The following is a 218,230-nucleotide window of genomic DNA, read 5'->3' on the forward strand; positions in this document are numbered from 1 at the left end:
GAAAAGCCCCTGGAAATGGCCTGGATGAGCTGCAGGTGGGGAGGGGCGGGGCCTCCGGGAATCACGGGGCGGGGCCAAAGGTGAGTCAGGTGCTGGCGATTCAAATACGGCGCCTGCCTGCCGGCTGTGTGCGGGGAGGACTCGCCAAAGGAGCCATGGCCTCCGCCAGCCCTTCTGCCTGGGAGGAAGCCGCCCCCTCCAGCTCTTTCCCGGATCTCAGGCAGGTTAGTTCCTCCCGAGTGTCCCAGGTCCTTTCCGGCTGCTGCCCGGCGCTGGGCTCAGAGGGAGCGCGTCCGAGTGAGTCCGCGCCGGGCCCTTTAGAGGAGCTGCTGGGGCTCCCGCAGCCTCCGAGACCCTCAGGGACAGTCCCCGCTGGTTTCACAGCCCGGAGTTGTGGGGACGTCTCTTCCCGGCCCTGGAGCCCTGGGCTGGGGGCCTGGTGTGGGTCTGGGTCCCCTCACTCCTCAGGGAAACCTCTGCCGCCGAGATTCCCTCTGGGGTTTAACCTGCGGCACCGGGTGTGGGCCCGCGGCCGCGTCTCCAGGATTCAGCCCCGACCCGACCTCATCTCCGCCTCTCCTACCTCTCGATGCTCCTTCAGCTCCCTGGTTGTGGGGCTTCTGTTCAGCGGGATCTCAGGACGCTCTGAGTGATGGTGGTTCTGTGTTTTAGTTGTAATTTTGATGTGGTTGCGGGAGGCGACGGGTGCAGCTGTTCCCTACGCTGCCATCTTGTTTCTCCTTTACTTCTGTTTCTTTTTAAAAGTCCTTTATATAATGACAAATAGTGAAGAAGGAAGAAAGAATATGAGTGACATAATTCAATACATTTGGAAACAGAAAGTGAAGTCATAGTCATTTCATTTCAAAAATAGCATGTGCCTGTCTCTAAGCATTTGAGGGCGCCCTCAACCGCGTGGAAAGGCCTGGCTCGCCATAATTTTCCGCCTTAAATAGAGGCTCAGACAGGAAACCAATGAGTAGTCTTGAACTTTGTGCATTTGGGAGAAAAGGTGTACTTAGTTGTTTGTTTCTACTCCCCCCACCAATCCAGTTCTTAAAACATGTTACCCCTTGAGGAAATTTTGTTGTTATTTTAGAAAAATATTCAACTGCAGTTTTTGAAGATTTGTAACTGTCAGGGTTCATGTCAACAAAATAGCCGAGAATGCTTTGGAGCTGAGCTATAAGCCTGTGAAGGTCATGCTTGGAAAACAGGTTTAGATAAAAAAACCATAAAACTTCTGATCAAATTCTGATCAAAATGCCTATGAAATAAGTGTTAGTTTGCTAATAACATTCTTCCTAGTTTAAAATTAATAAACTATAGCTTTCAGAAACTCACCTCAATCTTAGAATAGATGGAACCGAATGAATCTCTAAGAATGGAAAAAATCCCTTCCCAGTAATTCAACTTTGAGAGGGATGACGGGGGAATAATCCCTGGGTTCCAGTTTTATGGTCAGACCTGAGGCAGAAATAACTATGACAACCCTTACAACTCCCAGCCAGAAGCAGATGCTCCCAGTGCCATCTGTTCTTTCCATATTGTCCTTGGCTGCCTGGAAATGGCACTTTTTAGAGGGGCTTAGTGGTAACTAATCATGCTCCAGTTTTAGCAACAGCAGTTGACCTTTGTTCAGAAAGATAATTTTTTCTCTTAGGAAAGAATACTTACCCAATGGGGCTATTCTGGGATGTACCACAAGGGAGAATTCCTTTCATTATTTCTCCTCATTCTAGGGCAGACTCAACTTGAAGAACACATGTTCTCATCTGAGGCTCTCCTGTCATGGATTTGGGGAAATATGCTGAATTATTTCAGTAGAAATCCAAGTGAAAGGAGTGACAGAGGCGTGGTGGAGCAGAGAGAGACAGGCAGTTCCATGGGAGCCTGGTCCTCCCACTTTCCCATTGTGTGATCCCAGAAAAGTCTCATCTCCAGGTCTGTTTCTGTCATCTGTTAGGAATGATAACACCTTTAACAAACCTGCTCCATAGAGTCTTTTATGGGTCAAGTGAGACAAAGAATTTGAAACACCTTTGAAAACCACAGGGCCTATGTAAGCACTGTCATTAGTTTATTCAAGAGGAATTTGGATCCCCTGATATGTGTGCGTCAATAAAGTTACAAAAGAAAATAAGGGTTCACTTCCAGCCACGTAGCTGATGAAACTGGTGCAGGCATTCCTTCCTATTCTCAACACATGAGACACTGAATAAAATATGCTATCACTGTTCCTATTTCTCACTGTACCCCAAGGTCTGGGCAGTACAATAAAAGCAAGGAAATTAAGTAAAAAATTTAATGATTAGAAAGGAAGAAATAAAATTTCATATGCTATGATTTTCTATATGGAATATTCAATACATTCTATAAACAAACTGTTAGAACTAACAGAATAGTTCAGGTTTGTACAAGATCATGTATAAAACAACATTGTTATCCAGTAACAACAAATATTCATAGGGGGAAATTTAAAAAATATGCCATTGCAATATAACAAAAATTATAAGGTATCAAGGAATAAATCCATTGAAAGTTGATGTGAGAAATTGTCTTTCTCAAGATTTTTCTCTCTGGTTGGTAGAGGGACAGCTCATAATAAATATTCCCATTACGGGGGGACAGAGGTAACATGAGCTATCATAACACACTTCATTATGACATTTGCCAATCATGACACCTTTCTTTCTATGGTTGTGCGACTAGATCTTAGGAAAGAAAACTCAGAGGGCGTGGAAATGGACCCATGCTTTCCCTAAAATAGTGAAAGCTGACAACCTCTGGAATTCAAATGGATATTTGCCACTATTAATCTCTTAGATTCCAAGTGCTACTGTCAACTATCATGGGAAATTTGGTCAAAGAAGAAAGAAATAAAGATGTGTGTGCGCGCACGTGTGTGTGTGCACTAAGAGGCTAGCAATGCTACCTGGGACGTGTACAGCTGTTTTTCAGTATTCAAAACCCCTTAATAAACATTATCTCATTTGATGCTCATAGCAACTTTGTGGGATCTGCAGAAAAGGTATCAGTACCGGAGAAAAAAATAGGAAGAAACTTTCAATTAGTTATTTCTTCGACGGCAGCAGGATGCTCAGGGGACAGCAGCCTTTATCAGAGAGAAGATGAAAATAATGAGCTAAATGAAAACAAACTTCACCTGTGAATAAATAATTGATAAGCTGGACTTCATTAAGATTACAAACATCTGCTCTGTGAAAGACATATACGTCAAGAGGATAAGATAGGTCACAGGTTGGAAGAAAATATTTGTAGAAGACATCTGATAAAGGGCTCACTCACAATATATAAAGGCTCTTAAAACTCAATAATAACGAGCAACCCAATTGAAAAGTGGGCCAGAGATCTTAACAGACACCTCACTAAAGAAGCTATATAGGTGACAAATCATCATATAAAAAGATGCTTCACATCTCATGCCGTCACGAAAATGCTAATTAGAACAATGTGACATCACCACACACCCCTTAGAACGGCCAGTGCTGGTGAGGATGTGAATGAACTCTCATTCATTGCTGGTGGGAATGCAAAATGTACAGCCACTTCGGAAGACAGTTGGCAATTTCTTACAAAACTAAATATACTCTTACCACATGATCCAGCAATCAGGCTCCTTGGTCTTTACCCAAAGCAGTTGAAAATGTGCATCCACACAAAAACCTGCACACGGATTTTTTAGCAGCTTTATTCATAAACTCATAATTGCCAAAACTTGGAAGCAACCAAGACGTGCTTCCGTGGGTGAATGAATAAACTGAGATATATCCAGACACTGGAATATCATTCAGCACTAAAAGAAATGTACTATCAATCAAGCCATGAAAAGACATGGAGGAACCTTAAATGCATATTCCTAAGTGAAAAAAGTCAATCTGAAAAGGCTACACGCTATAGGTTTCCAAATGTACAACATTCTGGAAAAAGCCAAACTATGGAGACAGTAAAAAGATCAGTGGCTGCCAGGGGTTAGAGGGGAGGGAGGGGGGAGGAGATGGAGAACAGGGCATTTTTAGGGGAGTGAAACTACCCTTTGTGACACTATAATGACGGAACCTGCCATTATACATTTGTCACAGCCCACAGGGTGTGCACCAAGAATGAGCCTTGGTGGGAACCACGGACTTGGGTGATCGTGACGTGTCAGTGCGGGTTCATCGATGGTGGGGGATTCTGACGTGGAGGAGGCTGTGCATCTGAGAGACACGGGGCACACGGGAACTCTCTGTACTTGCCGTTCAATTTTGCCACGCACCTAAAACTCCTTTAAAAATAAAATTATTCAATAAAAGTAAACGACAACAAAAATCCCCAAGATTTAACATTTTAGTTAAGAGAGTTTAATTGCAAGAACTAAGGTGGTTCCGTTCCAGTTTTCTGAGGAGGAAAAAATATATAACAAGTGGATTGTTTACCAATCTCTTCTCACAATGTTAATAGAAAACTGAGTGGAAGTCAGAACGCCGGTGTGCTGTGTGTGCAAGGCGCAGCCCTGGGTGGCGGGAGGGCTCAAGGGCTTTACCCGTGTGTCAAAGGTCAGCTGCTTTAGTTACAGCCTTGGTTCTCTGCCCAGCGCAGCAATAAGGATGGCATTTTCAGTGGCACTGATATGGGATCATCTTTTCGTTCCAGACACATGAATCACTCTAGGTATTGGAATAACAGCACAGTGACTTTTCCCCAAGGAAAGCATTGCAGCACGTCTCAACACGAAGACAATGAGATTGAAAATACTCAATTATACACGCGTGGCAGACGGCGATCTTCTCGTACAGTATCTCCTCAAGAAGCCCAGGAGACGCAGGGCGCAAGGAGCAAGTGTCACACTGCTTTCACTTAGATAAATATGAGAAAGTGAACATTTCAGGAGACATAATCTGTGTCCCCAGTCCCAGAGCGCGTTGATTCTAGTCTGAAATGCATGCTGTTATCCCAACCATTTTAAACCTCCTCTCTTCTCCTCTTTTCTCTCCTCCCTTCTCCCTCTTCCCTTCTCTCCCCAACCCCCTCTCTAGCTCTCCTTGCAAAATGAGAACTGTGGAATTATGGGTCATTTATAAATGCTTTAACTCCATCAAATTTACTAATCATTTCACATTTAGATTATAGCTCCTTTTTTTTTTTTTTTTTTAAATGCCTTTATTGATCTCAGAGAGATGAAGGGAGAGAGAGAAACATCAGTGATGAGAGAGTCATTGATCGGCTGCCTCCTGCGTGTCCCCTACTGGGGATCGAGCCCGCAACCCGCATGTGCCCTGACTGGGAATCGAACCGAGATCTCCTGGGTCCTAGGTCGACGCTCAACCGCTGAGCCACGCCCAGCCAGGTGGGAGCAACTTTCTTATTCAACGGAATTCAGACCATGACAGTTTAAAAGGTTGGTGTAGATCAGTTTCTTTAGACGTGGAGAGCTTGAACTACCAGCTCAAGTTTTCTCAGGCTTATGTAATATGTCAATCACTTTTTCTCACCAAAATTTTTTCTTTGCAATTTAAAAATATATAGAAAGTTATAAAACTAATATAATAAACATCCAAAGTCCCACCACTTAGAAATTAACTTAACCTTCCATGATATTCTCGTTAAGATATAGATACAAGTAAAGGCCCATTTCATCAGATATGGTGTGCCAAGCATGGGCTTCCTGCCTCTCAGCTCCAGTCACCCTTTTCCCCCTGCTCCGTGAAAATGGATGCATGGGTCCTTTAAACATTTTCCCCGTGCCAGCTGGAACAACACTAACCTTTGTCAGGAGAGGGTGGGGGAGGACAGGGTTTTGCCTTCTAGCTCAGTGTGCTCCCGCAGCCCAGTGGGCTTCCCCAGGGCCCCGCGCCCACAGCGCTTGCAGCTTCTCCGGAGCTCTGCTCCTAGAGCAGGGGCCAGCAGCAGCCAGTGGCAGCAGCTTGCCCCCTACCCCGGAACTCTCGGGTAGTTTTGTAGCTCAGTCCTTCCCAACAAACAGCTGGCACCCTCTAGGGCAGATTTCCAACGAATGTGACCAGCGCAAGGCCACATCAACCGCCCTCCCATCCAGCAGGTCACAGCCCTGCCCTGGGAGCAAGATCAGGAGCTCAGAGTGAAGATCAGGACCTGTTGCGGGGTGCGGGGCTGGGAGGGAGCTCAATCTCAGCCGAGTGTAGCGGCTGCTTCCTCTATTTGCTTTTTCAGCATTCTTCAGCATTGGCTTCTAAACAGCCAACGCCTCATTATTTCAATCTCACGTTACAGTTATTAATTCTTTACACTTAACTTTCCCTGTGCACTTACTAAGTGGTTTCTTTCTCCTGATTGGACCCAAGCAGCGATAGAGACCAAGACATCATGATGCGTTAGGTGCCTGTACTTCTGTAAGTGCCAGAGGGCCTGCAGAGAAGTGCTGTGTCCTTGGGGACCCACTTTTCCAGCTATAATTCGCTGTGACTAATGATTTGCCAACTGGAATTTCTGGCAAACAGAGGCAGCCTTCACTCAGATGCACCCCTGGAGGTTTTGGATTTGTGGCTTCCCTGGTGGACCCGAGTCACACCCCTTTGGAAAAGCAGCTGCTGGCTTGCTCTCGGGCTCTGGCTGAAACTGCATACCTGGCTCCTGGAGGCCCTGTACTCCAGCCTGACGCTCCCACGGGGGTGGGTGAACTCGGACCTAACAAGGTAGGAAGGGCCCAATGAGCTGCACTTGAAAACTGGAATTCAGCCAGCTTGGCCCCAGTAGCATCTCAGGGGTCCGAGAAAAAGAGGCCTCTAGATCTCAGAGAGAAATTTTAGCCCACACTTCACCACTGAAGCAAAGCTGCTGGCTCTGTGGGGGCCTCGATTCCCAAAGAGGGACAGTTGGGGTATTAATAAAAAAATATTTATTCCATTAATTTAATCAATTGAATATGAGAGAGAGAGGGAGAGAGAGACCCGGCTCATTGGACATTATTGGAAATACCAGCGCCCCATTTTCTGACTCTGAAACTGGCAATTAAAAGACAAGAATTAAGCCCTTATCTTGTCTTCAGGATAATCAAACAGCCCTAATTGAAGAGAGAAATGTCTTAGTTACAGAGGCATTCCAGCGGATAAATGTGTAAGGAATGACAGGATCAAAAAATTATCACTTCGCCACCTGTAATAAAGTAATTGAGTCAAGCAACAGTCATCAAAGGATATCGCCCGACAATGGTGAGCAGGGATCAGGCTGACACCACCCAGACCCTTTGATCCATCTTCGCACCACTAAAAATAGAAGCCAGACACCAGGTGCCCCTGAGGTAATGCAGTGTGAAAAACAGCACCAACTGGGACATACTCTTGCCAAAAGAAAAAAAAAAGAGTTAAGCCTGAATCTAATCAAGTTTCTACCTGATCAAGTCTCCATGGCTAACTAGAGGAAAAGAAGGGATTAAAGAAGGTTAAATAGAACCGCAATGAAACAAAGAAATCAGAACCGGGGACCTTCCGTGGGACAGCTGGGCTCTGGTTCATGGAACCAGCCGGTGGCAGAGGAAAGGGGGGAGAGGGAAGACACCGTTTGATTAAAAGAGACTTAAAAAGCGCAACCACCGAATGTAATGAGTGGATCTTGATTTAATCTTAATTTCAATAAACAATCTGTACAAATATTGTTGAGACAATCAGGAGAATTTGATTATGGTCTGATTATAAAATGGTTCTGAAAAACTGCTGTCAATTTTATTAGGTATGATGTGATAATAACATTGTGGTTAAGGGAGATAATGTGTTTTTTATTTTAGGGGCTAAAATATGCTGGGGTAAAATGACATGTTGTCTAGGATTTTCTTGAAAATACTTTAATAAAGAAAAATAAGACAAATGGATGAAACAAACATGGAAAATCTTCATAACTGTTGAATCTGGGAGCTTGATATGTAGGAATTCATTGTACTATTCCCTGCAATTTTGTGCATGTTTTGTAACAAAATAATTCAAAGCCTTTTAGACAATAGATTAAATAATATAAAATAAAAACTGAAACCGCTAAAATGAGCAACAAAGGAACTAAATATTGAAAAGGTTTGGGATATGGAAAAATAGTCACAGGAAAACTTACAGCCTTGAATGTATTAATTATAAAAAATAAGCATTTAACTTTAAAACTTAAGAAAAGGTACACTTTTGCATCTGACCAAGATGGAGTGGATTTACCGTCTTGCCTGAAACAATAAAAAAATAGACAGCATGTAAGAAACAGTGGTTCCCAATATACTAAATATCAGGCAATAAAAAAATGTGATCCCAGAGACATCGGAAACAAAAGAGGTGAGCCCCATGGTTAACTCAGCTTACTCCCTGCATCCAGTTTCCAGGCCATATTGAAGGGAGTGGGAACCCAGGAGGAGCCCAGCAAGCTCCTTGTGTTGGAGAGATGGAGCTCCCAGGAGCAGCAGAGCCGCTAGAGTTTGAAGGACAGAGTGACAGAGAGAGAGCTGCAGACAGAGACCTCTGGGGATCCATCTATAATGGGTCTTCCTTGAGTGTTTAGCTGACTGGTGACCAACACATTCATGTGAGGAAACTACCCAAGGTCAGGAAAAGAACACCCAAGAGAATTAAAACAATCTCCTAGTGCCCACACAGAGCTGGGAATAGTGCTTATTCCCACCAGCTAGAGTGAAAAACTTAATTCACTGGTCATTGGCAACAGTTCGAAAGAGCCTCCACTCAGTAGTGGGGCAGAATCAGTACTGGAGTAATTGTTGCTTTGCTCTTGCCTAACAAAGATTAAAACTAAGACCTAGAAAGATTAAGTTGTTTTCAAGTAATTAAATGTGTCTCAGAACAAAGCTTAGAAATACAAGGTGCCCCCCAAAATGTATACACACTTTGAATAATTATAAAGGCAGTGTTTAATAAAATACATTTTATTTTCAAAATATAATAGAAATCAGTTATAAAAATGTGTATAATTTTGGGGGAGAACATCCTGTATACATACAATACAAAAATATCTAGCCCTCACCAGGGTAAAATCCACAATGCCTAGCAATCCAACAAATAAGTAGAAATTGAAATTTTAAAAAAATATTTTTTATTATAGAATAAAAAATATGAAATAATTAGGGAAAGATCTGAAAGAAGATGTGAAAGTCCTGTTATATGAAAACTATAAAACATTGCTAAGAGAAATTAAAACCTAAATAAATGATGAGACATACAGTAAGTCCTCACTTGACATCATTGATAGGTATAAGGAAACCAATTTTACCATAGGCTAATTGATAAAAAGAAGAGTTACGTTCCTTAGGCATCTCATCAGTGTTATAACAAATATACATTGAATAAAAGGATATTATATGAGGACCTGCTGTAACATGTTTATTAATGAAAAACAATATTATTAAGATGTCACTTCTCATCTAATCTATTGTTCAATGCAGTCTCAATCAAATTCCCAGTGGGCCTCTTCGTAGAACTTGATAAGCTTATTCTAAATTTCATACTGAAATGCAAAAGCCCTAGAATAGTCAAAATAACTTTGTAAACAAATGAGGGCTTATACTACCTGATTCAAGACTTCTTATAAACTACAGTAATATAGACAGTGTAGTGTTGGTTGACATTAAGATAGACAAACATATCAATGGAATAAAACAGAGAGGCCAGAAACAGGTCCACAGATATACGGCCCATTAAGTTTTGATACATGTATAAAGAAATTCAGAGGAGACAGTAGTCTTTTCAACAAATGGTGCTGGAACAATTGTTTATCTATATGTAAAACAATAAAATTGATCCATATACAAAAGTAAAGTAAAAATGTATCATAGACTTAACTGTAAAACATAAGAAATTTTAGGAGAAAATATAAGAGGCCCTGGCTGAGTAGCTCAGTTGGTTAGAGCGTCATCCTGATGCACCAAGGCTGCAGGTTCAATTCCAGTCAGGGCACATACAAGAAGCAACCAGTGAATGCATAAATGGGTGGAACAAATTGATGCTTCTCTCTCTCTGTCCCTTCCTATCGCTCTAAAACACAATAAATAAAAATTTTAAAAATATATGAGAAGATATTTTTCTTGTATATAGCACCAAAAACATGATAGATTAAAAAAGAATATTGATCCATTAGATTTTATTGAAATGAAAATTTTCTGTTCTTTGTAAGGTATAAATACCACCCATTGAATGACAGAACATATTTGCAAAGCAAATAGCTGATAAAGGATTTATATCCAGTTCTACAAAATGCAACTCTTAAAGTTCAATAAGAAAATAACCAAATAAAAAACGCACAAAAGGCCTGACTGGTGTTGCTCAGTGGTTGCACGTCGACCCATGAACCAGGTGGTCACGGTTCAATTCCCGGTCAGAGCACATGCCTGGGTTTCGGGCTGGGTCCCAGTAGGGGGTGAGGAAGCAACCGATGAATGACTGTCTCTCATCATTGATGTTCCTTTCTCTCTATCCCTCTCCTTCCCTCTTTCTAAAATCAATAAACACATATATATTTTTAAAAAATGCACAAGAGATTTGAACACAGGTTACCAAAGAAAATATACTGATAGCAAATAAGCACATGAAAATATGCAGTTCATAAAAACCCTTTTTCTGGACTCAGGATGGCTAGGGTTTGTTCAGCTTTACAAAATTTGAAACGTATATTGATTTCTTTTCTTACTCTAAATAGGCCCTTTCATATCTAATTTTGTATTCAAAATTTTGTAATATTTTTCTGTCATCAGATAGACATTTGATATCTCAGTGCTAGTTCTTCGCAATACAAGAACTAGTCACTCAGTCCCTTTCTATCATTTATGGTAAGACATTTCACTTTTTCATTTCTTGAGGAGTTAAAGTGTTATTGTTACAGTGGTTATGTAAAAAACTTTCACTATTTCTATTACTAAAATTAAAGGTGTGTAAATTGTTTAATTCAAAATGGGAATGTTTTATAATTTTTGTATTGATCTTAGAGGAAGGTGGGAGAGACAGAAAGAGGAGAGAGGGAAACATTGATGTGAGATTGAAACCAACTGAGCCACACCTGCCAGGGCTATAATTTATTTTATTAAGCATGTCCAAATAGTCCAAGCACAGTAAATACATATTTTAAAAAGATCAAATAGCATTTAGAATAGAGGAAGAATTGTTATCCCTAGCATGAATGCAAGGTGGTATGAAAACTATCATTTGTCTTGGCATTGCCTTAACAAGACATTATAGAATTTTTACGAGCCAAAAGATTTTTTTCAAATGAGGCCAATACTTTATTAACATACTAGGAATAAGCCAGTATAAAATACATTTTTAAAAAATTCACTAGGTGCTAAAAAACCCTCTGCCCGCACCCCCATCCCCATCCCCAATCCCACTCTTTTGTGAGGGCAGCAGAGGGTCATCAGCCTTGAGGGCGAAGGTGAGGGTGCACTGCCTGTAGGGCTCCAGGTCACACTCCAGGTTCACAGTCACCTCTGCCATCAGGTGAGCCAGCTCCACCCTGAGCCTGGAAGCCCAGCGCAGTGAAGAAGGCGTGCAAGGGGTAATAGGGCAGGTAGCACAGGAACACTAGGAGGTGGTCCCTCGGCAGCCCTGCAGGGTGGCTTCCTGCCCCTCCTGGAGGATGTGCTCAGCAGTGACGGATGCTCTGGAGCGAGGTCCGGAGGCCATCTGGTATCCTGGCGATGGCAGGTGGCAATCCAGTACAGGTCATCGAGCTGCTGTGGGTTCCAATTCGGGTCAGGTATGGGGATAAAGCCATCAGAGGGATCTCGGTTCTCACAACCAGTACTTACCCCTGCATTGTGTGACATTTGACACTGTTGAACTCTCACCGCGATTTGAAACTCTCCCTTCAATCTCTATGCTCTCCTAACGTTCTGGTCATTCTCTCTCAATCTCATTTCTAGGCTACATTTCCTCCAGTTCACCCTTCAGTCATTGGTGTGTGGTGGGGAGAGGGCTTCCGTGTCTGTGGTCCTCTCCTCTTGGGATGATGAGGAGGCAGGGAAAACTAAGGGGAGATCTCATGCATGGTAGGACCAATCCCAAAGTCACCTGCTTTCCCATCCCAGGACAGCTGTGCAAATCTACTGCAGAAATAAAATAGGTCAGTTTAGATAATACTTCATGAAGAAACCATTTGACTTTATATGATTTTATTTTTCACAGAATAGCACAATCACATCCAGCTTTGTACTTCAGGTGAATCTAGATATGGTCATATCAATTCAAACGGGGTTGAAGGATGCTAAGAGTGACCCCCCAACTTTTTGGGCAAACTCCACATATGGAAAGAACTTGAAATCTTTGCCACTAGGGGAGCTCTAAAGTTTCTCTTCCTTAAAGTTTTTTTGGGGATTGTCCAGCGAATGGTTTGGGGTATAATCTCCAGTGAGTCTGCTGGTACACAGGCATAAAAAAATGGCTGGTTTTGTTTTCTTTCATAATGGAAGCTGATATTCTCTTGATGAAGTTTTGATGCTGACTTATGTTTGCTTGGAAAATAATCTCTTTCTGACTCATAATCATGCACTTTCTTCTCTCTTGTGCGTTTCGCTTTACTCTGTGTATAACTGTGATAGCAGTCCAAATGAACATTGTTTCTAAATAAATCAGAGTCTGCCTTATTTCTTTCTGGATGCCTGTGAGGTTTGTCTTGGCTTTTTGCAAGATGCAGTTTAATATTTGATTCTGTTAAGGGAGCTAAAGAGTATCTTCTGTTTCTTGTAATCCATGAAAGCTTCTCTTCACTGAATTTAAATGGAACCTCCACAGTACTTAGTGAACTGTGACACAACCAGTCAGGAGACTGCACTTTGGGGGATGACCTATATTTTCCGCTGCTGTGGGATTCATAGGAAGGCAGTGTTACAACTGAGGAAGGATTTCTACAGTCTCTAACATGATGAGAACCTGAATTATCACTGTAAAATTGTTTCGAATCAGTTTTGATTTGTTTCATCTTGTAAAGATTTTCCAAAGGAATGCCTTTCCGTAATTCAAATAGAATGTTTCCTGATTCCTGATTTAAATAAGGGTTGGCTTCTAAAAACATACTTTCTCTACTCTCACGTACTTCAATAGCTGAGCATCTCTCCAAGTCAGCTGAATTCTCAATATCTATAGGACTACCAGTAAAATCTTGAGAAATCTGAATTGAATGGTAATCAGCTAAGCTAGCAGCATTTTCCTGAGTCTTTAAATCAAAAGATTCATATGCATCCGTTTCTCGAAACCATACGTGATGTTTATCTTTTTCTGGAGTTTCATGAGGTTCTAACACTGAAAGAACCCTAGTGTCTTTCTGTGCTGTTCCATGTTGAGAGTCAACAGCACACATATGGGTGGGCTCCAGGAATCTCCTGATCAACGATGAGTTTTCATGGGGACTTTGCTTTTTGAAAGAGATATGTTGCTCTAACAGCTCTGTATCAATTGAAAGATTACTACTTTCTCCACAATTATCTACTTTTTTACACACTGAAACTGTCTTTAACTTAAGAATATGTTTGGGAAGTGTATTTGGCTTAGGGATCATACTTTTGACCGGAAGCCCCAGGAGAAAACCAAGGTATTTGCTTTGTAAATCTAGTTCTATTTGATGAAGACATTTTTCCTCAAAACCTAACGAAATTATTTTGTTTTGTTTTGGTACTTTGACACCAGAATGAATACATTTAGCTAAAGGTTTCTTTCTCTCTTGAGTATTGGCCATTGAGTAAGATTCTCTGACAATTCTGGGAAAGGCTTTCATTTGGGTCTCCAGCGTTTTCATAGAAAAGTGTATGAGGAGTTTGTCTTTTTGTTCCACTGAGTAGTTTTGGACAATTTGAGACAGGGGCCTTTTATTAGCAGAAGTCACTGAAGATGCTCCACTTTCTAGCTTTCTAATACTCTTCAACTCTGTAATGATCTCCTTGCTGCCACTTGAAACATTGACAGTCAGTGTCTTCATACAGCTGATATGAGGTGAATCTTTTTGGTGTTTGTGTTTTAAATTAAGTTTGATAGTATCAATCCCTTCTAGAGATAAAAAGCTCATTTTTTTATGTCTTGGATAGAGCCTCTGACTGTTATCTTCTGAAATAGTCTGTTTTGAATACAAGTCTAACTTTTGGGAGGATTGTTTTGTTGTCTTGGGTATCAGATTAAGTTTTATCTCGAGTGCTTTTGATTCTAAAATGGGTTTTGGCTGAAATTTAGGATGTATTGTTGTGGGTGTTATATCTGGACTCCCTGCAAAAGGTGGTGGCTTCCAATCATCAGGATGAGTTTTTTCTCCTAGTTTATCAGCACAAACTTTGTCTTGGATCATAGTTTTTATCTGGGATTCGAGGACATTTTTAATTGCATCATAAAGAGGAAGTAAACTTTCTTCACTTGTCCTATTGGCCACTATTTCTATTTCATTACTTTGAACTTGGGGTAGTATGGGTACAGTTCCTGAAAAAGTGTTTTGTTGAGGGACCTCCTGTGTGGCTGTGTCCTGTATGGGCTCACTCTGGCCCCTAGGCTCAGGCGGTGAGGTACCCTCCCTCGTATCGATCGGCTGAGTCTCCTGTTGTGATTCTCCTGCTCCTGGGTGGGAAATAGTCGTACTTAGCGTGCTTTTCATTTGGGTTTCCACATTTTCCTTTGGATCTTCACACATGTATGGACACTCTGTGGGTGTCAGAACGGGTTCTGGTGCCTTTTCTTCTTGCTCGATTATAAGCAAGTCAGGTTCTTTTACCATCCTTGAGATATCATGCCCTGGAACAACCCTTTCTTCTGTTTGTGGAGTTAGATTTATTTTATTTACTTCACTGCTGAGGTTTTCTTCTGATCTGACACTAGGAAGTTTTTGCATTTGTTGTTGGTCCACCACGAGGGGCTGGGAGTCTTCTGGAACTACATTTGTAACATTCTGGCCTTCTCTTTGTACAACGCTTGACTTGTCCTTCTTAAGAATTTCACTAGCATTTGGTGATTTCTCCTGGAATTTACAAAGACAGATTCTCTTTTTTCTTTCTAGGTTTGTCTCAGATTCTACCGTTTCTTCAGCCTGAGATGGATTCATCACAGAACTAGAGAGACTCCTGATAACTACTCCTGAGGCATCCTCATTCTGCAAGGCTATTTTCTTTGGTTTGTTAAAGTCACCCTCTTTACTTTCCTGCATTTTTACTTCCCTTTTATCTTTACTTCCTTGCATCTTCTTTTCTTGATGTTTGGGGGACGTGAGATTTTTCGTCTTCACTGCAACCCCTTGCTTGTCCTGTGGCATTCGTCGCCTTCCTTCTTGTGAAGTGATTAAAATATCAGGAATAATTGGCTGTACATATACGACTTGCTGAGAATCTGATGATTCCTGAAAGTTTACTGTGGAAACAAAGGGTCTTGCTAATGCTGGCATGCTCCTTTCCATGATTCTGATATTCATGTTAAGCTGTAGTGGGGGTGAGCTAGAAGTACAAGTCTTAGTCAGCATTACACCAGCTGGCTCACAGGTAACTTTCTGAACCTTTCCCTCTTGCTCTTTAGATTTCCTCTGAAGGTCACTTAGATTATATATTAGCAAAATAGGTGATTTCTTTGTATTCAAATACATATCATTGGGATCCACTATACTACTATTCATATCCATGTTTCTCTCTCCATTCTTTTCTTCTTCCTGAAGCGTGTGTTCTTTCAATTCTTTTACATCAGTGGAAAGTTCTCCATCAGTTGTTTCTGCATGTACTATTTTCCCTGCATCTGATGATTCTTTGGACTGTAGTTGTGGAAGAGGCTCCTTTGCAATTGTTATCATGTACCCCTCTCCTTCTGCTGTGTCAAAGTTAAGATAGGGTAGAGTAACCAAAGAAGCACAAATGTTTTTGATATTCATAACTAGTTTATTGCTATCTTCCTGTAACTTCCTCTTTTGCTCTTTAATTTTACACTGCAGTTCTTTGGTATTGAGTATATGTGGAACTGGTAATTCCTTTACTTTCAGATCCGTGGACCTTGGGTGTGTTTTGTCTTCAATATCTATTTTAGGTCTATCCTTTTTGTTTAACATATACCCTTCAAATGACTTAGTATTTGTTTTCTTGCTTGAATTTGATGAATCCTGAATCTTTAATGGTGGAAAATGGGGTTGTGTTGTTCGTGGGGTGTCTTTCTTTTCATTCATTCTAGTGTCCCGTTTCAGGTGAGATGGAGAAGGGAAGGAAGCACAGGCTTTCCTCAGAACCATTCCTAGCTGGCCTTTGTTTTTCTGCACATCTTTCACTTGCTCTTTAATATTCAAAGGTAGTCTCTTCCTACTAAGTGGATGGGTAAGTGGGAATGTTTCTAATCTGAAAGTCATTATTTTGGAGTGTATTCCAGCTTTTCCATCTTCTGTTTTTACTCTGTCCTTTGTGTCTGTGTATGACATATGTTGGTTAGTTTTTATTATTGTATTACATGAGCTAATACCTTCCCTGAAATCTGCATATTTGATGTTCCCTGCACCTGAGGACTCAGGGAGCTGTAATTGTGAAGTAGAGAATCCTGTAATTTCAAGCCAGTCTTTGTAAATCTTGATTCTGTTTTGGTCTCTGCCCTTTTCTTTCTGTGACAGGTGTCGTTTTCTTTTTCTTACATCACCACCGATTGTCTCTGTATCTTCTATTTTCTCTGCATCCGATAATGCTGAGACAGTTCGTGAAAATAGAAGTGGTCTTTCAATTCCAAGCTCTTCTTCATCTACTTGTGTATCTTTATCCAGCTTAAGGTTGGTTGGAGGTTTGGAAACATGAACGTTTCTTAGCACTGAACCAGGTGGTGTACCTTGGCCTTCACGTATCTTCTGCCCTTGACCCCCAATATTCACATGCAATTCTGTTCTATGGAGTGTACAGGGAGGAGGTGACTTCTTTGACTTCACACTTACATCTGCAGTATGTGTCATATCTCTCACAGCTACTGTCTTTCCCCTGTTCCTCTCTTCTTTCTGGGGCATATGTAGTTTGTTTTGAACATTTTTCACAGTATCACCACTAATTGGCTCCGTATGTACTATCTCCCCTGCAGTTAATGTTGTCTGCGTTTGTTTGTCCAGTCTGAGGACAGGGAGAGATGGTAATGAAGTAGAAGATGGGGTCAGAGGCACACCTGGTCCATCCTTCCTTCCCTGAGTCGTTTGTTCCTGATGTTTGGGGAGCATGGGACTTATTGTGTCCACTTCAACCTCTTCCTTGTTCTGCTGCATATTCATTTTCGTTGTGTAGCTTGATCTGTTTTGTGTATCAGTGGAATTGGCCTTCTCTGCTCCCCAGTGACATGGTGATTTCTCTAGATTTAGAGAGACAGAGTTCTGTGATTTTACTCTGTGTTGATCTGTCTCTGCTTTGAGTGTTCTACACATTTCAACATCTATTTCGTGACCAGTTGACAAAGGAGTGGGAGATGAACACGCGTTAGCTAGACTTTGATGTTGTTGCTTGTCTTTTATTGAGTCACATCCCTGTTCCTTTCTATAGTGTAGGTTACCATACTCAATGAGAGTGAAGGTCTGTGAACAAAGAGGCTTCTTTGCCCTCATGGTTACACTTATGGGACCTGTAACATTTTTTCTTTCTGTAGATTTGAATACCTCTTTCTGCCTTTTAGAATCAGATAAAACAGATGTTGTGGACCTTGGTAGTAAGTCTCTTTGCAGTTCTTCACATTTCTTGGCCATACGACCACCTGCTTTCCTTCTAGAGCTTTCATCACATGCAACTCCAAGCACTGAGTTCCCTGACCTGGTAGGTGGGATCTTTTGATCAACTCTGTATTTTATTACTTGTTGAGCTTCTGAGCATTCCTTTTCTTTTTTATCCTGCAGGGCAACTGCACTGTGAACATCCAGCTTCCTTGGAGGGTTCCCATCAGATAACATACTATACTCTCTTTCATCAATTAAAAGATAATCGAACATCGATTTCCCTGAGTTTGGACATAAAATCTTTTCACCTATCCTATGTAGTATGTATTTTTGTGGTGGGAGATTCTTCCATAGCTTTTCAGTTCGAAATGGAATCATCAGTGGAGAACAAACTGATTCTGATATGTTTTCTGAGACCAGTGCTTGTCGCTGTGCTTCTTGCTGTGCAATAAGCATATGTGGAAAATTTCCACATCCCATACTATTCAGCAATAGTGGACTGGCTCTGGATATCATCTCATTGTCCTCGTTATCCTTTCTATTCTGCCATCTTGATTCTAATGTGTTTTTGGAGGTTCTCCATTTATTATAGGAATATGTACATGGTGGTAATTTCTTTGCCTTCAGATCCATGTGTATTGAGCACATTTTGTCTTCACTATCTGTTTTGAATCTAACCTTTTCCTTCAACATATAACCTTTAAGTGACTTAATACCTCCTTTTCTGCCCCAATTGGATAAATGCTGCATCTTTAATGGCAGAAAATGGGGTTGTGTTGTTCGTGGGGTGTCTTTCTTTTCATTCATTCTAGTGTCCCGTTTCAGGTGGGATGGAGAAGGGAAGGAAGCACAGGCTTTCCCCAGAACCATTCCTGGCTGACGTTTGTGTTTCTGCACATCTTTCACTTGCTCTTTAATATTCAAAAGTAGTCTCTTCCTGCTGAGTAGATTTGTAAGTGGGCATGTCTGTATTCGCAAAGTTAAAATCTGGGGGAGTATTCTACCTTTCCCTTCAATTTTTACTCGGTCCACTGCATCTTTATATGGTATATGTTGATTAGCATTTCTTATTGTATTACATGAGTTAATACCTTCCCTGAAATCTGCATATTTGATGTTCCCTGCACCTGAGGACTCAGGGAGCTGTAATTGTGAAGTAGAGAATCCTGTAATTTCAAGCCAGTCTTTGTAAATCTTGGTTCTGTTTTGTTCTCTGCCCTTTTCTTTCTGTGACAGGTGTTGTTTTCTTTTTCTTACATCACCACCGATTGTCTCTGTATCTTCTATTTTCTCTGCATCCGATAATGCTGAGACAGTTCGTGAAAATAGAAGTGGTCTTTCAATTCCAAGCTCTTCTTCATCTACTTGTGTATCTTTATCCAGCTTAAGGTTGGTTGGAGGTTTGGAAACATGAACGTTTCTTAGCACTGAACCAGGTGGTGTACCTTGGCCTTCACGTATCTTCTGTCCTTGACCCCCAATGTTTACATGCAATTCTGTTCTATGGAGTGTACAGGGAGGAGGTGACTTCTTTGACTTCACACTTACATCTGCAGTATGTGTCATACCTCTCACAGCTACTGTCTTTCCCCTGTTCCTCTCTTCTTTCTGGGGCATATGTCGTTTGGTGTTTTGAGCACTTTTCAAGATATCACCACTAACTGGCTCCCTATATACTATCTCCCCTGCAGCTGATGTTGTCTGCATTTTTTCGTCTAGTCTGAGGACAGGGAGAGATGGTAATGAAGTAGAAGATGGGGTCAGAGGCACACCTGATCCATCCTTCCTTCCCTGAGTCTTTTGTTCCTGATGTTTGGGGAGCATGGGACTTATTGTGTCCACTCCAACCTCTTCCTTGTTCTGCCACATGTTCATTTTCGTTGTGTAGCTTGATCTGTTTTGTGTATCAGTGGAATTGGCCTTCTCTGCTCCCCGGTAACATGGTGATTTCTCTAGCTTTAGGGAGATAGAGTTCTTTAATTTTACTCTGTGTTGATCTGTCTCTGCTTTGAGTGTTCTACACATTTCAACATCTATTTCGTGACCAGTTGACAAAGGAGTGGGAGATGAACACGCGTTAGCTAGACTTTGATGTTGTTGCTTGTCTTTTATTGAGTCACATCCCTGTTCCTTTCTATAGTGTAGGTTACCATACTCAATGAGAGTGAAGGTCTGTGAACAAAGAGGCTTCTTTGCCCTCATGGTTACATTTATGGGACCTGTAACATTTTTTCTTTCTGTAGATTTGAATACCTCTTTCTGCCTTTTAGAATCAGATAAAACAGATGTTGTGGACCTTGGTAGTAAGTCTCTTTGCAGTTCTTCACATTTCTTGGCCATACGACCACCTGCTTTCCTTCTAGAGCTTTCATCACATGCAACTCCAAGCACTGAGTTCCCTGACCTGGTAGGTGGGATCTTTTGATCAACTCTGTATTTTATTACTTGTTGAGCTTCTGAGCATTCCTTTTCTTTTTTATCCTGCAGGGCAACTGCACTGTGAACATCCAGCTTCCTTGGAGGGTTCCCATCAGATAACATACTATACTCTTTTTCATCAATTAAAAGATAATCGAACATTGATTTCCCTGATTTTGGACATGAAATCTTTTCACCTGTTCTATGTAGTATGTCCTTTTGGGGTGGGAGATTCTTCCGTAGCTTTTCAGTTTGAAATGGAATCATCAGTGGAGAACAAACTGACTCTGATATGTTTTCTGAGACCAGTGCTTGTCGCTGTGCTTCTTGCTGTGCAATAAGCATATTCTGATCTTGTCTAGGTCCCATACTATTCAGAAATGGTGGACCTGCTCTGGATAACATCTCATTGTCCTCTTTATGCTTTGCATTCTGCCATCTTGATTCTAATGTGGTTGGGGAGGAACCCCACTTATTACAGGAATATGTACATAGTCTTTTCCCTTCATTGTGCTCCTCTTCACCTCGTTCCGAACACCTTTTAATGCTACTCTTTTTCCTTAATGGGCCTTTCTTTGACTTTACACTCTTATGCCCTTTGATGGCAGGTGAGACAAGTGTGGATGAATGAAAGGTGTTTATAAACATATTTGACCTACCTATAGATATGTCATTGGCCATGTTTTCCAAGATGTGATCCTGTTGCTCTCCATGGCTAAGGTCACCAGACCTGGTCATATTGATTGTCTTTAAAACCATCTGTGCTTCCCCAGTTCTAGACTTAGAGATTTGTGCTGTATTTCTCTGCCCTGTAAAATCATATGAAGCTGGCATGGAGAAATAAGAAAACTCTTGGGTTCTTGCTGGTAAATCCTTTCGTAACCTTCTGTCTTTCTCTGGACTAGAATTAGCAAGTTCCTTCCTAGGGCTTTTTTCAAATGGGATGCCACTCTGTGCTGTATCAATTAAAGATTCACCAATTGATTTCCCTGGCATTGGAGATAAAATCTTTGGACTCCTTATATCCTTTAATCCTGGTTGTGTTTTTGTTCTTTTTGGTTGTTTCTCAAATGGAAGTAAACTCAAAATAGAGTGAAAAATATAGCGTAATACATATTGTCTGAAAAGTGTTTGTTGCTGCAGCTCCTGATTGGTGGTAAGTGATTCTGGGATTTTTTTCCTTGATGAGTTCATCAGTTCTAGACCTGAGTGTATAAAGTGAGGCTCCTTCATTTTATAAGCATTAAAACTGAAGGGCTGAGCATTCCAAAGCACTGCTTCTCCACCTTGGACTTGGACTTTCTTCATGCTTTCTGAGGCACTGCCCATCTTATCACTGGAATTGGCACACCAGCCTCTCTCTCCACCTGGGGATTGCTCTTGCTGTTGTAGTTCATGACTGAATTTCATTTTCCATGGCTCATCTGTCTCTACTTTTATTTCATTCTTCACATTCATGTCAAGTGAAATAAGCATGGCAGAGGAAATAGCATTTAGGATTATATCTGCCACAGGTATATTTTTTTGCATCATGACTTTGAAATTGCATTTGAATTGCCTTCTATTTCTTGGAGTACCATGTTTTGTGATACTAAATGTCTTGGAAATCGGTGCATTCTTTGCCTTCAAAGTTACACATTTGGAACTCATTTTACTTCCCTTGCCTGTACATTTTAAGTACTTACTCTTTGATGTAGGTAAAGCAAGTGTGGATAAATCCAAAGACTCCAGCGTCTTTGCTGGTAATTCTTGTGCTAATCTTTCCTTTCTCTCTGCAGTAAGATCTTCCAGCTCCTCAGAGTACTTTATATAAACTAAAAAGTCAATAATCCTTGATTTCAGTGTCTTCAAAGGTAAATTTCTTAGACAACCATTCCCTGGGATATTAAATATCAGTGAAATTGGTGTCTTTCTCGCCTTCATAATTACACACTTGGAACTCATTTTACTTTTTAAAGCTGTACATGTAAATGCCTTTCTCTGCATTTTAGATTCAGGAGGATCAGGTGTGGAGACATCCAGTGACTCCAGGACAGTTGTTTGTTGATTTTTATTAAACACTGGCTTCTCCTCTTTACCATGACTATACAGTTCCCCTGTATGGCTCCTAGTACTTGGGATACCACATTTCATTGTATCACTTAAAATTTGACTTCTTAGTGATTCCTTTGACTTTACAAGAGGAAGCTTTGAATTTGCTGTACGTATTGTGCTATTTTGTGTCTGGTGGTTTTTCTTTGGCTCCTCTACCTGTATTGCATCTGTAGGCTGCATTTGTTGTGGGACGTCTTGTTCCGTAACAAACAGAATTTTCCCACTTCCTTCATTTTCTGATTTGTGAAGGTCAAGTTCCTCCCTCTGGCCTGAACAGGATATGAAACAGTTTCTGTGTTGTAGAACTACTTTTAATAATGTCCCCTGTTCACTCCCTTCTTCCTCTTTACCTTGAAGATTGGTTTCTTTGGTGTCATCTGAAGTAACGTTTCCTTCATGTAGTGATATCGCCTGCCCTACTTGCTTAGAATTGAGTCTTTTTTCTCCTAACATTGCTTTTTCTCTTTCTATCTTCCTATGCATGTCAGCGTCAGGAGTAACAGTCATGAAGGAATACATTTTATCTGCCATTTTTTCACCTTGATCCATTGTCAAGTTACATCCCAATTGTTTTCTATGGTTTGGGCTAGCACCACCCTTAATACTGAGTATGTATGAAATTGATGGTTTCTTTGCTTTTAAAATTCCACACTTGGGTTTCACTAAAGTTTTCATGTCTGAATATTGTTTGAAGTTTCTCTTCCTTTTGGATGTAGAAAAAGCAGACATGCAGCAACCCAAAGTCTCTGTCTCTTTCTTTTCAATACTGCCAGTCTGTTCCCTTTGATGGTTTGCATTAGATGGGACAACACATTCCCTTGCAGAAAATATTTCATCAGTCTTTGCTTCCCCTGTCTTTGGAAAGGAAAACCTAGCATAGCACTCTGGCTTTCCAAATTGAAATTGCTCAAATATGGGGCATGAAGCAGAATCTGAAACAGCTTGTGAAAAATGTATTTGTAGTTTTACCTGAATTTTTATACTTCCTGGCTGTTTCAGTTCCTCATCTGTTTTAACAAGCTCATGATTCTCCTTCTGATATTTATTGAATATGAAGCTTTGGCTATTCTTTGAAGCTGGTAGAGATTCGCATTCCCCTTCCCCCTCTTCCCCATCTTTCACACTGCTAGATAAACTATACATATTGATAGAATCTGGGCAACATACTTTTTGTTCATTTGGCAACTTCTCTTGCATTAGCTGTGGATGACCAAGTCTTGTTTTCCTTTGCATATCTGTCTCCACATTTAATATACTACTCATTTTGCTGTTGGGCAAAATAGGCATTTTGGAGTGAATGACATCCCCAAATGCATCTGTTGCAGTTTTCTTTTGCTGTGGAGTTTTCATCTTTGTTTTCAAATTGCATCGCAGTTTCTTGCTCCGCCTGCCATGAAGCAGATGTGAAACTGATGGCTTTTTTCCCCTCATAGTTCTATATCTGCAACTCACTGTTATTTGCTTACTTGCTATTTTTGATGTGTTTTTCGTTCTTTTAGATTTAGAAACAAAGCTTGACAGAGTCAGAAGACTTCAGGGATGTCACTAGCAAATCTTGTAACTGAGCTTTTTCCCATAAAATAATAATCTAGTTGCTTTTTAGAGAGAAAGAGAGAGAGAGAGATTATATTTAGAGAGTATATAGAGAGTATACATATAGAGGGAGAATACACACACATACACACACTATATTGGTTCTGTTTCTCTGGAGCACCCAGATTAATGCACCTACCCATTACCTTTAGTATCATGTTTCCTTTGGTTACAAGGTCTGTCCTTACTACTAAAGCAAAATTTTGGGTTAGAGTAATGATCATGAATGTGGACTCTTCAACATCCATTCTACTTCAAATGATTAGGATAAATCTAACACAGTAATATAATTTCCAGTTTATCAGTTTAGGAATGGGCATGAACTAATCCTAGCATACAACACAGATTTTTAAGGACTTCTGGAGAAAGTTGCCTTAGTTTCTAAGAAAGACACAGAAAGAAATGGCCTCTTACTTCCTCTGGACATTGATGCTCTGATTTTGGAACTCTTGTGGACATCTTTCTATCCACCTCAAGATAAAACCAATACCAAGAAAGGCAGATAGAGAGATATGGGACCTTAATGAAGTTGTTGAGCCACTGTATCAATGAATTCTGTAGTCTATTCTACCTCAGGATTTCCTATTATATAATATCATAAATTCTCTTCTTAGTGTGCCAGTTTGAATCATGGTTTTGTTGCTGGAGAATGAAAATATCCTAACTGATACAGGTAGGATAGGTAAGGATTCTGGGGAATCAAGTGACCCCAGCAAGTTATAGCAGTGTCCAGACATAATTAGGATAGAATTTCATCAGGACAAGAATGACTGTTCACTTAGGAAAGTGGAACAAATAGCAAAAAGATATGACAAAAAATATTTAATATTTGCACATTTCAGGAAAAAAAGAAAAGCTGAAATGCAAGACAGATATTTCAACGATGTGATATTGTGATTTTTAGACATAATAAAACAATGCTAGATAATTTTATGTTGAGCCAACCTTGCATTCCTAGGAAAAAAATCCCAGCTGCTGGATTTGGTTTGCTGGTATTTTATAGAGTGTTTTACATCTATATTCATAGGGGGTATTGGTCCGACCCTATCTTGTACTCTTTGTATACCCCATTAGTCTTTCCTTCTCTCCATGTGGTGAGCTTCCTGCCGTCACATTCTCCTGGTTTTCCTCCTAGCTCACTGGTTTTCCTCAGTTGCCTTTGATGATTCCTCCTCTTCTTCCTGACCTCTTTGAAATGCCCCCTTTTCTCTTCTTACAGTTGCTTTGTAATCTCATCCTCTTTTGTGGCTTTTAATGCCGTATATGCCCCCAATTCTCCAAACTTATTATCTCTACTAGACACCTTTCCCAAACTATTTACTCGCATCTCTATTGCATGTGTAATCAACATCTCAAATTCAACAAATGCAAAACAGAATTCCTGATCTCCCCATGACAACCTGCTCCACCCACAGTTCTCTTCATCTTGGTTAATGACAACTGCATCTTTCTACTTGCTCAGGCCAAAAATATTGATGCATCTTTGCCTCCTCACTCTCACATCCACACCCTGTTGGCTCTACATTTCTAAGTATTTCCTGAACCAACCACTTCTCACTACCTCCACTGCTACTACCCTGGTTTAAGTCACCTTTCTCTCATTTGGATCACTGGCAATAGTTAGTCTACCATCTGCTTAGACCCTTGACTGAATACGGCCTCTTCTCAACACATAAGCAGAACAATCCTTTGAAAATATAAGACTGAACACCCCATTCTCCTCGACAAAACTTGCAATGATTCCCCATTGCTACTCAGAGTGAAAGCCACTGTCTTTGACATGGCCTATAAAGCCCAATCATGATCTCCCCATTTCTTCCTGTGGCTTCTTCTCTTGCCTATTGATCTTCTGGTTTTTAATTACAAACAGTCACTGACTTATTAGAGTTCGACTTATGATTTTTTTAACTTTACAATGGTGTGAAAGTGATAAACATAACTACATGAGATAGTCAACACTTTATTATAAAATAGGCTTTGTGTTAGAAGATTTTGCCCAGCTTACAGGCTAATGTAAGTGTTCTTAGTACATTTAAGGCAGGCTAGGCTAAGCTATGATGTTTGATGTTCAGTAGGTGTGTTAAATGCATTTTTAGCATAACGATATTTCAACTTAAAATGGATTGACCGTAATGTAATCCTGTCATGAGTTGAGGAGCACCTATATATGTGAACCATCAATACAGTGCACACCTATCCCTTGTATCTCTCAAACACTGACTCTTGGTCTGTCCGATTGACTTCTGGACAATCACTTATTCTGATTGCACTACTGAAGTGCTCTAGTTTTCGCTGGCATTCCTGTTCCCTACTAGCCCTGCCCAGGATTCTACCTACCCATACTTCCAGATATTGTTACTGCTTCCCAGGACATGCACCTTACAACTAGAGTTGCTAGTACCCAATATGAAAATAGAGCAACTACATTAAATGAATAAAGCCCCTTCATACATGACAAATGAAAGAAATTAGACTACAGTCAAGTAATTGTCAGATTTGTTTTCTACACAGCTAATAGTGATCTAGCTGAAATCCAAAACTTTGTCACTCCTACACTTAACTACCTTTGGTGGTTACAAATGATCTGCAGAATAAAATCCAGGCTTCTTAACATGGTATAGGAAGTCCCCCCGATCTGGCTCCTGCCTACCTCTTCACATTCATCTCCGACTGCTCCCTGCGACTCAATCTCAGCATTCCAGCCACTCTGAAACAATCATAATTTATTTCCCATACCCTGCTGTTTCTTATTTCCTTGCCTCTGCTCACATCCTGAAATGCCTTTTTTATCTTCCTAACATGCTATCTTTTTTTCTAGCCAATTTTCACCTGTCCTTTCAAATTCACCTCCAGCATAACCTTCCTCATGAAGCCATTTTCAACACCCCTATGCTGGCTTAGTTATTTTCTAAATGTTCTCATCATATTTCTATCACTGTGTTACATACTGCAGGGCAATCACCCTTCATGTACATGTCTCCTCCGTAGGAATGAAGTTCTTTGAGAACAGAGACTATCTTATTGTTGGTATCCCAGCACGAAACACAATGTCCATTGTATATCTAATGATTGTTGGATGGATTTGGGTGAAAACTATTAAATTACTGATAGTGGCCAGAGCAGTGGTCAGAATTTAATCCCTAGCACTGACATATCTAGAAGATGCTGATGAATTCTGATTGTACAAACTCCTTTCATGTCACTCCTGCAGCACCTAGTTCAGGGTTTGCCTGGTTCATAGCAACGCTAAGTGAATATTTTCTCAACTGAATTATCAAAACTGGTTATTTCTACTACTTTGTGTGTATCAGAGAGAGAGGCTGGGTAGAGAAGTCACTTAACCTCTCTAAGCGTTATTTTTCCTCATTTATAAAAACAGTAATAATACTATCTATCTGGAAGGATAATTTCAATAATATATGAAAAGCCACTAACACAGCTTGGAACTGAGCAACCTTTTAAAATCACTATTAGGGTCCGGCCGGGCGTGGCTCAGCAGTTGAGCATCGACCTAGGATCCAGGAGATCAGGGTTCGATTCCCGGTCAGGGCACATGCCCGGGTTGCGGGCTCGATCCCCAATCGGGGGCATGCAGGAGGCAGCCGATCAATGACTCTCTCATCACTGATGTTTCTCTCTCTCTCTCCCTCTCCCTTCCTCTCTCTGAAATCAATAAAGACTTTTAAAAAATTAAAAATAAATAAAAACTAAAATAAAATCACTATTAGAGTGAATGATGATGATCAGATGTGGTCCTCTATACCTATGAATAAACCCTTTTCTGGAATTCAGATGTAAATTCAATTTTGAATAGAACAAAACCAACCTGTTTTATTTAATTTCAAAATATAACACCTTTCTACTGAAGATGAATGAATTGACCCATAATCTGGAGATAAATGGAAATTTTAAAAAGTCAGAGCACCAATGAGAGAAGCTTGCTGAACAAGCTTTATATATATTAAAATTAGAAATTGTATAATGTTTACCAAATTTCTGCTTCTCAGGCAACTGTCTTCATTCTATTTCAAGGGAGACAATAAAATGTCAAAATTCCACAGTTTTATGTTATTCTTATGTGTGATTTTGAAAAATAGGAGAGAAGAAAATGAACCATTTTTTCTTACCTTCTGGGCATCTGAACTATCCTTTTCTGGAAGCGCGAGCTTTTTCTGAAACCATGTACAAACCTTTATACGCACGATCTCGAAAATAACTCCTGGAAAAATTAAAATAAAAAAGGTTGGTATTCAAGCATTCTGAGATGTCCAGGACTCTAGAAGGTCCCATAAGTATTATCTTCTAAAACATATTATCTTCTAATCCACTCGTCACAGCTCTTTTTAAATAAATAAAATAGCTTTGACATTGTTATATGTGAAATAGATTAACGTCTCACTCTGAAGTCTTCCTCATCTCATAACCACATGCAACACTGTCAGAAAAAAAAAAATTCCCAATGCTGTCAGTGTCTTAGCAAGGGCATCAGTGACTAAATAAAGTGAGGTACATGTCATAATGGGTATTTAGCTGTGCTCATAGCAACTCATGTTAGCAATAATGAAAGTTCATTTGTGAGACGTGTGGTGTTGTACATAGTTTTTTTTTACTTAAGAATCTTAAACAATCCTCTTTCATTTCACACAAAAAACACACACAATTCTGCTGCTGCTGCTGCTACTAATAATAGTAATATTGGTAACTTACACGAAGCTGCCTATTCTGTACATTTTTAGTTTCTCAGTGAATTGTAGACTGTAGATGTGTTTTTTGGAGGTGGGTAGCATGACTTCTTGAATGTGTTCTTCATACAGATATTTAGGCATATGTGTGTTTTAGGGTACCTGCAGTAAACCGGCGACCTTTCCTGAAAACTTTAAAAAAATTTTGGATAGAATTATATTTCACTTTCTTTTTTAATATTCCTAAAACTTGAAATCAAGCATAGTTTTGGAGCTTGAGTCCCTGTTCATAGGCAGAGAATAATTTCCCAAGACACAGAAGAAGATATGGTGACTTGATTACTTTTTTCAGATTGTTTCCATTACAACGTACCCTTCTTAAAGGGGGGCCTCCCTCCCACCGAGGTGGGCGCTAACTCATCTCTGACAATGGGTATACATTTTTAATTAAATGAGAAATTTTTAATTGAATGAGAAATCCCTGCTCCCTTTGGGACTGAAAGTGTTAATGGAACATTTCCATTTTTCAATCAGATGATATTAAATATTAATGCAGTTTTTGAATGTGTTCAGGCATGTTGTTTGGGTGTGTGTACATGTAAGTGTGCACATGTTTGTGAACAATTTTTTCCTAAAAGCTATGCAGAAAGTTTTGATCACAGTGTTTGTAATATAAAAAGTGTTGAAACATATGGTTTAGCAAATTTTGGTACATCCACCACGTGGTGGATGGAACATGATGAAGTCATTCCCAGTGATAAGGCTTAGGTGAGCTTTAGTGTGGGAGATGAGGCAAGATTAAATGTGAGGAGAATACTGGATACAAAACTGAGTATATGTGGGGAAAATGTACTACAAAAGGTCTTAAAGAAATGCTATAATATCAGCAAGGATTGGGTAGTGGGGCAATCAGTGGTTTCGACTATAGTGTTTTCCACACATGACTGAGAACTGTAGGCTACTTTGCGCTGAGGAAAAGGAATTTAGGATCATGATGTCCCAGGTACCAGCGTATGCTTCCAAGAGGTTTACTTGGTCATTAAGGCAGTTGACAAAGTAAGGGATACACTGTAAGTTTTTCAACAGTATTCTAAGACACTTTTAGAATTTTTCTGTTGGAAACAAAATTTAATCAAACATTAAATGAAATATAATCTGAAATCAGTAATGTTTTTAGAAAACGTTATAATGAGTGAAAAGTGCAGTAGAATTATGCTTCAGGTGCTACTAGAAATAACATTTTTGAATCATACATACCATGTCAGGCTTTAATTTCCCCACCTTATCTCAGAGTGAGACCCAGAATTTTTTTTAGGAGAATCCTAAGGACTCCACATCACCTAAGGCGAATCTAGGCACTGTCACTTCAGAAATGCCAACCATTTCTGAGAGAGAGCAAAGTGACCTTAAGTATCATGTGTTTCTTTTGTTTTTGTTTCACAAAGAATGTCAAATCTGCCCTCCCCCTACCACATTTCCAGGTATTGTTAAATCTGCATCTCTGCACTTAGTAGGTAACCTAAAATAAGTATACTCTTTAAGTATTCGCCAGGATGCATAGTGTCAAACTCACTATCACTCCTTGTGGAGCAAAAACTGCCTGAGAGGAACAGTATGTACTTACAGAGGATTACATAAAGGAAAGACCATTAATTGGTTTCTTTTCATTGGTTTTTGATCTTGCTGTTTGTTTTTTGTTTTTGAGATTTGATGAAAGTTGTGAATTTTTTCCCATAGAAAATTGGACAAAGAAATGTATTTAAAATGTTAAGGAATTTATAACCCCAAAATGCCTCTTCCTCCTTGGTTGTAGTTCCATGTTTTTCATTACTTTGAATATTTCTTGCTACTCCCTTCTGGCCTGCAATGCTTCTGTTGAGAAATCAGCTGACAGCCTTATGGGAGCTCCTTGTAGGTAACTAACTGCTTTTCTCTTGCTGCTTTGTTGTTGTTGTTAACCCTCACCCGAGGACATTTTTTCTATTGATTTTTTAAGAGAGAGTGAAAGGGAGGGAGGGAGATAGAGAAACATCAATGTGACAGAGACACATCGATTGGTTACCTCCCACACCAGCTCTGAACAGGGCTGGGGACTGAACCTGCAACCCAGGTATGTGCCCTTGACTGGAAATCAAACCTGTGACCTGTCGGTGCAAGGGCTGATGCTGTAACGACTGAGCCACACTGGCCAAGGCTCTTGCTGCTTTTAAGATTCTCTCTTTGTCTTTAAGCTTTTGAATGTTATTATGATGTGTCTTGTTGTGGGTCTCTTTGGGTTCATCCTGTTTAGGGCTCTCTGTGCTTCCTGGATTTATGTGTCCTTTCCCTTCATTAGATTAGAGAAGTTTTCTGTCATTTACTTTTTCAAATAGGTTTTTAATTTCTTGCTCTCTCTCTTTTCCTTCCAGCACCCCCATGATGCATATGTTGATATGCTTGAAGTGGTCCCAGAGGCTCCTTACATTGACCTCATTTTTTGGATTTTTCTCCTTTTGCTGTTCTGATTGGGTGTTTTTTGCTTCCTCATATTCCAAATTGCTGATTTGATTCTTGGCTTCATCTACTCTGCTGGTTGATTCCCTGTAAATTATTTTTCATTTCAGTTAGTGTCACCTTCATTTCTGACTGGTTCTTTTATATGGTTTCCATGTCCTTTTTTATGCTGTTGAAGTTCTCACTAACCACTACTCTTCCTTTAAGTTCATTGAGCATCATTATAACTCAATTTTGAACTCTGCCTCTAATAGATTGCATGTCTCCGTTTTGTTTAGTTCTTTTACTGGAGTTTGTTCTGTTCTTTCATCTGGGACATGTTTCTTTGTCTCTTCATTTTAGCAGCCTCCTTGTGTTTGTTTCTATGTATTAGGAAGAGCTGCTGTGTCTCCTGGGCTTGGTAGAGTGGCCTAATGTAGTAGGTGTTTGCAGGGTCCAGTGGCACAGCCTCCCCATTCACCTGAGCTGGGCACTCCAGGAGTGCCCCTCCCCACCACCCTGTGTGGGCTGTGTACACCCTCCCATCACAGTTGAGCCTTGATTTAGATTGGCACATCAATGGGAAGGACTTGCCTCCAGGCTGATTGGCTGCAAGGACTGGCTGCTATTAGCATGGTGGGTCAGCTGTGCAGGTGCTCAACCCAAGGAGCAGGACTTACTTTAGCAAGACTTACCTCAGCAGAGCTCTGGTGCCCACTGAGTCTACCTCTTGAGTATGTTGCTTGTGGAGGTGGTTGGGTGGTGCTTCGATGTGGTCTGAAGTTATCTACCAGGTGCACTGGCTCTGGGGCCTCCTGGGAAGTTCAGGCCAAGGTCTACTGCTAGGGGTCACCTGGCATGAGCTGCAAACCAATCTGTAGATGGCTGCTACTTGTGCTGGGCTTAGAGGTATCCAGGAGAGGCCAAGTTGAGAGTGAAGGCTGGCTGCCACTAGTGCTAGGCCTGGAACCACTTAGTGAGTGGTATGGGTTAGGGAGAGGCTAGATGCTGCTTATTTGTGAGATTTTAGGAAAGTCTAAAGCATAAGCTAAGTTAGACCATTCTTATGAAAAAGCTCCTGGAAACAGCTTGGGTGGTCCTGAAAGTTGGGTGGGGGGGTCTCAGGGAATCACTAGGGTGGAGTTAATGGTGTTGGCCAGGTTGATGAAAACTCAGGTATGGTACCCACCCGCCTGCTCTGTGGGCGGAGTGTTCAGAAAAGGAACAGCGGCCTCTGCTAGCACTTTAGTTTGGGAGAAAGCTACCCCTCCAGATCTTGCCTTGATGCCAGACAATTCAGTTCATCCCCATATGTCCTTGGTGCCTTTTGAGTTGCTGCCCCAGTGCTGAAGCTCAGAGGGAGTGAGTCCGAGTAAGTCTATGTAGGGGCCCTTTAAAGGAACACTTGGGGCTCCAGCCACCTTCCGTCTTACTCAGTCACAATCCCTGCTGGTTTTTACAGCCAGAAGTTATGGCAGCTTTTCTCCCTGACACTGGAACCCTGGGCTGGGAGGCCTGGTGTGGGGCTGGGACCCCTTGCTCCTCAGGCGGGACCTCCAAAGCTGAGATAGCCCTCCCAATTTTTATCTATCACATGTGGGTGAGGGACCAGCTCATTCTGTGTCTCCGCCCCTCCTACTAGTCTCCATGTGGCTTCTTTATATGCCTTAGTTGTAGGACTTGTGTTCAGCTAGATTTCAGGTGGCTCTAAATGACGGTTGTTCTGTGGTTTAATTGTAATTTTGACATGGTTGTGGGACGATGCCGTTACCACATTTACCTACTCTACTATGTTGACTGCCCTTGCTGTGAGAATGTTGCTAAAAATGTGGATTCAGCCGTTCTTTCATCATTTGGAAAACATTTGAGTAGCTTCTTTGTACCACATAGACTCTTTAGAAGCTACTCCTTGGACTCTAGGACCTGTGGAAGCAAGTATTGGGGACATCTGAACCCATCTAGGAAGCATCAAGAAAGGTTTCATTGAAGGATCAGCAAAAGTTAGCTAAGAAAGAGGTTAGGAAAAAGGGGAGTTGAAGGTCAGAGGACAACAGAGAACCAGAAGTTTTGGAACCAAAGTGCTATTCTGTCTTACAAATACAGAGGATTTGATGGCATACATTTTACCTTTTAACCTCAGTCCTACCTTTGAGAGGTGTTCAGTCTTCTATATCTTGCTATATTGTATGTCTTTTTTGTGAAATGTTGTAAATTCTTTTAGCTACACATCGATTGAGGTGTATACATAAAAACAAACTGACAATTTTAGAGATGCTTCTTTCCAAATTGTTGTAGTTTGTTCATGAAATATATGCCTTAGTATCTATAATAAGTGCCTTCTATACAAATAGAAAGCTAAGATGGGGAAAGAGCAGACAGAGGACTGCCATAAAACTCTGTAGAAAATGCTTTTTGTAAAAAAACAAATGTTTGCTTAAGGCTGTTATAACTATGGGATGGAGCCTCGATAATAGATCTTGCTTCAAGGAGCCTGCAAACACTGTTGGATTCAAAAAGCCAGTTCTAGAAGCAGCAGGAAGTAAGGACTAGGCTATGTGTCAAAATCATTCTAAACTATTCTAAAGCTCTAGGCTAAGCTTGGGTCTAATTTCTTAAGTGGCTGCAAGGCTTTCTGCCTGGAGTTTTGTAAAGCTATCTTACCTAATCTCTGCTGATGACTATGAAATGGAAATCTAAACCCAGCTGTTACTGTACTTGCTGTGTTAGAAATAGATACAGTAGTAAGAAGGTACCTGAGAAACAATATTATGTGGTTTTTAGGAAGGTAAGAATATAGATTTCATTACCTATTTTATATTCTGAATTTACAGAGCCTGAATTGATTCAAATGAAGACGGAGACTTGATTATATCTACTGTACTGAGAAACTACAAAGAAGCCCAAGAATATGGCTCTTTTGGCACAGCTGAGATGTTGAATTACTCTGATAATGGAAACCTGCTCTCTATTGTGACCAGTGGAGGCATTCTGTTTCAGATTTGCTAATTAGAGTTAAATTTACAAAGTGCAAGATAAATTCCTGTAGCCAAAAGCAGCCTCATAGAGAGTTTAATCTAGAGATTCCAACTGAAGACTCTCTAGGTCTAGAATAATAAATGAGATTTGATTCCCTGGCCACAGGTTGTTTCGGAAAGTCATAGTCATGTAGGATCCATTCCAGGGTACAAGCATGATTTGACCACACAAAAAAATCCATCAGCATAATTCAGCTAGTGAACAGTAATTTCACTTCCACATATTAACCCTTGAGAAATTCCAACTTTTCTGAAATGACACAGAATGCTATAGTGAAGACCTTTTTACGGGACTCTTTGTACTCTTGGGTAAAACAATCTAAATACCCATCAACAAAAGAATAGGTTTTTAAAAAAAATGTGTTATTTATCTTGTGGAATATTATACAGCAATCAAAACAAGTAAAGTTACATATGCCTATATTTATAAATCTCAAATACATGAATTATAATTAAAAATATATTATTGATAAAACATTGTGTAAAATTGTAAAACATGCCAGTTAATCCTATACAATGTTTATGGATATGTGTGTCTATGTGGTAACAATATAAGTGGGAAGAGTATACACAGCAGCTTCTGGGTCGTGGTTACTCCTGGTGAGGGAGTACAGAGAATGAAGTAGGAAAGCTTTACCTCTTTATCACCCCTCCTCCAACTTTATTAAGACATAGCTGAAGTACAATAATGTATACTCTATGTGTGCGTGTATATATATATATATATATGCAATTTGATAAGTTTTGATAGATGTGTACTCCCAGGAAACCATCACCAGAGTCAAGATAATGAACATTTCCACCACCTCCGCAAGTTTGCGTGTTTTCCTTTGTAATCCAGCCATCTCCACCCACATCCCCGGCTAGCCACAGAACTGCCGTCACTCTAGATTAGTTTGAATTTTCTAGTGGAATAAAAAATATGTTTTTTGCCTGGCTTATTTCAGAGTAACGGTTTGAAATTCGTTTATATTATGACTATTTATAATCATATTGATGAGTAGTATTCCATGGCATTTATCCATCCACCTGCTGATGGACACTTTGATTGCTCCTACACTTGTGTACAAGTCTCCGTAAGGAAATACGTTTGTTTAATTTGGAATGCTATTTGGGAGAACTGGATCTTTGCAGTAGGTACATATTTCACTTGTTAAGAGGCTCCCTGGCTGTTTCCCCAGTGGCTGCACCCTCCACATTCCACCAGTGTGAGTGCTCCAGAGGCTCCACATTCGTGTCCACACACAGAGCGGTCTGCTTAATTTTAGCTGCTCTAACTGGTAGGTGGTGGTGGCAACATTTTTTTTGGAAGGGGTGGGGGGAGAATTACATTAAAATCCAGCTTTCCTATTTTACTGGAAAAAAATAAGACGAACTGGTAACATTGGGTCCATATTCTTATGTGATAACAGTGTCTGGAGCGGAGGAGTCTCAGCATCGCTGCAGGCCCAGCTGAAGAGTCAGGTGCTCTCATTTCTCCTGCAGCCCCAACTACTCCAGTGTCACCCAAGCATTAAGACCCAATGCCATTTGTCATTACATTTGTGTTATTGTTTACCTGAGAGTAGTGGGATATTTCTCTCACACTGAATTATCGAAAAGTGGCTATTTCTATGTCTTCTAAGAAGCCAGAGCAATTCTGAGGAAAGTTAAGTGTGTCGAAAATGACTTTCAGCATGTTTTAAAATCTGCCTCGAGTGCCTGCCTGTTAATGACCACAGTGTTCCTCAGCTGGGGTGCCAACAACTGAGACGTGATGCCCTTGTGGCAGCATTAATCATCCAGTCGTCCACCGTAAGGCTGCATCTCTATGATCTGGGGATGAGGGATGGTGGGGCAGGAGGAAGAGGGTGACAGGGAGAGGTAAGGGGGAGAGGAACGTCTAAAAAATGTTGCTGCTTAAAAGGCACTTTTTCTGCTCTTAGGTCAGGGTGCCAGAGTTCACAATGCAGACAGCAGCAGCAAAGTACTTGCAAAGCCCACTCAGAACACCCCTGGAGCAGCACTGGGCTGTTCTCTCTCATCAGCCAAGGAACAAAGGAAGCCCTCCCGTGCAGTGTTGGCCCAGAGGCTGCCACTCTGACGCCCCCCTGGCAAGGGTTGTGTTAACTGAAAAGCTTGAGCTGATCCTCTTAGTTTCAAGGGAGCACTTGGGCCAAAGGAACACTAAAGTCCAGCAATACTGACAGAGCTTAGAGGAAACGAAAATTCCCCTCCCCTCAAAAAATCCCAAGGGCCCCAGTTTTAGCACTGTAGGTCTGATGCCACTCTCTGGGTGACTCACAGCCCTGGGAAGAAGTGCAGGCTAGTGTGTCAGAGCTGACCCCTGTATCCCCCCAAATGATAGCTGCTATAGTTGAAGCCACAGGCAGAGTCAGAACCCACGATTTATATTCGCTGAGGAATGGAAATTGTTATTTGTTATGACTCCTGTGTCAAAACCAGTTTGATTTCCATAAATTTCGCTTTTCTTAAAAGAGAATCAAAGTAACTGAAACAGGCAGGCCTTCCACAGAATCTCACAGGAAATGTTCAGTAAAATGAAAGAAGGGGCATGTTGATGAGAGCAGACAAAGATTGCAGGATATAATCACAGAGTGGATGTAAATGTTACCACGTAATTACCTGAGGCCAGATGGTAAAGCAAACCATCTGCAATGGCCAAGGAGTAGAGTTTGTCAGATGTCTTGCTACATCTGGAGACAGCATGGGTGGGAGCCAGGGAAACTGGGTTTCTGCCTCTTTCACTGACTGTGTGACCTTGGAGAGGTTATGTCACCTTTCAGCCTCAGTTCCTCGTGACCTTGAGGACCACGTAGAGACCAGTCTTCTGGGAGATTACAGTGGGGTCACCCTGGCCACCACGTGGCCCGGCTCCGGAGGCACCGTTCTGACTATAGTCTATGTGCACGGCCCACATTGGAGTTGCGTGACATGGTGGTGCTCAGACCTCCCTTTTCTTTCTTTTTAAATCCTCACCCAAGGATATTTTTCCATTGCTTTTCAGAGAGACTGGGGCAGAGAGAGAGAAACACATCAATGTGACACACACACATCGATAGGTTGCCTTCTGCATGTGCCCTGAGCAGGGCCCGGGATAGTTTGTGCCCTTGGCCGGAATCGAATCTGGGACGCTTCAGTCTGCAGGCTGACACTCTAACCACTGAGCCAAACTTGCTAGGGCCAGACCTCCCTTTTCTAGCAGCAGTAGCCTTGGAGTTCTGACTCGACACCAGGTGTCTAGCTAGCAGCACCAGGGATCCCCAAACCTTCCTTCAAGGATAAGCTCTGCCTTCTTTTTGCTTAAAAAAATTTAGATGATGTGTGTAATTTCACAGATCTAAAATGCTTTGTCCATCCTGACCTATGTTGGGCACTCTTCATATTTGTCTTAGTCTGTTTGGGCTGCTATAACAAAAACACCACAGACTGGGTGACTTATAAACAACAGAATGTATTTCTCACACTCCTGGACGCTAGAAGTCTGAGCCCAGGGTAACCACATAGTAGGTTCTGTGTCTGGTGAAGACCTGTTCCCTGGTTCATAAACAGCTGTCTTCTTGCTGTCTCCTTGCCTGGCAGAAGGGGCAATGCAGGGCTCTGGAGTCTCTTTCATAAGGACACTAATCCCATTCATGAGGGTTCCACCCTTATGACCTAAGCACCTCCCAAGGTCTTACCTTCTGAAACCATCACACTGGGGGTTAGATTTCAACTTGTGAATTTAGGAGGGTGCAAACTTTCATACCATAGCAATTGCTGACATGTTCATGCTGCACAAAACACAGATAGTGGGGGCTGAGAGCGTGCTATGAAAAGGCAAGAAAAGATAAAAGCAGCAGCAGCTCCGTCTCAATACATATTAGTTGGAAGACAGCACTGTCTTCACTGGTCGGCGGAGTGGGTGAGTTGAGAAGCAGCGTGTGCATTTGAGTGGACTTGCGTGAGCATTGCTCTGACTTGACTGTGGTGTCCTTCCATTGATTCCACTAAGTGTACAGCACTATTCTGTGGGTCAGGTATGTAAAATGTTGGTGCTTTTTAAAAAAAACTGAATTATACTTATGTTTCTACAGTAGTTTACAAATGGCTCCTTGAGGCCCTTTTAGTGTTTTGGTTCTATGAAATTCTCTCATATGAAACAGCAACTTGGAAAGCAGTGTATCTTCACGGAGTTCACTTTGTTTTATTCTGTTCACTGGCTGTAACAACAGTAAACACAGTGCAAGGAGGGGGAGGGCCTCAGGAGGCGGGCGGAAGCCTAGAAATGGACTGGAACCCAATAGCCACTCTTTTCCATTAAATCCATTGTCTTTCTGTCACACCTTTAGTTCTTTTTCATCATTTGTCTTTCTCTTTTGCCTCATTTATCTCCATTATTTTTTCTTCTCTCTCTGCATCCCATAACTCACTCCACTTTTTCTTTCTCCTCTCCCTTAATCCCAGTGTACTGTCCAATTTAATGGTGTTCTGGTGGTCAGAGCCTGAACCGAGTGATCAGATCTATCGCCCAGGGTAGCAATCTAAGTCGGGGCAGTGACCTCTCCCATGTGGGTTTGTGAACTGAAACGTCTCCCAGACCCAGTCCTGGGCCTTTCTGTATGACCCTGGGGGGCAGGGAGCGGACATGAATGGGTGATCCACATACTCAGGAGGCCTGTTCCAGGGAAGGAGCAGCTGCGGGGAATCCTGCTGGCTGCAGCCTCTGCCCCAGCACTGAACAGGCTCTGCCCTCTTTTGGTCTGAGCCCTAAGATGCAGACCAAACGGAGTCGGATTCTTTTCCCTCAAGAGCAGGGGTGAATCCTGTGGCATCAGGAGACCCCAATCCTGCCTGGAGTCCCAGATCTGAAGAAGCAAAATTTTCAAACTGAATGACTGTGGTGACCATAGTTAGCAATGCTGTACTGTGTGCCTGAAAGTTGCTGTGAGTAGAGCATTAATGTTCTCACTGTAACAACAAAACTAATTTTGTGAGGTAAAGGATGTGATAACTAACCTTATTGTGGTAAACATTTTATAGTACATAGGCGTATCAAATCCTCACAGTGTACACTGTAAACTTACATCATGTTACATGCCAATTATATGTCAGTAAAGCTGGGAGGCGCAGGATAGGTACCCATGAGCTCTGTACACATGAGCTCTGTAATCTCCTACTGAAGGGAGAGGCTGCTTGCCTTGAATTTCCCTGGAGTATTCTCCAGGGGGTGGGGGAGCACCTAATTCTAGTATCCCCCCCCCCCCCCCCCTCCGAGCTCCCACAGCCTCTCTACTTCTCTTCAGTCTGGGTCTTCCTCTGGTTACTCCATCAGACTCACTGGGTGTGATTGGCCTTCTCTGACCCAGGCTACTACTCTGGGTAAATGCTGGGTGTGGTTCAAGTTCCCTCAGAACTTCGGCCAAAGAAAGTTATGTGTGGCTGGGGCCCTCTGGTTGGGCTCCATTTGACCAGGAGTTTACTTCTGGGGATCTTCAAATGAAGATCCTGAGACTCAGAGAATTCAAGTAACTTGACTAACATCATATGGCTAGTTGCAGACCTAGGATTTGAACATAAATTTTCTGGTTCCGAAGTTTCTTTCTTCTATACCACACTATTCAGCTCACTAACCAAAGTCCATTCCCAAACATATCAAGTTGCTTGAAACATAGCTATATATTCACTAAGAAATAAAATCAAAGGGAACACTGCCTGTTGCTATTTTTGAATTTACATACAAGTGTAGGAATATCTCACCTTCTTTTTTCTTAAATTATCCTTTATGTAAATATGATAGAGCTCCATTAGCAAGTGATGAAGATGAAATAATGTGCAGGTTGTGTCAGCCAGGATGTACCCTAATCTACACGTGATACACTGATAAAATTGGTTTCCCCACTAAAACAATTTGCAAATATTTCCTGCCCTTTTGACATTCAACATAAGCTCTGACTTTGGTAGAAAAGCCCACAGATTCACTGTCCAATCTTAACAGGATTCATAACTGTGTTCCAACCTTATGAAAAACTTGGATAAGACTCTGGGGAACAAGGAGAGGCCAGGGGTCATGGTGGTGACTGGAAATCCCAAATCCAGTTTCCACCCTCCCAGGTTTAGCTTTTCTTTTATCTTGTTTCCTTGCGCCCCCTTGTGGTCATAAATGAAGTGAGCACTCGGAAGGGCCATTGTAAACTACAGGTACTAGATTCCAGAGGCATTTCCCAATTTTTGGTGGGAATTCCCCATGGAACAAAACTCTCCTCATAAATCTACATACTTTCCCACCTTATAAAAGTGAGTTTAAATTTCTAATTATAACACATGTTTCAAAGCTTTAGAAATTGAAAAATAGAGAAAAGTGTGAAGAAAATAAAAATAACAAGTACTCTGGCCTGGCAGAGGTAGTAACTGTCAAATTTTGTTAAATATTCCTAATTTTTATATGCAGGTACATATACACATACATATAGCATTTATTTGTTTAATATACAACATAATTAATCTATCACCAGCTCCTGAACTAGCCATTACTAATGCCTGCGTCTCTCCACGTGCCCGTCTTCTGCCCAATCTGGATCTCTGTCTGCTGCCCCATCAGAGGTAAACACTGATGTTTATAATTATAATTTCCTTGCTTCTTCTTAAAGCAAAACTCACACACACAGAGACACACACACAGGATTATACTGTACTTATGTTTCCTTTTTCCCCACTGAACCTTTCCCCCAGATCATCAGATATTATCAGAACACAAGGCTGTACAATAGCCCAGAACATGAGTGTATTATAGTTTAATTAATGAATCTTCTGAATGTTGGTTGTTTAAAATTTTTTGCTACTCTAAATCATTCAGGCTATTCAAGATAAATCTTTGCACAAATCTATGACTATTTCTTTGAGATGCGTCCTTAAGACATGGAATTTCAGGGTATGATGTATTAAGTCTTTGATCACTCTGTCCCTCTGCACTGGGAGCCGTTCTCCTCCTGTCCACCTGGGTCATTCAACATCACTTTTCGGAGGAGCTTTCAGTCTCTTCCCTATGCAGTTAGGTGCTTTTACTGCTGGGTTCCTGTGATCTGCTGCCTTCTTGTAGAAACACAGGCACATGACTTGTACTTCTCCTTCAAAAATGCCTTTAGCCACCCAGTAACTAGGGGATCCTCACTCCTCAGAATTTTGGAGTCCCTGAAAACAAGCAAGTGGGCCCTTTTTCTTTAAAGAAACAGGGAAGTAACACCACTGGCTACAGAATCTTTAATTTTTCTTACACCTAGGGTAATTGAGCTACCAATTCTCCACAGTGGGGCTTCTGTTCTTTCTTGTTTTCTTTTTTTCATTTCTGAGGCTAAAAGTATATTAACCTTCTGAAATTTTCTCCCAAAAAGGCAACATAGGCAGATCAGCAGGTTATCTTGACTAGAGCAGGTGACCTGTGTTGGGAACTTGCGCACTAGGTGACACCATCTTCATGGGCTTCTTGACCCACATGGCACTGACATGTTGAATGTTTCCTCATACCTCGGCTCTGAGCATGGTGCCCTGTACATAATTAGCATTTAGCAAATGTCTCACAAATGAAGGAGTCTAAAGTCCCTTCCCTGCTCTAAAATTCTGATTCTAGAGATTTTTATAGGAGAAGAATGCCATGCTGTTAGGATTTGGACTGAGAACATATTTTCTACACTTCCCAAGGGTTTAGATCCCAGCGTAGGTAGGGAAGTGAGAACTGGCTGTAATTTGAAGTGGCCGAGGTCAGAGACTTGATATGGACATTGAGTATTAACCTGGATCTCATTAAGTTGACAGGGCCAGAGAGATAGGAAACTAAGGATGGATTCCCTTTGCAGTTTTCCTTAACCATTTCTTTCATCACTTTCCTGAATCAGGTAGGGGAAAAAAGGAAGTCTCTCTGCAAGAGACCTGGGACGGGTGGTGTCAGGTCCTTTCAGAAAAAAAGATCTTTGAATAACAGAAACCATCTTTGGATAGCAGAAGCCAAAGGAAGGGATGTTGCCAGATTCCCATTCAAAGTGCTCCTTACAGCCTTTAATGGCCTGCTGTACCCAACAAAAACCAGGTCTGTGCCAAAATAAAGCTGAAGTTGTGGCCCTAATATTCATATATATATATACATATATATATATATATATATATATATATATGAATAAATGTGGTTTTGCATGTACAGTTTTTAAAGTCTTATTGCATATTAATTTTCATCTGTGTTAGTAACTAGTGAACATTTTTCATATGCCAGGAAGATTGTTTTGTGCGATGAATAACATTATTTTATTTAGTATTCACTATAATATTCTGAAGTAGATCTTATTTTATTTTTTTTGTTAATCTTCACCTAAGGATATTTTTTCCATTGATTTTTAGAGATTGGGAGGGAGGGAAGAGGGAGAGAGAGAGAGAGAGAGAGAGAGAAACAAAACAATTGGTTGCCTCAAACCTGTAACCCAGGTAGGTAACCTTGACCGGGAATTGAACCCGTGACCCTTCCATGCATTGGCTAACACTCTTAAGTACTGAGCCACACTAGCCAGGGCTGACATAAATCTTATTTAGTTTGTTCCACAGATGTAGAAACAGGCAGAGAGGTTAAGTTGCTTGTCTAATACCACAAAGTTGGCCGATCTGAGATACAAACCCAGCCTCTTTTGACTCCAAAGCTCATTTTATTTAGCTTACTAAGTCATAGTGCTTTGCTTATGACATTCATCATATTTTGCCTCATTTGGCAGGCACTTGTCCAAGTTCTGCATTATGAGTCATTTGGGAGCATTTATCTTCCTTCTCTCTTACTTGCCTGAAATGCCTTACACACAGCAGGAAAATACTGATATTTGCCACTGATTCAAGCAGCAACATGGTCTGGGAACTGAACATCACAGACTGTGTGTGGGTTCTCCTCAACTTTTTATTTAGACAATTTTAAACTTACAGGAAAGTTCCAAGAATAATGCAATGAACACCCATATATCTTCTACCTAGATTCACCAATTGTTAACATTTTGCACACTTGCTTTTTTCTCTTTTTTTCCTTGACCATTTGAGTAAGTTGCAGACACATGCTATTTCCCTCCTAAATTCTTTAGCATGTATCTCCTAAAAACAATGCCGTCTGCATAACCAAGATGCAATTATCACCCTCAGAAAATTTTACATTGTTGCAATTCTAATATAGGCGACATTCAAATTTTTCCAGTTGTCCCAATAAAGTTTTTCAATAGCTACCCTCCAGCCCCGCCCTGGGTCCAATTTGGGATCACGTTGCTTTTAGTAACATATTTTTCGTTTCCTTTAATCTAGAACAGTTCGCAAGTCTTTTCCTTAATCTTTCATGACATTTACATTTTTTTTTGGTTTGTTTGTTTAAATATATCTTTATTGATTTCAGAGAGAGGAAAGGAGGGGGGTGGAGAGAGAGAGAAACATCAATGATGAGAGTCATTGATCGGCCGCCTCCTGCACGCCCCCCGCCCCCCGGGGATCCAGCCGGCAACCCCAGCATGTGCCCTGACCGGGAATCGAACCCGATCACCTGGATCCTAGGTCGGCGCTCAACCGCTGAGCCAGGCCCCGCCGGGCAACATTTACATGTTTTAAGAGACTGGGCAGTGGTTTTGCTGAATGTCCCTTAATTTGAGTTTGTTTCCTCATGAAGAGAGACGAAATACACTCTTCTGGCAAGAATAATGACCATCGCGGCCTCCGTGCATCGCTCCGGGGGCACGTGGCGTCTCTGACGTGACGGTGCCCTTTCCCTTTAGTAAGTCACCTGCCGGTGATACATTTAAACCGCATGAATACCCTCAACCATCCTGCATCCACTGATCATTTTGCCTGAGTCAATTATTGGTGGTTCCAAAGTGGTGATTTTCTATTTCTATAATTTCTCCTACATTTATTAGTTGGTATTCTCGAAAGAAGAGATTTCCCTCGTCCGCCCGTCTCCCTCTGAATTATAATCTACCGACCGCTGCCTATTGATCTTCAATACGTGATGTCACCAACCCCCCGCGGGGCCCATGTTTTCTCATCCTTAAAGTGAGATAACCTATGGGTCACATTCTTGAATTTTAGTCAGTCGGAGACTTTTCCATAAAAACCTGCAAGGCACCCGCCAGAGAATGAAACGGCCTGGGGCTGACCTGCCGAGCCCGAGCATCCGCGGGCATTCGAGTACCGAGCGTCCTCCGCCGGCCTTCCCAGCGGCCCCTCCCACGGCAACAGTAACTAGTAACCTCCGGGCGTTCTCGCGAGAGCGAACCCTCCGGGGACAAAGGTGCGATCCCGCCAGGCTTCCCCCGCCTCGCGCCGGCCTCCGCCCAGGCCACCTGCGCGCTGGGCCCCGCCGCGCACGCGCGCACACATACCCAGACAGTTGGTGGTGTTGGTTCGCCCCAGCTGTTCCCCTCGGCACGCAGCTCCGCGGCGCGCGACCCCGGTGTGACACCACGGCGCATACGCGGCGCGGGGGGAGGCAGGGGCGCGCAGGCGCCGCGGGGGGACTAAGGCCGCGCAGGCGCGGACGGCGTTGGTTGAAGAAGACCTTCAGCGTTGCCCTGGCGGAGCAGAGACCTGCTCTCTAGGTGGAGGTGAGGAGAGCGGAGACCGCGGGCTGGGCCGGCAGTGAGGGGGCGGTGGGTCGTCACCAAGCAGGGGACCCGACGGGAGGGGGCCTATCGGAGGGCTCGGGAGGGGAGAGCAGCCTAACGGGGCGCGGGCGGGGTCGGGCCGCGGAGGGCAGAGGGGGACCTTGCTCCCCTGGCCGCCTCAGGTGATGGAGCCGCTGCGCCGGCGGGGGCGGGAGCGCCGAGCCGCGACCTTCCCTCCGCCTGGTGTGCCCGGGGGACTTTGTTTCCAGGCGTCCAGCCAGAAAGGAGGTTGGTTTCTAGGGAAGTTGGGTCCTCGAACCCCAAACCCAGTACCTGCCCCCAGCTGCCTTTCGGAAATTGTCCAGCATCGGGGAGCCCTTCCATTCCTTATTGCCGAAGGGAGGATGCTATATGTGCAACTTAAAAAGGAGAAACGAGGGACAAACAGGCTCTTTACTGACTCTGTAGTTACTGTGTGAAGCAGCATCACCTAGTTAACGCCCTCTCCTTCCCCGTCTGCGTCTCCTGCAACCTCGGTACGTTGTACGTGCCTACAAACAACAAGTGCATGTTGTAGCGCTAATAGAAATATGTGATGATCGCTTTCGATAGGCTTCGTTGCTCTTGAGTAACGTGAAGTCCCTGTGTCTTCTCGATTTTTGCTTGATCATACCAGTCATGCATTTCCCAGCAGAATCATGGGCCTGAAAGAAGTAAGCTTGAACTAGGCAGAATTGAGATCTGTTAGTAAACTTTTGCAAAGTGTCCGGCAGTGGTTTTGAAAAAGAAGGCAGAATGCTAAAAGATTGTGATAAGTCCCTAGATGGCTGTCTTTAAACATTTAGGTGCACCTTTTCTTGTGTCAGTAGGTGAAAAACCAGACTGGAAAGGCTTAACATTTCTATTTGAATGTATAGAGTGCCTGCTTTTCTGTACTTTCCAAATTACAATCTTCTGGCAAAATTTCAACAGTTACCAGCATCAGTTGTGATCATACAAAGTAATACCAGATTGCAGTTGGCAATGTGTAAAATGTATAGAATCGATCATTTGAATACAAAGAACTGAATTGTAAAATAATTGCCCTGAAGTGAACTCTGAAATCCTGTGGCTTAGAAAAGAAGTTTTATTATGGTATGAGTCAGTACATTTATCCTGACCCTTTTATCTTTACTATACTCTTTCCTCGTAGCTTTGTGTGCATGTTCCCTTAACATGTAATGTCTGTCATATTTGACAGGTTTAGGTTAAGGAACAACTTTTTAATAATTCACAGTTAAGAAGTGCATCATAAGTGTATATTATGTTCAGGTATGATGGCATAGGCAGAAATTTAGCAGAAGGCCATATTAAGACCTAGGCTAAATATGAATAAATATTAGTTTGAATGTGTAGTTATAGTAATTGCAAGGGCTAGCCGGTGCTCTGGAATTTTCTGGTATAGTATTGGGCTATGGGGCTGCTTCAGGTGGTTCTAAAATTGGCTACATGTAACTTTTGAGACTGCTGCAGATTTCCCTTTACACAAAGAGAGCAAAAGAATAGTATGTTCAGCAGTGTTAATAGAACTGAGAATTTCGATGTGAGAGTCATATTGGCAGTAGAAAAGCTGGGTGAATATTAAATAGGCAAGATGAAAAGTCAAGACACCTTGGGATTTTGAAGGCGTGAACTTTAGAGTGTACATCAATTTTTGGTAAGCACAGTACTGCAGGTAGAATTTTTCCTATTTCCAGTTAATGGGTAAGATCATAGCACTTTAAGAAGAGCTTTGAAAGAGGGCATATTCTGGATGATTACATTTCAATTAGTATGATAATTTTTATTTTAAGAACTGAATTTCAGAGTGGCAAAAATGTTAACCCAGAAGGTTTTTAGTGCATCTGTTTAAACTTATGTTCCTTAACAAATTTACCTTGTCACTTTATACAGACAGCTCTTTAGGTTTATAAGAGCCTGAGAAATGTTTTACTAATGTAAATTTTCCTTTTTTAAAAGTAAAAAGCTAAATTAACACATTTCTCCTTCAGCCTGTAAGAAATTTCTTTTCTTGCCCGGCCGGGCATGGCTGAGCGGTTGAGCATTGACCTGGGATCCAGGCAATCGGGGTTCGATTCCCGGTCAGGGCACATGCCCAGGTTGCGGGTTCGATCAATGACTCTCTCATCATTGATGTTTCTATCTCTCTCTCTCCCTCTTCTTTCCTCTCTCTGAAATCAATAAAGATATATTAAAAAAAAAGGAAGAAATTTCTTTCAAATGCAATTAGAAGATGACCTCTGACTCTCCTGAAAAAACCCTTTTATTCTCCCGTCTTTTTAAAGGAGCAGGATGCCTTCTCAGCTTTGCTTGCATTAGGGTATAAGCATTAATGATGGAAAGGAAGAGAAAACTGTATACCTCTTTTCATAGCACTAAACAGTAGAATGACTAAGGGGGAATAAATACTAAATGGTTATTTTTATTCCATTGTCCCCATTTTTTTTTTTTTATAAGATAATGTGTAACACACCAACTTACTGTGACCTGGGAAAGGCTGCCAAGGATGTCTTCAACAAAGGATATGGTAAGTATGCTATTGTAAATTTTTGATTTGGGGTAAGGGTTAGTATTGAATGCTTATACTGTGCTAATAAAATGAGGTTAAGTCAACATTAATGTGTCCCACAAGATTCAAGGGGATAACTATTAACAGGTTATTAGACTTCATTCTTTAGAAGAGTCCCAGAGCTATTAAAAACAATTGTGTTTTTATATGTATATATGTGTGTATGTATACACATACCCACACCCACACCCACACATAGTTAATGTTATCTGTAAGACCAAATAATATAAATCTATAATATGTATGCCTTCTCTGGCTAGCCCTGGGTACAGTTACAGTAGGGGGTACATTTTTCCTTCTCCAAATAATAGCAGTATTTTTGTGAGAATGAAGACACAACTTTTGACGTCTTTGTAGTAACATGTATTCTTTGACCCAAATAGACATTTATTTTTAGTTTTTAAAGTTTAGTCTTTCAACTTTTAATTTTTTGTGTTGTACACATTTGATTTTTTTATTAACTAGTAATGTTAATTGTGAATATTTTAAGCTTGTATATATATCTGCATAGCATTTTCTAATCATTTTGGTTCTCAGAATAGTACATATTCCTTTCACTTATTCATTCTTTAATTTATAGTTTTAAAATATGTCTCTCTTATTTTGAGGGGTTTAAAAATTATGCTTAAGTTATTTTGTTCATTGTAATTCAGTTTCTTGTGGAACTCTCACTTAAGGAGAATACTATGTATTTTCCATATGGACGGTACTATCGATTATTTTCATAATTTCTAAGTTGCAAAAACTGGAGTGAATATCACATTTTGTACATTACTGTATTTTTGTGTGTGTGTCTAGGGTTTGGCATGGTCAAAATAGATCTGAGAACCAAGTCATGTAGTGGAGTGGTAAGTACTTACTATATTTTCAGTAGATGTAACCTGATTAACTGAAAGGAACCTGTTTAAAAATCAGTGTTTAGTCTGGTTATGTGAAGCAGCATATTTTTGGCTCTGTGCTCTCTTCCTGACAGCTTTGTTCCACACTCAGATTTCAGTGAGAATCCTCACTCAGCCCATAGGCAATCAGGTTGAGTTTTGTTTTTGTCATAGACTATTCTTAGTCTTACTCTCAGACGATACAGTGTATGTATATATATTTTTTGACCCATGCCATATCATTATACCTTCATGAATATGGGCATTGAAAACTTTAATTGTATTGGGTTCATGCAAGTTTTATCGCCCTTTTACAAGAATAAATTAATTTTAGTTTGTGTCCCTTCATGATTAATTGAAGCAAATGTAGAAATAAAATGCACGTTAGAAATTAGTTTACAGTTTTTATTGACATTCACAAAGTCTTTTTTACTGGACGTTAAAAATATAGTAAAAGATATATATGCATATTTTCAAAGCATCATTAACCAGAGCTTTTATTCAGTAAGTCTCAGCAACTAGATTACCTTTGCATTCTCCTCATTCTATGATTTCTCCTTACTGGCTGCATCTTTTTTGGTATTACTTAAACCAATGGAAATTTTATTTCTAGATATAATGATTTAATTAGAAGGGCAAGAGGTACTGTATGTGGAATTCTTATGATACTTTGTCTCATATTTGGTATAATCCTGGCTTATCACTGTCATTCTTTCCCTAGGTTTTCTAGTGGTGAATAAATATATATGCAACTGTCCTACTAGGCTGGGCATATTGTATATGGTTCTGTTAAAATAGAAATATACTCATTTTGAGTAGGGTTTCAGAATTTGCTCAAGTTAGGTTTGTGTTGCAAAAACCATCAACTGAAATTTTATCCCCCTTTCATGCTGCTGTGGTGTGGGAATATTCGTTCAGATGGTAAGAAAAATAGAGCATGTTTGTGTGCTTGTTTTTATGGCTGCTTTTGGTCTCTGGTACTGATTCATGATAAATTTCATCCATTGCTCCAAATGTCTTAGATTGCATCTTGATATTTTTATCATATACCATCTAACAGCAACATTTTAAGATTGTTTTGTTGCTTTCTAGCATTTAACGTAGAGCTGTAGATGTTACGTGCATGTTATAAATGTATTTTGCACTGTTTGATCTAATTATGAAATCAGACAAAAACAAGCAGTTATGATGCTGGAACTAAGAAAAATACTAGCCTTCTGAGATTCATATCTGGTATTTTAGACTTTTGACAAAGCTTCAAACTAAGAAATGATAAGGAAGAGAGGTAGACTACTCTTTAACCTTAATTTTGAACACCAAAACTAAGGTGTATATTTATTATACTTTCAAGTTTAAGAAAGGTAAATGTAAAAAATAAAACACTGGGTAGTTGGATCTACTGAAAGAAAGTGCTGGTCAAATTAAATAATTGTGTAAACTGTTAAACATGACTAGCTTTTTATCAGTTTTTACTAAGGCCTTGCCCTAAATGTGCAGCGTGATGTTCTCTTTGAAAACTTTCTGTGTGCTGTTGATAAACAGATCAGAGTTTCCCGGTTGTTTCATCAGCCTAGAACCAGAGTTAGGGAGCAGGGTATTTGAAAAAGAGAGGATTCATGTTGCAGGCAGTGAAATATAACTGGTCAGGGTCGGTAGCATTTCAGAAATGTTCTTTAAAAACAGGGCCAATCAGAATGTTTTCTTCTTGACAGTTCATAGATTGTCGGTGACAGGTGTTGACTGTTTGCTTCCCCTAGAAGGATATCTATTTCTAATTGCTTATTGTCATATGACTGAAATGACACTTAAGTAGGGAGGAGGATCTATTTTAAGGACCTCATAGTAACTATTTGATAGAAAGCACTTTAAAAGGTAGACAAAGGGAGAAGGGAGAAAGAGGGATAAATTATAACACTGTATTTTGTTATTAAAAATGCACAGACATTTTCAAATATTAAAATTGTTTATGCTGAAAGTTTTATAGATAGTTTTGTGGACAAAAGTTTTCATAACAGTATGAATGTACTAAATGCCCCTGAATTGTACACTTAAAAATGGCTAGAATTGTAAATTTTATATTAAGTGTATTTTATCACAATAAAAATAAATTTTTAAAAAATGTGATAAGAGTTCTGACCCTATTAAAAGGGGAGGAGAGAGACTAGTGCTTCCACTGATTTGGGAATTTTAAGGACTTTAAAATTAACTAATAGTTTAAATGGTGATAGAAAACTGATAATCTTTTTCAGGGCATGGAAGTAAAATGTTTCAGATTGTATATTTTTGTCATTTTAGTAAAGCATTTATTTTCAGTTAAGACACTTCTAAAGGATTTAAGATTTCCATTTAGTGAGAGTATTTGAAACAAGAAATATCAATAAGAGAGGTGCAGTAATGGAAATATCTAAAATTGGTTAAAATATTTAGAGATTAGAAAGAAAGGAGGAAAGCAGGCAATAAGTTGCTGTAGAGTAGGGCTGTGGTAAAATGTTAATTGTACAGGTGTCTGATGCATTGAACACTGCTTTCTGAAATGATTTTTTTCTTTTGATGACTTCCCCTTAGAGTAATTATTTTTTACTGTTTAGGAATTTTCTACTTCTGGTCATGCTTATACTGACTCAGGGAAAGCATCAGGCAACCTAGAGACCAAATATAAGGTCTGTAACTATGGACTTACCTTCACCCAAAAATGGAACACAGACAATACTCTTGGGACAGAAATCTCTTGGGAGAATAAGGTAAGAGAAAGCATTATAAGTTATTTGTATGTTAAATTTATCTTGCAGATAAGATGACAAGCCCCAAATATAATCTGAACAAACTCCTTTAGCGTGTTCAATAGCCATATTTTTTCCTCTGTATTTGGCCTTCTTTAGTATGTCTTATGTTTATAGAAAGTGGGGCTTTGTTTGTGAGTACATAATTATCACTCTACATCTTTATTCTCAAGTTTTATACTTATTCTGTTACACATCTGAGCCTCTCCTGGGTAGACCAAACTGTTTTCAGTGACTTAGTTTTAATTTTGTTTTGTAATGGTTGCAAAATTGGCTTCACAGAAAAATGTTTCTAAAAATTCTATAATGTTTTCAAAGAGAAAAATCTATCAGATATTTGTCAAGGGCCAGCTGTGTACAGGCCACTATTTTTTGAAGTTTGTCTATATGCACATTACCATATAAAGGCAATAAAGTACTAAAGTACTTAAGGTGAATAAAGTACTCAAGTTGGCTTGTTAAATATCAGGTTGTATTATTGCAATAATTTCAAGAGAGTATCAATATTATTTTGTTGTATTGGAATTTTGTTGTTTTTTTACTTTGATTTATGTTACTGGCTGAAAGAGAATTTGACTTTTATATTTTAACCTGTTTTTTTTGGTGAGAGAATCATGATGAAGCTGGGGTGAGGGGAGAGGAGGGGAAAAGGGACAAAGAGGGATAAAGAGGTAATTTATTAAATAATTTAATATTTGTCTCTCTTTAATCACTTTTGTTTTTTTGTTAGAAAAGAAGTTAGAAAATACTTTAGAATTGGTTTCTTGAGTCAAAATAAGAATTGAAAGTTAGTAATTATTAATTTTAAATCTTTATTTTTCAGTTGGCTGAAGGGTTGAAACTGACTCTTGATACCATATTTGTACCGAACACAGGGTAATTATCCAAAACCTATTTTCTGAAATGCTTTTTAGCTTGTAGGGATAGAGGGGTTTAGAGTAGGGAGTTGCAATAAAAAGCTTTGATGCAGAAGAGTTTAGGAGGTTGCTGTTAGGAATATTAGAGACCATGTGTATGCAGTAAAGAAAAAGGAAGACTCCCTTGAGGCAGGGTAAAATTTTTATTTGAAAATTGAACAGATAAAAACATCAATCTAGTCCAAAAAGGCACATAGTAGAAGAAGTTTAGGAACTAGAAGGGTTTGACATTAGATATTTCATAAGCGATTCTAAAGATTCATGAATGTGGTATTTTGCTGAGAATTTCTTAAGAATACAGTGTAATCTCCTGGCTGTAGAACATTATAACTAATAGTTCTGCTATTGACTTGCTTTCTTACCCTTTATAAATCCTCCTAACTTCTTGGCTTCAGTTTCTTCATCTAAAAAATGGGAACTGTTGTTCCCTATCTGCCTATCATGGGCCAACACTATCAAAAGGGCAAAGGTGCTAGGTAAAGGCAGAGTGGCATTTCTTAGTTGTAACAACAGGTGTGTCTTTCCAGCCACACCCTTTAGTTATCTTCAGGACACATATTCTCTTAAGAGGCCTGATTGGAATAGAAAAAGATATTAAGAACTAATCTCAGCATTGTCCTTTAAAAATGCACACCTCTCTTCCATCTAAAATTGTCTATGGAGAAAACACTGACCCTAAGGAAAATAAATATGCTTACCAAAGTACTGTGCCCTTTAAGAAAAAAGTGCACTTCTTTCCATGATAGGTTAATAATTTAGAAGTGAAGTGTTGTTACCTTTTATAGCATTTGAGCATTAGGAAATATTTAAAGAAATTTGGCTTCTTGTACATTTATATATGTATTTAAATTATTAATTTGGTACTGAAATAACCTTATTCCTTTTTCTACTTTTGTTCATGCCTTCAAGAAATTACGAAATAACCCATCATTTGAACTTATAGTGAGGAATAAGTAAAAATATTATATACATTTCTAATATTAACAAAATTATATTTTTAGAGCTAAGTCATTTGAAACATTTTTGCCATATGTGTGCTATCTACGGGGTGGGGGGGCAAGGGGGGGTTCGCTTACTTTAAAGATTCCTGGATAGTAGTAGAAACTCTTGTTGTTTACATGTGTTGTGTTTGTTTTTCACAGAAAGAAGAGTGGGAAATTGAAGGCCTCCTATAAACGGGATTGTTTCAGTCTTGGCAGTAATGTTGATATAGATTTTGCTGGCCCAACCATCTATGGCTGGGCTGTGTTAGCCTTTGAAGGTTGGCTTGCTGGCTATCAGATGAGTTTTGACACAGCCAAATCCAAGCTGTCACAGAATAATTTTGCCCTGGGTTACAAGGCTGCAGACTTCCAGCTGCACACTCACGTGTGAGTGTTTGTAATTTATTTCTCCTTTAGCACTAGTACAGTCACCCAAAAAGTTGGTAACCATTAGCATGTTGAGAAGGTTAGAAGTGATGGTACTTGCATTTAATATTCCTTGGTGGACATCAGCCTCGCTGCACTGTTTTCATAGTCAGGAAAACATTGCCAGAGGTTAGTGCACTTGGTGCATTGTGCTTTGCTGCTGGTAGTTTCTCACCTCTCAGTCTGTACCCCAAACTTGATGAAGCTCTAGAATCTGTAGAAGCAGCATTGGGATGGAGAGAGCCCAGGACATAGGTCATCTCCTGATACAGGGATCCTTTGGAGATGTTCCAGCTTCCTCGGTACCCTACTCAGCTTGGCAGTATCCTGAAACAGGTCTGTTTGGATCATAAAGAACCACCACCTAATTAATCTAAGCATCCTGGAGCATCCCCAGTGATTCTCTGGAGGTTTTCAGATACCCTTTGTCAGGAGTAGCAGATCCTCAAAGCAATTCTGCATTCAGTTGTGTAGACCGCACCCCACTGGTGAAGTGAATTTGAACTTTTAAATTGTATTTTATGTCTTGGGCTACTGGCCACTGCTACTATACCAGAAAGAGAAAGAGGATGAACTATGTGTTTTTGAAGTGTTGCTCTCCACTAGACATTTTAACTCACTCATGATGACTAAAATAAAGTCAAGCAATGGTATAGACAGTGTCATTAAAATTGAGGAAACAGTATTAGGAAAAACATTAAAATTCAGGAACTAACTTCTGGGATGCTTGAAGCATTTTAGGTACTTTTCTGGAGCAGTGCACTTAGGTATTGTAGGGAGGGTGCTTTCTAACTCTAGGATTCTGTTTTAAATGAAATCCAGAATTGGCTTTATTCCTATACTTATACCACTGTATATATTTTGTGTGGAATCTTTGTTGAACTCAACTCTGAAGTTTATATTCACCTGAGGTGTCTGCCTTTGTGCATGATTTAATTGTGACTAAGAAATTTACATCATGTGAAGGAGCCAAATAAATGAATCAGGTGTTAACTACATTTTAATTTAGTTCCTTGTTTTGTTTGGTAATCATTTGTGTTAGAAGTTTGCTGAAATCTGTAGTTGCTAAGTGAGATCCTTGTTTAGATAGTCTTGGAATTTATTCCATATCATAACAGTGGTACAAACTAGATATTTATGACTTTTTCTTATACCATGCAAACAGGAATGATGGCACTGAATTTGGAGGGTCTATCTACCAGAAGGTTAATGAGAAGATTGAAACATCAATAAACCTTGCTTGGACAGCTGGCAGTAACAACACCCGTTTTGGCATCGCTGCTAAATACAAGTTGGATTGTAGAACTTCTCTATCTGTAAGAATGTGCTACCAAATTGTGTTTGCTCTTAGGGTTTCATCTAAGTTCTTAATGAAAGTTGTGATATGGTTGTAGTTTCCTTGTTCTTTATTAACTTTAATGAGCTATTTATTGTGTAGTAAAAAGAGGATTATACCTGAAGTCAGGAAATTGGGTTTTAGTCTTAGTTCCTCCTGTTTTTGGCTGTTGTTTGACCTTCTCAAGTCATTTTCTCTCTTTGGCCTCTACCTATAAATTTATGGGATTTAATTACTATTCCTGTTGGTATTAGTAATTCTTATTAATATTAACACTAATTGAGCTCTTAAATTTCAGGTACTGTGCTAAGGGTTTTACATGTATTATCTCATTTAATCCCCACAACTATAGGTGCGAGTAGTATCCTTATCCGTGTTTTACAGATGAGGGAACTGAGGCTTAGAGAGGTCAGGTAACTTGTCCAGGGTCACACAATTAGTGGCATTGCCAAGATTTGAACCAGATCTGTCTCACCAGAGTTCATGCTCTAACCAGAGGTTGTAAACTAGTATCTCAAAGAATTCAGTACACAGGGGTATTTGCTTGAGGCCTTTAACCATGCATTCTTAGGTCCTCGCTGTTGCTACCAGTTCTCTTAACTTCGTAAAACATTTATCTTTTTATTTATTCTCAGTTTCAGGCATTCTAGATTGACCCTAAGGTGCTTTAGCTTTGGAAATGTGATGCATAAAGTGGTGGTCATACTGGACTTACATATTACGAAATTGATTGTTTCCTTGTTTCTATTTCATCTCCTAATCTTAGGCTAAAGTAAATAATGCCAGCCTGATTGGACTGGGTTACACTCAGGCTCTTCGACCAGGTAAGTAAAGGAATTAGTAACAATGGGGTTGGGGTAGAAGGTGATAGATGAAAAATGAAAATAACCTGCACAACAACCTAGAATCACTGTAGGCTGATTCAGGCCATTTTGTAGCATTTGCTTGTTCATACAAAGTGAAAGAGATCAAGTACTCTTGTTTTAAAAAATTCTGTGTATTTCTAACTATAACTTGGTCACTCTGGATTGTGAATTTGGTTCATCACTTATTATTCTTAACCCTGGACTCCAGATAAAGTTCGCTATGATTATGCTTTACTCATTACAGATCAGATGACTATGGATAACCCTGTGTTGGGTTTAGTAATAGCTGTATGCTTGTGCCTCTTATACTCAGCTGTAATCCATGCCATTGACTCCACCCATTCTTTCTAGAAAATGCAGATCTGATTGTAAGACTTGCCATAAGTGATTGTGCTGTTTTCTTCTTTCTAGGAGTCAAACTGACCCTTTCAGCTTTAATCGATGGAAAGAACTTCAATGCAGGAGGTCACAAGGTTGGGTTGGGATTTGAACTAGAAGCTTAATGCAGTTTTGAATAAAGCATCACATTTCTCCCTGGAGGTGAAGAGATATGAACCCACTATGTTTTGGCCTTAAAATTCTTCTCTGAAATTTCAAAAGTGTGAACTTTTTATTGTTCCAAAGAATGGTAATCCTCCCCACACTGAAGTCTAGAGATGGCAAGTGCATCCTAAGGGAGGTGCTTGGAGGCATGCCTGGAAGTTGTCGTGTGTGTGCCACATTTCAGTTCAGTTCCGCAGTATTATTTTAAATGTATTCCTCAGCGACAGTGTAGTGTCGTGTTATAAAGAAAATGGCCCGACCCTCTGGTTTGTACATCACGTCCTGCATGTCCCACACCACTTTTCCATGGCCTTTTAATATATTGGTCTTTGTGCTGTAGTGGAATCTTTGGTTTTGCATCAGAGTAAAATAAAATAAACCCATCACATTTTAAACTAATCACTCATCTGACTTGCTAGTGGTGGTTTTCTTATATTTGGTGTGATTTGCTTTGAAAAATACTCTCATAGGTCGGACTTATGCCCAAAGTGGTATGCCTGAAATATCCTTGCTGTTGCTTGTCCCTTCCACTTCAGTGTACCTCACTCTTACTGCTACTCTGTACTAGGGCCGAGGAGTGAAACAGTGAGTTTTGTTCTGCGGGCAGAAGCACATCCATTGAGGTACTGGCTTCTTTTAGCAGTGTGAGCAGTATCAGATTGGTAGTTTTGAGAAAGAGCGAGGGTGTGACTGATCAAGACCAGCAAAGGAAAGAGTACAGTTGCGGGGGAAGTACTGTGGAGAAGAAAGTGTGGTAGAAGGAGGCCAAAGCTGGAGGCGGGCACATATGTGGCTCCTTCCAGGCCTGAGGAAAATGTTTTTGATTATTAGGTTTAAAAAATAATAAAGAATGGAAGTACCAGTTTAAAAAAAAAAAAAGAGTAGACTATGATCATGGCTTACTGGTATGTCATCTTTCTTTCTAAAAGTAGACCTCCTTTTGAAAAAAAAATTTAAAACATAGACTCTATGCTGGTTGCAACAAATTCAGTCAGTTCAGATGTAAATAAAAGTGAGAATTGCCATTCCTCTCTCCAGACCCTTTTTCTTTTACTACCACTAACAGTTTGATATCTATCCTTGCAGATATTTTTCAGTGTCTTCAGAGATTATATATATAATAAAATTTAAATGTACATTTTGTTTTATAGTATACTTTTAAATTTAACATATAGAGTCCTTTTGTTTGTACATATAGATCTGCCTCATGTTTTTTTATTTTATACGTTAGTATAAATGTAACATTATTTAATTGTTCCTTATTTTGTCGTGTTCAGTTTTTTGCTTTACAAACTGCTGCATGGAGTTATCTTTGTCCATTTATTTTTGACCACTTCTGTGAATATTTCCACAGCAGCACTGCCCAGTAGAACTTTCTGTGATGATGAAAACAGTCCATGTCTTCCCTGCCCCATGTGGTGGTCACTGGGTACACGTGGCTGTTGAGCACTTGAAATGTAACTAGGTTGGTGGAAGAACTCAGTTTTTAATTGTTTCATTTTAATTTCAGTTTAGCCACATGTGGCTGTTGCATTAGTGCAGTTCTGTAGGATAGGTTTCTAGAAGTGAGGCTACTGAGTCACAGGGCATGTACATTTGATAACTAGTACAAAATTGCCCTTCAGACATTTTGTACCAATTAGTATTTCCACCAATGGTCAATAAGAGGGCCCATTGCCCCACATCCTCAGTAACATTGAATGTTATCAAACTTTAAAATTTTTACCAGTTCTAAAGGTGAAAAATGGGAGCTTGTTTTAATTTTAATTTCCCTAATTGCCAGTGAGAGGGAGCTGTTCTCATATGGTCACTGATCATTTCTAATTCTCTGATTTGCCTGTTCAGATTCCTTGCTCAGTTTTCCAAATGAGTCATCTTAAAAACAACTAGACACAGTTGCTTTTTGAAAAATTTCAGTGCTGCAAGGATTTCCCCATACCACCATGAAAAATGATCTTTACTAGAACCCAAATTCCAACCGCCACTTCTGTCAGAAAATAGCTATGATACCCACCACATGATATAATTTTATTTTTCTCACTGTTTTTGTGGGTTAAACCACCATTTTAGGAGATGAAGTATGACAGGAAAGGAAAAGGGAGTGAGGGAGGTAAGCAACAAATTCATTCTCTTGTTGACACCTGCATCTAGTTAACTCTGTCTTACTGGATGAACTTTACATACAGTGTGAGAGTGGATGGGATGCTGAGGTGGGCTGATTGATGCTTCACATGGGGATTTCTTTATGGTCTTGAGCTGAGGTATGAACTGTGTGGGTCAGCAGCTAACTGCTGTGTTAGAGGAGTGTTGCTATGGGGCATTTCTCTTCTGTCTAGTGATGTTAAGGGTGGGGGTCATAAGGAAATACAAGGAAACACTGATGAGATGTACCTCTAATTAATTTGTAATGTATTTACCTGATGAAGTTAGTTGTATTTATGGCCTGAATTAAATGGGAAGAAAATAGATTTGCGTTTTTTTCCTTTCTGTGTTATCCCTTTAAAATTATTTGTTATTGCAGAGCTAAAGAGCCAGTTACTTTGTGTTGATACAGTAATCCATATATGAACACAGGTTTAAATTCAGCCTTTATTCAGTAGTTTCATTGAATTCTATGACTGGCTAGTCTGTGTCCTGAGTACCCTCATGGTTGTGGAGGTCATTAGGTTGTAGCAGAAAGGAAAGCATATTTCTGGAGCTTGTGTGCCAGGCACTATGCTGGTTATCCTGCATAATCTATCTAATCCTCACAACGACTGCAGACACCAGGAGAGAAAGCCGTGAGGTATCCTAGGATGGAGCAGTTCCTTGTGGTTTCTTTCATAATGGAAATTCTCAAAAGCTCCTTTCTCTCCCTATAAAATGCACACAGTACCTATCCCCTTCTGCTCCCCCAGCTTTCTTCTCCTTATCCTCCTCATTCCCCTTCCCATATCTCCCCAATTTAGCCTTATAACTTATAAATTTAGCCAATTTTAAAAAATTGATTCATTTAGGACACTGCTAGGATCCTCAGTCTTGCCTTTTGAGCCTTACTCAAGATAATTTAAATGGCCTTCACCATAACCTTATGAGCTTTTGTTCCTGGGAGCAGAGAACTAACGTTCTAGTATATGTGTATTTAATGCCAGTGGAGTCTGACTCACTGAGTCCACCCCTCGGAACTTGCCTTAGGGAAATAATCAGAGATGCACAAAGATTTATGTTCAAGGTTTCTCATAGTAGAGGAAAATAGGTAGCCACCCATATGTGCAAAAAATAGGGAAATGGTTGAACAATGGAATGTATATTTAAGTGGAATATTCAGTCATTAAAAGTCATGTTTTTGAAGAGTAATAACCTTGAGGATTGCTCATAATATGTTAAATAGAAAAAGCAAAGTAAACTAATCTCAATTTTATGTTTTAAAATATGTGCAAATACTGGAGAAAATGTTCCAAAATGCTAATATTATCTCAGGGAGGTGGAATCATAAGTAATTTTTATTTATATTTTACTATATTTTTCTGGCTTTCTAAAGTGAATTTCTTATTTCTGTCATTAGGGAAAACTCTTCTAATATTATTGTTTGAGAAAGGCCGAGGGCCCCTTGCGGCAGCACAGCAGGCAGTATTCTAATTGGTGGTGAGTGCACTTGCGGCTCCGCATGAGGTTTTTCTTAAATTTCATAATAATAGATTAGAGTTCACACATCATATTTTAAATATTAATTACTGCAAGAGACCAGGAAGACGTCACAGTGTGTTGCTAATCCATCGTTATACTCTGAGCATCGCTGCTGGAGGAACAGGACAATAAATGTCCCAAAGTTTCATTAAGTTACTAGACATCTGCCCTGGAAAGCTTGCTGCCAACTTGGCCAAGCCTCAGGTTCTAGAACCTTGGGCAGGAGGAGCCAAAGGCGTTTCTGGGACTGCTGTTTCCTACACATGAAGACCCTCCTTCCCTCTGAGACGGTAGCCTCTGATTGCACATGCTTTATGTCTTCTTTTAGTTCCCTCTGCTTGTTTCCCTTTAGAAATAAACCCCTTTTTTTCTTTTTCCCTCCACTTAAATGTTGGCATTTAGGTTCTATCCTCTATTCTTTAACTCTACACCTTCGTGATATGTTTGTATAAGGAACCTTTTCAAATTGCATGCCTGTCCTTAGATTCTGCTATGCTCCGGGCCTTCTCAGAATCGAGGTGGTCTGAGAAGAGCACCATTCTTACTCAGATTTTAAACAAATTGTCAATTAGGACAGCCTGTCAGTGCATAGAGGACAGAAGCTTCATCTTTACCTCTGAAGGCTCCTGGATACTCTTGCTCAGGATGAGTGACAGTGGTGGGCCCGGGCAGACCTCTCCTGCCCAGCTTGGTTATGGAGGAAGGGAATTCTTGTGCTCTGAGGTCAGTCTCCCTCCCAAGAGGAAGAGAGGAGGAACTGACTCCAACATGCCTGGTTTATTCTTCCCAAATGTACCAATCACATGCACTCCTTTCCTCTTGTGGAGGGACTAAAGGGGTAGAGAGCAGCCAAAGTATGATGCTAAAGGTGGTCCAGTCACATTTAAGAATGGCTCATATGCCCTGGCCCGTGTGGCTCAGTTGAGTATCATCCCATGCACCAAGAGGTCACGGGTTCTATTCCCAGGTCAGGGCGCATGCCCAGGTTGCAGGCTTGATCCCCAGTGCAGGAGGCAACCGATCAGTTTCTCATTGATGTTTCTCTCTCCCTCCCTCTCCCTTCCTCAAGAACGTGGCACAGTGTGTGTGTTTTAAGCCTTAGCCAATCCCTCCCTCCCTCCAGATATTTGGCTTGTTCACTTAGGAATTATATCCAATCCTTGACGTTTGGTGAGTATGTGCTTCAACACGTCTTCCTGGTGATACTCATATATATCCATTCTGCTCAGTCTTTGAATACCACTACTCCTGTCTTCCTGGACAGCCACCTCCTAAAACTAACTACTCTCAAAGCTTATCTCCACCTAAGAAGGCTCCCCCAACCTCCAAACCTTTACTGCCAGCTTTCTGGTGGACACCTGTTTTCATATTCTGCAGGCATCTAATGTGCATCATTTCCCAATCTAAACCAATGCTTTTACTGTGCATTTTGCAGCGAAATCTCTGCTGCTTCTGTGAAAGCTTCCTGACCTCCGTAAGCTACTAAACAGCCCTTCCCTAGGGTTCCTCCCACTCTGTGGAAACATCCTCACAGTGGCAGCAATCATACTGTACTGCAATTTTGTTTACTGTCTCCCCTCCTGCCTATCAACTTCTAGAGGACTATCTTTTGTCTTCCTACCTCTTGTGGCCAGGCTAGCACTTGGGACATGATAGGTACCCAGTGGATGTTTGCTGAGTGAATGGAAACAGCTGGCCATTAGGCAGGTGGGCCTGTTTGGCTTTCAAGTCATGGGAGTTTCTGCATACAGATTGAGGTTCTCCTTTGTCAGGTATTCATAGTTCCATGGGCCCATCAAAGAAGCACAGATAATTACTGGCATCCCAAGCAACTCTTTGAATTATGGTGTAATTAACAATCTGTGAGGTGACTTCACTGCTGTGATTTAAAAAGGTTCTGGGACAATAGTGTGGAGAAGGCCTGAGGGGGTGTATACCGGGTGGAGGGGGTCAATGGGGGGAAAGGGGGACATCTGTAATACTTTCAACAATAAAGATAGATAATAAATAAGTTCTGGAAAGATGGTCATAATTGCAATTACACTTGACCCCACTGGGTGCCGCTGTTGCTGCCAATGGAAGATGGCCTGGCTGTGGGGTCCGTTCCTTCTGACTCCCTTCCCCAGCACCTACCTACTCATTATTGGAATCTCTACATTCAGGGTTTGGTTTAACCTCTAAATGTCAAGCCTTGGGGAAAGGCAAGGAAATTGTCCATCCTACTCTGGCCCAAATCCCTTTTGCTGTTTTGTTTTGTTCTCTAGCCAGGGGAGATGGAGGACATTGATCACCCTTGAGTCTGAAATTTCTCAAAATCAGATTTAATTCCTAATGTTTCCTTTATAAAAAACAATAAACCTCACCCTTTCATCCTTGGCTTCTTTCCAAGCTCTTAACTACCTATCAATGTTCCTTCTCCAAATCCTCCTCCCAGGCCTACAGCAGTCCTTTTTCTCGAGACTGCAGTGTGGACAGTCTGACAGCTGCTGCACAGGGAGAGACTGAGAGAAGGTCAGGAAGTCTGGGGCCTACTCTGGCCCTGTTACCATTTGGCTGCCTAATCTTTATCTCATTCCATGCCTTAGTTTCCCAGCGCCTGGCCAGTTCCAGGTGTTTCAAAAAGGATGGTGGTGGGATGATGGCGAACAGGTGACTTTCCTGTTTTCAGAATATGCTCCAGGGTTGTTTCACTGTCTTTCCAGTAATAAAAGATGATGCGCTATAAAAATACACAGGAGCGTGACAACCCAAGAACAGGCTACCTTCCCCTTATGATAACTGAGTCGTATCCTACAGGTCTCACCAGCAACCCCACCAAGTGTGCAGAGAACCCATTCTCCAGTTTCTTTTATTCTCTAGCTGTTTTGTCTCATTCATATAACTGTGGTTTATCTTCTGTTCCTTTTCTTCTTCATCTGATTTAATGCTCTCCTTCAAGCAGTCCTCCTGAGGGGAATCATTCATAAAAAGTGAGGTCACAGATAACCAACCATTCATCCACCAGGGAAGGAAACACTCGTTTATGGGGCCCTATTCTGGGCCAGCCCTGCAGCGGTCCCTTTCGCTACACTGTCCCCCAGAATTCCTTAGAGCCCCACAGATGGTCTCACTTGTCCCCATTGCAAGGCAACTGTTGCTAATAGGGTTAAAATTACTAAAATCTGAGCCCAGTTCCTGTAGACTCCAGGAATCACTGCCTCAGGAACACTTCAAGGCAATGGGCAAATTTGGTCTCCCTCAGGTAGGCAGATAAAACCTCATCTGAGGACTCAACAAAACACACTGCTTGATCTCCTTAAAGCATGCTTTTTCCTGCCTCACTTTGTAATTGAATAAGCTCATTGATGCCATAGATCATGTCACCACCATGTGCTCTGAACCATGGAATGTTTTTTATTTTTCAATTACAGTTCAGGTGTACAGCATAGCAGTTAGACAATTATACTGGGTCGTGCAAAAGTAGGTTTACAGTTCATACGGAAAATAATAATAAAAGAACAAACCATGTTTCATGTACTCTCAACTGTAAACCTACCTTTGCCCCACCCTTTATAATTTAACAAGTGATTTCCCCTGGATAATTCAAGTACCTATTCAAATACAATATTACTATGTTCCCTATGCTGTATACTTTACATCCCTATGACTGTTTTGTAACTACAAATTTGTACTTCTTAATCCCTTCACCTTTTCACCCAGCCCCCAAACCCATTCCATCGGCAACCATTAGTTTGTTCTCTGCATCTATGAATCTGTTTCTGTTTATTTTGTTCATTAGATTCCACATATAAGTGAAATCATACAGTATTTTTCTTTCTTGGTCTTATTTCATTTAATATAATACCCTCTAGATCCATCCCTGTTTTCACACATGGAAAGATTTCATTCTTTTTTATGGCCAAATAATATTCCATTGTATATATGTACCACCACTTCTTTATCCACTTGTCCATTCTTGGGTTGCTTCAATATCTTGGTTGTTGCAGATAATGCTGCAATAAACATAGGGGAGCATATATGTTTTCAAATTAGGGTTTTTTTAGATACATACCCAGAAGAGGAATTGCTGGGTCATAGGGTAGTTCTATTTTTAATTTTTTGAGGATCCTACACTTTGTTTTCCATAGTGGCCTGCACCAATCTGCATTTCCACCAGCAGTGCACAAGGTTTCCCTTTTCACCACATCCTCGCCAACACTTGTTAATTCATTGATGATAGCCATTCTGACATTGTGGTTTTAATTTGCATTTCTCTGATGGTTAGTTACACTGAGCATCTTTTCATATGTCTACCGGCCATGTGTATGTCCTCTTTCGAGAAGTGTCTGTTAAGGTCCTCTGCTTATTTTTTTTTTAATTGGATTTTTTTTTGGTGTTGAGTTGTATGAGTTCTTTATAAATGTTGAATATTAACTCCTTAGATGTATCATTGGTGAATATCTTCTTTCATTCAGTAGGTTTTTTCATTTTGTTGATGGTTTCCTTTGCTGTGCAAAAACTTTTTAGTTTGATGTAGTCCCATTTGTTTATTATTTTATTTCAGTTGCCCAGGAAGATATACCAGAAAAGAATATTGCTAAGAGAAATATCATAGAGTTTACTGCCTATGTTTTCTTCAAGGAGTTTTATGGTTTTTGAGTCATACATTTAAGTCTTGAATTCATTTTGAATTTATTCTTGTGTATGGTGTAAGTTGGTGGTACAGTTTTTTTTTTTTTTTGCATATATCTGTCAAATTTTCCTAACACCATTTATTGAATAGACACCATTATATGCTCTTGCCTCCTTTGTCGTATTTTGATTGACCATACAGGAGAGGGTTTATTTCTGGGCTTTCTATTCTGTTTCATTGATCTATGTGTTTGTTTCTTATGCCAGTACCATGCTGTTTTGATTACTATAGACTTGTAGTATAGTTTGATAACAGGTAGTATGATACTTTTGCTCTTCTTTCTCTAGACTGCTGTGGCTATTCAGAGTCTTTTGTGGTTCCATATAAATTTTTGGATTATTCTAGTAGTGTGAAAAATGCCATTGGTATTTTGATAAGGATTACATTGAATCTATAGATTGCTTTGGGTAGTGTGGACATTTTAACAATGTCAGTTCTTCCTATCTGCATAGTATATGCTTACATTTATTCATATCTTCAATTTCTTTCTTCAGTGTCCTATACTTTTCCAGGTACAGGTCTTTTAACTCCTTGGTTAAATTTATCCCTAGATGTTTTGTTTCTGATGCAGTTGTAAATGGAATTGTTTTCTTAATGTCTGTCTTTGATAGTTCATTATTGGTGTATAAAAATGCAACTGATTTCTGAATATTTGGCATCCTGCTACTTAACTCAATTTATCAATTCTAGTAGTTTTTTGATGGAATCTTTAGGGTTCTCTATATTATAATAGTTTAATGTCACCTGCAAATAATGAGTTTTACTTCTTCCTTTCCAATTTGGATGTGTTGTATTTCTTTTTCTTGTCTGATTGCTATAGCTAGGACTTCCATTATAAGTGGTGAAAGTGGACATCCTGTTTTGTTCCTGATCTTAAAGAAAATGCTTTTAGCTTTTCTCCATTGAGTATGATGTTAGCTATAGGTTTGTTATATATGGCCTTTATTATGTTGAGGTATGTTCCCTCTATTCCCAGTTTGCTGAGTGTTTATCATGAATGGATGCTGGATTTTGTCAAATGCTCTTTCTGCGTCTACTGATATGATCATATGATTTTTATCCTTCATTTTGTTTCATGGAATGGTTTTAATTTTTATTCTACATCTTATTTTGTTGAAAATGAATAAATATGTTTACATACTTGCTCAAAAGTTCAGTCCTTTTGAAAGGTAGAAAATGAAGTAGAAGAACATTGTCTTTGGTGCTCAGACTCCATCTGACAGCCTGTGCTCCATGCAAACTTTGCTACTATGAGAGGAGCCCAGACACTGGGAAGGCAGCAGTCTCCAGGGCACTCCTCTTGGCTCCAAACAGCTCTCTTATGATAGCAGGGTGATCTGGTGACAAAATCACAGTAAGATACCAAGGACACAGGAGTTAACCCTTGTCCAGTAGTATTTTCATTTTTAGGGGAAGAGGCTAATTAACTTAGAGAAAGGGACTCTCAGATGACCCAGGCAGTGGAGCCCTCTACCAGCATCTCTGCCGCTCCAAGGTGACCCATCCTCTGCTTGAGCTTACCTCCCTGCCCTCATGGGAAGGGGAAGGGGGGAGGCCATCTCTTTCAGATAACAGGGAGGATAGGAAGGGGTGCAGTGGGCAAGGCTTCTCTGCACATTGCCAGTGACATGGTTAGGTGCTTAGTCATTCGAAGACTAGGTGCTGGTGTGACCTTTATCCCACTTTGCTTCCCCGGCCTGGGCCTCTGCCACCCTGGCTACTGGGGCTGTGCCGGGCTGAGGTGGCAGCCCTTCTCCCACGATGCAGCTTGCAAAAACTGCCACTGTGTCATTGTGCTGTTATTTTTCTTATAAATGTAGAAGGAAATTGAACTACTTCTTGAATCTATGGTTTTATCATAAGTGAACAAATAAAAGGCCTAAAATGCCATTTTGAACACTGGAAAGGGCACATTTCTTTGTGGAGATGAAGAATGTTTAACACCTGGCCAGTTTTCCCCATCTCTCTCATCTTCCTGGCTTGGGAAGGAACTAGAGCTTGTGACTCCTGCAGAGGCTGAAGGAGATTCTTTCAGAAGCTCCAAGTAGGTGTGTTTTTGTTTTGTTTTTGGATGCTTAAGCCAAGAAGAAAGGATGTGCATTTTCCTGCTAGTTCCTTTGCCCTGAAATCTGGCCAACTGTAGAGTGACAAATCCTTTCATCAGATAGTTCATTACTGAAGGATCACTGTATATGTTAACAGTGGGGATTTCGGGATGCTGAGCTGTGTGGGTCATTCTTTCCTTTCTTGCTCATGTATTTTCTGCACAAACATGTAATAGTAGTAAAATAAGGGGAAAAGAGTATTTGAAAAATTCAAGTAACCAAATTATATAGCTTTTATTTTTGTGGAAACTCTAGACAAAAATCATTATATAGGTATTTAGAAAAGAACTTCAGAGGCAGACTTTTGAGGGGCATTTTTTATTATAAATTTAATATGATTGATTAATGAAAAATCACAATGAAGTACCGAGAAAATGTCTGTAAATATAAAAATTTTAGCAGCATTTCCATAGTTTCAGGCTCTAACATTAGTCATACTTCCTCCCGCTATCAAAAAAAAAAAAATCCAATGGGACTACAGTAGAGCATCAGGATGTTCAGCTTAGTGAAGGCCTCAAGGGAATTCTCAAATCCAGTGTATAGTCTGATATTTCAACCCCCCCCTCCTGAATTTCCAGAATGTCAGAGTACTTGCCTCAATGTGTGAGACAAGAATTCCTTCCTTCCGGCTGCAGGGGAGAATAGGAGTGAAAATTAAAACTGGATTTGACATGTAGTGCTTGAGTACACATCCTCTGTACATTCTCTACACTGACGATAATGAAAGGGCCACTGCAGGGCTGACCAATATCTGGCATGTGGTGGCAGTGGTGGGGGTGGGTGGGATGCGGAAGCGGGAGTGGGACGAGCACAGGATTGGGGCTGGTGCCTCACTGCGCACACTGCTCTGGGCAGGCCAGAGCACAGCAGTCTTGCCACATCCCAGGTTAATGGTAGGGTTATAAGGAGGGGAGACAAACAATATGAAAATATAATACTGGCAAACTATTCCCCTGCTTCTTTGGTACTTTCCAAAAATTCTCTGATCAAAAAAGCTAGGAAGCGCACACCATTAAAAAATTACAGTTTTAAGTATTTACAGAAGCAATTATGATATATTACATAATCAATACACAGTATATGAACAAACTCTTCAGTGAAAGCACTTGGGAACTCCTGTTCCAGTATTATTCAATAGCACTCTGACATTCGTACACCTTCCCAAATTTGTATCACACATCCTGTATCTCAGCTATCTTACAGTATATTAAATGGGAAAAACAGCATTTTCCAATCTACATTTTCCTTTTAAAAGGTTTTCAGAATTTGCCACTGAAATCACTATGTACAAAGATTTGCTGAATATTGAATCTAGGCAATTATCTCCACTCCCGTTTTGAATATATTTGAAATAATGCTACCTATTCTATGTATACAATATATATTTAATATATAAGTAACTGCACCACGTTATATCACCACAATACCAGCTTAATGCACTTATTATGTACAGTAGTTAAGTTAGCTCTGGAAGATGACTCTACCACCTAGGTGAACAGTGTGGTTTGGAACCATCTGAAGGTGCATGGAGAGGCTGGTTGGGAGACAGCCGGTGCATGGGCAGGATGCATGTACGTGTGTGAAATGTGGGCACACACCTCCCATGCATCCCCATGCCAGACTCTCCCTTGTTTGCTGGTTGGAAGAAGAGAAATCACACATATGGAAGGATCCCGTACATGAGGAGAGCCATGACAGCAGCACTGAACAGTCCAGCCACAGGGACAGTCACAAACCACGCCAGAAAGATGTTCCGGAAGAGGTGCCAGTCCACGGCCTTCCGGGAGCGGATCCAGCCCACAGCCACCACAGAGCCCACCTGTAGGAGCAGAAACATTTTCAAGTTAAAGGAAGCCCACAAATTCAACCAATGTAAACTAGCTAATCTCAAATAAATTATAAGATTACCAATTCTCTCCCCTAAATTTGCTAAAAGCTTCTAAAACAGTTTAGATTTTAGGTGTAATTGTGTTAGGATTATTCAGTATACAGATCTGATGCAATTTTCCACCTATATATTCTGCTCTATTTGAGTGGAACTTTTAGCCAATTAAATGTTTCCTATGCTTCTGTACCTTATAAACTATGAATGCCCCTGTTTTAAATACTCCCCATGTAGGATATTGCTTACTATAGTATGTGAACCTTCTTTAATTACATAATGAAATGGCAATGATGTATCCTTCTCTTAGAGTAACAGCATCATAAAATGTTGGAGCTGGAGAAGACCTTTGAATATGTGACCACATAGCTTATGTTCCAGAGGATCAAACAGCCCCTGGAGGGTTCAGGGGCACCAGTAGATAATGTAGATCACAGCAGACTGAGGACTAGAACTCAGGCCTCTTGACGTTAAACTGTTTTTCTCCATTATCTCAAACTCCTTGCAGTCCTTGCACTTCAGCTAATTTTAAAAAATAAAATGGAGCATAAATGTTATTGGATCTAAACTGTCAATCAGGCCTCACAGAGGCATGACAGAGATACTTGAAAATGAGATCAATACTGATACAAATATTTTTCTAAATACTCGCAGTTCATTTTATGATCTGTTGAAAATCTAAAAAGGAAAAAAAAGACACTAAGTACCCTAAAAATCCTGAGAAAGTACATTCCCTTTACTATCTCATGCCTCGCTCAGGCCCTGGGGAAGCTCAGGGAGTATATAACAGGGTGCCCTTAAAGATCTCCATGAAATAGGCTTGTCTCTGCTGACCCTCAAATACTTCAAAACCGGCAGTGGCCAGTGACATTCAAATAACAAAAAATAAAATCTAGCACTTTAAATTGTATATGGAAGCAACCAGAATGCCAAAAACAGCTGCATCTTTAAAGGCAGTTAATGTGACATTTTGTCAACTCAAGCCATCAAATCCACAAACACTAGCTTCTGAGATTAAATTCTTGTTATTGACCCTCTCCCCAGAGCATCCCTCTCCAGGCACCTCAGTAAGGACTCACTGAAGTTTCTATTTTATCTATGCCCTCTTCCTTTCTTACATTTTTTTAAGCGTAAAGGTAATAATATTAGAGCAAGTTTATGTAATAGGAGGGATGAGCAATTACTGAGAATGCAACTACTGTCATATTTATACATTCCTTTCTAGTACATTAACATCATAAGCATCTTCCCATAGTACTCACAGCCTTTACAATAATCATGTAAAATGGTACATGCTTTAGGTGGATGCGCCTCAATTTATTTAACCATTTCCAGTTTGCTCCCAATTTTTCCCTATTAGAAATAGTTTTATGATTAACACATTCACTCATATAACTTATATTTAGGCTTTAAAAAAATAATATTCCCTGAAATGGATTATTTGTCCAACAGGGCATTTTAGAAACACCTTGAAATAATCTGAAACTTAGAGAAAAGCTCAAAGGACTCCCACCATCCTTACTAAATAATTCACCAATTTTTAACATTTTGCCACAATCTATAAAGAAATATTTCATACCATTAAAATATCCTGCTCCTCATCAACTTCCCTCTCCTCCCCCCTCTGCTAAAGTTTTAGCAATCCGATCTTTATTATGATGGTTGCAAAATGGTGATTTACCAACAGCTTCCCACGCATCAAATGGAATGTTACTTTGAGGAAGGCCTCTTTGTCTCCTAATGCATCTAGGACCTCAATACGTACTGCCAAATAGTTTTATAAATATACAAGGTCGCCCATAATCTGTGAACTTCAGCACTCCACAACAATCCTGTAAATTGTTCTTTTTTGCTAACCAATCAACAAAAATGTGCTACTGTTGTTATAATTTGCATATCTTTAATTATGACTAAGGCTGAACTTTTTATTTGTCCAGTTTTACTTCCTCTAGTTTTTACATACAAAAAAATGGTCTTTTCATGTATTTTGCCCTTTTACATATTGGAATCTAAATGTGTCCCTTATTTATTTATGTGTGGTCTTTATTGAATAACAACTGTGATATTTAATGCAAATATTTTCCCAACCCAGTATTTTGCTTTGTTTCATTTTCAAGTTTCTAACTTCATGCAATAAAATATGCTGCACTTTTCTTCTGTGATTTATCCTTAGCTTGAATATTTGATATTTAATTCTATTTCTAAATTCTCTAAAATCACGTTATATATTATTCTAAATTTTAAAATATTTAAAAATGTTATTTAAGCCATCAGATACATGTTCATATATTTTGAGAGTTGTGGGTCTAATTTTGTTCTTCTAGATTGACAGCCAGCTAACATCCCTAATTGGTTAAATTTTCCCTTCCTCAAACTATATGCTCCTATATAATAGGTTCTCTCTCTCGCCTATCTACTGTTTTTATATAAGTATCTAAGTTTTTCCTGTTATTGTGGTAAAATATACATAACATAAAATTTATCACTTTAACCATTTTTAAGTTGTACAATTTAGTGGCATAAAGTATATTCACATTGTTTTGCAACCATTCTCACCATCATCTCCAGAGCTTTTTCATCTTCCCAAACTCCATCCCCATTAACTCAATTCCTTATCCCCTCACCTCCATCTATTTTTTCCTCTTATTTCCTTATAATATACTTTCTATCTGGCAAGGTCAGTCCCTCCTTGTCATTGTTTTTGTTTGTTTTTTATGTTCTTGCTAATTTAACTTACCAAATTAACTTTAGATTCACTTTGTAAAGTTGTAAGAAAAATTTGGTTGGGGTTGTATTTGAGGAGAACTGACATCTTTACAAAATCTAGTTTTCCCATCCACTAACACAGTGTCTCACACACAGGTATTTCCTGTGTTCTAACTTCCCTCTTAGGAAGCTGAGTGTGTTTCCAGCATAAGGCCACCATCAGGCACTAACAGCAATTGAATTACTGAGAAGTAGGGGAACCAGAGAGCAAGAATTAGAAAATTAAATTAGAAATTATAATCCTAAATTTTAAAATCAGTAGTGCTTCCTATAAGCTGTCCCAAATCCAAAGGCTAGTTAAGTAATCATCTATGTCATCAACAGAGATGAACAATGTGGGGAATTCCCAAAAAAGAAGAATCCCAAGCCCCCCGAATATGAGTTAAAACAATTGGATACCACCACTCTGAATTCCTATTACAGAGCCCACAAAGGCCTGTCTGTATTAAATACTGGTACGCTGAGAGGGAAACAGGAATAAATGAAACCTACCCAGATAAATTAAAAAGCTCATTTTACACAATAGTTTCCTTTTTTTCCTGCCAAGTTCCTAACTTTTGCCCACCACCTTCTAATGGAGGTGACGCTAAGCAAAACACCAAAAAAGTAGATGGGAGATGATGCAGAGAGTAGAAAAAATCCAACAGGGTCGGATTATTCCGGGAAACCCGACGGGATTGTTAGGGTTTTATGTGGGTATCGACACCCTTTGAATGTTCCCAGGCTCACAGCTTCGCTCACAGAGGGCCTCATTCTTACTCCACCCCACGTCTCTCATATTTCATCCCATACTTGCCATTTGGGGACCATTGCAAGCAAAAGAAAACGTGATGTAACAGAACAAGTATAATGCGGGGATGGCAACTGTGAACTCTTCTTGGCACTCCTACTATGGCCCTTGATGAGTGTCTCTGTCTCCTGCGAGTTCTTGAGAGCCAGGACTCTGGCCTTCAGCTATTGCAATAACTAGCTCTGGGCTTTGTCCAGAAGTCCATGATCAATGACACTGGACAAACTGACTAGATTCCAAGTTGAGCTCTGCCTCAAGTCTATTTGATGGATGACATCCACTGTGGTCCCATGTTAAGGAGACTTGTTTTAACACAAGTGCCAACAAGCTATTCTAACACTAATCAACAGCTCTAAGGAAACAATACCTATCATAAAATTTGTCTAGCTATTTTAGGGTAATGCTAACACACATTTATTCACTAATGTCCTGTACAAACTGGATATAAATCCCTTAGTAGCGCCTCCTTATTATAGTATAAATATAAATATTGGGGAAATAGCATTTAAAGTTGACCATATAAGAATGTAGTTTTTATAGGCATTTTATACTTTTCATCTATTTCATATGCTGTATTATAGAATTTAGTGTTAAATTAGCAAGATTAGTAGTTTCAGCCATAACACTTCACTCTATGCATCAGTATAGGTTAGCTTACAAATACAGTTTGGTAAAAAACAATAATAACCTAGAAAAAACAAACTTGTGTTGTTTTTTCCAGAGATCTTTAACCTGGTGTGAAAAAGTTGGCCTTCACTAGGCTTGCTCAAGTGCAGGGTTAATCATTAAAAAGAGGGTAATGCTTATTTTCAAGCAGCCCCAAAAGACTATTTATACCTACAGAAAAATTTAACCCCTACTTCCTTGGGAAGGAATGAATATATTTAACATCATTTCGTCTAGGCTCCCACACACCACAGTGAGTTGAAGCTGAGCTGGAGTAAGGGGGAAGATGATCGCCTTTCATCCCATACAGTATTGTCTGACATATTTCAGTGAACATGCGCTCTCTTGTAATTTTTAAATAACCAAAATTAGAAAAATAACAATGGTAGAACGGCAGGAGCGCACCACCTTCCTTTTCCTGCCTGCCTTCTTTGGACTTGAGAGGCATGTGCATGGAGGGCTGGGGAGCAGGACTCTGGGCCCCACTGCGCAGGTTGGACCTCAGCAGGCCACTCGCCAGTTGTGTCAGGACAAGTGAGGTAACCCTTCTACGTGTCAGTGTCCTCATTGGTAAAACTGGGTAGCATTGGCACTATACCCTCAGAAGGTTTGGCGGAGGGTTAAACAAGTCAGTTATTCAGTGCACTTAAAACAGTGCCCAGCAGAGAGCGCCTGCCCCACGCCCCTTACTTGTGGTTGGTGACCAGGATTATGATGATTATGATTACGATTAGAAGGTCCAGAGCATGAGGTGAAGGTCTGAATGCTTCTATCGCATGGTAAATGTATGACCTTGGGAAAGTGACTTAACTCTGGAAGCCTTGGTTTCCTTATCTGTAAATTGGGCATACCAGTAGCAATTTCGAAGGGCTGCTGTGGGGATTAAATGACGTACTTTGTACATACAGGGGTGCGCAAAAGTAGGTTTACAGTTGTATGTGCAACACAGTGTTTATTGTTGTATTATTATTTATTTAGTAATTACTGTATGATTTGTTTATATTACTTGTCTTAGTAGTAGTAGTAGTTATTCTTTTGCATCTTTATGATTTATCTTTTAGGTAATGATGGCTGATAATTTAACCTACTTTTGCCCACCCCTGTTTAGAGCACTAAACACAGTGCCTGGCACTCTGTATATACTCAGTAAGTGGAAGTAATTTTTACAACGAAAGTGTGTGGAAATTGAAGTTATTTTATATTCTGTAGCAAAAAAAAAAAAGAAGAAACAAGAAAACACAAACCCTCTCCCATAAGGCTGATTCTCCATGTAGGGCTCTAGTTTTGTCAGCTGGCCCACTAAAAAAGAGTCCCATGAACACTGCCTGGCCTTAATAGTTGAAGCACCACGCCATTCACATTTGTTCATAAGCACAATGGTTGGAGTTTTTAAATTGTGTGTAAATGTAGAACAGTACCTCACACACAGCAGGTACAAATCCATTTTTCTTGAATGATACAAGCAAACCTAGGAAAAGTCTGGAGGTGACTTTTGCTTTGTAGAATTTAGGGACTATTTTTGTTTACAGGGTGCCCATTAAAGCTGTTCTAGAATTTTCCAGACCTGGGTTATCAGACCTGGGCTCTAGTCCTGGCTTCACCCTGAGTGACCTCGGATAACTCCCCAAAACTCACGGAGCCCATCTCCTCTTCATGACTCTTTAAGGCTCCTTATAGCTCCAACATCCCACCCCTATAGCAAGGAATTTCCTCTCGCACAGCCCTGAGTTTTAAAGCATTGGCAGCGAGCAATATTAAGCACGACCCCTCATCTGGAATTTCTAAGGAAATGCAGTCACTTTGACCATCATAGAAGGAAAAAGAACTGAAACAACTATGTCTTACAATTCCATTGAGATGACTTCTGCTTATCTCTAGTTCCACTGTCAACTCCCAGTCCCCTGCAATGGGTTAGAACTGAGTGGCCTGTCCCCTTTGAGCCTACAAATATGGTTAGCGCACACATGACTTCAATGCAAAATCCACCGTGGAAACGAGAGAGAAACAGGACAGATGGAAAGTGTGAAGCACACATCGAAGGAGAAAAGCTCTTGCCAGGCATGCATTGAAAGGCAGTCTGCACGACCAGAGGTGTCACACTGCTGAGCAGGAGAGGTCGAGAGAGACAGTCTGAGAAAAGCAAACGCCCCACATCCAACAATGCTCGAGTGCACCCAGCAAGCCCTGACGACTTTTTTCACAAACAACAATATATAAAGGACAACCAGCTTTTCTCAGATCCCAGCAGCCTGAAGAAAGGGGGTGCTGGCGGGGGCCTACCTTGCAGTGAGTGGTGCTGACAGGAAGCCCCACATTGGAGGCGATCACCACTGTGAACGCTGAGGCCAGTTCAATGGTGAAGCCGCTGTGGGAGGGAGAGAGGAGACACATCACAGGCGCTCTTTGTATCCGCCTCACTGACACCCCAGGGGCGCCAAAGTCTCACCAGAACATTCTTTGAATCGACTGTGGACTCCTGACTGGGCCAGATGACATTAATAGAGCTAGAAACTGCTGTACAATGGCAACGATTCACACTAAGGCCCCGCGTTACACTGTTTACAGCCCCAAACAGTCTTGTTTTTCTGGTGTTTTGAAAACCCACACCCTGTAGTAACTGGGTCAGAAATTCCTGCTGTGTAAAAAAATGACCACTTAGTCATTTCTAAAGTGGAGCACGAAAAGCTATATACTTTCATTTTTAAAATGTGTACTTATGAGGGAGTCAAAGAGGGGGGAAAAGGGGTACGTCTGTAAAACTTTCAACAATAAGATAAATTTTTTAAATGTGTACTTATTACCAAAAAAGTGTATTTTTCTCAAGATCATTAATTTTTCTTGAAGTCATTCTTATAAAAGAATCATTAAAATTAATTTCAAGAGGGAAAAGATTTCTTACAATAGGTAGTTCCAAATTTTAGTTGTATCCTTCTAAAGTTCTCCTGTGAGTTTGTTATTTAACCCCTACTCCAGCTAAAGGTTAGCGAAAAGGACAACAGGACTACAGAGAAAACCCCGAGTCTCCGGACCCCACCACCTCAGAGGGCTGAGGTTGGCAGGGGGACAGGACACAAAGTAACCTCAGAAGGGCGGCAGGTGAGAGCTGCTTGCGTCCACTAGGTGGAGCTGGTGTGGTGGAGAATTGGGGGAAAAGCAGGCCCTGGACCATGGGTGTGGTTTGCAGCCCCTCATCTCAGTGCCACTGGGGATGGGGCCTCAAGAGCGCCTGCGGGAGGGCGGTGATGGGTGGACAGCAAAGGTAGGGTTTGCTTACCCTCTACGCCCTGCTCACTGCAACTCCCAGCTGCACAGTGTCTGTGCTGAGGGGGACGGGGTCGGGGCGCAAAAGCAGCACAAGAGGACTTTCAGACATACCAACTCTGCACAGGCCTCAAAGGGCCAGCCCTGCCCACCAGCCTGTGCCCCTGGCTTACCTGGATGGTGTGATTGGAGTGAGGTCTCTCCCCATGGTCTGGATCACTCGTCTTCCCCACACCCAAAGCCCTGTGCAAATTCCAACTCCTCCATAAAACAGCAGCCAGATGGGAGTAGCTGCTTCTTGGAGGACTGCACCTTGTTCATAAATCAGCCACAAGGCTACCAGGGGACCAATGGCATTGCTGGGAGAATAAAAAACAGATGAATTATACGAACATTGTACGGACAAACAGCACTGTACGCAACCTGCAGTGACTTCTCAGTCTTGAGAATAGCCCTTCTTACTGTATTTATGGCTTGCTTATATATAGTCTAGTGGTGATAAAAATGATTTATTAATTTTTTTGTTGTGGTAAAAAATAAGAAAATTTACCATTTTAGCTATTTTTAAGTGCACAGTTCAGTAGTGTTGAGTATATTCACATTGTTGTGAAACAGATCTTAAGAACTTTTTCATCCTGCAAATCTAAAACTCTATAGCTATTAAACAATTATTCCCTTTGCCCCCTGCTCCCAGCCCCTCGTAACCACCATTTCACTTTCTGTCTCTATGAATTTGACTACTCTAGGTACCTCGTATAAGTGGAGTTATACAGTATCTGTCTTCTGAGACTGGCTTATTTCACATAGCATAATGTCCTCGAGATTCATCCACGTTGTAGCATGAGTTAGAATTTCCTTCCTTTTTGAAGGCTGAATAGTCCACTGTATGCATATACCACATCTTCTTTATAAGTTCATCCATTGATGGGTGTTTTGTGTTGCTTCCACCTCTTGGCTATTGTGAATAATGTTGCAGTGAACATGGGTGTACAAATATCTCTTTGAGACTCCTTTCAATTATTTGGGGTAAATAACCAGAAGTAGGATTGCTGGATCATAAGGTAGTTCTATTTTTAATTTTTTCAGGAAACTCCAGACTATTTTCCATAGTGGTTGTACCATTTTGCATTCCACTAACAGTGCACAGGAGTTCCAGTTTCTCCACATCCTTGCCAACACTTGCTATTTTCTGTTTTCTTTTATAGTAGCCATCTTAATAGGCACGTGATTTATTAATTTTTTAGAAGTACTGAAAAATCACAAGAAGTAGACACAAAAATCAAATTCTTCCCCCCCCCCCCCCCCCCCGGTCCATTTTCACTGCCAGCACTGCTACTAAGATCAGCTTCAGTTTTGGGCAGCGGTGTCAGGTCCCACACTGTGGGATCACAAACATTGCTAATCACTAGTTCTCACATCCACCCTGCAAACTAGGTATTGTCACTCCCATTTTACTGATGAAGAAACTGACACTAAAGTCCTGTCACAAGCAGGAGGCAAGATTGAGACATGAGCTCAGGACTCACTCAGGCACTCACGTCATTTCCCCAAAACCCGCTATTATCACTCAGGCCCTTGGCAGCCACACACTGACTTTTTGGGGAGATGCTACAGCTTCTTTTTTTTTTAATTTATAACTAAGACCTCATTCCTTTAGAGCAATGAAACTGAAGGGAAGGTACAGATTTCCCACAAAATCCCTGCCCCCACACACATAGCCTCCCTCGTTATCAACATCCCCAAGATAGGAAGAACTGACATCTTGACAATATTGAATCTTCCTGTCCTTGAACATGAAAAATCTCTCCTTTTATTTAATTCTTCTTTGACTTCATTAATCAATTTTGTAGTTTTCCACATATAGATCTTTACGTATTTTGTTAGATTTATACCTAAGTATTTCATTTTGGGGGATGCAAATGTAAATAGTATAGTATATTTATTTTTTTCAGGACACAAAGTTTTCTTTACATATATTTTTGAAAGAAGGGATGCCAAACTTCTACTCAATTAAGAGAAACATTTTTATCAGTACAGAGCTTTTTGTTTTGTTTTGTTTTATTTTACACTTATGCCATGAATTCATAGGGAATGGGTTCCAGGAGCTCAGGCTCCTTTCCCTTCTCACAAAGTGTGCTCCTCTGGGTGAAGCAAGCTGACCCTTCAGTTGAATCCAACTACCTTTCTCTTTGGCTTCCTTCTTTATCTGATCATTTTCCTTCACACAGTTCAGGAAGCTATCTTGGCTCTTAGAGTGCTTAATATGCTTCATACAGACATTATTCTCTTGACAAGAATCTTGCCGTTGTTTGTTTACAACAATGCCCACTGCATGCTGGGTGACACTGCAGACTCTTCCAGTTTTGCCATGGTAACATTTGTGGGGCATGCCTTTTTGAACAGTGACCATTCCCTTGATGTCTACAGTATCATCCTTCTTGTAGATTCACATGTATGTGGGTGGCCATACAACTCCATGTTTTCTGAAAGGTCTAGAGAACACATAGCAGATGCCTCTCCTCTTTCTCTCTGAGTTAGTCACTTTGGCAAATTACTGGAAGATGGCAGTTCAGCTGAAAAGCAGTATTGTGTTTTAAATTTCAAATTCCATCTGTTCATTGTTGGTATGTGTGAAAGCGAATGATTTTTGTATATTAACCTTATATCCTGCAATCTTGCTATAATTGCTATTAGTTCCAGAAGTGTTTGCTGATTCTTTCAAATTTTCTGCATAGACAACCATGTCATCTGCGAACAAAGTTTTCTTTCTTCCTTCCCTTTCAGTATACCTTTTATTTCCTTTTCTTGTCCTACTGCATTAGCTAGAACTTCAGGATGGTGTTGAAAAGGAGTGATGACAGGATCCGTGCCTTGCTCCTGATCTTAGTGGGAAAGCTATTTCTCATCATTAAATATGAGGTTAGTTTCAGGTTTTTTGGAGATATTCTTTACCAAGTTGAAGAAGTTCCCCTCTATTCCTACTTTACTGAAGTCTTTTTTTAAAAAATCAAAAATAGGTGGTAGATTTTGCTAAATGCTTTTTCTGGATCTATTGATATGATATTGTGATTTTTCTGTTTTAAAAATTTGATGGATTACATTAATTGAATTTTGAATGTTGAACCAGCCTTGCAAACCTGTGATAAGTTTCACCTGGTTGTGGTATGTAATTATTTTTATACATTGTTGGATTCAGCTTCCTAATACTTTGTTGAAGATTTTTATATCTATGTGCATGAGAGATATTGGTCTGTAGTTTTCTTTTCTTATAATGTCTTTGTCTGGTTTTGGTAATTGGGAAGTACTGGCCTCCTACAATGAGTTAAGAAGTATTCCCTCTATTTCTTTCCTCTGAACAAAATCATAGGGAACTGGTATAATAAATTTCTTAACTATTGGTAGAATTCATCAGTGAGCCCATCTGGGCCTGTTTCTTTCTGTTTTGGAAGATTATTAATTACTGATTCGATTTCTTTAATAGATACAGGCCTACTCAGATAGTTTGTTTCCTCTTGTGTGAGTTTTGGCAGATTGCTTCGGTCAAGAAATTGGTCCAATTTCATCTAAGTCATCAAATTTGTGGTCATGGAGTTGTTGATAGTACTGCTTTATCTTTTTAATGTCTATAAGATCTACAATGATGTCTCTTCTTTCATTTCTGATATTAGTAACTTGTGTTCTCTCTTTTTTTCTCATTTAGCCTGGCTAGAAGCTTATCAGCTTTATTGATCTTTTTTAAAAAACACAGCTTTTCATTTCATGGATTTTCTCTGTTGGTTTCCTAATTTCAATTTAATTGACTTCTGATCCAGTTGTAATTTTTCTTCTTCTTACTTTGGATTTGATTTGTTCTTTTTCCCCCCTACTTTCCTGGGATGAATATTTAGATTATTGATTTCTTTTTGGTTCTTTCCTAATATATTTATTCAATGCTATATATTTCCCTCTTTGGCATGTTTCACTGTATCCCACAAATATTGGTGTATTATTTTCATTTAGTTTAAAATATTTAGAAATTTCTCTTGATGTTTCTTTTTTGATCCATGTGTCATTTACAAGTGTGGTGTATAATCTCCACATATTTGGGGATTTCCCAGTTATCTTTCTTTTATTGATTTCTAGCTTAATTTCATTGTGGTCACAGAGCAGGCATTGTATTAGTTCTATTTTTTTTTTTTTTAAATGTATTTAGGTGCATTTCATGGTCCAGAATGAGGCTTATTTTGTTAAATGTTTTATGTGAGCTTGAGAATGTGAATTCTCCTGTTGCTGAAGTCTATAAATGTAAATGATATATAATTGACTGATGGTGTTGCTGAGTTAAACTTGACTGAGTTCAACTATGCTGAGTTCAAATCCTTACTGATTTTCTGCCTGCTGAATCTGTCCATGTCTGCTCTGTCTGAAATTAATAGTTAGCTACTTCTGCTTTCTTTTGATTAGTGTCAGCATGATATATTTTCCTCCTTCCATTTACTTTCAACCTGTATGTATCTTCATATTTAAAGTGGGTTTCTTATAGACAACATATAGTTGGGTCTTGTTTTTTGATCCAGTCTGACAATCTGTCTTTCAACTGGTACACATAGATAGATGTCTGACATTCAAAGTGATTTTGACATAGTTGGATTAATATCTATCATATTTGTTACTCTTTTCTATTTGTTGCCCTTGTTCTTTGTTCTATTTTGTCTTAACCGAGCATTTGATATGATTCTATTTCCTCTCCTTTCTTAGTGTATCCATTATACTTCTTTGTTTAACTGTTTCTACCACTGGATCCCTCTGGAGTCTTTAACTCTCAGACTTGTCCCCACTGAGCCTGTAGGAATTCATCACTACAGTTCAGATTTTCCCACTGGGCACTGGTTCCCACAGCAGCTTCCACTCTTGAGCCTCTCCTCTCTGACTCCCTGTGTTTGACTGTATCTCCAATCTTGGGGGCAGTGGTTTGCTCTGTGTCTTCCTCTCTCTTCTGGATACAAAAAGAGTTGTTGAATTTTCAGTCTGTTCAGTTTTTTACTTGTTTTTAGGATAGAGTGACAACTTCCAAGTTCCTTACACACAGAACTACACACAGGCTTTTAACGGCTTCTGAAGCTCCAGTCTCCTCCTCCCACCCCAGGCTACACTCTAGACAGAGTGTGGGCTGAGAGTCACAAAGAACCCAGGGCTCTCAAGTCTGCTCCTCTCTAGCTGTGCTATCCTGGGCAAGCATCATCACGTTTCTGAGGTTCCGATTCCCCACCTGACCAATACCACTGATGACCTCAAAGAGCCGTTTTGAGAAGAATGAGAATAAGTTACAAATGGTTCGGCACTGAGGCCTCGCCTGACAGAGACTTTTTTTAAAAAAGAACAGAAATGCAGTTTCATGTGGGCAGGCAGTGTATAGAACCCATGGCTGTGAAGTGGAGAGTCATATAACTGGGCAATAAAAATGCAACAACAGGCCCTGGCCAGGTGGCTCCGTTGGTTCGAGCGCTGTCCCCTGCACTGAAAAGTTGCTGGTTTGATCCCCGGTAGAGGCGCGTCCTGGAGGCAACCAGTCGATGTTTCTCTCTCTCTCTCTCTCTCTCCCCCCCTTCCTTCCTCTCTAAAATCAATAAACATATCCTGGGGTCAGGATTAAATTTTAAAAAAAAAGCAACAATAGCATCTTTGCCTGATTTGGACAGAAACATTAGCCCTGCATAATAGTTATAATAATAGGAATAGTGAAAATGTATAGATACTGATTATGGGAGGAGCACCGTCCTAAGCATGTTATATAAAGCATCTCACTTAATCCTCATGAAAACCCCATGAGGTTGGTACTAGTTTTACTTCCATTTTACAGATTGGGATACTGAGGCTTTCAGAAAATCGAGTGACTTATCACTAGCTACCTAGCTAGTAAAAAAGGAGTAGAGGTTCTATATATTCCTACATATTTCCTACATATTCCAGGACTCCATGATCTGCTAACCTTACAGTCTACATTCTCCCTCTGTGGCCTCCTTGCTCTTCCTAGGATACACCAGGCATATTCCTGCCTCAGGCCTTTGCACCTGCTGTTCCCTCTTCTTGAAATGCTCTTCCTGCAGATGCTCACATGGCTGGCTCTCTTCACCCTTTCAGATATCACTAGTGAGCCTTTCCCTGAGCAGCCTCTCCAACACTGCCATCCCAGCAGCTCCAATCCCCTTTCCAGCTGACTTTTCCCTTTAACATTCATCACTGCCTAGCGCAGTACACGTGCTACTTCATTTCACTGTTTGCTCTCTGTGCCCCACCCCGCCGTGACTGACGGGTTTTTGTCTGTGTTGTTCGCTGCTGTATCCTGGCACCCGGAACAGTGAATGTCCTCACCTCACATCATTGCCACCGTGTGCAAAGGATCCAAAACAGGCAGTCAGCACTTGCAGGAAATGGAAGAGGAGGTGGACCTCGGACGTGTCTTTCTCTTCCTTTTCTTCTTCCACAGGGTCCTCTCGAGGCCGGCTGGCATCTGCCAGCTCCGACGCCAGCTTCATTTCCACGCCTCCCTCCTCCGCCTCTATCTCAGCTTCGGCTACTGCATTGCAGTAGCTTGAGTAGCTGTCATAGCGAAGTCTCTTTTTAGAATAGGACACGGTGTCACCCACCAGCTTTTCGCTGTCCTCGGGGGCAGGTGACGAGTCAGCAGCTTTGAAAGTGGAGTGGACGGGCATCCCGCAGATGGCCGCCGTGTAGCAGGTGTAGCTGTTGTTCCGCCGCAGGAACCGGTAGTTGTTCTCGGGGGCGGGCTTGTCGTCGGGGCCCCTGTCCGTGTGGATCCTGTGCAGCAAGTCTTTGTAGAGCCCCGAGTCCTTGTGAACGGTGTGGTACACGTGGCCGTCGCTCCTCGTGTGGCCGTCAAAGCCGAACGTGCCGTTGGAGATGGGCGATTTCGTAGAGCCGTGAGTCATGGAAAGTGCCCTTCCTGAAACGGGTGAGGAAAGAGTCTTATTTTCTAGCCTTTTGCATGGAAATCGTGTCTGGAAGGAAATACTCCCCACCGCGTCATGATGGTAATCTCTGCAAGGCTGGATTATGGGCGACTTAAATTTTTCCCACAGGCCTTATTTTCTAAATTGACTCTAAAGGACACGTAATATGGTTAAAATAAAAAAGAAAACTTGGAAACAAACTACAAAAGGGTAAAACTAATAATATGATATTTGTAAATGTTGTTATTTAAGTTCTCCTAAAAAGTGTCTCCCAGAAATTACTACAGCATCCTCTCCTGTTTCTAGTAACCAATAAAAGGAGAATCCTTATAAGGAACTTGCATTAGAAAACTTCATACAGAAGGGGCAAAACCCGCCTCCCTGTGAGACAGATATTCTAGGTGCTCGTTAAAAGGCCAGTCATGACTGTCAAAGGCAGTGTGTCAGATCTGCGGGGCAAAATTAATTTGCTTCCTCTGGGCCAAATCTGAGACCACACCTACAGAGAGCGGGTGCCAGGCCCCCACCCTGCAGGGAGGCGGGCAGCTCCCCGACAGGCCTGGCAGAGGCTGGGGCTCGCCCACCATTGTCTGTAAACGTTATGGGACAAAAGGACACCGGGAACAGTCTTGATGTTTTCTGAGGTTTCTCTATGGCGGGAGACCGCCTTGGTTCCAATTTTAGCTTCCTCTTTATGTCTGTCACGAGGAAGGCATCCTGATTAAGCTGGGTAAGCCAACCTTGAGCAGTTAGGTAACTGCAACGTGGAAATGCGCACATGCAGCTGGAAATGTGCGCATGCAGCTGAGTGAGCCGCACAGCAGCACCACGTGCGCACCCTTGGCGCCTCGGATAGACTATAAATAGTTATTGGAAGAAAGGCACAGGGCAAGAGTAATCCTGCTCTGCTGATTGAAGGGCTGGTCTCCTGAGGCCTCTTGAGTCCCTGGGTTTTCTCAAAACCTAAAACTGGGGGACACTTTTGTGCACTGAAACCTAACCACCCACATGCAGGTCCAGCTGCTTACCCTGAGGAACTGCTCCCCGCCACCATCCAAACCCAAGCGCTCCAAATGGGTCTTACCATAGGCAGTCCGGGGGTGGTTGATCACTGATGTGCCTTCTGAGGCCACAGATGTCTCCCCAACCGGCCCCGTGAGAGGGACGGTGCTGTCGTCGTTAGCCTTGACACCCGGGAGCTCTTTAAATACTGGGGACTCCGTTTCCTGAATTTTATTGAGGCTTTCATCAGAGACTCGTGATAAAGCACCTTCTTTTTGTAATTTGCCTAAAGAAAATATAGTCATAGTTGAAAATTTTGGAAGAATTCTTGTTATTGAAAAATAAATACTAAAAATGAATATTTATCTTTATACCTTAGTGCTTATTTTGGAAATGAAACAAAACATTACAGCTAGATAGAGAAAATTAAATAGAGAGTTCAACCAATTATCTGGGACACTTAGGCCAGAAAATTCAGCTATTGAGGAAAAGATGGGGGCGTGGGGCCTGAATTATCTCATCAAAAACCAGCAAAACATAGCGGGTTAGAACTGATTCCCAGGGTCCCTGTACAGGGCTAGCATTCTGTAATTCTTTAACCATCCAGACTGGCCTTCTATTTTCTTAAACCAACCTCAGAATCACTGAAATGTTATCCTTTTTGTCTTCGCAGACATTGTTATAGTTTGTTTGGTTTTCTTTTGTTCAATAAATTATTGGTCTCAGATTTCTCCAGATCACTAAATCTTAAGAAACAAGCAAATCATTTTTCTCAACCCGCCATCCCCCCTCCTCCCAAAACCCAGAGAGGTCCTACTTACTTTTAAAAATCCTTTACTTTCAAAAGAAACAGGGGATTTTTAAAAAGCCGCTTTAAAGCTCGCTAGCACTCTTTTTAATCGAATCTGTTATGTGGTGCTATTGACTTAATGATCTTACCCTTGCAGAATTTCCTGAGCAAATTTCTAAGCTCTCACCTCTGCTGAAGACATTCACACATAATCTCTCTCCCTATCATCTCTCTTCTCTCTATCTGCCTAGTCAGACAGAGATAGGTTTTTTAAAACTAAATTTCTTTTACATACTACAGGGAACAAGAAATGTACATACAGATCTATTGACTTCAAGTTGCTTATAATCTAGACGAGAGAAGATAATACTTGTATAATAATTAAAACAAAGATTGTTAACACATGAATCAGGTATTATTTTCTGCATTTTACTAATGAGCAGATTGAGGCACAGAGAGACTGAGTCATTTGCCAAGGTCTCACAGGTAGTAAAATTCAGGCAGTTTAGCTCTACAGTCCAGGCCCTTAACTGCCAATCTATATTTAAAATAACAGAACAGGAAATATAAACTGAAATATCAAAATGTATGACGTTGACAAAAAAAATCTCCTAGGAAGCCAGAATGGGGAGCAATGTCCGTTTCCTGTTGTGACGTTACCGTCTAAGGCCGGAAAGCAAAGCTTTTATGGCCCATTTGACATTTGGGTTCAGCTATTAGGAAAAACCTTTAAAAAAAAATCAAAGCATTTAAGTCTAGTTTATCACCCCCATGCAGTTAAATCAAACAAGCAGTATGCTTAAGGGGGCACATCTTAAGCTAGTACTCAGTGTGAGTGGAGGAGGTGGTATTTATTCTCTGCAGACAGCAAGGAGTGGCTGGCTACCCAGGAAAGGAAGAACCAGAGTCAACTGGATTCACTATTTAGTTTTGAGGTTGCATGTATTAATACGGATTTTTTTGTTATTAGTTTCTAAATTTACATGCAGTAAATGGTTTCTATGTGTGTACCAAACCGATTCTTATACATGTCTGGGTTTCTGTAACCCTCATTACGATCAGGATGGAGAAGGGGTCCATTACTCCCCAAAGCTCCTTTGCCCAGAGCTAAACCTTGACAACCCCTGATCTTGTCTCTGTCCCTATATTTTTGCCTTTTTCAGGATGTCATATAAATAAAGCCATAAGATATTTAATTTTCTGAAACTGGCTCCTTTTACTTGGCATAGTGCCTTTGAGATTCATCCATGTTCCTATAGGTATCAACAGTCCATTCTTTTGTGTTGCTGAGTAGTATTTCAACATAGGGATGTACCATAGTTTATTCATTCTGTGGATAATCTGGGTTGTGTCTAGTTTTGGATGATCACAAATAAACCTGCTATAAACATTCAGATCTAGACTTTTGTGTAAATGTAAATTTTCATTTTCAAGGTAAATATCTAGGAGTGGGCAAGTGTATATTTAATCCTGTAAGAAACTACCAAGCCATTTCCTTGAGTGGCTGCACCATAATGTATGAGAGCTCCAGCCCCTCCTCATCCTCATCAGCACTTAGCACTGTCTTTTTCTTTTTAATTAAGCCATTCAAATAGGTATATAATAATATCTCATTGTGATTTCAACTTGCAGTTCCCTGATGGCTAGTGATGTTGAGCACCTTTTCATGGACTTATTTGCCATTCATATATCTTTTTTGGTGAAGTGTCTGTTCAAATGTTTTGCTCATTTTTTTTAACTGAGTTGTTTTCTTAGATTTATGTATTGTGAATGTAACTCCTTTGTCAGGGGATTTGCAAACATTTTCTCTACAGCTTGTCTTTTCATTCTCTTAATAGTGTTTCTCACAGAGCAATAGTTTTTAATTTAATGAAGTACAATTTACCAACTTCTTTTATGAGTCGTGTTTTTGGTGTCATATCTTAAAACTTAATCCACAGTCACACAATATTTCCCTGACCTTTTTCCCTAAGAGTCTTATTGTTTCCTATTTTACATTTAGATCTATGATGCATTTTGAGTTAATTTTTTACAAGGTGTAAGGATTAGGTCAAGGTTCTTTTTTTGGCATATGGCTGCCCAGTTGTCCCAGTACCATTTGTTGAAAGACTATTCTTTCTTCATTGAACTGCCTTTGTACTTTGATGAAAATCAATGTGTTATATTTGTGTATGTCTATTTCTGGACTCTGTTCTGCTCTATTAATCTAGATGTCCATCTGTTCACTAATACCACACTAATAGTTTTATAGTGAGTCTTAAAGTCGAGTAGTATGAATCCTCCAACTTTATTCTTTTTCAAAAATGTTCTGGCTCTTCTAGTTTCATTGCCTTTCATTATAAAATTTAAAAGCAGCTTGTCTAAATCTACAAAATATCCTGCTGGGATTTTTATTTAAATTATGTTAAATCTGTAGATCAATTTGAGAAGAACTGACATCTTTATACTATACTGAGTCTTCCAATTTATGAACATGGTATGTCTTATTTGTTTGGTCTTCTTTGAAATACAGATTTTCAAATTCAGATATATATCCATATTGAAATGTGACTGTAAGGTCTACTGTGAGGCCAAAAGTAAATACTTCTTTTCTTTTGAGAATTTGGAGAAAACATGTGGCCTTAAGGTTTGGAATTCAATTATGTTGCTATTATGATAGTGACAGAAAAATAGCTCCTACAGCTTTCCAAGCAATATTCTTCTTCTTTCTTTAAAAACTGTTTTTACTAAGGCATAATCTACATACAATAAAATTCATACATTTTAAATGTTCAAGTAGATGACCTATGACATGTGAGTATACCCCATAACCACTATCTTATTAAGACAGAATACACTTCCATGTCCCTGCAAAGTTCCTGCCTGCCCCTTTGCAGTCTGTCTCCTGCAACCCTTCCTTTGGCCTCAGCAACCAGCAATTTCTATCTATAGATTAATTTTCCCTGGAATCATACAGTATGAACTCTTCTGTATCTGGCTTCTTTTCCTTACCATAAGGTCTGTGAAATTTGCCCTGTTGTGCCTATAGTGGTAGGTAGTTCATTCTCTATATCATTCAGCAGTCTTCTAATGTATGACTATACCACAATTTGGTTATCTATTAACCTTTAATGAGCATTTGGGTTGTTTCCAGTTTGGGGCAATTACAACTAAACAATCCATGTACAAGTATTTTCATTAGCACGCATTTTCACTGCTCTTGGATAAATACCTGAGAGTGGAATTACTGGGCCATATGGTAAGTGTTTACTTTATAGGAAACTGCTAAACTACTAATTTCCAGAGGCTGCACCACATTACATTTCACCATAAATAAAGTTCTTCCACTTCTTCACCGACACTTGAGATTGCTAGTCTTTTTACTTCGAGCTGTTCTTGAGGGTGTGAAGTGATACCTAGTGTGGTGTTAATGTTTTTCATCAGGCTAGTGGAACTGAACTGTGTAGTTAACTTCATTATCCACGGCAACCAGGGCCTTACTGCTCACCTGAGGCACAAGTTATCAGTGACAAGTGTGAGCCAGAAAGCAGTCAGGAACCAGGAGAAGGCCTGGACATGTGTCTCAGTGTATGTTCTGAGTTGTCTGTGCTCCCGTTTCCCTCTGTTAGTAGGATAACTGTGTGTTGCCTCTGAAGTCTCAGGAACCAGAGCACTTTTGTAAATGAGAATAAAAGAGCACTTACCTGCTATTTTCCTCCTCATCCATGGACACACAAAGAGCCACACAAAAATGGAGAACAGCAGCGCTACGCCAAAGGAGATGAGCGCTATCGCCCATATGGGAAGGACCAGGCCGAGCACTGAGAAACAGAAACGACAGCAGCGGTCTCGGTGGGTACTTTCTGAACGGTCAAGCCTCACAGCAATGTACTTTCCATTCCCCTAACCTCAAACCAGTCACCTGGATTTTGTATTTAATAAAACTCTCAACCAAAAAGAAGGGCTATGCTTTTTGGGACAGAAAGCTGTGTGTTTAAGACACACATCACCTTGTGAATATGTGGTTACACTGGTCAGTAACCTAATTATTAAAATGTTACCAATTTGGCACAAGCAGCATATTAAGTTGACAATAAAACCACTTACATCCTATCTCAATATCCAGATTCCCTAGTGGACAAACATGGCTAAGAAAGGAGCCCTATCAGCCAGTCCGTCCCAGAGCTGGGAGAGGCTGAGGTCTGGATGCTGCACAGCGCAGCTGACTACTGCCTCTTCTGGTTTCTCACTGGTCAGCAGCCCTGCTTTAAATGGACACGACACTCTGACCACATACATTAACCTTTTAAAAAGTCAGCTTAAGGCCCAGCCGGGCGTGGCTCAGCGGTTGAGCGTAGACCTAGGATCCAGGAGATCGGGGTTCGATTCCCGGAAAGGGCACATGCCCCGGTTGCGGGCTGCAGCCGATCAATGACTCTCGTCACTGATGTTTCTCTCTCTCTCTCCCCCTTTCCCTTCCTCTCTCTGAAGTCAATAAAGATATATTTTAAAAACAAAAAATAAAATAAAATAAAATAAAAAGTCAGCTTAGGAATAAGAGTTTGAAAAGAATCTTGACCTTCAAACTTAACTCTTCTTTGCAGTGTCAACTCACAGAATCACAACATAGAAAAACTTCTCATTAGAAATGCGATAATGCACACTAAGGTACAAGTACATCGGGCAGTAAAAGGGTGGAGTGCGCTTGGTTTAGGAACATTGTGTTCTCCTGGCCCTGTAACGTCTCCAGAGCTCATCACTCTGAATTCTGTCTGTCTTCCGTCGCTGGTGGCAACAGGCACTTTCACACACAATCAGAGAAGCACAACTTAACACGTGCTTGCTCGCACAGGAACACACACTAGGCATACAAGAATTCCTACGACAGCATTACTTGTAACAGCAAGAATCTGTAAGATAGCTCGTATATGCATCATTATGGAAATGTGGAATAGTTATAGTCTTCAGTCAGAAAAATGAGGTTGGATCTGTATTACTGATAAGGAAAGAGTCCCAAGGTCTAGTTAAGTAAGAAAGGCTGGGTGAGTAAGAGTATGCATAATCCAATTTATGTTTTAGAAAGATAACAACCCCACATTTACTCCTACCACATGCATGAATATGTAACAAAAGTTCTAGAATGACACAATGGTTACTCCTAGGGACAGACGGGAAACTGGAGGGGGCTTTCACTTCTCACTACATATACATTTGTACCTTTAAATTTGAAAATATATAATAAACATGCACTTTTGTAAACTCTTAAAAGTTTTTAAAGAGTGTTAGAGGAGTGAACTATTTAAAACGTTGCCTTTGGTTAAATAAATCTTTAATGAAGCAAGCTTGTTACATCATTAACCGTTTTACACAAATAAACCAACCCAAAGTTATTCAATTAAGGTATTACTGAACATTTTGGTAATTTGTAAGATTTAGAATAGGTAATTAATACTATAAGGGGAGTGAATTAGTATATATAAATGTGAAAAACAAAAACCCGGAATCACTTGGCGTAATTCTAGCTGGGGGCGCCATTGGTGCGAGTATAGACACTTACAGGCTAGACTGCTTCTTCCAAACTCCTGGGTACATCAGAAAGCTGGGGACTGTGGGCTGCGCTGGCAGCTGGCAGCCAGCTCCAGCCCCGGCTCGGCCCCAGAACCCGAAGCTTGGAGCTGCTCATAAAACCACTGGGGCTGACCTCACGGGGCCATGCTTGTGGGCCACGGCCTCCTGGCTTCTGCTTTCTGTCTTCATGTCAGTCTAATACATGTGATAAAGGATCACTCCAAAGCTGTTCCGTGCCAAACTGAATGGTAACTGTTAATTACCAACATCAAACTGACCACCTAACATCAACATGCATCATTCTTACAGCTTAAAAGTAGCTGGCTTTTGAAGAGGTTTCCCCTGTTTCCTTTGGCTCTTGGTTTAGTTGATGGTAAAATTGTTAACTGTGCTACTTTTGACTTCATTGTGTTACCCTGATCTAAGAAAGGCAAGCCCTGGATACTGTGGGGAGAGAGAAACAATTTGGGAGATATTTTTTCCATTCATGCCAAGCAGAGCCCACAACAAAAGCAGAGAAGGGCTGCTTTGTGGGTCTCTTCTAAGCCCTCTCCATGGTCCCTGCTGGGGTCAAGTGGGATTTCAGAGGGTGTCAGGGACAACATCAGAAAGGGAGAAATTGAGTCAGTTATAAGCTTCTGATTCTTAGACAATAAGCCACAGTGTCACCTGCTCTTTGAACCTTTACTGTCAGAACCATCTTTGCCATTGGACTGGTCTGGGTCATGGCCAGAAACCTCTGAAGTCACCCTCCCAGGCACAAGGAACTGGATGGGAGGGCAGGGGACAAACACATCACCGAGGGTGGAGGGGGTGGGGCACAGAGTAAAACATCAAGGAGGAAAAGGAGTGAAGAAATGTAGGAAAATAGGGGCAAGTTGTTGATAGTGAGTAAAGTCAGGGGAACAGAATGGGGGCAGAATTTGGATCTTACCAAATTATTCCAGCAAGTCAGTCATGTAATTGAGCATCCAAAGAACACAAGGATTTACTTTTAAAGCCTCCATATGAGAAATGCAAACTGACAGTTATGTTAACAAATAATTTTAAATTGTACTAAATATATTAAATCAAGTTTCATGGATAAAAAATAATTAAATACAAAAATTCAGCATAGAAAAGCACTGGAATCAATGTACATCCAAGGGAGAACTTTTTTCTTCTGAAAAATTTAAGGCTGACTTACATACAACAAGATTTTTGACAGAAATACTTTGCATTGAATTGTCTTCCCATGAGGATCTCAAAATGTTTTGCAATAGCCCGGCTGGTGTGGGTCAGTGGTTGAGTGTCAACCCATGAACCAAGAGGTCACCGGTTCGATTCCTGGGCAGGGAACAGCAGGGGCGTGCAGGAGGCAGCCAATAGATGTCTCTCTCTCATCGATGTTTTTCTCTATCCCTCTCCCTTCCTCTCTCTCTAAAACCAATAAAAACATATTTTTTAAAGAATGTTTTGCAATAATTGCACCTTCGGAGGGCAATAAAGCACAGCCTGCCCCTGCACTCTGTGGACCTGCAAAGTAGGACACGGCTTGAATTGCTCCGGTTCCCGCAGCCAAAAGCGGCTGCCAGGAAGCCAGGCTGGGCGCCCTCCATCCAGTCCTCCGCTCCAGCCGCTCAGTGGCCTTTCATCTCCAGCCCTTTCCACTTTCTGAACAGCAAAGATATGATGAATAGTGATTTAGCTCTAACCTCAAGCATCTTTACAATCCTATTCCAAATCCCCCAAAGATCAGAAGATTCAAGTGACTCAGGGAAAAAATAAATAGAACGTTTTAGAAACGAGCACAGTCTTCCAGAGTCATCACTTTGTTACCCCTCTTGCTGTTCATATATGACAATCATCATTAGAACCTATGAAATAAATAAAACTTCTAGACAACCGATCAGGCTTTAGGCCACATTAATTCCCTTATAGCCCCACTCATCAGCCTCTCCCTACAACTTTCCTTGTTTCCTCTTCCTCTTTTTAGTGTAATTTTATAATATATGCTTACAAAAATATCAGCAGTACAAAAATTGTAAGATGTACAAATGTGAAAATTCCTCATCACGCTCCCCTCTCGAACCCACTTCCCAGAGAAACACTGTTGGCGGGTAGCTTTCCAGGCATTATCTAGACACAAACCAACACACAGTGTAGAGTGTGGGCCAGAATGTTTTTCCTGTGTGTGTGTTTTTTTAAACTTAACAAATGTAGGATCTTACTGTATATACTGTTCTGTGCTTTCATTTCTCCCATAACAATATATGTGGACATCTTTCCACAGTAACACACACACACACATATTTACCTCACTTGCAGAATCACATTTTAATAGTCCTCCCATATCTGATAAATTGAGTTACTAGTTTCTGTTTAGTTTGTTTTAGATCAACCTGTTCAAAGCACCAGAGAGAATAAAAGGCATTAAAAAAATCCTGGCCAACTTCTTTAAGAAAATGAAGTATTCTTTTGAAACTGAAAATGCGATTTTTCCTAATCTGTCCTATAACTGGGATTTTCTGTCCTTTCTCAAACCAGGACTCATTTAAAATAATTCTGAAAAGGAAATGAATTTAAGTTACCCTGCTTTGAATCCAGCCCTTGGTGAAAACTGGAGACTCTCCTCACCCAGGGCTTCCTGACCCGGGATCAAGAGTCACTGTCGTGGAAACATCCGGTTTCTCTACAGCTCAAAACTTTGAAATGGTACCATGGGATACAGAGATCCTCCGGGAACAAAGCTCCTTCCCACAGAGCCAAGAGGGGCCGTGGGGATACTGATGCTCTTATTTCCTGGGACTGGTCAGAAGAGCTACGGCTGGAAGAGGGAGAGGCCGAGAAGGGGGGATGGAGGGGAGACATTGGAGGGGTTGAGGGGAGGGGGAGGAGGAGGGGTGTCAGCCCTGTCTCAGGTACAGTCTGCTCTCAGGAAGCCAGAAACCAAGCCTGGTTAAGTTTGACAGCTCATTTGCTGGTAAAAAAGAGCGAGCACACGTCGCTGGTGAGAACTTTCGGAGGGTCCCTCTGCCGTAAGGACCACGACGAAGTAGCAGTGTTTGTGGTGAAAGGTTTTGGGAAGGACGTGAGTAGAGCAGTGGTTCCCACCTGTACCGTGGATCAGGGTCTCCAGATTCTGGCACAACACTAATTGCCGGGCTGCAGCGGGTCTAGGCCTGGGCCTGAGAATCTGCATCTTGACAACTTACGGTGAGAAGCTGACGCTGCTGGTCTAGAGACCACACTCTGACTTAGAAGGTTTATATATAACTGCCAGAGGCTTAGCTAGGAGATCTGCTCGGCCGACTCGAAGAGGCATGCAATGAATCTCACCATTCATCCTTCAGGCGCTGAACAAAAACCAGGCCCGCACAACTGAAGGCTTTCCCATTAAAAATAGACTTCAGGCTTCTATCCAACCCAAGCGAGCACTTTATTTCCTAGAGTTATTTTTGCTTCTTGCAAATTATTTTTTAAAGGACAAAGAAATGCAAAGGCAATTTTTCAAAGTGCTACCTTAGTCTTTGAAGTGTCAAGATTGACTTTTATTTCAGAAAAGTCATGTCAAATGCAAAGTAAAACAAATCAAACTAAGCCAAAGATATAAACAACTTCAACATAACTTAGAGTGGAGGACCAGAGGAAATCCAAATAAAACACTGTAACTCAACAGCCCGCGGGTCCCCGCTGGACCCACCTCCACGCACAGGAATGCTGTTCATCAAACCCTTCAAGCTGAAACGGTGCGGTGAGCACTGTCACTGGTTTCGTCCGAGACCTTTGTCCCCCCCCTCCACTTCCGAGGCCCCTGTGTGCTCACTGAGACGTCTAAGAAGAAAGGGACCCAGGAGGGGTAAGGCCCAGACTGGCAGGAAGGCAGGCGTTCTGCAAGGAGCAGACGGCGCGAGTCACTGTTGAAGTGACCCTTAGCTCAGCCTTGTCGCCACACAGGACACCCCGGCTACTCATGACGCAGCTGGCCAGGCAGAGAGGCTCCACGTGTGGAAAGAGCACGTGATTCAAGTCTAGTCTGGAGGGCAAAAGTCAGCCTTCAATGTTTAAATAAAAATAAGATTTAAACTCACCTACAGGAGATTCTGGAAACATTCCCCACAAACCAAAATATTTGCAAAGTCCTTTTCTGACGTGGTGGAAGAACAAAACGGCAGGTCCTTCAGTCATGACCTCCTCCTGCCCTCTCCGCGAGGACAGCCCCCCAGAAAACGTCAAGAAAGAAATATTTTATACCAGTAAGTGTGGAAAAAGTAGAAAGATAGGATGACTCAGGATATGATGGCGACTTAGGGCCGAAAAGATGAGGCTACTTAAGACTGATGGTGATAAAACAGCCCCTAATGTGTATTAAGAGGTATTTTGTTCCAGGCACTGTACTAAGTGTCCTGCCGCGTTGTCACGTAGCACAGAGCGCGTCCTAAACTGTCCTCACTTTATGATGGCGTCAGGGAGGCGAGGAAATATGATGTTCTTGACAGCACAGTCACTCAACCAGAGTACTTAACATGAACTCGCACTGAGCATACTGTTTGTGATTTCAAATGGATAACGATCGCCAAGATTCTTGTACAGATTTTTTAAATATTCATAATTAAAGAGGTAACTGCCTTCTTCATACAACCTGTATGTTAAATATATAAAAAAACATACAGCCAGGTTTCCAAATATACTGGAAGCCATTTGTAAAGAGACTGATGACAAGGGAAAGAACCTATTAAGGCTGATGTATTTTGATTGCCCTTAACGGTGACAGTAGGTACCAGGTACTAGACGCTAAGTATCTTACCCATGCCAGTTACAGTGTCAAAAGTCAGGTGTGTGATTTTTTTAAATTAAAATTTGACTTTTCTATACTTGGTCTATGAAGGTCATAATTAAGAGCCTGTGGCTCGAGACTAGACTGTCTACTTCAAATTTTGGTTCTGCACCTTACTAGTGATATGACCTTGAGTACCCACTATAGCTGTGCCTCAGTTTCCCATCTGTCAAGTGGAGCCAGCAAAGCAACGTTACCAATTTCCTAAAGGAGTTCGGAAGACTAAAAGGATTAATTCAGCTCAACATAAGTTAGCATTTTTATTATTTATTTCTCACAACCTCTCTATGAAGTATTTATACAATCCTTAGTGTCTCATCCATTATATAGTGTAATTTTCTCTAGGATAATTTACTCTTGCAGTAAGATGATTCTTTTAGCAAATTTGCAATAAAAGTGGAGCAGAAGAGGAAAAGAAAAAGAGATGGAAAAAATACACCAAGTACAGAAAAAGTCAAATTTTAATTAAAAAAAAAATCTCACAGTTGACTTCTCCTGACATTTGGAAGAAGAGCCAGGGAGCAAGAAGAAGGGAGGGTAGAAAAAAATACAGAAACAAAAAATAAATTGTCGTTAGTTGCCAAGTCCCATTTTCAGGACTCAGCACCACAAAGACATCCCCAGCCTTCACTGGCTCAGTGTCTTCAATCACTAAGCCAGAGGTGTCTGGCTATTTTGGTTTGGCTAACTTGAGCTCTAAGAGCCCAAACAAAATTAAGAACAAGAACTCACGAGCAAGAAGATGGACAAAGAATCCCTCTGCTGCAGTTCACTCTCAACCTGGGGCTCCAGGGCCTGCCCAGCACTGTTTTTTCTCTGCCTCTGATTCTCTTTTATGGAGCATGAAAACTGTCTGCCAAACACACTTCATAGTCCATGAATTACAAAACCCAAAGGGCCGTCAGGCTGCTGTTATCTGAGGCTAGGGTTTCATCTCTCCAACCACCATGACCTTCAGCTTGGGGCTTTTCCTTAACTTAAAGCAGCTGTGATGTCTCCCGGCCAGGCTGCCACCCAGGGTCCAAAAGTCCTGATCACGAGTCTTCAGACCTTTAAGATCAATGTTTCAAATGCTTTGGAGATTCCAAAGTAGCCATATAATGTTAGGAATCATTCAGAAAGTTTTTTATTCATAGTATTGAGATGCACAACATATAAATACAGATGGCTACTAAAATCTGAGCAAAACTGCCATAAGAAATTCCTAAGGATTTCCCCCCATTTTGGAAGAGGGCATTTTCCTACAGTAATATGATGTGCCAGTTCAAGAAATTTTATCTTTTGATCGGAGAGGGAGAATTTTGTCAGATATAGCCAATAACTGAATCCTATTCCATAAAGGACATTAACAAGAAGAAAAACAGCACAAATGAATGTATCTGCTGACCCCGGTCTCCCCACAACAATGGGTATATTCAGGATCTGGCTGTAGGAGGGCATCTCACAGAGCAATGGGAGGAGCCCTCTCTACCCAAACACGCACAGACCTACTGAACTAGAATGTTCAGTCCATCCTCACTGACATGTGTGCAAATAAGAACAGTGTACATAATTTTTCTTTAGCTCTTGAAAGTGGAAAAGAACAGAACTTTTAACCCTGCCCCCTAGACCCCAAACCCTTGTAAAGAAGAACAAAAGCCATTGGTGTCGGAAGAAAAGGAGTTCTGAAAAGAAAGTCACCACTGGTTTCAGTGTCTAAAAAATAAGTGTAGCCTCTAGTTGCTGGATGTGTTGGCCTGACATTTCCAGGGAGTTTGATATTTATGCTCTCCACCATGTCACGCAGTGTCCCGTGGTGTGTCACCAATGTGTGGACTACGCTCCCCACCCCTCCCCAGCTCAGGGAGGTGAGACACGAGGAGTTAGAGCCTGTTCTGAGACTCAGAAGGTGCAAGGAGGCCACTAAGGCAACACAGCTGGGTAAACGGCAGAATGGGAATTTCAATTTTTATTTTAAACTTGAAAGTATTTGTACTTCACTTATCTCTTGAGTATTTAAAACTAGCAAATGCATTTACTGCTCTTTTTACGACTCCATAATGACCACGAGTAATGCTTTCCACTGTCAGCCCACAACAGTGCCAGCACCCGATACACCCACCGTCGGATGGTAACACCCTGCCTGCTGGGTGCGAGCTCCCAAGGAATTCTTACCTGGCGCTCCTGTGTACATGATGGAAAACACGTTTATTGCTATCGTAGCGGCATAGAACACTGGGAGTGCCCGGAGGCCGTTGGGAACAGGGTCCTCCTGCGTGAAAATGAGACAGAGCGAAAGGTCAGGACCAAGAAGCATCCGAGCCAACACAGGCAACATGATACAAAACACTATTAGGAGAAAGTCCTCCCAAGCACCAGCATGGCCAAAATCGCCAGTACGTCAGTGTCGCCTGAGCTGCTTTACAGAACAGCGGCCGCTTGGGCTGTCGCCCTGCACAGACGCTGCTTCAAAAAGAGCCCACAACTATGCCCAGCAGATACTCTAAAGCACTGGAATCACATGAGCTGACATCAGATCTAGAAACAGAGAAAAACTGTCAGGTTAGGTCAGTTCCTGGGGACCAAGCCCAGAGATTGGCATCTACTTCAAAACCTGTGGCACTCACTATTCTAGCTAAGTTCAGGTTTGGTCCCATAAAACCTACTTTCAACAAATATTCTGAGACCCAACCCCCTGAGGATGCCCAACGAGAGTTAAGTGACTTGAATGCCACTATATGACTATAGATTTTGTTACTCTATTACACAACACATTTGAGCTCTATCAAAACATAAAAGCAAGCACATTACCATGCGCTGTGATTTTTTAAAAGAGCTCCAATCATTAAAGGTTAAAAAACTGGGTTCTTTATCTAATAAAACATTTACTTATAACTGTAGGGTTCTAGTACAACATTCCCTAAATCTACTACTTCAACAAAATGGCACTGCATGTGTTTTAGGCTAAATAACATCTCAGAGAATGCTAGAAATTTGGAGTTTTAAGCAGATCTACAGAGGATTTTGAAAGAAAAATACAGACTGAGAACTCAATGCAGCACTGACACGCAGATGCAGCCTAAACAGTTCAAAAAAATGACTAGCTTCTAATAACCATATGAGATACTCGTACATTTATATGAATCTGCTACCTTCTGTGATAAAAGGAAAATGAGACCTGAACACTGATGTGAACTACAGGACTGCGGTAAGCAGAGACCATCTCAAAGATTTCCACTGTCAAATGCAAACGTGTATGGAAATCAGGTGGCTCTGCAGAGCAGCAAACCTCATCAGGAACCTGCTCAGGGGCCCTGGCCGGGTAGCTGTTGGTTAGAGCGTTGTCCAGATACACCAAAGTTGTGGGTTCAATCTCCGGGAAAGGCACATACAAGAAGCAACCAATGAATACATAAATAGGTGGAACAACAAAATCTGTCTCTCTCTCTCTCTCTCTCCCCCCTCCTCTGGAACATCTCAAGCAGCCATCAGCACTTGTCAAGAGGCTTGAGTTGAACAGCAGGGAGGTGTAAGGATCAGTCAGAGAAGGAGCAGGAGGTGGTTGAACTGCATGGGAGTCGCAGCCAGACCGGGCAGGGGAGGTAAAGAACAGCAAATATGAAGAACCGATGCGCAGGAGCTGGGATGGGAGGCGCAGCGTCTTCTAGTCTGTCACGTCCCGCGTGAAAATAACCCTGGCTGAACTGACGACAACACGCTGAGACGCTCAAATGCCTACTGCCCCTGGTTTCCAAAATGTTGTTTCCTTGGGGACAATGGCTGCTAAACCAAGACTCCTAACCAATAACCTCTGAAGGTGTATAAGACCTGAGTTTATGTTTTTAATTAAATCACCTTATGTTTTCTCAAATAATCTATTCTTGTAACTCAAATGACAGCTGTCTCACTGAGACCTTCTCCTTTCCTCCTGTCTCTCTCCCTCTCTCTCCCTCTCTCCTTCCTTCCTTCCTTCCTTCCTTCCTTCCTTCCTTCCTTCCTTCCTTCCTTCCTTCCTTCCTTCCTTCCTTCCTTCCTTCCTTCCGCTGCCACCCACCCAGTCATCCATCATTTCCTCTTAATATTCAATCAGTGTCTTTGAAGTGCTAAGCACAGTGCTGGGCACTGAAATAAAAAGTGAATGAGACAGTTATGGTTCCTAGTCTCACAGATCTTACAGTAAAATGAGAAGGTACCCAGGGCTGTGGGTATAAAAGAGAGGAACCAACCAAAACTTGGGGTGGGAGAGGAAAGGCTTCCTGGGAAGTGGCACCTGGAGGCTGAGTAGGAGCAGGAGTTTGCCAGGAAGGGATGGCTTCCAGACAGAGAACATAAAAAGGCTGAAGGCAAGAGCGGGTGGCACCTTCCAAGATGTAAACAAATATTAATATGACGGGAGCCCAGGAAAAGGGGTAGTAAGTCTGTACTTGTCCAAGAGAACAAGTCCTTCAATGGACTACTGGGCAATGCCAAGAAAGAAGGAAGGTATGTTTCCGATGCGCTCAGAGTGTGCTATGACACAGTGACCCAGGCCCGCTTTAGGGCTGATAGAGACCACAATAGCCCCTTGACAGTCAAATAAAAAATACAATCAATTTTTTCTAGAATACTAATCTCAGTAAGTTTTCATTTTAATCTCATTTTATGTTTGATAAACTACATCCCCCAAAGGTATATTTTCTTTTTATGCTTTTTTCAATCCTCACCTAAGGATATTTTTTCTATTGATTTTTAGAGAGAGGAGAAGGGAGGGAGGAGGGGGAGACGGAGAGAGAGAAACAGCGACGTGAGAGACACGTTGATTGGTTGCCTCCTGCAAGCTCTCCGACCGGGGATGGGGTTCGAACCACAACCGGGGTACTGGGAACTGAACCCAAGACCCTTCAGTGCAAGGGCTGACGCTCTAACCACTGAGAAAAACTGGCCAGGGCCTTTTTATCCTTTTGAGGATAGGAAAAATTCGGAGTCTCAGGCTTGCTTTCTCCATAAAAAAAGAGAAAGAAGAGAGGGAGGAGGGAGGGAGGGAGGGAGGGAGGGAGGGAGGGAGGGAGGGAGGGAGGGAGGGAGGGAGGGAGGGAGGGAGGGAGGGAGACACCTTACATTTGGGTAAAGGAATACTCCAGCTGTTTCTGGTAATAGTCGATTTCAAGATCTAACACTATGTCACTCTATTCTGTTTAACATTCAGGAATAATTGCCTTTCCTTTTTGAGGTCCATGCACAATGCCTGGGTGTGTCAACTAATGAACTCAATCACGGGGCAAGAAACAGTATTTATAATGCTGGGTACCAGGGGACCCCCTGGGTACTCTACCTTAAATCTTTCCTCCTACTTTATAGTAAAGTCTGATTCTAACTCCAGGTTACTGTGCCTTAAAAATGTTAAAATTCAATGATTCCTCTGACCTCTCTCACAATTAATTTCTATTGAGTAGAACCAAAATTAGTTCTACAACTTAATTTTAAAAAATCAGCCTCACTTACCTTTTTTAAGATGAAAATTCTGATCAGTACAAACAGCACGCCAGACATGAAACCAGACAACAGTGGAGATATAAACCAAGAAGCAACTGAATAATTAAAAAAAAAAGTATAATGAATGCTAAGATTCTGCATTATTCGAGTCAGATCTATACACTACAATGGTAACAATTATATGGTACATGCATTCATAAATATTCCTAGAATCATTCATCTTAACTCAGAACCTAACAAACCCACTGCCCTAGATGAGCTGCCCTTCACACATGCACACTCCCCTCACGCATGGTCCCACAGAGCCGAGCACACTTCCAGCACACAACTGAGTAGGCGACCCCGAGCTCTGGATGCAGCAGGTGGACTTGATTCCCACCGAGCCCCCTCTGCCTGCTCTTCTCATCAATCCATATAAAGACTCAGTCCTTGTTCCAGCATAAGGGTGATTTAAAAGGTGGGCCACCTTCCATTTCATTTTCCAAGTCCAGCTGGGACTGTCACCCTGACACTCACTCTTAGCCTCTAGCCTAGTCGTTCCCAATTCTGGCTGCACATTGGAAACATCTGAGGCGTTTTCAAAACCTCCGGCTCCACCCTCAGAATTCTGATTTAAAAGGTTTGGAACAGGGCCTGGGCATTGATGTTTTTAAATTGCTCCCCTAAGTAATTCTAATGTGCAGATAGAGTTGAGAACCATGGTTCTAGAAGCCTGCGATCTAAAGCGATTTTCCTGGCCATCTGAGTCCCTGCTTGGCAGGTCAAGGATTCATTTGACCTAGAGCACCTGAGGTCACTGTGATTTTTAAAAGGATGAGCAACCCAAAGGATGGAGATGAGGAGAGAGAGCATTTTTTACGATGGGCAGGTTGGTACTTATGGGCTGAATGGATTTCCCTCTTACTAAAGCCAGGGCCAGGAAGCAAGTTGCCAGACCTCTTAAAAGAGTCCCTGTGGGCAGCCTACAGCCCCAAAGGAACACTAGCGTGCCTCCTCTATGCAGGACAGACTGGGCACTCAAGTGCAGTGAGGTCAATAACACTGGGCTCACTTCAAGGCTTCCCCATGACCATGAACTCTGACTCCTAGACACCAAAGGCATTTTCCTCATTAGGACCTAGTTTTTCTCTGACTACAGGCTGATTTCAACGAGATAAATTTCTTTGCTGCCTGGGAACAACAGATAAATATTGGTTTTTCAAAGCTGGGTGACAATGTAACATTTAAGAGTGTTTGGAGGTAAAAAAAATTCTCTAACATGTTAACAGTTTACAATCTCTGTTAACAGAAATTTTAAGGAAAAATATATTACCCATTTAGGTCTTCTAAACCTTAACATTTGAAGGAAAAATATATTATTATGCCAACTTTTAATAAAACTTACTCTAGAGAACGTAAACTTTCCTTCTCATAGGTAAAAGAAAATGGCAATTACCAATCTTGACCAGCTCCATCCACTGTACACCTTTGGTGCCAATTGCAACAAGTGAGAATCCTATAGTTGCACCAACAATGCAATGAGTTCCTGAGATTGGAAGTCTCAGGAAGGATGCAATAAGCTGCCAAACAGCTGAACCTAGAGGTGGAAAGATTAAAAAAAAAAAAAAGTCAGGTATAGAGCACAGCTTCTCAAAACAGCCACAAAAGGAAGAAATACAAATTATTGTTCTCCGTAACAGCACCCCACGGGGTTAATTTTCTGTGGGTGGTTTCTTTACAAAGCGCTAATGTCCTGACGAAACTACTCAATTAACTTGAGTCAAAGAAAAAGCTTCACTAATGGACAGATAACGATGATTTATTTAAAGAAAAGTATTTAAAGAAAAGTCTCTTGGTGCGGGTTATTAACTGCCTTTGTCACATGTAGGTAAGGGAGCTGGTAACTTGTTCTGATGGGAAGCGCGGCCAAGACCAAGCTAGTGATTAAGGACTGGAATAAACAGAATAACAAGAAAGGCTGCACACTGGAAAAGCTTTCGTTGTAGTTATGCCTTGCAGTCACATGATGAGGAGGGCCAAAGAGCGGCTGTGTCATGTTAGTCTGTACACGAGAGCGTAGCACCACGTTGCTTTTTGATTTTTGCCTCTCGCATGAGAAGGAACTGTGATGCTCAACCCTAAGTTGGGCATCTGCTCTCGGTCCCTGCCTGGAACGATGGAGCTTTGCCTTATATGCTCTCTCAAGCCTTCTACTTCTTAGTAGCTAAGAGGATCCCTTAGTTGTGGCTTTGTGTCCTTTTACCTCAATTTCACCACTCTTTTCCAGGCTTAATGTTTTTCTAGGCTATAGTTCACTTCGGATATTTTCATAAGCAGATCAGATTTTGCAGGGAGTATTAAAAGCATCAGCTGGGAGAGCTCACTTTCAGACACAGTTGTTGAAAAGTTCATATAGAGCTGTAAGGGAACAAAGGGTTTGGCTGATAAGCAGGGCCCGTTACTAATCCCAAATGTTAATTCTGGAAATCTGGTTGCTTGGCAGCAGCAGCACTTTCAAGCAGACCCTTGGCATTTTCTTCAAAAATATCTGAGTTACAGGGGATCATTCAAGGCTGTGCAGGTCCCAGTTTGTGAAGCAATGCTGACAGCTGCTCCGTGAGCACTAGGTATGCTGACCTTCGAGCTGCAGTGGGCTGTGACTCTGGGTCTGTCCCTGAAGCGTGTGTTGGAAGGAGAAGGGGCCACGCCAGTGCTGCCAAACCGGTAACAAGGGCTCCATGGCAGCCCCCCGGCTTCCCAGGGGACAATGCCTTAAGCCTTCACTCCTAAGCCCTGGGTTCTGCAGGGACTACACGGTTGTTTTAAAAATAAAGCCAGAGTTTGAAGCATGTTTCACAGCATAGAACCATAACTTAAAAAACAAACTTTATGATTTCTATCCTTACAGAAATTAAAATAATCTAGTGATGTTAAGAGAATGGTAGAAACTCACCCACATGATTGAGACCATGAGATTTTTTCCTTCCTGAAAGCTGCTATTCTTTCTCTGGCTGACTTTATAACGTAAGTCCTGGAGCAGGAGGGTTTATAAGAAAAGGTAGGGGGGGTGGGGGCTGCCTGAGAGAGGGAAGAAGAAAAGGAAGAGGGCCAGTGGGGAGGAGTGAAGGGGCAGCTAAAGAAGGGAAAGGAGGCAGGTGTTTGCAGGGGACTTAGCAAGGTGAGAGAGGGCGAGAGGCCTCCTTAACCCCAGGAATTTCTGCAGGCAGATGGGATTACATTCGTGTTAAGAAAAACAGTGGGAAAGAGAAATATATTTTAACTTAGAATAATGATACCCCACAAAAAGGAAAGGGGTTAAGCACAGGATACGGGCATAAGACAAAACCTAGGGAAGGTTTGGAGGGAAATGGGCATCTCTGAGGCAATAGGTTCCTGGGAAGATGAAAGGCGGCAGAGCAAAGGTTCAGGGTTACCGTCAAGGCAGGCAGGCAGGCATGAGCAAGTGCGGGGCAGGGGGAATGCTCAGAGGTTATGGGCAGAGAGGGAGCTTTAAGGAGACTGCACTTCTTAGTGTGGCTCAAGGAGACGGTTTTTTCGTGCTGTGGTGGGCATTTCCATGGGAAGATGGTGAGTTTTAGATTCTCAGTAGATTTTTGGAACCATTGGTGGTGTCATACTAAGTGGATTGACTATTGCTTTAGGACTGAGCTAGAGTCCCAAAAGATAACTTGTTCAAGAAGTTTAGCTGGCACAAACAATTTCTTCCACCCAACCAACTAGCGCCACCACAACTTTATCAGAAAGCACAGAGACCCATGGGCTTGGGGAGAAGTTTCTGGAAAAAAAAAAAAGAGAGAGCAAAAATAAAATAGAATAGAATAAAAGGACAGGGGAAGAGAGGGAGAAAAGATACAGATGTAGAATTTAGAAGAGGAAGATTAGGAGAATTCAGGCATCTGAACAGAATCAGCTTTGATTTTGGCCAATAATAATTATACCACCATCTTAAATTTACATAGTTCCCATTTGCAAGGAACCCAGTTTTTGAAAATCTAGGTAACCCATATAAATTCCCAACAAAATAGGCCTTGAGACTTGTCTAACCACACACACAAGAAAAGAAGGAGGGGAAGAAAAAGAAAAGAGAGAAACCAAAGCAAACAAAATCAAGTTATTCAAGCAAAACCCCAAATTGCTTTGGTTAACCTAAATTCTAGTTGAGGTAAGTATTCTTCATTCTTTCAGTGGAGAGCCAAGGGCCAGGGGTGGGAAAACTGTTGTCCACACAAAAAGCAAGCAGGGACACAGCTCCGCTCACAAGGCTTTCTGTCCATCGGAGGGCTCAGTGTGGCCTCACTAATGAGTCTCTTTAATAAGCACCACCATTCCTCGGGTTTCATCCAGCAAAAGGAGAAACTTCTGTTAACACTTAATTTTATCAGGGTTCCTTTTCATTTCTCCCCTACCTTCAACATATCTTGCCCACATCATCCTGACTGAAAAAAATCTTAATTTCAGGTCAATATGATTACGTCTTAGACACCTATTACAGCTATACATGGGTGAATTTTACAAGTGACTTATTTTTCTATGAGAAATTTCAATTATATCTGACGATGATAAAAAATGTATGTTCACTGAAGTTAAGTAAAAATCTATCATTACAATAGCTGCTGGAATTAAAGTGATGGTGAACCCTACATCTTTGAAACACAGAATGTTCAGCTGAGACACAGGAACTCCTCAGCATATGTTACCAGCCTACTGCACTTAGTCGTATTTAATACCTTAGTACATCGGTCTGCTTCGGATCAAATGCCTCAACAACTTCTCAGACTAACTTGCTATAATAAAAAGATGATGGATCATCTTAAATCTGGCAAATCATTTCCACATCCTGGGTGCTTAAGTAATGCCAGTGACGATAAATAACTAGGAACCTGTGGAATGTGGCTCTGTTCTTGGTACACCAGCATCTTACCTCCTACTGCAGGACTCTTCCTACAGAAGGATATGTCCTGGTGAAAGCAGAAGGTGGGAGACTTCCTCCCTAACCCTCTTCTCCCTAACCCAGTTCCCGTACTGATCAGCTGTGTGCTGTGCCCTCCTCTCTCCCCAGAGGCAAGGAGAGAAAGAGTCCTGTCAGCTGTGCTTAAGGCACCTCTGCCCGAGTCTTCTTTTCTGCTGCAAGGGCAGCGAGGGAAGTGCCCACCCAGTGCTTGGAGTCTAAGGTCACCTTGGGCAATGGGGAAATCCCACTGTCTGACCAGCCAATCTCCTGTTAACATACTTCACTGCCTTCAACACTGCTCTCTCATCTAGACAACCTGAAACCACCAACAGGTGACACACAAATGACCTTTTGATCAGAAAACAAAACAAACATACCAAATGGAGCTCCCAGAGGTAGAATTAGAAAATCAAAACAAAAGCCAACAAAAGGACTACAAATGATGTAGAAGACCAGAACTTCTAGAAGCACAGACACTTAAGATTTATTTGGTACCTGCTCTAAAACTTAAACTGAGAATACAAGTTAAATTAATAAATATTGTTTTATTGGTATCCAAGTTTTCAAACCATTGCATCCTAATTGATTTTTTAAAAATTTATAAAAAATAGAAATAAACCTTAAAGGAAATCTCTTAAGAAAATCTTTCAAACACATTTTATTAGACACGCTATTTCTCTAATAACTTTCAAACTACTTTAAAACCACAAAGAGCTTCCCTACAAATATCTTTTTCTGTACTTTATAAAAGTACTCAGCTGAAATCTATTTTAACAACCAAGTTTGCTAAAACTTTGAGAAAATGTGTTTGCTTGATATTTGAAAACTAAAAAAAAAAATAAAATGCAGAAAGCAAAAATAAGATAGAGCAAATACAAAACACCAAAACAGTTTTTGCAAAGTTAAAGTAAAAATCACATTTATGGATATGACAAAAGCACTGCAGGGGAGAAGGTCAGTGGACACATTTCCCACAGGTATAAAGAATAGTGCTACTTACCAACCATTGCACTAACTTCCCCAGCCATTAGTGTTTCTACTGTCTCGTTGTATAGGTTCACATCAATGATACCTTTTCGAATGGTCTCTCCTACTTTGGCTCCCAATAACACTGAGCCTGTAGTTTCAAATATTGAAGCCAAAATGCACGCCTGCCTCAAGGTCACCACGCCGGAGCCCACAGCAGTACCAAATGAATTGGCAACATCATTTGCACCAACAGAAAATGCCAAAATAAAAGCTATGATAAAACCTAAAATGACCATCCACAAATACTCATCCATGGCCATTTTGGAAAGCGGGCTCTGGGTACTTTTCTTTTGCAGATATATTTTAAATAAACGAAGCTTGAGGTTATAAATGTCGTAAGGCCGAGAGTTCTTGTAAACAGTGAGTTTGCTCTGGAAAGTGCTGGACAATGTTAGAGCCTGAACAAACTGCTAACTGCTGGTTTTCAAACTACTGTCAGTACAGTTCATTTGGTTGTGTTCAGTCAGCGGTAAAACACATTCCATATTTTTCCTCCCGATCTGGGAAAGCTGTGATGTCTCCTCCTGCAACAGAAAGAAAACAGAAGAAATCAATTACCCTAACCAACCGGTAACAGTTTGTTCTTTCAGAAATAGATGTTTTAAGCCTACTAATGGGATCTAACTTTGGCATGTGACAGATCTAACCATAGAGCAACTCAAGGAAGATTTATAATTAGGTTAACTAACCCCGCCCCTCCTAAAACAGCTGATTTCTAGAATGTCAGAGGTTGCAGCATGCTTTCTAATTACAAGCCTTAATGGGATGTGTTTTTATACAATTTGAAAAAATATATTTGGTCATTATTTTCAAAAGGAAAAATTGTCTCAAATGAACAAAAGATAAAGAAATGAGGAACACATCAGTCCTGGCCCGCTAGCTAAGTTGGTTAGAGCATCATCCGGATATGCCAAGGTTGTGGGTTCCATCCCCCAGTAAGAGAACATACAAGCAGCAACCAATGAACACATAGATGGGTGCAATAGCAAATCAATGGTTTTTTTCCTCTTTCTCTCTCCCTACTTTCCTTCCTCTCTCTCTCTCTCAAATCAATAAATTAAAAAAACCTTTTTTAGAAAAAGAAATGAGAAATTCAGAGTTATAAATTTTTTCAAGAATGTGAAATGCGCCAAATTTCTTGGAACGGTGATAACCAAATCTGAATCTGTGACACCACAGGGTGTGGCTGGCTATCTGCCTGCACATTTATGCATAAGGAGTAGGATTCTGCATTATGACTATATCATGCTTGTCTAAAAGGAAGTTTACAGGTTCTGGTACAAAGTGACTCATCCGGAAGGTGACAAAGGCCAGAGCTGACGAGCCTCACAGAAGGAACAGAGAAAGCTGGTGAATGAAGCCATCCTATTAAAGCACAAGTCAGGTCAATAAACGATTCCACTACTTCCCATCTCACTCGGAGGAAAAGCCAGGGGCCCTACCATGGCCTGGAAGACCCTCCAAAATCTCCTCAGGGCTCCACCCCCAGCTCACTGATCTCAGCTCCTGTTCACCCCCTTCCCTCACAGGCTCCCTGCTTTTCCTTGCAAACACCAAGCACTCACCTCAGGGCCTTTGTACCTGCTGACCCTCTGCCAGGAAAAATCTCCCTGACAGCTGCACAGCTCACTGTGCACTCTATTTAGGTCTCTGCTCAAATGTCACCATCAGAGACATTTCCTGACCTTGTGAAAAGCAGCCTCTCCCCCACACCATTATTCATTCCTCTCACCTTCTTTTCTTTTCTCCGCATCACCTCATACATACATTCATTCATTCATTCATGCATTCATTCAGTGTCTGTCTTCTCTCAGTGGGATGCAGGTACTTGGTTGGATTCACTACTGTACCTCTCGTACAGCAGTGCCTGGCATGTGGTAAGCCCTAATGAATTTGTTGAATAAATGAAGAAAGAAGCTATTAAACAAATGGAGGAAAGTCTTACATATTCATCATGCTGAGATGAAGAGGAGATGTCACAAAATTAATATACCTGTGAAGTAAAAATGTTACTAAAGCTTCGGAATTATGGTATTCTATTATTACACAGTATGAAATCTGTATATTTTCTTTGATGGTATTAGGTGCATAGGCAGGTGCCTGGCACAGTGGCGTTCTTCGTAAGTGCTTGTTAAATTGAATAAATCAGGCTCAACATTCAGGTTACATAGGGGATTAAGCAGGACACAAAATTTTATGTACAATGTGATCATGGCAATGTTAAAAATGCATATAAAAAGCCCACCAGGGCCCTGGTGAGGTGGGTCAGCTGGAGCATCGTCCTATACACCAAAAGGTTACATGTTCAATTCCCGGTCAGGGCACATACCTAGGTTGCTGGTTGCTTACGAGAGGCAACCTATCAATGTTTCTTTCACACATCAATATTTCTCTTTCCTTTCCTCTCTCTCTAAAAATCAATAAAAACATATCCTTGGGTGAGAATTTTAAAAAAAGTCCAACAGGTAATATACTAAAATTATAATGGTGGGTGAGTTTGAGTGGTAGTGTTATAGATGATTTTTTTCCTTTCCTCCAAAAACTATACTGTGGTTTTATGCTTTTCAAATTAAAATAATATATAATAAACAAAATAAACATAGGTTAAGCACCATCTCAGTATGCAATGCTATGAATATACAATGAAATAGAAAGTGTACTGTGATAGATCTGATCGCTTTCTCAGATTTGTAACCTATGCAATTCTGGAGAGTACCATCCCAAGTGAAACAAGTGAAAAGACCACTCTAAAGGCAGAAGACAATAGTCCACTGAAAGAGCATTTTATTAATATTATGGTCACAATAAACCTATAAATGAAAATACAAAATAAAAACTATTTTTGAACAATATTATCTATCCTAAAAGATAAAGAATTCTTTTTTCTTTTTTTTTAAATATATCTTTATTGATTTCACAGAGAGGAAGGGAGAGGGAGAGAGAGATAGAAACATCAATGATGAGAGTCATTGATCGGCTGCCTCCTGCACGCCCCCGACTGGGAATCGAGCCCGCAACCCGGGCATGTGTCCTGACCGGGAATCGAACCCCGATCGCCTGGATCCTAGGTCTATGCTTAAACGCTGAGCAACACCCGGCCAGGCTAAAGAATTCTTGAGAAAATCTTGTTTGCCAGGCTAGATTTCCAACAGGGCAAACAAGAACCACATTCAACAAATATTTACTGAGAACGTCCTTTGTGAGAGTTACTAGGGATATAATGAAGAGTAAGAATGGATGTGGTCCTGGCACATATGGGGCTCACAGTACAGTGAGGGAAACAGACACTAATCAAATAAACTCAATATATGACTAGAAACTGTGATAAGTACTACAAAGGAGAGAGGCACGTGTCTCAGCATCGTGAGAGCACAGCTGGGGGCTAGAAAGACTCACCTGCAATCTAAGAATGGGGGAGTTAACTCTGGGACTGGATGGGGCATTCCAGGCATTTCCTGGGTGGGAAGGAGCCGAATGAGGAGAGGAGTCTGGAGGCAGGCCAGTGTGAGGAAATCACAGTGAAAGTTGGGTTGGGCCATACTGAAGACTGTAGCCACCATGAGAACAATGGGGTGATACTGAAGCGTTTTGAACAGAGGGATGTCACCCTAATCACACTTTAATTTTGAAAAGATTATTCTGGCTACAACAGGGAGAATAAACTAGATAGAAGGTGAGAGTGAATGTGGAAAGACTAATTACAAGGCTACATCATGGTTCAGACGCAAGGGAGGTCTCCTGTGCTCAGGGCGGTGGTGGTGATGATTTAAGGAGGTACTTCAGCAGCTAAAGTCAATAGGACCTGCTGATGGTTTACCTATGGCTGTTGAGAGAGGATAGATGGTTACTGACTTGTGGAACTGGACTGAAAAATAACTGAATGGTTATTTTCCCCTTTTGGGCATTGTTTTTAGGTGTTAGAATGGGGTTGACCACAGGCTCACTCCGGACATGTTGCACACAGAGGTAAATCACAGGAGTACAGATGAGAAATGTGGTTAGTTGAGGCACCAGAGCAGGTGTGTCCTCAGCCCAGTCTTGCTTAGGGAGGGTATAAATAATCTTTATGATTTTTGTGGCACCATTTCAGACCAGGGATTCCCTCTCCTACTTAGATAATCTTAAATAACTTATTTCCACAGTCATGTCTGTGTTCTTTAATTTGGCTTTTCTCTTTCAGTCATACCCTCAGTAACCAGCTCAAGTCCAATAAGCATCTGGTTGAAGAAAAAGGCTTTCTACTTTTGTGAGACCTAAATGATTTCCATCTTGCATTGCATTTACAAAGCCTGTTATGTGTTGCAAGTACCAACACCTTGATTTTTCTCCCCTTTCCACTGTTATCAAACACAAGCAAAATAAAACGAAGTGCTTAAATAACAACAAATCTGCTGCACAGAGAAAGATGGCAATACCGAAGACACTGAGTCACAGGCAGCCCAGAGGACCACCATGGTGGAGGCCAGGATGGTAATTTGCCAAGAATGTAGAAAGCCCACATTCATAGTGGCTGAGGGCTGAGGGCTGAGCAGGTGTGGCATCTGAGAGTGCTGCTTGTTTGAAAGTAGGACTTTTAAGGTGGGTGATCAAATCAGTGGGGAAAGATCAGACTTATTCAACACATGATGTTGGGACAACCCGCTGACTGCTAACTATCTGAAAGGAAGAGAAGAAAGCTAGATCCCTACCTCACACCAAAACAAATGAAAGATTTAAATGCAAAAAGTGAAACCTGAAGAAAATAAAACACAGGCAAGTATTTACTTAGTATTGGGATCAGGAAACCTAGACATGACATCAAAGGCAGTGAATAAAAAGAATCAACAGCCCTGACTGGTTTGGCTCAGTGGTTAGAGTGTCAGCCTGTGCACTGAAGGGCCCCAGGTTCAATTCCAGCCAAGGGCACGTACCTCGGTTACAGGCTTGATCCCCAGCCCTGGTCAGGGCACGTGCAGGAGGCAACCAATCAATGTGTCTTTCTCACATTGATGCTCCTCTCTCTCTTTCTCTCTCTCTCTCGTCCTTCCACTCTCTGAAAAGCAATGGCCTCTGGAGGATTTAAAAAAAAAAACACTTTAGAGAGAAGTCATGTAGCTGGGAGACAGAGAGGACTGAGGTGTGCAAGCATCACATGGAATTTCCTCTTCTTTTCCTCACTGATGATTCTTAACAGGATGCAATGCTGTTTAAAATAGCCAGCCACTGCCTTGGTTCTTTCTGACTCTCCCACCAAGGCTTCTCTACAAGAGGTCAGAACATGAAGGAGAGTTAGAATGAGCTTCCTAACTCTCTCTCTTCCTCCCCTGATGTGAAAGACCTACAAGGGTAGGATTCACAGCACAGAGGTTACAAATTATTCCTCAATTTTCAGATGCCACTGACCTCTTGCATTTTAGGAAGAGGGGCCTTAGAGTGTTTTGAATTATTGTAGGAGGTGCTGAGGGGTTTCATAAATTCTGTCTCCCACACTTGTAATGTTAATAAGAGCTTCACTTTTTCTCAGGACTCTGATGCCTTCTGAACAAGCTTCTCAACTTTTGGTTCTGCCTGCCATCACTTGTTTCTTGATTTCTGAACCAACTCTACTTCTCTCACCGGTCCAAGGAGCGCCCTGGCAGGACTCTCAGGTGTTTATAGATTCTTTCCCTGTAACTTCCTCTATGAGCATCTGCTTCAAATCCAGCCTCTTATCAACATTAGGAATCTGAATGTGCAAGTGAAAACAAACATTCTTAGAATATTTCCAGACAGATATGTATACTGCTTAAAAACAGGAATGTTGCTGAGTTGTAACACTTCATGGAAATTTATGCCAGAAGAAGTTTGGGTGGGAGAATCTCTTCTCTCAAATGCTGTCAAAGGTAACATCCAAGGTGACTTCTCCAAGCAAACATGCTAAGGAGATGTCTGTCCAGTTCTCCCATCAGCAGACCCTCCTCTCTCAGCCTTAAGAGTCTAACCATCTCCTTGATCGACTTGACCAGCCCAGACAACCTGGTCTGTAGTGGACTGTGGCTTAAGTCCCCAGGGGACCCGACATGTTAAAGGACTGGCCAAGCTGTGGCTAGGTACTCAGTTGGTTAGAGCATCATCCTGACCTGCAAAGTTGCAGGTTCAATCCCCAGTCAGGGCATATACAAGAATCAACCAATGAATGCATAAACTAGTGAAAAACCAAATCAATGTTTCTCTCTCCCTTCCTACTCCCCTTTCTAAAATCAATGAGAAGAAAAAAAAACTTAAATAAATAAAGGACTGACTCATAGCCAACCTCCTTTTCAGGTGTTTGCTTCTGGCCTAGGAGGATCTGTTACCTGAGATTTCATGGACTGCCCCCAGATCAAGCCCCCCTCCAACACATGAAGGAAAGGAGCCAGGTCCCCCAGGCAGAGGACTGGGTGCTGGGAAGTAATTTTCCAATACCTCTCCTAAAACCTAAGACTTACACTCACCTCTAACAATGTAAAACCCACTTTCATGGCAGCTAGGGCTGAATCTTGCATTCTGACACTTAGGTAGAAATATGAAGACACAGATATCTCTCCAATGGTACAATGCAAAACCTAATAACTCTTACAAGTGAGTCAGCCTGGTGACTCAGGTGAAAATTACTAGCTTTTCCTGGTAATATTTAAATAAAATGGAAGAGTCATTATTGAAATTTTATTCTTTGCAAAATAGTATAGCAGAGGCATTTTTTTTCAACATTCAGGTTGTAGATCTCGTTATAAGTAGTTTTTACTGACATCATTCTTGAATAGCTCATGAAAACATCTACTTTACACTCTTAAATTTTTTAAAAAAATAACTGCAAAGTCAGAATCTGTTTGTTAGAAAATATTGAGTTTCATATTTTCACATTAATGATGAAAGATCAAAACATTACTAAACAGCTCTGAAACTTGCCTGAACTACCTTTAAATGGCAAATTTATAAATATGCAAAGCCGTCTATGGGAACACAGGAGGCTAGAGAAAGAGAGATGATATTCTGACCGAGAGAAGTGTGGAAGAAAGCAAGAAAGGAAGGGCGGGGGAGAGAGAATGAGGAGAGAACAGAAAGGGGGGAGGAAGGGGGGAGGGAACTGATGTCTGAAGGAAAGACCAGCCAACTATGAGAGCCAGCTTAGAGCACGGGGTCCCAGAGGCAAAAGAACGCAGGTAACCGAGCAGGAAGAAGCAGGTTTACTCACTGGGGACAACCAGCATGACCATAAAGCCTAACAGTAAAGATATCACACTCCAAAGTGAACAAGCCGGCATTTAACTGTCAGCTGGAAAAGAAGAGGCAAGGGCAGCTTGCTAATCCACTGTGGCTCCTGCCCGGCACTGAATGTCCTTTTCTCTCTGCTGTTAAAAAAAAAAAAGGAATATCTGTTTCTCCTGAACCGGGAAGGGGTAAAAGCAAAGTACCTGCAGTGAGAGACCCTGTATCCGTTCCAGTCCAGCCAGCTACTGGCTATACAACCGTGGGCAAGTCACTTAAATGACTCACTTAAGAATGACAATAATGGTACATAGCATGGTGGTTGTGTAAAGGGGCGAGCACCGTGCCAGAAATCACAATGTGATGACTATTATCATTATTAGCAGATAAAGCCCTGGGCCAAAGGTCGAGAAACCTGAGGCTCAATCCTGGCTCTGCTACTAGCTAGCAGTGTGACTTTGGGTAAGTCATGTACACTCTCTGAATCCTGTTTCATCATCTGTAACATGAGGACAGTAATAACACATGTACTTTATAGAATTACTGTCAGAATCAAATCTCACGTATGCAAAGTGTTTTGAAAGTTGTGCTTAGCACCAAACAACTAGAAGTTATTGGTATCACTGTAGTCACAGGAAGAACTTAAGTTTCCAGAATCCTTCTAGAAGGATCTTATGCCCCCACCTCCTCTAATACTCTGTGGATATACCCAGCCCACCTCCCTCTATGTACAAACTCTAGCCCTGTAGTTGGTTAAAGATTGACATATATTATAAAGCACAGGAACTTTTCTGAGGGGGGTGAAGAGGTAGAGAAAAGAAACTTTAAAAGGTGCTTTAAAAAAATCACACTAAATGGTAAAGCCACTTTGGAAAACAGTTTGGTAGTTTCTTATAAAGCATACACTTAATCACACAAGCCAGCAATCCCATTCCGAGGTATATTTATCCAAGAAAAACAAAAACATATGCCTACACAGGAAACTTTTTGTTCTGTATCTTGAGTATGGCGGTGGCTACTCGTGTGTCAGAACTCATGAAACTACACACTTGCAGTGGGCAAACTTTATTGTACATAAATTACAGCTCAATAAAGTGATTAGAAAACACTGGCACATAAATATGTGAGGTGATGGATGTGTTCATTAATAGATGGGAGGGAGCCTTTTGTAATTTATACATATATCAAATCATCACGGTATACACTTTATAAATATCTTACAGTTTTGTCAATTATACCTCAATGAAGCTGAGGGGAAAATAGAAAACAATATTGGTCATAAAGGGTAATATTCACTTTTGATATTTTTCCTATCCTATACTGCCAGCATTGTGTCCCCCTGCCTTCAAGGCCCTAGGGTAAGTTATGTTAATTAAAATGGTTTAGAAAAGAAAGGAAGAGTAGTTCCCTTATTCAATGAAAGAAAGAACACTCCACACAGACACAGTAAAACCAGCCAGTTCAACCAACAGAACAAGGGTTCGGGAGCCACTGTTTAAAGCAATGGCTCAAGAAACAAAGAGCGAAAACAGATCAATTAGAGGAAGTGGTTGACTGCACTGCAAATAGAAAATTCCTCGGACACAACTGTTCCAAGATCAGAGATGAGAGAGAAAGGCCTGCTGCTGGGACGGACCCCTGACCTCTCTTCAAACCAGGCACTTAGCACTTCCACAGAGAAAAGGAAAGCTGGGCCTTCCCAGGGAGATAAGTCCTCAGCATTGCTTCCACAGGATCCAAATGGTGCAAAGCCACTTATTAGCATTCCCGTTTAGGGCAAATATAAACACGTCAGCTGAAAACCACTCCTATGGAGGACCACAGATTGAAGATACTTTAAATGTGGACTTGTGGGCATTTCATGTACCAAAAGCTTCTAGGAGGTCAATTAAAGTAAATGAGAGTATGAGCAAGCGATAATGTCACCTTGGTCTGCAACTCTGTTGACCAACTCTAAAATCAGTTCTGTAATGTTCCATAAGTATAGTTAGAAATCAGTGAAACAGTTCTTAGTAATAGCATTTATTTTCATATGGGAAAATAAATGCGTCATTGATTATGATCATGAAAAAGAGGAAACTGTTTAACTGTCCCTGGACAGGAGAATGGCTGAGGAAATACCAGCGACTTCTAAAGATGAAATATTACGCAGTCATTAAAATGATTTAATCTGAGAGTTTTTCCTGACATTGAAACATAGTGATGCTAAATAAAACATCAGTACACAAAACGGTATGTGCCATATGATTTCAACTATGTTTGCAAATGCACTGGCAGTAATTCTAAAAAAACATGACCAAGGTTAAGAATGGCTCTCTCTAGGTACTCTTTACATTTTTAGATATTATCCAAATTTTTCTACCATGAGCAATTACCACTTTTATCATTAGAAACACCCTTCAAAACACTACATAGGAAAGAATACTTTTTTTTAAAGTTAGGAATGTACCACCAAAATACTCTTTAGTTTTCGCTAATAAATACAGTGGATTTCACATGAATCTGTTTGGTTTCAGCCTAGTCCTTGCAGACAATTCTTTCTTCAAGCTTTCTACCTACAATTTAAGACATAAAAGAACATCTCCTCTTCTAGTTATTTAGCTTATCTTTGTTCTTCACTTTCAAGAGTGCCCTTTTGTTCTGGTGTCTGAGTGCTTGGTCTCGGCTTGGTTTTGGAGTCTTCTCTTATATTCCTGTCTGCAAAATTCTGAAGGTCCGTCCTTAGTCCCACTTGGTCTTTCTCTAAGACTCTTCCCTACCTTCCTTATGCTTCACTTGAGGGCTGGCCGTCAGGGTTGAACTTAACCCAAAGAATAAGAAAATGTCCTGATGGAGCCAAGTACTTTGCAGGCCTTTTTTTTTTTTTTTTACTAGAACAGTATTTGAGGTTAACACTTACAAGAACCCACTTGTAACTTTTTTTTACTCCTACTTTGGTTTGCAGAATTAGAAAATCATAGAACATTAGAGTTTGAAGGAACTTAGATGTCTTTAGTCCAATTTTGGTAGTTTTGAAGATGTGACTGTCATAACTGAAAGTATAAGTTGGATAGAGTCCCTAAGTGCATTATCTATTTACTACGCAGGAGGTACTCAGATGAAAGCAATGTAAAGACATTAGGAAGTGATGCTCCTGGTTGACATTCATCAGCCCTTCTTAATGGTACTAGCTCCTATTCTGGGAGTTGAGATTCCTTGGGGTGCTGGTCTGGGATGGGGAGACAGAGACAACAGAGAAAGAGGAAAGGGTGATAAAGAGAATGGATTACTACGAATGCTGCAGAGCCTTCACCCTTGGAAGTTTTCAAGATTAGATGATATCTTTAATTCCTTTCCAACTCTATTACTCTTCACCAACCAGAGACCACAGGATTAGGAAGAGGCAGTTTAGCCTGGAACAATGAACCACAGGATTGTTCTGTGGGGAGAGGGGGTGGAAATTTCTGACCCTTTCTTGAGCAAGTGCAATCAACAGCCTTCATGAATTTATGGAACATGAACAAACTAATTTTGGTCCTCTATCTAAAGTTTCCACTGCAGATCCTGTGGACTCAGCTCCAGGCCTCATTCCTTTTATAATAAGTCTCTCTCCTGCATTTTTGTCATGCTGACATTTAAATACTTTTTGGCTCATAAAGCATTTGTGTTATTTAGATGTTTTCCACACAGCCTTTTGCTCTCTTGGAAGGCATTATATAAATCTATTAGGTAAATATATTTTTGAAAGGATAAAGAAATAAAAAGCAAAAATAATTAAAATGAGATAAAGTTAAAAGAGAATGATTTGGCCTGAAGAAAGTGCAAATATAGAAGGTCCTGCATGAAACATATTTTTAAAAAACGGAAAGACTGCCTCAGCAGGTGTAGGTGCTATTCCCCTGGAGACATCCAAATGGAATCTTAATGACTGTATGATGAGCTATAGTAAGAAAGTTTTTATTTATTTTTTCCATTTTAAATATATAATTCAATAATCCCATGAAACAGTTCCTGTAAGGAAATACATATCAGCCACTCCAATTTAAATATACAGCAAACAGGCTTTCATTATAATAACAAAGGCTACACTCGAATAAGAAAAAGTTGTAACTGAATGGGTTGCTGAACATGAAACGATCTCCGACTGGAAATGTGCGATTACCTGCGGTAGAGATTTTTAAAATAGATATCACCACCTTGTTGGGGTGTTTTAGGTAAAACATTGCTTGGAAGCAAGGAATAAGACTAGCTGAACTTATTTATTCCCACTCTCAGATAGAAATAGCTGTTAAACATTTCCCTTTCCGTATGTACTATAGATAGATCCCCCCTTCCCCAGATAGTCTAGGTAATTTTTTTCCTTCTCTCATAACCAAAAATAGATTAGTTTTCAGGAGCAAATCACTTAACATCACTTCTATCAAATGGCAAAACTAGGATGACTTGTTCCAATTCTGTGCCCTGAAGTGCTGGACTGTTTGGCTACATTCCAAGAGCTATATTAGGAAATACTTTCCCTTAAGTCACAGTTTAAAATGGAACTATGTATGTAAATAGATATCTTGGTTCTTACATACTTATTTGCTAATTATTCCTATTAGAAGCTCAATAAAAATGTGAATTATACTTATAAAACATTGATTCCTGATACTTTCTATTAATAGAACATTAATCTAAACAGAAGAGCTGATAAATGAAGATTATTATCTTAACTATTTTCCATGCTTAACTTTCAGTCCCATATTTCTTATTCTCATTCCAGAGGTTGTCAAGCAATAGTTCTTAGGCAGCAGAAAAAGCAAGAGAGGGCAAATAATTTATTAAATTGATTTAGTCAGACTTTTCCTTTTGCAACGTAGGAAAGTCTGTTCAAGTCTCTGCCGACCTGATTCGATTCCATCAATAACTTACCAAATTAAGAGTGTAAACAGTCTAAACAAGGCAATAAGCCCACAAAATTGTTCACTGGATTGATAAGTAAGGTGAAAATTTAGCAGTTCTTCGTATCTCCCACTGAGACTACTGAAATCAAAATCTTTTTACTAAATTATGAAATCATAACCATCTGCTTCTTATCTCCTTAAAGGAACCATGGAAATGGAAGTTTAAAAATACTATAAGAATTATAAGACAGTTTATAAGATTTCTTTGAAAATGATTTCTTAATTCTGAGGGTGCTCCTGGCCTTAATTCTTTATATGTGATTAAGATAAACTTTCTTGGGCAAGTTACTAGCTCTCTTTGCATGTTTTTCCTCTAGAAAACTTAGAATTAGGGAGGATACTTTAATGTGAACATAAAGAACTTTCTTATAATAACTAGAAAGCAACCAGACACAAGATGCTCTTTAGTGATGTTTGAAATCAATTGAGAAAGACTATACTTTCAGGGATCATTTCTGTAGTTTGTGAAATCAATTGAGAGAAAGAAAAAGGAATATGTAATTATACCGTCTTCTATCGTTACCTACTTAACCTTTATTGGAGCTCGAGTGTGTGTGTGTGTACGTGTGTATTTAAATTACTGCCTAGTGTCACTTCCTTTCAGCCTAATGGACCTCTTTTTTAGTATTTCTTGTGAGAAAGATCTACAAGTAATGGATTCTCTCAGTTTTTATCTACTTGACAATGATTTTATGTCACCTTCACTTTTGAAATATAGCTTTGCAGGATATAGAATTATTTCAGCACTTTAATTTGTCTTCTCATTTAATTTGCCTTCAGGCCTCCACTGCTTCTGATGAGAAGTCGGTGGTTAATCTTACTGGGGATCCCTTATACTTGGCAAGTCACTTTTCTCTTGCTATTTTCCACATTTTCTCTCTATCTTTCAAATCTTGACTATTATATGCCTGGGTGTGGATCACTTCGTGTTTATCCTAATTGGAGTTTAAGTGTTTTGGATGTGTACATTAGTGATTTTCATCAAATTTGGGAAGTTGTCAGCCATTATTTCTTTGAATCTTCTTCTGCCCCTTGCTTCCAGTTCTGGTATTCCTATTGGTGCACTTAATGGTGGCCTATATTTTCCTGAGGTTCTGTTCATTTTTCTTCATTTTTTATGCTTTTGTTCTTTAGACTGCATAACCTCTAATGCTCTATCTTCAAGTTTGCTGATTCTTTTTTCTGAGCCCCTTTAGTGAGTTTTTCATTTTGGTTATTGTACTTTCCAACTCCAGAACTTCCTTTTTTAAAAAAAATGTAATTATGGTAAAGTAAACATAAAATTTGCCATTTAACAATTTTTAAGTGTACTGTTCAGTGGCATTAAGTACATTTGCATTATACAAACATCATCACCACATCTACAGACTCTCTTCATCTTATAAAACAGAAACTCTACACCCAGTAAACAACAGTTTCTCATTCCCCCTCACCCCTTCTCCTTACACCCATTCTACTTTCTGTCTCCATGAATCTGACTACTCTAAGTATATCATACGAGTAAAATCATACAGTATTTGTCTTTTTGTGACTGCCTTATTTCACTTAGCATAATGTCTACAAAATTCATCCATGTTGTAGCATGAGTCAGAATTTCCTTCCCTTTTTAGGCTGAATAATATTCCATTGTATGTATATACCACATTTTGTTTATCCACTCATCAGTTGATGGATATTTGGGTTGCTTCTGCTTTTTGGCTATTGTGAATATACTATGAAAATGAGTGTACAAATATCTCTTCAAGTCCTTGCTTTCCATTATTTTAGATATATACCCAAAAGTCGAATTTCTGGGTCATATGGTAATTGTTTTTAATTTTTTCAGGAACTGCCATACTGTTTTGCACAGTGACTGCACCATTATACACTCCCACCAACAGTGCACAAAGGTTCCAATATTTCTACATCCTCACCAACATGTTATTTTCTGTTTTATTTTTTAATAGTAGCCATCCCAATGGGTGTGAGGTGATATTTCACTGTGGTTTCAATTTGCATTTCTCTAATAATTAGAGATGGTGAACATCTTTTCATGTGCTTGTTGGCCATTTGCATATCTTCTTTGGAAAAATGTCTATTCAAGTCCTATGCCCAGTTTTTAATCAGGTTGTTTGTTTTCTTGCTGTTGAGTTGTAGGAATTCTTTATATATATATTCTGGATACTAACCTCTTAACAGATATATGATTTGCAAATATTTCTTCCTATTCTGTAGGCACCTTTTCATTCCACTGATTTTACCCTTTGATGTACAGCTTTTAATTTTGATAATCTTCAATTTATCTATTTTTACATTTGCTGCTTATGCTTTTGGTGTCCCTTCTGCATTTTGGTATCTTCTTTAAAGATAGACTCTATTTGATGAGTCATTGATACATCTTCCTTTAACTCTGTAAGAATAATTTCTTCTAAGTCTTTGAACATATTTATAATAGCTGCTTTGAAGTCTTTGTCTTCTAAGTTCAATATACAGGTCCCCTCAAAAGTAGTCTCTCTTGTCTGCTTTACACTTGCTCCTGTGTATGCATCATACTTTCCAGTTTCTTTATGTGTCTCAAATTTTTTTTGTTGAAAACTAGACATGTTAGATAATATACTGTAGCAACTTTGTTACTGATAGTCCCACCCCCTCAAGATTTGTTGCTTTTATTTGGTTGGTTGTTTATTTGGCTGAACCTAATTCTGTGAAGTCTACTTTCCCTACAGGGTTGCAGCTGTTGATGTTCCTTTTCATATTTCTTCCTTTGTATTTATATTTTAGTCTGGCTTGCTAGGGATTACCCATGAGACAGCATAAGTCATTTAATGGTCAAAGACTGTACTTAAGCCCCTTTAGCTAGTTAATTTTCACCTTTTACGATGGCTGTGTGTGGGGCTAGAGACTACTTTCATAGTTCAGGAAGTTAGGGATGGAGGGAAGGTCTAAATATAAAGGGGCTACACAAGGGTAATCTTTGGGAGTTGGAAGTATTATGTATCCTGTATGTGTTGGTAGTAATAAAACCCTGAGCATGTGTAAAAACTCATAGAGCTGTACACAAACGAAGCTGTAATTTTACTGTATGTAACTTTTTAAAAAGTGACCACAATTTGCCTTTTAAAAAGATACCTTGCCCAGCTGGTGTGCTTCAGCATTGACCCATGAACCAGGAGGTCACAGTTCGATTCCTGGTGAGGGCACATTCCAGGGTTTCCAGCTTGATCCCCAGTAGGGGGCATGCAGGAGGCAGCTAATCAATGACTCTCATCATTGATGTTTTTTTTCTATCTCTCCCCCCCTCTGTGAAATCAATAAAAACTTTTTTTTTTAAAGATACCTTTACATCTGTATTGCTCTTACATAGCTTGATCCAATTTGATCCCTGAGTTCTTTAGAAGTTCATTACTTAATATTTAATGGGGAAATAGAAAACAAAATCTTTCTTACTATAGTCTTGCCTACTGAGGGTCATTTCCTCTCAGAACACAATAAAGATTAAACGTTTTAAAAGATGTATAATTGTAATATTTAAAAGCATCTTGATGATAGGCTGAAAGATCAAACTGTTGCACCAAACAGTTAGTGAAGTTGTGAATGAAAAAAAAAAGATCTTGAAGTTAATTAAAAGTGCTATTTTGAAGGGTAAGAAAATAAAACAGTCTTTATTACTGATGTAGAGAAAGTTTTAGTGGTCTGGATGCATATATCAAACCAGCCACAATATTCCCTTAAGCCTAAGCCTACTCCAGAGCAAGGCCCTAACTCTTTAATTCTACAAAGGCTGAGAGAAGGTGAGGAAGCTGCAGAAGAACAGTTTGAAGCTAGCAGAGGTTGGTTCATGAGGTTTAAGGAAAGAAGATGTTTTATAACATAAAAGTGCACAGTGAAGCCGCAAGTGCTAATATAAAAGTTGCAGCAACTTATCCAGAAGATCTAGCTAAGATAATTAAAGAAGGTGGCTACACTAAACAACAGGTTTTCAATGTAGATGAAACAGCCTTATATTAGAAGAAGCAGCGATGTAGGACTTTCATAGCTGGAGAGGACAAGTCAATGCCTGGCTTCAAAGCTTCAAAGGACAGGCTGACTCTCTTGTTAGGTGCTAATGCAGCTGGTAACTTTAAGTTGAAGCCAATGCTCATTTACCATTCCAAAAATCCTAAGGCCCTTAAAAATTATGTTAAATTTACTCTTTCTATGCTCTATAAATGGAACAACAAAGCCTGGATGACAGCACATCTGTTTGCAACATGGCTTACTGAACATTTTAAGCCCACTGTTGAGACCTACGTACTGTTCAAAAAAAAAGATTCCTTTCAAAATATTATTGTTCTTTGACATGCACCCAAGAGCTCTGATGGAGATGTACAATGAGATTAATGTTGTTTCCATGCCTACTAACACAACATCCATTCTTCAGCCAGTAATTTCAACTTTAAAGCCTTATTAAAGAAATACATTTCATAAGGCTATAGCTGTCATAGATAGTGATTCCTCTGATGGATCTGGGCAAAGTAAATTGAAAACTTCTGGAAAGGATTCACCATTCCAGATGCCATTAAGAACACCTGTGATTCATTGGAAGAGATCAAAATATCAACATTAATAGGAGTTTAGGAAAAGTTGATTTTGACCCTCGTGGATGACTTTGAGAGGTTTGAGATTTCAGTGAAGGAATTAACTGCAGATGTGGTGGAAATAGCAAGAGAACTAGAATTAGAAGTGGAGTCTAAGATGTGATTGAATTGCTGCAATCTTATGATAAAACTTATAATGAATGAGGAGTTGCTTCTTATAGATGAGCAAAGAAAGTGATTTCTTGAAACGGAATCTATTCCTGGTGAAAATACTGTGATGATTGTTGAAAGGACTACAAAGGATTTAGAATATTATGTAAACTTCGTTGATAAAGCAGCAACAGGGTTTAAGAGGACTGACTAATTTTGAAAGAAGTTCTAATGTGGATAAAATGCTACCAAACAATTGCATGCTACAGAGAAATAGCTCATGAAAAGAAGAGTCAATTGATGCAGCAGACTTCATTGTTGTCTCATTTTAAGAAACTGCCACAGCCACCACAACCTTCAGCAACTACCACCCTGATCTGTCAGCAGCCATCAATATTGAGGCAAGACCTCTCTACCAGCAAAAAGATTATCACTCGCTAAAGGCTCAGATGATGGTTAGCATTTTTAGCAATAAAGTATTCTTAATTAAGGCATGTTCATTGTTTTTCTAGAAACAATGCTATTGCACACTTAATAGGCTACAGTATAGTGTAAGCATAACTTTTATATGCACTGGGAAACCAAAACATTCATGTCACTGGCTTTATTGTGATATTCGCTTTATTATGGTGGCCTGGAACTGAACCCACAATATCTCTGAGGTATGCCTATATCTGATTAAAGAAGTTTCTTCTGGATTAGGCTTCAAATAATTTTTCTGCAAGTAAACATTCTGGGCTTATTTAACTGCTACTGACAAGTCTCATGGAGCCTTAAGACACTATGACTCAAAGATCAGGGGAAAAAATAAACAAAAGTAGAGATGGCAAAAAATCAGGCCTGACAGAAAGAGGTGTGCAGCTCAATGCTCTGCCCTCCAAGTCCCTAAGGATACTTAACTCTGCATAGTAGGCTGAGGCAGAAAGCGACAGAACATCACAACAATTCTCTCTTCCTGCTACAGCCACCACTTTAATTTCAAGTCAAGTCTAAAGTAATCACTCTTTTTTTAAAAAAAACACACAAAAAAACCTTCATAATAATAGATGAGCTCTTTGTAACTCCCAACCACCTCACTGTGTTGAGTACATTCACACCCTTACTTCTGCTTTTAGTCTTCACGTAAAAGTAAAAAGCAAACAAAAAGAACAAATGAGCAAACAAAGGAAGAAAATAAACAGTCTGAATCTTTAGCTGAGATTTCTTTTCCTCTGGCTCTTACAAAAGCCAGTCTTCTTTCCCCTGACAGACACCAGTCTTACCTTTTCTAACTTTGTCTATAGTCTCAGGAAATATTTTTATCTGCTCTATTCCTTTTAAAAAGATGTTCTCTTTCTTCCTTTGAGCCACTAAACTTGCTTAACATTCTTTAATCAAACTGTAAGCAGCCAGCTATTCCCTCTCGATGTGGCATGTGGCATTTCATACATCTGTACTCACAGTGTGCAGCAGAGCTTGTGACTCACCTAAGCTGAAATCACTTGGCAGCTATGACATGCTGAGGTGACTACCACAGTTCTCACTGGGAACAGCACTCTATCCATTGGATATCCAACTATCTGGGTTAAATGGTTCATCCACATCTTTACCCACTCTCCAACCCAGAGAAAATGAAGATAAACCCATACGGTATGTGTCTTTACTTCTACAGGGAGAAAATAGTGCAGAGGGAAACTACATGATTATTCCTAAAATATAACTGCAGGAGCAAGAGACAGGATAACAAAGAAAGAGAGGAAAGGATTAAAGATGAGCGCTTACTCTAAGGATAAAACATGGCAAGAAGGGAACTTGAAAAGCCAGCTTTTTTGGTTCCAAGAATTCCGGAAGACACTCCTATATGAGTAACAAAGATTCAGAACCAAAGGCTAGGCCAAAATATGGTAGGTCGTACATGATAGTAGATTCTTTTTGGTTTCTCAAGGCACTTTGGCTTTAAATTAAGTTTAAGGTATCAGTCCTGCTGAAAGTGGATTCAATTCAATGTCAATCTAAATCTCTATCGACGGGTAAACCTGATGATAGATTCCACTCATTTAGGCTTAGGATTAGGTTTAGGAATATACCTCAAAGAGACCCTTCAAATAACCATCAAAAGTACTTATTCTCACACGTCACCATACAAAGTGGGCTGAAAGGGAGGCCTGTTTTTGCTCAAGATTGTCTTAAATCAACTGCCACCAGTACCAAAACAGTTACCCAAAAATAACCTTCAGATTAAGGCCACAAGGACATCCTAGCAGCACTAGGCAGAAATAATTGAGGGAACCAGTTCTCTGTTAAACAATGGTGAGATACACTTTGATACTACAAAAATAAGAGCTTTGGAAACACTAGCTAGGAGACTTGTTCTTTCCATCAACCCTCATCGCCATCACTCAAAATAGTATCCAAGGTCTATGGCATACAGTTCAATCATTTACTACTTTATATCTAAGATCTAGAATGACAGTCCCTTAAAAAATTTAAATGGATAATCCTAACACCAGAAGTATTATTTTAATGACTTGAAGATATGCTGCATTCCCCAGCTCCCTTCCTTTCCTCTCCAAATAATACTAAACCCGAGATCCTGGCCAATTTGTGATCATATTAGAGTTCATTGAGCATCCAGAACAGTAAGTAGTGAAAGCAAACCCTTGCTGAGTATCTTTCACACTGCAGAATTAACAGAATTAATCATTACCAATGATACATATAAGTTTGTGTGGGCCTCTTCCCAAAAGCCTAGATTTCAAGTCTCTCCTCTAAAAATAAGTCCATTACCAAAAAAATATGCATGCACATAAGAATTTGGTAACTACAGAAAATCAGAAAGTAAAACAAGAAAAAAATGCTCCTGGCCTAGCACTGCAATATAACCACTGTTTATGTGCACATTTTGGTGTACTAGTTTTAGCTGTTGGGTAGGCATTATTCCCATTAACCACTGAGAGGCCACTGCCAAATTAAATAAAATATAAAAGTCAAAATAAAAATGAATTACAATACTTTTTCTAAAGAAAGTTTTTCATTATTACATAGGTAATATATGCTCATTGAAGGAAAAAAAAATCTAGTTTGGCTGGCATGGCTCAGCAGTTGAGCATCGACCTATGATCCAGGAGATCGAGGTCCCATTCCCAGTCAGGGCACATGCCCCGGTTGCTGGCTTGCTCCTGGGGGGCAGCATGCAGGAGACAGCTGATCAATGACTCTCTCTTCATTGATGTTTCTATCTCTCTCCCTCTCTCTGAAATCAATAAAGATATATATATATTGTTTTAAATAAAAGAAAAAGAAAAAAATCTAAAATAAGTAACCAAAAAGAAGGGAGGAAACATCACACATCAGTTCATCGGCTAGAGGCAACTATTGCTTACATTCGGTTCACAGTATTCTTATTTCATGTACATATAAGTGGCACCTTTAAAAAAAAAAAAAGAAAGTCATTAAGCCATTAAAAAATGTCTTCCATAAAAAATGGGGTCACACACATGTACTTTGTAACCTGCTAATTTTACTCAAAATAGATCTAACATCATCATTTTAAATGGCTGCGTGGTGTTGCATTATATGACAACACCATAAATTATTTAACTATTACCTTATTAGGTTGTTTCTGGGGATATTTAATTAAATTATTAGGTCAGTAATTCTTGTGTCTAATAATAATAAGCAAAAGAGTTTTTTCCTCCTGCTTTCTGTTCAAGTTTAATTTTCTTGACTAAACAAAATTTATCCCAAACCATTTAACCAGTCTCATTTTTAATGACACATTTGTGGACTAGATATAAGATTGATTTTAGAAACAAAATTATTTTTGCCAGGGATAAATACTAAAAAGAATGACTATTTAGTAATTTCTCTTTAACTAGAAATAAAAATCACCATTGCCTGCCATCATTAAGAACCAAATCAACCATTTGGAATTTCCCCTGTTGGATATAAAGTTATGAGAAATTGCAGATTTTCAAGAAAATATTTCACATTCAGAGACTAATTCAGGGTGTTAAAAATCAGCTACCTCTGCTCTGTGGATTAGTGAGACATTTTTATCTTATCAGTGTGCAACCACCACACAGAGTCTCGTATCCTCTGTAAATAGACACAGATGTAGAAAAAACAGTGCAGGCAGCTTAATGTCTGAGAGGTCAGTTTCTTCGAACATAACAAGGTTCCAAGATTGTATAACAGCATCAGTATACACACTTGCCACCTTTATCCCTCTGTCTCCCATTACAAGGTGAACTAGAGTTTGAGCCAGACTGTCTTCATTTGTCTTTTCCCACTTCAAGGAATTTTTAATGCTCTGCAAATGTTTAATTAATTACAGCTATAAAAGCCAAGGATTCTTCCTATCTCATTACTTTAGTGCTAAAATATTAGGGCCATAGGCCCTGGCCGAGGGAGAGCAGGGAGAGCATGTGTACATTGGAGACAGCAGTGTGCCACCTGTGAAAAACATTTTGAGCAGCACTGGCAAAACATGTCCTCAGGGAACCCTTTCTTCATTATGATCACAAAGAGCTTTCATTGTACTAAATGCTACACAAAGTATAACAAATAGACACACTCTCAGTACTTTGTGTTTTCAACCCAAGATGATTCTGTCAAGCAAAAGCATAAAGAAAAAATATACAAACAGCAAAGATGTAACTAAATTAAGATGCATCTGTATCAGGTGCAAAAAAGTGGCAGGAGACAACTAGAGGGACTCTTGGGAATAACTATTTTGGCTGGCAAGGGTAAGAACTGCCAACTTCCTGACTCTAGATCATTAATTACATGGAAGAGGGCATTTCAACTGAATAACCACTTATTTGTAGTAAGGGCCTACTAATGTGTACCATTGGCTGTTTCACGCAGATACAAAAATGTCAAGATGAAATAGGTCCCTATCCTTCGCCTCTCATGGAGACCCACCAATGTGTCATCCTGTCTTTGCATTCTCTTGGGGTCCTTCTATTTTTCCCCTCCTTCCAGGGTGCCCAATGGAATTCCCCTTGGCAGGGATGAGGAATGCCATTCCTGCAGGTGGTTAAGACAGCTCACCCGCTGCCCTCCCCTCCTATGGAAATGACAGAGTTGGGAAAATGGGGCAGAGTCAAACTTTCCCTCCAGACACCTCTCTTCTGAAATGGGCTTCATGAGGAGACCAACTGATCTAGCCATCAGTCTGTGACATGAAATGATCACGGGCTAACATCAAGGGGCTCCTCGTTTTTACCTCTGCCCTGATTTCCCTTCAGATGGCTGTGAAAAAGTCACGTGGGGCAGAGGGAGTCTATTAAATAACACTGTGGTAAGTGGAATCCACCTGACAACACAACATTACTACTATCACATTATCTCATTCGATCCTCATTTGAAATGGGCACTGCCTTAACTACCAAGTTCAGAAAGGTAATTGCAAAATTTTCCTGGTTGATTATTAATCTTCTGTGAGTGCCAGAGGAAATCCAGAGCAAAGTCAGAGCAAGAAGGGACTTTGAGAGGTCATCTATCCTGACTTCAGAGAGAATACTAAAAACATTGCAAACAAATATAAGCCCATTTTTCAATGACTTCAGGAAAAAAGTTTACATTTTCCAGTATCCAAATTCCCTATAAGACCCTTTTTATATCTTGTCTAGTGATCCTCAAACTTTAATGTGCAGCAGAATCACTTGGGGGGCTTGTTAAAACACAGATTGCTGAACCCCACCCCCAGTTTCTGAGTCCGTAGGTGTGGATGGGGCCTGAGAAAGTGTATTTTTCACAAGTCCCCAGGTGGTGCTGACGCTGAGGGTCCTGGGACTGCACTGTGAGGACCACAGTTCTAACCTAACCCCTACTGGACTGAGCTCCTATGTTCTCAATGGAAACAGATGCCAGTTGGTTGCTACTCCTTGGTACTGAGGCATTGTTATACTTGAATAGCTATTCGAGAGTCCCCAGCCACTTTTTTCCCTCCAGGCTAAATAATAGACGTTCCCTAACATCTAATTATAGGTATCATTTTTCAACCCTTTAATCATTTTTTAAGGTTCTTTGTTGAGCCCTCTCCAAGTCTCTCTCAGTTGTGGAGACATGAACTAGACCCAGGTTCTTAGTCAGAGGCTGGTTGAGGCTGAAGACAAAGGGAAAAGTGACTCACGAATTCATACAGTGTATTCCTGTCTACTAACCTCCATACCCAAGCTGGCCTTATGAGCTCCCTTCTGATTCAGGCTCTTCTGACTCCTTTACAAGCCGCAGTAATGCTTCGCTGGCTTCTGTAATGCCTTTCTTCTGAGACGCTCAAAGCACTTCTCTAATTTAACAGTTGACTCAACATCCTAAACCAGTACAGAGACAGGTAACTTGTTCTAGTGCGTATCAGTTCAGGAGGCGAGAGAAAATCTGGAACACAAATTCAGATTTCTATCCAAATATAATTGTACGGGGAAAGACACTTCTTACATTTATTGGACTTCATAAGATATCGAGGTTACCTCCTCCACATAATAGTAACAGTTCCAGGTGTAGGTGAAACTACTGAAACTCCTTCCCTTTGTGGGGCACTGTAATAGAGAACAGGAGTTGTGGGTAAGGCTTCTGGGGTCAGCCTCTCACTCATTTTCATCACTTCCTGAGCTGTTGGTAGAGAGAGGAGCAGCACCCCAGGCGGCACTGCAGTCTGTCCTAATCTTATTGGGCAAAAGCCCCGGTGGACAGAAAGCTAACCCACAAGCTACCCTTGACCCTCCCCACACCATCCTGATTTCCTTTTCTTCGTTTCCCTTTCTTTTTCCTGCCAGTGTCCTCAGTGTGTACGTCAAGGGCCCAGCCTCTGGGTACTGCCTAATTTTAGCACGTGAGCTCTTTGAGAGTGGGAACTATGCTTTCTTTGTGCATTGTATGTGCTCTGGGGGTGCTAAATAATAACAACAGATCCAGTATTTCCAGGAGTAATCAGCATTCCTGCTGACAGGCAGATCCTACTACCACTTACTTGTATACAAGACAGGCAAAGCTGAAGGCATCCCTCTGCTCACTGTTCTTTCATTTTAGATAAAACAATTGAAACTCAATATAGCAAAGCCTATTCCTACAAAATTCCCTTTCAAAAGAGAACATTCTAGAGATGTGATTACTGAGCACTTGCATTTGGCTCCAAAACAAAGGAAACTATGTAAGCTCCCGTATAGCTATACAGACATATAGCTTTATAGACAAGTTACCTATTAAGAACCTCACGTGGATGAAAGAGACCCAGAGAAAAGATTGCTCTTTGCTTCCCTGAAAAAACCCTCAAAGCTTCAGAGCAGAAGGAATAAAGTAACAGTAAAGAAATCTACTGCAGTCAGGAGCTACACTGTCCGAGCCTCTTGGTTTGTGACTATTTTAAGAGGTAGAGGAGTAGGAGAAGAGGGTAGGCAACCCCCAAAAGCAGCTTAAACAGGACTAGAGGACGGATATGCACAGTTAATGGTAGTGATGGCGATGGTGATGGAGGTGCAGGCATGCACGGCACATGGTTGAAACCATGGGCTCCCGGGCACTTCTACAGGCCACAAAGCTGCCTGTGTTTCTCGGCATCTGGACCCCCATCTGTGACTCTGAGTTGAGCTCATTGTGATCTGTCAAGGCCAAGGTCATAACTAGTCAACAGAGCCTCTACTCACACGGGAACCATAACCAGTATCACTTCATCAGGCACACAGGCTAAGAAGCAGCGAAGGGAGTCACAGCACCAGCAAACATGAGAAATTCCGACACTGACACTTACATAATAAAAATGATCTCCTTTTTCATTCACCTGTATCACTGTCTCACAGCCCATAAATCATTAAAACAAATACTCTGAAAGTGTTTATGAGCCTTTTTAGCAACTCTTAAAAGAACACATGCTTCCGAGTCGTAATACCACCTAAGGAATCGTCTTTCTGTTAAATTAACAGTGTCCCTTTAAAAACGCTCCACTGAGATTCTGATGGCACCTTATTAACAACTAAAAGTAAGAAAAAGAATGGTTACTTTCTTTGAATAAAAGTATATATTATGAAGCATATACTGGAACAAAGTCTGTTTTACTGCTAAAGATGATATTACAGACTTTTCTGTCATAATCACAATTAATCTGGACTGCAAATTTCTCTTTTGGTCAATAAAAAACTTAAGTTTAAAAAAAGTTTCTTACCAAAAATAGCCCAAGAACTCAGTTCTATTTTCCTTTCTTACATTCTTTTCCCACTAAATGTACCACTGAAACACTTCCTTTCATTGTTGACACCTTAGGTCATTTGGATTTAAAATCAGACAGCACATAATAACAAAGAAGTCTTTAAATAAAGCTTTCAAAATGGCAAAAATGGCATTTGGGGTCATGCCTCCCTCCTTGCTCATATAGATGACAGAGACAGGGACGCCGGGTAAGCTGCTACTACACAGCCTATTAGAATTGTTACATTAAAATCAATGTTCCTAGAGGAGGGATATAATTTACACATTAACTGGTAAATAAGTTCCTGCCTGGTTCTCTGTTATAAGCAAGTTGTTTGGCATGAAGTCAGTGTACCCTGAATTAAAACACTTTAAACTAAACAAGGTGATTCAGATTTAATTAAAAATATTCATTATTAAAATCTTTAGTTTTCTTCAGTCCAAGTTTATGCTGGCAATGACTTGTTAAATTAAGCAGTTAAAATTAGAGAACTTCATGGCCTTTGGTTAATTTTGAAACTAACTCAAACTTCCAGAGGATGCTTTCAGTTACTTTCTAAACCCTTCATCCTAAAAGTATTTTTTAAGTGCTCCTCCTTAGGAATACATGGGTCTATTATTAAGAACAAAATCCTCCCTAAAAAAATAAAAACTGTCCATCTATACATTTTACAAAATTACATTTGACACTCCCATTATTTCTGGAGCATGAGCTTGTAGCTCAGGGTAAGTATAACAGGAATCCTTTTAACTTTATGTGTATATATATATATATATATATATATACACACACACACACACACACATTAGGTTACTATAGAAAATAAAGCTCAATGATACAACCACTTCCATTAATCGAATATTTTAACAGATAAAACAAGTAATAATCTACAGATTGCCTTGCAAAGATAAAAATAGTAAGAATCAAATACTTTCTCTTGGGAAAACTGAATAAAGCAGGTTTCCTGCAGTATGATACATTAAAAGAAAAACCTCTGGCCAGCATTCTTAGAATCCTCTAAACTACTCACCCCAAAGTGTCCGGTTTTCCCGAGATTAAAAATGACTATGATAGTAATGTTAAGAAGATTTAAGGAGAAAAGAACAAAGAGAACTCTTAGAAATTCTCCCAGTACTTACAAGTACTTTCAAAGGAAATCTGAGCCGCAATTCTTCAGAAGACTGCTCTCCCGATCGTGAACACAATCTGAGGTCTAAAATAGATACCCTATCATGCTGGGCGGAGAAGTCACATTTCAGCTTACTAACTTCTACTTGGGTAAACAGTTTTACAACTCATAGAACAAACCCTGGCTAAAATTAACTGCACCCGAGCGGCAGGCAGGAACTCGCTGATTTGTATCATGTGTGCCCGGATTTATTCACTAGGACAACATCGGTGTCCTCTTAGTGGGAAATGTGGCCAAGGGGCGTGCTCTGGTGAACAATACACAGCATCATGATTATGCTAATTATTGAATTCAGTCCAATGATACTAACTTCTTTTAAGATGCTTTTGCAAGTACTGACAAAGAGTAAGCTCTTTTTCACTACAGGCATTCACTTGATTTTTAAGCATATTCAAATCAGACAAAACTTTGGCAACAAGGTGGCAGTGCTGTATGCGCTTCACAAGGAAAAGCCTGGTAAAAGGACAGAATATTCTGTCAGATTCCTTAGACAGTGTGACTAGATGTGGTGCTATGTGAAATTAAATAGGCATCAAATACACACACCACTAAGTCTATCAACAAGTAGCCTTTCCCTTGATATCTAATGAACTAGTTTCATTTACTTGTTTTTTGGCTGTGTCTTCTGCACCTCCCAAGGAGTTGCTACGAGGACACAGGTTCACTGATAAATTGTAACTGAGAACATCTCGAATATTTGCAAAAGGCATCGTCCTTGGCAAGAAGCATTTTGAAGTGTATTTAACTGCCTGGCTGGCTGTAACTAGTTAACTGTCCTCTGTAGGTGACTGACCTTCTATCTATAAAGCATGTTGAAGCTCAAGTTAACAGCTAAAGACCACAGGTATACAGCTGATATTCAAAGAAAATTAGAAGTAACATGGAACTTTCTTTAAACAATACAAACTCCCTTACTAGGAAAAACTTATACCAAAGACACAGAACTGCTTAATATTTATTCAAGATGGTTCAGGCTAGTTTGTTTTAAACGTTTAACTTCTGATGACATATTTGGCTCTTACTGGACACTTCATGAAAAATATCAAACCATGCTACAAATATCAATCAACCCTCCAAACAGCTCTGGGAGATGTCATTTTCCCATTTTTAAAAAACAGGTTTGGGTAAACAAGGAAATTCAATCCATGATTGTCCAAGGCTTCCTTCTGAATCAACACTGGGCTATTTCAACCCCCTCCTACCCTCCTTATCACATGTCTTCCTTATTAGCCATTTAGCTATAACCCGGTAGATATTTTCAGAGCTGTTAGTTTTCCTAATTTTAAAATGTCATGTCAGTTTAGATTTCAAGAGTTTTCTTCTACTCAACTCCCAAATTCCAGGTCTGAGCTCTAGGGGCTTGTTCCTTAACTCACGATTACAGTCAAGTGTCCTGTAACAGGGACATGACCATGTCCTTACAAAGCACTGTCCACCTGTGGCATGCAAACCCAAAGGGGCAAAGGAGATGCTTTTCATTGGCATGAGCTGGTAACCACCAACACAATCCCTTTCTGCCTGTTTACAAAAACTGTAGCTGCTACTCTGGGATTTCACCCCTACTGACCGATCTCAGGCAGCTGTAGCCAGCAGCCGTTCCACCCTCATGGGATGGTAGCTGGTGGCACCCACCACCATCCCAACCCAAAGTCACTGGAATGGGCATTTCCCACTCTGTGCAAAAAGTCAAAAGTTGGTACTTTTCATAGATGGCTGGCCTCTGATTAATATACATAGTCCTCAATGACCCACAGCAACCTTACTCTGGAACTCTTAAAGCCAAAAGAGGATGTTGTGAGGCTATTTTAGACATAATTATCTTTATCCTATATGTCATAGTTCAGTAGAAGAGTTTCTTCCCTAAACCAGAAAGAAAAAGCAAATACACCAAGTTTATTTCTGCATCAGCTCTTTCATCAGAGAGCAATATGATAGATCCTACATCAATTATACTGAAGGCAGGGGATGCTGAGCACTTTGCGAGCTCATGTTCATGCTGAGTATGACTCCACTGTTCTTTCTAAAGTGGCCATACCTGTTCCAAAATGCAAGCACCAAAACATTGCAAAGAAAATAGGGTATCCTCCAATTTACATTAGTCACCCTGCTGCTTTCTTTTCATTAGTGAAAATAATTTAAGAGTCAACTGTACTTTTGTTCCAGGCATATTTACAACAGTAGAGAAAAATCTATGTGCATCATTAAAAGTAAGATGAATTCATCCCATTCGTTCCCATGACCCTTTGGTGGTGGGGGAGGAGGGACACGCAGCACTATGCCAGTGGAGGGTGGTGATCTATGGACTCTTTCGTCCAATCGATCCATGAAATTAAAACAAAAACAAAAGAAAAACAACTGTTTTTATGAACTTGCATGAATGAATTGACCCAGATATAGATCCTCTAGAGGAGCTACATATATGGTTTTAAATTTTCTAGTAGTCGCATTAAAAAAATAAAATTAAACAGGTGAAATTAATTTTAATAATATATTTTATTTAACTCAGTATATCCAAGATACTATCATTTCAACATATAATGAATATAAAAAATGACTAATGAGATGGTGGGAGAAATGGAAAGCTAAAGAACTGAGACAGACAAAAAGAGGAGGGAAAATGATTTTTAGAAAGGAAAAAGAGCTAAAAGGCGGACACACGGACCAAAAGAAGGGGACAAGAAAAGAAGAAATTTCTTCCTAGGCACAGGATTCCCTCAGGCACACAGGCGCTCTCCCTGAACAGCCACAGCTATCTGATCACATCCTTTCTGCCATCAATATAGTCCTTGCTGAAGATCAACTTGGGATATTTATTGAGTGAGATTAAAGGCTCCCTATTTTTACAGCCCAAAGCTTCCAAAAATAAAAGGCAGAAAGGAGGTTCAAAGTATTTCAGGTAACCCGAGAGTCTATAAACTGTCTCTTTGAAAACTCTGTAGCTTTGACAGCCTGATCAATTTTTCTCTATTATATCACCTCTTGCTAGTCTAAGGCTGCATCAGAATTTAGAGACACTGACTAAATAGCACCTGTGTACAAATTCCATACCTTGGTGGGTTGTGCAGGAATAACCACTATTTTTCCTGCTTCCCTGCATCCATGCCCTTGGATAGTCCCTTCCCACACTGACTCTGGGTTGGACAGCAAGACAACAGCAGACATAACCCAGAGATTTGAAAAGTGCATGCCCATTGAGGCTTGTCCTCTCTTGTTGCACTCTGGAACCTTGAGACCATGGCATGAAGCAGCCCTGGCTAACCTACAGAGGATAAGGAGACTACATGGGGCAAAGATGCACCACTGCTGCTGAGGCCCTACACCAGCCAGCAAGATGACTGCCTGACATGAGTAAGGCCATCCCAGACCATGTGGCCCCAGCCAAACGGCCAGCTAACCACAGAGATCGGCCAGGCCAGCCCAAACCAGAAGAACCACCTAGGTGACCTATAAAATTGTGAGACAATAAATATTTGTTTTTCTAAGTATTAGGTGGCTTGTTAGGCAGCAAAAGCTCACTAATATACAATGTTCAAAAAGTCTATTACTCCATTCCTTTACTTTCAAATGAAACCTTTTAAGACTAATCTATCTTACTCTTAAAATTGACAATTCCATAAAAAATTTCAATTCTGATTACTATATTTACTTTACCTGTCATATCAACTATTGTTAATCAAACTAAAATGAAGCAGTGATAAAATTACTAAAATAATAAATGTTCTATTTATTTCATCCCGTCATTTCAAACAAATATCTGTGGCCTTCAATGCTACAATTATACATATGCTAAAGAAATGATTTCTCCATCTTAGCCCTAAGAGTGATTACACTGGCACAGTTCCTAGCTAGTCAGTCTGTCAATACTTCAGAAATGGATTAAGAGTACCAATTTATATGCATATGAACAGGGGAATCTAACTCAAAGAATAAACCATTTTTTCTTCAGCATTAATTTTTTTGTAAGCTAAAGAAAGATAGTAGCAAACTTCAAGAGAGTTCTTTTTAAGACTTTAATAGCTAATTTAGCATAATTTTATAACATAATTTATATCAATACTAGAAAGTATTAATTCTATTTTAAGACTTATGTTAATGGAGTTGATTTTTTAAAAAGTATCTTAGAATTCTAGTAGGAAATTTTACCGTTGCCATACATTCCTAATAGTCGTCCATCTAACCAACATTTATTAAACGATTGCTTCCTGACATTATGAAACTCCCAAGCATTTGCAAGCTTTGTACAAAAGGCGTATGCCTTTGACTATAGCAGAAAACAGTGTAAATGACAGTTCTGCCTTCAAGAGGCTTACAATCTTATAGGAGATGTGGTAGTATACCACATTTTCCATCCAAGGTTGGGACCGACTTAAGTTATATGTGGATTTCCTATTCTGCAGAGGGTTGGTGCCCCTAACCCCCACGTTGTTCAAGGGTCAATTGTACATAAACTTTCTATCAGATGAGAGAGTAATCAGTAAACATTCCAAAGAGTAAAAATTCATTCCAGTAGAAATCTAAGAAAAAAAGGAGAGACTTGCAGTTAAAGTAATCAAGAAAGGCATCTTGGAGGAAGTGACATTTGAACTGAGCCTTTGCATGCTGATACGCTTTCAACAGCAAAAGGAGTTGAAAGAACATTATACAGAACCAATAACATAAGCAAAGACAGAGAAAAAGGGAAGATTTAATGTATATCTGGGGAATGGCTTGGATTCAGATTCCAGCTCTATCAATAGCTATTTTGACTACTAATAAAATTCCTTGATTTCTCCAATATCTATAAAATATCCAATCAGAGTATGGATATGGAATCTACAGCAAGATTGCCTGGGTTCAAATTCTAGCTTCATCACTTAGTAATTGTTTACCTTGGGCAATTACTCTCTCTTTGCCTCAGTTTCATCATCTTTAAAATGGGGATAATAATATACATACTTCATAAGGTTATTCAAATATAAATTAGTATACATTTGTAAAGCATATGATTAAGTAAACTCAGGCTTATGCATATACAGCAAGATAGAAACACAGATGTGTATGAATATAGATATAGCTATATCACCAAGGACAGCACCTGGTATACAGTAAATGCTAAATATATATTTAAGTTTTTCCCCTCTTTCTGGTGTTCAGAGAATCACACTAGAGCAAAGGGTCAGACATGTTTTCATGTGCTCCAACATTAGCCTTCACTCAGTTAGGAACAGAGACTGTCCCTCCTCTACTTTGAAACTGGGGGATTCCTCCTTTCTCTTGGAGGTAACAATTCTGCACTTGCTAATATATTAGATGCTAGGCTTGAAAGTGCTAGACAGACACAGCATGGCTGCCAGATTCCAACAAAGGAGTACTAATGTCTTATGTAATAAATACACCTTAAACAGAAAAATAAGCATAGGCTAATTAAGTATAACCGGAACCTCTATAATTTATTAGTATTCAAGCTAATCTAAAACAAGAAACTTTAAATGTACTACAATTTGAGATTTTAGGATAAAAAACACACCATTAGATTTAAGGCCACAGTGATTAAAAAAGTAGGTTAAAAAAATCTTACTAATTCCAGTCTAATTTGACTTCAAGTAGTTATATATCCAAACTAAAAACACTTTTAAAAAAAAATACATGTTTTTATTGATTTCAGAGAGAGGAACGGAGAGGGAGAGAGAAACATCAATCGGCTGCCTCCTGCACGCCCCCTACTGGGGATCTAGCCTGCAACCCAGCATGTGCCCTGAGTGGTAACTGAACCGGTGACCTCCTGGTGCAAGGGAACACACTCAACCAACTGAGCCACACTGGCCAGGTCTGAAAATACTTTTAAATGCAGTTTTATTACTTGAATCTATCAACAAAATGTTAAACTGAGTTCCCTCCATTTTTAAAATGAAAGTACTAATGACAGTTAACAAATGATACTAAAAAAACAACAAAAAAACACAGTAAACTGGTAAAAGTACTTGAAAATATTTTACTATGTTGAAATAAGTAAAATTTTCCTGTAGTCTTATACTATTGATTTAAAAACCTTTTTCAGAAATATTGCAAAGGTACATTTTACCCATCACAAACCAAACTTTATTGCCAATTCTGCATTGGTGGATAGAATCTGAATTAATGAGCTATTGTGAACTGCTAATCATAAATGCCCACTTCTCAATTTACTCCATCTAATTGCAGGAAAAATATTAAGAAACAGGCAACATGCTATTAACTTCCAAAATCTTTTGGTACTTTAGTACCAAATAGTAATTTGTTATTTCAATCCACACTGCTTCACATGCAAGTTTACTTCAAGAACACCTTCAAACATTTTTAGGGTAAGGGCTACCCTACTTCTAACCTGAAATTTAAGACTTTTGAGGAAAAGAGGGCTGTAGAAGAGTATTTTAATAGAGCTGTACTGCTGTGTTCATTCAAATCCCAACTCTACCACTGACCAAAAATGCACATACAGCAATCAGAACAGTACTTAGAAGAATTTTTAAAATACATATTTTTTAGCTATATAAAGTAACAGTGAAGGGGAATTTCCTGATTGAAACACCTGTATGAGGTAGTTACAGGATCTATTTGGGGTTTTAGGTTCTCTATCTTATTTCAGGCAGGTAGGGAACTTGGCCCAAAGTTGCACAGGAACAGCCCAAAGCCACCCACTTTACTATTAATAATTTCAAATATGTTTTCAAGGCTCCAGCTATTCCACTCTCAAGTCCCCAAGCATTTGGAAGACTTGTTTGAAGGGAAGATAGATACCCGAATGTGTGGTAGAACACAGCACTTGTTACCAATTTACCAAGAGTCTTGAAATCAAGAATTTATTCTCTAGTCCTAGTTGGTGTGGCTCAATTGGTAGGGAGTCGTCCCATGTACCAAAAGGTCCCCAGCTGGATTCTCTGTCAGCACACAGGCCCAGGTTGCAGGCTCCACTACGGTGGGGGGCATACAAGAGGCAGCCAATCAGTGTTTAGTTCTCACCTTGATTTTTTCTCTCTCTCTTCTCCTGTCCCTTCGTTCTTAAAAAAAAATTTTTTTAAATCTCTAATTAATTTTTAATAGTTTTGCTGTAAGTGGCTGTGGTCTGCTCCCAACCAAGATAAACTGAGAAGTGGTCACTTTTAGGGTAAGCAGTTCAAAATCAACCTCACACTAAGAACTTCAATATTCTTTATTATTATTTTTTAATATATCTTTATTGATTTCAGAGAGAGGAAAGGAGAGGGGAGAGAGAGATAGAAACATCAATGATGAGAGAGTCATTGATCGGCTGCCTAGCCCGCAACCCAGGCATGTGCCCTGACTGGGAACCCCGATCGCCTGGATCCTAGGTCGACGCTCAACCGCTGAGCCATGCCCAGCCGGGTGTACTTCAATATTCTTAAGGGATTCTAACTCCACTTGGCTTCAAGAATCCAATTGGTGGCTAGTTCCTTCAGGGGGTATAGACTGTTCTCTTGATAAATGTACATAGTTGCATCTCTCAAGCACCAAGTATTCATTTTAAAAAGTGCTCCAATGAGTGCTCATTTTCAAAGTAGCAGCAATAAGCAAAACGAAAACAAAAAAACAGAAGGCTCAACAACTCAGCTCTAAGAACTATAATAGCCCAGTAATTATACTAACCCACGAGGCCATCCTCAGAAACAGCAAAGACCAGTTCCTTTACAGAGGCTGGACCACAAAAAGAAACGGACAAACAGTACCAGGGTATCTGTGGTTGACTGCAGACCATGAAATAGACAACTATGTATTTTAGATCTAATGCTCCCATTGTAAGAATTGATTTCTTCTTTTTGTTGACATTATACTCTTGTTTCTGTTTGTTTTTTTCTTAAATGCTCTTAAAAATGACTAAAAATTATTCTTTTTAGTTTTGCAAGTTGAGATCCTTTCTTGTAAACCACATTTAAAGGAGGAGCTCTTGATAGAGCCGGATTTCTTTAAGGCTTAAAAAAAACCTCTCTTTTTAAGTAAGATGAATGGAATCATAAAAGGGTAGCATGTTAATAAATTGCAACTATCATTCTGATTTTGAATAAGAAAAACCTTGTCCTTATTATTCAAGCTTAAAAGATACAAGATTATAAAATATTAAGTGGCCAGTTAGACAAAGGGTATTCTATTTGTTCATACACAGTATATCACAACAAGGTACACCCAAATCACCACATCAGACTAGTACTCACTGTTTTTTGTATAAGTGTTAAACAAGCTATCTCTTTTTCTACGTATAGGGGTGGGTCAGTGTCCAGGAAAAATAATTAATATAATCCAAAACATTCCCAAAAGCACGAGAACAGATACTAAATTAATCTCTTTCGAAATCATCTTTAATTCTGGATGCTGAAGAAACAGGAACAGTAAGTCACATTTAAGTCATGATTCTTTAGAATGTATTGGACAATTTCTGAGACACACTGAGAAAAAAAAAAAGTATTAAAAATAGCCAAGAGAGGGACTAGGCAGTAGCTAAAACATAAAGGCCAGGGGTGAGATCAAAATTAGAAACATATAATGTCTGGTGAACTGTCCATATAAGGGTATCTTTAAATCAGTAACTAAGTAAGGATAATCCACTGGGCAAAATAAACAGCTGCCATCATCAGAACGGCTGGTTCTCCATCTCTCATTCAGAAATCTCTCCAGAGCCCCAGGAGACAAGTATGACTTTATGCTTCCATGCTCAATAATGCTCAACAATGTTGGGAGGTATTTTCAAAACTGGTTTCAACTTTCCTGGTCCCAGATGAGAAACTTCAAGTACTTGGATCTTTCCTTTTTATGAAAGTATGAAAAAGCAACAGTAGAGGGAAAAGCACGGGCTGAGCATTCCTCACCACATCTAGTGTGCCATGTTTACCTACGTTCCCCCACCCCATGGGCACCCTGCCGCCAGGGGAGGCTGCTGTTTGCTGTTCTCTTTCCTTCTTCACTGAACTCACGGGGAGTCTTAACCTGGTGCCGAGCACTCGATAATTGAAATAAAAAGGACCCTACCTTCTAGGAGTTCATAGTAGTGTGGAAGATAGATACACGAATAATTCTAATACAGTGCAGGGCCTATAACAGAAGTTTGTACAGAAGTAAGGGCTGCAATTCTCTTTGGGGCTTGGGGAAGATTTTGCTATGGAAATGACCAGGCAGAGAAAGGGTGAAAGGTGTTTTAGGCAGAGTGATCAGTGCAGGCAAGAGCTCAGAGGCAGGAAACAACACGGCATGCTCTGAAAACAGCAAAATAAGAGTATGTGTCTCTAGTGTAAGTAATGGGATGTGAATGAGAGAAGAGGTAGGAGGAGATTAAGCTGAAAAAGTAGATTGGCGCTAGGTTGCCGAGGTCCTTACGTGCCAGGCTAACACTTTAGCCCATTATCCTGTAGCCCTGGGGCTCTCAACTCTGGCTTCACAATAAAATCTCTTGGGAAGCTTTACAATGAAATATTGATGCCTGGCATTTGTTAGTATCAATTAATTGGTCTAGGATGAAGCATCAGTACTTTTTAAAAAGCTTCCCATGTAATTCCAGTATGCGGTCAGGGGTGAGAACCACCGCTATAGGCAACAGGAGTCAACACAATTGTGTAAATAGGATGATGATGTAACATGTGAAAAAAAATGTCATGGGCAATATTGTAACAGGTAGATTAGAGCACAGGCTAGGGAGCAACGTCCGTTTATAGGCTAATGAGCACAGGTGAGAGAAAAGAGTCTGCCCGCAGTTACTAACATTTTATGGGTCACTGACCTGTATGAAAGGCTAAAGCCCTTCCCTTAGGAAAAATACACATCAGAAAATGTACATATATTTTCTGGGCAGTATGAATCTCTTTAAGTAATTGATTCAAGTTAAGAAACCCTGCCCAGCCAGGTATCAGGAGGTTATGGTTTGATTCCAGGTCAGGGCACATGCCCAGGTTTTGGGCTTGATCCCCAGAAGGGGGCATGCAGGAGGCAGCTGATCGATGATTCTCTCATCACTGATGATTCTCTCTCTCTCCCTTTCCCTTCCTCTCTGAAATAAGCAAAAACATATATGTATTTTTAAAAAGTTAAGAAACCCCAGTGATGAGAAAGAGGAGAGACTTTTGAGGTAGAATCCATAGCATCGAGGACTTTCAGGTGAGGGGAAAGGAAGTAAGGGTGACACTACCATTCATTCCTAGCTTCAGAGTTAGAAATAACAGGTATTGTGCACTTAAGTGTCAGGAATCATAGCGAGCGCTCAACATGCACTTATCTCACTGAATTTTCCCAATTCTGTAAGCCAGGTTGCTATCATACCTATTTCATAATTGAAGAAACTGAGATTTGTATACATTAAGTAGCTTGTCCAAGGCTACATGGTGATAAGTGCTGGAGGAAGAATTTAATCCCAGAGAGTATGACTCCAGAGTTTGCTGTATTAACCTCTTTCCATACTACCTCTGGCAGGCAGTCCCCATTAATTAGAAAGAGGAGACTGGAGGAATAAAGTAGGAGTAGGTTTAGGATGAGGTTAGTTTAGGGGTAGGGATATAAAAAAATAGTTTTAGACATGTGTTCAAGTCAGTACAAGACATAAAGATGACAATATATGTTAAATCAGAAAAAAATAGAAGGGAGCTCAAAAGTTGAGAGCAGCAGATACGGTAATAGAAGGTTTACGGAGCTCTCTCCACGTGCCTGGCACCATGCTCAGTGCTTTCTCAGTGGTGTAAGCGCTATCATCTTCTTTCCTTTACAGCTGAGGACACAGACATGGCAGATCAGGGGCACGCAGCCAGTAAGTGGGGGAGCCCATCTTCTTAGCCCCTAAACTAGATCTCTCTGGCACTGCGAAAAGAAGTGGAAACCATGGTGTCACAAGTGGTAGCAGCTCCCAATCTGCTCTAAGACCCAGAATTTTTTTTTCTTTGAAGCTTTATATATTAAAAAATTGACTATATTTATCCAGTTTCATAACCTAAAGGATTTTTATATTGTTTCAATTATTTAATGAGAAATAGGTGATATCTCTGTCTCCACCAATTTAAATATCAGAGATACATTTTCATAGGAAATATGCAAACTTAGGTGCAAACCTATGTAAATGACAAATTCCATACAGTGTTATTATCAGAGTCAGAATTCAGAACAATTAGTCTACTGGAGATAGTGTCTTGTGTTTCCTGAGGCCACAAGGAAGCCAGGAAGTGGTAAAATTTCCTTTTTTTATACTCTTTTTGTAGTTCGAAATGAATGTGGTTTTGGTGGAGGAGGGTCAATGGAGGGAAAAGGGGGACATCTGTAAAACGTTCAACAATAAAGATAAGTTAAAAAAACAACCACCACACTCCATAAGTCTAGTTACTTCACCTTTAACGGTGGAATAATTTATGCACTGCAGTTTCAGGTAAAAGCCTGTTATATTTCAACATTTAAGCATCTTTAAAATACCTGTACTAAAAATGACATAGCCTGTGAGTCAAAAGCATTTCTTCTATAAAAGTACAATATTATCCTATAATTTTTTCCTGTTTTAGAATTAAAGTACCTGAGAGAAATATAAAATTCCAATTAAAAGAGTCTTGAACTACTGTTGCACAATCTTTCACTTAAGAGCAAGAATTCCTTCTACAGCCCCTATTCCAGTCACCTGCCACTACGCTTGAAGGGCCCCACTGAGGGAAGTCATTCTTTTCTAGGGCAGCCCACCTCATTACTGGAGAACTCTCACCAGAGCTCAGATGAAATCCAAATTCTTTGCCTTGTAATTTTCATTCATTCATACATACAAACATTGAACACTCCTTTGCCCCACCATAAGCAAATTCTACATACCACCCTCTGCTCTTCCTATTCCCCATTTCTACGGGGTTGCTACTGTCTTTCTTTTACACCCTCTCCTTCAGATCCAACAACCAAACGCCTTCAGCAGTGGTTCCTCATGTGACGTCCCTTCTCAGTCCATCACTATCCTTGTCTCCCTCCTTTGCCAATGGCTCACCTAAAATGTGGGTTCACAGACGTAAACACAATTCATCAAATGTGGCCTAACTAGCTCAGATTTTTAGCAGCCACATTATAGAGATGCTCATATAAGCCTGTGGTCAAATAAAGTCCTAGCTCTTTTTCATCTTAGGTGCATCTGAGATTCCCCTCCACCCCCAAGCATTCCTCAACTTCTACAAAAGGCTTCTCCTTGGTATATTTCATCTTGCTAATATTAGAACATTATTACAACCTATTCAGATTTTTCTGAATGTAGAGTCTGCTATCTATGGTATTAGTCATTTCTTCTAGGTTTGTCATCTTGAAATGAAGTAAACTTATTTCAATCCAGATATTTATAGAAAGAGGGCATTGTTATTAAAAATATGCTATCAATGGGAACTCAAAGTAATTTACAGATTCTCTGGACTAAGTACTACTCTCTGATACATACGTTATCAATTTTTAACCTTTTTAGGGGGTAAGGGCCCCTCTGAAAATCTGATAAAAGCCATAAAATGTTCATTTGTACACAGCTTTATGATCAATATCAGACGGCTCATGGACCTCCATGAAGCCCATCCACTGGCTTCCTACTAAGGTGCCCTACCTTAGGGATTCTAGTACCTGTGAAAAACATTTCTGGTCACTAGAATTCATTAATATCCATTTTAAAAATAATTGATTCTCCTATCTAATGTCCAACTTAATACCCAAAAGGAACCAACTAACTTGAAATTGACTGACATTAACTCACTCGTTCTATCAGAGAAGGTATCCAGAAACTAAGAAATCTGGCCAAAACCAAAGCACAGATTATAAGAACACTTTAGAAACAAAGCACAAGTACCTACAGTTATATATATGAAGATATGAATTGCACCACTGTTTGTAGTGGGGGAATAAAAAACAAGAGAAAACATTCTAGATGTTCATTCACAGGGAAAGAGTTGAACAAATTATGGTATATTGAAAACTTTATTTATTTATTTTAAAACCAAGAGTTAGACTTATTTTCTATTGACCTCAAGAAATATCCATGATCTATTTAGGAGGAAAAGCAAGCTTCAGAATAATGCATAGAGTATAATCCTATTTTAAAAAGAAAAAATTCACAGACCTTCTGTTGTTAAAAGTGCATTTATGAATACAGAAAAATGTGTGGAAGAATTCACATCAGGCCATGAACATGGGTGGAGGATTCTTTTTTTATTCATCCTTGCATACTTTTACTTTTTACAAGTAAATACTGCTTTTACAAAGTAAAACATTAAAATTTTTGAAAAAAGGGGAAAAAAACTAAATAAAGGCTGACAATAGGATCTATCAATAAAGACTCAGTTCTCTTACTCCATCTCTCCTACAGGTTTTCTAAACAATTTCCCAAAAAGTTTCCCACCCATAGTACGTCCTGGATGAAACCTAACTTCCTTTTTGACTTCCAGTGATTGAGTTTCTCACTGTCTTGGGTGTTTATCTCTACTTCTTAGGCACTCTTCTGTTAGACATATTAAAGTTGTATTATATAGTGTAAATGTGTCCACAATTCACAAGTGTGCTTTTTCCCCCTTTGGAAAATATACATGTCAGCAGAGCCATGAACAAAAAGTATGTGGAATCTACGCTAGTCCACAAAATGCCTGCAATCCAAGCACTATCAATTCTCAAGTGAAGAAATATGAGCATAGAAGCTGTTCCTGCTGGCTCAGTGGTTCTCAACCTTGGCTGAACATTAGAATTACCTGAAAGCATTTTTAAAAATACCAGTGTCAGGGTGCCACTTCCACAGATTGTAGTTTAACTGGCTTGGGCCTAGGTGCTTATTTTAAAAGCTTTCTACATTATTTGAATGGACAGTGTTCCATTTCATCCTATTCCTTTCTTCTTCCAAATTTTTACAAAAAGCTTTTCCTTTATCAATTAAGGCTAGTAGATACATTTGGGAAAGCCAAACTGATCAATCAGCTAATACCATAATTTATATTGTCCTATGTTGACTTTTGATGCCTGACTTAAAGTTACTTAAGTCTATGGCTATCATAATCAGGAGCCCTTCACATGTCAAAAGAGTATTTGTAGCCTCACCTTAATAATCATTTATCATTTATTAATCTTGGAGACAATGGTTTTATAAAACATCTTAGGACCTCAAACATTATGTTGGGGGGGGAGTGTCAATAATGCCCTGCCAATTATTTAAAATGTTGCTGAACATTAGTCAATTAATAGATTTCCTAATTTTTTGTGCTAAGCTTTATAAGTTTTTAAAATATTCATCACATTGCAAAAAATTGATAAAAAAACAAAAACCATACTTGAAATATTTCCCCCACTCAAATTTAGTACACTAGAACAGTAGGATACCCCACAAGAGAAACATCAAACTAAGAAATTCATTAACAAAATGAAATATTTATTAGTACATATAATAATACAGTGAAGACAGGATTCTATACTTTGAACTCATGCTGCAAGTTATGCAAAAATATATTTTAAAACAAAGGACAATTATATTATTTATAATGGCTGGCATTAAGAGATAATATCTACAAGTGCAGACAGATGAGCATGTATTTTCTAGGACGCTTACAACGGTCCATTAAAGTTCTGACCCAGGAGTTGCATTCCTACACATTTACCCTAGCAAAATGAAAGCTTAGGTCCATACGAGAAACCTGGACACAAATGTTCACAGCAGCTTTATTGGCAATAGCCAAAAATCAGAAACCACCCAAATGTCCTTTCAATGGACAAATGGTTAAACTGCGGTACATCCTACCAGAAAGAGCACTCAGCGTAAAAAGGAATGAACCACTAAAACTTGTGACAACTTGAGTGGATATCACAGGCACTATGCTAAGTTTTTTAAAAAAGCAAGTCTCAAAAGGCCACATACTGCGTGATTCCACTTATATAATATTCTCAAAATGACCAAATTATGATGCTGGAGAACTGAATAGTGGTAACCAAGGGTTGGGGTGGTTTATAAAGGGCAAGAGAAAGCCTCGAGTTGATGGGTCAGTTCTGTGTCTTGATTGTGGTGGTTACACAAATCTATACATGATCAAACTGCACAGAACTATATATACAACACACACACACACACACACACACACACACACACACGAGTGCATGTAAAACTGGAGAAGCCTGAATAAGCTTGTGGGTTGTACCTAGGTTGATTTTCTGGTTTTGATCTTATACTATAGTTACCTTTAGGGGGATCTGATCAAGGATACATGGGACCTCTCTATATTTTTGCAATTTCCTGTGAATCTGTAATCATTTCAAAGCAAAAAGTTTTTTAAAAGCTTGAGAAAAACCTGAAGGTGGTCTTTTATTTAAGACACATAAATCATTATTCTTTTTAAAAAATTGAATTTATTTGGGTGACACTGGTTCGCAAACCCATAGAGATTTCAAGTGTACAAATAAAGCATCATCTGCACCCTGTATCGTGCACCCACTGCCCAAAGCAAAGTCTCTTTCCGTCCCCATTTTCCACCCCTTTGCCCACCTCCCCCTTCCCTCCCCATTTCCCTCTGATTATCACCACACTGTTGTCTGTGTCTGATGTTTTTAAATCTCTTCACCCCCAACAACCTTCCCCTCATTTTTCTTAATCTAAGTGAAAGTGTAAACAAGTAAAGAGGAAAGATAAAATATAAGGCTAGAGAGAAAATGATGACTGGAATCGCTCATTTAACTCAACAAACCAATGCGGTGGCTGCTAATCAATATCCTCACTTTTCAGATGAGGAAACTGAAAGTCAAGACATTCAATTAAGGTCACACAGTTGGCAAGCAGCAATGATGTCAAAATTAAGACCATTTCAAAGCAAAGAGGATTTTAAGAAAAAAAAGTACCATTACTGTAACAACCAAGTGTTTAAAAGTGACTTAAAACAGGAAGGTGGAATGCTACAGAAGTAAATCACAGCACCCTGCAGAATATGTCTCCCAAGAACTTACGTCCATGATACACATTAGCCTAGGATAACTGAATGCACTTGACCAGATGTGTATTTGAAACTGTGGTTATTTTTTATTAATCTTTCAACTTTTGCTTAGAAACAAGAAGAAAAGTAACACTGATTACTCCTCTTTAAACGGTATTTGCTGAATAAAAATAAGTAGATGAAAGTGAGCCAAAATTAGAAAATAATACAAACAGGCTACTCAAAATGAGAGGAAAATAAAGCTGATTGACTATCACAAAGCCTATTCACAAATGAGAAAAGGCTACAACATTGTCAAATGCAAGGCAGAAAAGTCTAAATTAGGTTAGAATAAAACATGAATCTGCATATAATGAACAATAGAGCTAGCAAGATGAATATTTATTTGTAATAAAATACCTTTAAATGAAATCATAGTTAAGACTGGTTTCAGTTTGGCTTAGAAAAAGCAAAAGGGAAGTTTCTGCCCTTCTGTATCATTCCATCTCCAATATAGATTATTACATATTTAACAGCAGCCCCAAAACAGGCAATCGTTTATTGGATAAACTCAATGCAAGTAAATGGGTATTTAAAATGAAATTTGCTATTCCGGTTGTAAAGCCTCTGAGATAAGGGTTTTTTTCTAGAGAGAAATAGCATCTCAATTTGAATTTGAAAGATCCAGTAAAACCTCAGGAAAAGACAAATTTAAAACATTGGGAGTATTAATCACCCTCTTAAACTGTAAACAATCAAGTAACCCACTTTATGTGCTGCTTGAAGAAAATAGAGTAATTGCAGTCAGTTCTGTCCTGAGGATCATCTCTGAAATCAAAGGTGTTCTTTCCCCATAAGTTATCTTCCTAAAAGCAAACAGTGATGTCAACATGTTGGTTTTTAGAAGCTCTGTAAATCACAACTCAGAAAGCAACATGCAGGAATTTTACTCGAGACTCAACAATTTACAGAAGACTGGAGTGAAATGGCCACACAACTCTATTCCCATCCATGGCTTTGGTTAATACAGTAAAATCTGAAAAAAAAATTCTTGTCATCACATGTCCTTGGAATTTCTTCCTCACAAAGAAGGGTCAAAAAGCAAATATAGAAAGTTAGAAGATATCTATCATATACTCTTTATGAATTTCTCTGCCTCTGAAGACATCACATGTGGTTTATTTTTTCCAGGTAGGACCCTAATACGTTATTTTGATATGTCATAATGTATGCCATTTTTGCATGGTAGAAAGATATACATTAGAATCTCTCTATAGTCCCTGGAGAATTATACCAAAAAAGTACATTTTCAGTAATGCCAGATTATAGTTCACAGTGAATACAAACTTTGGAAGTTTTGGTAACTATCCTTGAATAGAAATGTTTCTAAGGTATGATGATGACAACTGTGGCTGTGCTTTGAAAAAATATTTTTAAAAAATATATTGAAATATTTAGATGACACAATTTAATAACTGGGTGGGATATGTTTTAAAATAACATGGTGTGGGCAAGTGGGTAGGAGTTTAAACAAGATTGGCCACAAACTGATAAAGCTGGGTAATGGGGACATAGAGATTAATTATATTATTTGTCTTCTTTGGCATTATGTTTGAAATTTTCCAACATAAAAAGTTTTGTATTTCCTTACACAGGATCTAAAATATACCCATGTAACAAGAAATTCTGAGATTTATGCAGAAATCCAGATTTTTAAAAAATGTTTTGATTTTGAGAGAGAGAGAAACAGAGAGGGAGAAGGGGAGAGAAACATTGATCGGCTGCCTCCTGCTCACCCCCTACTGGGGATCAAACCTGCAGCCTGGGCATATGCCCTGACTGGGAATCGAACCAGTGACCTCTTGGTGCATGAGTTGAGGCTCAACCACTTAACCACACCAGCCAGGACAGAAATTCAGATTCTTGAATGTTTCTGCTACTGCATATTCCCAGGCAAATCATCTCACCTGACAGTACCAGTTTCCTTTTTCTAAATGCAGAATGGTACATGATTCCTAAGGTTGCTTCCAGTTTTTACTCATTGAGAATGCTGTTTTGTTTTACCGAGTTGAGTTTAAATTCAGCATGTTAACTGTCTATAGTCACTGAAAAAAAAACGGTGGCAATTATAGTGATAAACACTCCACTATTTCCCAATGATATAGTGAAAATGCTCACTCCTCAGAAATCTATTTGAGAATCTTTAAGAGATTACACATATCACAAAATGTAAAGTGAGCAGTCTCCTTAATACAGCAATTTTTCCCGAATAAACTATCAAACAATATTGCATAAATATATTTTTTGATGACTGCTCACTCATCACAGAATTGTTTATAAGAGTAACAAATGTAACCAAATTACCCTCTTAATAAGGGACTAGTTAAATATATTATGGCATACTCTTATAATGTAATGCCATGCAGCTATGCAGAAAATAAAGATATTCATTCACAAGGATAGGAGTATGGCAAAGGGACACACGAACCAAATGAAAGAGCTCCCAATGGCCAACGTGGCAACAATTAGAGCAACAACCTTGTATTGGATTATAACTCAAAGTATAAATATCCATTCGCCTATACTGATATAAATGATTGAATAAATAAATGGGGGAGCACAGCTAAATCTCACAAGCAGAATTGCAAATAATATATGCAGACACTGCCTCTGCCCTCAAGGAGGTGGAACGTAAGTCCCCATTTCTTAAGTGTGAACTTCCTTCCCAAGAGTACAAGATGGAAAAAAAGAGAAAAAAGTAACGACAGTAGAGAAACCTGACAAACGCTACCTCAGCCAGGACATCAAGGTCAACATCAACAGTGGTAAGGCATGCAGATAGCATGCACCCTTGAAACAATGTGATGAAAATGGCACTTTGCCTCTGTGGTCTCCCCTCCCCCAAACACACCACCCCAGTCTAACCATGAGACAAATCCTGATGGGGGGGCACATTCTACAATATCTGACCAGTACTCCTCAAAATTGTCAAGGTCATAAAAAAACAAGGAAAGAAAAACTGTCAGAGTCAAAAAGAGCCTAAGGAGACCTGATGGCTAAATGTAGTGTGGAATCCTGGATGGGATCCTGGAACAGAAAAGGACATGAGGTGAAAACCAAGGAGATCTGAGTAAGTATGAACTTTAGCTAATATGTGTCAATATTGGTTCATTTATTGTGACAAACATATCACACTAAGTGTAAGATATTAATGATAGGGGAGACTGGGGGTTCTCTGAACTATCTTTGCAATTTTCCTATAAGTCTAAAACTGTTCTAAAATAAAAAATTATTTATATAAAATGAAAAGGGAAATTTTAAATGAAGATATAAACTTATGATGTGGAATGATGGCCTATATATAATAAGAGTTATTACACAACAGACATGTGATGAACATATTTTTGTTTTTAAAATATACATACATGTAGTTATACACCAAAAAGTCTGGAAAGCTATCCATTAAAATCTTAATGTCTCAGTGGTAGAATTACTAGTGATTTTCACCACCCCCCGTTATGCTTTTCAGTTATTATCTGGTTTTGTGCTTTCACTAAGCATTGATTACTTTTAATATTGAGCCCCATTACTTCTATAATCAGGTACAAAGTTATTTTATTTTGGAAAAAAATGAGATGTACAGCATAAAATAGCTCAAATTACTATGCATTTATAAAACCACTAAAATTTACTTTTTCAAGGGGAAATATTTTTAAAGGCAGTATAGAAAAGTGATTTCATCACACCTAGAGTAAAATCCTGTTTTCACCATTTACTATCAGTGTGACCTTGAGTAGTTCAATAACCTCCTTCAATTTCCTCATCTTTATAGTGGGGAAAATGTAATGCTCCCAACAAACCTATTGATCTGCAGAACTGCCCTAACATTTACTTATTTACTTATCAATATAAATACATATTACATACTACGTATGAATATATATTATATAAAATATATTCCATAACATCAAATTGTTAGAAAATTATATAAGTAGTAGCAAAGAGTTCAATGTATGTCAAGAGCCTGAGCCTACTGAGGCTCTATAATGGTTACTGTTACTGAGATGAATAATAATTTAAAAATTTAAGAAAAATAAAACACTATCAGGAAAAAAATTAGTTTCTCAAAGAATATAACAGGGAGCAGTGAAAGAAAAAACCAGTACCTCAGCTCATTCTACATCATCTGTAGCAGTTTCCCAAACATCTCTGCAAACTAGATATTCATTATGGTGATTAAACATGTTGTCAAGATGCCTACAGGACTACAAAGAATCTTCCAGAAAAAAGACGTGAAAGCCACTTTTTTAACCACAACCAACTTAAACTAAGTTTTGGAATATTAATACACCAAGTCTCCCTTTCTATGGAAATACTGTTTCCCTATCTATGAGTATAAAGGCAATACAAATGAACACCAGCCATAAAATACAAACTAAACTTCTTTAAATCTCTTAATTGTAGCTATGAACTTTAATAAACAGCTTTTACTCAAGACATATATTTTGATCCTTATCAAAATTCTGGGCTGGGAGTCTATCTCAATAATATTTTTAAATTACCCCAAGTACAACCCTTACAACACACAAAAATCGCAATACAATAGACAAGTCTAATCACACTATGAATTAGTGAACTTTTATAACTAAGCCAAACCCAGGTCAGAAGAATCCATTTGATTCAAGTGAAAAGTTTAACCAACCTAATTTATTATAAGGTCGAGGACACAGACCCCTATTTTAAAGACCTGCTAATTTAGGAAGAAATTAATCAACATAAACAAAATAACAACAAATCACTATGTCAATTTTTTCTACTACATTAGAATATGCACAATGTTCAGTTTGGTTGTTAAAGGAAGTTAATTTAAACACCTTTTAAAATAACAAAAACACAGACATATTCCAGGAACTATATTCAGGTTGGTATACACAACCCAGTGTTGGGATTACAACTATACAAAGACTGATTTTACAACATACTCCAAAGCTTCTGTATCCAGCAGTAAGTCTTACTCTAACTCTCCTAAAAGCAGTCATTACAGAGACCTATTCTGATGATGTCATTTTTGCTGAACACTTTAGAAGCCTGGAGCTCGCTTTTGTCAAATATGCTTAATTGTAGCAAATTTTAAATTCTCTGAGAACAGCTATGATTTATGGGAAGGAACAATTGTCATTCAGAACTACTTTTCGCAAACAGATCAAGCTAAATAAACTTCTGGTTAAAAAAAAAAGAGGGGACTGACTATAAGGTTTTTAATAAGGTTTTCTTAAAAATTATCAAAGCAAATTTAAAATGGGAATTCCAAGCTTTTGAGTAGCAATGGTATCTAGGTAATGAGTATATTCCTATACAATGTTCTCTATTGTATTAGTTCTCTAATCCCAGAACAATCCTATACTTAGCACATCTACACAAATTTCTTGTTAGTAGCTTAACTGTGGTTCTGATGTTTTTACTAGCTGCTCATGAGTGGTGAATATCACAGTACTATTACTAAACCATTAGACATTCCTCTAGCTTCAAGATACCCAACAACTACCATCATAATTAAGGAAGACTCAGAAGAAGGAATACTCAATATGATCAATATCAATTTGTAGGGTTACTCTTAAAACTTAGACACTACATTATGTGATGTATAGGGTCTTTCTTTTTTAAGTTTAATAAAGCTATACATCTGCACTCACATTAGTCTGCCTCCGGTTCAGACACACTAATAGAAACTAAATTACAGGACAGCATCACATTTATAGTATATACAAGGATAAAAGAAAAATATAAGACAGTGTAAAGCATCAAAAGCATAAAATAAAATTTTGCCAAAAAGCTTCCTTTTCATTACACTATGACTACAGAGTCCAGAGAGGCAAGACCATACAATTCATATGTTTTCCCACACAAGAAACTAACACAGTCAGTTGTTAATGGCATTTTGAAAATGTTACAGTATAATTACAAAATGACACAGGTTAATATTTAAGGAGAATCAAATCTCTTAGAATAAAATAAATATTTATAAGATTCAGTTTCTGTTTTGTTAAACATTAAAAAAAGTCTTGGAACTTAAAAGGAAACATAAAAACAAAGATGACCTAGTTAAATGAATTCCTGATACGTTTTATTATTTTAGGGGAACTTTTACCTATAAATGTTAAAGCATGTGGTTTGTGGTTTTGGTTTTCTTCCCAGTTCTAGAAATTGACTATGAATCCTTTTGTAGTATTTACTTCTCTCTTCCCATCTGACCCCCAAACCTGCTTTGGATGTCTTTTGTAAAATCTTTCAAGACGAGTGAATTCAAAGATCATGAGCTCCTGAATAAAGAGTTAAAATGACAGTATCATGCAACTATCCTAACTCTCTTTAAAGTAATGTTAGTCTTCTAGAATACCAATCTAATTCTTAGAAGCAGAAAACACAGGAAGCTCAATGTTCCAAGAAAAATTAATAATAATTGATTCATCCTGGCTACCCAGGAAATACACAGCAAGGATCTGTGTTCTGTGTAAATACTGACAACAAATCCATCTAGTAATACCCACCACCCAGGGACAAGAAAATAGAAAAAGAGGTCATGGAACAAATGCACAATGACTAAAAAGTACAGGAAGAAAACATAAATTTAGGGACAAGAAGGAATCAGAGCTTGATGAAATGCGATAGATCTGTGAGCTACAGAGACAGAAGCAGGTAGAGGTGGGAGAAGAGACCACCACTGATGGCAGTGAGTGGAATGTAGGTGGGCAGGAAGTGAAGTGGACAGAGGTGAGGGGTAAGACAGGCGGGAGCTAGAGATGAAAGGAGCTGAATTACAAGAGATAACAGCAACAAAAGCTGGGAGGTGGCAGACCAGGAAGGAAGCACACCCAAGGAAATAAAAGAGTAAAGGGAGTAGAAAGTATTTTCAATGGGAGGCTGAATCATGAAAAAGGCAAGAAGTAGACAAAATGCAAAGACACTAAACAAGAAATTACAAACAGATGAGAAAAAACGTAAAAGTGAGACCAAGTGATCAGTAGATAGGGTAGAAAGGGGGTTAAAGAAATGAAGTAAAACAGGTGTACTGAAGAAGAAAGTACTTTTTAAAAATTGTTTCTGGAATTTCACTGTATTAAATTTTAAAATCTGTTCTTCTGCACCCTGGCCGGTGTTGCTGAGTTGGTTGAGCGTTGTCCCATGCACCAAGAGGTTGCTGGTTCGATTCCAGGTCAGGGCATATGCCCAGGTTTTGGGCTCAATCGCCAGGAGGGGACATGCAGGAGGCAGCCAATCGATGTTTCTTTTGCACAGGAATGTTTCTCTCTCTCACCCTTTCCCTTCCTCTCTCTCTAAAATCAATAAAAACATATTTAAAAAATAAATTAAATTAAAAATACAACCTATATTTTGCTTTTATTTCTGTTGGGTAAAACTTGATACATAAGAATGAAAGTTTCCTCAACTTACAGAGAAGAAAATTTTTGATAAGGTCAACTGACTCAGTTGCAAAATGTAAGAAGAGCTGAAAACAGTAAAATTTACTTATGTCAGTTAATAATCTTAGCTCTAACCAACAAACTAATTTTCATAGCAACACATTAATGACCTTAATGACCAATTGCTGTATTTGTTAATTACAAAAGCTTTCTCTCTCTCTCTGTGCTTATCAGTAGCATTTGGAGAGATCCCCACTACAAAGGAAGTTTGACGGAAGTTTAAAACAAGGTTAAAACCATAACGGTTAAGATACACTGTAAATTTTCTATAGATTTTTACTACTCATGTTATTCTATTCTCCTAGGTAACTAAAAACAGAACACAGATGAACTGAAAAGTTCATCCTTCATTTCTACCTAAAAACAGCAAACAAGAAAAAAAAACATTAAACAAGAACATAAAAATAGTAAAGAACAACTGCGAAAAAGAATGGCAATTGTTCTGTTCTTGATCCTAGAAAATAACCTAGAGGGAAGAGCAACTGTACCAAAGGTCTATTTATAAAGATATAATTCTTATTTTTACACTAAAAAATAAAGTCATGAGATCTTCAATCCAAAAAATTGTGCAAGAAAAAAGGAGGCACATGCAGAGACTCAGAGTAAAGATGAATCTGAAATCGCAGACTATGACAGCAGCACATCATTATGAAGAAGCAATTTATCAACATCCTGCACTTTTACTAATTATTCAGTGAAAGTGAATTTCTAGTGGCCAATATCCCAATACATTGTTCCTATTTCTCCTATTATATCTACTAGCTCTCTATCCACAAAGAATAAAACTGATCATGAGTAGATTCCTAGCTACTGCAGTACAGGAAAATAACTCAAATATTATATGCAAAAGCAGAGGAGTTAATAACGAAAATATATGAAACATGTAAAGAAATATGCTAGCATTCTTGTCACTCGTATTTTCAGAACTATCTTCTTTCAGCTGCTCAAAAATCCTAAATGACATGGGGGTCGCTTCTTAAAATCTGCCATGTCTTCAGGATTTTACCATTCTTCCATGAATATCTTAATAAGTCTCTTGGCCACACAGTCCATTCACAGGCATCCGACATTACTGTTTACTTCTAGAAATAGCTGCTGTTCCACAGGCTTGAGCAGACATCTTGAAGGAACAAACCTGGTTCTTTGATTTCTACTGAGGACATGCTGAAACTAGGATTCTCTCTCATATTCAAAGATAATATGGAACTCGAACTGTGCTGTTTCCAACGTAAGATGCCTTTAAAAAAAAAAAAAGTTAAAAATCAACTACATTTTAAAACACAAAACTCTAAAAAAAAAAAGTGTAAATTCTCATACATTTGTCTTACATTTTGGCTAAGATGGAAAAATAAGTAATTTAATTAAAAAATTTTACTCTTTCACTTCAACTTTAAATATACTATATTCTCCCAAAAATTTAAGAGGGCATCACAGGGTACATAATAAAAATACTCCAAATAATTGACAGTTCCTAAAATTAATTTTAAAAATCAGTTGAAACTGTAAAGAAATTCTGGTGATTGACTTTTTGAATTTTACCATGGCCAGGATAGAAGATGGGCTTTGAGAAAGTACTTTCTCTATATTCATATCTTATTTGGAAATGGTATGAACAAACATGGTTTGTGCTGACCTGTAAAATGGGGTACTAAATTGATGACCTGAAAAATTTCCCACAGGCGTAAAAGTGTGAAACTACATATTATCTGGTAATAAAACTTGGTACCATTGAACCAGCTGTAGGCAAGTCATCTGACTTTGCCCCAATTTTCTTATCTATAAAATACAAGGCTGGTTCTTCTTACAGGGGCAGGCGGTTTAAAATACAGATGCCCAGACCATGCTCCCAGGGTTAGGCTAAAACATCTGTTACTTTTACAGTAAACCCTGGGTCATTCTGAAATACACTTCTACTTAGAGAACCACCACACTAGAGCATGTTCAAGATCCAGTTCTACAACCCTAAAATTCATAAAACAGGATATACAGATTTCATTAAATTATCCAGCTAGATAGGCTTAAAATATGAATCAGTGTATCACCTTCCCTTTCCCTAAAACCCCCCATTTAGAGAAGAGCCTGAAATTAAGGCTAACATGCCAACTGGATAAAAACTTCAATACAGATTTTAACCCAAATTTTCCAAATTATTTTCTAGAGTATTTAAATAGAACACGATTGCCCGGTCAGCGTGGCTCAGCGGTTGAGCATCAACCTATGATCTGGGAGATCACAGTTAAATTCCCAGTCAGGGCACATGCCTGGGTTGCAGGCTTGATCCCCAGTAGGGGGCGTGCAGGAGGCAGCTGATCAGTGGCTCTCATCATTGATATTGATATTTCTCTCTCTCTCTCTCCTTCTCCCTGAAATCAATAAAGATATATTAAGAAACAAACAAATAAATAAATAAAACATGATTGTGGGACAATATTCATAGCTGGTTCTATGACAGGCCATCTCAAAACATATGCTGATGTTAAAATGACAGCAGCACACGTCATTTCTTTACTGATTCAAATTATAAAACTACCCCCAAGACAAATGTCATAACCTCCTACGCAGCAGAAGTGATCTGTAACACAGAATACTATACCTGCAGAGCGAGTCTTCCCTGGCTGCTAACCAGGTTTGTGGCCCATGCTTCATTCAAAGGCACTTCCTCCTCTCCTTCCTGGGCTGTGGGTGGCGTGATGTATGTATTCTCCTATCTGCGTAATCATTTAGAGCCAGTGACTCTTTTGATGCCCAATACCCACAAAATAATAGTCAGCTCCTGACAAAGGGATACAAAACTGGAATTTCAGAGAATACCACTTTTCTTCATCTTGCTGGATTTTGTTTGTAGGCCCTTGTCTAATTCCACATGGCTTCAAAAATGACTTCACTCCAGGTTTGTTACACCAAATGAACAGCATAATTTTATGGAGGTTTTTCCCCACTAAAGAAATATTACTTGGTTTGATGAGGATTCCTGTCCCCAATAGTGTACTCTACTGCCCAAGACAAGCTGAAAAAATGGATCAAGATTTCACATAACAAAGCAAATGTATAGAAGTGCACAGGAAACTGTCAACACTCTGGTGAATTATTACCTCTAGGAGCTTAAATCTATTAAGTGTTTTAAAGAGAAAAATAGCAAGATATCAAGTGCCATTTAATGTTATTTTATTTTGCATTAGTTTTCTGACACTGAACAGTCACTGTTCTATGTCCTGATGAATTACTGATTTAGAATTCTATACTTAAAGAGTTACAAATGATACTCAGTTTTCAGATTCAAAATTCAGCTTCTGACCCAAGAGCCAGTCTGCCTGAGTTCATATTTCATGTCTCCCTACTTATTATTTTCGTTGTGATTTTTGGCAAGTAACTTAATTACCTTGCTGTGCCTCAGTTTACTCATTTGAAAAATGGGATTATAATTGTACCTATTTCAAAGATTGTTGCAAAAGTCAAATAAATTAACATGTAAAGGCGCCTAGGACAGTGTCTGGCACATTTTAAGCCCTACATAAATGTTAGCTATTATTATTACTTTATTTAGCTCCAAATTCCCATATTCTTTCATGTGTGTACACAATGTCTGCTCCACTAAAATAAACAACTAACATTCACAGGGCTTATCATGGGCTGCCAACTCTGTGAAGTGGGTAAGACTGGAATAGCCCTGCCCCCAATGGTTAGTGGGACCCCATGGGCCGCAAACTCTGTGGAGAGGGTAAGACTGAAGTGGCCCTGCCCCTAATGGTAAGTAGGATCTTCACTCCTGGAAAGAAGGGAGAAGATTCCAAAGTACTTTTGTTCATTTCACAAATATTTACTCAGCACCTTCCATATGCTAGGCTCTGTTCTAGGCTCTGGGGATGTGGTAATGAGTGGCAGAGAGGTCTTTGCAATCTGGAATCTTAAAGAGCACTCCATTTGAGAGCTAAGTTTTGAAGTAAGGAATGAGAAGGACTTGTCTTCCAATTCAATGAAACACAACACTGCTTATATGCCTTACAAGCAGGAGCCAATGCTGGCATTATGGGTCACTCTGGCTTTCTCACAATGACAAACATACAGAAATGGCTGCAAGGAAAAATTCAATGACTTTCCATGTACTGTACTCTAAGTATGTTCCATTGCTTATACAGCACATTAAAGGGATAGTCTCCATATTTCTGCAAACAAATAGCATATAAGAGATTTACAAACACATACGGTCAGTCAATCTTATTCTAACGGTTTTCATAATAAAAGCTGTGAAGGCCCAGCTCCTAAATTTTGTCCAAATGTAACCTATTAATGCATTGCTGTATACCCTTGTGCTTTGTCTCAACCCCCACCCCTCTTCCCCTTCTTTATTTTATCTCTAAGTGGCTACATAAAAATATCAAATATCTACCAGGAAAGTGCCTGAAGATGAATGTGGTAGCAAGAATCAGTAAGTCAAGATGGGTGCAAGTATTAACTCCAAAAGAAAACACATGCATCTTTTCTTCTTACATTCTCCCATTAATGACAACTCTCCACTCATCCCCTCCCCAAAGAAAATGCCTTTAGGCAATGGAACCCTGCTATAAATATTGACTGGCAAATCATTGGACCAGTGATTTCCTCTCCAATGATGAACCTAGGCTAGAATCAGAAGACAGATAAAGTATAATATGCTCTAATCACAAATAAGACACATTTTCAAGTATTTCCCTCATCCTCTCCAGTCTTTTCAACAACTTCTACTCTCACAAGATGCAAACCATTAGATCCCACCATCACTCTCATCATTGTTATGCCTATATAAATCATTAAATTGTACCTGTGGAAACACAGTCGAAATAAACTTCTTCCTTAAGGAAGTCAAAACTGCTTCATTAAATCAAACCAAAAATTTAACTTCCTAATGCTCAAAGTACTGGACTCAACTGAATATGTTTAAGATATTTACAGGCAAACTGAAATACTAGGTAGAACCCCTGCAATGTAGATAATATAACATTCTTAACACTCATATACCCATGAATGTTAGACTTATCAACAAAGCAATAGCCAGCCCACTGTTTTTTATTTCCTTGTTTTGGTATTGGAAAATTACTCTTCCTGTTTGTCATCTGTTAATCCTTAATTAGGAAGGTGACTTAGAAACTAAATATGGAAAGAAGCCTTTCAGAAGGGCCATTAAGGCTTTCCCAACATTTACTTTTTTCCAATGTCCAAGCATAGCCTGTTCATTGGGTGACAATGGGAATTTGAATAAGTAAGAGACACAGGGCTTAGGAAATTACTGAATACTCAAAAGTTCTATGCAATTTTAAATCCATCTTCCAACTTGAAAAACACATTAATTTACTTCATGAGTCATTTTATATTGCCAACACCCTTATTTTACAAAAGCAGAAACAGAAGTAGTAATTAATGTAAATATTCCACATTTGGGTATATTCAAATCAAATATGTGTATTCACATATTTTTGAGCAACCAATCCTTATGCAAAAAGTTATCCTGGAAGATTGACTGTGATAAAGCATGTAGACCACTTGGCGCAGGCCTGGCAAACAATCAGTACTCAACACTGCCCATTAATACTGTTCCTAATTTTCCAACTTTTTAGTTAAACTAAATGGCTGTAAATTACATGTGATTATGCATATATAATACATATAAGCTAACATGCATTAATACTATAAATAAAGCCAGTATGTTAGTGTACCAAGTAACACTCTTCATCTACACAAAGGTGAGTTTAACTGTAACAAAATGATCCACAGAGAAGAGAAAACTTCCTAAGGGGTAGTGTGAAATATTAGCTCTTATCTCTGCTTATCAATTAAGGATACAACCTCTACATGATTTAACGTGGATTTTAATTAGCAGTCCGGCGATCCTAGAGAACTAGCTCAAAATGAAGAGTTAAGACCTCAAGCATGTGGACAAGTGGCCATTTATTCGCAAGGCTCCACCAACCACTGAAACCTAATAACTTCAATGCTAATACTGGAACCTACATATTCATTACCTGTCTCATACTGGAAAATATATTTTTCAAGTCCCTATACAATTTTTTTTAAATACCTGAAAGTCACTTAAACTGTCACTATTACAGTATCCAGTTTTTTAAAGAACTTCAAAAGTCTCAGCCACGCATCATTTACCATAGGGAAAATGGAAAGACAGTTTGGAGAGCATATGCTTTCTTAAATGTTGAGGTAAATATTAAAAGTAACCCTACGCCCTTATTACGAAAAAAGAAAATCTTCGTGTTTCCCAGCCTGCTCTCCATTCGCGGGACAATGCACATTCCCCCCTCCCACGCCCAGTCACACCCGGGGTGCGCCGAAGTGGGGCGGGAAGCGGCACAGAACTCCCGGGTAACGACCTGTCCCCGCTACTTCCACGCTAAATCCACGTGGACTTCCCGGCGGGGGCAGCGAGACCGTCCGCCGCTGGAAGCCCCAGCCGGACCCGACCCGCCCTCCCGCGGGGGCGACGGTCGCGCGGCCGAGGACTCGGGGAGGGCGGCGCGCGCAGCCCGGCGGGGGTCGGGGCCGGGGCCGGGGCCGAGGCCGGGGCCGGGGGCGGGGCCGGGCGGTGACGCACCGCGGGGGAGGGGAAGGGAGCCCGGCTCCACTCACGCGCGGGGGCGGCACCGGGGCCGTCGCTGCGTCTCTCCCGTTCAAACATTGAAAGGGGGGCGGAGGGGGGAGGGAGGGAAAGACCTGGTTCCTCGTCTCTTCCGGAAACCGACGGGCCGGCAGGAAATGACGAAGGCAGAGGTCGTCCAGGTCCGTGAGGTAACCGATTCCCGCGAGCCCGGCCCCGACTCCGGGGGAAAGGGCCCCGAGCCGAGCAGCCTGGTCGCCTGCCGCCTCCGGAGCGAGCAGCGTGAGTGGACCCGCGTCCCCGCGCCTCCCGGGCCCTATCTCGCGTCACCCGGCCCCGCCCTCCGCCCGCGCGCCGCCCCGCCCCGCCCCGTACTCGCTGAGGAGGGGAGAGGAGGGGAGAGGTGGGGAGGGGAGGGGAGGGGAGGTCGCGCCGCGCCCGCCTCACGCCCGCGCGGGGCGCCGGGAGGCTGCTGCCTCATCGCCTTTGCTCCGAGCCTCCCGGGGCCGCAGGGGATAGTGAGCCTCCGAGTTCCAGAAACGCAGACGACGGAGTTGAAGTGGCCGCATCCGCAACGCAAACTTAGGGCGGGCGCGATGGCCCCGGGCGGTTGGGGTTCAGCGGGAGTGTTTCAGGACCGAACCCTCGTGCTCAGCCTGCGGACGGCGGAAACGCTTACAGCCGCCGGCTCTGGAGGCTCCTGCCTGCGGCCGCTTCCTGAGAGGATTATATTCTGTACCCGCTCAACTGGATTTTTTTCCGGGAGGAGCAGGTCTCACAAGATTGAGGTCAGGGCCCGAAGAGTTAAGGTTTGGGCGTCAGATGCGGGTGACAGCCCTCTCTAGACTGCGTGACATTGGGCAAGTTAGACTGTGTAGCCGCCACCACCATCCCACTTGCTTCTAGGAAATGGAGTTTTAGTGCCTCCCAGCAGGGTGGTTGTGAGGATTAAAGGAACATACTGCCTGCCTCCCGATGGCGTCTTCCTCCTGAAGGCCTGTTAGCTTGTACCCTTCTGAGTCGGAAACAACCTTTAGTGTTTCAAAGGACTGAGAAAAAGAAAACCACATTTATGCAGTGGATTGTGTCGTAAGGAACTCTTGGAACTGTATAAATGAGTCTAATCTGAATTTGTATCAACATAACAAAGCACTAAGTGAGAGAAAAATGGTAACATTCTAGACACGATAACAAGTGATGATCAGGCTTAGAACCACCTGGACTTGGTATCAGGAACCCAAAATCAGGAAACTAATTTTAAAACATGGTATAATCACTGATCCCTAGAAAAGTTCTAGTTCTCAACCTAAAAGTTTATCAAACTAAAACCAAACCTTAGTTGTCACATTTTGGCAGCTTTATCTCTGGATGCCAATATTTACCTGGGACTTAGTTCAGCTCATCCTAGCATCTCCCTATGGAAATTGTTCAAGCATTACTCTACAGGAAAAATAACGTGAAAGAAGTTTAGTTATCTCAAATGACGAATTTGAGAAATCTATGAATCATGATCCAAGCACATGGCTAGCTACATTGTGATCTTGCTGAAACTTGGAACTTGCCAAGAAGGAACCACTGTATAATAGCCCCTGGGCGTTTTGCTGTAGACTCCAAGAAGGCTATGGTGGTATCCAGGAACCACTCAGCAGGTGTATGTGTACTTGGTTAGACTGTGGTGTGCTGGAAGGGATGGTCATAGTTCAGGCCACATGTGAGCCATGAGTCTGTACTGTGACTTTGGACAAAACCATTCTCTATTCTTGGCAGTCTTACAAAGTCATGCTATTGGTCATGATAGAGAAGTGGACAGGAAAGGTCTACCCTCAGTGCAGATCTTTCACAACAACACTACTAAAAATAACTCCAGTGCATTTCCCTGGAACTGTGGAACAGTAGTGTCATTGCATACCAGTGATGTTGTCTAATGTATGTTATATAATTCACGTTAAAGTTTTTCCGTCTGAGTCAGCAGTAATTTGAAATCCTCTGTAATTACAGACTGGCATATTTGTATCAGGAGGATGAGAAGTTCTGTAGGAATACACTATTTATTGAGTGGCACATGAACAGAATTTTGTAGAAAATCAAAGCCAGAAATGAACCTGGCTCAGATCCATTCAGGTGTTAGAAAACAGGTAGGAAACACTTTCATAATTTGTTACATAAATGGCACTTGCAGAATGTTCTAGTGGCCACTACTATATGTTTCCTGTTTCTTCCCTGACTAGCTAATAACTGCCAATCCTGAAAGCTACCACCCTTGCTGCATGATTGTTCCAGGCCTTCTTCAGCATGTTAAATCAGACATCTAAAGTCTTTTTGCAAAACACAGTCATTGTTATTCTGCATTTTGCAACCAACAAAATTCTAAATTCCATAAGCCATAAACAATTATTAGTCTCTGGTCTTCCAAAATTTTCATTTCTAAAATTGATTACTTACTATCAATCATAATTATTATATTCAGAGAAACCCTGGAGTTCAATTTTAAGGAATAAGAGTTGAAACTCTGACTATGCCAAATCCCCCTGTGCCTCTCACTCTCTTGAAAGAAAATTCACAGCCAGACTTTTATAGGAATTGGGCATGGTCTGATGTTTAATATTTAGATCTTGCATGTGTAGATTATTATAATTTAAAGTAAGTTCTGTTTTTATTATTCCCTAGCTAATTTTTACAGTACATCTTTATGTTCATCAGAGATCAGTGGATGTGTTAGAGAAATTATTCTTGCCCTCAATGTCAACAGTTTAAGTTAAATGGCCACTCATGATACTCACTTTATTGTAAATGAGTACATTATGTCCCCAAATGTCTGACAAAGACTTCAGATGTCAGCAAGGGGCAAACATGGCACTTGGCTGAGCAGCAGACCTCTGGGGAAATTTAATTTTATGCAGAGAAACACTGTAAGAAAGAAAACAGGCTCTGCCCTTAATACATACTTATTAACTTACTGAGCCAAAACTATGTTAAAGAATATTTTGAAGGCTTACAGGAGAGATTGCAAGATATTTAGTGGATGAATTTCTGCAGTGCCTTCATTGTTATAGAATATCGGGAAAAATTGAAAAACAATTTCTTGGACATTTCAGATACTATTTTTCTTGGTGTTAGAAAATGGCTGTCTTATTCTTAAAAACTACAGGATAGTTCTCACCTATCATTTGTTCAGTTTCTCTCCTTTTTATAGAATGTCTAAAATAACACTTCTGGATTTCTTTCACATATTAGGTCATTTTACTTAGACTTACCTTTTATGTCCAACACAAAGGAGGAACTCTCTGTTAAAGGAAATATTCAGTTATCTTCCCAAACACAAATAAGAAGCCATTACTCCTTTACTTGCTATGTGATACAGTTGCTATTACCACCCTTATTTTCTGTGGGAATGTCCAAAGAATGCATTTCCTTGAATAGAAGTCACAGCTGTGTAAATAGCAAAAAGTAACTTTTTATACCATAGCTTCTTTCAACTACATTTGGCCAGCAAGCCAAAACTAGATAAAGCTCCAAACGTTTTCCAATTGCATCGGGAGGCATGTGGAAGAGCATTGTTACTGCTGTCGCATCTTTTCTAGGTTAGGCTGCTGTCACGAGTGCAACCCTGTTCTGAGAGCATCACAGCTCAGTTGTTTGGGTGTGTGTTTCAAAGTATTCAATTGCTTTAATCTGGGTGATAGTTACTGCTTGGAAACTGTACATTGATATTTCAAACTGTATCCCTTTATTAATATGATTTTTTAATCCCAAGTTTTAACCTTTATAAAGAAGCTTTAATGTTTCAAAGTTACAAATAAGGGGGAGTATGTTACATGCTTTAGTTATCTCAACCAGGGGTTGGCCAACTTTTTGTTAAAGGACCAGATTGTAAATATTTTAGGCTTTGAGAGCTGTGAGGCAAAAATCAAGGATATTATGTAGGTAATTATAACCATTTAAAATGCATTTGTTTAGAAATGTAAAACCATTCTTAGCTTCTGGGCCATACAGAAACAGGCAGCTTGGCTGGGGCTGACCAGCCGTCCATATGTTTACCAGCGCTTTTCCAGACAGTCATACTATCACTCACTAACAGAAATCCTGTTCTTTTTTCTCCCTTACAGCTGCATGCCTGGGGATTACGGAGTGATGGGTGACGATGGCTCTATTGATTACAGTGTTCATGAAGCCTGGAACGAAGCCACCAACGTTTACTTGGTAGTGATCCTCGTTAGCTTTGGTCTCTTCATGTATGCCAAAAGGTAAATCTTTGAGTACCTCAGGGGAGATAAGAAACTGGGCATTTAAAAGCTTTGCAGGCTTGTTTATTTGTTTGTTTGATCTGAATTAATTGCACAAAAATAATTTCATCAGCATTTTTGTTCCCACCATGAAAGCACTGTCTACTGGGGCCCTCAAGCACTAGATACCAAAGTTTGGCTTGGAAAACCCTATTGCTTTAAGAGATGGAGATTTAAGTGCAGCTCTTGGCACCCAAACCAGCTGCACTATACTCCCATTCTATCATTTCTAATACAGCTCAATTTTATTACCCAGCCTGTGTTCACTGGCACCCTGGGATGAGCACATTTTTTGGCCCATGTCCCTGAAATGCAGAAACACTAACTCCTGTGTGTTTAGCAGTCTCTCTTTGCACATTTTAAGCTTTCCCTTCTGTTTCTTGTGCAAGACTGTATCATAGCACTTCTTGAACAATATTGGTATTATCTGATTACTTATCTGTCCATTCCACCAAAACTTCAATCCCTTGAGAATAAGGCCCTTTAACCTTTGTGTCCCTGGTGTGCCACTTAGTATAAATTCTTAATATTTCCTGCTTTAATTCTTGATGCTGTAGCATGATGAAACTGTTCTCTCCCACACTCTCTCTGGCTCCTATCCTTTCCGTACAATAAGAAAAAGAAAAGGCAGAGGGAACTTTGAAGAGGAAAAGCAGTATTAGTTGGACTGAGTTGCTTCTGCTTATAGCCACATGCTTCATGGTATTCTCCACCAAAGTCAAAAAGGCATTAGGTAGTTCAAATAATTAGTAATCCACAAATTATTGACGTTTGGTCTGCGGCACAGTTCAGAGCCTATACTTTCTCTCAGACACGCAGATTCCCCCTTCCTAGCTGCCTGACCCCTAGAGCAGCTAGCCCATTGGTTGCCTAGACTCTAGGGGGTGGGTGAGAGAAGGCTCCACATATCAGCACTGGCCCACTTGCAGGAAACAGCTTTCTGCTAAAAATAGCGCTGCCTTCTCCCCACCCCACTTTTAAAAGCAGGGGTACACTGTTATAAATTTTAAATAGATACCCCCCCAACTAAGGCCATCCTATTGTATTTAAGAAATATGCTTATTCATTCTTCTCCAAAATTAAGGTCTGCTCACATTGTTTATTGTCAAACCCAGAAGTTAGCTTTATTTGGAGGACATGAGAGGGAAGGGAAAAAATCAGATGTTTTCTTGTTTATACATTTTCTCATACAATATTTGGCTTTTGGGAGAGTAGGGAGTGGAGGCACAATAGAGGTATGTACATCACTGTTGTATTAAGTGGATGTGTTCAGCTACTTTCTTATATCCCTGTGTCTGTACATATATAGCTTCATACTTTTTAGTGAAAGAAAAAGTACTTGAGCCAAGAAAGCATCCACAGAGACAAAATAAAAGATAGATTCCTTGCCATTTAAGTCCTTAAATGTAGTTTTCGATTATAACGATCATGAGACTATTATGGTCCTATTGATATTAATACAAATCTCTCTTCTGCATTGTTTTTCTGTTTTAGGCATAAAAGGAAAATAATGAGGATATTCAGTGTGCCACCTACAGCAGAAACTTTGGCAGAGCCCAACTTTTATGACACAATGAGCAAAATTCGTTTAAGACAGCAACTGGAAATGTATTCCATTTGTAAGTACATTCTGTGCTTGACTATATGCATAAGCATGCTTAAAATAGATTTTTTGGAATTAAATCCAGTCATCAGAAATAGATGATAATGAAAACAGAGTCAGCAAGGGCAGGTTTGCATGAAGTTAATGCCTCAGGACCCTGTACTTGTATGGGGCCCTTGCATGACTCTGAGAAGAACCCTAGGAATGTGTGCACGGGATCATGCTTTTGTAAATTTTGCAAAAAACTAGCTACTTTAACAATCAGTGGATTTTGCTATCTCTTTCTACTCTGATTTGCCCTCCTTTATACTTCGCGTTGTGTGGAATGGCATTGAGGTAGCCAGGAGTATTTTGAGAATCTAAGGGAAAGTTGAGTTGGAGCTACTTTTAGTTGGGATTTGAAGTTTGTATTTATGGAGTTTGAAGTCCCTTCTATTATAATTATATTATTACAAGCCAAAGCAGTATAGGAATGGCTTCCAGGAACATGGCATGTGACATCCATGTGCATGGTAAGGGGTCATATCTCAATATTAATAAGTTCTATAGTACTGAACCCGGTGAGTTAATGTAGGTATTGGGAAAGAGTCAGAATGAATTGTAAGCCCAGCCATTTATGCCACCATTTAAAAGAATAAGTGTATTGTTTCTGCGGTGTATCATTAAGTTGAGAAAAACAAAATATAGTAGTATATTATACGATGCCACTCTTAAAATCAAATGACCAAAACATCCCTTGTATTATCTACAACTAATATAAGTGTTCTATGTAATTATGCAAGCATGGAGGAAGGCTTGGAGAGATGCGCATCAGATTATTAACATTATTACCGTGATGGGGACAGTGCGGTATTTAAAGAAAAAGACTAGACATTTCAAAAAAGAAATATGTCTATAGTAAAAACTTAAATGTGTGTGTGTATGTGCATAGGAAGAAGCAAGAAGTGAAATTTTAGGTGAAAAGTAGAAAAAAATATATATGTACATATATATTTTATTTTAGGTGAAAAGTAGAAAATATATATGTACATATATATTTTATTTTAGGTGAAAAGTAGAAAAAATATATATGTACATATATGTTTTACACAAGTAAAACCTCCAAAAAATTCTTTAGCATAAATTTTATCCTAAGAAATGGTAACAACAGTTCCTTTGGGGAAAGCAACTGGGTAGGTAGCTGCAGGACTGATCAGGGGGAGGAGAGCACACTTTCACTGTTTTTCTTTTGTTCCTTCTGCCCTTTGTACCATATGCGTGGGTTACCAGTTCAAGCTAAGAAGTAAAACTAACATAGCGGCTTCATTCACAATAGCCAAAAGGTGGAAACAATCCAAGTATCCTTGACGGATGAATGGATACACAAACCGTGGTACATAAATACAGTAGAATGTTATTCAGCTTTCAAGAAGAAGAAAATTCTGGCATATGCTGCAACACGGATGAGCCTTGAAGACATTATGCTTCATAATTCTTATAATGAAGTGAAATAAGTGAGCCACAAAAGAACAGATATTGTATGATTTCACTATATGAGGCAAATTCATAGAAACAGAAAGTAGAATGGTGGTTCCAGGCCCTGGGGAAAGAGAAAATGGGGAGTTGTTATTTAACGGGCAGAGTTCAGTTCGGAATGATCAAAACAGATCTGTGAATGGATGGTGGTGATAGTTGCACAACAATGTGAATGTAGTTCATGCCACTGAACTAAACACTTAAAAATGGTTAAAATGGCAAATTTTATGTATATTTTACCACAACAGAAAATACCCTTTAAAAAACTTGTTGTTTTTTTTTAAAGTATAGAGTCAGAAGCTCTGTATGGAAAATTGTAAGGGAAGAATTAAGTTATCATTGATGCCTAGTCAAAACAGAAGTTATCTCCTATCAGTAATATATTCAGTAGTATAACATATACAGTTATAAACCCAGTGTACATTTGTTTTTCTCCTTTGATGGGAATGGCATAAAATAAAATTTATCAGAATTCCAGTCTTTGTAAGGTGCATCAGTTTTCTATTGCTGCTGTAACAAATTATCACAAATTCTGTGGCTTAAAACAACACAGCTGTATTCTCTTACAGTTTTGTAGGTTAAAGATCCTACAGTAGTCTCCCTGGGATAAAATCTAGGTCAGCGGGGTTTTCTTTCTGCTCTGGAGGAGAATCTGTTTCTTTGCCATTTCCAGCTTCTGGAGGCAGCCCACATTCCTTGCTTTGTGGCCCGATTCCTCCACCTTTGAAGCCAGCAGTATGGCATCCTTTTGATCATTCTTCCATTTTTGTATCTTCCCCTCTGTCTGTACTCAGCCAGGAAAGGTTCTCCAGTTTTAAGGGCCTATGTGATTAGGTGGGGCCAGATAATCCAGTCATCTCCCCCTCTCAAGGGCCTTACCTTAATCACATTTTCAAAGTCCCCTTTGTCCTGTAAGGAAACATATTCACAGATTATGGGGATTAGGATGTGGACCTCTTTGGAAACCATCATTCCTATAAACAGTGAGTGTGTGTGGATTTGCACATTTACTGAATTCCTGCACATTGGAGGATTCTCAGTGTTTGTGACATATGTAGTCCTAACAAAGTCTGGCGGTTCAAGAGGAAATAACAAACAAAATTATTTTTCTTAAAGAAGACTCCCAAAGTTGTACAAGCTTTAGGCCTCAAAAATCTGAATTCACCCCCGAGTAGCGTAAACATCTCTTTCTTGACTAGGAAAAAATGAAGAGACTGAAAGTTTTAAAGTTCAGCATTGAATGCCATTCATAAAGATTTCAACCCTCTACTTTCTCGAGTTTTAGGTTAAGACCATTCTTCAATATACATTTCTCAAAAGTACAAAGAGAATACAGAATTGTATTTTTCTAGTTTATATTAATCACAAAGTTCAATAACAGATCTCTTAGGCTTATAAGGTAAAATATAGTCAAATTCCTTGTGATGTAGACAAAAGCATTATTATTAATTTATCTTAAGGTGGAAATGGCGGGGCAAGAAAGGAAATTACAGAATATTAATTTAATTTTAATAGCTTAATTAATGCTTACCTATATTTTAAAGCTCTGAATAGTCCTGATATACAAATAATAATAGAAACGTATAAAAATGGGTATTAGCAGTGTTGAGAAATTAGAGGATCACAAAGTATAATAAATTTCTCCAATCCAAAAAAAGTTCAATTTTAAGCTAATTCTTTACTGAGATTCATGACTTGACTGTGATTTAGTAATATTAACTAGTAATTATTTTGCTATTAATTTTTTTCTCTTTCTTTCTTGTTTTGTTTTATTTTTTTAATAGCAAGGAAGTATGATTATCAACAGCCCCAGAACCAAACTGACAGTGTACAGCTCTCGTTGGAATGAAATCTCAGAAAATGAGCAACATAAGTAATTGTTAAACAATATGGTAGCAAGCTCCAAACAGCATTTTAAAAAATCTTCTGTTTCCATAAAATCATTTTATTTGTGACTTTTTCCCAGTTTTTTTGGTGTGTTTGTTTTGCTTTTTAAAATGGCATCTTCAAGTCATTTGTTACACAAATAAAAAATGGCTCAAAAAAGGCCAGAAATGGTGGTTTTACGTTGAGAAGAAGACCTTTGATTTCTTCAGGATGCAATCAGTCAGGAATGAAAGCCCATCTTTGGAATTGAGAATCTGGAGCTTATGCACTTTTAGCTGAGCATTTTTGCAAAATTAAAAAATGAAAATCCAGTCATTGACATTATTTCCAGATTGTATTCTGTGATAAATGTAGTATGGATAACAGAATGATTTGTGTTCTCATTGCTGTTGTTACCACTCTTTAACTGAATTAACTATTCACTTCTTCAGAATTTGCATAGTAGACTGTCTTTTCTACATCATGAGGCATACCCATCTACTAATTATAGAAGCTTTCTGGAATTTTTCTCCCTTAATTGTGTTCCTAGGAGTGAGTTTGCTTTTTTCTGTAATCCTAGCACTCATTTCCACCACAGAAGCCTTCTTTAGGCCATACTGGGGCCATGTTGCCAAATAAATGGGCACCTCTATAATTGGTGTTTAGTTAGCAACTTGCTTTTTGGTCATATGATTATCAATGTTTAATGTAACTGTCTGGTTTCTTATGCTTTTTTAGCATAATATTCCCTGAAGACTCTCATATCTTGTACCATTTTGTACTGTACATTGAAATGTTTTTACCTAATTTTTCATATTTATTTAAGTAAAAGCTGGTTGGAAGTAGTGGCAGGGAAGTTTAACTGTCCATGTAACTGGCCAAGAATTAGTTTTTGAATCAAAGATAGTCTTAATTCTAAGAGTTAGAGTTAATATTTCAGCATCATTTTCTTTTCCCTTTATAATTGTAAAGTAAAAGAATATAAATTTTAAATGAAAAGGTTTAGACCAAATAAAATCATTCAGGGAAATTGCATTTTCTTTCAAAATTTACTTATATCATTCAAAAATGTATATACTGTAGAAGGTGAATTGTTGACCAAATGGAGTAATTCATAGAATGAAAAACCACATATAACTAAAACCAGGTATAACTAAACAGTTATAATTACAGGCTGGGGGTAGCAGAGTGGCAAGGAGACAAACTTCTTAAACTTTGCTTTGCTCTGGGAGACACTCTGTATATTTCCGTGAGCAGAGAATGTAATCGAGCAGGTGCAGTTTATTTGCTGTCACTGACATGGGGCACGATCTAGACAAATTACAAACCTGGCTGTCTCAGATGATTTGTAAAAGTAGTGTACATAAATAAATATAAATCACAATGGAGTTGTGATTGGTTTTATCTGCGTCCACTAGATAGAGACAGCTACAACTGAAAACTAGTAAATCATTTGGTGAGCATCAAACCCCGGCAAGTAAGAGCGGATGAGTTCCTAGTGTTTTCTCTAAAGCTAGCATGGGAATCACTCACCCCCACTGGCAGGAATAACAGCAGGTCTGCCTTTGAAGTCTCTTCTCTGCTTCAACAGCTGAGCTGGGAAAGGGGTGGAAGCCTGCAGCCGCACTTCAAAGCCACACCGGCTGATTGTCCTGCTCCTGCCCCTGAACCCACCAAGGATTCAGTGGAACTATTTTCTTTGGAAGAAAAGGGGAATGACTAAAAACCGGTAAATAACACTTGTGTTCTGCTTTTCTCATCTCTCCTCCTTCTCTCTCTTTTTTTTTTTTTTTAAATGCATAAGATACTCAGCAGTAAGCACTGGTCAGCCTCTATTGGTGCACAGCTTGAGCATGTTAAATAGTTGATGTTTAGCTGATGCCAGCCAGCTGCACTCAGGGAAGAAACTGGCCTCTTAAGGACACAGATGTTTGCTATTGGCCTCACACTGTTTCAGGTGGAGTTATTTATATGATTCATCAGAAAATGAACTGCAGAGTTTATGGTAAAATTGGTGTAATGTCAGAAATATTTTCAAGATCAGATAGTGGTAATAAAAAGAAGTTCAGATATTAAGAACAAATATATCTTAGAAATATAATTAAAGAGAAAAGGGACAAAAGTATATAGAACAAAGTAATTCATTCAATAAATAGTTATGAAATACATACTCCATACGTTAGCCATGTGTGATCTATAGACTATTCAATTCTAATAACAGAATTAGAACAGGAGCAGGTGCTTACTAAATGGAAATAAGGGTACTTATTTGCATACCTTTAACCTGTATGCAAAATAGAGAAAATAGGGACTGGAGCTTAGTCTTAATCTCTTTCCCATTTGACTCACTAATAAAGCCAGAGCCAAACTTGCACAAAACTATAAAACAAGAACAGTTTCCCACCTACTTTTTTGTCCCTCTTCAGCCTCCTATAAGTCTATGGGCAAAACAGGTCTTAAGTGAGGATTTGAAAGTAAGGATGGGGTACTAAGCTGAAAACTAAGGCGGTAAACCCCAAGTCCTGTAGCATGCATGCAAACTGTCGGCAGCGGGTCATCTTCCTACTATCATTGACCTCTCACCCCCAAATAAAAGTGGCATTTAGCATTGGATTCTGTACTGATGTATTTTCCACCTTTATTTTATTTAGAGATAGTGAGAAACTAAAGCTGTTTATGCAGATTAGTAACATTCCTAGGTAGGCAGGCAAATGGGATAAGTCAAAGGTTGAGGCTGCTTACTGCCCAGGTCCCATTGGTAGTACTGAGCCCCAAATTTGATACTGAAAGAGCACTGTGTGGTTCACTTTTACTTTTGATGTTTACTAGTTCCAGTTTCTTGAAAGAGTGGCTCTATCCCAGGGACATTATTAAAAAATATTTTGACAAATTTCAAGCTAGCTGAAGAAAGTTGAGGATTTTCCACTGTAACCAACCATTGGCATTGTTAAACTTAACTGCAAATGTTTTTGGCCTCAGAAATGTGAATTTTTTGAAAAAAATGCACCATATAAATATAAAGTATTTATTACAGAACAAGTAAATGTATGTTTACTGTCTTCATTTTTTTTTGGAAAGAATTGCAAATGTCTCTGAATAACATTTTATTTTGAAGTTTAAAAATCCAGGCCATTTTAAGTTGACTACAATCTAATATAAATCTTATATCTAAATACTTTCTATCACCTACTATTAGCATAGTAACTAGACCAAAGTAAATGTTTGGTGAATACTTGTTGAATTAATTTACTTATAATAATTTATAGAACCAATGTTTTATTTTTATGTTTCTGAAAAGTATTTGTAGGTTCTGCTTCTGATAATAGAAGAGTAAGCATATCAGACCAACTCACAGATAATGATTATGAATTCAACATGAAACAAAGAACAACTATTTGACAGTAACCATAAGCAGACAAACCAGAAAGAGGTTGACTCTTGAAAGAGGGGACTGCATTGACTGAGATTTGTGTTTATATGGTTCTTTGAAGGTATTTCCAAGTCTAACAGTTGAGAGTAGCTAGAACTCAGGCAGAAAGCTATAATGAAATTGGCTTGAGAATAGGACAGAGTTCAGTGCTTCTAGAGAGACTGGAAAGTAAGGAGGGAACATCACAGAAGCAAACCACAGGAGGTGGAACCCTAAAATCTGCATATAAATTCTGACAAGTCCTTGGCTGACCCTGAACTATGAATCTACACCCTTCAGAGCCTGGCAGAAAACAACTTTAAAAAGCTGAAAGAACTATAAGAGTTTTCAGCTACTGCCCATCATAGGTGATACAGTTTGAGTCCTGCCAAAAAATAACACTTTTCAAAGATCGAATCTAGAATCCCTGCACCATATCATCCACAATGTCCAATATCCAATAAAAAATTACAGGAATTAGAAAAACAGTAAAATGATTCACAGTTAAGAGAAGAAATGAGACAATGCGGTCATAGTCCAGATTTGTTTTGCTATGCCAGTATTTTAATTGTTTGCAGTTTCTTAGACTCATTACACCTAATGATAATTGCCAGCAAATGCAAAGCTATTTGAATTCCAAAGGGAAGAAACCTGGCCTGGGACTGTGAGTAGAGTTGCAGGTATTCTAAAAAGATGCCAGTTGGTACTCAAACAAACTTAAGTACACTGATTCTATTTGTTAAAAGAGTGGTCTTAGTGCAGGTGATTGTTTTCACAAGTTAATTTCTCCATTATTATATGCAAACGTAATTACTGCAGCAACCTATTACACATTTGTCACCATCTTCCACAACTTATAATTCTCAAGCAAAATCTAACATGTCATTACTGTCTTTTATATCAACAAAACATTAATAAAATGTTGATTGGAAACCAACTTCACCTGAGGAAATATGTCAACAGTCCAGAACATGGGAGGGGATGCTGGCCGGGTTAATTGTAGACAAACTATATATATGCAATCTTTTGGGGGCTGGCAAACGTTTATCAGCAAATCTTTGGGGGAAAAGCATTGCTCCCTTCCTTGAGACAGATCATCAGAGTTAGCTTTCTCTTTTCATCATCAAAGCCTGTGATGTTTTCTGCAGAGGACTGGAGGCTGGATTTTAGAAGCGCCAGCCGAAGGACAGATTTTCATCTGTCTACAAGTTATAAATGAATAAAGGTGGTTGGAAACTTAATTACTCAACATTTGCTTATTTAGTTGCAGTCTAATTTACTTAAGGCTCTGGATGCTTTTAGTAACTTCTTAGGTGCCTTACTGAATGGCCTCTAGCCTGTTGCTATGGTGAAATAGAATTAATAACAATTCTTATTATGCTAACTTAATACTTGTAAAATATACCCTTTATTAAAAAAAAAAAAAAAAAGAACCCTGGCAAATCTAGTATGCTTCAAAAGGATTATAAAATTTTTAGAAACACTAGTCCTTAATTATAGCTGTGGGGAAATTTGAGCTGAATGTATTAACCAACATTTTGACAAATGTAGACACTTAAGCTGTTCTGCTAGCTGACAAGTTTGACTGAAGCTTGACGTTTCCTTTTTTAAGCTGTTGTAAATTTAGTTGGAAACAGCTCCAAATAGAGGGAAGTCACTTCATGATCCAAATAATCTTTTCTTTTGAACTTTATTATACTTGTCATTTTGGGCCAATCAAAAGGATGTAGTTCATCTTTCTCCTAAGAAGTTAAAATAAAATTTGAATTTGATTTAGTTTGTATAAAGTCATGTTTAATACAATCAAAAGACAACTCTATATTTCTGTATGTTTCAGGACAATTTTGAAAGCACCAATATAGATAGGAAATGAACTGTAGAATGATTTAGTTGATAGAACACAGAATTTGAAACCCGAGTGTCAGCCTGCTTCGATCTGTGCTGTGTCTGTTTGAGCATATCATGAATCTTCTAGGCCTCAGTTTGTTCATCTGTTACATAGGAATACGACTGCCTTTATCCCAGGGATGGTCAGATCCTCAATGACAAACCACCTGAGCCCCTCAGAAGGCAATGTAAAGACCCTTGGTGGTAGCAGTGTTCACTGTTCTTTCACTATGTAACCAATTTATATGTTTAAGAGTTCTAAAGAGCAAAATCAGACGTGAATGGAGTCCCTAGTCCCTCCAGGCCACCAGAGTATGTATTCTGTAGCTTTCTCTGCAGTCCCAGGAAAAGCAGCTAGCTAATGAGAACTTACAAAGTACACGAATCAAGTCATCTAAATATTATCGCTCACTTGGACTACATTTTCAGACCTTTAATGATAACATCTCCATTTTTCAGATGGAAATATGGGTACAGAGAAATTAGGGGAGAGGCTCAATGCTGAAAACCAGAATTATGTTATCTCTTGAGATTCTTTTCACTCTATGTATCTATGATTCTCACAACAGAAACAATGGTTTGGAGGTTCAAGCGTTGTTTCCAGTAGAAAGTAATGCCGATGTTATTGCTGGGAAGCTGTAGCATGCCTTATTCAAGTCCTTCTCAGATAAAAGCCAAGCAAATGGCAGCAATAAGTTTTCCTTACAGTATTTTTATTAAGTATGACCGCCAAACACTCAAATATAGAGGATTTTTTTTCTTTGTATTTATTTGATTACCCATAGTTTATAAATCACACGTCTGTTTTGTACACTTTGTACCAGGCAAGTCTGGGCATGCAAGGACTGTAGCGAGTTCACAAAAGCCACTTAACATATTTGGTTGTCATTTAAATTATGACTTTGAAAACAGAAGAAGACAGCCCTTTTACAGTGATAGGCAGATTTATGTTACTTGCCGCACAAACTAAATTTAAAATAACATAGAAAATGTTATTCTTTCACTGCCACTCTGCCATAATACTCTGATATTTTTTAAAACATCCGCAGTAATTAATAAGCATGACATGAAGGTTTCAGTACCTCTTCTTCGGTGCATTTGTTTTGTAAGTTACAGAAACTGCAGCCACCAGGGCTTTCTATTGACGATTGGATGAAATCTAGCATTTCCTCCAAAACACTTATCCTGACATACTGCAAATCAGGGAAAGAAAGCCAAGAGACATAGCCTTACGAGCACATACAGGACCTGGGGTGTGTTCATTTGCTTCATCTAGTATCCCTTTTTGCTACAATTTCAGTTCAGTGACTCAAGAATACACAAGTTTAAAAAACAAACAAAAGCAGCCTGCAGTTCAGATGCCACCAGAGACTCAGCGAACCTGGAATGAGTAGATGTGTTCTGCGCGCATGTATTGGAGGGGTTACCAGTGTGAGCTGTGGCCAGAGAAAGACCTGCCCTACATCCCAGCTCCTTTCCTTACCAGCGGCGCTTTGTGCCCTCTTCTGTAAAGTGGAGATAACTCCCACCTCAAAGAGCTATTTTCAGGATTAAATGAAATCCACCACAGTAACTGCTCAATATGATGTCTGATAGAATATTTATTCCTTAAGAGCTGTTCTATACTCTCTTTGAGCCAGTCTATCTAACTTATGCTAAAAATCAAATGAAGTATTATTACTAAGATGAATCAGGAAAAAAGAACGTTCTTGGGAGTGAAATATTTGTATTATATAATTTTAAAAATACGAAGTTTCTTACTTTTAATAACATATAATAACAGAACTACATGCATGAATTAGGGCAAACCTGTTTTAATGTACAAATAAGAACCACTTAGAGTTATCATAGCAGGATATAATGGAAAGGGTGTTGGGCAAATAGGCCTGATTTCAATTCTAGCTTTGTCCCTTGAGCAAATTTCTTTATCTTTGATCTTTGACTTCCTCATCTGTTAACACTTGGAAGGGGTGTAGCGAGGATGATATATTAAAACTATATATATTTTTTAGGATAATACATTAAAACTAGATACATGTTTTTGTCATCTATCTATAAAGAGCACACAATAAGCTAGAGTAGTGATTATTTCAACATTAAAATAATTTTTTATTGCAAGTAGGACTTCAAAATTGTTTAAGTGCTAAAAATTAGTCTGATAAAGCTCTCTTCCCATAATCAGCCTGAGGTCACCTCTGAAAATGCTTCACTAGTCACTTAACCCACAAAACCCCACAAAATCATGCAAGTCGAGAGGTTCAAATCTTTGTGTTCACTCTAAGAACACTCAGGAAACTCCCCAGGCCATCAAGGGTATGCGTATCCTAAAGCCACCAAGCATTCGAAGGATGTCGCTTTACAGAAGCAGTATGTGCCATTCGTCCTTACAATGGTGGCGTTGGTAGGTGTGCCCAGGCCTAATGGTGGGACTGGACACAGGGTGGGTGCCCAAAAAGAGTGTTGAGTTTTTGCTGCATGTGCTTAACAATGCAGAGGGAAATGCTGAACTTAAGGGTTTAGATGTAGATTCTCCGTCGTTGAGCGCATCCAGGTGAATGAAGCCCCCGAGATGCATGCAGCTCAGAATTTACAGAGCTGATGGGCAGATTAGAACGTATAGAGCCAAAGGTCAAAGGTTAGCCCACACGTGAGCTCTCCCTGCCCACGGAGATGATCCTTATGGAAAAAGAGCCGATTGTTCCTAAACCAGAAGAGGAAGTTGCACGGAACAAAAGTATACCCCAGAAGAAACCGAAGAAACAAAAGCTTATGGCCCGGGAGTAAATGCAACATAAAATAAACGCTAATAAAAATAAAAGCAGAATGTTCATTGTCTTTATTCATAAATATATTTCAAGTGTCCTTACAAGATGAATCAAACAAGTTTTCTTTTGATTAAATTAAAAGGATAGATTATTCTGTTAAAAATTAGTCTGATATAAGTAAATGTTCTCTTTGAAATGATTTGCACTATTGTCACCTAATCCTTTTGTCATTTATATTATTTATATTATTTATAATGTCATTTATATTATTTATATTATTAAACATTATCCTCAAGGGGTGTGTGACTATGATGGGGCATATCTAGTGGCTTTTGGAGTGAGTGGCAAAGTTCTATTTCTTGACCTGGGTGGTAATTACAAAGGTGTGTCTGCCCTTTAATTACTTATTAAGCTACATATTTGTTTTGTTTAGATTTTGATGTCTATGTTTTATTATACAATAAAAAAAATTTTTAATAAAAAAATTTACTCAACCTAATTACTGTATGAACTACTACAAAGGTGAAATCATAGAGGACTGCCCAGCCGGGCGTGGCTTAGCGGTTGAGTATCGACCTAGGTTCCAGGAGATCGCAGTTCGATTCCCAGTCAGGGCACATGCCGAGGTTGCGGGCTTGATCCCCAGTTGGAGGCACACAGGAGGCAGCCAATCAATGACTCTCTCATCATTGATGTTTCTCTCCCTCTCTCTCCCTCTCTCTCTCTCCCCCTTCCTCTCTCTGAAATCAATAAAAGATCTACTTAGGAAAAAAAAAAAAATCATAGAGGACTGATTTAGAGGGTTTTATCATGTTTTTAATAAAACAGAATTAACATGCAAATAAATGAGTGATCTTGATTTTTACCTTTCTTTGGGTCCTTCCACCAAGGCACCAAATTACTATCTGAGTTTTCCATTCTCATGTGAAAAATGTTGGGTGTCATCAACTATAAATATAAAGTAGAATTAATGTCTTAGATGGTAACAGTTTACATGGCAGCAATATACATGATCAATGACATTAATTCAAAAAGATGCACCAAATCGTAATGAGGCCTCATGAATTCAGTCACAGTAAGGATGGTAGTGCCCACTTAAAGTATAAAAAGGGATCCATGGATGACAAGTTGAATGTGAGTCCACTTTTGTGTGGCTATTAAAAGAACAGAAAGATACCTTAGCTATAATAAATATTTATTGAACAAGTTACTATTAGCACTAGTGAAAATTGTAAATATTCTGTTCATTTGGAGAAAATGTATGAATAGGTATCTTTGGGATACTTTGCTTATAAAGAAGAAAAACCTACTCAAGCTTTCTCTAGATAAAGGAATATCGAAGTACCTTATGACATCCATGAGGGATCAGAAGCAGAAAATCTGTGAAGAACCAAGGAAAAACCAGCCTCCCTCTCCTGCCCCCATGGGCTCCTGCCCTCTTCCCTCTGCAGTCCACCTCCCACTCTTTGATGATCAGCACACATGACCCTCAATGGCTGCCCTATGCTTCTGAAACTCTTGGGGCCATCATCTGATGCTAAAGGACCCATTGTGTCTGAGACCCAACTCCAAGTAACTGTGGAAAGAAGAGACCATGGGAGCAGAAGGTTCTCTGCTGAGGCATGGTAGGGGTAAGAGGAAATGACTTAGTAGAATTCAACACAGACAATGTGGTCATGGCCACTAAAATGGTCGAATAATTTATTCATTCCACCACTGCTGACCTACCATGATTCAGACTGTGCTGGGATTCAAGGGTGAAAAACGGCCAGAGGTCAGACTTCAGAAAACATGACAGGACATCTAAAGAAATTCTTTAAAGAGGAGAGAAAAAAAGAATTTTGAAGTCTTTCAGGATCCTAAAGGAGGTGATGACTAATTTCACAGAGGAGATTATAGTAGAACAATCTTGAAGCATGAATATTAAAACTCACAAAGTACAGTCAAGCAAAAAATGTGTTAACAGACCTACAGCGAAGTTGGGAATTTCTCTTCAATGAAGGACACTATGGATAAAATCTTGACAGGTCCAGGAGAAGACTTTGCAATATCTAATACTGACAAGGAGCTAATGCAAACCAGTAAGAAAAAAATGATGGGTGCTCCAACAGAAGATGGGCAAACATTGTGAACAAGCAATTAGCAGAGAAGAAAACAAAAAGCATCAAGCCTCATTCACTCTTTCATCATCATTTTACACCGATCAGACCAGCAAAATCAGCAAGCTGGGTAGCACCAAGTGTGGGCAGGGGCTGTGGGCCCTAGGCTCTGGGATGGGAATACTAACCAGGGCATCCGTGCTGCAGAGCACTCCAGCAGTGCTTATCAAAGTCCGCGTCAATACTCTGCATCTAGTGCTGGAGGAGGGGACAAAGTCGAGAGGCCGGCTTGGAAGGGTTTTCTGTGTCACAAGCTCGATTTTGATTCTAAAGACAATGGAGAACCAAGAGAAGATTCTAAGCAGGCCAGTCGCATGGCCAGAACAAAACTGATGGCAGTGTGGAGTTAAAAACAGAAGCAACAAAACTGATGGCGGTGTGGAGTTAAAAACAGAAGCTTAGAAAATGAGTTCAGAGGCATGTATATATGAAATGACTTACAGTGAGTAAAGCAGAATGCAAAATAGCATGCAGATGCAAGCTACTACCGTATGAGAGTGGCAGAATGAATTTAATAAAGATCAGAAGTGAATCTGGAATTAAGCAGATCATATATAACAGTCACAGGTTTCTTTTTTCCCATGTAGCAGTTTATGATTTTTTAATTGTACAAAATATTCTTTAGAATTCTGGTGTCTAAGTATTAAAAGCATTACTTTAAAAAAAAAAAAGATACATAGAGATTCAAGAATAAAGTTATTGTCCTTTGATCCTGTCTGGATGGTGAAGTCTTGGCAGCTTTTGGTGGTTTCAGACAGTTCCTTTTTACATGACTGTTCTAAAAATTTAGAGCCTAGTTATACATAAATTACTCTTTAAAGAATATAACTACATTGAGTTTATGGGATTATGAATGTTTTTTCAAAACATGTTTTATATTTTCTATAGTTTCTACAATAAGGTAACCTCATAATCTACCTTTTTTCCAACTAAATTCTTAGGGTTTATTTTAGGTAGAGGGGCAATGAAATTGTAAACCTTTAAGCTGAACCTAGTCTCTCTTGTGAAGTTAACTGGCTGGTCCAGCCAGTAGATGACGTCTCTGGTGCCTCAGCCAGTGGGGTGTGGGGTGTCAGGCTGGCCAGCGCAGGCTCCGTGCAGGGATGTAACCTACAGAGAACTTGGGACCTTGAAGGCATGAAACTCACCAGTCCAACAAAGCAGACAGTCAATAAGTACTTCTCTTTCATATGTGCAGAGAGTTAATTTCCTCTACTCTCAGAAACTCTTCATTTTGGCTTCCGTAACCTGAATGTTAACGAGCGTCCTTTTGTCTCTCCTGTACATCTACCCACCTCAGGATGGTGCCAGTGCTGAGAACACACAGAGTCCTTTTTCTTACTTGCTTCTAGTTCTCTAACTTCGCTTTCTCCCTCTGCCTCTCTCCGTTGTTGTTTTTCTCAGCCCCAGCCTGCTGTGTTCCCGTTGGTATCCCGTGTCTGGCTCAACGGCCTGTTTTCTTGTTCACCTCTGAGAAGGCTGCGTTGAGACCTAGACACAATCTAGACTGATGCCCTCGCTGGGCACAATGTTGGTGTGGTCTTTTCTACCAGGACTTCACAGAGATTTAGTTGTGAGGACTTACGCTCATTAGGCGGTGATGTATTCTAAAGCTGAAAAACCAATGTAACCACTATGCTACTTGCTAGAATGCTAACAAAAAAATACCTAGGATGCGGGCTGGCTCTTTATTTTATTGAAAATATAATCTAACTGTTAGAAATAGTATGCAGTTGTGTGTGGGATCATGATATGTGCCACGTTCTGTCAGGCCTAATTTCCTTGCTGGTCTTAGACACTTTTAACGAATTGCTTCACACATTTTTGGCCATAATGATGCGATTTACTATATTAAAGTAATAAATGATAATAAATAATTAACATAGCTACACTGTACTTGATGCAATAGGTGAGCTCCTGGAAACTAGTATGTAAATAAAATTATGAGTAGAAAGAATTTTAAATTACTGAGCTCTGAATAACTTTTATTTTTGATCGCCTAAAAATTAAAGAATCCTCTTATAGATAAGGAGGCACCATTATAAAGTGGAAAAAATAATAAAATTTGGAGTAATAAGCACTAGGCTTCAGTTCTGATTCTGCAAAGGATGAGGTGTGTTATATCAAACCGCTCTTAGCCAAGGTTTTCATATGTAAAACAGGAATTATTTCACAATGTTTCTGCGCTTTGCAAATTATAAAGCACTATACAGGTGTGAACTATTGCTCTGATTACCTGCAGAGCCTTTTAATATCCACGGTCTCATGAGAGTCTCCTGCAACCTGTGGTTGAGTCACAGATGATTTTATTGTACTTTGCATATAGATGGAGAAACTAAGCATCCGAAAAGTCTAGTGATTGATCCAAGGTAACATCACTAAAGGTGACAGAGGCAAAACTAAATTCCAAATTTTTTGACTCCTAAATTGGTAGATTTTCTTTTCTTTTCTTTTCTTTTTTTTAATATGTTTTTATTTATTTCAGAGAGAGGAAGGGAGAGGGAGAGATAGAGACATCAATGATGAGAGTCATTGATCGGCTGCCTCCTGCACACCCCTGACTAGGGATCAAGCCCGCAACCCGAACATGTGCCTCCTCTTCATAGCTGATAATCAACCACTGAGCCACGCCGAGGAACTAAATTGATAGATTTTGAAATATACCACAGTACCCCAGACTCGGGGTGGGGGGAAGAGGAGAGCAATACTTATACATTAATACGCTTTTCTCCACTACAGTGGAAAGTGGGAAGGAATGAGAAACAGTCTTGGTTGAAATTCTAGATCTACCCCTTATAAACTGTGTGAGCTTGGATATAATACTTAACCTCACGGAGTCTCCATTTAGAAAATAAAGATGATAATATCTAATTTGAGGGTGGCTAGGATTAAATAAAATGATGTGTTTATTATTCATAGTACATAAAAAGCATTCATTAAAGAAAATATTAGTATCAAATGCAGACCTACCTTTAGAAGAAAAGAAACCAAATACATCTAACGTGGCTTGGGGGAAGTCAAGAGTTCGCCTGCGCCGATCCCTGATGGGGCCCAGCAGAATAGAAATACCTTCATCGTCCATGAGTTTCCTCCACTCCAGTCATTCTAGCCATCGAAATTGCCTGCAGTTCAGAACGCCCTTTTCATTTCTTCCTGAGAGGCAACAATGAAATGATTTCTTTGTTACTAAAGGAAATGGAAGATTTTCAGTCTCAGGTGGCAGACCGAGTACATACAGTTATAAACTCTTCATGAAAACACTAATAAAACAATTAAAAACTCCAACAATACAAAGAATAGGACGGGCTGTCCTCAATAAACAAGGGAGTTCAACAAATTTCTATAAAAAAAAGTTTTATGGAAGGCGGCTGACTGATGAGGCCGACCCGAGGAAGCCTAGATGATTGAGCGGGACTGCACTGCAGGCGGTGACTGAAGTGGGGCTGAACACAGGGGCGTTTATTAAAGGTCTGTTATACATTAAAAGAATCCTCCCCCCATAATTTTCCCCCACTCCCCTATACAGGGTGTCTTGTAGCCAGGAGTTTAACCCCCAAGCAAAGAAAACCCATCTTTTCTAAAGAAATCAAAAGAACTCTCCACGGAGAACTCCAGTGGCTCACATGGGACTGGCGGTTCCAGAGAAGCTTCCTCTTCCCGCACTGCCTGAGGGCGGCTCCCAGCCCAGCCTGGTCCAAAGCAAAGCACGTCCTGGCCACAACTCCCACCTCCGAACCCTGTGCTCCCAGTCAGTCTTCCCACTTCCCCATTTCAAATATAAACAGACACCCCAAAATCATCAGACGTTTGAGTCAAACCTACAAAATGGAAGGGAAAGAACAAGAAAACAAAGATTAAAAACTGCCCCTCGAAGAGATTCATGAAACAAAACGGAACACATTAATTAATGAAACAGAAGGTAACACGTTAAATACCATAATTAGTACCACCACAGAGATATGAGTATATCCGTGAAACAAGGATGGGTGTCTGTGGGAAAGAAACAGTCAGGAAATTAGAAAGAGCTCTTGGAAATAAAAAAAAGAAAGAGAAAAATATTGCTTAGATTACAAATTCCATAAAGAGATAAGATAAAATCAAAGAAATTTCTCAGAAAGTGAGCCAAAATGACATACTTACAGAAAACTGAACCAAAAAAAATAAGAGACATAGGGGCTTAATCTCAGAGATCCAACATACAACTAATAAGAATTCCAAAAACAGAACAAAGAGAATGGAAGAGATGACTTTATAAAATAATAATAATAATAACATACTTTCCAGAAGTTTCAGGGAAGTCTGAATACAGGGCGTCCAGAAAGATAAGTGCAAAAAGAACCACACCTAGAAACTTCACTGTGAAATTTGAGAATCCCAGAGATTAAAAAAATTCTAAATGCCTCCAGAGAGGAAAGCAGAAGAGAAGACATCTATAAGACACTCATTCAGCCAGAATGATGCCAGCATAAAGGCATTTTCAGACAGACCTGCCCAAAGAAAATTTATTTTTACACCCCCCACTTTACTGGAAACACTGGGAAGATTTTCTGGTGAAACGAGGAGCAGGATGTAGGATGCGAGCCAGGGGAGTGATGAAGGATCACGCATGATGACAACTGTGTAGCTGTCCCAGAAAACACCCATGTCCAGATCAGAGCACTGGGGCTCTGGGAGGAGGCCCCTGGAAGAAAATGGTACAGCCATTTATTTAGACCAGATAGAATGGCTATGCACTCAGAAAAAATAAACGAAGATACAATAAAGGCGTTGGTTCCAAGAAGGTAACCAGAAACTCCAGGAAAAACAAAAAGCTGTATCACAAAACCACAGTCTAAATATTTAAAAAACTGGCATTTCAGAAAGAAAAATGGAATAGTTTTCAAGCAACGGAGAACATAAGAACATGGGAGACAGTAGGGATACGGTCAAAAAGACATGTTACGTTAACACTGTGTTCCTTCTTGCAACAATAATGAAAGGGTAACGAGAAACTCCAAAGGAAAAAAGGTATATGAAAGACACTTTCCTAAAAACGAGACAAACGGAAACGTGGCGTGCTTGAACTTTATACTAGGACCCCTCGTGTTTGAACAGCACAGGTGCTCGGGAGAAAGCATTGTTTATAGACACCACTTGACTATTCGGTGAACAATTTTTACAGTCATAATAATGTAAATGCTATTAATTCTTTTTAATATTTAGAATCAACCTATAGACAACTAGCAGAGAAATTTATTGTGGTTGCGAAGCAGGCTACGAATGGAAGCAACTTGGATATTTTAAAATAAAGGCTCAGCTGACAAAGGTTGAGAAAGAAAGAGCTGAGTCACTAACATCGTATAAAATGAGGACTGGGATCATGTTTAAAATGGGGAAGAAAAAAAACCCACAAGAATTTGAGTATTTCATATACTATTTAGAAATAGGAGAAATAGAAATACATGAAGAAATAACTAGGAAAGTTGAGTGTGGTTTCCTCTAAGGAGATTAGGAATTATTGCCCTTATTAAGAGAGAAAGAGACACAGGAGAGGAAAAGATGAGTGGGCAGAACCAGGAAGAGAGCTCCCACCAAGAACTCAACCACGCTGGCACTAGTACCCTGACCTCAGATTCCAGCCTCCAGAACCCTGAGAAATAAAGGCTCGTTGTTGAAGCCACCCAATCTACAGTAATTTGTTATAGCAGCCTGAGCTGACTGAGACAGTGTAACACCTTTCTTCTTCTGTAATATCAGCATTCAGTGCTATGAATTTCCCCTGAACTGCTTTAGGTACATTCTAGAAATTTTGGTATGTTGACTTTTAATTTTCATTCAGTTCAAAATATTTTCTAATTACCTTTTATACTTCTTATTTGACCCACAGGTTATATATGTGTTTAATATTTTAAGATTTTGGGGGTGTCTTTCTATTAATGATTTTTGTTTTATTTGGTTATGGCCAAGGAACATATTTAATACGATTTTAATTTTTAAAAATTTGTTATAATTTGTTTCACAACCCAGAATATAGCATATTTTAATGAGATAATAACTTTCCTTGGTGTTTAAGAAAGAGTAGGTTATTACTTGCAGACAAAAGCATCCCAGTTGATACACCCTTCTACTCTTAACTGACTGAAAGCAAGAAACTAGATAATGGAAGTAGCTCCAAATAAATGATAGCACATCTGGTTAAGTGCTTCTTCCTGCTGCGGAGCATTCCATCAGGTACAACTACCACAATTCTCTTATCCGTTCTCTCTGTGACGGACACCTGGGTTATCTCCACATTCCCACTATACCGACCAATACTTCAGTGAACATCCTCATACATGTCCCCTGTGGAGCAGTGTGAGAACTGCTTTTTTGAAGGGGGACAGCTGGGTGCGGGCTAAGAGAATACTTACCTGATTTGACTAAGCACCACCAGGTGGCTCTCTGGAATCCACACAGTCTGCACCCCATTGCAGTGACCACATCTCCACTGGCTCTCAGCAGCAGCAGCTTTCTACTTTGTGCCAATCTAGCACTATAAAGGGATGTATTCTTGTTGTTTTGCCTCATTTCTATTACTACCGCTGAGATTGTGCGTATCTTCATATGTTTACTCCTTTGGGGCTTCCTCTTCTTGAATTGCCTGTTTTGTTGTTGCTGTTATTTGGGTTTACACTTTCCCCTTTTTTTTCAGTTGAAGTTCCTGTCTTTTTTTTTCTTTCCCTGTATGCTCGAGATATTAGACCATGTTTGGTTTAAGATACCACAAATATCCTCTCCCAACCTGACTTCGCTGTTATTTTTTCCCATGGTCTCTCCTTTTCCATGATGTTAGAAAATTCAAATTGCCTGCACCCAGAGTAAGTCCAGTCCACTGCCCAGTGTTCCCAGGAGTAGAAACTGTTTGGCACAGACACTCTCACCGGCAGATGCCAGGTGGAAGAGATGCCTGGACCCTGCCCCAGGTGATGCTCCACCCCCTCTGGCTTCGATGTGACAACTACTATGAAAACCCCTCACTCCTGTTCCCCCCCCCCCCCACCCAGCAACCAAGAAACCAAAGGTAATCTGGGCACCCAGGGAGGTAATGAGGAGAACCCTCACAGGAGTGTGTGTGGGACTGGGGTGGGGAAGGGGCAGAGAGCCCACAGGAGAATTCTGAGGTGGGCACAAACAATCCACTAGGCTTTCAAATACAAAAGGCTTTAGCGAAGGCAGAAATTGGTACAAAGAGTAGGTTTATAAGTAAAAGACCCTCAGGAAAAATGTGGAGTTTGGGGCTACTGAGGATCTCCTCCACCGAAGGAAAGCTGGTGATCTACTATAAGTAAGCAATGAAGCCCCTTGGGCCTCAGATCATAGGCCCCTGAAGTTAAAGCTTAAGTCAGACTCAAAGCCTTGAGTGAAATGTACCAGCAAAGTGACAGATTCCAGACCAAGGTGGCTTGGTTGGAAATAAAAACACCAAAGCCAAATATTTGAAAAAGCCAAATATTTCAGATATCAAATTGAAATATTTGATATTATTCAAAGCCAAATATTTGAATAATATCAAAGCCAAATATTATTAGGCTGAGATCTAGTCTAATAATTATGTCAAATTGCAATAACTAAATTCTGTACTTTGCTCCCACCTCTACTGCTAAAGTTTAAGCCTTAAGAGCTGGATTTCTGGTGATTACAATGGGCAATGCATGGTAGGAACTTGAACTACTAGGAAACCCAAACTTCTAGGCCTTGCTGGGGCATTTCCCACCGTGCACCCAGATGCCTCCATTTCAAAACTTCTTTGGATGATTGGCTTAAAATGCAGCATAAGTGGATGTTTATGCAAAGGAAATACCCCTTCTGCAACCTCCCCAGTCTATTTTTCCTAGCCGTAACCCAAGACTAAGAAGTTTTAGTGAGAAGCAGAGCTTCGCCTACTATTTCTGTCAAAAAAACTGGATAAGAAGGTGTGGTCCAACTCCAACTGTTTAGCTCACTGGTAAAGTTATTCACAGAGCTGTGGGGCCCAGCATGACAAGATGATAACTTCTGTATTGGATTTTGACAAAAAAAGTGACCCAAAATAACACTGACAGGCAGCTTACTAAGGCTCCATGGAGTTATGTCACCGGAACAAGAGGATCTGCTAGTGGGGCCTGTGGTTAACTTTACATCTAGTCTCTGTTAATAGCGTACATATCTAAAAACAAGAACCACACCCAAAGAAGCAGAGCCAATGGACAGAGACCAATTGTTTAAGACATCATATGAATCCCTGAATTTAGCCATGATAGAAGTAACTTCTGTCTATTCTAGTACTTTCATTCCTTGCTTAAGACAGTTTAAGTTAGATTTCTATTGGGTACAAACAAATGTTCTGACTAATATAAGTGGTATAAGGAGGGTGGAAAGGACAGTATAATTTTCACTAGTTACATTAAGTAGCTGAAAAACCTCAGAAAATCAATGGGAAACTTATTCAACCATACAAGAGAAGAGATACATTCTTTTTTTCAGTAAGTGGTGTTAGGACATTAGATCCCTACCTCACACCAAAATAAATTTCAGAAAAAAACGATTTAATTAAATCATTTAAAAAATAGAAGAAAATATAGACACTTTTATCTGCTTTGGAAGTAGGAAAAACCTTTCTTAGCATTGAGGCAAAAACAGAAAACAAGCAACAAAAAAGACAGACTTGTAAAAATTAACTCTTATGTTTTAATAGTAGATAACAATAAAGCACAGAATAAAAAATTCATTAAGATAGAAAATTTTGGAGGAAAATCAGGTTTGGGGCTTCCATGGGCCATCTCTGGAAGTGGAGAAGCTGATTGATTTGATTTGGGACATATTGGTACCTGTGGGAATGGCTCTTTCTATCCAGATGAATTAGAATCAGGGACACCTGTGTAAAACTGAGGTGTGACCACAAGTTAGAGATGTATGTTTGGGACAATTCAGCATATAAATGATAGTTAAATCTACTAGAGTGGATGGGGTTACTCAGGAATGAGAAAAGAAGAGGTCCCCAGAATCTTGCAAAACATTTATATTTAAGGAACATGGAAGAAAACCTAGGAAGACTTTTAGTTCTTTTGAGGTAGGAGATATTCCAAGTCAGGTTCACATTGTGGCCTAGACAGTACCTAGCACCGTGCAGGGCATGTATTGGATATTCAATACACACTCATTTGATTTTTTCCAGTTGTTTCTTAAATTTAATTAACTTAAAAATAGGTCAATTCATATGATTCAGAATTCGATAGGTATAAAAGGATATTTTTTTTGGTAACCCTGTCCCTCTGTTTTTCCTCCCTGGGATCAGTGAATATCAATACATTCTCGTGTATCCTTTCACAGATACTTTATGAATATGCAACCGAATAAGAATATGTTTTCTTCCCTTTTTAAAACCTTCTGGTTTCAACTCTTTGTTTTGTTGTTGTTGTCGTTTGTTTGTTTTAAAGATTTTTCAAATTGATTTTTAGGGAAAGAGGAAGGAAGAGGGAGAGAGAGAAACATCTATGTGAGAACGAAACATTGATTGGCTGCCTCCTGTAAGCGCCCTGCCAGGGATCCAGTCTGCATTTGGGCACGTGCCCTGACCAGGAATCGAACCAGCAACCTTTTGGTGCACAGGACCACAACCAACCAACTGATCACACCGGCCAGGGCTCAACTCCCTGTTTTAATTGACACAGTATTTTAGAGATTGTGTCACGTCAGTATATAAAGAGCATTTTCATTCTTTTTATGACAATAGTATTTCAGTTTATAAATTATCATAATTGTTATACCAGGCCCTTTGTGATAGCTATATAGGTTTTTTACAATATTTTGCTTTAACTAACAATGCTGCAATAGAAAACTTTGATTGCATGTCGTTTGATGGTGGTGGTTTTAAAATGTGTCAGCTTAATCAGGTGGAACCATGGGCTTCACAATTCCCTTCCTTGTATATTTCTTGCTAGGGTGGGACACAAGAGACATATTTATCACATGAGATTGGAGGGCAGAAGTGAAGATGCAGCCATGCTGTTTTTATCTTGGAAGGTCAGGGTGGGATCACCAGGTGCTTTTGTAGCTCATAAGAGTTGTTGCTTAGCTGCCGGATCTCCTCCTTAGAGTAGAGCAGTGGGCTATATCCACTCTACATTTAGAAAAAAATTCTGCTGTGGTTTCTCATCTGCCTTTACAGCTTATTTTTCTATATTTAAATGTGTGATCCCTTTGGAATTTGTCCATGTGTTTACCCAGAAGTTCCAAGACCATTTATTAAATACTCTGCTTTTCCCCCATTGATTTTAATGCCTTTTTCATCATATTATACATTCCTATAATTATTTGGGTCTGTTTCTAGACTTTTTCATCTTTTCTACTGATTTGTGTGTAATAGTATTATTTTATTTATTGAAATTAACATTAATTAAAATATCTGGTTGGTCTAGTCCCCCTTAATTACTGTTCTTTTTTAGAATTTTACTGGCAAATCTTGTTTATTTTTTTTATACGAAGTTTAGACTCAACTTCTCTGACTTAAAAATCCACCTAACAGCCCAGCCGGGCATGGTTCAGCGGTTGAACATCAACCTAGGATCCAGGTGATCGAGGTTCAATTCCTGGTCAGGGCACATGCCCGGTTGCGGGCTGCAGCCGATCAATGACTCTCTCATCATTGATGTTTCTGTCTCTCTCTCTCCCTCTCCTTTCCTCTCTCTGAAGTCAATAAAGATATATATTTTTTAAATTCACCATTTTTACTGGAATTACATTAAATTCCTGGATCAACTTAGGGAGACTTGAAATCTTTATGAGTCTTCCTAGCTAAGAACACAGTATACTTCTATTTAATAAGTTTTTCTACTGCTTCCAAATGTAAATTTAAAAAAAAAAATTGTAGAAACTGCACATTTATTAGGAAGTTTATTTCTAGCTATTTTATCTTTTGTGAGACAATTGAAATACATTTTTTCTTCCATTGTATTTTCAAATTGGCTGTAATTTACACATTTTTTTCCCATTGTGGGACACAACTGAACTGTTATAGGCTTGTTATTCTTGCTCTTTTTTACTTCTCAGTAAGTTTCCTAGGCAGCCTTAAAAACAGCAAATTAAATATTGCAGCTCTCTTGCAAATTTCTCTCTTACCCATTCAATTCCAAAATTCCTTAGCAAGGTCACAGATGGTGCCCCTCTCTGCTGGTATTTTAGTGAAATCAAGGTTTTTGTTTATGCTTTTTTCCTATGGGCCAAATAGTGGAGATGTTTTTGGTTAAAATTGGAGTTTGATCTCATCAAGTCTGCAAACTGAGCAGTCAGGATGCTGGCCAGCAGCCCTGTTATCTGTTCTGAGGACCCCACTGGTGTGGATAATTGTGCAAGTCTGTAGAAATTGCTAAGGCCATATTTTCATACCCTTTTGTGAACTAATACAACTTTGTAGTGCTGAGAGTATAAAAATCACTATGATTTCATCACATTAATTAAAAATGGTTAGAATAGCAAGGGATTTGAGATCACACATCTAGTCTAAAGCTTTCATTTTATAGATGAAGGCAGCCATGGTAAAGAAACTGTAGTTAAAAAATGATGCTTCAAAATATTATAAATAAAATTACCGTATTACCCAGTAATTCCACTTCTGGGCATTTATCTGAAGAAACCCAAAACACTAATTCGAAAAGACATATGCACCATATGTTCATTGCAGCATTATTGACAATAACCAAGACATGAAAGCAAGCTAAGAGAAGGACAAATGCCATATGATTTCACTTACTTGTGGAGTCTAAAAAACAAAATAAATGAACAAACAAAACAGAAACAAACTCATAGATACGGAGTATATTTTTCTGGTTGCCCTATTGGAGACGGGTTGTAGGGATGAGTGAAAAAGGGGGAGGAATTAAGATGTACAACTTGCCAGTTGTAAGAACAGTCCCAGAATGTAAAGTCCAGCATAGGGAATATAGTCAATAATATTGCAGTAACTATGTATGGCGTTGGGTGGGTATTACGGTGATCATTTTATAAGTTATATAAATATCTAATCCCTATGTGCACACCTGAAACTAATATAATGTCAACTTTAATTGACAAAAATTATAAACAACAAAAAGAAGGGATGAATCAAAACTTAAGACTTCAGATGCCAGGGTTGGTACCATCTCTTCTAATTTAAACTGTCCTCTCTTCTTTATCTTGAAATGTCTCAACATTTGAAAGGAGTCATCTACACTAGTCACTGTTTTCCACTGTAAGCACTAGAGTAAAAAATATCTGGTCAACCACAAAATGCACTCGTTGGTAAGTCAGGCCAACTGGCCTAATTTGACTCTATCTCTAGACGTTTCTATAATTTAGCAGTTCTCAAAATGTGGTCTGGGGACCCCTGTGAGATGGCAAGACCCTTTCAGGAAATTTGCAAAGTCAAAACTTATTTTATAATAATATTAAAACATTATTTGACTTTTGTACTTTCATTTGCTAAGGAATGTTTTCTAGAATTTTCTAAGAAGGTAGGTTTAAGATACAAATATATATGTGTATTTTCAGAGGCTAACTACTTTCTCAGTACTTTTACTGAGCCCTTACTGCCTTCAGTTACTTGCTATAATCTCTTTAACCTCATTATTGTCCAATAAATTTATTTATTTATTTATTATTTATTTATTTATTTTATTTTTTTATATATCTTTATTGATTTCAGAGAGAGGAAAGGAGAGGGAGAGAAAGAGATAGAAACATCAATGATGAGAGAGTCATTGATCGAGCCCACAACCCGGGCATGTGCCCTGACCAGGAACCGAACCCCGATCGCCTGGATCCTAGGTTGACCCTCATCCGCTGAGCCACACCCAGCCAGGTTCCAATAAATTTATTTTGAGGTCCTGAAATTTGCCTCTAGCCTACGTGGAAACCCAAGAAGTAAGCACACTTTGTTGTTTTGATCTACAATCATTATTTTTAAAATTTTAAAAATATTTTCTAAAAATAAATTTTAATTAAAAAAGAAAAGTAATATGGTGCCCATTAAGTTGTGGTGTCACTTGGAGACCATTCACTCAATGCTTACAGAAAAAATAATTATTTTAAATGTAAGTGTGATGAACTCTTAAAAAGCTAAAAGTTATTTGTTACAGCTTTTCATATTAGAAATGAAAAAAACCTCTATAACGCTCTACGGAGTAAGTTATCTTATTATGTTGGCTGGAGGAGTGTCCACAGTAGTTGAAAGATTTAACAAAACCTTTACAGTTTGTATTGCTGATCATTGAAGATCTTTGATGGGAACACTTGGCAACAAACACAAAGCACTGAATAACTTTCTTGAAGCTCCTGGTTTATCCTGGAACCAGTCTGTTGACATTTTGTATGGTGATATAATAGCCAAGGTGAGTAAAACTGCTGGCATCTGAGCATGAACCAAGGCAGTGGAGTTGAATTGTACTAGCAGCCTTTGTATTCTTCACAGTTACAACCACCACCCAGTTTTACTTAGGAATGTGTTTGATGAGGCTGTAAAAGTTGTAATTTCATCGTCTCAGCTCCTTGAATACACATCTTTTTAATGTTGCTGCATGACAAAATGGAAAGCACTTGTGCTGAAGTGTGATGCTTGCTTCAAAGAAAAAGCACCTGTGCAACTTTTACAGTTGGGAGCTAAACAAGCTACCTTACTCATGGAACATCATTTTTACTTGGATGAACAGCAGACAAATTCTGATTATTCAGAGCAGGATATTTGTCACACAGTGTATTGAAAATGCACATAGTGAGCCTTTTGTTTCAAGGAAAATAGTTGACAGTTTTCCTTCCAATGATAAAATTGAACTTTCAGGGGAAATTTAGAATACTATAAAAACTTGAATTCACTACCATGAGTTCGACAACTTCCCAATACTCCCTTATAAAATAGAAGGTGATATTAATGAATTATTTTGTATTGTATGAAGCATGTAAACATTTGGAAGATCTATGTACTTCAGTAAATCAGTATTTTCCAAATAAAAAATGTGAGATGTTATTGAAACATTTATAAGTAAAGTCTATTCATAGTGTCACATAGGCTAATGGGTTTTAATGTAACAAAGTATGAAAACGATTATGATGGCTTTTGGTTCCACATTGCAACTATTAAATACTATCACTTGTCAAGTTTTGGTGTAGTATCAAATTATATCCACAATTATCTGAAAAAGCTATTAAAATACTCCTCTCTTTCCCAACTATCTATCTGTGTGAGGCTGGATCTTAAAATGGGACATACTAGAGGGCTGATTCCCTCTTTGTCAGTGGATATTGTTGTTGGCATATGAAGCCTGAAATCACTGCAGCCATTTGGGGCCCATGAGGAGAGCCAGTCTAGTAAATAAGCCAATGTGGGGAGAATGGCTGAACATAAAGGCAACTTGGCCCCTGATGACATTGCTATTATATAAAACTAGCTCTGCCACGGCCCAGTCACAAGATTTCTTATTAGATAGTCAATATGTTTCCTATGGCTTAAGCCACTTTAGTGAGGGTTTACCTTTACTTTTAGCTGAAAATTTCCAAACCCCTCTGGATATTCATACAAATTATTTTGTCTTGCCCCTGCCCATTTCATCTGGCCCTCCATTCTCTGGTTTTCTTGGGTGAGAAGGCAGTGTAACTGAGTGAAAAGCACAGGCTTTGACCCAGACTGCCAAGGCCCAGAGCTGGGCTCAGTCATATGTTAACTGGTGAGACAAGGGCAAATTCCTGAATATGCTGGAACTTGGTGTCCTCATTTGTGAAAGGTGGCTAACAAGGAGCTAAATTTCATGAAGTCATGGTGAAGAGTCAAGGAGCTAGTATATTTAAAGCATTTGGAATAGTTTTCGCCTTCTCCCCAATCCATAAAAGGAGGATTCAGATAGGCAGTTGTTCAGTGAATGGTTTCTGTGGTAACAAACTTGGTTTAGACCAAAATATTAGGTTGGACTATCTGAAGTTACCAATAACCCAACATTTCTGACTTACAAAGACAGTAATTTCACTTGGTTCAGTCTACTACCCCTGAAAGTTATGCTTCAGAGCTGTGAAAGAAAGCTTTATTTTATTATTTTATTTTTTAATTACAGCTTACATTCAATATTGTTTTAGTTTGGGGTATACAACATAGTAGTTAGATAATCATATACTTTACAAAGTGATCCTCCAATATTTCAATACCTACACATAACACCACACATAACAATATTATTGGCTATATTCCCTATACTGTACTTTACATCCCCATGACTATTTTGCAACTACCAATTTGTAATTCTTTTTTTTTTTTTTTTAAATATATCCTTATTGGCTTCAGAGAGAGGAAGGGAGACGGAGAGAGGGATAGAAACATCAATGATGAGAGAGAGTCATTGATCGGCTGCCTCCTGCATGCCCTGTACTGGGGACTGAGCCTGCAACCCGGGCATGTGCCCTGACCGGGAATCGAACCATGATCTCCTAAATCCTAGGCCGATGCTCAACTGCTGAGCCACGCCCGCCCCAGCGTCAATTTGTAATTCTTAATCCCTTCATCCTTTCCACCACTGTTTGTCCTTTAAGCAATCTTTGGTGCCTTATCCATGAAAAAAATAATTTCAATAATGTCTATTTGATATTTCAGTTTTTCACTCAAAAAGACCAAAATGTAAAGGAATTAATGGCAGCAACAAAGATAAGTTTTATTCATCTCATAATCCTGGGTGAGTCCCATGGATTGGGATATGATTTCTTAAGCTTTTAAGAGTCTGATATCTCAGTTGTCTTTTTTACTAAATTGATTTAAATTGAAATTAGAGGGTAATTCCACAAGTAAGAAGTGTTGCCTTTCGACACTCTCCCCATGGGATAATAACATACCAACCACCAGCTAAAATGACCTTGAGTTTTTCAGCACACCAAGAATTTGGCAAATGCTGTGCTGAACCACTCACCACTCTGCTCAGTGAAGGCCAAGTGCTGGAGCTCCCCTCCCCCATCACCACTCTGCCCCATGTGATATGCAGAAGTGTCACAAACTGTGAAGCTAGGCAAGGTGGCTGAGAAGAATGTGATAGCCTCACATTCCCTCACAGTCCATTTTCCCTTAGGACAGGGCAGGGCACTACCAGGTTTCCAGAGGCAACAACCCTCCCCTTTGTTGCTTACAAGGCGGAGAGAGCAGCCGGCTCCCAGGTGTGGCCTCTCCTCCAAGAAGCAAACCTGGAGGTGATGAAGGGGTTAAAAGGAGCCTCCCAGTGTGGGCCGGGGTGGGGGTGAGGGGGTGGGGGTGAGGGAAGAGATGTGAACACTCTGAGGTTCACTCTCTGTGCAGAAGGGTCACTTTCTGCTTGGAATCCGAGTCTGTGCTCTAGAATTCTGATGTGGGCCTATTCATGCCCATGGAAACCACCCTGTGGAGTCCTGGCATGAGGCCACGTGGTGAACTACACTTGTACCAGGAACGGAGCCAGCTCAGGAGCTCCCTGGTGGTCTGAGTTTCAACCCAAATCTCTCTTTTGTTTCCCAGATGGCTTCTATCCCAAGCTCTGGGAAGCTAATATAAGCAATGTTAAATGAGAAATGATCATGAGGCCCATAGGGACCCCACGCTTGGCCTCAAAGCCTGGCCTTCAGGACTGGCACCCTAAGCCCACTGTCGGGTACCTTGGCTCTTTTTGGAGCAGTCTTGGGCTGAGGGGCCTACCACCAAACCTCCCAAAGCTTGGCTATTTAGGATTTCTGGGCTTACTTTTCTTCTTCTGCCTTCCTCCTACCCCACTCCCACCACACACACACGCACACACACACACACACACCCTATGATAGGAGTTACCTCTGGCGAGGGGAGGGAACAGGATTGGGGAAAGAAGAAAGGCAACTTCAATTTTATTTGCAATATTGTATTTCTTTTATAAAATTAAAGGTCTCTATATTTTCTTTAAACTTAATACAGTACTTCAGATGTTAACAGTAGTGAAATTAGTAGTGATACCTTTCTTCTCCTTTTATGTATTTCTCACATTTCTTCTAATGAACATATGTTTCTCTTCTGATCAGAAAAAATTTTTTTAAAGCATGAGTTGAGCAATTGTTTATACAAGGCACTGTGAGATGGGTGCTGTTGGAGAGCTATTTGGACATGGGCCCAATGCTTGATAAAAAGATGACACTGGAGAGTACAAACTATATGTACAGAGTCATTGGGGAGCAGAATAAAAACATTTAACCCGATAGCGCATAGAATGAGACTGTAATGTTACATGTTGAACTCCTGACCAGGTCAAAGGTAACTACGTAAGTAGCATGAAGAGAGGGCACCATTTTCAGATTGTACTTCAATCAGAACATTAACCCATCATCCAAAAGGAGGTTACATGACCCCTCCCGTGCTGCAGACCCACAAGGGAGAAAACAGAGCAACAGCACTGGTCTGAGGGAGAGGCCACGCCCAGGAAACACAGTAAGGAGGCACTCAGGATATAGCAGCAGCCCACGGCCATTGCAGGAAGCTGAGAATCAGATCAAATCAGAACCAGATCAAATCAGAACCAGAGCTCTTTGCTTAATGACTGAGCCTCTCTCATTTGCTCAGTAAGCCTAGAGAGTTGTAGTCTCGGGACAGGCTTTTTATCTTTTATGTAAGAGTACCTGAGTTGTGTACAGTAAAATCCATGTCATACATGAGACCTCAGAGCGTAAGTTCACTCTCAGCAAATACCTTTGGTACTTTAAGGTAGTTCCAAGTTAAAGAAGCTGGCCAGGTATTGTTGAAGGTTTGACTCCCCTGTCAAAATTCAGCTTCTAAGAATGAATAAAACCAGGTAACACTATTTTGATTATGTCTCCCAGCTGTGGTGCATGTTACAAAAGCATCTGGTATACCTTCTCATTCCACACAAACAGATTGAGCACAAATATGCCAGGCACTGGGTTAGGCACTTCAGTGCCATAATAGCTAAAACAGATTCAGCCCCTACCATCCACGAGGCATTCCTTAAATGGGTGTTGTTGTTCTTTCCTTTATAAACATTCCACCTGGCCTGTACCAAGAACTCAGAAGATTCTTGACATTGTGGAAAACAAATTCTTTTCTCCATTACAACTTATTTCTAGGTAAAACCAGCTGATACATGTCATGATGGTTTAATTTTATGTATCAACTTGGCTTGGCTATGGTGTCAGATATTTGTTCAAACATTATTCTGGATGTTTCTGTGGTATGTGTGTGTTTTTTTTGGATGAGATTAAAATTTAAATCAGTGGATTATGAATAGAGCAGATTACCCTCCCTGATGTGGGTGGGCCTCATCCAATCACTTGAAGGCCTTTAACAGAACAAAGACTGACCTCCCCTGAGCAAGAAGGAATTCTGCCAGCAGGTGGCTGTCAGACTTGAACTATTTTAGCCTGAGTTTTCAGGCTGCTGGACTATCCTGCAAATTTTGGACTTGTACCTCCACAATTGTGTGTGACAATTCCTCAAAATAAATTATATATATCAAATATATATATATCCTATCAGCTCTGTTTCTCTGGAGAACCCTAATACACATGTACAACCATAAAACCTCACACAATGAGTGAAATGTCAAGAAAAATGGGGGTTGGAGAGGGTTCACAGCTACTAATACCACTATCAGTGAACATACGTGAGCCTTAGTTGCTAAAGCTGAAAGAATTCTTAGATATTATCTAGATCTATGTTATTCAAACTTGCATTTCCCAAAATCTTACACAGAATTCCAACATATCAAAAAGGGATAAAGGAACCCACTTATTTCAATTGCTTTCCTCTTCTCCCCACTCCTCTTCCCCAGGCACCCCTGGACATACATCTCCTGAACTTCCATGTTCCACTCATTGTTTATACATAGGATTAATGTATATGCTCCCCAGTTACATATTCTTGCATGCCCTAATTTTTATTGTAGTGCTACTCAAGTCTGTACCAATATTATATAGATATAAATTCCTTATTCTCACAGCTCATGAACAACTATAATAAAACAGTTGCAAATTCAATAAAAACATTGCTACCAAACCAATAACATTTAACTTGATAACATTAATTTAATTTGCCAAATGATGTTGGTTTGCTCAAACTAAATTGCTACTGTAATATGGATATGATAACAACTTCCATGGAGAAGGTTTTTGTGTATTTAACATGCCCACTCACTTTGTTGTAAAATTACTGGGCAACCTCCATTTCTATGAGGCCCCAGGATATCATTTAGCCTTTACTTGATGTGAATATTGCTGAGACGTCTTCACGGCTTTTCTGGGTATCTCATGGAAATTAAAGTATGACATCAGGTGCTGAACGGAAGATAAACATGAACAGACACCAGGCTCTGGGTTAAAGTGGGCAGCTGAAGGATTCAGATAAAACCTTGTATGAATTTTCATCAACGTGAAAAACGAATAGAAGACAAAAGGCTGATAATTCTTGAATCTAAGTGAAGAGTGCGTGGATGTTCTCATCTTATCCTTGTGACTTTTTTTGTAGGTTCGAAATGTTTAAAGTTAAAATGTTGGGGAAAAGAGAAATCTTCATAGAGTCCTCACAGTTCCCGAGAATCTGTCTATACCCCGCAATGTGAGAAACATTGATCTACTTCAACCCTCTCTTTTATAGATTGGAAAACTGAGGCCCAGAGAGCAGAAATGACTTACGGGAATATTACCAGGCTAATTAGTGGAGAACCAAGATTAGAACCTCAGCCTCCTTGCCCAGACCCTTCACCATACTGACTATGAGTTATAGAGCTTAGAACCCTACAATTCTCACAGGCTTATATTTTGCTGTAAGAAATCAGTAAAGATTTCACAATACATCTGTGTTTTGAGAGCATTGCAAGCTGATCTTTAAGAAGATACCAGCTCGAATGTCCCAAGTACATCAGAGGCATAATAAGGAGTTCAGCCCACAGGGAGAAGGAACAAAGTCTTCACTTAAACGGGGCGGGGGAATGACTTGGTTTTTTAACTGCAGTGACCATTAAACCCTCCATTCAGTAACACCTGAGGCTGGGCAGGACCAGGGACAAGGCCTGGGGCCATGCCCATGCCTGGAACCACCTGAAGACACCTTCTAGGCACTAAGTCCTGCCTCTAGCCCTGTCCTTTAATTTTTCATCAGTAAAAACTAATAATAATATAAAGCTGAGGGAAAGAAGCAAAAATTAATACATAACAGCACCTCGAAAATAAGAGTATGAGATAAAATGCAAAATGTTTTAGGAACTGCTCATCATTTAAACTATCATTTTCCCCAAGGGACAGGAATCTGATTCCAGGGTTAAATAGTGGAATGATCCAAAGATGTAATTACTGCTAAAAGGACTAAAATGTCTAAGGAGTTAAGAAGAATTTGTAAAAGGTTTGAGCAAGTAGTATTGTCTCTAGCATACTGTGAGGGTCAAGTTCATGAAAAAAAGCCAGGGGGAAAAGTCAGGTCATGTTTAATGTGAAATACAGACACTCTAGGTATTCATCAGAGGAAATTACATGCAGAGAGAGCTACTCAAAGGAAACCCTATTCCCCCTGCTGCAAATACACAGAACTGCAAATATATGGCCCAAGTGTACCATCTTTTGGTTTTCAATAAACAGTCAACAACCTCTGTAAGCTATAATTTAGTTCTTAAGAATCTACACTTATGATTAAGTTGTGGATGAACCCATTTGACCACAAATCTTAGAAGTTGCACAATGTTTTCCACAAATGTTAGGTTCACAGTCCATTACAAGGATCCTGGATCTTGGGCCAGGGTGCCTGCTACATTGTGGTGCCTTTGGGAGAGTCTGGTGGTGGGAAATGAAAGTCTGTAAACTGGGTAGTTGGGAAACAAAAGTTTATAAGCTGTCTGGGCTATCCCATTTGTTCCCATTTCACCTCCCTTTGGAGTACAGAGGAAACCAGCCTAGCTGGTGCAGCCAGGGGCTGAAAGTCTTGGAATTACTTTCAGTGGAATGGCTGGACTGGCCAAGAAGGTGGTTTCTGAAGAAAGGGGCTTCTTTGATATTTGCTGTTCTCTAAAATATTGCCCCACTGTACTCATTCCTCATACCCACACTGCCACTGAGTACGCCTCACAGCTCCGTGGGTGCGTCCACTGTCCATCTGCTCCTCATGCACCTTTCCAACCTGTGTCCCCAGCCCAGATCTCTAACCCAGATCTGTCCTATACACAGACTTGGAGTCCTGCAGGCAACTCAGGCTTATGTTCCCACCCCATGCCTTCTCTTTCTGTGTTTGTTGTCTCCTTGGAAGGCACCACCAGACACCTGAGAGTCGTTCTTGACCCTTCCTGACATTCTCGTAAATATTTCTTGACTCTATCCCCTGTCCATGACTAGCTGTTTCATCCCCTCTTCCTGTAAATTGTCTTGAACTTATTCTTCAATAAATTGTCTTGAATTTATTCTCCTTGACTCAATCCTTCAGTGGTTCCTCGTTGCCCATAGGAATAAATTCAAGTTCTTCAAGACAGAGTAAAGGCCTTTCAGTCTGATATCTATCTTTCCTCAACTCAACTCTGGCATTCCACCCACACCAGAACGTTGACATTCTACACACTCACAACAGCAAAGCCACATACCTCTTTCACACTTTCCCTTATACCTGAAATGTATGTGTTGGTCCAGCCTCACTTCCTTACTTTGTCTGGCTAACTTCTAACTCATCCTCTCAGATGTAGTTCAGGAGTCCACTCTTCCTAAAAGTGGTCCTTGCCTTCTGTTGTGGGTGGGTGTGGCCCCTCCACACAACTTAGCACCTATAATATTCCTGTCATTTGTGTTTTATAATAATCTCATTGTGTTTCACTTGTACACTCATCTGTGAGCTCCATAATGAGCAAGGACTTTGTATCCTCATATTCAACGAAAGCACTGCAAAAACATTTGCTGGATAAATGAATAAATTATCTAAGTTTATTTTGCTGGTCCTCCAGGAACTATTGCCAAAATAAATATGCACAATATGACACACCCATCCCAACAAGGGGCCTGTTGGGCATCCCTGGAGGGAGGGTGAGCTGGAAGCTCTCCTTCTTGAAACATGGTGTACAACAGCCTTGGGAGTGCTAGAGGGCTGAAGCTATAGGCCAGAGATCTGTAATGAAGGTCTTAAAGGACTCAAGAAATGAGGTTGTAATCGTGGTTTACTATTTCTATGAATTGAGCTCCCATCTGGGCCTTAACCTTTAAAGAAGAGCCTTGACTTTGATCAACTCTAAATTCTCTTTAGATTTCAAGAAATACCATCAGCTAGAACAAAGTGACTTTGCCTAGGGACTAAAAAGGATGAACTTTTAGTGAGAAGAGGACAGACACATGTGCTGCGGACACCCTCCTATGGCTCCCTAATGTTGTATCCCATTCTCTAGAACAGTAGAAGACCTTTGGCAATGCTAGAGACACTGTTCTGACTGGGGGTGGGGGAGGAGGGGTGCTACTAGTACGTAGGGGGCAAAAGTCACGGATGCCACTAAACATCCTACAATGCACAGGACAGCCTCCCACAACAAAGAATTATCTGGCCCCAAATGTCAGTGCCAAGAAGGAAAACCCTACCCAGAGCTCAAAATTTACCAACAGACCATGGCTCAGGCACAGTGACTCCATACAACACAGATCAGAAAACACACCTGTGTCTTCTTCAGAGGTCACTATCCCTAGGCCACCAAAGAGAGTTTGAAGGGTGTGTGTGTGTGTGTGTGTGTGTGTGTGTGTGTGTGTGTGAGTGTGTTTGAGGCAAAATGTTCAGGCTTCAAGTAGGCCAATTTATCCAGACTGCCACATTCCAATGTCCTAACTGGATTAGGTGGAGGTAGGCAAAGTTGATTCTGGACAAAATTGTGCTGTAGTCAAATGTATCATATCCCATCTCCTCCCAGTGAACTGTCCATTATCATATTGGTTCCTGCCCTCTAGTCTAGAGGAGGATGTGACACTTTAGTGGCCACTTTCCCTCTTCATCTTGGAAACATTTCCATGATACCTTCCCAAGAAACTGGGAAGCCCTCTTTGATCCCTTTGCCTTTAATTCTACACTTCTTATGGTTTCTGCTGCACACTCCAGTGCTTAGTGTGACTTGATGTTATCCACTGAAGGTACCTGTAACCATAGTCATATCCCTAACTGGACTACAAGCCCTTTTAGAGATTTCTGTGGCCCCTCAGTGCCTACCATGCCACTGAGTTTGTAGCAGAAATTCATTAAAAACTTGTTTGATTGATTTCTACCTTCTAAGAAGATAATTAGCTAATTACAACAAACTAAATCATGCTAATAAGGCAATGCTAGCCCTATCAAGTTTACTCTTAATGCTTCCTTTTCTCTGCGGGCACACACACACACACACACACACACCCCTTGCAGCCCTACCACATTTTAGTAGGAGCTCAGGCTGGGTAAGAGGAGATAACTTGCAAAGAGGGGAAGATGTGTGGGCCACCAAAGGTTGGATGGTTCCTTTCCTTTATATCTGGTTAGGGTGGGAAGTTGACTCCTCTCACAGTCCCATGGGAAGTGGGTGGGGCTTTGCTCTTTTTGCTTTCTTTCCAAACTTCTAGTTGAAATAGAAGCAAAAGTGAGTGGACATGGAGAAGTGGTGGCAGAATCAACTGATGGGAAAAGGGTCTGTGGTATCTCCCCCTTTCTGTGTCTCTTCATCCCATTCTTATCTTTGCAAGCCAATGCTCTAGTTGTTACTCATGTAGGCTTAGCTTAAGATTCAGGACTGTAACAGTGGGGGATTTTTGTGGTTATAATATATCATGCTCCTACTTTTGAGATGATACTGGCAACATCAGTTACTATCAGATGTTCTTGCATTAGCAGAATATATAAAATTCTCAGGACCGCTACCCACCTTCCAAGTCTGTGAGCACAGAATAGGAAATACTTTCAGAAACCACCTGGTTAGAGCTTTAGAACCAAAGTAGTCAAGATATGGACATTAAAATGACTATTTTCTATAATTGCTTGTATTAGGTAGTCATTTTTGAATACTGGCTCATCGAAGCATAATTGAGGAGGTAGCAATTAATGTTAGATCCCTGCCTTCAAATCTTCATTAAATCACATGTGCTAATTAAGATGCTTATGCATAATTCTAAGTCTTGATGGAATGAATCCTTGGGTAAGAGTCAGGAGACTTGGCACCTGACCTCTGCTTTGCCACTGACCTTCAGTAAGTGCCTTCAGTAAGGCACTTTACCCCTCTAGTCCCCTTTTCTAAGACGTGGATAATCACCACCTGCTTTAGCTGCCTCCCAGGTTTGCTGTGAAGATGAGCCGAGTACATGGCGGTGCTCACTCCCTAATCACCCCACTGTTAAAAACACCTCTGAGAGCCATCTGACTCTTTTCATCTTGTGAACAGAGCCCTCACCTTAATGTGTTCTGCATAGTGACCACAAGAACAGCTGGAGGGAAGTGCCAAGGTAGGCTCAGTAGGAAGAGAAGGCAGGCCCAGGGCCAGGCGGCACCCCTTCACTCCCATTTGGCCTGATTGCCTTCCATTAGTAGGCTCCCCCTTCTAGTCATGGGTCCCCAGAGCCCCCTGGAGAGTTGGAGACTTAGCACTTCACAGATGATGACCGTTGGCAGCCTATGCCCTGTGTTCTCATCCTGGCAGAGCGAGGGGGAGTAATGCCCATCCTGTTTCTCCCCGCAGCACCCCCTGCACCTTCCCAGTGGCTCGAAGCCTCCATTTCACATGGGCGTCCAGGCTCCCTCAGAGGTGGAGTCCCAAGCCAGGCTCTCCCACGGCATCGCCCGCCAGTCTGGCTGGGATCCTGCATTGTGCTGGGGAGCAAGGAACTAAGTGTTGGTGGGAAATATTGTGCAATCCCGAGGGATTATGGTAATGTGTATTCACCCTCAATTTAATCATAAGTAGAGACAGTTAAACACTAGATTACAGACATCAGAAGTTGTTGATTGTTTACTAAAACCCGAGAGGGCAGTCCAATGTGATCCGACAGTACATATTCATTAAGGGAAAAAGAGGAAATGCTTTTAAACGTCCCCACTGCATATAATTTACTCTGATGAATACCCACAGAGTATGTGTTTCATGTCAAATACAAGTTAATTTTCCCTCTGGCTCTTTCCCATGAAGTTGCCACTAGGCCATAACTATTTAATCTCACTAACCCCGGAGTTCCAGAAAACCATTACTAAATTATAGTACTGGAATAATTTCATCTCACCCTATACCTACCCCTTACCTCAGTCTGTCAGAATCTACCTTTGGCTCGCTCTGTTAGCACCTCCACCTTTTATTACTTCTTTCCTGGGGTCCCACACAAGGGACATCCTCAGAGGCATCTCTCTGTGCTGTTCTCTCCTCAACAACCTTCCTCTGTGAGTCCTTTCTCTGACCTCCAGAGAACCCGTTCTTATTTCTACATCATAGAAGAGCAAGAAAACATAACCAGCAGTGAACCCAGATATGTTTGCTTAAACGCTTCATCGCACAATTTTTGGGATTACCATCCAACCCTCTCCTTCAACCTTTTCCTGTCGCGTGGGATCTCTCAATCACCAACTTGGTTTCAAGTCTCATTAACAAATACTGTGAAAGAGTATTATTTGCTTATTCTAGATACAGAAACTAAAATCCAGGTGTTTAACTGAATTATTAAAATATAATGACACCGATGCTGGAAAAACATAATTTGATTCTATAATTGACGGAACTTGAAGGCATTAGGCTAAATGAAATAATTCACACAGAGAAAGACAAATACTGTATAATCTCACTTATACGTCAAGTCTTAAAAAAAACTTCATATAAAAAGAGATCAGATTTGTGGTTACCAGAGGCAGGGGTGGGGTCGGGGTGGGGTTTGGAGTGGGGAAACTGGATGAAGGTGGTCGAAAGGTAGAAACTTCCAGGTATAAGATAAGTAAGTAGTTGGGTATAATGTTCAACATGATGACAACAGTTAACACTGCTGTATGGTATATTTGAAAGTTGCTAAGAGAGTAAATCCTGAAAGTTCTCATCATAAGGAAAAAAAGGTGTTTTTTGGTAACTATATGAGGAAGTGGATGTTAACTTGAATATATTAAAATATATGTACACATATCAAGTCATTATGCTGTATACCTTAAACTTACACAGTGCTGTATGTCAATTACACCTCAATAAACTGAGAGAAAAAATTTGTGATAAAAAGATTTTTTTAAGAAAATTCAGTCACGCCCGGCCGGGCGTGGCTCAGCGGTCAAGCATTGACCTAGGATCCAGGCGATCGGGGTTCGATTCCTGTTCAGGGCACATGCCCGGGTTGCGGGCTCGATCCCCAGTTGGGGGCGTGCAGGAGGCAGCCGATCAATGACTCTCTCATCATTGATGTTTCTCTCTCTCTCTCCCTCTCCCTTCCTCTCTCTGAAATCAATAAAGATACATTTTTTTAAAAAGAAAATAAAATTCAGTCACTTTTAAAAAAAAATATGTCTTTATTGATTTTAGAGAGAGGAAGGGAGAGGGAGAAAGATAGACAGAAACATCAATGATGAGTCATTAATCGGCTGCCTCCTGCACACCCCCTACTGGGAATCGAGCCCACAGCCCGGGCATGTGCCCTGACTGGGAATTGAACTGCGATCACCTGGATCATAGGTCGACGCTCAACCCCTGAGCTACGCCAGCCAAGCTCAGTCACATTTTTTTAAAAAACTTTAAAAATTATGGTATCCAACATATTTAGTTGTTTTATTTGGCATTATTTTTTAGGAAGTTTCCTTCCATACTCAAAATCGCTTTTCCCTTAGGAAAAATATCTTTGATAGAAAGCAATATTACCATACATTCCCCACTCCCAAAAGCCTAGAAGTCAGAGTACCTAGATGTATGAATATTGTTTACATCTCAGATTGGGCTACAAACCCAGACATAGTGGTAGGAGAATGCTAAATTAGGCTGCACTCTATTTAGACAATTTTAACTAATACAATTTCATTTTTAAAAATTACATATCCTTGTCTCCCTGAGTTCTTTTCTAGCATTTGCTTAATCATAGGAGCCAAATGGAAGACTAGTTAAGAAATATACAGCATCACAGAAGAAAAATGATATTGCTAAGTAAGTGAATGAGTTGTGTCGGATGGCTCGGAAATCCCTGGTAAGTTTAACACCACTATCATGTGGGGAATGGGCACCTGGATACTAGATGCTGACCAGGTCAGACCACTCTTAGCCAAATTTAATTGTTGCCGAGAAGAATGATTTGGGTGGTGCACTTGCCATCTCAGGTGCCTGATGGTCGCATTACAACTAACACCCTGGGGTTACTTTGGTGAGCACACCTTTCAGTTTCCATAGTACACATTCACTTAAACAGCTAGTTCCCCAAACCTGGCTCAATGGCCTTGCAAAATAGAAACTGCTTCAAGTGCAGGAGCAGCAATAAGTCTCTTTAGAACGGCTCTAAATTATCTGATGAAAAACGTCTTTATTTTGGCTGGTGAGAGGATGTGCTTAGACGCTGTGGCAGGGCCTTGAGGGGGTGTTTTCAACACTCATGGTTCACTGGATCTGCTCCATTGAATCCTAAGTGGTTCTATGTGTGTGTGTGTGTGTGTGTGTGTTTGCCATTTTCATACCATCTGTCCTCTGTTGTCATTTGCGGTAGTCTTGGGAGACAAGTAGAAAGCAATAGTTGGGCTTTGATGTCCGAGTAAAAACCCCAGGGCAGACACTTATCACCTATGTGAACTTAGAAAATTACTTACCCTCTCTGAGCTCGGCTCCCTCAAGTGTAAAACGTGGCTAATAATAGTGCATATCTCACATGAGGACTGCATAAGACAAAGCCTTTAACACATTTCTTGGCACATGTTCAGCACACGAGAAACGTAAGCTCCTCATTCTATGGGTGGTGGCAGTGGTGTGAGTAAGGGTAGAATAGCTGTGGAAAAAGTGAGCAAGACAAATGCCGCAGGCTCTGGTTTCACTTGACCTAGCCCTCTGTGGGGTTTTTTTTTTTTTTTTTAATTCCTCCTAATTAATTCCTCTTCCATAGCACAGGATGTGGGGCTGTCCTGTATCCTGCTTATATCCTGGTCCTGTCATTTACTAGCTAAGTGACCTTAGAGAAGCATGGTGCACATCTCTCTGCTTGACACTGAAAAGTTTATTTTTCACTCATGCGACATTGGCTGCGGGTTCAAGGAAGCCTTTCTCTACAGTGATGAGGCAGGAAGGCTCTTCATACCTCACGCCTCCCAACACCACGTCTCCACAATGGCCCTGGCAGAGGAGGAGGCCATGGAGAGCCCCCCTTCTGTGTACCCAGATGCTGCTGCTTTTAGCAGCCCATGGGCCAGAACTAGCCCCGTGGCCTTTCCTTTTGCCAGGGCACTGGGATGGAGAGGTAGGGGCATTATAATTGTGTGCATTACTGTTTCTGCCACAGCAATTCTCAGCCTCTCTGTGCCTCGGTCTCTCTTACCTACAACATGGAAGTAATACCTCCCAGGGCTGTTGGAGGATTAATATACATATAGAGGACTGATGGTACTTTTTTCAAGGTCCTGGCAGGTACTTTTTTCATGGCACACTGACAAGAATGTATTGTTCCTAGGAGACGATGAGTGATGGGACCAGGTACAGTGATGCGGGCAGAGTTAAGAGAACCACGAAGGGATAGTGTCTGAGGTCCGATTCCTTAGAAGCAGTTCAAGGCCAACTCTAAGGCAGAGGGGCAAGGGTGATACGGCTCCCTGAACTCAGAGCAGGGCAGATCAGAGAGGGAGGTGGGGTGGCAGACAGAGAATAACCATCACTGTACATAATAAACATTCATTAAATCTAAAATGCTCAGCCTACAACACCTTTCGGTTGGGTCTGTAGTGTTGATCACTTACCCCACCCGCCCCACATTGGTCTGACTTCATTCTCTGGTCTTTCTCTCTTCACTGATGAATCTAATAGAAAGAGCTGTGACTTCAGACCTCAGGTTGTAGCACAAATCCAGAGGAATATGGATCTGCGATCACTGTCACAGTCACCACACACGTGTGCCCCTTGGATGGTGCTTGTGTCCAGTATTATTCTTGGTGTGGAACCCCAGGAATTCTATCCCTATGGGTCAGGCCTCATCTCCTCTCTCCTGGGCCCTTGAAACAGCCTCCTAACTGGACTCCCTGCTCCATGCTGACTCCATTCTAATAGTATCACTCACATTTTTAAAAACCTTCAACATTCCCTCTTTTACAGAGAACTAAGTCCAAACTCCCCAGCCTGTTATCCAAAGTTACTATTCTTTCTCACCTCCCACCACACCCTCCACCTAAGGACTATTCCAGCCACACCCAAATATTCACAATTTCTGACATTTCCCCTCCCTGGATCTTGGCTCCAGATGGAATGCCCCTCCCACACCCATGGTTGCTTGTTGAAGTCCTACTCTTCCTCTAAGGGCCAAGTCCATACCAACCTATGCAAAACTCCCTATATGACTGTTGTCTGTCTGATGCTTATAATGTCTGTATGGGTTTGTCTTTTACTAGGTTACAAGCATTACTGATACCATCTTCATTCATCTGTCCTTCTCATGATGCTTGGTGTGGCACTTCACATGCAGTAGACACTCAATTAGTGTTGGTGGGATTTTAAGGAATTTACATTACATGTAGAATTTGGATTCGATAACAAGATGGTAAATACATTTTAAATCTTTTTCATTGAGTACCTCCCATAAGAGCTTGGGGAAAAAAAGGCTCTACTGGCAGCCCTTAATTTAGGCACATCTCTCTTTAAAAAAAAATCCCAAACCTCAAACTTCTACCAACAGAAGGATACGGAGCCATAGGAGACAGGTTGGGTGTGGGGGATGGCTTATGAGGCAGGTAGGTCTTTCCCCTGCCCCCAAGAGAACTGTTAAAATAACATGAAGAGGGCTGTGCTGGGAGGTGGCCCCCTTCTTTCACCTTTTGCTTTGCACAGCAAAGGCAACAGTCTGGTTCTTGCATTAGCTTGTGACCTTCCTTGTCAAAATCAGCACGGGCACGGAGACAGGAGGTCTGGCTCTCCTTAAGGCTCCTGTCAAGATGGACTCATGGATGCTCTTCAGGAAATTTACAGACCCAGGACTCCCAGCAGGAAAGAATGCCTTGCCAGGATCCTTGCTTACCCCCTGCAAGCCCTCCAGACAACGATATATTTGCAAAAGTGTCTCCATCTTTATAAGTGAATGCCCAAGAAGACTTTGCTTCCCTAATACAGTCCAGAAAATGTGGGCAGCCTCCTTTCCCCTAGATGTTTCAAAGGCATACCACCCCTACTGCTTTGCTCTCTCCAGCGCTCTGGGAAGTTGCTGGTCATTTCCTGGTCCCCTGACCTGCCCCCTGCTGTTGGCCCAGAACATTAGGAGACTGATCCTCCCTGTCTCTCCCTTCTTTAAGTAGCAGCTCAGAAGTAATATCCTGTGTTTGTGTAGCATGTTCCAGCCAAGACAACCAAAGCCCTTTGCAAACATAAGCTCATCATTACTGCACCTCTCCCTTTTCTCACCATGTCACACCAAGGAAACTGTTGAAAGGGCACAATGTATTATGGGATGGGGAAAATCGCATTTGGAATATAAAATAGGAGATTAAAAGACAGGAAAGGTCAGAGAGCCTAAACTCCTGAGTAAAATTCACTCTGGTTTCTAAACCTAAATTTTCCCTTCTTTTACATTCCAACCACCTGGCTGTTTTCTTGGTGACATTCCAGTATGGTGCAACTGTTTTATAACACTGTTTGATAGTCTCACTGTGTTTTGCTAGCCTGGTATCATTAAAAATATGACTGGATTTTGTGTAGAACAGACTACATGCATTTATGAAGCCTGTTAGAATTCTAACTCAGCTGGTAGGAACTAAGTACCTGCTACTTTAATATACTTTAACACATTAATCTTCCTAATGAATTCTCCATTTTACAGATGAAAAACTGAGGTCTCAGAGATGAGCCAAGTCCCTGAGTCCACATCTCTTTCCATGGGACCACAGGTCTAGGTTCTGCTGAATTTGATGGGACATGTGAAAGAAAGGCTTTGTAGATTACATAGGTTCCTATGTGCCTCTCTACCTCAATTGCTTGTTTTGGGGCCTGGGAACAGTTAAGTGGAATTCTTCAGCTTCTAGCTGCTTTTCCTTCTTCCTTAGTCTTGGTCTTTGAGTGTCTCTAAATATCAAGCCCAGACCTTCATTCCCTCCCCTCAGCCTTTGCTTTCTCTGGGTTCATCCTATTTTAGAACTTCAAGTTCACCTGACTCTTATCTCTCTCTATCTGTCCTGCCCAGCAAAGCCAGATAAACCCTATTAAGGGTAAGTTCAGATCACATGCAAACCTGCTCAAAGCAGGGGCCTGGAGCCTCCCACTCTACCAAAATAAGAAAACTGCACCGTCAACACTCCATAATATAACCTTGATCTACCCAAAGCTTAATTCCTACTGCTCCGTTATACATAGCCTGGGTTCACATTCCAACCATGCTTAGTGCTAGCAGGAGAGACGTTCCAAACCTTGCCAGTCCACACATTAGTACCCCCTCGCACTATTTCCTCTCACTGGAATGCCCTTCCCAACCCCTATTTCCACCAGCCAAATCCTTGTCTTTCTTCAAAGCCTATTTTGAATGCCACTCCTTCATGAAACCTCCTTCGAATCCCCAAACACTGGATTGTCTTACACAATTCATCTTATGCTATCTTGTAGCACAACTCTTGTTAAAGCCAAATGCTACAAGTATTATAAATTCCTGAAAACAAGTCTGTGTCTTTCTTTTTTTTTTTTTTTTAATATGTTTTTATTGATTTCAGAGAGGAAGGGAAAGAGAGAGAGAGAGATAGAAACATTGATGAACATCATCAATTGCTGCCTCCTGCACACCCCCTACTGGGGATCAAGCCTGCAACCCAGGCATGGGCCCTGACAGGGAATTGAACTGTGACCTCCTGGTTCATAGGTTGACGCTCAAACACTGAACCACACTGGCCAGGCTCCATTCTCTTTGATTCTTTCCCAGTAGATAGTGTAGTACTTGACTCATAATAGAGGCTAAATATTTGTTGATTACATGGATGAATGTTTATACTACTAGATACTCAGTAAATATCTGTTGAAACTGATTTGTCAATAATCCTCAGCACTACTTCTCCATCAAGCTCCACATTTGTATTCCAGATGCCTTCAAAAATGTATACGGTCATGTCTTACCTTTACCTGGAACATAGCAGGTCAAAAACTAAACTAACTGTTCCCAACACCCCAGCCCCAGTTTCATTACTTTGGTTTTTTTGCCTCACAAATCTTCCCAGCTTGTACTTTTGTAAGTTACTTCATATGGGCTGGATGAGCATCAGAAACTTGATCGGGGAGCCAAGTTCCCAGCACCTAACATCCATGGATTAATGCGTATCACAAAATTATAGGATGCCAGAGCTGGAAGCAACCTCAGCCCAACCCCTTCATTACAGATGAAGAAACCAAACCCCCAAGGGGATTTGCAAGAACTGGAGGCAGAACTGTATCACAAGACTCCAGTCTTCTCACTCTTGGCCTAGGTCTCTGTCTTCATTACATATGGCATGACCTTCATGAGCTCTTCTGTTTTTCCAGGTGCTTTAGGTGGTTATTTTTCAAGTGACTGCATGTCTCAGCATCGCTTTTTCTCTGACTCCCACAGTGATATTTGACAATACACGCCTTCGGAATCGAAGGCACAGAACTTAGACAGAGCTGTCCTTTCCCAGGGCGATCTGATATGCTACAAAGCTCATTAACTCCACCCCAGTGTCTGATAAGCCTGTTTCTCTAGAAACTTCCTAGCAGTTAGCTGGTAGGAACTTTGCATTACTAATGCAGCAGTACACTCACATTCTCTTCATTTTATCTAACATCCCCTACAAAGCCAAATATAACCCAGGTTACTTTAGGGCTTTGAATAGTTAATCAATTAAAGAAGAGTTATTCTGAGCATGATTAGAAATGACCCAAAGACCACAGAATACAATTTGAACCAGATAATATGCACTTGGGCTCAATCATTTAGACTCACAGACAGCCTCACAGTGACACTGATTAGAAATCGCTCATGTACATCTGGTCTTCGGAGCTAGATAGGGCCAGAGGGCTCTTCCAGCTGGTCCTTCTCTCCCCCAGGCAGGGAGGTGCAAGAGAAGCACCACCTTGAGCATGGTTTGCACTTGACATGTGTGAGCTCATTGAATTTGATTCTCTCTATAACCCTGTGTGGTAGCATCCTCATTTTACAAATAATAGAAATGGCACATTTAAAAGTATAGTCATTTCTCAGGCTGACTTAACTAGAAACAGCCAGTCTTCAAGCCCGGTTCTGTCTGTCTCTGAAGACTGAGTTTTTTCTATTTTACCGGTGAGATCTGTCCCTCCCTCCTTCCCTCCCTCCTTCCCTCCCTCCTTTCTTTTCTTCCCCCAGAAGCCAAATGCTTTTTTCAACAGAAACAATACACAAACACAAATATATAAAACATATAAGAACATTGCTGCCTTGCTTTATTTATAATTGACAAAAACTGGAAACATCCCCAAATGACCATCCGCAGATGAATAAATAAGCCAACTGTGGTGCATCCACGCAATGGAATATAACTAAGCAATAATAAGAAATGAAGTAGTGATACACACAGACCATGGATGAGTCTCAAAATAATTATGTTGAGTGAAAGGAGCTAAACATAAGAGAGTATATATCGTATGATATGTATATACTCACATAGAAATTTAGAAAAGGCAAAACCAATCTATGGTGACAGAAAGCAAATCAGGGGTCACCTGGGGCAGTGACCAGAATGCTTACTGCAAAGTGGCTGAGAGAAGCGTGGTCCATTGGGGGGTACTGGGCATGGTTCTGCATGTTGATTGTGGTGGTGAAATATATAAATTTTTCAAAACTCATTGAACTTTACACTTAAAATAGGTACAATTTATTGTGTGTAAATATACCTCAATAACACCAGCTTGTTTTATTTTGTTTTCTTAAAACAGAGCTACTTTAATTGAGGAAGGGGTGCCCAATCCTTCCCAGCACCCTTAGTGACGCTACAAGCCCCCACGGGAACCTGGCTGTACTCTGTGGAAATTTATGTCTTCAGGGAACTGTTTGACCACACCAGGCTGCCTCAGGAAGCCATAAATATTGCCCATGCAAGCAAAGCTTTGTAAAGGGCATAAAGTCTGTTCATTTTCTAATAAACTAGCTAAACATTCTTACTGAGGGCTGCATAGTTCCAGCTAAATCAGCGACAAGCACTGTCATTGACAAGAAGAGGCTTCTGGTCCAGTTTTATTCTCTGCACGGTAAAAAGAATGATAATGCAGAATTAGGAGTTAATAAATGAAACTGAGGAATCATACAAGTATGTATGCGCATGTTGTGTGTGTAGTGGGTATAAATTTGTTTCACACCACTTAGATATAGGAGATGTTATGTTTTATTTTCCCAAGTCAAATTATATCCAGCTCTCAGCCTCCATTGACCAGAGCAATGAGATGGTAGTGTGAGTTTTTATTGCCTCGGGGCCATGCCGGAGTCTGGGGTGCTTATCAGTCCAGAGGATTTCAGGAAGTAGCTCTGTTGTTGAGTCCACCTTGGTCCTAGCTAGGTGTTCAGTGCCCAACCTCTAGTGGTCCATTTCAAAGGTCAGTGACTTTGATCCTCAGCTGGGGATCAAAGGGGACCTTGTACCAGGTCTCCAAGTGAACATAGCAAGTATTCTGCCTCCCCAGGCACCTTGAAATCAGGCTCTGACAAAGTGGTAGGCTAGGAGGAATTGGTCACTGCTGTATCCAGTTTTCCCCAACACCCCTCCTTTCTCCACTTTCCACTCTCCTGCTCTCCCTCCCCCAGGCAGGCTGCTTGGATCTCAGGTCCTTGGAGACTTCCCCAAGACAATTCACCCTAATCCCCTTGATGGGTCTGAAACACAAAAGCTGGCAATGGTGGGCTGGGGGAGTAGAGCAGAAAGGAATGAGGAGAGGACTGCGCATCTCCATCATTCCTTCCTCTGAAGGATACAGGTAAAGGAGGTTTTATTGTTCTTCCTCAGTGAGTCCATAGCAGGAAAAGAAAGTCAAAGTGGGAGTATCATTTCCTTATTAATAATGCAGCTAATTGTGTATGAGAGTCTAAATGTATGCAAAGTCCATGAAGTTAAGAACTACGTTGGTCTCGTTCATAATTGTATCCCCTGCACTCAGCTTGAGACAGTATAAATGATCAATAAATATCAGATATGAATGAATGAATAGGAAATGGCCTGAAGGACACGTACTACACGGATTTTGTTACCTTTGGAAATTATACCATTGTAATTAGCTAGTTATTAATAATAGGAAAGGAGCAAAAGGAAGGCCAGACATTATAGGCATGTCATCTGGGCAGCTTCAACAGGAAGCTGCAATTTCACACTCCCTAGGGAACCACCAGTCCATTCCCTGAAAATCACTGGGGGCAGGGGTCCAACAAAGGGAGATGGGCACATGTGCAGTAAAGTTGGGGTGACTTAGGGAAGGTGCTTGTCAGTCAAACCTGGGAATAAAGATCATTGGCTAGAGGGGGCAGGGCCATTGCAAGCCTGTGAAAATTTGGGGATACATAATCCCCCAGACAAAAGAGCTTGCTTTCTTGGCTCTCTGGGCTCATAGGACTCTTATTCCTATTTCTTTGCTCCTGCCCATGTTCCCTCCAAGCCATGTGGCCCTGTGGACCCCACACACAATGGACTAAAGGACTGCAGCAGGGAACACAAACTAAGCGAGGCTGATGCTGGATTAGCCTGTGCAGACATGGACTGGAAACTGGGCTACGGCTTTAATCCCAGCTCTGCTGAAAGCAAAATGGGACTTCTTCCTTGGTGGGATGAAGGGAAATTGGGCCTTGGAAACTCAGGGGTGTAATTCCCCAGAAATAAAGCTTTCTGCAATATCTCATCCTCCCATGTGAATCTCAGGAAATCCCTTTTCTTGTGACATTGCAAGAAACCCACTTCCACTGGCAACCAGTGGAGACAAGGAGAGCTCCCCACTGATAACTGGAAGTGGAATTCTGTGGAGAGCTGTCATTACTGTTTATACTTCTGTACTGTTTGCACTTTATAAAATTATGTTTAGTGACTATATAATGTAGTATAGTTTGTATTTAAAAAACTGCTCAGACTGTAAGTAATAAGCACATGTAAGAGTTTTATTATAATCTTGCTCTAAGGGGGAAGCTGTCTGGCAGCCATGGTTCACATTTAGTAGCATGATATTGTTGGATAATGTAGGGGCAGAAAAATTTTATTTCTACCCTTCTAGGTTCTTTGGATGGCCTAATAATCTATTGACATAAGACAGATTAACAGGAGAAAAACAAATTCAATTTTTATGTAAAGAGCCCCAAAGCTATGAGACTGAAGGGCAAGT

The 218,230-nt window shown here is 39.9% G+C and overlaps 3 protein-coding genes and 1 pseudogene across 9 annotated transcripts; 3 read left to right on the forward strand and 1 right to left on the reverse strand.

The window, feature by feature from the left end:
- The first annotated feature begins 44,433 nt into the window (after positions 1-44,433).
- On the forward strand, positions 44,434-56,244 carry VDAC3 (voltage dependent anion channel 3). 2 transcript variants are annotated; one of them, XM_087814192.1, is made up of 9 exons: positions 44,434-44,508; positions 47,005-47,074; positions 47,915-47,964; positions 50,583-50,735; positions 51,598-51,650; positions 52,834-53,061; positions 54,266-54,416; positions 55,203-55,264; positions 55,714-56,244. In XM_087814192.1, exons 2-9 carry the CDS (start codon positions 47,008-47,010, stop codon positions 55,790-55,792), a joined length of 843 nt encoding a protein of 280 aa, XP_087670318.1. In that variant the 5' UTR covers positions 44,434-44,508; positions 47,005-47,007; the 3' UTR covers positions 55,793-56,244. The 2 variants fall into 2 exon arrangements, with proteins under 2 accessions (XP_087670318.1, XP_016051091.1); XM_016195605.2 differs by having other exon boundaries at positions 55,203-55,260.
- Positions 56,245-66,497: 10,253 nt separating this feature from the next.
- Positions 66,498-162,603, reverse strand: SLC20A2 (solute carrier family 20 member 2). 4 transcript variants are annotated; one of them, XM_087814193.1, is made up of 13 exons: positions 162,441-162,603; positions 158,338-158,517; positions 156,880-156,981; positions 106,161-106,713; positions 101,645-101,785; positions 100,219-100,304; positions 96,913-97,009; positions 88,079-88,195; positions 83,688-83,891; positions 82,005-82,596; positions 75,827-76,012; positions 74,673-74,757; positions 66,498-68,107 (listed from the first exon to the last, which is right to left on the reverse strand). In XM_087814193.1, the coding sequence occupies exons 4-13, from the start codon at positions 106,447-106,449 to the stop codon at positions 67,943-67,945; spliced, it is 1,962 nt and encodes a 653-aa protein (XP_087670319.1). In that variant the 5' UTR covers positions 106,450-106,713; positions 156,880-156,981; positions 158,338-158,517; positions 162,441-162,603; the 3' UTR covers positions 66,498-67,942. The 4 variants fall into 4 exon arrangements, with proteins under 4 accessions (XP_087670319.1, XP_016051088.2, XP_087670320.1 ...); XM_016195602.2 differs by lacking the exon at positions 162,441-162,603 and having other exon boundaries at positions 158,338-160,323; XM_087814194.1 differs by lacking the exons at positions 156,880-156,981; positions 158,338-158,517.
- Positions 118,751-118,785, forward strand: LOC148093653 (small nucleolar RNA U3; annotated as a pseudogene).
- A 338-nt stretch (positions 162,604-162,941) lies between the features above and the next one.
- On the forward strand, positions 162,942-174,635 carry SMIM19 (small integral membrane protein 19). Of its 3 annotated transcripts, none has more exons than XM_016195601.2 (4): positions 162,942-163,112; positions 166,431-166,568; positions 168,102-168,226; positions 171,510-174,635. In XM_016195601.2, exons 2-4 carry the CDS (start codon positions 166,435-166,437, stop codon positions 171,572-171,574), a joined length of 324 nt encoding a protein of 107 aa, XP_016051087.1. In that variant the 5' UTR covers positions 162,942-163,112; positions 166,431-166,434; the 3' UTR covers positions 171,575-174,635. The 3 variants fall into 3 exon arrangements, with proteins under 3 accessions (XP_016051087.1, XP_016051085.1, XP_016051086.1); XM_016195599.2 differs by lacking the exon at positions 162,942-163,112 and adding an exon at positions 163,149-164,459; XM_016195600.2 differs by lacking the exon at positions 162,942-163,112 and adding an exon at positions 163,149-164,250.
- The last annotated feature ends 43,595 nt before the right edge of the window (positions 174,636-218,230 follow it).

Source organism: Miniopterus natalensis, chromosome 2, assembly GCF_054644295.1.
Source record: "Miniopterus natalensis isolate mMinNat1 chromosome 2, mMinNat1.hap1, whole genome shotgun sequence".
Classification (NCBI taxonomy): domain Eukaryota; kingdom Metazoa; phylum Chordata; class Mammalia; order Chiroptera; family Miniopteridae; genus Miniopterus; species Miniopterus natalensis.

Excerpts from the sequence above, each read along its gene's own strand:
- SMIM19 (XM_016195601.2), top strand. The coding sequence starts at position 166,435 with ATGCCTGGGGATTACGGAGTGATGGGTGACGATGGCTCTATTGATTAC. Across the intron at positions 166,569-168,101 it reads CTCTTCATGTATGCCAAAAG|GCATAAAAGGAAAATAATGA; the intron begins GTAAATCTTTGA and ends TTTCTGTTTTAG. Across the intron at positions 168,227-171,509 it reads ACTGGAAATGTATTCCATTT|CAAGGAAGTATGATTATCAA; the intron begins GTAAGTACATTC and ends TTTTTTTAATAG.
- VDAC3 (XM_016195605.2), top strand. The coding sequence starts at position 47,008 with ATGTGTAACACACCAACTTACTGTGACCTGGGAAAGGCTGCCAAGGAT. Across the intron at positions 51,651-52,833 it reads ATATTTGTACCGAACACAGG|AAAGAAGAGTGGGAAATTGA; the intron begins GTAATTATCCAA and ends TGTTTTTCACAG. Across the intron at positions 53,062-54,265 it reads TTCCAGCTGCACACTCACGT|GAATGATGGCACTGAATTTG; the intron begins GTGAGTGTTTGT and ends CCATGCAAACAG.
- SLC20A2 (XM_087814194.1), bottom strand. The coding sequence starts at position 106,449 with ATGGCCATGGATGAGTATTTGTGGATGGTCATTTTAGGTTTTATCATA. Across the intron at positions 83,892-88,078 it reads GATGAGGAGGAAAATAGCAG|GCAAATTACAAAAAGAAGGT; the intron begins GTAAGTGCTCTT and ends TATTTTCTTTAG. Across the intron at positions 76,013-82,004 it reads CACGGTGGCAATGATGTGAG|CAATGCCATTGGTCCCCTGG; the intron begins GTGAGGACATTC and ends TTATTCTCCCAG.